This window comes from Astyanax mexicanus, chromosome 12, assembly GCF_023375975.1.
Source record: "Astyanax mexicanus isolate ESR-SI-001 chromosome 12, AstMex3_surface, whole genome shotgun sequence".
Taxonomy (NCBI): Eukaryota; Metazoa; Chordata; class Actinopteri; order Characiformes; family Acestrorhamphidae; genus Astyanax; species Astyanax mexicanus.
In genome coordinates, this window is record NC_064419.1 from 18,639,511 (window position 1) to 18,927,868 (window position 288,358).

Below are 288,358 nucleotides of genomic sequence, written 5' to 3' on the forward strand. Positions count from 1 at the left end.
CCGGCGACGCCCCCCACGGTCCAGGATGGCTTGAGAGGATGAGTTCGGACCACTCCACCACCTCCACCGCGGACTCCAGGGTCTGCGGGTCGGCCAGCCTCACGTGTTAATAACAACTCTTAACCTGATATTGGTGGCTGATAATGTGTGTAATAATGAGTTTATTTGAGTCATTGGGCTTATGTATTTGTGTGGACCGCATCTTTGTCTGCGCTGCCTATTGGAGACATGGCTTTCTGCAGTGCGGCTATGGGATCCAGCGCCCCCCAGTGGTGTGTTATGACATTGCATTTGGTTTGTAAGTGCTGCATCATTGCTATTATGTGTCGGAGTAATACATAGAGAGCTTCGGTTACAGTGCATTATCGGCTGATAACGGCACTCATAAAACGCCTCTCAGCCAATCACATTGCAGGATCGGAATTAACTGTGGAATAATAAACAAGTCATTAGCAATTGCGCATATAATAAAATTAAATCAGATACATACTTCTATCCTGTGGTTTCAGTTTGTGGATTTTCTGTGCACTATATGTAACAAAAAATTACAAACAGGTTAAATCTGAAATTACTGGAATAAACTCAGGATTCATGTTTATCTGCTTTTGCACATGTGTGTCAGCAATGATTGCAACTTAACATGGGTAAATGCATTCATTAAAAGGGGTGTCCATTAACATTAACGTATAGTAAGTATAGTTTAAATCAAGAAAAATGTGTACAATTAAAGATGACAAAATAAAACAGACTTGTTTAAATGTAAGCATAAAAAGGTAGCGTGTAACTTTTATTTTGCCTGTTATATCACAGTACAAAAGCAATAAAACTTCTCATTCACAAGTCTTATTTCAAGCCACACTAGCACCAAAGTTTACTCACTAAAAGCTACATGGGAATAAAACTCACTTATAAGTAACTGATAGGTAGAAATGATTTACTATTCACTCTTCTCTATGTTACTATTTCCTCTATATCATAAGCACAGTTAAATGCAATAAATCATATGTAACTTTTCAAGAGCACTCATGTCTATGGTTGAACAGTATAATGAACAGTATCCTGCAGCATCCAAATAAGACCTAATTCTGTATGTTGTGTTGTTGTTATTATTAGTGATGCACCGAATATTTGGCAACCACAAATAAAAAGGGAAAAAGTATTGTGAGATGTGGGGCCAAATTAGTGAAAAAAGTTTGTTTTAGGTATATCAAGTTTATTTTTTCCTATAATGGAGGAACGGAGGCATACGCAGTGCCAGTAGCATATATCGATAGGTAGCATAACTTGACATACGATAACTCGTTTATGCTAGGGTTGAGTTAACAAACCTTCCACAAACTGCCTATTTTTTAGCTGAAACATAACAGGCTGTAGAGGGCTAAGAAAGTAACATTAGCTTAAATAACTTAGCCTTAGCATCTGTTTGTTTAGCGAAAGACTGACTGGCTATGTTTGTGTAAATTTCACTCAAATGTGTCCTCAGTAGCACTGCTGAGGTACATTTACTGTATGACTAGAATAGCACTGCTAAAATGATTTCATGATTAAAACAGCACTTAAATATATTGTGCTTTGTTTAGTTTGTCTGCAGGGACATAAAAAACGTTTACAATTTTTTTAGCTGTTTCATTTATTCAACAAATAAATGAACGAAAATTAATGAAAACCTCCAAAAACCTTAATTTTGTTAAGTATTGGCCTTTTTTTTTTCATTTCGGTGCATCTCTAGTTACCATACATGAATACATGAGTTACATACATGCGGAAATGAAATCTGTTTCTTACATTAGCACAGTCTCTAAAGTCATTAGTAACAGCTTTTTTTTTAAACAGAGATGAAAAACAGCTGAATATGTGAACAGAAACCCAAGGATGTTCTATGTTAGTCCTGCGCAGGTTCAAGCTTTGCATTTTTCTTCTGTTTCTGACGACGTCTTCTCCTCCTTTCTTCCAAATCGCTGACTGAGTTCAGTCAACCAGATAGAGCAACATGATTTCTAAGAAAAGGAAGATAAAAAAATATGTATTTTTAAAGTATTGTGCACTTTGATTGACTTGACAAAACCAACTTGACTTGAAGTCCTCTTAAACCTGAAGAGAAAATGAAGCCCACAAGCAGGCATTTTTACTGTTACTCCAGCACCAATCCTGTATTCAGGTGGTGTCAAAATTGAAGATACTGTTTAAACCAATTGTAAACTGCATTCCAAGACCCAGTGAAGTAGCAAACCCATGATTATAGATGATAAATGGGTTTATAAGATAAGATTGTGGTTTCAAGTGCATGTCAGGAGGTGAAACTTGTTGGGCCACATTTGTGTGGTTTGTGTGTTTTTTCTTTCATGTTTAATACAATATTATTTCACATTTGATGTTTGTAGACATGCTCAGTGATTTAAGAAAGCGTTTACATTTCACAACTCAAGCAGTTCAGGCTGCACTGAAATGTTCTACGTGCCTGACTTTAGTTTCCAACTTCAGAGGGTGTTAAGTTCATGGTGCTTCCTGGTGAGGCAGATTCTACGTGTCTCTGACTTTGATCACTCCCACTTAAATGCAGCACTATATCATGACAATTACCTTTTACCTTCATTTTTAAACTCAGTTTTTACAAAATATTTTACAGTTGTGTTCAAAATTATTCAACCCCCACTGCAGTAATGTGTTTTAGCAAGTTTACCATTTATTGTTTTATCTTGTTCACAATCAGATCAAACAATCAGACTTGTATATTAGAAAATGCATCTTAAATTAGAACAATTTTTTTTTTTTCAAATATACCAACAAATATCCTTTTTGTGATTACTTTATTGGCAAAATTATTCAACCCCTTAGTCACATACAATATTAGTACTTAGTACAACTCCCTTTGGGAGTAATCAACAGGTATCGTAGCCCATTCCTCATGGGCAAAAGCCTCCAGTACTTTGACATTCTTGGGATTGTGTGTTGCTGCCTTCTTTATGTCCCACCAAAGATTTTCTATAGGCAATTGCGATGACCACTTCAGAATATTCCAGCCCGTCTTTTGCCACCAAACCATGGTAGAATTTGGAATTTTCTGTTGGAAGGTCCAATGTCTCCCAAGCGTCAGCTTTGTCACTGACTGCATGATATTTCCCCCCAAGATCTCCTGGTATCTTCCATACGGTGTAAATTCCTTGTACCTGAAGAAGCAAAACAGCCCCAGAGCATGACTGACCCGCCACCATGCTTCACAGTTGGTAAGGTGTTCTTTTCTGTATAAGCCTCGTTCTTCCTCCTCCAGACATATCGCTGAGCCAAAGCCCTAAAGAGTTCCAATTTTGTCTTGTCTTGTCTCATGGAACAGTATTCCAAAAAGCTTTGTGATTTGTCCGCATGTTTTTTCGCACACTGGAGTCAACTTATTCTATACTTCGGCGTCAGTAGGGGGGGTTGGTCCGTCTGAGAGTTCTGGCATGAAGGCCTTCATCTCCCAGTGTGAGCCTTATTGTCTGGGCTGAAAACACCTGATTGAAACTTCTGTTCTTGAGAGTGGTAATATTTAAGGGGTTAAATAATTTTGTAAATTATGAAATCACAAAAAGGACATATTAATGTAAATTAAGTTGCATTTGTCTATTATACAAGTTCTTATTTGATCTGATTGTAAAAATATTTTAACTTGCTCTTAATTTTAACTTGCTGTTTTCCAGAGTGCTTTACATTACATTTATGGAAGGGCCAATGTAGTGTTAGGAGTCATGCCCAAGGACTCTTATTGTTGTTGCACAACATATTTACCCAAAACGGGAATTGAACCCCAGTTTCCCATATGATGTGGTAGCTTACTGGCCAATAGTGGTGTTATCCACTGTGCCACACTAACTATTAAATGAGTTCTTATTGGGCAGTTCTTTGGTTGTATTTACTAGTTCATTTGAAATGAATTATACACTTAAATTGTAGATAATTTGATCAAAGCATAATTTTCTATTCGGTTGAATAAGAGTTTTGCCTACATTTACTTGTTATGGCAGTAATGACGCATTTGCTGGCAGCTCAAATGTGAATTAAAATTAGCTTGCCAACCAATTCATCTCAGTTTTGCAGTCCTGTACCCCAGCCATGTACCCACCTGCTGTGTGTTAGCGATGCTTCGTGATTTGGCCGCCAGCTCCATGAGGGCCATAGCGACTCCCAGGCCCAGGCCGAGCGCCAGCAGCAGGAAGACTCCCTTCAGGCTGCTGGCCTTGAGAGGCGAGGCCTGGGCGTTTTCCGCTACGCAGCTGCTGGCCCACCACTTGCTGCGGAGGTAATCCAGCTCTCCGGACTCGCTCAGCTGGAGGATGGCCACGCTCAAGTTTTTCATCAAAGGAGAGCCTGAGGGAACATGGTGAACAGTTAAGAGAAGACAACTGGAGGCCCTTGTTTTGCACTTTAAGGGTCAGTTTCTCAGACCCAGTTTTCCCAGGCCCTTGGCACTGAAATGTAATTCCCATCAATGCATAGAATGCTTATAATATTCATTCTAACTATACAGTCTGACTGATTATAATGAAAATAGTTTTACTTGTTAAAACATGTTGCTTTCATTACATCTGCAGCATTCATATTCGCACCAGCTTTTGATGGACTTCAATACCCATTATTCTAAGCTGTTGTCTAACCTCTAACCAGTGTTGTGCGTGAACGAGTTCAAAAGAAAGAATTTTTGGTGAACGTTGAACTGAACGCAACACATTTTTTAATAAAGAGTTTAAACGTGAATTAGTTCACATTATGTGTCATGAACGGCAGACATCCCTGTAAATGAACGTTGGCTAGAGAGTGCCTAGCGTGAGGGCGAGAGAGAGAGGGAGAGAGAGAGAGAGAGAGACCGACGACGAGAGCACAGAGCGCGAGGGCGAGAGAGAGAGAGAGAGACCGACGACGAGAGCGCGGAGCGCGAGGGAGAGAGAGAGACCAATGACAGGAGTGAGAGAAAGCACTGCAATAAAAAAAATGGCTAGTGGAAGTGATGGCATGGAGACAGACACCAATTCTCCTTATGAACATTTTCATCACCTGGTAAGAAACACACAACTGCAGTGTCATGAGCAAATGTATACAATGAGCAGTTTCAAAGAACGCATAGTGATTTCTAGCTTGTAGTGTGAAAAAAAGTATTTATTTGAATATCTCACAAAAAAAGTAACATGAACTGAACTTTGAACTAGTTCAGAATTAAAATTGTGAACTTTGAACGTGAACTGTTCACTTTGAGCATGTATGAACTGAACTTGAACTAGTTCAGAAAAGCTGTGAACTGGCACAACACTGCCTCTCACCTTTAACCATGCTTCAAAGCAACATAACTGTACGCAGCAATTTTATTTACTTTTAAATTATTCAATGCTTCACTCACTGGAATAAGAACAGTGATGTTTTTATTTTTTTCATATTTACTGAAACTCTGCCAGGAAATTATGTGTCTTTGGTAACGCTTTAGAAGACCACCCACCAAAACTGCAACATGGAAAAACCCTGTAATATTACTCTTGTCTGTCAACATGGTTCTTGCACTTTAGATGCTGGTTCTGCATTTCACAGCTTTTTCAACAAATGCATGTCTACAAAAATCATTATACTCTACAACTGTAGAGGGATCACTTTAAGGGTGCTCCAAATGTAGGGTATTAACCCAGATTTTCCTGCTTTTTCTTGAAGGATTCTGCTACATTTTGGTGCATTGCTGCAAGAATTTATTTGCACTTAGCAAAAAGAGTGTGAGTGAAGTCAGGAGGTTGGATGATCACCACCAACCTCATCCTTATCTCCCCAACTCACTCCTTTTGCCCATGCCTTTTTTTTTAACATTGTGTCATAAATTGCCATGTTCATTTGCTCCAGAGAGTCCTATTCTGTTGGAAAGTCTTCTCTCCAGGATCTAGATAAGCTGTGCGTGTGTGTGCAATTGCACATCTGTGTCAGCAATGGGTGTGATTTAAAGTTGCTAAATGCATGCATTAGCAAGGTTCTCCACAAACATTTGGACAAATAATATAGATTAAAGCCAATGTCCCATGGAAGCTATAGAAGACTGCCCAAATTTGTAGTACCTACTGTCGCCATCTCAGCTTGGCAAGCAACTACGTACCTAAAGGAGCAGCAATGCTGTAGCCTCTCATGCCGACGACATCAGGAGAGCGAATCAGATTACAGTAACGTGCAACAACCAGATCCAGAGACACAGACTCCCCGATGAAGGCGTAATTCCCTTCCTGAGCCCTACGAACGCCCTCATCCATCGACTGCGCATAGCTCTGCTGCCTCTCCATGTTCTCATAGACCCGGCGATAGATGGGATTGTTGGAATTCTTCAAAGACAACAGACAAGGACTGTCATATATCACAAGCAATACATTTAAATGATGTTTATAGCCCTGTAAGCCTGGATACGTAGAATTTATTAAAAAAATTAAACTTTTTAAGTAACGTGTACTGAAAACCTTAGTTATTTAAACTTAAAACGTTCAGTTATTATGCCTCAATTGCTTTGCACAAGAATACTGCTTTGAATTTTATGGTCAGGCGAAAAAAAAAAGATGTGTATTTAGCCTTCTTTTAAAGTAGATTTGAAATACTCCAGGAAAATTAAACAGAGCGAGAAAATGCTATTGCATGAACTGTATAGCCTACAGCCAAGACATACATTTTCTGAGCTGTATCGCCAACAGCCTACAGCTCAGAAAATGATGCTTGCTCTTACAGCCCACAATATAGAGACCAGTCAGTTAATCATAATATATAATCTACAAGTTTCTCTCACAAGTAGTCTGAATGTTTCCAGTGTGCCAAAATCAATCAAAAAGAAGCACTCAATGGCAACAGACTAAACTATTAAAAGTTAATTCAACCCAAAGATCTCAGATTGTATCGATATGTGGCCACAAATCGTTACCTAACTTAAAATAGTTAAGTAATGTTTGGAAATATGAAATTGTACATTAAACAGACTAAATTTATTTGAAATCCAGAAATCCCCCCCCAAAAAAAAAACACTTTCAGCATTTACCCAAATAAGTAAAAAGTTTAAAATAAAAAAATTATACCAAAAAACGTGAAATATGTTAAACATTAAATGTTCATTAAATATATGTAAATGACTGTTTTTCTTTAAATGAGCAAGACAAAGTTTTATTTATGCAGAGAGGCAAATTCTGGTCTTAGTCTGCATTTTTCAGTAGAGAATTTAAAGCAGCCAATCAGAACAAAGCTCATTTGCATATATCACTTTGGTGAAAAATCTAGCTAAGACCAGCTTTTGGTGTTAGTGGGTTTCATATGGGTTTAGATGAAATTGGTTGGAAGCATTTACATTTCAAATGATGACATTTTTGAGCAGCTCAATGTCTTCTGGTATAAAGAAAGTTATTAGCATGTGGCTGTCTCCTAACATAACTGTATTAAAACAAGTAAAAGGGGAGCTGGCAAAAACTAAAAACAAAAAAAAAAACACTAAAATATGCTGGCTTCAGACAGTTAAATATTGCAATAACATCGTGTCTCACTCAGGTCCAGTCTTACCTTGAAGAAGTTAAGAGAAGAAGAGCCCTTGATTGTGCCATACTGAATAATGTTTTGGTTGGCTAGGTCTTCAAAGCTCTTGATTGACAGCTGGTTACTGTCTGAATGAAGCCAGGCACTGAGGTTGGCGAAGTAACAGGCCAGGACCATCAGTGAAAACAACCACCAGATGGCAGTAATCAGCCGTCCTGACAAGGCCTTGGGGTGAGGGCCCGCTCCTACGTGAGGTGGAAGAGTTGATATAAATAACATCAGAACTTCTTATAGTCTTTCATTTTAGTTTAACTGCTACATACTACTGTTTAAAAGCTTGCAATCACATTCATCATTTTTGTTAGGTAATTTTTATAGTCATGTAAAACAAACTTATTAGACATACGCCATAACATATTTTATATGATTTACCTTATTTTTCGCACTATAAGGAGCGCCGTATTGAAAGGTGCACTATCAATAAAAGTCTATTTTCTGGTCTATTTTCATACATAAGGTGCACTGGATTATAAGGCACATTTTAAGAGACACTCTAAGGAACTTCTAATGCAGCAGGTCTCACCGCTGTGTGGTGGTGGGGGTAGCTAACTAAGTTAAGTAAAGCTGAGCTTAGCAAAGAAAACTGTAATAAAAAAAGACTTTCTTTTAAAGTCAAATGAATGCTGTATGCTAATCTACGACTGGAGAATTAGTATTAGCGGCTAACCGCAGCTAACAGTAGTAAACTGAGGAACCCTGAGTGTTTCGGTAAGGCAGGGCAATATTAGCTAGTGGTTCATCCGACGTAGCTTATTTTAACACAGTGAAAGCACAGACTACAGTCTAATATACTCCCCTCTGAATGATAAAAGAGTAGGTAATGCTAATACTGCTCCAGCAGTGCTAGCCAGGGTTAGTAGCAAGCTACAGTCTGATAATACTTACCTTTGAACAGGGAAATAGAGGTAAATAGAGCTAATGCTAATGTTACTCCAGCCCTGATACTGGAGACTTAAGCTGAAACTCCTGTATAATGCTGTATTTCAGCAGAGTGGCTTTACTGCTCCTTATGACCTTCGTACATAAGGGGCACTGGTTTAAAAAGCACACTAAAGATTTTTGGGAAAATTAAAGGATTTTAAGTGCACCTTATAGTGCGAATTTTTTTTTATATTTTAAGTCCACTGTGAAAATGTTTTCTGTTCAGTTGACTCCATTAACCAATGCACCATGTTCTGCCTTAAGCTCTTTTCACATTCAGAAATTTTTTAGTTGTTTTCCATGTTCAAGAGGTGTTTTTCTGCAGTTAAGGCTTATCTTAAGTTAGAAAATGCAATGTATTTTGTGTGGATTTCTGTGTCATATCATAGTGTAAACAGTTTTTGGGAATAACTCTGAGCATGACAGGATTCAGACTTATACTAACTAGCTAGTTCTGTATTTTTAAATGTGTGTTTTTTTTTTTTACCAAAAATGACACTTATTGTATATTGCAGCTGAATTTAGGCTTGTATTCAGCAAAACACCTTGATTCATGTTAAATATTTTTTGGTTTAATTTAATAATTGTTAACACAGAATATGTTAAGAATGTATTAAGTTGAAAAACTAATTTTGGTCATATGTCCATTTTGTGAACAACAGTTCCTACTGATGTTTTTTTAATTGGCCAGATTTAAGGTTATAGGTTCCTTGAAAGTTCTCTGTTGTTTCTAATTTTAAATATTTTAAATAAAATAACAAGATTTTGTGCAATTTGTGTTTAATTCTAACAAGGAAAAATACATATAAGTTTTCCTTCTTGATCCTGAAATGTTTTAAACATTCACAGCAAATTTGAGTACAGAAAACTTACACTACAACATATTTTAAATATTACTAATTTAGATTTTAGTTTATTTAACTCAAAAGGTTATTTTTAGGTAATTAGGCAATTAAGTTGAACTGTAGTATGCATTACTTAAACAAATTAGGGCAATAACTTGCCTCAAACTCTTTAAGTTCAATCAGCATATCCCAGTTTACAGTGTACTAGCCACTGTGCTGTCCACTGTGGTTAGTAATGCCTTCTGTTATGTTTTTCCAGTACACATACAACAGGATCCAGGAATGGCAAATGACTGCACGACTACATAAATGGAATACCCCATTCTGGCACCCACTTTTCATCATTTGTTGCTTAAGCTCAGTGTTTAATCTCGATTACAAGATATCACCTCACAACTTTTAAAGGTATGGATATTTCAAGCTGAACCTTGAGGTAAGACTTCGTGATAAATTTACACACTGATATATCCCATGATTTTACTTCAAAAACACAGATTTTAAAATTATGATTGTGATTCAAAACTTTTAAACATTAGTGCATTAGTTATGTTTTTAGCCTAAATATAAATGTGTGCATGCAGTTGTTAATTGGGTGTTATACCTTGCAGAGTTATGGCCCCGACAGTGTACCAGAAGCTGTGTGAGAGTGTGAATTGATTTTCGTCAGCTTGGGGTTTCTCCCATTCAGATGGGCTAATCCTGTATAAAACACACACACACACTTAATCAATTTCAGGCCTTGTTTGAGTCAGCCTAATATCCCCCATATCTAAAGCAGCATCTCTGTTTCTGATAATAACCTCCATTCAGTATCCAGGCAATAGATAAGAGGACAAAAGAGCGAGTGTTTCTTACCGTGCTGCCAGATAGATACAAAAGGAGGTTAGCAGATAAGCCACCAGGATACCCAGCCACATTTCAGTGGAGAAGAGATTCAAAAAGCTGAGATACTGAGAGTCGTCGGAGGCGATGTCTTTTCTCATGATGAAACTCAGGCCTGTCTGCATGAAAGGTTTGGTCATGTCCACAGCTGCCTCCCGTGAGGCCGTGAGGGTTAGCGGGGCAACAGCAAGGTCAGCTTCCTAATAGGAACAAACACGTACACAAATCACTTACAGATTAGAAATGCTGTATATATACACACAAAAAAGTGCAGTTACAGTGGCTTACATTCTGTCACCTTACAACCACTAACTTAAAAGTATTTTATTGAGATTTTAGGTAATAGACCAACACAAAGTAACACATAATTCTGAAGTGGAATGTAAATGATACAAGGTTTTTAAACATTTTAATCAAATCAAAATCTGAAAAGGGTAACATGCAAAAGAATCCAGCCCCCCTATATCAATACCTAGTAGAGCGACCTTTTAGGGTTTGTCTCTACCAGCTTTGCACATCTAGAGACTGGGATTTTTGCCCATTTTTCTTGGCAAAATAGCTCAAGCTCAGCCAGGTTGGATTGAGAGCGTCTGTGAACAGCAATTTTAATGTCTTGCCACAGAAGCTCAATGAGATTAAGGTCAGGATTTTGACTGGGCCATTCTAACCATTCCACTGTAGCTCTGGCTGTATGTTTAGGGTCATTGTCTTGCTGGAAGGTGAATCTCCTTCCCAGACCTTTTTAGGGTTTAGGATTAGGGTTTTATACTTTTTATACTGGTTATTTCAAGGGTCCATATAATGAGGTCAGCTTATGAAATTTCTGTGGTTTTGTCCACCAGGAACATTTTCCAATTCTCTGTCTCTTATAATTAAACAGACTGTTTATGTTATAATGCCATTAAAATGCAATATGTCATTGACATCTGTTTGGATGCCTTATAATTGGGTGTTGAATATTTATAATATTCACAGTTTGGGCTTGTTACTGTCCATCAATCGTTATTGAATTCTATAGCGTTTGATTACTGTTGCTGTCCATGTGTATTCCTTTATGGCAGCAGTTTCCAATAACACAATAAAGCACCATATAACAAAGCAAAGGTTGTATTACATTAAGCTGTAGAAACTCACCCGTCTGAAAACCTCTCCGATCATGCCGTTCCAGGTGCCCTGTTCGTTCTTGGCCCCATATCTCCCGTCCTTCACCACGTGAAGCTCGTACTTGAAACCCAATTTACTGGCAAGCGCAGACAACAGATCAATGCAGAAGCCTTCCAGTTCTGTGCCTTTGGACATTGCGTACGGTTCTTGCTGTAGAGAAAGTCAGTGTTCAGTATTTATTGTCACGGTTTGAAAAAATGTTTTGGCAAAATTAGAAAAAAATTTAGTAAATTTAATAGATCTTTCAAGTAAATTTTTATTGCAATTCTTGGATTTATTTAGAATTTCTTGAGTAAAAATTACTTTATAACTTTTAGCTATTAATCCATGCATCTTCCCTATTGGTTCCTGGCATAATTTATTTGCATAATGGTTTGTCCCCCACCACTAACTCACCATCAGTGTGTAGGTTTGTCAACAAAATCTACTTTCCCTTTGGGTACTTGGGTTAATACAGAAAAAGGCAATTACCAGTATATTTCATTGTTATCCAATGAAAAACAATCTCTGAAACAACTACTTTATAGAAAATTTATATAATCTTCTTTTAACTTCTTTCAACGGAAGTAAAATAAAAAGTTTAATTCAGGTACTTTTATTAAATTCTCCATGGAGATTTTTTCATTTTTTCCATTCACCAAGACTTTTTGACATGGTGTAAGGGAAAAATAATGCCAGAAACCAATAGGGAAGACGCATGGGTTAAAATTGTAATACATTATTATTAAGTAAAATCTACTAAGATACAGAGAGACCTGCTGAATTAGAAGCTAAACATGGCGACACCCTGGTTCACATCAAGAAGGCATTTTTACCAGTGTCGCTTAATACACCTTATAATCCAGAGTTGGGCCTTATGAATGAAAATAAAACAGAAAATAGACGTTTATTAATAGTGCGCCTTATAATTCGGTGAAAACTGCTGCTTTAACTGACGTGAATTCGCATTTTACTTCTACATTCAGAAGTGGTCTTGGCTCTTGGCTAAAGGGGGTGGGGTGTATGGGGGGGTTATGGGGTGGCCCCATGGCCCCAAGTGTTGTGAAAATGCCTTCAGGAGAGGAAAAAAGAAACAATGCACCCAGCTGCCTTTCCTTTACATTGGGTAAAAGTGATGGAGTGGCTGCTAGGGTGCCCCTTCTTGCAATAAATTATGATGAGGTGCCTCTAGATCAAAGAGTTTTATTAATGAGTCTCAATGATGAGAGTGATCTGTTGGTGCCCTTCTGCCCTTTTACTACAAAAGGGTACGGTTACAAAGTGTCTTCTATGCCACCCTAATACATAGTATAAAAAAGAGGATGGAATGGAATGCAGTGCTGTATAGGGTTCCCCCAGTGGAATAAATGTGGTGTGGTGCCCTATAGGTAACTATAGGTTTAGCTGGCAACTAATTTAATAGTCGCTAAGTTGGTTCTATTATTAAACACATAAGTACAGTTGCTGTTGGATGAAGGCGATTCATGGTTAGTTTGTAGTAAGTTAATTATATTTTTCCCTCACTGATTGTTTCTAGAGCTCCTGTAGTAGTTAGGCGAGATGTCTCATTTTTAATAAATTTATATATTACTCATATTTAGCATTAGTATTTTCCCCCAGAGTTTTCTCGTCCACCTTAAATGTGGCAGCTCAACCAGCAGTTTCAAAACAACAAGCCATAGTTTTAGTCAAGTTAAAACTAGCCACAAGTTGTATTTCCTTTCACTGAATGATACTAGGGCCTGATAGAGTAGTTAAACAAGATGTGTATCATTTTTATTAAATTTATATCTCACTCACATTTAGCGAACAAGTTAGCATTAGCATTTTCTTCAGTGTTTTTACTTCCACCTTAAATGTGGCAGCTCGACCAACAAGTTCTATTTTTTCTCTTATTCATATTCATATTCATCTTATTCAGTCTTACTAGGGCCTGATAGAGTAGTTAAACAAGATATGTCTCATTTTTAGGAAATGTATATCTCACTTGCATTTAGTGAGATTTCTATTCCACTTTAAATGTGATGGCAGTTACAACCTTTTTTAAGGTATTTTCTGACTTTGATGTTGCATAAAAGTGGTTGGGAATTACATTACATACAGTACATTGCGATTTTGTTATTTAATAAAGCAGCCTAAAATTTTGACAATAAAAAAAATGTAAGTTTTAAACATGGTTGCGTAAAACATTTTCTAAACATTACTATTAGCATTCTTACGACATTTAATTTTTCAAGTCTCAAAACTTTTTTAGTAAACGCTTTTAAATGTTCTGGTAACATTGCTCCTTTGTGAATTGTGTCAATGTTTTTTATTTTTTTCCTATTTTTTATTATTGGGACTGTTACCCTTAACGTTTCCCTAATGTTTATATTCATCTAGCTGAGAATGTTAAGTAAGAAACTTTCTGATAATGTTGTGATGCAAAACCGTCATTATGTCACACATTTTCAGAATGTTCCTGAAACACCACTGGTTAATCTTTCTGAAACCTTTTCAAAATGTTGCTAAACATTCTTATATCGTTCTCTGTTAGCTGGAATGTCTGTTTTGGCATCTGAACATAGGCAAATATAATGTGTTATCTGATTACCATGTCGTTTTAGACTGGATTTTACCAAAAAGTATGCATGAAAACTTTAGAAATATTAAATAATAAATATTATATTATAAATTGAGCCTGGTGTACACATTTACTAGTCTGTGCAACCGTAATGAAGACTTGAATGCAATTTGAGCAAGTTTAGAGAGCCTTCTGAGCGTATAATAACAAAAAAAACTTGTGTTGCTATTAACTTCCAGTGTTTGTTAGCAACATTAGCTGTGCATACCCACTGCTACACTAAAGTAGAAAATACTGGGACACCAAAATTGGCTTGGCTGATCAATTATAGTATATCTGAACTGCTTGGAAAACTGTGTATATTTGTTTTTTTTGCTAAACCATTCTTTCAACAACTATAAAGTCACATTCACACCCAATTCACAACTTTATCACGTACCTTAATGGTGGTCACCTTTAATGGCTGTGGTTCTAAATGACAAAAACAAACACAAAACCCAATTACATTATTATAAGATCAGCAGCATTTGTTATAACAGAGCATGAGAACATCCTCAGCGGTGAATAAACACCTGCATTGTTCATTTAAAGAAGGAAATTGGCAATTCTTTTTTTCTGTTTACATAAATGTAGTCTCTCTGTCATGACCTGGTTGGTCTATGAAGTTTCTTTAGTTTTGTGTTGGAGCTATGGACCAGTAATTCCAGTGCAATTTTCTTTTTATTTATTATTTTATTTTTGTTTGTCACAGGGATGTATAATTGGACATATGTAAACATTAGCTTTACCAGTGAAAGAACGGGACCTTACGTGTCTTTGTCATTTGCCCATCATGGGCAATATGGGCTGGGCTAAGAGTGTTTTTATATTCCCTGATGCAGAACTAAATTGAAGTGATGCATTGTGAAAGGCAGAGTTTTAGTGTAAATCCCACCCACAGAGCACAATGAAAGGTCTCCTGAGTACAAAGACAGCACAATAAGTTTTCAATCCCACCTACAGAGAACACTGATACAGTAGGTTTACTAAAAACAAGGAGAAACCATTTAGGGTGTTCGCAAAAAGTGTACAACATCCTGATTTCTGGGATATTTTACAGTGGTATGAAAAAGTTTGGGCACCCCTCATAATGTTCACGATTTTTTACTTTATAAATCATTAGTTGTTGGGATCAGCAATTTCAGTTAAATATGTAATATAGCAGATAAACACAGTGATATTTAAAAAGTTAAATGAAGTTTATAGGATTTACAAAAAAGTATGCAATAATTTTTAACTAAATTAGGCAGATGCATATATTTGGGCACCCCTGTTGTTTTATTGATTTGAATAACTTGACCACTAATAATTTTACTAAACAAGTTTAATCTAATTATGAGAAAGGGTTAAAGTGGCCAATTGCAGGTTTTTCTCCTCTTTGCATCTTCTCTGAAGAGTGGCAACATCGGAGCCTCAAAACACAACTCTCAAATGACCCGAAAACAAAGATTGCTCGACATCATGGTTTAAAGGAGGGATACAAGAAGCTATCTCAGAGATTTCAGCTGTCAGTTTCCACTGTGAGGAACATAGTGAGGAAATGAAAAACCATAGGCACAGTTCTAGTTAAGACCAGAAGTGGCAGGAGAAGAAAAATCTCAGATAAGTAGAGGAGAAGGATGGTCAAAACATTTATAGTCAATCCACAGACCTCCAGCGCTCCAAAGATCTACATCATCATTATGCTGCAAATGGAGTCACTGTGCATCTTTCAACTATTCAGCGCACTTTACACAAGGAGAGGCTGTATGGGAGAGTAATGCAAAAGAAGCCTTTTCTTGATGTATGCTAAAGTACATTTAGACAAGCCAGCTTCATTTTGAAATAAATTAAAGGAAAATAGAGTTATTTGGAGGGAGGTATGCATAGTGGTGGTAGTTCCATCATGCTGTGGTGCTGTGTTCAGTGCAGGTAATGAGAATCTTGTTAAAGTTGAGGGTTGCAAGGATTTTTCAGTCAATATCAGCAGATTCTTTAGAACAATGTTCATGAATCAGTGAGAAAGTGGAAGTCACTTCAACAAGACAACGGCCCTACACTGCTCAAAATCTACTAAAGCATTCATGCAGAGGAACAAGTACGTTCTGAAATGATCATCTCAGTCTCCAGAGACGAATATTTTTGAATGTGATCTGTGGTGTGATTTAAAGCGGGCTGTTCATGCTTGGAAACCATCAAACCTGACTGAACTGGAGATGTTTTATAAAGAAGAATGGTCCAAAATACCTTCAACCAGAAGCCAGAATCACATTGGAAGAGATATAGGAAGGATTTAGAAGCTGTTATTTCTGCATAAATCTTATAAACGTCATGTCACTTCCCAAATATTACTATGTTTGTCTGCTATATGATATTTAGCAGATTTAACTTAAATTTTGGATCTGAACAACCAATGATTTATAAAGGAAAATCATGAACATTATCAGAAGTGCCCATTTACCACTGTAAATGGTTTGTAGGCATTAAGGAGCTGATATCAATATATGTGAGAATCCTCCGAGTCCTGGGAAAGGTAGGATGTCTGATGATACACTGTTATCTGTGACAATGGACTACAATACTGTACCTTGCCTGGCCAAACATTAACCAGTTCTGTCCCGATCGTATCACAGGTCAACAACTGTGGATTTTCCTGCATACTGACTGTGGTTACATCATTGGTATGCGTTAAGCTAAATGCTAAATAATTAAGCTTAATCTTTACTTAACTCAACATGGATTAATTCAGTTTGAGGACCCCCTCGAGGGATAAACCAATTACCAAATCCTTAATTAGAAGCAAACGGAACAATACCTCTACAGGGCATGACGGGCAAGACGAGAAAGGGCCAGATAGAGCGAGAGAAAAACACAGTCTGTCTCAATCAGACAAAAAGCACAACTCTTGCAAGACATTCTTGGCAGTTAATGAAGCGTTTCATCCCGCTGTGCAGATCTTTGTACTGCTCTTCACACTGAAGAGAATATCCCTATGTTTACCAGGCAGAGACAATATCTTGGTTGTGCTGCTGCTCTCTGTAGCCAGGGCCCAAGCTTCATGGCCACTAATCGTCCTTTAAAAGAAAAAAAAGTTGCTTAAAAAGACTTGAAGGGAGCCAAACAGTGGGGTTGTTGTGGAGGTTGTGATGTCTGCCGAGTCCCAGTGAAAATGCTGGGAAAGTGTCCCGAAGCTCTCCTTGAAGTGGTTGTTTTTTACGCTTATTTTTAAGAGCTTTGAAAGAAAGGGTCTTGCCTCCTTAAACTGCAAAGGTCCACTCTTTTATGTACTGAACAGACATATTGCTGTCATGGTAATTTTGTAGTTAGAAAGTAGGTGACAAATAAGATTTAAATGTACACTACATGAATATATACACTTTATTAAGACAAATAATGATTCTGTTGTTGCATTTAATCAGTATTTTTTCATTGATGTTATTTAATACTTCTATATAAATTAATGAAATGGAGTCTATGTTGCTTTAAAGGGTCCATATCATGCTAAATTATATATTTTTATTGCTTTTTGCTAAGCACACTAAATTAATCTGATGTCCCTGGTAATAAAAAAATTGTTGCGGACAAAGACGATAAGCTGGAGAATCACCATAAATAGCCCTACAGTTACTAATGAGCCAGTGCATGAATTCCAATCTGGCTGCTTAGACTGATTCACATTGCTACAATTTGGGTATGTATCATGTGTCCAGATGCGAAGCTCACACGGGTTGCCAGATTGACACACACTGGCAAGCAACTACGAGTCTTAAGCCCATTTTATACTTCTTCGTTAAATCTACGCCGTATCCTACGCAGAGTGCGCTACGCAGCAGAGCACGTTTATACTTCTGTGTGTGCACATCAGTAGGTCTGCATCGCTCTACATTTTAAAAAACGAAGTGGAATGTGTGGAAGGGGACCCGAGGCCCAGCGGACCAATCACAGTTGTGGCTATCTGTGTTGCATGACAAGTAGTTTCATTTCCAGAAAGGTGTGCATCGAGCTGCGTTGTAGGGTATGCGACAATGCATAGGCTACGGACTAGGTTTGATGGAGAAGTCCCCTCAGTTTACACAGCCAATTACCCAACCCACTTATTAGGACCCCCTATCACTAGTAATGTCCCAACACACCAGAAGGGTGAAGACTAGCACATGCCTCCTCCGATACATGTGAAGTCAGCCACCACTTCTTTTCGAACTGAAAAGTATTGCCGAGTAGCATCACAGCGCACTCTGAGAAAATTTGTCTAGCTGGGAACGTTGATAAGTTGACGAGTTGAAATATTCTAATAACGTTGTGATGCAAACCATTATTATGTCACACATTTTCAGAATATTCCTGGAATATTATTTCTATAACAGTCTCATCTTCCTACCATTTCAAAATGTTGGCAAATATTCTTACAACTGGTGTGTTATTCAGCGACAGACACTGCTTAGTTTTGGTTTCATAAAACGGAAAAAAAATATTGAAAGCTCTTTTTTTTCTTCGACGCTGCGGCCACGCCCTTCGCCACATGTGGCTGTTTTATTAGAAACACAGCGCGATTGAGACGTGAGTCAGAATGAGTCGGTCAGTTGGGCACTGTTCTTCATTATTGGCATAAAACCGCTGTTTCCAGACTTCTGGCCTGTAGGGGAGCTCTGGCGTGAGAGTTTGCTTCGAGGGTCAAAGGTCTTGAAGCAGATTAAGTGTGAGAAAAGTCGTTCTTCCAGCGAGTTCTTCCTAAACGTGGCTGCTGCCCCGCAGGAGTCCGTCAGAAGTCAGACAGTGGCACTGACACCCATTATCCTTTTTTTGAAAAATCTGAAAATCTTACATGCCATCTGAAGCAGCAGCATGTCAGGGCCTGTCCTGCATTTCGGACCGCTTGCTCAGCGGTCGCTAATTGATTACTCACAGTCATTGTTGGGGATGTCAGTGTCTTTCTGTGCTTTATAAACAGACTGCTCCGATCCAAGCCGAGCGCTCAGATGGAGCGCCAGAAAGATGCTGTGGTCAGTGACTGAGGCAGCCAGGCTGGCACTGCCCCTTCCTACGCCCTGCTGAAAGATTAAATTGACTTGCTAGAGGAAAGCCCAAGGCGGCGGCCAGTGGGGCAGTCTTAACCCAGCCCATCAAAAGTGTGGGAACTTTTCGAAGAAGTTGACAAAGTAATGATTTATCTGATATTTTTTAAATTATAGATGCAAATGATGTGAAATCTTTGAAAGTTAAGCCCTATATGGACATGATTAGCTTTTCAGTGGGTCCGGGGGTAATTTTCTAATTTTAAGGGGGGGTCTTCTGTGAATTTATTCTCGTCCAGAACAACCACGTATGTGTCTTTCTCAGACGTCCTCAGAGAAAATTACAGGCAGAATTACAGTTTTTTACTGAACTCCGAGGTCCTCAGGTAATTTTAGTCCCGCCCAGACGCACATCTCTGAGTTTTATCACCTTACGTTTAATAAAATAGTGATTTGTCCACTGCCACGCACCGTAATTACATTTTAGGCGCGTTTTCCACGAATATTATGGTCTCACTGGTCCTTCTGTTTTTTCAATTGCATTCTGGATGCAATTGACACTAGATAAGAAATATCTATTAATCAGTACAATATATTTAACTAATGTCTCAATTCAATATTATTTACAATAATCACCATAAGCATTAAAATTGAGTAATGTTTAATAATGTCTCAACTAGTGTCGATTCATTCATTAGTTGACACATTGAAATCTGGTGTAACATGGACTTGGTGTGTAATTGAACTTTTGTCAATAGCCCACTTACATTTACCCCCAGAAATCCTGAAATACAGCCCTTTTAGCATATGTTCCCAACGTGCTTACAGTGCTAGCGAAAGGGGCATAGCGTTACCCATGCAATAATAATACCAATTTCTCAACATCTCATTTTAAATGTCAGGACCCTCAAAATTCTACCAATGAAGTGTGGAGCTTCTTTGAGCTTGTTAATGGTGCACGAATAGCCATTTCTTTAAATGGGCTACACTATGCCCCTATTACTAGCATCGTAAGTCTGTTGGGAGCATCAACTAAAAGCACTGTATTTTGGAACACTGGGGGCGAATGAAGATGAGCTGTTTGACAGAAAATCATATGCATTATTATGTTCCACTACACCCCATGTTTATGTCACACCAAATTTCTTCTTTAACCAATTAAAAATGTTTATTACTGTCATATGTACTGTTAATTGATGTACCTTTATAGTAAAGTTATACAAATTATGCAATATATGCAAATGATTCAGTTCAACAAAAATATAATCAATGCTATATCTATGTGATATCTATGTTGTTAATATCAAGTCACTTCAAAAACTAAACAAAGCAGACATGCTTATTATTTTATTTAAGCTTTCACATCATTCACATATTAAACGATTAGTAAATATAGAGATAGAATAAATGTTAACTGTACAAATAATAAGAGTGTTTAAGTAAATGTTCAATATAATTACATTTTTCAATGTGTAAAGAACCTCTCTATAATGTAGGGATTAAAAAGCACATTACATTTGTTTAGAACCATTTTACATGACATGAAGGTTCTTTACACCTCCAAAAGGGTTAGGATTTAAACACATCTCTATATATATTTTAGTGTATACAATAGAAAAGATGTTTTTCCCAACAGGTTTTTTAGATTTGAATTATCATTAAAACTTTGCTTGGATTACTGTGCTTAAAAAAACTTGCATTATATAATGTTAATGTACAAAAAAGTCAAAAAGTTGCCATCAAGCCCTGTTCACACTGCTGACAGGAAATGCGCATTGGCATTCAGCCAAATAAAATATAATTTATTTTACTTTATGTTTCAGTATTTTATTTTTACTTAATACTTTGGGCCACTATTATCATTATATATATATATATATATATATATATATATATATATATATATATATATATATATATATATATTGTTTTTTTATCATCAGATCTCTATGGTACAGAATGTGCAAGCCTGCTTGAAGTTACCTGCAGTGCAGACCCCAGCCAACAGTGCCGCAGTGAGCGCGAGGAGCCCCAGTGATGCCATCCTGCTGTATTCTACCAACTGCATGGGAGCGTGCTTCGAAACCAGTGAGAAAGAGGTTTGGAACAAATCAGGAATAAGCAAGCATGAAATATGACACACACACAAAAAAACTAATAAAAAAATAAAAAATATATATTTTATATTTTTAAAAGTTAAGATAGGCATATGAAAGTACAACACATGCACACAACTCACCCTGGTCTGTGATCAATTTTCTTTCTTTCCACTATGCAGACCCCTACAGGGGCACCCCCTACATATAAAGCATGTAAATTCCCCAGTGTCAGAAAGTAGCCAATCAGAAAGAGTGGGAAGTTCTAGAAAGTGGAGGGAAAAGGGGGCGAGGGTGTGTGACCGTGGCAAATCCTCAAGAATTTATGGGACGGGAAAGTGGATGTGGAGTAGTGAGAAACTGGACACGGAGAAAAACAACATGTGATTTTCAAGCCAATGGATTAGCAAAGCCTGCAGTTTAAGAGGCAATGCAGAAGCCAAAATAACAACAAGAAAGCCTAAACCCTGTACACTTTAATGCAGAATATGCAAATACAGTTGCAAGAAAAAGTATGTGAACCCTTTGTGATTATTTGGATTTCTGCATAAAATCATTTTGAAATCATCAGTCATTAAATGTGTTCTGATCTTCATCTAAGTCACAACAATAGACCAGCACAGTCTGCTTAAACTAATACCACACAAATTGAGTTGTTTGCATGTTTTTTCTTAAACACAACATGTTAACATTCACAGTGAGGGTGGAAAAAGTATGTGAACCCCTAGACTAATGACTTTTCTAAGAGCTAATTGGAGCCAGGATGTGGTAAGATTGGATGTTTTGGTTAAAGCTGCCCTGCCCTATAAAAACACACACTAGTTTTGAGTTTGCTATTCTTCGAAGGCATTGCTTAATGTGAATCATGCCTCACACAAAAGAGCTCTCAGAAGACCTACGTTCAAGAACTGTTGACTTGCATGATGCTGGAAAGGGTTATAAAATTATCCATAGCCTTGATGTTTATGTGTCCACGGTAAGACAGTTTTGCACTGTTGCTATTCTCCCTAGGCGTGGTCGTCCTGTAAAGATGACTGCAAGAGCACAGCACAACAAGGTCAATGAGGTGAGGAAGAATCCTAGAGTGTTAGCAGAAGACTTACAGAAATCTCTGCCACATGCTAACATTTTTGTTGACAAATCTACAAAAAGGAAATTATTAAACAAGAGTGGAGTTAACAGGAGGACAATACGAAGGAAGCCACTGCAGTAAAAAAAAACATTGCTGCACATTTGAAGTTTGTAAATGAGCTCCTGGATGTTCCACAGCACTACTGGCAAAATGTACTGTGGAAAGAAAAAAAACAAAATAGAGCTGTTTGAAAGGAACACACAACACTATGTGTGGAGGAAAAAGGCACTGTGAAATATGGTTGAGGGGGAATCATGGTTTGGGGCTTCTTTGCTGCTTCAGGGCCTGAACAGATTGCCGTCATCAACAGAAAAATGAATTCCCAAGTTTACCAAAAAAATGTAGCAGGAAAGCTTAAGAACAACTTGCAACTGTATGCATTAGTGAGGCATTGTAAATTCATACTAAAATCATTCAGAATATGAACGAACACATTAGGAATCATGTACTAAACTAAAAGTGTTAAACAAACCAAAATACTTTAAAATCTGAAGCTTTTAGGTGCTTTTTATCTAAGGTGCTGTTAACTTGCGGTTTCTAAGGCTGTTGAACTCTAGTGAACTTGTCTTGTGCAACAGAGATAACTCCCAGTCTTCATTTCCTGAAGCTGTCCTAATGAGAGCCGGTTTCATCATAACGTTTTTCATGTTTTTTTCACTGCACTTGATGAAAACTCAAGAAATCTTTTGGATTTACCAACTTTCATGTCTTTTAGTATTTTATTTTTTTCTTTCCTTGAGTACTTCAGTTGAGTAGTTATTGCCATAATATTAGAATCAACAGCTCAAACAGGGCATTACATTTATTGTATTCCAATTCTACCTCTTGACAACACAACTGATGCTTTCAAACACAAGAAAGAGGGCAGGAAAGTCAAGTAATTAACTCTCGACCAGTTCAGCACGGCTGTTAACTGAAAGCAATTCCAGGTTACAGGTTCCAGACTTTAATCTGTAGAAGGTTCTCAGCAAAAAGATCTGTATTTTTGAGTGTTGATGGCTCATATACAGTAGAATCACTGTCTTTACTAAACTTTCAAGGAATCATAATTTTGAAGGTTGTATTAAATGTGTTAACATTGATTCGTCTTTTAAAGAAGACATATTATGCAAAACGTACTTTACAAACACTCACCCGTCAAGCCCAACCAGAGCTCCATCCATTAGATCAGTTGAAGAAACACAATTTCCCTCATTTTGGTTAAGGATCTCAGACCGTACTAAGCAGTATAAGCCAGCAGACTTTGTCTGAGGGAGGGATCTGTACCTACTGTCTGTGGCAAGTTGGCAAATGAGGGAGATGTAAGTATTTAAGTAGTTAAGCATGGACTAGCTTGTTCATGTTTTGTCATGAGTGATTTTTTGCAAAAAACTTAATGAACATGTTTTGTATGGCACATAGACCTATTCAAACTTGTTTAAAAAGAGGTACAATATGCCCCCTTTAAAATCAAAGCAGTTTAACATTGATTTAACCTTAACATTATGTTGAAACTATATATTTTTTAAATATACACCTCCAATAAAATAGATAGTGTCTGCTGTACAAAGTTACTAATTCCATAAATCAAAATGTTTACTTTATTACCATTTTACTTACAGTCATGTGAAAAAGTTTGGGCACCCCTATTAATCTTAATCATTTTAGTTCTAAATATTTGGGTGTTTGCAACAGCCATTTCAGTTTGATATATCTAATAACTGATGGGTACAGTAATATTTCAGGATTGAAATGAGGTTTATTGTACTAACAGAAAATGTGCAATATGCAAAAGTATGGGCACCCTTATCATTTTATTGATTTGAATACTCCTAACTATTTTTACTGACTTTGAGCTTTGAACTTCATAGCCAGGTGTATCCAATCATGAGAAAGGGTATTTAAGGTGGCCAATTGCAAGTTGTTCTCCTATTTGAATCTCCTCTGAAGAGTGGCATCATGGGCTCATCAAAACAACTCTCAAATGAGCAAAAAACAAAGATTGTTCAACATAGCTGTTCAGGGGAAGGATACAAAAAGTTGTCTCAGAGATTTAACCTGTCAGTTTCCACTGTGAGGAACATAGTAAGGAAATGGAAGACCACAGGGACAGTTCTTGTTAAGCCCAGAATTGGCAGGCCAAGAAAAATATCAGAAAGGCAGAGAAGAAGAATGGTGAGTCAACAGTCAAGGACAATCCACAGACCACCTGCAAAGAGCTGCAGCATCATCTTGCTGCAGATGGAGTCACTGTGCATCGGTCAACAATACAGCGCACTTTGCACAAGGAGAAGCTGTATGGGAGAGTGATGCAAAAGAAGCCATTTCTTATTATGCAAAATATATATTCTCATTATGCAAAAGCACACCTCAGGCGACTCTGTTTGTGGCGTGCTTGCAGAAATGGTTTCTTTCGCATCACTCTGTTGGGAATTTTACCAAAACAATAAATATATGTGTGGTGTTTTACAGATCATAGCTGAAAATTCATACTACTGAAAAACACCAACCTTTTTAATAAGATACAGTCAAGTATGCTCTACCAAACAGATGTGGCAGAAGTTAAAGGGTTAAAAGTGGACTAGGAAAAAATAATGCCATAATTCCTCAACTGTCCCAGATAACAGAGAATGTTATAAGAACATTTAGCAACAATTTTAGCAAAGTTTCTACTTAAGGCTAGCCTGTAACATTACAAAAATAATTTTTCAGGAATATAATATTATAACATTTCTCACATGTTGTTCCCAGCTAGACAAATACTAAACATTATACCACAGTTATTTCCGACTCTGCGATGTGATTGGCTGAAAGGCTTTCTATGAGTGCTGTTATCAGCTAGTAATGTACTGTAACCGAATCTCTCCATGTATTACTCCACCACATACAGGTAACCTAACAACGATGAAGAGCTTACAAGCCAAACAGAGCAGCAATGGAAATATTTTAACTTGCGGCGTGTTTATAACCAAACAGATGATATTTTCTTGTCCTTAATAGCTTAAAAAATCTTTTAATAAACAGCGATATTGGAACTGTGTTATAATCGCAATAATACACTGGTTGATAACGGTGCTCAGAAAATGCCTCTCAGCCATAATACAGGTTATAGCACTCTCTCTTGGGTATTATTGCTTAATTAGAAAACTGACACTGAACATTGCAGCAACAATTTTTAACAAACGCAATATTTAACAAACGCTAAATAAACTCGTTCTAAGAGCATACTATAGAACATCCAGAAAACTTGATAAATTAAACGTTCCAAACTGTAACTTAAAGAAAATGTTTCACTAAGCAAACATTGTTAGCTGTAGTGTTGTTAGATGTATGGTAGTAAAGCCACAGCTAATGGTTTTCCTGCACAAGTTTGTGCATTTGCTGTTGGACTTAATAGCGGGACATTAAGTAAATTTACGAGGCTCTGCGGGGGACCCTTGTTTTAGACCTCTCCTAAGAGACAGGCAGCTATAATGGCCCTGAAGGCCGAAGAAAATCTCTGTGATAAACACGAATCTAAAAGGCGAGCCGCCGCGCCTCCTGAATGCTAACGAAGCCACTTTTGTATGAGTGACAAGAGCCTACAATCTCTGTCACTCACTGGGCCGTGGAAGTCTCAGGACGGTTGTGGGCCCTCAGAAGAGCTCCGGCCCCTTGCCGGCAACCGTTGCCGTGGCGACCGGTGACTGAGGCTTGCCTGGCCTTTTGTCCTACGTGTCAGTCATAACCGAAGACGAATCTTTCCAGACGCTTTAGGAACAGCAGGCATGAGGAGGCCGAGTGTGCAGAGCAGTGAGCTAATACTTCTGACAACCCAGTGCGTGACAGCGGCCGCATTAGGTCAAAACCGGCAGCCAGAACTTTGTTTTTATTGGTTGTTTGGAGATGTAATTGGCCATCAAGTGTGGGGCAAGGCTTTATTTAGCGACATTTTTTCTCAACGGGGTTTTCTGTGCAGTGTCGGAGAGGTTGAGCTGGGAGAGTTTGGAGCAAAGGGAGTCCACTCAAAAGCAGCTCAATAGAAGACATATAATAGCGCTGAAAGGGCCATGCTGGATGAATTGGAGCTTTTGGCCTTTTCGCTGAATTTCTACACAGTATTTGATTTAACCAGAGCAAATAAATGTTGAAATAAATAAAGTTGTTTTCGGAAGTTTGCATGCATTTAAAAACATAATAATCCTTTTAAACTCTGTAGAACCTGTTGTGTTCCCTGGCTTTTTTCCTAAAAGGTCAGTTTTGTACTTATTTCCAGAGATGTATAGTAACAAAGTACAACTGCTTCAGTTCTGTACTTATGTACTAAAATACTGTATCTGTATCTACTGGAATACTATTTTTCCTGCTTTCACTTTTAGTTTCACGTTCAAGACTTTTATTCTGATACATTTTTTTGTGCTCCATCATAACTTGTTACAATGTAATGTATTTTTCACAATATAAGTTGCACTTAAAATCCTTAAAATTTCCCTAAAATCATCAGTGCGCCTTATAATCCGGTGCATATCGTGTAAATTTTACCAGGTTGTAAAGAGCAGTAAAGCCACTCCACTGAAGTACAGCGTTATACAGGAGTTTCAGTGAAGTTTCTCCAGCGCTAAGGCTGGAGCATAAGCTGCTAGCTCTTTTGCCGTTCAGAAGTGAGTATTACCGGCCTGCTGCTTACCCCGGCTAGCACTGCTGCAGCAGCTTTAGCATTACCTGCTAACCACGCTGTGAGTTCAGTAACTTCTACCACAGATACCACCAACATAATCACATTTGTGGCTAAATTGAGTCAATACAGAGTCTAACTTTTGGTTTCTGACATTTTCTGATGTTTTTGGAAACTCGGATTTTTGGAGATTTTTATCAGACTTGCGGGCATCAGGGAGCCATTATTGATATGCAGTGGACTCCCTCCACTTCCAGGAGACTTGGGAAGTCTGCTTTAGCTAACCTTGCTAACCTATCTAGCTATCTCATCTACCTACTTAGTAACCTTAGCAACCTAGTGGTTGTAATAAATGACCTGGCTGAAGTAGTCTGTCTTTTTGTCTTTCTGAGCTCAAAGTGTTCTCCATCTGTAAAACCCACTGCCCATTTTTACTCTCATTTTATTTTGTCTTTGGTCATTAAGCTTTTTGGTTTGGGCTGAATGTGCATGTTTGCTATCTTCCATGGCTGCAGCACTACTGCTGTGTTTTAAAACCTTGGGGTGGAATTAGTGTTGAGGAATGTGCATCAGATGGAGCCAGAAGCCACACCCACACAGTTTTCCTTGACATACTGCACAGTTCTAGTAATAAAATACTGGCTAAAGCTTTGCTGACAAGAGATGACAGTGCTTGACCTGTGCATGCTTCCTTAATATCTTGTGACACATCCTGGTCATTTTATCATTTTCTACTGAAAATATAATTCTTATCCGTCCTTTAAAAAGGCATCTGTGCTGTTCATTGACATACGTAAAAATGAAAGGTGAAAAGGTGCTTGAAAATACACTGGTAACACTTTATAGTAATGGTACATTACATGACATTAATTAAGGCATTCGTTAAGGATGTGAGGACTTATTTTCTAAGTATAGATTTGGTAGAAAGTGAAAAGAGACATGTTTGAAGTGGTTGAAAACATGTCTATAAGACCTCACATAAACATCTTTTTAACCAGTTGACAAGACTTCTTTCTTTTCACCATTCACTTTCAACCAATATGGAAACGTTTCATGGATAATTTCAACCAACAGCAGTGGTGGATAGAGTGTAATGATAGTCACAGAGTATAAGGAGTGAAAGGATGCAATAAAACAACCCCTGGCATTGAAAATAACTTATTATATATATATGTCACACACTGATGACATACTGTTGTGAATTTATTTAAAGTAAGAATTTGTTGGGGAAGTGAGTGGAGACGAAAAATAGAACCAATGCAAGTTAATAATGTGTAGGAAACAGGCCAAAGGCCATTCTAAGAAACTACTACAAGGAAGAGGATGTGCCAAAATCCAAGAACCGTTAGTTCTTGTTTTTTTTTTCTTCGTTTGTTTGGTTTTTGTTAGTGGGAGTAGGAACTAGATAATTGAAAATGGCCTGAAGATCTACAGTCTATAAAGTTCTTGGCAGGAAAGAGTTTATGAGTTGAAGACTAAAAAAAAGGAGGGTGTAAGAAATGAAGACACGTCCACAGTTATTCTCTATATACATAAGATTTTACTTAAAAATTCTCTCAGACTCTTGCAAAGTTACCAGGTTGGACAGTGCAAACATTACAGTACAAAGTGAGAGATGTGCTCTGTAGAAATTTATTTCCCTCTTGTCGTGCATCTTCAAAGAGCCTCTGTATCAGCGGACTCGGTTTTCAACATATTTCCTTATTAACTTATTCCTTAAGACAGTTACATACCAGAGACAAGTCAACAACCTGTGGGGCTGAGACTGTAAACTAAAACTTAAATGAGATTTAAATCACTGACATGCAAGAAAATCTGAAAAAAAAAATGGATCAACTATTGTACATGTGCCTGCTGATAATACTTTATACAGTTCATACACTGACATATTAAAAGCCTAAGCCTGACTAAATGAATACAAAAAAACAAGATAAAACAGGACGGATGGCTGTTGCTATTGTGCATTTCAGCTAATAATGGAAGGAATGTGACAAAACGAACAGGAAACATTTGAAAAGGTCATCTCAAAAACAAATAAATTAGTGTAGCAAATACATTCCATGCTTTTGTTATAAAAAAAAATCGTACACCATTATCAACACCAATCAGACGCATTGGTATTTGATTACGCAGTAGTAAACATGTCTAAGCATTTCAAATCAAGGAATTGAGAATCATACAAATGGTCATTTTTGTCTTAGTTCTCTATTGCTACAGCAAAAATGACAAAATTTTAGATGAGTTATCATCATTATCATTATTGAGGACATTTGACTTCCAATCACATTCCAGTTTTCAACAAGAACAAATACATTTATGATAATAAACTTGAAAGCTTGTTACTGTGATGTGACTTTGCACCAAATGCTTTTTTCAGGTTGTTTTCAGACCTTAAACTTATACAACCTGTAGTATTCCATACTCAAGGCCAATTTATGCTTTTGCATCAAATCTGCGGTGTAGCCTATACACATCCTATGCATAGTGATAGCTCCCCAGCAACTGTGATTGGTCCACAGAGAACTGTATTTCCGCATCCCCACACTTCTAAAATGCTAACAGCAGGGTTACAGACAGAGCAGCTGGCCTTGGCATGTGTTTAATCTGGTTTTACACAAGGCTTAAACCAGCCATGAAACTTAATGTTTTTCTCAGCTGGATTACTCTCTGATAGTTGCTGACAAAGAATGTCAAAGAACTCCACGTTTATTTACTGTAAGTGCTCTCCAATGTAATCCACGCTGCTTATTTTATTAATTGTAGTTTTATTTTTAAAGAGTATGGAGCGTGGCACCATTCGTTGAGATTTCAGGTTGCTGAGTCTACAGACACATTGACATACAGTCAAGTACAAACATCCACAATGACCACAATAGGCCACAGGCACAGGTTACTCCGTAGACTCCACATTGACTAGATACAGAAGTATTAATCGGCCTTAAGTATGTTGGACCTTTGTGATGTAGGCTATCACTCACTCTTCATCCTGTTCAGTGTATTACCAGTTGGCAAAAGCCCAGCCTGAAATGAATGTGCGAGTATTTAGGAAACATACTGTATGTCATATTGCCAAGCTGAAATTGTTGCAGAAGTGTTGCTGAAGTAGGAGTGTACAAGACAGAGATGTCCAACACAGCCAACTTCAAATGAGATCCTTACAGCATGTTTCCAGAAAATTCAAAGAATTTTCTCTCTCTCAAAAAAAACAAGACAAAAATGCATGAATTGAAATGCCCACTTTTCATAATGGGATACTTTATAGCGCAAGAATGGCAGACAGAGAGTGTCTGATGCAATTGTTCTCAACATTAGTCCTGTAGAACCTCTGGCTTTTAGTGTTTTTGCTGCTCTGCCAATCCCACGTCAGTCAGGGAGGGCTTGGGAATGAGCTGATTTGACGATTCAGGCAAGGAGCAGAGAAAACACCAAAATATTCCAATAAACAGGGGTCTCTAGAACTAAAATCAAAAACCAGAATTACCACAAGAGTCTCTTGGATTGTCCGCAAAATTCAATTGTCAGGCATAGCTCTCAATCTGTCAGAGCCGGAGCATGAAAAAGACCTCATTGTCCGGGCTGAGGGGACTCTGGTGGGGTGGTCCGGGTGGAAGCTGACTTAGGAGGTCCAGATTAGTGCAAGGGCTTCGGGCCACACTGCAGGCTCCCTCTGGAATGCCCCGCTCTTCAATTGGGCTTCCAGAAGATCTTAAGAGGCCTTGTAGCCGCTGCCTCTCCTGAGCCTGCCTCGCACGGTTGGCGATGTACCTCACACGACTCTGGCTGCGTGAGGAGCTCCGCCTCAATGGTGGCGTCTCTTCTTCCTCCAGCTCATAAGATCCAGCCTCTGAGTCGCGCCTCTGAGATTCAAAATCACTACTTGTCAGGGGCTCGACATCGGTCAACTGCTTCAAGCGCTCAGTCAGGTCATCGTGGGTCTCCTTCTTTTGCGCCCTCTGCTGACGGGTGGGCCTGGTAATGAAACTCCGGCTGATGCTTCGGTACTTGCTGTCGAAGTTGCAGACGATGTCGTCTGAGGTGAGGTCGCCCAGGCTCTTGGACTTGGATTCAGTGTCTGGGTCTTTCGCCAGTAAAGAAGCTGCTGATCTCTTGGCGGAAGTGGATGACTGCTTCAAGCCCTCAATGTACAGCCTGCTCCAAGTGTGACGCCGCTGCATCAGCCGGTTAGCATCGCACTCGCTGGACAGAGGCCTAGGTTGAATTTCGTCCGCTGGTTCACACATCTCCCCATCGCGCAAATTGGGGTTGGATTTGCTCTTACTAACGCAGATAGTTGTTGCTGAACGAGGTCGGACTGTCCAACCAGCTGTCGAGGCCTGGCTTTCCGGGCAATCCCTGGCTGCAGCTCGAAGGCATGTCAGGCTCTTCCTAGCCAGGTTGGGCAAGGAGAGGTCGATCACAGTGTCGTTGGATGAGATGCTGGAGGAGGATGACACGCTGTCCCTGTGGCTGCCAGGATCCAGCTTGACCCATAGGCGGTCATTGACGGTTGCATCGATAATCACCTCAGGCACCACCGATGGTTCATTGGCCGTTCTCACCTGCCCGGTGCTTTTGGTCCTTCGGATGGGGGTCCTAGGACCAGGCTGGGAGCCTCGCCCTACATCCCTGTCAAACAAGGCCTTTAGTGCCTGCACCCTCTGAGCTGTGGCCGTCTCAGCCGTAGCCTCTGTCTCTAAAGCTAGACCCGTCTTTTCAACTACACTCGTGCCATCCTCTACCTTATTTCTTCCAGGACTTACTGGCTCAACTCCAGCCTGCTCCGAATCAAGGGGCTTATTGCTCCCAATATCAAGGTAATTCATGGAAAGGGAAGAGCTAAAGGGGTCTTCCCCACTGCTAACATTGGGTGTGAGACACTGGGAAGGGACAGGTAGCTCTAAAAGGTCCTTATTTGTTTGTACAGGGCTATGGTTGTCCTTCTCTGAAGCCGTTGTTATTGCTGTAGATGGCTGATGCGAACTTAAGGAGTGATCAGAACAACGTGGTGAGGTATTGGCTGGACTGCACATTGACGTCAAAGGAGTTTTCTCCTGAAATTCTTCAGCTATGGATTCCAGGAGGCGCACAGAAGGAGTGGGTCTCTGCACTGTGGAATGGTCTGCAAAAAGAAGAAGAAGACAAAAGGACAAGGCTGAAGACTTTCACACAAGACTTGATTATCAAAATTTCTACCAGTTAAATTCGAAACGTGAAGCTTTTATAAAATTAACAAGAAAAACAGCAATGGATGAAATTAGTGATGAGCTGATATTTTGCATATAAAGCAGAAAACCTTAATATAAAATGTGTATCATACCCAGTCCATTCAGAATATTATGACCACCCACTCTTGGATCTGACACAGCAGTGCTGCTGGAGTTTTTAAACAAACACTGTGTTCAATCACTGTTTACTTTATTAGACAATCCTACCTAGATAATATCTTGTTGGTGCCCAGTTCTCAATGCAGCAGGGATACTGAGGTGTTTAAAAACTCCAGCAGCACTGCTGTACACACACTAACACACCAGCAGCATGTCAGTGTCACTGATGGTTTCAGTGCTGAGAATGACCAACCACCCAAGTAATATCTGCTCTGACCATTAAAGAACAGGACTACTGTAATTTTACAGTAATTATAGAACAATAAAGTGCTCCTATATCTAAAATTGACAGTGTGAGTAGAACAATGGAGGGGGTCATAATATTCTGACTGGACTGTGTAGTTCGAATGAACAGACAAAATGGCAAACAGCCAGTCCAAGCACCAAACACAAACGTAAAAATATATTTAACAACATGCAACCTTTATATAGAACTGCATTGATGTCTCATTACCACACAAGATAACATTGAATAAAAAGACATAACAACATGAAAACAATAAAAATATGAAACACTGCTGGCATATAATTATGCATCACATCACGTCATGCTGAAAAAAAACGTTTAAAGTCACCAAAGTGCACAAGACATGACATAAAGAACATTACACAGTGGAAACATGAATAAGGAAGGCGGGTTTACCTGGCCTTTGTCAGCCCCTCAGTTTTGCACTAAGGAAAGAGAGCATGCAAGAAGGAAGGAACAAACAAGTACTTTAAATAGAGTACAAGGAACCAAAAGAGGAAGGGTAGATAGATGAAATTTTCTTTTTTAGAACAGCAAAAACATACAGACAGATAACATATTTTAAGGTGAAGTGTTATAAAGGACATGCAACAGATTTTTTAAGTTTTAAGTGGTTAAAAACAGGGAAAAGCAGAACTACAAGACACAAAACTCTCTATGGAGAATACAGTCACGAGGAACAATACTATAAAGCATGAGGAATGCACTAGATATTTATATAATTTACAGCAAATAGTGACAAATTTATTTGAAGTGATTTTGCAGTGTTTTTCATTTAACATCTAATGGTGTTAGGTCTACACTCCACCTACCTACAGCTAATATGAGGTTTAACATTTATTTTTACACTTACAAGTATAACATACATGAAATAAAGCGCTCAGCATCACTTACAGTATCTTACTTGGTAGCAGTGCACAGGTAAGGATATCGGCATTAGCTGAGCTAATGTAGCCATGGCTTGTTTGCCAAAAGTCACTGTCACTCATGTGACTTGAGTATTACTACTGAGGTACATCTAATATTAAAAGTACACTGCACTAAAATCACACTGTTAGTGTTAAGGTAAATGTATAATTAAAAATGTGTTCAACTTTGTCGGTTTGTCTGCTGGGATTTAAACAATCATAAGTCTTCAATTATTCATTTATTTAAAGCAAGACAAATATCGTTACTGGACAATGAAAAATAAGCATTTCCGAAATAGCAACTTTACAGGAGAGAGATAAACAATTATTTCTTTCAGGTGATTTTGGACCATTTGGACATTTTGACAGTGTTAGAGAAAGTTTGTTTGTTCCAAATATGTAATAAACTAAAAATCAACAAAAATGTTCGGTTTCAGACAAAAACTAAAATTTTCGTTTCAGTGTATTTTTTTCCAAATCCCAAACTCAAAACTTTATAATGTTTACTGGTTCAGTAATTGAGCGCTAAAAATATAGATCGTTGATTTTATATATATATATTTTTTTGGATATGTTTGAATAGGGTATAAACCTCACCAATACTGTCACAGTTGGTTTGTTATGTAAAACTAAGAATAATAACTCTTAAAGTTCATGCAGCAAAAAAAGAAGGAAGGAAGTACAGCCAGAGTAAAAACATGTTTTTTAAAACTGACCCTGAAGGCTGGAGAACAGCTGGACTGTATTAGCAAAAAGGAAGCGTATGACAGGAACCCCCCGTCCTGCACCCCCGGCCCCCCTGGACATCTTACATCTTACGTCTTATGACTACTTATGTACACATAATGTTTTCTCACACAATTTAATAAAGAAGACAAGAGTAAGCTTGATTACAGATAACAGCAGTTATCGTATATCAATTTATTTAAAGTACTATTTATGTAGTACATAAATGTACATTGAATGTAATTGCAACAGAATGATTAAAGCATGAGATATTCACAGACCAAAAGGCTTTGATTATATGAGGGCTATTTAATAAGTGCCGTTTTTTTAATGGATGGAATATCTTTTGCACGAACTTCAGGGTTTTTTATAATGCTGCCTTTTATATGTTGTTTATATGTCTAAGGCAAAAAATATATTTTTTTTTTAATTATTTATTTCTGTATATATATGGTAACAATATTAGAATATTGTTAATATTGTAATATTAATATAGATCATAAAAACTGGGAATGCAGTTGTCTTGGTCTCGCCTCGGTCTTAAAAATGATCATTTCTAATCTTATATTAGTGTTGGTGAGGAAATTGTTGTTGAGACCAGCCAAGTCCAGTGCTTTTGTCTGAGGTAATATATATTAGAAACTGAACTTGTTCTACATATTCATGAAATATTTATTCATTTATTAAATACATGTATTAATAGATATATGTATAATGAATGATAACGACAGTTGTTCTGGTTTCAGTTATGTCTCAGACTTATTCCCCGTCTCTGTTTTGAGTTGGACTCAACTACTAAAAAATGTCTTGGTCTTGACTTAGACTTGACATGTCCTGGTCTTGGCCTTGGCCTTGACTCAAACTCTGCTCTAGTGGTCAAGGAGACAAAAACAACAGTCTACAATCTACTGTGATCTGCTAAAACATGCTACTAATGGTACTAATCCATTAAATGGTGTGGGGGTCCACTAGGGCACTGGAGTCATCTACATCTTGGGAGATCCTCCATGAAACTACTATGATCTCACCCATGAAGAACAAGGGGGATTTACTCCGGATCTCCTCCATTTTCTGCGCGAAGAGCGCATTCATCTCCCTCTGCAGTGTCCCCACTGCCCGCTTCCGGTTGTCCATCACCTGTGGTGAAATCATGGGAGGCAGGTCCAGACTGCCCAGACTACTGGAGCTGCTCCAGATGCTGTCGGAAAGACCTTTACCATTATTTGTAGGACTGATGGCCCTGCAGTTGCTGCCGTAATTGGGCGGGGCAAAACTCTGCCTGCACAGGTTAGTTTTGCTGTCTGGTACCGGAGGAGCTGGGGTGGCAGGCGGCTGCAGACGCCTGCGGGGGATGCTACACGATCGAGCGTTTCTGGTCGAAGGGTCCTGGACTGGAGGGCGGGCCGGGGAACCAAGTGTCTGTCTAGCTTTCGATCGAATCCTAGGCATTGGTGTAGGCTTGCAGGGTTGAACCTCAGGATCGGGTATGGGCTGTTTCGCTTGCTCGGGTTGAGCCAGGACTTGAGGTCTAAGGATAGGCTCTGGTTGGATGCGACGTGAGGCCATTGGAGACCGTGATGCTCTTTCTGGTCTTGGAGGGGCTTGGCTTTGTTGAGAAGGGCTGCCTGTAGCCTTCCTCTCTAAGTCTGGACTCTCCTTTGTACCGATTACACACTTGATGCAGTTGGACGTCATCCCTACCCGACCAGAGCTGTTGACTGCAACACGGGCGAAGACACCCTGTTTCTCGTCCAGGGGGTCCTGCAACCTCAACCTGTTGGCTCTCCTGAGAGGCTCACTCATGACCCCCCTGTTGTGGAATGGCTTAGCCCGAGGTTCAGGACGGAAGAACGCAGCCTTACCTTTGCTGTCGTCTGGGTTGAGCTGCCCGTTGGTGCCATGCTCCCACGGTTGTGCCGCCGAAGCTGCCGCGTTCCCGTTAGGGTGGGCGGCCGGGCCCTCCTCCGACTCACGCTCCTCACTGGCTCCCTCCGAGCTGCAGTCTTTGGTGTCGATGGAGATCTCGGGGAAGCCGCGCTTGACTTTGGGTTGGCCCTTGGTGGGCGCACTGGCCGTACGGCGAAGCAGGTGGGCGCCAAAGGGTGGTTTACGGCCGCGCAGCGCAGCAGCATGGCTGTCCAGAGAAGACTGCTTTGGGTTTCTGTGAAACAGCCCTTTTATACCGCTGGCTGCCCGTACCTGAAACGGGAAAAAACAACATAAGACTCTGGAGGCTTTGAGGGCAACGACAACAATTACCTGGAAATGGCTTCCTGAAAAGATTTTAGGGACAACCTAAAGTAAGAACACAGAAAAACAAGCAGACAGTGATACTGTGCCAAAATCATCTGAAAGGTTAGTGACTAAAGTTAGCGAGTGCACGTGTTACGCAATCATGCTGCGGATGTTAATACTTGTTAAAACCGTACATTCTTCAATCATTACCTGCTTTGAAATCAAAGAATGGTCAGTTGATTATAATAAATGAAATTAATTTGATCTGATTCAGTTTAAACGAGTGGAAATTGAAAAAAGGAAATTACAAATGTACCTTGTTACTTAAAAATCTTGTTTATTAGTTATAAAGAAGAAATTAACCCAAAAAGAACAAAGGTACTTTCAGATGTTATACAGTACCAGGCAAAGCATTTGACACACCTTAAATTCATTGTTTTGTTTTTTTTCATTATTTAAAAAAAAAGTTCTGCATTGTAGATTAATACTGAAGTCATCCACACTATGAAGAAAAACATAAATAATGATTTGGTAAAAAAAAAAAGTGTTAAACAAACCAGAATATGTTTTTTTTTTATTTTAGATCCTTCAAAGTAGTATCTGAAATATAAAACTTTCCACATCTTGCCACCTGGAATGGCTTTCAGTTAACAGCTGTGCTGAAATTTCTTGCCTCTTAATGTGTTGAAGAGCATCAGTTGTAAAGTTGTGAAGAGGTAGAGTTGGTATACAGTTAATAGCAATATTTGAGTAATGTTCTAATCCATATTATGTAAGTAAAGAAGGTAAGTAAAGAAAAAATACTCAAGAATAAAAAAAAGTATCCACAAGTGCAGTCACAAAGACCATCAAAAAAAGTTTTGATGAAACTGGCTGTTATCAGGATGGCTCCAGGAAAGGAAGACCAAGAGTTACCTCTGTTGCACAGGATAAGTTCATTAGAGTTACCAGCCTCAGAAACCGAAAGTTAACAGCACACCAGATAAGAAACACTTAAATGCTTCATAGAGTATTTTGGTTTGTTTAACACTGTTAAGTTTACTACATGATTCCTTATGATGACTTTAGTTTTAATTTACAATGTAGGAAAAAAATGAAGAAAATGAATCATTGAATAAGAAGGTGTGTCCAAACATTTGACTGATACTATAATTAGCATTAGCTAAAAGTTAAAGGCATCCTTTTTATACTATATTTGTATATTATAGTGTTGTATTTCATAGAATATTCAAATTGAAAGGCTTCCATCACTGCATACACACACACAGAATAAACGGTGCTTTAGAAAAGCAGCAAAACAGAGTCATAAAACACTGCTAATGCTAATGTGTTAGCATCTGAAAGCACCCTAAAAAAATGCTAAAATTGATAAGAACTAGCATTAACTAGCATTATCTCTTTCTTAATGCAGATCTCGTCTCACTTTCAATCACTCAGTGACTCAAAGCATTCTACTAACTGTAATTGTCATTTCAGGACGTACCGAAAATGACACAGTTAGCGTTGATGTCAGGACAAGTTTTCACACCGTCCACTTGTGTGCTGCACATTCATCCCAGTTCAAACACAGAACTAGGCTACACTGAAATGAAGATGGACACCAAGGTGGAATTGTGATGATGTAGAGTGAGGAACAGAGTGACTCACTGGTGGGACTAAACACTGATGCACAAATGCTGGATATATAAATGACACTGGGTTATCGTAAGTGAAAAACGAATCATTTAATGTTAATTTCCCTACCTTTTACATATTCAACTGATTATTTGAGCCCTAATTACAGTGTATTTATTTATTGGTGTAGTTACCCTGGTCAAATGACAGGCTTTTTTTAACTTTGGCAACACCAGAAATTAAACACTTTGGCCCAATGCCATTTCTCATTTGTACCCCTACCCCTTGTTTTGGAATGCAATTTGAAATCTTTCCGCTTAGAATTAAGACAACTCTTTAAGCACCTGGTACAGATGTAGTTATAGCAGTGGAGCACTAAAGTTCAGTAACCTAGCTGCTGACTTACTAATAAACTTTAGGGAATCAAAAAGGTCTTCAGAAAGGGGGCAGGCGGTGCAGCAATTTATTGTTGTTATTATTGTAAATTATCAGCAAATTATTGTTATTATTATTATGATTCCACATGACTTCTGAAAGCTAAGTCATCAGAATCATGCCTGTTTTTAACAGTGTTGGGCACGTTACTTTGAAAAAGTAATAAGTTATAGTTACTAGTTACTTCTCCAAAAAAAAAAAAACTGAGTTAGTAACTGAGTTACTCCACTACAAATAAATAAAGTAAATATTGCGTTACTTTTGCATACCTGTCAAGTTTTGAATTTAAAAATAAGGGAACTTCCAATGTAAAAAAAAAAGTTAATTGAGCGGCTAAAGTAACATGCAGTAACGGGGTGTCGGGAATGGTAACGGCGTTATAGTTACAGTCAGAGTAATTAGTTAGATTACTCGTTACTGAAAAAAGTAACGTAAAAAAGTAATAGTTATTTCAACGCCGTTACTCCCATCACTGGTTTTTAATGACATGCCACCTGAGGGCTTGAAGATCACCAGCATCCAGTATTGACTGTTGGCCTTCTCCCTTGCAAACAAGGATTTCGCCATTTGGTGTGTTTGAATCTTTGATAATATTATGTTTTGATATTCAAAGTCTTCGCTATATTATGTTGAAAATATTTATGCAGCTTTTCACAGACTGAAGAATCTCTTCTATGTCTTTGCATTTTGATCTATAAATTGCGGTTGATTTATATCAAGTCATGTTCAAGTCACTTCTTTATTTTAATGCTGCTACCAAGTTCTACAAGAAATGGTAAAATGCCTCACTTCCAGCATCTGATATATGTTTTATGTTCACATATTTTCACTGTAAACTGGAATCACCAAAGCATATCATTTGACCAGGGCTGTCTAAAGTAAGCGCAGTACATCCAGCCTACTGTACGTTCTGAAGAGCACCCAATTGCACCCAATGTCATTTCATGAATCATGTCAAGTAGATCCATGTGAAGTATGAGCTTCAATATCAATATATTAACCATCTAATCAGAAACATCAACAGTAAATCAAGGGCTATACCATTTTTTTTAGCTTGTCCTAAATCATACCTAATGATAATAATAATAATAATAATAATAATAATAATAATAATAATACATTAATACAAATTAATTCAAGTGACTTCCTAATAATTAAGCACAGACAAAAGAGAAGAAGAGAAACCCATAGGATAAAAGACACAAGATAACAAGATAGTATAGGTGAGCTACCCCAGTTTAAGCAACAGTATATACTACTGTATTATAAAGAGTGATAATCTAGATTATACATAACAAAAGACCAAGCACAATAATGTACAATAAGGTACAATAAAATACCTGCTAGCTCCAAGCTCTTCATCGCCACAACACAACGTCAGACTGCGCCTGAATAAGAACTGAATAAGCATCGTCTGACGTGCTTTCTAATATTACCGGTGTGGGGACGGTGCACCCACATGCTTTAAGCTCTGTCAAACGGAATGCCCTGATATTGCTAACAAGGCAGCGGAGGCTGTACTGCAGGCTGCGAATCTCCTGAGTTAAGTGAAATAAGAGGAGGCACTGTCGGCCCTGGAACACAGCGTCTGATGCTCTCCCCCCCCCCCCCCCCCCACCCCACCCCCCTTCGATCTCCTGCAGCGAGGAACACCGGGACACTGGATCTGCTTAGGGGTCGCATGAGAATGCGGGCGAGGTATCGGCACTCACAATTATGTCACAACTCATTTCTTGTATGAGTTGGCAAGGTTGAACGCTAGAACATGAGGCCAGGCTTGGTTGCTCACTCCAGAGGAGGGGTAGTGGGCGGTGAGCGGTGGGCGAAGGGACGAAAGGGGGGCAGAGGGGGTTGAGGGAGACGGGGGGGGGGGGGGGGGTCATGTGACACATGCAGGGTGCTGATTGCGTCTCACTACACCTGAAGTTTGAGCGACAGCGTCAGGGCTCCTAACACTTTCCTGCCTCTAAAGACAGCTTTTGGACTAAGCTGGTTGCACTGGAAGCAGAAAGAGAAAAATAGAGAAAGAGAAGAGGGGTCAGATAGAGGGAGGAAGAGAGAAAGAGATAGAACGAGAGAAAGAGAGGTGGAAGGGAACTATACAAAGACAAACATAACTGTAAATATCAGATTTAAATGGAGACAGCTTATGAAACACGGTATGAAACAGGTACGCAAAAACCTTGTGGCTCCAAAATGGTCAAAACTTTACCGGTTTCAAGTTTCAATGGATGTCAATAGAAGAAGATTTCATTCACTCACTGTACCATTTTTCATTAGGACTCCCTATCACCCTATCACTAGTGCTGCGCCAACACTAGGAAGGTGAAGACTAGCACATGCCTCCTCCAGTACATGTAAAGTCAGACTCCGCCTCTTTTTGAACTGCTGCTGATGTAGTTAGAATTGCCGAGTAGCATCACAGCGCAGCGACTCGGTTCTGATACATCAGTTCACAGATGCCTCATGCTGTGCGACATCATCCTTTGAAGTGGAGTGGAGTACCCACCCAGAGAGAGCAAGGCCAACTGTGCTCTCTCAGGGCTCTGTTAGCCGATGGCAAGCTACATGAACAGGATTCGAACTGACAATCTTCTGATCATAGTGGCAGGGCTTTAACCCGCTGGACCACTCGGAGCCCCATAAAATCTATTTCTGTTGGTAGAAATAAGTGTGTACATGCCATTTGGTTATGGCACATTTTACATGTATGTGTACACTACCGGTCAAAAGTTTTAGAACACCCCTAGATTTGTTTACATATACTTTTGCCATTTAAGCTCTTTAGGTGAAGTGAATAATCTGAAATGGTTCAAAATCCAGTGAACTTAAAGGGTACAGAAGTTGTGAATTGTGAAAAAAAAAAACTGAAAAAGATTGTATATAGTGAAAAAACGGAAAAGGTGGGTTCAAGAAAACAAGTAAAAACAACTTAAATCTTATCTGTAATTCAAATGGAAATAAACTAAGCTTTGTAGATGAATGCAAAAAATAAGAATTTCGAGTATTAATAAAGCAGTATTGGAACAGTTTGTTTTACTGCACTCTCTCTTACTGCAGCATTTACACACTTACACACAGCACATTCTCATCATAACTAGAAAAAGACACAGAAACACAGAGAACGTTGTAACTATTAGAAGTATATGTGTTTTCTTTAGATAAATTACAAATAAAGCCAGAGAGCGGTGAGTACTGTAGAAAACTAAAGAAAAAGGTGAGAAAACTGCTACAGAAACAGTCTGGCTGGCCCACATGGCAACGCCTCAAGCTCAGCTAAACATTGGACTGAGTCTCAGTTTTAGAAGTAAAAAGAAAAATTGAAGGTCTGACAGGTGAAGTGCAGTAATAAAGTTGTTGCTATGTTAAAAATAAATCAGTGCTGCTACTGGACTACTAAACAACAGGGGTGTTCTAAAACTTTTAACCGGTAGTGTATGACTTTTTCTTGGCATGACCAATAGAAACAGAATTACAAACAAAAATGCTACATAATTTAGATTTTTACAAATTAAAGAATGTAAAGAGGTTATGTTCAAACTGCAGATAAATTGGATTTGTTTCTGAAATCAGATCTGTTGGCAGGTTTATCTGCTGTCTGTGTTTAGATGCATCCCATTCAAACTATTTTAAAAAGTAAAAAAACAACAAAAATGGAGATACAAGGTTTTTGCATACTGTATATGTCAAGCAGTGATTGTAATAATTTAGAACAATTATTATTATTATTATTATTATTATTATTATTATTATTATTATTATTATTATTATTATGACCAATGATGTAGGACACTAATAAACAGCTAATGGTGAACATATGTAATAGTTAAAAAGGGTCACAATGCAGCTATCAAATGAAATCAAAATTCATGCTATTTTTAATTGCATTGTTTTGCATCAGTTGAGTAAATTAGTTATTAGTAGGATATTTATACAGCTCTAGAAAAAAATAAGAGACCACTTCAGTTTCTATATATAGGTATATGTTTCAAATTCAAATAAAAATATTGTTAGACAACAGAAAATGAGAAATGGCTGAAATAACAAAAAAAATGTAGAGCTTTCAGAACTCAAATAATGCAAAGAAAACAAGTTCATATTATTAAAGTTCATTAAGAGTTCAGAAATCAATATTTGATGGAATAACCCTGGTTTTTAATCACAGTTTTCATGCATCTTGGCATGTTCTCCTCCACCAGTCTTACACACTGATTTTGGATAACATTATGCCATTCCTGGTGCAAAAATTCAAGCAGTTAAGCTTAGTTTGCTGGCTTGTGATCATCCATCTTCCTCTTGATTACATTTCAATTTAGTAAAATCAAGGAAACTCATAATTACTAAGTGGTCTCTTAATTTTTTTTCTTTCATTGATATCTTATTTATGTTACAAGCACTATATACACTTATTATTTTATAGTATATTTTATATTTATTTGTTCATTTAGTATCACTATATACTACAGAGACTCAGGTCTCACCCCTGTACTTCTTTAGAACAACAGCAATTTAACAGGATTAAGCACTGACCCCAATTATAGTGGTATTTTAAAGTAATGTCATGTTTTATTTCTGTTTATAGGCCACATACAGCATTAAATATATTTTTTATATAATAAATGGCTAAAGAATAGCAAGAGGAAAGAGTTCAAAGAATAAAGAAACTGTCCGGATAAAGAAAAAAGGTGAAATAAGGTAAAACGTTCTTGTACTTCCCCACACAATGTTGGCGTACCTACCTTACCAGTGATGTCATTAACAGCCACATGAACAAAGATAGACGCCTCCTCCATCCCTTCCAAATACACGTGACGGTAACCTGCAGGACGACACCAACTGTCAATCAACTGTCACTCAATTAGCAATCACCTATTTTTTTAACTAATGTAAAAATCTTACATTTAAAATGATTAAAAAGATTAGTCCAAGATATAAGATCAGTAAATAAAGCATAGGGTAATTATTCCAGTAATTTCAAATTCAAATTCTTTTAAATTCATCTAGTCTGAGTTATAACACTGTTACACATCATTACACAGTCATGTTTAGTGCAGAGACTGTTTAATAGAGTGATGAATAAGCACTATGAGTGGGTATGAGGTAGTGTAAGTGGTAATCAGTGATACCGGGCATCATGCTGTTGAAGGCGAGGGTCCTTTGGCCGATGAAATCTTGACCGATGGGATCGTGATCCCAAACCAGAAAACGCACGAGAGCAATCTCCGGCATGTGCACTGTGAAGACCAGCGTCTCCTCCCACATCGGGTTAAACCCTGAGAGAGAGAGAGAGAGAGAGAGAGAGAGGCAGAAACAAAAAAAAAAAACAGATTTAAATTTGAAAAAGAAAGGCGTAAACTGTAAAAAATGATTTTTTGACTTGCAAATATAATTAAGTTTATTTAAGTACTATCTACAAGAATAATCTAATACATTCTAGTTACTTAAGAATTTCACATAAAATGATATGCACTACTTGATTGTTAGTTGTCAAATACATTTGTAAATTTTAGTCTTAATGCCAAAGTAAAATTTACAACGTTTTTTTTTTTTTTTTTGTGAGAAGCAAAACTGAAAACTGAAAGTAAAATGTCTCTTACAGGATCCACGCATGCGCAGTGACGTCAGCTTTTCTTCCAAGTAAACTTTTTTCTCACAGAATGCAGCGGGCAGCAGAGTTTTTCACTGCATCTTCAGCGGTTGAAATTACTCTAAATCTATATATTTTTTTCGGCCCTATTTGGCATGATTTTCAAAGTGTTTTTTAGTCCTGTACAAAATTGCAAAGCATATTTTTTGTAATTTATTTCAATTTTAAAGAATATCAAAACTACTACTTTGGGACTTTTATGTTGAAACCAATTTAACGACAGGAAGTTGCATCATTTACCAGTTTGCAATGGTAGCAGCAAGGAAGTTTGTCTCTCTCTCTCTCTCTCTCTCTCTCTCTCTCTCTCTATATATATATATATATATATATATATATATATATATATATATATATACAGAAATTAATACTACAAAATATTTGGCAGGTAAGCATTAATAAATAATTTCAAAATTATTACTACTACTACTTATAAGTAAATAATAAAATGGGATAATGTGGCGCTAATTTGTAGTTAAATACACTGAGTATTTATGGGTAAATTTTACTTGAATATATGCTCTGTTAAATTTACTGGCTGTTTTTTTGTGGAAAAACTTTCCACAAAGAGAGAGAGAGAGAGAGAGAAAGTGGTAGAAATATGAAGAGGGAAAGAGAGAGTGTGGTACAGAGACAGAGATAAAACGTTTGATAGAAAAACAGAGAGACAGGCCGATAAAAAATAAACAACAACAGATAAGAGAATGAGAGAGATAGAATCAATTGGAATGGTAAAGAGACAGAGTGAGAGAGGGGATGGTAGAGAGACAGAATGGTAAAGAGTGGATGAACAATTGGAGTGATAGAGAGACAGAGAGAGAGAGTGAGAGGGAGAAGTAAAGAAACATAAAATGGTAGAGAGAGAGAGAGAAAGGGAGAGAATAGTAGTGGTAGAGAGACAGAGAGAGACAGTGGGAGATAAAAGAGACAGATAGACTGAGGGGTAAAGAGAGAGAGAGTGAGAGGGAGAAGTAAAGAAACATAAAATGGTAGAAAGAGAGAAAGGGAGAGAGAGAGAGAAAGAGAGAGAATAGGAGTGGTGGAGAGACAGAAAGAAGGATAGAAAGAGATAGTTGGAGTGGTACCAAAACATAAAATGGTAGAGAGAGAGAGAGAAAGAGAGAGAATAGGAGTGGTAGAGAGACACAAAGGGATATAAAAGAGACAGATAGACTGAGAGGTAAACAGAGAGAGAGAGAGAGAGAATAGGAGTGGTAGAGAGACAGAAAGACAGATAGAAAGAGATAGTGAGAGTGGTACCAAAACATAAAATGGTAGAGAGAGAGGGAGAGAGAGAGAATAGGAGTGGTAAAGAAACACTGAGGGAGATAAAAGAGACAGATAGACCGAGGGGTAAAAGAGAGAGAAAGAGAGAGAGTAGGGGTGGTAGAGAGACAGAAAGAAAGATAGAAAGTGATAGTGGGAGTGTTACCTAGACATAGAGAGTGGTAGGGAGACAGAAAGAGACAGAACATGGTAGAACGACAGAGACAAAGTGGCAGAGAGAGAGAGAGAGAGGGAGTGGTAGAGAAAGATTGACAGAGATAAAAAGAGATAGTGAGCAGTAAAGAGGCAGAAAGGGAGACAGAGAGGAGTAAAAAATGTAAAACAATTTTCAGCATGCATGAATTATTGAGTTGTTTAGGGCCTGAGTGATACAGTTCAGTGGTGCCAACATCATGCACTCACACACTTAAGTACCATGCTACTACAACAAACACAGATCACGTAACATCACACTGTAATAGCTGAGCATAAACAATGCAGAGTTAAGCTGCTATTCATGTGGTTTGTATACACACACACACACACTCACCATTGTCGTCCACGACTCTGGTCTGTTCCTTGCAGCAGTCAATCGGCAGGCCAATTATTTCAACTTCCACAAAAGGATCAATAATCTACAACAAAGCAAAGCAACTTCTTTTAACCTTCAGAACTTCCTTCAGATGTTATAATAGGTCAGAACAGTAAGTTTGGCCCAGAAACAAGTTATTATTATTATATTTTATATATCTTGTGTCCAGGCTGCAGCTTTCACCTCTCCTCGGTCTCCCAGCATGGAGTCTTTGGGTTTGGGTAACTGCTGGCCGCTGATAATCTTCAGCACCAGCTGTTTCCTCATCTGCCCAGGCAGTGGGTCCTCCAGCATGGGGTTGAAGGGACCTGCGGGTACGAGAATATTTACAAAAGTCACTTTCTTTTATTTAGCATAATTTGCATTACTGAAAAACACTAGATAAATAAAGTTAATTTAAACTGAATTAAATTGGATGGAATGTCAAACAGCATTTGTTGAATGCAGTTGAATAATAATGAGAGTTCATTACATGAAAGTAATACACTGCCTTGCCTGGCCACAAAAAAAAGGTCAAACAATCTAGTATTTAATAGGACCGCCTTTAGCTTTGATTGCAGCATGCATTCACTGTGACTTTGTTTCAGTAAGCTTCTGCAATGTCACAAGATTTATTTTAATCCAGTGTTTTATTCATTTTTCACCAAGATCTTGCAGCATTGATAATGGAGTCTGACCACTGCACAAAGTCTTCTCCACCCAGCACATCCCAAAGATTCTTAATGAGGTTAAGGTCTGGACACTGTGGTGAAATGTGTAAAAATGATGATCTCATGCTCCCTGAATCTCTCTTTCACAATTCCAGCATTTTCACAATTCATATTGGAATATGAACATGTCATCAGGGAAGAAAAAATCCATTCAGGTAGTCATCTGACCTCATTCTTTCAGCACATACTGTTGCTGAACCTAAACCTGACCAACTGCAGCTTTAACCCCAGATCATTTACTTAGTTTTATCCGAGTGGCGACCTTTTCTTTTGGCCAGGCAGTGTATACTATATATAAAGCCCTGGAAAAAATTAAGAAATCACTTCAGTTTCTGAATCAGTTTCTCTGATTTTGCTATTTATAGGTTTATGTTAAAATGAACATTGTTGTTTTATTCTATAAAGTACAGACAAAATTTCTCCCAAATTCCAAATAAAAATATTGTCATTAACAGCATTTATTTGCAGAAAATGAAAAATGGCTGAAATAACAAAAAAGATGCAGAGCTTTTAGACCTCAAAAAAGACCTGGTTTCATGCATCTTGGTATGTTCTCCTCCACCAGTCTTACACACTGCTTTTGGATAACTTTATGCCACTCCTGTTGCAAACATTCAAGCAGTTCAGCTTAGTTTGATGCCTTGTGATCATCCATCTTCCTCTTGATTATATTCCAGATGTTTTCAATTTGGTAAAATCAAAGAAACTCATGTCTGAGTGGTCTCTTATTTTTCCCTAACTGTATATATTGCCTCTCAGCATTGGAAAGTCACATACTTACTATTTGTGCATTAAAGAACAATGGAAATACTGAATAAATGCTTTCTTAGGCACATTTATGAAATAAATCCTCGACAGAAGCCAAATTCACACAGAGAGATATGATCAATTTCATTTGATAAGGTTATTGCCCGCAAAAATGCTGAGTGATGCGATCTGCAGAACACCAGGCAGGAAGATTGATCTCATGAAGACAAATATTAAACCTAATTACCCACATTCCCCCACATTCAAGATCCACCACTGAAAAAATACAGAATAAGCTGTATAGAGGGAACTGTTCTTAAAGGGTCATTTTCCAATGTCAACACTGTAGCCACTGTGACCACTGTGGCGTATATAGTGGATATTATGTTTTTTTTTTTTTTTTACCTTTTGACATAATTTGATAGAAGACTTCAATTGAAATGATTTACTGTTAATATACAGGGGTTGTACAATAAAACTGAAACACCTGGTTTTAGACCACAATAATTTACTGTCCCGACGGACAGTTCTGGTGGAAACAGGAGAGTTGAGGTGCACATTGAATTCTGCAGTGATTTGGGCAGCCGTGGTTTTATGTTTTTTTGGATACAATCTGGGTCAGCACCCGAACATCCCTTTCAGACAGCTTCCTCTTGCGTCCACAGTTAATCCTGTTGGATGTGGTTGGTCCTTCTTGGTGGTATGCTGACATTACCCTGGATACCGTGGCTCTTGATACATTACAAAGACTTGCTGTCTTGGTCACAGAGGAGCATCCAGGAGAAATATGGAACAATGGTTTTCTTCTTGCCACTTTTCCATAATGGCGAAATTTGTGGAAAGCACAACTTATAGTTTTCCAATCGACAGATTCTCCCACCTCAGCCGTGGATTTCTGCAGCTCCTTCAAAGTGACCATGGGTTTTGGTAGGTGTGGAGTTGTAGAATACTTTTTCCATTTTTGAAAGATGGATTGAACAGTGCATATTGGGATGCTCAAAGCTTGAGATATGTTTTCTTAACCTAACCCTAAAGCTTTAAGCTTCTCCACAACTTTTTCTCTGACCTGTCTGATGAGTTTGTTGGTCTTTATGCTCCTGTTTGTTCACTAGTGTTTTCTAACAAACCACTGAGGCCTCCACAGAGCAGGTGTTTATACTGAGATTAAATGTCACACAGCTGCACTCTATTAATTAATTACGTGACTATTGAAGGCAATTGACCGCACTGGATTTTATTTAGGGGTTTCAAAGTAATATTTTTTGCGCTTCACACTTTTTAAGATTTTTATTTGATAAAAAATAAAAACATATCATTTTCACTGCACTTCACAATTATGTGCTACTTTGTGTTGGTCAATCATTGAACACTGTCAGACCTGATTTATGTGAGAGTGTTGACAAAAAAATAAATCAATAAAAAATAATAATGCAATGCACACAAAATTTTATATTATTAATATTATAACATACAATCTACACTAACATTAAATGCAAATAATTAAAATAAGTAACTAATTAAATACATTTTATGTCTATTGGATTAGAGGCCCGGGCTTAACATTTTTATTTTACATTTAATATTAACCTTTTTGTTCACAAGCCACCCCTAAACACTAAAATAAATATAAAAAAAGTGTTATAAATTACATATAATTAATTCACCTATTTAATTCACCTATTTAAAAAACAAAGTAAGAATATAAATTATATACATTGTAATGAATGCAAGGTCTGAAAGATTAAAATCTCAATAAAATACATTTAATACAATACATTTGTTTTAACAAATTAAATCCGTAGCACATAAAAATCTAGAGGTGTCTAAACAGCTGTATACACCTGTAACTTTAAGATATCATCAATACCACTAAATCCAACAGTCCATTCCTGTATATAACATCACTTCCAGCTTGGACGATACCCCATTAACCCTCCGCAGATAAAACGCGCCCTCACCTTCACACATGCACTTGGGTTTGAGGACGTAGCCACAGTTGCCGTTGGTGTAGAACTTGGCTCTGTTCAGCTGGAGGACGCGGCCCTCAGACTGGTAGTTCAAAGCCACTGCAAACACAGACCATAAAGAACAGAGAAGAACATAATTATACTATACTCATTTTATACTATATCAGTTAGACATTTTATTACAAACCTACGCAATTACATTTAATGTGTATTAATTGTCTAAATGGTCTGTATTTAGAGGTGTCTAAGCTCTAAAACAAGCATTAGGTCAGACTATTACTTTCATTTCAAAATTCAGCAGAAGATATTTCATATGATTCTTCTCTAGAACAACATTAAAGATCTTCTCCAAGGCATATTGTGCGGTATGTTATACATTTTTTATGTGTAACTGAATTTCCAGAGAAAGAAAGGCATATAAAATGTGATAAAGAGGAGGAAAGGGTAATAAATCTCAACTCTTTAAACCGTTTGCTTTTCATAAAACATGCAGTACCAGTCAAAAGTGTGGACACACCTTAAATTCAGTTGCTTTTCATTATTAAAAAACAAATTTGCATTGTAGATTAATATTAAAGTAATCTAAAATATGAATAAAACCATATGAAATTATTATGGAAACAAAAAGTGTTAAACAAAGCAGAATATGTTATGTTTTAGAAGATTCAAAGTAGACAACTCTTTCTTAAAAAGAAATTGTACAGTTAATATTAATAATAAAACAAAATAAATAGTCTGAAACATGTGGACATTACCAAATGCTGTCATTGTTTGCTTTTTATTTTTTAATTGCTATCAACCCTGATGCTGTCAGTCTGTCTGTCCTGGACTCTGGTATTACCTCTAAAGACTCCATTTCCCAGTACGCACCTGCGCCCAACCTCCTAGACATGCCGAATTACGTGATGCTTCGGCGTTCTGGCTCACCCAGCTTTTGAAATGACTCTCACCTGTGTCTCCCAGTATAAATACCCCCTGTTTTCCCCTCCTCCGTTGCCCGGTATTGATCCAAGATCGCTACTTTGTTTTGTTAGCTTTCTAGTTGCCGACCTATTTTTGTATTTGTTAACTGTCCTTTAGCCTTGCTCTTCTTTGTATTTTTTTTATATCCCGTGTATGACCTATTTGCCTGCGCACTCTGGTATGTTGCTTGTCTCTGCTGCTTTTTTCTTACTGACCTTGCCTGTCCCTGACCATTCCTATAGTTTAAGCCCTTCATTTAATAAACTGTGTGTGAGGTATCTATGTGTGTCTTTCCTGTGTTTGGCCACCGTGACAGTAGCACTCACTCCATCCCCCAGTTTCTTCATTATACATGTATGGTTTATGCCACAGTTTTCACCAGTGTGTGTTTATGTGTGTGTGTGTGGCTTTTTGGCAGTGGACTAAGGCATACCCAGATGGCAGCCGGAGTTCCAAAATGGCTGCGGATTGAAGTTGCTGGAGTCCACTCGGTAGGACGAGGGGTAGACGCGGGACAGCTGCCGCTGGTTGAAGCGTATAAATTGTGCCGGCTTCTGCTGCATCAGTTGGTGTGCCTTGGTCTCACTCAGTGATGATACCAGCCAGCTGCTCCCACCTGCCACAGCAACAGTACAAAAAAAACATATACATAAAAAGTGAAAAGAGATAAAATAGCATAAGAAGCTGTAAAGGTAATACTTTATAATACTGGTCCATAGTTAGCCATGTAGTATGAATAGTACTTACTTAGATTTCTGCATAAGTTGGTCATGTAACTTTTTTAATCATAACAATAGACAATCAGTCTGCTTAAATTATAACCACACAAATAATTATATATTTGCATGGTTTTATTGAACACAACATGTTAACATTCACAGTAAGGAGGGAACTTTTTCTTGCAACTGTACACTAACCTCTAATTCCATCCTCTTAACTATCTAGGAGTATTGAGTAATTACTCAGTGAGTTGTACTAAACAAATGATTATAGTATTTCACTATTAACCCAACATTAATTACTGAGACTAATTATGTCTCCTTCATAGTAACTACTCATTAATTACTAGTGTAATTATTAGTGTGTTGTGGTGGATGGAGGTACCACACTGATGCCCATTCAAAAGTTAGTTTAATCAGTGATGACTTATCTATTAACTATGGTACAATATTATGAAGTGTTACTGCTGTAAAACAAGGTATGTTAGATGCGTCCACAGGGTGTAGATGATTGTAAGCAGAAGATTTAGAAGAGTAAGAGTGGGTTAAGAACGTAAGAGTTTAAACAATATTTCAATATACTCTATGTTTCACACTATAAGACTAAAAAAAATTACAGTGCGCCTTATAAACTGGTGCTCCTTATGTATAAATTTTACCAGTCAGGTTGTAAGGAGCAGTAAAGCTACTCCGCAGAAGTACAGCTTTATACAGGAGTTTCAGTGAAGTTTCTCCAGAACATAGGCTGGAGCAGTATTAGCATTAGCCGCTAACTGCAGGGCTAGCTCTTTCGCCATTCAGAGGTGAGTATATTGGACTGTAGCTACTTGGGACAAACTGCTAGCTGATAGTTGGTAGCGCCCTGGCTAAACGGAACACTCAGGGTTTCTCAATGTAGCGTTTTTGGGTGGCATTTACTCGCGCTAAGCGCTGCTAACTGCGGCTAGCGCTGCTCCTTACCTTAGCTAGTGCTGCTGCTAACTGTACTGTCACAAATATTGGAAATTAAAGCTTACGGCAAATAAAAAGAAGAGTTAAAAAAAATAAAATAAAATAAATAGTTTTCAGGAGAGAAATCGGTGTAGATTAACCTCTAGCGCTTGTTTGACTTTGGAATAAAATTTATTTTGATTTGTTTTACAGTTTTGTTTACTTAGACACCAAATCACCCAAAGCCTTATGTATAAAAATAGACCAGAAAATAGCCTTTCATTGAAGGTGCGCATTAAAGTCTGTAAAATACTGTAAATACAAAGTAATCTACCTTCTGAACTTTTTGAACATTAGTGATGCTACAAGCTTCAGAATTATGGGAGGAAGTGTGGGCCAAACTTGATCAAATCATTGAAAAATAAATAAATAAATAAATTAATTAATTTTTCAGATTATCCATATCTGTTAATACATCAACACAGATAGCATTCAACCACAACTTTTTTGGACTTTTAATAGATGTCTGGTAACTTTATAAACTGGTTTTAAAGTCAGCCTGTAAGAAGTTCCACCCTCCTGCACTCTCACCTTGTGTCTCCAGGTCCTGCATGGCCACGGATTTTGTGTACTTCACCAGGTCAGACAAAGCCCTGGATAATTTCATGGTTTTCTTCCTTCTGTGGAAGAAACAGTCACACCGGGTGAACATCTTACCCCACACACACACCGAGGCACGCAGGTGTGTTCCTGCTCACTAAGCCATTATAATCCTACCTGCTGTGGTGTAAGGGGGCTTTAGAGGCGCTGCTGGAGCTTTCCTGATCCGTGTCTGTGTCCTCAAAACTCGACGTCTTCTTCAGTTTGCTTGTCTTTTTCTGCAGCAAACGAAAACACAGCGAAGGATCAACAACTCGATGCTCCTCAAAACAAGCCTAGAGCCAACATGGAAGAGTGTGTGTGTGTGTGTGTGTGTGTGTATGTGTCTAATCTGACCTTGCGTTTGGAGAAGCTGCCCATGAATGACCTGCCCATGCGCTTGTTGCTGCTGGGGTTGGCCTCGTCACCAGTGTCCATCGCGTCATCTCCTTTACCCTGAACACAATAAGAAAAGAAGGCACAAACAACAATCTGTCATCCAGGGCACTGGCTTGTTGTTATGTAAACAGGCATGAAAAGTGTGAAGTGAAAAGGCTGATAAATTCAGGACCGAAACCCCTGTAGTGGTGTCTGTGTAAGAAAACGAAAAAACTAAATCTTAGCAAGTGAATTGATATAATGTCAAGGAAATAAATCTTATTTTTTTCTATGATCAGAATTTTTGACTTAATAAGCATTGTTTTGTGTAAGATTACTTTACTAATTTTGGGAATAATAATCTAATTCAGTCTTATTTAGAATTTTCACCTCGTTTAATTTAATTTAAACTTAAAATAAGCACAAAGTCAAGTTATTCTGAATTTTCTGTATAAATGTAACCCACAAAATAAGGAATTTTGGCTTGATTGAAGTCTTACTTCACTCATTTTGATACTTTGTTATTGGTTATTTTAAGGAATCTTCCTAAGAAAAATTTGCTCACCCCATGCCATTGGCAGATTTTTTGCTTCATTTAGGCATTTGCATCTCAATATACATATATTTTGTCTAGTTTTGCCAACAGATTTTTTGCAGTGTGTGTGTGTGAGTGAGAAAAAGAAAAAGATTAAGAGAGGTGTATGACAGTGAGAGTTAGTTATGAGATTTAATCTACTCTATTTTCGCACAATAAGGTGCACTTAAAATCCTTTAATTTTCCCAAAAATCATCATTGCCTTGTAATCCGTTGCATCTTATGTATGTATTTTACCAGTCAGGTTGTAAGGAGCAGTAAAGCCTCTCTGCTGAAAGACAGCATTATACTTAAAGGAGTTTCTGTTTAGTTCTCTGAAACTGGGGCTGGAGTAGCATTAGCATTAGCCGCTAACCGTTATTTCGCCGTTCAGAGGTGAGTATTATCAGCCTGTAGCCTGCTGCCATCCCCGGCTAGCACTGCCATCCCCGGAGCAGCATTAGCATTAGCCGCTAACCGCGCTAGCTCTTTAATTGTTCAGAAGGGAGTATATCAGATTGTAGTCTGCGTGTTTACCATGTTAAAACAAGCTATGTGTGACAAACCTCTAGCTAATATTACCCTGGCTTACCAGAACACTCAGGGAAAGACATATATATATATATATATATATATATATATATATATATATATATATATATATACATAGATTCTGCATAGCCTGCCTCCTGGTTATGCAGCATCTACGTTATGCAGCATCTATGTATGTATATGTCTATGTCATTATCAGTACAGTGATTGCGTCGCACGGAGCTGAAGCTCGCATTATAGATGTAAACAGAGGTTTTTATTAAGCTTCTTGTGCACTTTTTAAGTTATCAATGCCTCATGTTAAATGTCAGGGCTCTCCAGATTATAGCAAGGAGGTGTGAAGCTACTTTAAGCTAGATAACGGTGGAAAAAGCGATTTAGTAGATCAAATTAAGCCCTGTGTCACCCAGTCTGAAATGTTTTACTACACTAAAAGTTCATTTTACACCGGAGTTCTCCTTTAACTAAAAAATCACATATGTTTGGGTTTAAATTTGGACACAAGAATCTGATTAACTTGGTTGGTGAATTTGTGTGCTTATTGTTAGTATAAATTACTTTAAGTAAGGTGAAAAATTCTAGTAAGACTGATTTAGTATTTTTCCCCTAAAATAAGCAAAAATAATATTACACCTACAATGCTTGGTAAGATACAAATTCGTATGAGAACAAAAGAAAAGATTTATTGCCTCAAAATTTGTAAATTTTACTTGCAGTGCAGTAGTGACTTTGTGTTTACGTTGTTTAATAAAAAAAATCAAATAATATAGACTCTAATAATCTAAGAAACTAAAAATCAACAGTAGAACTCCTGGATTGTGGCTGAACCACACAAGCAAAAAAAAAAAAACACTTGGTAAAGACATGTAACAAAATCTGCAAGTCTAGACTCTGGAGCAATAAAAACAGTATTATGAACTGCTTCAGCTGGTCAGGTTTAGTCTCAGTAGTGTTACGTGGCAACATAACAGTCTGAGAAAGTCTGAGAACCTGCATGTACATAATGACTAGGTTATCCTATTAGTGGCTTTAGATCAGTATGAATATAATGTACCTTTTGTGTCGCAACATAGTTCATACAAACTTCATACAAACACTGTGTAACAATAATTTTTACGATTCACTCTGAATGAACACATTATTACAAATATAGAGAAATTTTTACCTTTATATTATTACATTATTCTTTGATGTAGGGAGTTGGGGTGGCTTTTTGTCATGTCCACAGTATTGCCTGGACAAGCTTAATAATTCTTTAAAGGTGTTAAAAAACTTTTAGTTTCTCTGATTTTGCTCTTTATAGGTTTATGTTTAAGTAAAATGAAAAATGTTTTTTTTATTCTATAAAATACGGACAACATTTCTTCCAAATTCCAAATAAATATATTGTCATTTAGAGAATTTATTTGCAGAAAATGAGAAACGGCTGAAATAACAAAAAAGATGCAGAACTTTCAGACCTCAAATAATGCACAGAAAACAAGTTCATATTTATAAAGTTTTAAGAGTTCAGAAACAATATTTGGTGGAATAGCCCTGGTTTTTAATCAGTTTAATCAGTTAATCAGTTTTTCATGCATCTTGGCATGTTCTCCTCCACCAGTCTTACACACTGCTTTTGGATTTGGTGCAATAATTGAAGCACTTCACCTTGTTTTGATGGCTTGTGATCATCCATCTTCCTCTTGATTTTATTCCAGAGGTTTACAATTTGCTAAAATCAAGGATCATCAAAGAGCTGTATTTTTAAATAATTTAGACATTACAATCTATTATTGTGTCCAAGAATTTTTTTTCACCCAGATTAAAACCCAGATTAAAACCCCTTTAAGAAAGTTATTATTATTAATTTCACTTAATATTTATTATTAATATGTTCTCCTTATTTATGCCACATCTGGTGCTGATGGTGTTTCTATTCCTCATGCACCTGTGTCTACCAGTAATTTCCTAGCTCTGGACTCAAAACACACTCACATGACTGATCACATGACACCTGAGAGACCACAATCACCAGAGTATTGATTTTACCTGTTCAGCTCACTATATATACCCCTGCACTTCAATAACTCATTGCCAAGAATTTTAATTCGTTCCATTTGGTTCCAGGTAGCCAATATCTATCATACCCATCCCACTACCCTCCCTTGAATGCTGCTTATGAGGGGTGGATGTTTAGAGTAGATTTTGCTTAACCTCAGTCTCTCTAAGCAATATATTTCATACAAATATAATTATCTATATAATAATAATCTGAAAACGCAGTGTTTTAAAGTGAATTAAACAGTGCCTAGAATTAACAGAGCAAGAACGAATATGTTCAAGACTAGCCATTTTTATGACTTATTCTTCTTTCCATCCTTTTTACATTTGATTCAATGGCAGAAGATTTAAAGCTCTAAAATATACTACATATATTAGATATTTATTCATTTATTACTACTTCATGTTTCACACACTAATCAAAACTATCCACTTTTTCTGAAGTATAATCAGGCAAATATGATATGGCATAATCTCTGAACTGAAGATATCTGAAAAAAAAAATATTTCCAGATATAATACACTTCTCCTGCAACTGCTGAAATGAGGCAAAAGTCCCAAACACAACATTCACCCCTGAATTTTTATATGCCAGCATTTGAAAAGTTCTATAAGAAAGTTGTAATATATTCAGCCACTAGGGTGCAGCAGCAGCCTGCAAACTCTTCAGTCTGGATCCTCATAATGTGCTGGCATCTCCAGCGCTGGTGGAGGAGGTCATGCTCGATAGCTCTTGAATCGCAGCTTTCGGAACTGCAATTTCGGTCAACAATCCAAATAAAGCTGAGTCATTAACCTGAAGGGCAGGAAGTCTCAAATCATTTTGTCAAACCCGTTACAACACAAGCCATCACTTACAATTAGCCAAGGAGCACGACCGGCCTGATTACAGGATTCATTAGACGTCTGATTACAGAAGAAGAGCAGCAGGAAGTGGAGAAGTAGAGGAAGAAAGAGTGAAGAGGGATCAAGTGTAAACACTGGATTCAGAGAGAGTTTATGGATACACAGGAACTGGATGATGGAGATTCGGTGCCAAATATTAGACCCTGTTCACACTTGCCAGCACAGGTACAGGTGTGAACGGGATACAATCAGTCCTGAAGATGCATCATAATCTAATCACCTAAACCACATTCATTACTATTATTATTGTGACGTAAACACCACACCAAACACCATTATGGCCCTATTGTACACCCTGTGCAAGATTGCGTCACAATGCTCTTTGCTACCTTACACCCCGTCAACAGTCTATTTTCACACCTTGCGCCCACATCCTTAAAATAGCGCCAGAGTTTAGAAATTAATCTCCACTGATGGTTGTGGTGGTCTGGAAGTGAAGTATGTTCAGGTAAAAATCTGCCATATTGCTATTTTGGCGGCAGAAAAAACAGGTGCGCCACTGACCGATATAAACCTAGACAACAGTCAATCATCAGATCTCAGTAAAGACACACACAGACACTTGGCAGAGCACGAACCTGACTTTTAACTCAACAATAAACAGAATAAAGCATAAAATAACATTGCTGTTCTCTTAAATGAGCTGCTGGTGTACGTTAACAGCGTGAATGTGCAGGTCAGTATCCTTTACTGAGACACACAAAGCGCCGCACTGTTAAGATACAAACGAGCCGAAGTCAGAGCTCACTTGCCTCTTAAAAGTGACACACTGATTGATTTATTTCATGTTACACTGAAAACACACCTGTGATTAATCAAAGATAATTAGTTTATGCCTTTTGCACGTTTCTAGCTGCACAAGGCATATTTTTTGCGCCTTTATGATACCAAAGACACACCAACACGCCCTAAATCCAGCTGCATGATCCACATTTGAACGGTGCCCTATAGATCTCTAAAATAGGGTTATTGCTGTAACCAGCCCCTCCTCCAGTGTAAATGATGTGAGATACCCATTTACAAGTGCTTCCAGAAGATGGTGATGAAATAACTAAAGTTTGGGTGGAGGACCATGCCTCCTAGAGCCTCTTATGAAGCACCCTATAAATAACAATTAGCAAGCTTACATACCCTACATCAAGTCTTCACATCCCTCTAGTCTTCACATCATCTCCCCCTTTTAATAAGTGTGATTGCAGTGTGCAAGCACAGTACTGTTTTTTTAAGTCTGATTATTATTTCACAAGTTTTTATCAGGTTAACTGGGGTCGCAATTTTTTAAATATCGACTTTGTTCCAACCGTAAAATATACGTCAAGATCAGGAATGGTGGACTTGATTACAGCTTAAATAAGGAGCAAATTGTAAGCACAGGTCACATTTCTTTATAGGGTGCTTTCACACCTGCCTCGTTTGGTCCGGACTTTCGGACTTTTCAGTTTGGTCCGAACCAAAGTAGCAGGTGTGAAAGGGGCCGCGAACCACGGTCCGGACCAAAGAGCCAGATTTTGCTCCGACCAAGAGAGGTGGTCTCGGTCCAGATCTTCTGAACCATGGTCCGGTTCGCCTGCAGTGTGAAAGCACTTTTCTGGATGGTTCGAACTTTCGGACCAATTACAGGAAGCTGAGCAGGCGTTCCTCAGCAACTGCAGTTTTTTCCTCCTTATCTGTCAGCGGCGATACAGTTGCTTCAGAACAAGCACGTTCATTTGGCGAATTTGACCTAACCTAGAGAATTTTAACTAACCTGTGCCTGAAGTTGCTGCTGCTGGTATAAAAATCACAATAGCAACACTACTATGGAGACGAAAATAATTTGTTCATTTATTTTATCCTTATCCTGGAAAGGCTTTCCCCCGAATGAACCACCCGCTGAATTCTCAACACTCCAACGTCAGACGCATGTCCTTCTAAAACCAATCAGCGTCAAGTTAAGGAAAACACATCGATACGTAAGTGACGCCGTAAGGATGCAGGAGTATCACACAAAGGTGTTTGGTGCGCTCCCTAAACTGCAGTGTGGAAACAAAAATAAGCGGACCAAATATATACAATGTAGCAAACACATGAACCTTGGTTCGGACCACGGTCCGGACTTTCAGGCGTGAAAGCATCCTTAAATAAGAAGACCAAATTCTGAATGCTTTTTTTAAATATTTTTTTTATAATAATTCCTTCTTATTTTCTCCCCAATTTACATGGCCAATTACCCAACCTACTCATTAAGACTCCCCCTATTACTAGTGATGCTCCAACACCAGGAGAGCGAAAGCCATCACATGCCTCGTCTGATACATATGAAATCAGCCACTGCATCTTTTTGCTCTGCTGCAGATGCAGAATTGATAAGTATCATCTCAGAGCGCTCGGAGGAAAGTGCAGCGACTCGGTTCTGATACATCAGCTCACAGATGCATTGTTACCTGAACACGCCTCACTTCCAGACCACTGGAACTGTTGCGGGGGTGCGGAGGGTGTACAATAGGGCCCTTAATGTTTTTTCTTCCTGCACTACCCTGCAGCCATACTGAAGAAGAGGATATAAGCAAAGAGGAGACTTCCTTCCATACAAAACACCAACAAACACACTTCTTCCGAGCTAACCTCAAGCATACGGAGCTGCAGGTGTGTGCAGGTATTTACACTGCGTCTCTTTATTATCCACACTGGAGGACCAAAAATAACTACAAAGCACTGCTCTGAAGGAGGAAAACCACACTTTAAGCATGTGCTCACACACATACACATACACACACATGCACGTGTGTGTGCAAATGCTTCTATTACGATAAGCAAGCCTCCGCCAATGCCGCACACTTTTCTGTCACTGTCTTAAAAAAGATGTGCTGCTTCCTCACAGCACATTTTCTCGCCGTGATGCCGATGCATCTTTGTAGCGCTGAGACGGAGCACTGTGTGTTAATGACCCTTGAGGAAATTGCCAACAACTAGTGTTTTGTGGATCATTAATCACACTACAACACGCTCAGACTACAACAGCAATTATCTCCTCCGGCTGCCCAAGGTGGCTACTGATACGCCAGATAGGGAACCGAATCATATCCGCTGCGAGTCATTTAATTCCCGAGGGAGAAAGCCAATGAGTCATTCGGCGCTCTATCAGGGCCGTCGTTTTCTCTAATAGTCCTCCTCTATGGGTCTACGGAGGAGATGCGGCTTTGTTAGAAAGCTGCATTTAAAGGGTCAGGAAGGTTTAGCACCTTAGTAGTTCACACTAGCATTTTAGCATTAGTGCTAACCAGGGGTGGCAATCAGAGGGCATCTCATGATATGATATGTTCGTAATCACAATACGTTGCCTATAATAACGATGATATCACAATACTGTGATTATGCAATATTCAAAATATATATATCTTAAGACAATTCTCTACAATATTTTACTGACAAGGATAAAATGCTTCTAAATAAGCAAATTATGTATTTATTGCTGTCAGTTTCACAAAATTTGACAGTAACATGAAACAACATACAACAAAGTGCACAGCTAGCTCAAATCCTTTCAATCAAACTTTGTAAAATAAGCTTACAGAAAAAAATACAGTGATACAAACAAGATCAAATATCGATAATGTATAGCAAACAGAAAATATGCAATATATTGCCTTATTGATATTTTGGCACACCACTAGTACAAACCAGAACAATAGCAGGAAGACTGTGGTATGAATTACATGTAGGGGTGTGTTTAAAAATTCGATTTTCAGATTCAAATCGAACTTTATTTGAATGATCCGATATCAATGTTTATAAACCAGACATTGATCCTTAGAATTAGCCCATTTTCCCTATATATGTGTACACATACATGTAAGCTAAACACGTTAGCTGGATTTCTGAGTACCAAACGCGGCTGGGGCGCTAAGCTAACCCCTCTAACATCCTAAGCTAACCCCGCTGGCATGCTAGCAACATCAGAACGACAGAAAAACTGTAGATTAACCTGTAACTGAGAGATATAATGTGTAAATTGTGGAATTATTAGCACGTTCTCCATGAAGTGCTGTTACTGATTCAGATTATTTTGTCCCCAGGGGAAGAGGTTCTTATAATAGGGGAGAAGAGCTCCGCTCACACCTGCTGGAGGCAGCGTTTGCTCCTTTTATGAAGAGTTTTTCATTTGAATTTAATAAAGTTTTCTCTCTTAATATTATTATTTAGCTTGTTGTCTTTTTATTATCACTTTGCTTATTGTAGAATCACATTTGAACTCGTGGGTCTCTGTACTTTTTACACTTTTATTCGCAAATAAATGAGAAATTGATGAAGCATGTTATGTTTTTGTTTTATATAACTAAAATGTCAGTATATACGTCTTCCTATATACATCTTCCAAAGCCTCAGTAATGTTCTGGAAGCACGTTAGGTTTTACCCACATTTGAGTAAACATTTGAGTATAGTGGTCATTCCAAACCTGTATAGAGATGTGAAGCACGGTGTGGCAATTAACTACATTAGTTAACGTACATAAGCTACATTAAATGATATAAAAAAATTATGTAACTATGTAATTTTTACTGTAACTAAAATTTCCCTTATTTAATCGAATCGGAATCTTGTGAACTGGGAAATCAGTGGTGATACCCACCCCTAATTACATGGTTGAAATATAAGCTCATATTTGATGTGTGCCAATCTCGGGTCTCATAATTCCAAAGAATTTAATTGGTTAAATTTTGTGCCCTGTGCTTTGTGCTATGATCAAACTATAATAATAATAAAAAAAAAACACAGAAATGATCATTAAACATATCATTTATTATTTTCAGTGCTTCACAGCACTTGAACCGGAAATCGGATAAAACGTCTTCAGCTAAGAATCGCATCTATGGAACTGTTCCAGTGCTTTAAATAGAACTAGCTTTAAATACAACCAGGTTATACATATTTACAACATCCCAGACCTAGAAATGCCAAAGAGACTGATGGGAGCGAGGGGAACTGACACACCAACAGCTTTTTTTAGCTAGTGTTATTTCACACATCATGGGTGGCACTACAGTCTAACTGCTTCTGATGAAGTGTGAGAAGATCATGAGCTCAAATCCTAGAAAAGCTGTTTAGAGTGGGAATATTTTATAATATGGGGTTTCCTAAGCCACAGATGGGAAAATAATAAATGCAATAAATGCAAATACAAGAAATATATATTTGTTTACCAAACTGAGATGCAGAACTAGCTCAAAAAAGCTCAGCTCTGTAATCTGCTGCTCTAGTTTGTCAGACTTTATATTCTTTTAGATAGAGAGAGGCTGATAAAAAGATAATGTGGAAATGATCTGAAGGCCTTCGCTGTCTCACCTTGGCGTCTGCTTTGTCGTCGTGTTTGCCAGACGGAGGCAGAGCGGCGATGGTGAAGCTGTCTGGGTCCTCGCGGTCTCTGATCTTCGACTCCTTCATCAGACTGTCCAGCTTCTTCTTCGCTACGTTCTCCACCTGCTTCCTGTTCATAGAGGTCTGAGGAGACAGGAGAGGAGGGAAAGGTGAGTAAAGGTGGGAGAGAGAGAAAAAGAAACAAAGAAAAAGAGACATTTTACCAAAAAAGATAAACCTAAAGGAAAGAACACGCACTATAACTGAAAACACAGCACTGAGCTGCCATGTTCGCTCTTGTATATGTGTGTGTATGTGCTGACAGGCCTGAAAATCACCTTTAAGGTAACCACACACTTCTGAGTGTGCAGGTGCATGATGGTACTGGTACACAGAGTGCTTGCAGATGGAGGTGAGGATCAGTGTTCATTTAAAGCTCCCAGTCCAAATGTGTGCAAACTGTACACCAAAATATGTTAGTGCTAGACTAAAACCACTTCCAGATGTTAAAATAAAGAAGAAATCCCTAGTTTTAGCCAATCAAAATCATTTAGAGTGGTTTGATATATAATATGAAACAAGGAATTACACATCTCAAGACTTAAATACCCGAGAAATGAATCAGACACTCAGATGTTTAAATGTTAAACAGATTCAATCACAACCAGCTCAGATGTACAATAGGAAGCAGATGTCACAATTACTAACAAAGCTTAAGGGACCAGAAAAGAACAGGCAGGCCTAAGATGTGCACCATAAAATAAAATCCAGTAAATAAGCAATGATTGATAACAGACAGGCTAAACATTGGAAATAATGCTTGGTATGCAATGAAAATGTTGGCAATACTTCGCAAAAAGAGAGAGTGCAAACAAAGAGATGTTAATACAGAGGCTTAATGGCTAACGGGTACAAGATTATGGACTATATACTGGTGACTTAGGTTGGTGGCCTTACTAATAGTGGTCTAGCCAATGGTATTTAAGATAGTGGCCAAATTAATAGTAAGGCAAGCTACAGGATTAAACACTGGCAACACCAGCCAGTAGCTTAAGTGCAAACTAATGGCCTAACTAATGAAAATGCAAGTGATCTAAATACTAGTAACTCACGCTAGTGGTCTAACTAATGGTAGCACAAGCTAGTGACCTAACTACTGGTAGAGCAAGCTAGTTGCCTATCTACTGGCAATGCAAGTTAGTTCCCTTACTAATGGTAACAGGAGCTAGTGGCTTAACAAAGGGTAACACAAGCTAGTGGCCTAACTACTGGTAACAAAGACTAGTGGCCTTAAAAATTATAACACACGCTGGCCTAACAAATGGTAACACAAGCTAGTAGCCTAACTACTGGCAACACAAGCTAGTGGCCTAACAGATGGTAACACAAACTAGTGGTCTTACTATTGGTAATGCAAGCGAGTGGCCTAACAAATGGTAACACAAGCTAGTGGCCTAACTAATGGTAACACAAGCTAGTGGCTTAACTACTGGAACACAAACTAGTGGATGAACTACTGGTAACACAAACTAGTGGCTTAAAATACAAATGGTACACGAGCTAGGGGCCTAATTACTGGTAACACAAGCTAGTGGCCTAACAGGTGGTAACACAAATTAGTGGTCTTACTATTGGTAACACAAACTAGAGGTCTAACTACTGGTGTCACAAACTAACTAATGGTAACACAAGCTAGTGGCCTAACTATTGGTAACAAAAGGTAGTGGCCTAACTATTGGTAACGCAAGCTTTTGGCCCCAATACTGATAACACAAACTAGAGGCCTAACTACTGGTTACACAAACTAGTGGTCTAACTATAAGTAACATAAGCTAGTGGTCTAAATAATGGTAACACAAGCTAATGGCAAAACTACTGGTAACACCATCTAGCATCCAAACGTAACCAAGCTTAACCCAACGAACCTAAAAAAAAAAAGTAGTAAAGGATTATTTGATCTGAGATTTGCCACAGATTTGAACGAACTGAGGTATGTGAGCCATGCAAAAACAAATTTTCCACAGTATTTAACCACATTTAAAATTTGCGATGGATGACTTTAGCTGAGGTAATATTTATGGCTTGTTTTACTGGAATCTTTACTGTGTCTGAAATAAAAATGTGCTTTTTCCAACTGGCCCTTTAATATTTAATCCAGCCAGTTAAGGAGTCAAACTCTACAGCAAGCAATTAATAACACTTCAGCTATTGCTTTGACAACTCTGGTGACACTGCGCTGCGAGAATCGCATTAGAGCTGCTCTCCGAAGCTGGCGGAAGTGCGGCGGAACTGGCCTTGATGCTAGCTACTACTGACAAGAGACCTACTTGTGTGAGCCAGGTTGTTGAGCCAGAGCAGAAAACATTGTCTCAGAACAAGGTGTTGCACTCATTCACAGCCTCGAATGTAGAACTATGTGCAGCAGAGCCACTTTTTCTTTGTGGGCTTACCAAGAAATCCATCTGTTCTGCTTGACTGATTGCCCTTTTTTTTGTTCTCCAATAAATTGTCAAGCTGAGCCACATGTGCCTCCCTCCACAGAGGCTGACAGTTTGTATACTTTCGGCAACGTGGACCAGTGGAGCTAACACATAGAAAATCTCGAACCTCTCAATTAGCTCAAACCTTATTATCACTGTTATTATCACTACGATAATATTAGCATGTCCTAATTTAACAGTTATTTTGCATTAGGAGCTGTAGAATTTTTTTTTAAATGGTTATTTAAGTAGTCAACAAACACATATAGCATGTGACATAAACTAAGGTAAAAATCTTAATGTAATATAATAATTTTCTGTACTTTAAAATAGAGCTTAGATTCTCTGCCCGAACCTGACCTGACCCAAGGCCCGACCCGAAATCAGGGAGTCGGATTCAGCAGGGAGTCGGATTCGGCACAAGCGCGGCGGCACCTCGCGGTCCGCGGTGTTAGTTGTAAGCGCTCGCGCTAGCCGCAAAATACGACAGAAAACACTGAGGGAGCTGCAGACTTATGTATGGGACTAGAATATGAGCACGAGGAGATAAAAGAGAACTTTTACCTGTGAGTTGCTCACACCAGAACATGCAAATCTCTCTCTCTCTCTCTCTCTCTCTGTCTGTCTCTCTCTCTCTTGCACGTGAACTCCTCCGCGTTTGACTTGCAGCACTGTGTGTAGCTGTTCTTAAAAATCATTTTGATTAAATAATAGTTCTTTGCTTCTATGTTACAGTGTTAATTAACATAATTCTGATCATATTTCGCTCATTCAAACAGCCCAAAAACAGACAGTTTATGGGACGGGGCGGGTTGGGTTCGGGCTCATAATGACAGTTTATGGTTCGGGTTGGGTCGGGCTCGGGCAGAACGTGCACGGGCTCGGGCTGGGTCGGGTCGGATTTTTTGGGCCCGATCTAACCTCTACTTTAAAACAGACCCCAAACGTAAAAAAGGGTTAAACATTAAAGCCTCTGAAACCATTAAGAAGTTAACAGCTCCCCAGATAAGAGCACCTAAATGCTTCACAGAGCATTTTGGTTTGTTTAACACTTTTAAGTTTCTACATTCTTTATGCATTTCTTTATAGTCTGGGTGACTTCAGTATTCATTTACAGTGAAGGTTGGGGGAAAAACAATGGTAAAAACTTTGAATGAGAAGGTGTGTCCAAATTTTTGACTGGTATCCAGTCCACCCTCCATCCAGCAACAGCCCCAAAACAACACACCCTCACACATGCTCATTCCACAAAACACAGACAACAGGAAACAGTGCCATTGTTACATGCTGTGTTATCATGCTTCCTTCAAATACCTCAGAGAAGAGTCTCCTGACCAGCTCTTAATGCATTTTCAGGCTGTGGAGACTAGAGTTCCCTTCTGAAATATTTATTATATTACACAGTGTCTTCCAGCTCAGCAGAGAGATGGAGCGAGAGAAGGAAAAAGAGAGAGAGAGAGAGAGAGAGAGAGAGAGGGGGGGGGGAAACCGAGGGAAAGGGATGCACGCGAGATGCTTTGCTTTGAGCTTCGTTTTCAAAGAGAATTGAAAATGCAGACAAAAGTGAAAGTCGTCAAATGTTTTTCTTTTGTTTTTTTTTTGTTTTTTTTTTAAAGAAAGGTTCATCTGCATATAAGCGGATGCTGCTGTTTCCTGTACTGTTTATATGTGAGCAATGGAATGAACGCCATTCCATGAGTTCCATTCCATTGCTCACACTCACAGCTTGCCTAGTCAATGTAAAGATGTATTTCCAATAGAATATAACTCTCTGGCGCTCTTTCCCCTTATCACTCCAAAGGGTGATGTCGATCAGCACAAGGCTTCTGTGAGCTGATGTATCGGAACCGAGTCGCTGGGATTTCCTTCAAGCGTGTTGTGATGCTACTTGGTAAAACTGCATCAGCAAGAGTTCAAAAAGAGGCAGTGGCTGACTTCACATGTATCGGAGGAGGCATGTGCTAATCTTTATTACTTCAATCCTGGTGTGTTGAGGCATCCCTAGTAATAGGGGGAGTCCTAATGAGTGGGTTGGGTAATTGGCCATGTAAATTATATACATATAAATATATATATAAAGAATAGGACTCGCTTTTTCGCCGGAGGGCGGGGCTGCGTTCAAGTGAGTGTAAGTGAGTAGTAAACCTGTTAATAAAGAGCTTCTGAAAAAGACTAGTCTTTTCGCAGTCTTGATGACTGCCATCGTGTATTTTGATTGTGGCCCATACAGCTCAAGAGTTAAAAGACAATTAAATGAGATTCCTTCATTTAAAATAACCTATATTTATCTGTAATTTAAAGAATGAACCCACTTTGATTGACAGTAAAATCACTTTCATTTAATTCAAAAGACATGTAATTTGACATTTTCATGCTGTACATTGATCAAATAACATAATTTCACCGTTATTTATATGATGTCAACCTTCAGATAGACTTCAAATGTAATTTACAATATTTTGACTATAACATAACAGAGAACAAATACAAAGAATGTTGTTATTTTACAGGAAGTCATTGTTAGATTGCCTACAGTAGGTTTCTGTAATTTTATGTTAACTGTTTGGCAACTTTTGCTGCAAGACATTCTAACATTTTTTTACGATGAGTTTTTTTTACAGTGCAGAGCTTGTCTAGTCTCTGTATTGAAGTATTGCCAATGAAATAGGACTCTCTAGAGCAGGGGTGTCCAAACTACGGCCCGCGGGCCATTTGCGGCCCGTTTTCTTTTTTGGAGCGGCCCGCAAGGTATTTTAAAAATAGAATGAAAGTTGGCCCGCTGTTAAGCAGGTTTTTATAATGTGAGATTCAAAGTTTGAACGCTAGGTGTCAGAAACGAGCCAAAGAGTCTAAAAGCGGAGAGAGTGCGCATTTCTAGCGCAGAAAAACAGGCCAAAGAGTCTAAAAACAGAGAGGGTGCGCATTTCTAGCGCAGAAAAAGAGACCAAAGAGTCTAATAGCAGAGAGGGTACGCATTTCTAGCGCAGAAAAACGGGCCAAAGAGTCTAAAAGCGGAGAGGGTTCTGTGTAACTGTAATAAATCTCCTTTATTTAATGAGAGGACCGGCCTGAGAGGGGTACAGTAAGTGTAATATAGCTCAATATATTTATTTAGACAGTGGCCATTACACTAAGCAACATACTTTGCAGCAAAGTGTAAATAAGGTATTGCTAAACAAACTGCTAACTAGGTAGTATCTTGTCTATAATCGCACAGTCCCACAACTAACTAGCAAGATAGGTAGCTATAATTTAGCAAACTAAGTTACTATCTCAGATTCTACAGTAGTAATTATCTTCCACACAGTCTGGCTGTATTTATAAATAATTGATCTAGTGTTCGTGTTTGAAGCTCTTTCTGAAATGAACAGAGGATCTTTATTTATTTATTTAGTTAGTTTAACAAGGTATATCTGGATATCTATCTTAATTCAATATGTTTACAAACCACAGAGCAAAACGTGGTTAAAGTGATGATTTCTACACCGTTTAAGTGATATTACATGGCCACAGTGGTGAGGTAAATGCCCTGTTTTCAGCTGTTTTACACTCACCTTCTCGAGAGCAGCAGCGGAGGGGGCTGTGAGCCGCGTTGAGCGGCTCTGCTGTACTGAGGCGCTACCTGTCACGTGATCTTCGGAGCGTGATGTGATTGGCTGGTTGTTAGCTTGATTGAAGACTGAATCGATTGCTCATCCTGTGTGTCCCGGATGTTGACAGCGAATTTTGAGCGTTGAATTTTAGCAGTCGAATTTGACAGGTCGAATTTGAGCAACCTGAATTTATTTTAATTGAATTTTTAAAACTTGAATTTTTGCTTTAGAATTTTTTTACATTAAAATAAAATAAGTGAAAATGATATACTGAAAAATTAAAGTGTTTAATTCAGAGGCAAAAAAAATCACATGCAATAATTCAATGTAAAATAATTCAGTGCTAAATATTCAAGTGCTTTTAAAATTCAAAATCTGGTGACACTGTTTTACTTCCATACCAAAGAGTCTAAAAGCGGAGAGGGTTCGCATTTCTAGCGCAGAAAAACAGACCAAAGAGTCTAAAAGCGAAGAGGGTGCGCATTTCTAGCGCAGAAAAACGGACCAAAGAGTCTAAAAGCGGAGAGGGTGCGCATTTCTAGCGCAGAAAAACGGACCAAAGAGTCTAAAAGCGGAGAGGGTGCGCATTTCTAGACATCATGAAATTAAAATCAATTTGACAAATCTTAGTTTTCACAACACTGTGAAAGATAAAGATAGTAAGTCAAGTAAAATGGTGTGTAAATGAAAAAATCAGGGAAAATGTATTATTTAAAGTGGTATATTTCATTATTTGTTTTATTACAGAGTCTGTGGCCCGTGACTTCAAATATATTTCTCCTTCTGGCCCCCAACAAAAAAAGTTTGGACACCCCTGCTCTAGAGCCTGTTGGCACCATCATGCTCACACTCACAGCTTGTCTAGTCTCTATATTGAAGTATTGGCAATAGAATAGGACTCTTTAGAGCCTATTGGCACTATCATGCTCACACTCACAGCTTGTCTAGTCTTTGTATTAAAGGTTTGTCAATAGAATAGGACTCTCTAGAGCATATTGGCACCATCGTGCTCACACTCATAGTTTGTCTAGTCTCTGTATTGAAGTACTGCCAATAGAATCGCACTCTCTAGAGCCTTTTGGCACCATCATGCTCACACTCACAGCCTATCTAGTCTTTATATTGAGGTACTGCCAATAGAATATGACTCTTTAGAGTCCATTATCTAGCAGAACGCCTTCCTTGGACGGTGGAGACAGTTGCTCTGATAAAAGCTAAATTTTGGGCACTCAGACAAGACACACAGGGCCTCATCAAAAATGAATGACTCTTTCAACATTTCACTGCATTGCACAAAAAGCCTGGGGCATATAAACCTAACAGAGCGATACGATAGAACTTTAAAAGCCATTAAAACGTTAAAATAACACGGAACAAAGAATGTCTCGACACAAACCACACTGCTGACTACCACTACATTACCTACCAACCGCAAAAGATCCATAGCTTTAGTCACATTTCCTTAAATACCCATATTCTCCTGATCTACGTGTTAGTCATATAGTTACAATAACACTGGAATTAGCATAACAAAGAGCTGTAAAACACCTACTGCTTAAGTGTGACAGAAGTGAGAGGGCGGAAGATAGGACTAGAGAGAATAAATTGGGGAAGAAGAGTGCTGAGGAGTGCGCTTAAAAGGAAAAGAGAAAGAGAGGAAAGAATTTAGGTGCAGGATAGAGAAAGTGGAAAGAGAAAGGAGTAGAATAAAGAGGGATAGAAGGAAAGGAAGCTCAAGAGAGAACAAAAGAAGAAAGCGAGAAAGAGAAAGAGAGACCCAACAGCATCTATTATAAATAAGCCCAGTATAAAAACAGTGCCTGTCATTTGTAATGTACTGGACCCATGACAATACATTATGCGTACAATAGTGCTTGGACCCCTGATGATTGCCACTCGCAATAAAATTTGAACACTCATAGCTATCAGTCATGTGGCAAGAAAGAGAGAAAAAGAGGAAGCGAGAGAAAAGGGGGAGGAGCAGTGCAGAGGACAGCGACTTAAGGAAACAAAGAGTTGAATGAATCTATGTGTAGGATTGGTGCGAGAAAGTGGTGGAAATAAAAGAGGAAATGTACAAAACAAGATTCAAGAAGGTAAATGAGACTACTACCACTTTGTGCTTGGACCCTTAACAATTAAAACTTGCAATATTTGAGTGTAATTTAAGGATATTTTAGAAATACAGTGGCTTGCAATAGTATCCATACCTCTTGAACACAACCACAAACATAAATATATATTTCATTGGAATTTAAAGTGGGAGACCAACACAAAGTGGTAGACAATTGTAAAGTGGAAAAAAAATATATGCATAATTATACAAATAAGGCTGTAGAGAAGTTTAAAACAGGCTTAGGCTATAAAAAACACTTTCCAAGCTTTGAACATCTGACAGAGCACTGTTCAATCCATTATCCAGAAACAACTGTAAACCTACCAAGACAAGGCTGTCGACCTAAACTTACAGGCCACACAAGGAGAGCACTGATCAGAGATGCAGCCAAGAGGCCCATGGTGACTCTGAACGAAATGCAGAGATCCACACCTCAGGTGGGGGAATCTGTCCTCAGGACAACTATTAGTCGTGCACTGAACAAATGTGGCAAGAAGAAAGCCATTGTTAAAAGAAAACCATAAAAATTCCCCCTTTGCAGTTTGCCCAAAGCCATGTTGGGGACACAGATAACATGTGGAACAAGGTGCTTTGGTCAGATGAGACCGAAATTGAACTTTTTGGCCAAAATGCAAAACGCAATGTGTGGCAGAGAATTAACACTGCACATCACTCTGAACACACCAGCCCTACTGTCAAACATGGTGGTGGCAGCACCATGCTCTGGGGCTGCTTCTCTTCAGCAGGGTCAGGGAAGTTGGCCAGAGATAATGAGAAGATGGATGGACCATTCTGGAAGAAAACCTGTTGGAGTCTGCAAAGGACTTGAGACTGGGGCAGAGGTTCAACTTCCAGCAGGACAACGACCCTAAACATAAAGCCAGGGCTTCAATGGAACAATTTAAAGCAAAACATATTGATATGTTAGAATGGCCCAGTTAAATTCCAGACCTAAACCCAATCGAGAACTTGTGGCAAGACCTTAAAAACTGCTCTTCACAAACGCTCTACATCTAATCTGACTGAGCTTGAGTTGTTTTTTGCAAAGAAGAATGGGCAAAAATTTCAATCACTAGATGTGCCAAGCTGGAGGCGACGTAATTGCAGCAAAATGTGGTTCCACAAATTATTGACACAGGGGGGCTGAATACTTTTGTATTTTGCACTTTTCAATTTTTTTTTTTTGTAAAAAATGTTTTAAATCATGCATAATTTTCGTTCCAATTCACACAAAGTATTCCACTTTGTGTTAATATTTCACATCAAATTCCATTAAAATTTACTTATGCTTGTGGTTGTAATGTGACAAAATATGGAAATGATTAAGGCAAGCCACTGTAACAGTAAAGAGAAATGTTAAACTCAAAATAAAGAGAAAGAAATAAAGAAAGATAGAAGAAATCACAGACAAAAGCAAGGAAGCTAGAAAGAGGGATCCCACATTTTTTTAACAAGACCAGTCTAATTTGAGTCATAGCTTTCAGTTATGTATAAAAGCTGTGAAATGACAATAAGAACAGTGAAGAATGAAAAAGCAAGAAAGAGTAAAAGGTGATCAAAAAATAGAAAAAAAAGAAAGAAAGGCAGTGAGAGAGACCCCACCTTCTTTTTAATACAAGGCCTGAGTAAAAAACATTGCCCCAACATATGTGTTGATGTGCTGTGTTCGAGCCATAATAGCATGCAGTGCTTGGACCCCTGGTGATTGCCACTAGCAATATAATTTAAAGACGGTCCCTTAGCTCTCATAGCTGTCAGGTGTATAAAATAATAAAAAAAAAAAAAAGGACAGCGCACGAGCACGGAAAAAAGAAAAAAAAAACAGTAAAGAAAAAAAGTGAAGTGAAGCATAAAAAGAGAGAAAACAGACAGAAAGAATAAGGAATAGAAAGAAAATAAAAGAAAGAGAGTAGGAAATGCAAGCGAGACAAGCTGGAGGGAAAAGTAAGGGACAAAAAAAAAGAACAGAGAAAGAGAGTGTGAGTGTATGTGTGTGTGTGTGCTATATGTGTGTGTGTGTGTGTACCCTGGAGAGCTCCTGAGCCCAGAGGCAGGCCCAGGATCTGGGCTCCAGTCTTGCAAAAGGAAGAGCTGTAGAGCACTTACGTCTCCATTCATCAGCTTGCAGTCATCCTCCATCTCATCTGCACTGTCCTCGTCTGACACATCACCCTCCTCTGCGTTCTCGTCTATGTTCGGGGGCAGCTTTTTACCCTGCACACACACAACACAACACAACACACACACACAACGTAAGACACTAATGTACAAGAAATGTGTAAAAAAGATTTTTGTGGTGGCTCAGCAGTTAGATCACCAGGTTATTCATAACAGGGTCGTGGGTTCGATATTTAGGCACAATAAGCTGCCATTGTTGGTTATCCTTAAATATCCTCGAGCACTGTACAATTTGGATGCCAATAACTCCAGGCATGTGTTCCTACAATGTCAGAGTGTGTGTGCTCACTAGCACAAGTCAATTTGGTTGTCTTGTCTTATCATGTCTTGTCTTGTCTGGTTAAACCTTGATATAAAATTTGGCTTTGTAATACGGTTTGCAAAACAATGCTTACATGTAAACGTTGGTGTTCTTTAGATAAGACTGCAGCCATGATATCAAGAAAAATCTGTTCATCTCAGGATAATGATGATGATTATAATGCCTCATAACTGCATCCAAAGTAATGGCTATCAAGCCAAAAGTCTGCCTGTTGTCTAGTCAATCTGGCGCCATGAATTGCCTACTTTGGGAAGAGGCCATTTGACTAACATGCAAAATGACCAATCACAGTCTGCCATTTTGGCACAGTGTGTAGGGGAAGACAACTGTAAAAAAAAAATGGACAAGACCATTGCAATTGCTGAAAGCATTATTTAAAAGTATGTGAGCCAATAAGAATGCCCCTAAAGAGATTGTTACGCTGCGTTTATGTTATATATTATGGTAAATACCTGTAATTCCTAGTAATATTTATCACAGTTTACCATCATCAACACTGCATATAACACTCAGAGGACAGTATGTAGATCAATTTTCTCCTTTTGAGTAGCATAAAACACTAAAGCCACACTTGAGTTGCATACAACCAGAATTTTGACACCTCTAATGAAATTAGAATTGATAAGGTTCTCTAAACACTGTGATTTATACCGTATTTTTCGCACTATAAGGCTCACCAGTTTATAAGACACATTTTAGGCAACAATAGTAAGGAACAGGTGTGTCGCCATGTTTTCCTTCTAATTCAGCAGGTCTCACCGCTGGGTGGTGGTGGGGGATAAATAAGTTAAGTAAAGCTAATCTAAGTAAAAAAAATAAAAAGAATTTCCGTTAAAGTCAAACGAGAGCTGGATGTTAATCTAAACAGATTAGTCTTGTGACAACTGTTTATATGGGTAAGTAAAAGTGCGTCCATTTCCAGTTAGATTTCCAGATTTTCCCTAAGGCTGGGTGCAGCAGCATTAGCATTAGCGGCTAACCACTATTGCTAGCTGCGTTTCCAACAGCGCCATCCAACTGCGCTACACTGAGGAGTCCTGAGTGTTCCGGTAAGCCAGGGCGATATTAACTAGTTAGCAGGTTGTTCCAACATAGCTTGTTTTAACACGGTAAACGCGCAGGCTACAGTCCAAAATACTCGTCTCTGAACTGCAAAAGAGTGAGCACTTAGTGCAGTTAGTTAATGCTGTTAACGCTAATGCTGCTCTAGTAGTGTTAGCCAGGGTTAGCAGCAGGCTACAGGCCAATAATACTCACCTCTAAATGCCGAAAAAGCTAGCACTTAGGGTGGTTTGTGGCTAATGCTAATGCTGCTCCAGCAGTTATACCTGGGGTTATCAGCAGGCTACAGGTTGATAATACTCACCTCTGAACCGCGAAAGAGTCAGCGCTTAGCGCGATTAGTGGCTAATGCTAATGCTACTTGCCTCTGAGTGGTAAAAGAGCTAGTGCTTAGCACAGTAAAAGGCTAATGTTTATACCAGCATCGGTGCTGAAGAACTAAACTGAAACTCCTGTATAACACTGTATTTTTGGGAATATTAAAGTATTTTAAGTGCACCTTTTTTCCTTTAAAAATTAAAATAATCATTTAAACACTGTTTTTTTTATTTATTCAGGATATCTTTGTTTGAAATTTGTTTGCTAATCAGCAAAATATTGTAAAAGTATTACAGAGAAGCAAAAGCATAAGAAATCTGTAGGGGAGAAACTTTTTTAACACCACTGTATAAAGCAGATTCTGATCCAATAAAATGTGTGGGGTCTCCATATGTTCAGGAAATCCACCAAAAATGAACAAAACAAATAGCTTTATATTTAATATTATGGAGAAACAGTACAAACTTTTAACTTTTTTTTTTAGGAGGAAATTGATCTCATGAGAAAACCTAGATTAAAAACAACAAAATATAAAAACAGCTCCCAAATCCAGCATTTAGTTTCTTTTATCCCAGATGAAGGCTAACTGTCTGCTTTGTCACATTCCCTCATTAAAACTGCTATAAACAAAGCGCTGCAGACTTTGCCACCAGCCGGCAGAATTCCTGTCGATTGAGAAAAACAGAAGCAAAGGAGGAGAGATTGTGTATAAGGTCTGGAACACCGGTGAATGATGCCCGGGGGGCTCGTCGGCTCTCCGACTTACTTATCAGTAATCGTTTGATTGACAGGCCCATAATAGCGCTCCTGCGCGCTGCCCAGTGAGACGGAGCGGTGGTCCGCGGGGAAGCTAACAAAAGGACAGGTAGGTGATGGATACCGTTATGAAAAAGCGACAATCAATTCCTTGCGGCGTTAGGAAAGCGTGCTGCCGCTGGAAGGAATAAATTCTGCACTGCTTTACAAATGTAGGGGCATGCTAGGTTGCAGCGATAAGTGTCTGAGATAAGCGGAGGTTGAACGCCCAAATTTGCTGCTGCTTTCAGTCAGGAAGAGACTTATTAGCTTTTATTCCTCCTTTTGCCAGTAGTGGAGCTTTAGTTTTCACAGTGTTTAATTGTCAGAATGTGGAAATCAAGCTGAGATAAAGTAATACGCTGTGTCTCGATGTAATACCATCTGAAATTAATCAAAAACATGAGAAAAGTTTGTTTGTTGTTGAAGAAGTCAGACATTAACAGCGTTCTACTTGAGTTAAAGCATGGAATAATTAAGTGACAATACATGAGAGAGAGTGCTATAACGTGGTCGTAGACACGAGGACGCAGGCCGAGTACCGTAGATGCTTTTGGTCTACTTAGTTCATGTCTGAACTAATAAATGAACTAATAAACTAACAAATTTCACCTGCCCAAAGGCTCCTTATCCGGGCTGGAGCGCTACAACTGGCACCCGAACAGGAACAGGAACAGGAAGTACACACCAAAAGCCCATAAAAGGCGCTACTACGAAAATAAAATAAGCAAAATAAAGCAACACTGTTTTTCATATTTCCAGAATACTCTGCTGCAACAAAATGAAAATTAAATTTAATAATTGCATAACATATGATATGGAACACCCCTAACTGAAATATTAAAAAACATAAGAACTTTATCAGATTTGTAACAGAATGATCCAGAATGTCATGATACTAATAATAATAATGCACTCCAAATATCTCCATATATCCAGGATTAAAGTAAATCAAAAAAATGATACTGGACAGATATAATCTGTCTCTAGTAGATATATAATGGGAAATGAGAACAGTGTGATTTTTTTCTTTTGCTAAAAACAGCAAAAAAGTAGTACCTTATAGTGATAATTAGGGGTGAGTGATATGGCACGATATTTCAGGGTATAATATCGTTTTGGCGATATTATTGCATATGATACGATATGGCACACCCCTAGATGGAACTACAAAGTGCTCCTACAGTTTTTAAACTGTGCAGCGAACAGAACTAGCAAAGACCGACTGTAGAGTATTGCGAAGTTAAATGTGTGTTTGTGTTTAATGGAAACAATATTGATATTACACTGTATTCATGTCTCTACCACTGTCTCTCTCTCTCCCACACTCACTGGCCAACTAAGTTTTTTTCCCGGCCGTGTCCCAGTTCACTAGCCGGGGCAGCGGTAGTGTATTGGACGGCGACCCTGACGACACAATTTTTTCCTTTCTTTTTGGTTTTACCTGCTTTGAGATAAACTGTTCTGCAATTGGGTTCAACAACCCTCTGGGCTGGAGAGCTACTCATCTGTACTACTACTACAAATGCTCTATGTCACCTTTCAGTAAAATAGGATTCAGAGCTATATTGTTTTAGTTTTTCACAATTATTTTTACCCACTACCTCAGACATCACTAGTCCACTGCATAATACGTAACTCCCTGTTTAACTCCTTGTCATATTTTATTTGAGGTTGATGTACTGTACCGTATGGTCAGGGGATTCACTGGTGAATTTTTTAAAGCACTTAACTCAATACTGCAGGCGCACGGATGAGGAAAAAAAGGCTACAGTGAGCTTAAGTGAGAGCATCTGGCACAGTCAGACCTTGCTGCAGCTCTGGGAGTGTGGGTTTAGGCTGCAGCTGGAGAGCTGCTCGCTGACCCACCGCCAGCAGCCCAGCAATTTGTCAATACTGCCCACTGGCCCAGTTTATGCTTTAGGGCCAGCTCTCCCGTGTCCAACGGCAGTCGGCTTCCAATTATAGCGGCAGAGCTGCTACACGGTGCCGCGCCTTGCCTTCCCCAGCCTGCTTTCCTGAATGACTGGAGTCATGTGATCATAAGATCATAAGAAAAGACCTTTCTGTCTAAAAAGGAGAAAAACCAGCAGACAGAAATTTGAAATCTGAAATAGTAATCTATAAATGACACATAGCGAAAACCTCAACATGATTTGGCAGGAAAATACTGTAGCTTAAATTAATGTAACAGTAAATTATTAACAAAAAAAATAAGCCTTTTATATAGTATATATACGCTAAGGTGTCAGTGCTGAGTATAGGAGGTAGTGGTGGTGGTGTTGGTTGGGGTTTTGGAGGGAGCTCTCTCAGGGAAGCTCCCAGCATGCTCAGCATCTGCACTTTCTTATTTGTTTTTGGTTTATTTGCACAGCTTTATGTAGAGGTGTTTATGTGTTTGTTTAAATACATTAAATGCCAAAAAACCCACCTGGCCCTATGTAAAAAAAGGACCCCAAATTAATTAACTGTGATTAATAACATTCTTCGGAAAGCTGAGTTCATTCACTAATTTCATTAGTCAGTACCATGCCTGATCACCTCCAGATCTGTAGAATTAAGGAATCACCTGTCTGACAACATGAATGGAAATTCATCCAAAAGGGCATGGACAACTCATCTAGGAGGTCCCAAAAGAAGAACCCAGAACCAGCTTTAATGATTCAACAATAAGGAGGGGACATCTTGAAGATCCCCAGGACTTTGAAGAAACATTGAGTGGACTGATAAAAAAAAGTGAAACTTTTGTTTGGAAGTTGTCTGCCTCGTTACATCTGCAATTAACACAGAATTTCAGAAAAAGAACATTATACTGAAAGTCAGATCAAATATTGTGGGTAGTGAATTGGCCAAAATTCCACAACAGAGGTGTGAAAGACTCATTGCTCATTGTTATCGCAAATACTTGATTGCAGTTGTTTCCGCCAGGGGTGTCGCAACCAAGTTATTCGTTTTAGGGGAAAAAGACCTTTTCACATATATCTAGATTAGTTTGCATGGATTTTTTCTTGTAATAAATTTAATTATAGTTTAAAAACTGTGTTTTATATTTACTCAGGTTGTATTTGTCTGATATAAAATGTGTTTGTTAAAGCTGATGTCTGTAAGTTTTGGTATTTAGGGCTCTCTCTTGTGAGAATGGGTAATTGCACAGAGTATGCGGAAGAATAATTTTAAACTGGGCGGGTGTGATGCAGCCTCCTTTCAGAGCGGATGAATCCAATTCCAGGTTATGTTCAGTCAGAGAAAAAGAGAGCGCCCTCAGTCAGAAACTTCTTCTTCACTCCTTCGTTTCTTTGGTTTTACTATGAGTAAAAGAGCTACTGAGGACTGAGTTTCCTCTTCTGAAGTCTTCATTGCTCCACTAGCCGTTCGGGTTCAGTAAAACTGAGCCGGATCCTCTTTTAGAGGCTGAACATATGACGTAAGTATGTAAAGACGCATGATGTGGCCAGAAGAGCTTCTGTGAAAAGCGACGCAACATTTTTTTTTTTAGAATGAATAAGTTTGGCTTAGCAGGGATGGTCGTTTTAGCACGCTGGCACCATTAAACACAATATTTTATCCCCTCTCCACTCAGAGATGCTTCTGCTTTCAGTTTATAAATGAAAAACTAAGTATAAAAACCATTAAAAAACAAAGAAATTGTGTAATACACTGTGTAACTCTCTAAATAATGATTGCAGTGATGGCTCCAAAGTGCATGTATGACCTACTGTAAATCAAAATCCATCACCAAAGCCCTGAATATCCACCTTAAAGCCCCTATCACACAGAGGCAAATAAATAAAATATAAAAAATACACACCCCATACCCCATGTATGTGTCTCTGAGTTTTAATGATGTGTGCAAAAAAACCCTTAACACTTGTGAAGATTGACGAGCAGAGCTTTAAACCCATATTATCCTGTCTTGCCCCATGATTGATTGAAATCAATTGCCCGATATGAGCTATAGGTTTCCAAATATGCCCTCACTCCATATCGTAACCATAAATGATGATCAGTGATCTAGTATCCGTGAATCGTCCCAGTAATAGATGCTGTTTAAAGAATACAAATGCTCTACCAAGGCCGTGGAACATTGGACGTTATTAATCACTGCTGTATTTTTCCCATGTCAGTGATATTACCCATCTGTCAACACACAAAAAAAAACCGCACAAATCAAGGTTTAAGCCAGTCAATAGATCATCTAGCTGAATGATCTGCAATACAATAATGAGAGTATGGCATTAAAGGGCTTGAGGGTGGATTTCCAGGGGCTTGGTGATGGATTTGCAGAACATCACATGCACTGTGGAGCTCTTGCTGCAACCAGAATGTTGTGCACCAAAGGAATGAGCATGTAGACTGTTAAAAAAAGACTATAAAAGTGAATAGTACATTTTAATTCAAGGGTGTGCTTTAAATTGCAAACTAATTATCAATACTAACAAGTTATCGAGGATGCAGTGGCTATAGATAAAGGTGTCAAAAGTATCCGGACAGGATTAGTTTCTCAGGGGGTCCTGTGTTAAGTTTCTCTCTGTGATTTTATTCCCATCTGGATTAGACAATGAACAATTGCAAGAAAAATATGTCAACCCTTTGGGATTACTTGGATTTCTGCATAAATTGGCCATTAAATGTGTTCTGATCTTCATCTAAATCACAACATTAGACAAACACAGTCTGCGTAAACTAATACCACACAACACATTATATGTTTGCATGGTTTTCCTGAAAAACACAGCATGTTAATATTCACAGTGAGGGGGGAAAAGTATGGGAACCCCTAGACTAATGACTTTTCTAAGAGCTAACTGAAGCCAAGATATGATGAGATTGGATGTGTTGTTTAAAGCTGTTCTTAGAAAGCATTGCTTGATGTGAATCATGCCTCCCACATACTTTTCCTCCCTCACTGTGAATGTTAACATGTTGTGTTCAATAAAACCTGCTCAGACACACAAAGCGCCGCACTGTTAAGTGTAACAGGTAGGGGCTCTCACTCTCCCTGAGTTTTGGTTGAGGATTTTGGGCTTTGGTGGCCACCGTAGTTCTGGAAGCAGTCTCCCCCCTCCCCTCTGTGTTTGGGCTGCTGCAGGTAATTTAGCTCCAGATGTATTTAGCCACAGTCAACATGCCTTGGGCAAAGCTCGTGCTTCCCTGGATTACTGGGCCATATAATTGCAGGACTTGCTGCTGGTTCGCTGTTTAAGGGGTTTCTGCCAGAAAACGGGTGTCCCTCTCTCTCCCCCTCGCTCCCTGGATTCTCCACGCTGTTAGCTGCTAGCGGTTAGCACCAGTACCCTTTCAAACATCGCATAAGATACGAATGTACCAAAGTCAGAGCTCACCTGCCACTTAAAGGTAATGCCACACTGATAATGGTGCACTATAGATAGCTGAAATAGGGCCCCAAGAATGTCCTCTGTTGCACAGGATAAGTTCTTTAGAGCAGGGGTGTCCAAACTACGGTCCGCGGGTCATTTGCGGCCTGTTCCCTGTTTTGGAGCGGCCCGCGAGGTATTTTAGAAATAGAATGAAAGTTGGCCCGCGGTTAAGCAGGTTTTTATAATGTGAGATTCAAAGTTTGAACGCTAGGTGTCAGAAACGGGCCAAAGAGTCTAAAAGCAGAGAGGGTGCGCATTTCTAGCACAGAAAAACGGGGCAAAAGAGTCTAAAAGCGGAGAGAGTGCGCATTTCTAGCGCAGAAAAACGGGCCAAAGAGTCTAAAAGCAGAGAGAGTGCGCATTTCTAGCGCAGAAAAACGGGCCAAAGAGTCTAAAAGCGGAGAGAGTGCGCATTTCTAGCACAGAAAAACGGGCCAAAGAGTCTAAAAGTGGAGAGAGTGCGCATTTCTAGCACAGAAAAACGGGGCAAAAGAGTCTAAAAGCGGAGAGAGTGCGCATTTCTAGCGCAGAAAAACGGACCAAAGAGTCTAAAAGCAGATAGAGTGCGCATTTCTAGCGCAGAAAAACGGGCCAAAGAGTCTAAAAGCGGAGAGAGTGCGCATTTCTAGCGCAGAAAAACGGGCCAAAGAGTCTAAAAGCGGAGAGAGTGCGCATTTCTAGCGCAGAAAAACGGGCCAAAGAGTCTAAAAGCGGAGAGAGTGCGCATTTCTAGCGCAGAAAAACGGGCCAAAGAGTCTAAAAGCGGAGAGAGTGCGCATTTCTAGCGCAGAAAAACGGGGCAAAAGAGTCTAAAAGCGGAGAGTGTGCGCATTTCTAGAGCAGAAAAACGGACCAAAGAGTCTAAAAGTTAATTAAGGAGTTTAATATTAAGAGACATCATGAAATTAAACATCAATTTGAAAAATCTTAGTTTACACAACACTGTCAAAGATAGATAAAGATAGTAAGTAAAGTAAAATGATGTGTAAATGAAATAATCAGGAAAAAATGTATTATTTAAAGTGGAATATTTCATTATTTGTTTTATTACAGAGTGTGGCCCGTGACTTTAAATATATTTCTCCTTCTGGCCCCCAACAAAAAAAGTTTGGACACCCCTGCTTTAGAGTTACTATTCTCAGGAACCTCAAGTTAACAAACAGCCCCCCAGATAAGAGCACCTAAATGCTTCTTCACAGAGTATTTTGGTTTGTTTAACACTTTTAAGTTACTACATAATTCATTATGTGTCCCTTCACAGTCTAGATGACTTTAGTATTAATTTACAATATAGGAAACAAAGTAAAAACATTAAATGAGGAGATGTGTCCAAAGGGTCCAAACTTTTGACTGATATCCTCCACTGTTATAAAAGTCAGCGATGCAATGATGCATTTAAGATGCAACCAGCATTTTCCTGTCAACCACACCGTGTCATTTTCCCAAGCTTTGTTCTTTGCATTCCTACTTCACCCTCAGTGGCTGCATTTGACTTGCAAATAACAAGCAGTTTGTTTAATGGCTGGAGCATAAGTCAAGAAAAAAAAGAGCCGACCTTGACGAGGATTTTGCCTTTGAGGGCTTCAGGCGAGGGCAGGAGTCCAGACTCTTCAGCGCTGACGGAGGACAGCTCCAGCTTCTCCCCCAAAACCTCCACCAGATACTGAGCCATCTTCTTCTGCTGGGGAACGCTGCAGTGGTTCTCTATGGAGAGGATCACTGGATACCTAAAAAAGGTAGAGATATACAGTATCTTTAGATTTCAAGTGTTTATTAGTAAACCATATTCATTTTTAAGCTAACTGCCATCTATTGTCTTTAACATGGCAGAATATGATATCATTCCTTAGTGTAAATCTGCTAATTAGTTTGTTTTTATGCACATATACAGCTCTGTAAAAAAATAATAGACCACTTCAGTCTTCTTTTCAGTCATTTCTGAATCAGTTTCTCTGATTTAGCTATTTATAGGTATATGTTTGAGTAAAATGAACATTGCTGTTTTATTCTACAAACTACAAACAACATTTCTCCAAAATTCCAAATAAAAATACTGTCATTAAAAGCATTTATTTGCAGAAAATGAGAAATGGCTGAAATAACAAAAAAAGATGCAGAGCTTTTAGACCTTAAATGATGTGAATAGAGCAAGTTCATATTCATATTCAAGTTTTAAGAGATCAGAAATCAATATTTGGTGGAACAACCCACAGTTTTATGCATCTTGGCATGTTCTCCTCCACCAGTCTTACACACTGCTTTTGGATAACTTTATGCCTGCACTCCTGGTGCAAGAATTCAAGCAGTTCAGCTTGGTTTGATGGCTTGTGATCATCCATCAAACTCTTGATTATATTCCAGGGTTTTTTTATCTGGTAAAATCAAAGAAACTCATCATTTTTAAGTGGTCTCTTATTGTTTTACAGAGCTGTATGAGGTAAGTTAAAGTACAAAATATATTTTTGCCAATTTTTGCCAATACACAGTCTTAATCAATATGTGCAGATTAACTTAAGCTACATGAACACGATTTTCTGACATTTCAAATCTGATTTTTAGTTTAGGCTGTTCACACAATCTTTTTATCGTGGCCTGTATCTGAAACATTTGTCTGAAAGCTATGCTTCACATTAAGTTTTACTTTAATCCCAGTCAGAATCTCAAGCACTACATATGAGTTTAAACTACAGCTGAGCTTATCACTGAGAATTCATTCCAGCTTACTGAAAAAAGTACATGTAGTTTGGTCACTATTTTTTTTTTACTTCTTTTGACGATGCAGCTGCTACCAGTAGCCACATTTGGCCAATTTATTAGAAACAACACATGACTGCGGCACAAGCTTTCTAAGCTAGCTTTCTAGTATTGGAACGAACACATCAATCACACCAAATATGTATGTTATGGTCTGTTATCATGTTTTTTTTCCCGCCACTTAAGTCCTCACTCACTGCCCCTGTCCATTTTCCTGCCTACTCATGATCACTTTCTGTTTTCCTCAATATCTTTTTTTCTTCTGTTTGATGTAAAAGTTGCTGCATTGCTGCAAATCAGATATGTATCAGATTTCAACACCACATATTGAAGTGACTCAGATAAGAATTGAAAATGTTAGTTTAATGTGTTTTTCCAGTTTTTTTTTTTGTTTTTTTTTACGCTTTAGTGTTCCTTATTTTGTTCAATAAATATATACAGTACAGGCTAAAAGTTTGGACACACCTTCTCGTTCAATGCTTTTTCTTTATTTTCATGAGTACTTTATTTACATTGCAGATTTTCACTGAAGGCATCAAAACTATGAATGAACACATGTGGAGTTTTATGTACTTAACAAAAAATGACCTGGCCTCCACAGTCACCGCACCTGAACCCAATCCAGATGGTTTGAGGTGAGCTGGAGCACAGAGTGAAGGCAAAGAGCCAACAAGTGCTAATAAACACCTCTGGGAACTCCTTCCTTCAAGACTGTTGGAAAACCATTTCAGGTGACCACCTCTTGAAGCTCATTGAGGGAATGATGCCAAGAGTGTGTAAAGCAGTAATCAGAGGCTTATTGAGGGTGGCTATTTTGAAGAAACTTCAATATCATTTTTTTATTTTAGTTATTTCTCCTCTTTTTGTTAAGGACAAAACTCCACACGTGTTCATTCATAGTTTTGATGCCTTCAGTGAGAATCTACAATGTAAATAGTCATGAAAATAAAGAAAACACATTGAAAAATGACAATGGTACAAAGGCTCAGAACTGGAGCTTCCTATATAAGCTAGCGCTTATATATATATTTCTTTATATGTCTTTTTCTATCACAACATAGAAAAAAAAAGAACAATGCAACCGTTTATTGTTCGATATTTTCAGAGGCAGAGAAAATGCTACACTGTGCCATTTTACACATAGCGCTTCTGTAGATGAAAAGAATGCACAAATCATCATCTTAACCTTCCCGCTGAAGAAGAACTCCCTCAGGGAGCTTACAAACTAGCATATGTTTAACATTCCTGTCATGACAAATTGGTAGCTTGAAGGAAAAGTGGAACGGCGGGCCAAAACGGCCGCGTGTCAGAACTGACACGTTCTGGAGCGCCGAGGAGAGACGGGGTCTAAAAATAGGGCTTTGTTTGCAACAACTTCCAGAAGCCGTGGCTGTGTGTGCATCTCGTTGGCACCTTTAGCAGCGATGGTGCTAATGAAATATGAAGAACAAAATGAAGTGTGCACACGAACACATGTGCAGATGTGTGCACTCATGCATGTGCAGCACTGAAGTGGGCTGCTGTGCACAATACACATTCTTCTGCATGAGCAGTGTGTTCCTGCCTCTCCAGCCCTGAAATAAAACATGTCTAACATATCTAAAAAATATACATATCTAAACCCAGTGTAGATTTTATCCATGAATAGAATTTCCAAAATTACATATCGGATATGAGACAGATGCTAAGATGGCTTTTGTCCTGTTAGACTAGTCTTATTGAGAAATATCTTATTAGCCAACACTGGGTTAACTTATTTATGTATTGCTCTGTTAATAAATCTGTTAATGTTTTTGCTAGTTTTTGATTAGACAGTAAGAGCCCTATTTTAGCAGCTTGATGAAGGATAAAGTGTCAGTGCAGGAAGTATACCTAAGAACAGTAAAAGTATGTTCAATTAGGTAAGGAATACTTAAAGTGCATTTTCTATTTAATATACTCAATGAAAATACACATTAAATACACTTAAAATGCACTTTAGTGTAGTTTTTTCTTTTCCAGTGTCATTAGGTGTACACAATATGTGCATCAATATGCAAAGTAGTACATTTACAATATGCAATAAGTGTGTTAAAAACAGTGTTGAGCACGTTACTTTGAAAAAGTAATTAGTTATAGTTACTCGTTACTTCTCCAAAAAAGTAACTGTTACTAACGGAGTTACTCCACTATAAAAGTAACTAGTTACCAGTAAAAGTAACTATCGCCTTACTTTTATTATTTGCCCGTCAAAAAAAAGGAAATCAATTATGTATTTACTATTATTATTAGAAAAATAACAAACGAAAATAAACCCAAAATGTTGACAAAAATATATTTTATATACGAATACGAATAAAAAAAAAAAATGAAATTCTCCACACAACCAAAGAAAATTACTAAGACTTGTAATCTGGGGGTGAAATTAAACAAACCAAGCCACACTTAAAGGAAATATGTATATACAAACAAAACAAAATAATGGACAAAAACAACAATCTAATGACCGTTAAAATGGTATTAATATAACAGTTTTACCAAAAGAGAAAGCAGCAGCACCACAAAAACCGGAGCAGCTAAAAAGAGCTTAACGTCCTTAATTCGGAACTTGGGCTGTCCACGGCAATCACTGAATTGATTTGAGCGCCCAAATCGTCACAATTGTGCCTCACTTCACCACGCCAACCCACCTAAACCTACAGGCACAGCGGCCAGAAGCTCAAGTTCACCGGAAAGAGGAGGGGTTAACCAGGGCAAAGCAAAGTTACAACAAAAAAAAAGTTCATAGAGCGGCTAAAGTAACGTGCAGTAACAGGGTGTCGGAAATGGTAACTGCATTATAGTTACAGTCAGAGTAATTAGTTAGATTACTCGTTACTGAAAAAAAGTAACGCTGTTAGTAACGTTAGTTTTAACGCCGTTACTCCCAACACTGATTAAAAATTATGTTTGATAAAACACATAATTAAATCTACTTAAGTTTGAAGAAGATATACTGTGTTGTATTTAAATATAGCTTAATTACAATTGAAATATACTTAAATTGCCATAAGTAGTTTCAAAATAATACATTTTGTGTGTATTTATTTATTTATTCATTTTAATGCTAAAAGTATGTACTTTTTAATGTCAAGTATGCTTTTAAAAATATACTTAAGGGGGCTTCCGGTATGAAGCCAGAGGGGTGAGATGTGCGCAGAAGGAGCTCCACAAACTTTTGATCATTTTTGCATAAAAGGGGATAATTTATCCCTTCAAAACAGGCAAATTGACTTTCCCAGTGCCTAAACTCGATATTTGTTAAAGGATCATGCCGAAACCGAAGCGCCACGCTCTCGACTCAAGTGAAACGGAGGATGCTAGCACTGCTGAGGCTAGCACTAAGCTAACTCTGCTGACACTGCTAAAAGAAATGCTAAAAATATACTTGAATGCACGCTTCTTTTACAACGATGTTTTGGGAATAAAATTAAATAAACCAGTCTGCATGTCGCTTGCCACTCCTATTAAGAGCCAGTGGAGTTCTGACTTTGGCGAATTGGTATTTTAACAGCGCAGAGCTTCTGTGCTTCTCAGCAAAGGAAACTGACCTGGGCATTCATACTGTGAAGGTGCATGATCAGGTCATTTACAGGAACAGCAATGTTATTTTATTTAGTATACTGTTTATTGTTGATGTAAAAGTTTGGTTTGCGTGCTGCACTGAGTGAACGTGGTGCAACAGCATAGCTAAGATAGGTATGGACGTCTGACTGTTGACTGTTGTCAGGGTTGTAATCAGTCAGTGGCTCACCTGTGTTTTCCGCCGGCAAGATAGCAATACAACCAGAACACACTTGTACTTGAACACACTTAATTTCCAGACCACCACACCCATTGGTGTAAATATATTCCCTACCTCTGTAGATGCAGGGCTTGAAAATAAAGTTTATGATAGCATGCTGTCACTGCAAAAAACTACATTTTAGCAAGTGAATTTATCTAGTTTCAAAGCAATAAATCTTATGTCTTGCTTCGATAAGAATTTTTAGTCTTACTTAAGCATTGAAAATGTAAGACTGTTTTACTTATTTTAGAAATAATTATCTAAATAATCTAAATTATTTTGACCTTATTTTAAGTAATTTGTACTCAAAACAAAAGTTTTTTCTGATACTTGTGTAAAAATTTAAGCTAGAAAATAAATTCTTAAAGCCTTACTTCACTCATTTTGTGGCTTTTTCATTGCTTATTTTAAGAATCATTTCTAAGAAAACTTTGCTTACCCCATTCGCAGATTTTTTTTGCTTAATTTAAGCATTTATCTCTCGATTTAAATACATTTTATCTAGTTTTTGCCAATGCATTTTTTGCAGTGAACTTGCTAGATAACACATACGGATGTCCTTATGTCAGTTACCATCTAGCTGTGGTGACTACTTTTGTTCCCTTGTCAGTGGAATCTGAGTTTCATAAAGTCAGTTTAATTGAATTGTTGTTTTTTGTATTTATGACAATGGCATACAAGTAAATTATACCCTGCAATTGTTGGGGGAGGAAATAAATCTTACATAGTTTTGCATTAATATTGACAAAAGGGGGACAAAATGAAAATAATCCGAAAAATCACCGAAACCCCGGACAGCTCCACTGTTGGCTCATTATTTGCCTGCTTCTTTTTCAAGATTTTAAATCTCGCCCTAAACAGTGCAACAGTTTTATTCAGCTCCTTGTACAACAGCTGCATTATGTTTTTTATACATCCTTACTCCTGCAAACTGTTACTGGAACTGGATTAGGCTTAACATGCTCAAAACCAATCAAATATTCCTGGATTGTCTCTGTTCACAGTCCACTGGATTTGATCAGGATGTTAGTTTTCAGTGAATCAGAACATTTAAATAAGAATTTGACAAATAAGGTTAGCTAAAATTGAATAAACATACATGCATACATTTTCCTGTACCTAAGTAACGAATGCATTTGAGAAACTCTGTTACTTACTGGTTCTTTACAAATGCATATTTGTTGATGGTTTCAATGACGTCTTTGAAGAGGATTTTGGAGGTTAGGGTGTAGCCGTGGTGCACAATTGGCTCCCCGTCTTGACCATCCCAGCAGTCCACTGCAGGATTCAAGACAAGATAAATATAAGCCCAGAAAAATAAATCTAAAAATATATACAGTAAGAGATAGGAAACAGCAGCAAGGCCATATTAACAGTATTATTAGCACAAGAAAAATACAAATACAAAATGTTGGTGTCTTTATTATATAAATATTGTAATAATAAACCTTTCAATGTTTTTACAGAATATGAAAACTAAGTAATTCATACCGAACACTGACTAATTTATTTGAAGTCAATTTGCAGTGTTTCCTTTCACTGCAGGCCCACGCTCCACTCCTTACCTTCCAAGTTAGCTGGCTACATGTGACTTGACATTGACATGCTTAGAACAGCACTACTGAGGTAAATTCATGACGAAAATTGCACTGTTGAGGTAGCTGGTTAGCTAAATGTGTGACTACTATAGCACAGCTATAAAGTAAATTTATGAAAAAAAAAAAATAACACTGTTGAGTTAGCGGGCTAAATGTGTCACTATAAGAGAACTATAAGTTTATGATTTGAATAGTGCTGCTGAGGTAAATGTTTGACTGCTGGAATATTAAAATATTATCTGTCCGATAATTCCGTATAATAAATAATTGTAGTTTTGTAATTGCTTTCAGTTTGAGAAGCAAGACAAAAAGTACATTTTGCAGTGTTTCCTTTAAGGGCAGGCCCACACTCCTTAACTTTCAAGTTAGCTGGCTACATGTGACTTGAGTAGCTCTGCTTAAGTAAATTTATGATTAGAATGGCACTGCTAAGGTAAATTCATTACAAAAATAACACTGCTGAGGTAGCTAGTTAGCTAAATGTGTGACTACTATAGCACAGCTGAAGTAAATTTGAGTTGAGTTAGCTGGCTAAATGTGTCACTATAACAGCACTGTAAGTTAATGATTTTAATAGCGCTGCTGAGGTAATTGTTTGACTGCTGGAATATTAAAATGTTAGCTGTCCAATAATTACATTTAATAAATAATTAAATACGGTAGGTAAATTTATGATTATGATTAGAAAAATTGCACTGCTGAGGTTGCTAGTTAGCCAAATGTGTGACTACTATAGCACAGCTGAAGTAAATTTGAGTTGAGTTAGCTGGCTAAATGTGTCACTATAACAGCACTGTAAGTTAATGATTTAAATAGTGCTACTGAGGTAAATGTTTGACTGTTTTGCTGGAATATTAAAATGTTAGCTGTTTTGTTATTGTTTTCAGTTTGAGAAGCAAGATTCCTTAATTTTTCCTTAATTCCTTAATTCCTCCACATTCCTTAATTTCCAAGTTATTTCCAAATGTGACTTAAGTATCTCTGCTTAAGTAAATTTATGATTAAAATGGCACTGCTGAGGTAAATTCATGACAAAAATTGCACTGCTGAGGTAGCTAGTTAGCTAAATGTGTGACTACTATAGCACAGCTGAAGTAAATTTATGACAAAAATAACACTGTTGAGTTTAATGATGTAAACAGAACTGCTGATGTAAATGTTTGATTAAAATGTTAGCTGTCCAATATTTACTTAAAATAAATAATTGTAGTTTTGTAATTGTAAAAAGCCAAAAGTACATTTATGCTTTTTACAATGTAAATTAGTCCATGGTAATAAAAAAAGGCAAATTTAAAGGAAACTAAATAAATACTAGATTTTTAAAAATAATTGAAAGAAATGAAAAAAAAAATCTAGTATTGTAAACTTGAAACTAGTATTTAGACTAGTTAAAAAAAACGTACATTTGCTGTACGTGATACATCACCTACTCCTACCTAGATTTATTCAAAAACTGCACAACATACATTTTTATTTTATTTTAATATAAAATAGGACCTTACCTTCCACACATCTGCAGCCTGCCTGCAGCACCCAGGCGTACATGTCCACCCTGGACTGGGACATCAGCTGGTCGCCCATCAGATAGGTGTTGTGAGAGGAGGCGATGAAATAGTTGCAGAGAGGCTGGGTCATTTCCTGGTTGACCTCGTAGTGCTCGGGGTTAAAGATGTCTCCAGATGGACTTCGCATGTAACTGGTGAAACCTGCGCGGGCGGAATTTGACCGGTGAATAGATTGAAAATTAGAGTGGCTATTTTTACAGGTTAAAGGGTCAGTACATGATAGTTATTCTGTTTCATTTCAGCCCATGTAGGAAGGTCTGCAGATTCACAGCACTTATCTCTGTTCTAGGGTATGTCTGCAATGCCGGTTCAGCGCTCTCCATCCTCTAAATCTAAAGCTGCTGGACGGTGCTGATGCGGTGCTATAATGTGTCATCATGAGGCTAAAGGTTAAGTTTTCTCTGGATGTGTTTGAGGTGTTTCATTACTCTAAAGGGCTCTGAATTTCTGAATTTATTGTTGTTATAGTTTGTTAGGTTTCCTAAGGTTGCATTGCTTTTAGGTGGATTTAAGTATCAAAAAGACTTGTATTTTTATATTATATATTTATTTGCATGGAACATTATTTTTCTTAGCGTGTTTTTAACTCATTGTAAGTACCTTAGGCTTTCTCAAAGGTTCCTTAAAGCTCCTTCATGGCTTCCTCCACATTTCCATATTGATTGTTATTGATTTGCTGCTTTTATTGATTTTAAAATCTGGTTTATGCTAATCAGAATAGATACCATTCCAAAGTTTGACTTCCTATTACTTCAAAATCCTACAGTAAGATCACTTGTAACTTTTAGGATTAATAGTATGTAATGTATTCTTCCGGAATTTTATGGTGTCATTTGAATACAGTTTGATTTGCTGGTTTTATGGGACTCCAAAATCTGGTTTACACAAAACCGAATGGACACTTTTCCGAAGTTTGACTTCTAATTACTACAAAATCCTACGGTAAGATCACTTATAACTTTTAGGATTATTAGTATAAAAACCTCTGGAATATAATCAAGAGAAAGATGTATGATCACAAGCCATCAAACCAAACTGAACTGCTTGAATTTTTGCACCAGGAGTGGCATAAAGTTATCCAAAAGCAGTGTGTAAGACTGGTGGAGGAGAACATGATGCCAATATGCAGGAAAACTGTGATTAAAAACCAGGGCTATTCCACCAAATATTAATTTTTGAACTCTTAAAACGTTATGAATATGAACTTGTTTTCTCTGCATTATCTGTAGTTTATAGAATAAAACAGCAATGTTCATTTTACTGAAACATATACCTATAAATAGCAAAATCAGAAAAACTGATGTTCTGTCAAAAATAGCCAATAAGCACACTTTCAGTGTTTCTGAGAATAGGAAAATTAAGTAATTTAAACCAAAAACTAACTCATATATTTGAAGTCACAATAAATGGATTTTGTATAATTTCTTGTTACTGACTGGACCTGAAGAGCTTATTAAATGGCAAAAATAAAAGGAAAAATTTGGTTGTCTGTGTAATTTTTGACTTTCGGTGTATATCATATTTGTCACACAAAAATATAGTATCTTCAAAATGTCAAAATTTACAAAGAAACAACTTTCAAAAGGACTCAATGTAAATTATTGTAAGTCTGTTGGTCAATTTATCATGAACTTTTGACACAATGTTAATTTATATATCGTCGCTGTCCAATGAAAAACATTCATCTCAAAAAACAGCATCTTTACAGGAGGAAGGAAAAAAACCTTCTAAACTTTCAATAGTCAATGTAAAAAGATTAGTTTATTTCAGGTCATTTTGAAGTGTTTCTATTGGTCCGTTCATCAAGAAGTTTTGGCACAGTGTAAGGGACTGTTTGTCTGTTCGGATTATAAATAGTAGTAAACTAAAAATGTAGTAAAAAATGGAGATACTAAAAAAATCTAGATTGTATCTTACCATCGATCCCCAGAACCCCCTGTTTCTGGTTTTCTGGACAGGGCTCAAACTTGGCGACGATTTCCAGACAGTGCTCTTTGGTGACCCTCGTCATCTGAAACAGACGCAAAACCGAGGAGAGAAGTTACACAACAAGCACAGCAAATCAAATCTGCAGGTTTTTCACATAATTTTAAAGAAGTAGAACGACATCAGAACACTAGAAGTGTTTACCAAAGAGAGTGAACCTAATCCCATTGAGAAACATCCTCGCTCTCCGGCTGCGCAATCCGATTCTGCCGGCCGACAGCTGGGCCTTAAATGGGCTGATTAGTCGATCAGATTTCCATCCATGCCAATCAGCATCAGGCCCCCGCTAACGCAGAGGGTGGGGGGGGGGGGGGGTTGGGGGGGCTGGTTTGGTGGCAGTTTGTGTCACCTACAGCTACAGCCCCAGTTCTGCACTACCCTGTGCGCACGAGCTCAGTGTGTTTACTGGTGCTTAACCACAAGCTGAGCTCTGGGATAATTGGCTTGCTCTGCTTAGCTCAGAATTCTTGTTTTGCTTTGTGAGACAGAGTTAAATTACCCATCATGAATCTAACAGTGAGCTTTAATGGCATTCCCCGGCTTTCAGTTGTTGGTAAGAGATAAGAGTCTGCTAGAAAGTCCTGCTGGAGGTTGTGGAGAAAATCATAACTGTTATTCAGCACTTAAGTTTACTTTCTGACAGCAGAAACATTAAATGACAGTTTCTCAGTTTTCTCAGTGGGGATTCTTAAATAAAAAACACTTTTAATGCTAGAGGATAGAGGAATATCTGCTGAAGAAAGAAAACATCTACCATGATTTAATAAAAAGTGTTTAATGAGAGTTTCAAATGTTTTCTGTGATGCCAATATTTCACATTACAGCACAAACCTCCAGTGTATTATTATTATTATTATTATTATTATAATGCAGTTAAACCACAATTCCATTATCACTGTTTATTAAAATTGAAAAACTTGAGTTAAAGAGCATGAGAAAATACGATCTGTTTGGTTATAAAAACTCCACGTGTTAAAATAGTTCCATTGCTGCTCTGTTTGTAGCTGCACTGTTTGGCTTGTAAGCGCTGCATCGTTGCTAGTTTACCTGTATGTGGCGGAGTAATATATGGAGAGCTTCGGTTACAGTGCATTACTGGCTGATAAAGGCATGGATAATGGATAATAGATAACGCCTCTCAGCCAATCACATTGCAGGGTCGGAACACACTGCCTGTGTCTGTCCTGTGTTTTTCTCTTTTTGGTTTTCTGTGCTCCCGCCCTGTTATCCTATCTTGTGTTCCTAGCCATGTGCTTTTTTGAGCACATGGCATTGTTTTGTTATTGTCCTGTCTTCGCCCTGGCCCCGCCCTATCCATTAGTGTTGTCACCTTTTGTCATGTTTGTAACCCCGCCCCCTCATTTCCAGTCCTCACCCTCCTTGTGTATAAATAGCCCTTTGTATAAGTGTTTCTTGTCGAGTCTTTTCTATCCTTGCTGTCTGTGTGTATTTGTACTAGTTTTGTGTTTCCTGAGTATTTGTGTTTCTTCAATCCAGGTCTGTTTTGTGAACTAAGTAAGTGTGCCTAGTTTGTTCATGCTTTGTTCTAGTTTGTTAGTTTCTTGTTTTATTAGTTAAGTTAAGTTTTGTTTTGTTTTATTAATCTTCCAAGTTTTGTTTTTGAGATACCCGTGTTTGTGTTCTGTTTTCATATGTCTTATTTATATAATACATTAAAATCTGCATTTACGTCCATCCCTTCTCATTCGTAACATGTGGTATAACTGTATTTTTATATCATTCTTTTTCATTTAGAGTAGTTACAAGATGGGAGGTCCATTTGTTATATCTCAAGATTATACAGTATCTGATGAGTTAGAAAATGTATCATTTTTATGCAAAACCGAATGGGCTTTTTTTCATTAGTTGAAAATTCATTACTGCAAATCGTATAGTAATAGAACTTTATATGTATATCATTTATTATATGCAAAGGGCTCTTTATGAAATTATGATAAGCATTCAATTTGCTGCTTTTATAAAATTCGAAAAAAAAAAAAAAAAAAAAACCCAAAAAAACGAATGGATACCTTTCCTAATCCTTTTTCTAATCCTAATCCTACAGTAAAATCACTTATTTTTTTTAGGATTAATAGTATGGACTGTGTTCTTCAGGAATTTAATGGTGTCATTAGATAACAGTTTGCAGATTTTATTGGACTCCAAAATCTGGTCTATATACAACCAAATACACAATTTTCCTACATTTGCCATCTCATTAATTCAAGTTCTTACAGTATTTTCACATGAAACATACAGAATGAATACTATTGGTATACTGAATAAATGTTTTTTTAAGACAAGATATTTGATAATCCTTTGATTTTTTTATTTATTTTTTATTTTTTGCCATCCCATTACATCAAATTACCCATTTCAAGACATTAGTGTTATCATTTGTGTCTTTAATAAGACTTAAAATTGTGGTTTATAAAATTAGACAGAGGATTTAACCTAAAAATAAAAGATGTATTTTATTTTTAATAAGAGAAATGTCTGTTTTTTCAAAATGTTTCACTGTTCTACAGACAGGCAGTTGTGTGGTGTTCGGGTCTGTGGGAACCATTTACATTTTTCATCAAATGATACCAAAAAAATATTTTTTCTAACTCATCTAACTCATTGGCATTGGCTAATTTTTTTGTGAAAAACATATATCAAAACACATTTTCGATAAACACACACTGTACACCCCCCCCCCCCCTACACATTTATATTACATACAGTATGTTTGGCCAAGGGATAATAAACATTGCTTCATTTGTAAATTTGAAACTAAACAAATGTTCTACTCATATCTTGAGTTTAATTCATTTTCTTTTACATTTTATTAAAAAACTAATAAAAAAAGAGTAGCACTTTTTGAAAGAAATGTAACATAAGAAAGGTAAAGGGCAAATATTAACCATGTAAGCTGTTTATATTGCTTGCAATTTAGGTGAAGCAAGCATGTGCAAAGCATTTTAATGTAAAATTGCTTAATTTTGCTGAATTAAATACAATTAACAAAGTAAACGAGTAACAAATATATGAACACCACACAAGGGTTAAAATATGTTTTTTGCTTCTCCCCCACCTGCTGTGAATGCAGCTGCCGTAAAACATGGTTTAGACACAAAATCCCACTTTTGCACTTTCATCTTTTTCTCAAGAAAACATGTTACTTTTGCATCGCTTATATATAATAACATGCTTTACATTTTTTTTAAATATTCTTTTATTATTATCTTTTATTTTTCACAGCATCTGCACTGTTTATTTTACTGTTTATAACTTTCAATTCAAAAATATTTATTTATACAAAAAGTTATACAACATTAAGGTTAAGGTTAATCTTAATTTACTGCATGTCAAAAAAGTGAAAGGTAATAAAAAAATACAAAAACAATCTCTTAATTTTTTTTTAATGCAACAAAATTAAGAGTGTTCTGATCTGAACTCACCTCATGAACTAAACTCAAACTCTCAACACTGCCCTAGGCTTAACACATAATTATAATTAACCCAGACAGATTAAAAATAGATTACGGCAATGGAAGTTTTCCATGAAGCATTAATAATAATAATAATAATAATAATAATAATAATAATAATAATAATAATACAATTCTAAAGTTGTAATCTGCGGCTTGTTTAGTAAAAAAAAGGCTTTTAGAACGATGTCTGATTTCTAAATAAAAAAAATGCCTTTGGTCCTAATAACAGAGAAGAGTCAGGCTACATATTAATCACCAAGCTTATCAAATTACATGCCTGAGTTGAGAAAGAGGGCATGTAGCCGGGGGGACGTATTAGAAAGCTGGGGAAATGCATGCACCTACGACACGCAGATATACAGCACAAACTGGGTAGAAAGAATCAACAGAATAATAATATACTGTATACACTTTTCCATATATACAGCTCTGGAAATAATTAGGAGATCACTTCCGTTTATGAATCAGTTTCTCTGATTTTGCTATTTATAGGTAGATGTTTGAGTAAAAGGAACATAGTTGTTTTATTCTATAAACTACAGACAACATTTCTCCAATTAAAAATATTTAGAGCATTTATTTATTTATGGCTGAAATAACAAAAAAAGATGCAGGGCTTTCAGATCTCAAATAAAGCAAAAAGAAAACAAGTTCATATTCATAAAGATTTAAGAGTTCAGAAATCAATATTTGGTGGAATAACCCTGGTTTTTAATCTCAGTTTTTTATGTACCTTGGCGTCATGTTCTCCTCCACCAGTCTTACACACTGCTTTTGGATAACTTTATGCCTCTCCTGGTGGAACAATTCAATCAGTTCAGCTTGTGTGATCTTCCTCTTGATTATATTGCAGAGTTTTTCAATTTGGTATAATCAAAGAAACTCATCATTTTTAGGTGGTCTCTCATTTTAAGTGGTCTCCAGAGCTGTATTATAGACACTATTTTTAAAGAACACTTATCAGCCTCATATATAATTAAATAGAAATTGAATTTAGAATTCTTATTGTTTAAACAGCCTATATCTTACATTTTTCACTTTATTTTAGTTTTTTTACATACAGTTCCAGTCAAACGTTTGGAAAACACCTTTTGTTCATTGTTTTTTTTTTTTATGTTCAGCATTGTAGATTATTACTAAAATCATCCAAACTATAAAGATAAACACATTGAATTATTTAGTAAACAAACAAAAGTGTTAAACAAACCAGAATACATTTTACATTTTCGATTCATTATAAAAGCACATCTTGATTAGATGACAGCTTTGCACATCTTGGCTAGATTTTCTCAGTCAGCTTTTACTTGAATTTTGAACCAAGAGTTACCTCTGTTTATATGAGTTACCACCCTCAGACACTGCAAGGTAACAGCACCCCAGGTAAGAACACCTAAATTCTTCACAGAATATTTTGTTTTGTTTAACACTTTTAAGTTACTACATTATTACTTGTGTGTTCCATCTGTGCATATTTGCAGGGAATCCCTTTATGATATATTTAAACAGATTTATAGGTTTCTATCATTTTAGAAACCATTTTTAAACCATCACAAAGCCTCACCTTTTGCTCGTTCTCGAGGAAGCGTGCCAGGTCGTCTGTGTCCAGGTGGTCTTTATGGTTACTGTAGGTCAGCATCAGCAGGTACAGGTCCCGTCGAGTTGACATCATCTTATAAAAGGAGCAGAACTCGTCAAATCCCAGAGTTCCCTGGTTATCATCCGTATCCGCTTCCTGTAAAAAAACAAAGCACTGTTAGTAGGGAGGTTACTGTACATCATTCTCATACAGAGTTTCCCAATGGTGGAACAAGCTTCCTTCCACTACCAGATCAGGAGAATCTCTCACTATCTTTAATAAACTCCTGAAGACAGAGCTCTTCAAAGAGCACTTACTCTCCTAACACCTCTAACTAACTACCTTCTACTACCAGATCAGGAGAATCTCTCGCTATCTTTAATAAACTCCTGAAGACAGAGCTCTTCAAAGAACACTTACTCTCTTAACACCTCTAACCCCTAACTAACTACTTCTAACCTAATTTCCTTCTTCCCCTCCTTCACTTCTCTATCCCATTATTTCTCTTTGACCTCCTTTAGGCCTTATCTAAATATGTTTGTTTTTTTATCTTTAACTTCTATTATTTTTGTACTTCACTATTGTAAGTCGCTTTGGACAAAAGCATCTGCCAAATGTAATGTAATGTAATGTAATGTAATGTACACAGCTGAGGCTGAGATTACTTACTGATAATTATTCATGCCCATTAAACTAATAACTGGAAGTGGCTAGAAGATTTACTGAATTTTGTGACATATATATATATATATATACTTCAGGTATACCAAAAAAGAGAGCATGTTACAGTATTAGTTACAGTAAAATTGTAGAAACATCCATATAGGTCGCTTGTTTCAGTCCAAAAACATGACCTATCTGGTCAGTTTTCTTTCCAACCACTGGTAGATATGTTTAGCGAAATACACACATATACATTACACACTTAACTGGTTTGTCCTGTACTTGAAAAAGAATTGATAAAACAATTTTGTAAGATAATGCTGGAAAAAAACAACAACACTTGGACATTTCGAGGCTTCTAAAAAATAACTGAATAGACTGAAATTTGGTAATGAGGCATCGGGCACTGCTGATCAGTATATACCGAGCATCTTTAGTGTAGCTTAAGGTGTAAGTTAAGGTTTGGCAAAAAGGAAGTGTTTAGGTTGGAAACCAATCAAATTCAGAAATGTCCATAGAAATAAGGTAATGTGGCTTCCGGCACTGCCGTCCATTGGTATCAGGGATCAGTCGATCATGCTGATCAAGCTATCCTTTGACTTTGCACTATTATGTGGTGAAGAATATGGTGAGTGTATGATTAGGTTTAGGTTAATATTATTTTTGAATGTGTCACACAAGGCAGGATAGTATAATCTAAATGAAGGTTTATTAATCCAATACAGCACAACATAGACAAATGTAAAAGACAAGGGCAATACCAAAAATTGAGGTTGTAAATACAGAAAGAAAGATAGACAGGGGAGGGACGTAAACAAAAGCTCGCCAGAGAAGCATTTTATTTTAATTTTTTTGGTCTATGGCATAATCTGCGCTAGCCTATACTGTTGTGAGCGTTTATGTTTGTGCATCACTGTGCAGTTTACCTCCAAAAGCTGCAATCTATAGGCAGCAACACAATACTCGGCAGGCCATAGGGTATAGGAGTATAGGGTATGAGACTACATTTTGCCTTGAAAGTTACATCAATTTTTATGTTGTCGCTACGATTGCATTTCGTCTGGCTGCACTCTGAGATAACAACAAAAGAATGAACTTTAGATGTTGAAAATGTGAACTAAACATTCTGCACAGGATTGAAGATGACAAAACACTCTGAAAAAGACTGCTGGTGCCTGGCTACATGAGAGGATCTATTCACAAGGGATCCTAAAGTGTGTGTTCAGTGTCTTGGCTGGGCCAGAGCTGTTCATTAGCGTCTCTTCTTCCCAGAACAAATACACAGTGGAGTGTCTTTAAATCTCTTCTCTATAGCCCAGAGATATGGGCAAGGACTGAGCTTCTCACTCAGCATTTCTGTTCAGCTGAAGTTGAAGGTAAAATTAGCAAATCAATTTGAGTTTCGATCAATTCTAAACGGCAGTTTCTCAGTTGAGAAATATTGAAAGAGTGTTAACATTCAGAGAATCACTAAAGGCTAGAGGCTGGTCTCAGGTGAATAGCCTTAAATGCCGGAATAAAGAACACTGAATATAGTTTTAGTGTGGTATTGTGATTAATCTTGAAGGGAAAACATCCCTCAATCGCACATTACACAGGCCTGTATCAGTTTCTGTAAAATATACAGAAAAATATAATAAAAACATAGTTCCTTAAAGGAATTGACTGTATATTTTAAGAATCTCTCTAGTTGAGAGTGTGTATTTCCGCATAGCATAAAAAAGTGAAAAAGTAGCTATTTTATCTTTCTTTAGTTCCAATTGTGTGTTTCTTTGATTTATCAATGTATGAAAGAGCAGATTAAAGCCCAATACGGATGGGATTAGTTTTTCAGGGATTCCTGGGCTAATTGTCTCTTTTACAGAGGGTTTCTCTGTGATTTTATTTCCATCCGGAAAGACCATGTACATGTTTTTCTCAGACGTCCTCTGATAAAATTACAGGCTGAATTATTTACTGTTTTTTGCTGAACTCCTTGCTCCTCCGGTAATTTTAGTCCCGTCCGGACTCACATCTCTGAGTTTCATCACCTCACGTTTAATAAAATAGCTATTTGTCCACTGCCACGCACCATAATTACACTTCAGGTGCGCGTTTCCACGGAGATCAACATAACACAACAGCGAGTGGAAATGGAGGAGCTACTGAACGTGATGTCACGTGACCGAGAAAGCCACAAAAAACCCCAAAAAATCCTTCTGTTTTTTCAATTCCAGGCTGGATGCAAGAGTTTTATTACTGAGTAAAAGTGTGAAATATTTTTCACAGACGTCCCCCTGAGAAACTAATCCCGTCCGGATAGGGCTAAAGACCTAGTTTGCTATTCTGATATCTCCATGTTTGCAGGAGCTCTTGTATCAGCGTCATTAGCATTTTTCAGCAGGGTAATGCTCGCCCACACTCATCAAGGGTTTTCCAGAATGTCTCTGTCTGATTTAACACTTCCTTGGTTGCCAGATTTATTGTTAATAGACGATTTCTGGGACCACCTGGGATTCCAACGTGATTTTATAGCAATAGACCTGTCACATTGTCTTTTAGCTTGTTTTCAGCTCTATTGAGTTCCAATTCTGTGTTTCTTTAGTTTATAGGTGTATGAATGAGAAGAAAAAGACAGAGTTTGCAATTCTGGTAATGCTCGGCCACAAACATCAAGGGTTTTCCAGGAATGTCTCTGTCTGATTCAACACTTCCTTGGTTGCCAGATTTATTGTAAATAGACGATTTCTGGGACCTACTGGGTTTCCAACATCAGCACCTGGTGATTTTATAGTAATAGATCTGTCAAATTCTCTTTTAGGTTGTCAGCACCTATGAGTTCCAATTCGGTGTTTCTTTGGTTTATCGATGTTTAAAAGAACAGATAAAAACTTAGTTTGCTATTCTGATATCTCCATGTTTGCAGGAGCTCTTGTATCAGCGCTATTAGCATCTTTCAGCAGCTCATCCGCACACGTCAAGGGTTTTCCAGGAATGTCTCTGTCTGATTCAACACTTCCTTGGCCCCGTTGGTTGCTAGATTTATTGTAAATATACGATTTCTTGGACCAACTGGGATTCCAGCATCAGCACCTGGTGATTTTATAGCAATAGACCTGTCACATTGTCTTTTAGCTTGTCAGCTCTATTGAGTTCCAATTCTGTGTTTCTTTGGTTTATAGATGTATGAATGAGAAGAAAAAGACAGAGTTTGCAATTCTGGTAATGCTCGCACACAAACATCAAGGGTTTTCCAGGAATGTCTCTGTCTGATTCACTGAACACTTCCTTGGTTGCCAGATTTATTGTCAATAGAAAATGTCTGGGACCAACTGGGATTCCAGCATCAGCACCTGGTGATTTTATAGCAATAGACCTGTCACATTGTCTTTTAGCTTGTCAGCTCTAGTGCGTTCCAATTCTGTGTTTCTTTGGTTTATAGATTAAAGACAGAGTTTGCAATTCTGGTAATGCTCGCCCACAAACATCAAGGGTTTTCCAGGAATGTCTCTGTCTGAATGCAACACTTCCTTGGCCTCATTGGTTGCCAGATTGATTGCAAATTGAGCATTTATGAGACCAACTGGAATGCCAGCATCAGCATCTGTTAATTTTAGCAATAACTCACATTCGTTTTTATATTGTCAGCTCTATTGAGTTCCAATTCTGTGTTTCTTTGGTTTATCGATGTGTGAATGAGCAGAAGAAGACAGATTGTGCCATTCTGATATCTCTATGTTTGCAGTAGGTCCTTGTACCACCATCATTAGCATCGCCAAGATTGTCTAGCTATTTAGCAAAAGCTCTTTTGGCCCGAAAAACTCCTAGGAAGACCTACCACACCCCTAAGCACACTTTAGAAATATAGTTTGCAGCTTTAATAGAAATCAGGACGAGAAGAAGCCGTTTGCCTCTGCCACCCTGATGCGCCCTAACAGACAGCATGCTCTAAAAGGATTGTTACGGCATGTGAATTTGCATCAAGGCTGGCTGAAAGGATTTCACAGCTCTGAACGGCTTGCGCACCTCCATCACGTTTGATACTTTAAACCCCTGATCAGCGACCTGGAGCATAGGCGGCAACGTCAGGAGGATAAACCTTCTATGAGTCAATGAACTGGAAAAAAGCTTTAGAACACACTGTTCAGTTCTCTCTCTACATAAACCATCTGCCTGAGAGGTCAACAGAGAATGGAGAGATTGTAAAACATATTACCATCTGTGCATTTGCAGCCATAGTTTAATAAACGCAACGAGTGGGCTCAGAGTGGTCCTGCACAGGAATAACTCTGCGCTGCCACTATGATCAGGAGATCGCAGGTTTGAATCCTGTTTATGTAGCTTGCCATCAGCTACCGAAGCCCGAGAGAACACAATTGGCCTTTCTCTCTCTGGGTGGGTAGTTGGTGCTCTCACTCTCCCCACATCACTCCAAAGTGTGATGTTGCACAGCAAGATGCATCTGTGAGCTGATGTATCGGAACCAAGTCACTGCGCTTTCCTACAAGAACACTGTAATGCTCCTCGGCAATGCTGCATCAGCAGCAATTCATAAAGAGGCGGTGGCTGACTTCACATGTATAGGAGGAAGCATGTGCTAGTCTTCACCCTCCTGATGTGTTGGAACATCACTAGTGATGGTGGGAATCCTAATGAGTGGATTGGGTATTTAGCTGTGTTGGATAAATGCTGGGTTTTGTGACACACAAGGGTGTAAAAGAGTTCCCTGAGATCATCTTTGGGTAGTGTACCTCTTGGTGAGAGATCACTGACTCAACTGCTCAAACTACAGTGCACTCAAAGACAATTTGACCAGTAGGGGGCGCATCATTGAGACAAGCAAAGCAAGATGGTCGCTTCAAAGAATTGCCCTCCATCTAGGCTGTCCGCCAGCCAGCCATCATTATCTTGGTTACCATAAACAAGAAACTTGGACTCCTGCACAGCAAATTCTGTTTTTTTTGGAATAACTCCCTGAGAGTTAATATCAACTCATTTTAGGTGTATATATGTGACCATCGAATATACTCTATGACACAGTTAAAGTAGCTCTTTTCTTGGAGTTGGCCTTTTAACTCTGTTCAGATTTAAATCTGAACTGTTGTGGGAGTTAAAATACTTATTCTATCTAGAGTAAAATACAGCTCTCAGCTAGAGTTAATTTTAACTCTAATAAAAAAAATGTAGTATTAAACAAATATGATCTGGGGAGCCATCGCATACAGCATACAGAAACTCTAAAAAAAAAACTAAAAAAACTACCTTCAGACAGCCTGTAACTGTTTTAGTTTTTTTTTTTTAGTTTTTCTTTTACCTTGTTATTTATTTAAATTATTTTGTCTTAATTTTATGTATGCAATTTTATGTTTTATCTTTAAGCCGTTTTATTTTATTTATTTTATTCATTTCATCCTTTTATTTGTTTTTCTACTGCTTTTACCTTTTTTGTTTACTTATTATTATTATTTATTTCAGTTCCATATTATATTATTATAATTGTGCTTATTTTAGTCTTTTATTTCTTTAACTGTTGTATATGTATTTATCTCTTGTTTTATTGCTCTACATTTTAGCCTGTTTGCATATCCTTTTATTTTTAATTTTTTTTTTTTCCTAAATAAATCTTACATTGTTTGCTTATTTTTATCATTTAAATTTAATTTTCAATCCCTTTAATTTTATGTAAGCTCGGCTACATTGAAAATGAGGGTTACCCTCAATGTATTTACTGTACCGAGTAGAAATAAAGGTTAACTGAATAATTGATTGATTATATTTGGGATTTTTAGGGGGAAATTTAGATTTTTCTGGAAGTGATCCCAAACAGCGAACAGGAAAACGCTCTTCTATGATCTCTACACTTTCTGACACCCTGATTCAGCTTCATTTCATCATCTTCTTGACAGAAAGATCGAATGTACTGAGTCGACAAACAAAAGGCCAGGCAGAGGAAAAGAGCAAGACCCCCAGAACGACATCGCTGGGCTACGGAATCGAGCTGCGGAGGATCAGAAGCTTGACAGGAAGTGCAAGAACAGGTCATCAACACTTCAGGCAGCAGAGCAGGAGGGTATTATTCACACTCATTCTCATTTTTTACAAGGAGGGCATCATTCACACTTCAGAAGAGACAAGCCCCACACCTAGACTCATCCTTGCTTGGGAATAACATTAAGATCCAATCAGATCAGTGTAAAAACAGGCTAAAACAGGCACTGTTAAAAAAAAAAACTGAGGGAAAACAATTAGGTGACAGCAACCAATCAATGCCAAGAGAGGATACAGACTAATATCCATTAATACATTTCACAACGAGGAGCTTAGCAAGTACAGACTATGCCTAAATCTGGATTAAACACTCAATCAAAAGTGAGTATTAATTGATTAATTTGAGTTTTTTTGTGCAATACTTTCATAATTGCCACAGAATATGCGCAGAATTAAATGTAAATATGGGATAGCTTGGACACACCTACATGTATAAGTGTATAAGTTGTGAGGTGATATCTTATGAGTGAGGATGAATAATGGGCAACGTGGGTGAGCCATGATAGTGGGAGCCAGATGAGAAAAATATTCTGTAACACTTCCTATGAACCTTGTATTCATAATGCATTATATGACATGCATAATACCTTATAATGACTGTAATAAGCCTATATAATTGCTCATAAGTACTTACAGCGACATTTATAACAAATTATAAACTACAAGTATAAGGGTTTGTAAAGAAATGGCGTATAATGCCTTATAATATCTGTTCATAAGAACATTGTACATTGTATTGTTGTAATGCACTATAACACAGATTTGGTATATTTTGGTATAAAGCATTATAATATGCGGCTTTGATTGATATAAAAGTTAAGCTTTTATAAAAGTGTATAACACATTATAAAGCCTTATATACAGTCAGTACTGACTTTAAGTGAAGTGAGTTTTCATATGCTTTTTAAACGTGAAGTAAATTTTATTATGCCTCACTGTAATGTCTTATAGAGCATTATAAGTAACATTTACTTGTATAAAAACACGTTTGAAGCACAGTTCACTTATGGTATGGATTGAACTCTACAGTGCCGGATGGATGGTTGTTTCCAGTTGAGAGTATGCTGTGTGCGATTGGCTGCCGCTTTTCACTGATGCATGTCTCACTGAGTGCAAATGGTTGTGTGTAAAATGTAAAAAGTGTAAAGTATCCTTCGGGTGTCTACACTGAAAAAAGAAAATGTGAGCGTTAGTAAATGTAACATATTTAAATCTGTGTTATTAACAACAAAAAAATATGTTTCTACCTTTACATGAATATATCTAGTTTTTTATTACTCCACATTTGTTCAAAATACAAGACATTGTGTATTTTTTCCTAAATATATGCAGCTTTGCTATAGGCTCCTGGTACCATATATTTGCATATTGGGTGTGGCATGTCCCTTACTAAAGGTGCTTACACACTGAACGCGGTATGCCGCGCGGCATTCCGCTGTGCTGCCGCTCTGCTCTACGCTGGTCAGTTGCGGGTGCGTTGCGCTGCTGCTGACGCCAAGCGTCTCCTGCTGATAATAGGCGGAGTTTTCTAAAACCCATCACCTCTGCGAGCGGTGTTTTGTAGTTTTGAGTCTCTACAGCCTCTGTGGATCTGTATCTGTTTCTCAGCCTCAGAACAAAGCTCTGATTCTTCTCTTCCTCCTGTTATCTCTATATGAGTGTAGGGAAGTGATGTACAGCTGAGGGGATTCACTAATCGCTATTATTAGTCTCTCGCGCACGTTTATTGTTGTTTGGACTACAGTTTCTCTCTAGTCGCGTGAGTTCACGTCATGCGTTTTCTGCCGAGGTACCGCTTGCCGCGAGGTCAAAGTTGAACCATGTTGAACTTTGCCCGCGGTAAGCGGTAGCGCGGTGGAGGCGTGGTTATGGGCGGGGAAACGCGCCGCTTTCCGCTCTGCTCCGCGGCAGCGACGCACCGCTCTACCGCTCTAGACACTATTGAATCCTATGGGGGTCAGCGTACCGCGCCGCACCTACCGCGTGCAGTGTGTAAGCACCTTTACCATCTCTGTGTTGTCTGTTGCCCAGAGCTACCTTATCCTGGGCGTGCAGTAGTTATAATATGCATGTTGATTGGCAGGCCTCAGTGTTGTAGAGCTGTAAGAGCACATTCACTTTATTCTGTGTTTCTAGTGATCACAGTATGCTGGCTTTGAGCTACAGAGTTCACTCTTTGCTGAGTTTACTCCTGTATTGCTCCATTATTATACTGTCAGTACTGGCAGTTAAATAATAATATACTAAATATGTTGAGAATACCCATGGTTAACTTAAAATGATAAGTTATGTGAATATTACTGAAGTTTTATTATCTTGAAAGTGTGTGTTAAAATAAAGATGAATTGTTAGGTTATTTGACTAAACAGATCATGTTTTTAAAAATGACAAATTAAACACTTAAGTTAAGTTAACTCAGCTTTTTAAGGCAGCAGTGTACAAGAGAAAATTAAGTTGACAATACTTACATTTGCCATGTAGTGTCAATGGACTCTTTTAAGACGCTTGCCGGTGGAGCGTCTCAGTTTACAAATCTAGCTCTTTCAAAGTCAAACGAGTGCTGGATATTAATCTACACAGATTCCTCTCCTGAAAACTGTTTATTTGGGTGAGTAACGTGCTTCAGTTTATTTACAGTAAGCTTAGATTTCCAGATGTCCACTAAGGCTTGCTGCACCAGCGTTAGCATAGCTATCCGCTAGCACGCTAGCTAGTCACCTAAACTAGTAAAGTTAACCCAAACTTAAACGACAGCGTTACACTGAGTAATCCTGCGTGTTCTGGTAAGACAGTGAGATATTAGCTAGCGATTCGTCCCCCGTAGCTTGTTTTAACACGGTAAACAAGCAGATTACAGGCTGATAAAACTCACCTCTGAGAGAGTTAGCGCTTAGCATCTAGCTAATGCTAGCCAGGCAAAGCAGCACAGACTTACAGGCCGATAACTCACCTCTGAACGGTGAACGCTTAGCGATTAGCATCTAACTCTAATAATACTGCTCCAGCAGTATTAAAAGTGCTAAATTTAGAAAATACTGATCTCTGAACAGTGAAAAAGCTAGCTAGCTAAGCGGTTAGCATCTAGCTATTGCTGCTCCAGCCTCGGAGCGGCACGGCTCTGCACGGAGTGTGTGTTTACTGCTCCTTACACCTGACGGGTAAAATTTAGATAATACTGATCTCTGAACAGTGAATAAGCTAGCTAGCTAAGCGGTTAGCATCTAGCTAATGCTATTGCTGCTCCAGCCTCGGAGCGGCACGGCTCTGCACGGAGTGTGTGTTTACTGCTCCTTACACCTGACGGGTAAAATTTAGATAATACTGATCTCTGAACAGTGAATAAGCTAGCTAATGCTATTTGCTGCTCCAGCCTCGGAGCTGCACGGCTCTGGACTCTGTATAGCACTGAAACTCTGTATAACGCTGCACGGAGTGTGTGTTTACTGCTCCTTACACCTGACGAGTAAAATTTAGATAATACTGATCTCTGAACAGTGAATAAGCTAGCTAGCTTAGCGGTTAGCATCTAGCTAATGCTATTGCTGCTCAGCCTCGGAGCTGCACGGCTCTGGACTCTGTATAGCACTGAAACTCTCTATAACGCTGCACGGAGTGTGTGTTTACTGCTCCTTACAACCTGACGAGTAAAATCCATACAAAAGGCGCACCGTATTATAAGACGCACTGTCAATTTTTGTGAAAATACGGTAAATTTAAATTCAGATTAATTTAAGTAACTTCAACTCCAGACTAAAAAAAAGGATTGATTCAGCAATAAATAAATAAAGTAAAGTTTACTAAAAGAAAGGATTGACTGAAGTTCAGTTCACTTATTTACTCTTTGTCACATTTAAGTCTTGAAACTGAGTTGAAGTTACTTCAGTTAATTAAGAACTGAAATTAAATTTACTTTAAAATAAAGCAAATGCAGAAAGTTAAGAAACCTTTTTAAAGTAAATTTTACCCAATTTTACTCATTTTTTTTCAGTGTGTGTCTACCACATCAACAGGCACAATTTAACACAGCTGAATGAATTCATTATATGGGCCGTCCACAAACATTTGGCCATATTGAGAATGTACTGAATACAGAAGGCTTTCTAGGCCTGGATCTCATTCTTCCTATTACAAGTCACATCAGCAATTCAGCAATTCAATAAAGCAAAGTGTATGTAAGGAAAAATAGCAGAATGATTGTAATTCTATAGCTCCATCACTCAATTCAGAGAAGCAACGCTAGTAGTTATTTATTCTCTATAATAATCAGCGGAACAGAGCCAAGGCCGAAGCCTCTCCCAGCAGACAGATTCATACAGACGCTTCCACAAGGCCAGATTGCTCCCCTGTACTTTATTCTGTCTTACAATAAAGGCCATCTGTGTCCGTTTACAGCAGATGGGGCGGGCCCTGATGGAGTGTGAAGCTTAGCGACCTGCAAACAACTGAGGTGAGATCTCAGCCACGTACAGTACTTACACACACACACACACACACACACACACACACTACAGACACGCTAATCCAGCCTGGCTGGGGAATGCTTTTTTGGAGAGAGAGGCGAAACACCACATACCCACACATACCAGTTCTCACGGGTCAGACAATCCATTTTTTTACCCTACAAACAGGGATATTTACCAGATTCTGATTATAATCAATTGATAATGGACCTGATTTACGCTTTATATGATTTATTTTTATTTTTTATTTTTTTCGTGAGTAGGTCACAGTTATATCAAAATGGGCATTAGTGATGATACAGTCCTCCAGGGCACATTAACAAACTACAGGGTTCACACACACACACACACACACACACACACAATCAATCAATCAATCCAGTAAATCTACCACACACGACTGCTGTTCGTGCAAACGGAGGGTCAGATGTAGTAAACCAATGTAGGACACATTCCGTCCAATAATCATGGCATGTTATCTGGCTCTACTGTGCAAAAACCCTGTACCTTCAAAGTGGCATACTTACAGTCATATGAAAAAGTTTGGGCACCCCTATTAATCTTAATTATTTTTAGTTCTAAATATTTGGGTGTTTGCAACAGCCATTTCAGTTTGATATATCTAATAACTGATGGACACAGTAATATTTCAGGATTGCAAAAGCACACCTCAGGCGACTGTGTTTGTGGCGAGCTTGCAGAAATGGCTTCTTTGGCATCACTCTCCCATACAGCTTCTCCTTGTGCAAAGTGCGCTGTATTGTTGACCGATGCACAGTGACACCATCTGCAGCAAGATGATGCTGCAACTCTTTGGAGGATTGTCCTTGACTGTTCTCACCATTCTTCTTCTCTGCCTTTCTGATATTTTTCTTGGCCTGCCACTTCTGGGCTTAACAAGAACTGTCCCTGTGGTCTTCCATTTCCTTACTATGTTCCTCACAGTGGAAACTGACAGGTTAAATCTCTGAGACAACTTTTTGTATCCTTCCCCTGAACAACTATGTTGAATAATCTTTGTTTTTAGATCATTTGAGAGTTGTTTTGATGAGCCCATGATGCCACTCTTCAGAGGAGATTCAAATAGGAGAACAACTTGCAATTGGCCACCTTAAATACCTTTTCTCATGATTGGATACACCTATGACGTTCAAAGCTCAATGAGGTTACCAAACCAATTTTGTGCTTCAGTAAGTCAGTAAAAAGTAGTTAGGAGTATTCAAATCAATAAAATGATAAGGGTTCCCATACATTTGCACCGGTCAAATTTTGGTTTAATGCATATTGCACATTTTCTGTTAGTACAATAAACCTCATTTCAATCCTGAAATATTACTGTGTCCATCAGTTATTAGATATATCAAACTGAAATGGCTGTTGCAAACACCCAGATATTTAGAACTAAAAATGATTAAGATTAATAGGGTGCCCAAACTTTTTCATATGACTGTATAGGAAAAACAAAAAAAAATAAAAAATAATACCAGGTCTATTGAGCCATTCATCATGAAATCCTCACAGGGTTAAAGAACAACAGCCAGATGCAAATAATGATAACTAATGTCAAACGTTAAACATGTAAAAAATTGTATACACCACATTTTTGGACAACAATCTAAAAGCATAAATTAAAAAAAGAAATAAAACAGAATACAGTAGAAACCAAAGGCAAGATGCCCATAAGGCCTACAGCCCTATTTTAGCGATGTACAGGCGAGACGTCATTTGTGCAACACAGCTGGATTTAGGGCCTGTCCAGTGGCGCAAAAATGGGGTATGCAGCCTATGCGATGCATAGGGGTGCTGCACTAGAGGGGGCGCCAAATCAAAGTACCAAATAAATTTTAAACGTATTTTAAAATGTACCCCCCCCCCCCCCCCCCGATGATTTTATAATGTATCCACCCCCCCAACATCCACCGCCCCCTGCTGATGATTTTAAAACGTACGTTCCACCTCACCCCAAACACCCTGCCCCCCCGGTGATCATTTTAAAACGGTCGTTGTTGCCCCCCCGGGGCCGCAGATACTACGTTTGCATACACTACAGACAGTATGTATTTGCACCCCTGGGCGTGTCTTTGGTAACGTGAGGGCACAAAAAATACGCCTCGACTCGAAAAAACCCCAAAATAAACCAATCAGTGTGTCACTTGCCATTTTCTTTAAGATTCAGGTGAGCTCTGACTTTGGCACATTCGTATCTTAAGAGCGAAGCACTTTTTGTGTCTCAGCAGAGAATACTGGCCTGTGCGTTCATACTGTGAAGATACACCAGCAGCTCATTTAAGGGAACAACAATGTTATTTTATTCTTTATTCTGTTAATTGTTAAGTTAAATGCCAGGTTTTCGCTCTGCAGCACACGCTGGGTGCACCTAAAGGAAATGACTGTGATGATTGACTGTTGTCTAGGTTCATTTCCGTCAGTGGTGCACCTGTGCTTTTCATCCGCCAAAATAGAAACACGCCATAAATTTACCTGAACACACCTCACTTTCAGACCACCACGCGCATCAGTGTAGATATCATAAAGTATCATAAATCATCATAAAAGTTTAGATAGTTTTTCATTTTTAATTGGCAGGTGCCTACATTGGGTCTAGTTGAACGCACCAGCTTATCTTTTACCTCGAGACTCTCCAGAAATATATTTTAGACTTTCCATAATATTTTCCTTCTCCATTGATTGGAGTTGAGTATCTTGTTGGAAAGAACTTCTCTCTCTCTCTCTCTCTCTCTCTCTCTCTCTCTGTCACCAGGTTTGACTTCTCTCCTTTGTATTGAGCTTTTTTATGGCTCCACTGCATCAATACAGCTTTTAAACCCTATTCCCTCAAAGCCCAGCTCAACTAATAGGCCCCCATATGAGCAGTTTGTTATTATCTACAGCCTTAGTTACCTGAATGTGACTCATACTCTATCCTGGGACTTTTCTCCCTGGGACTGTTCGTCTGACTCAGAGACACACATGAACACACACACACACACACACACACACACACACTGCAGGTGGCATACCTTGAACATCTGCTTGACTTTCTGTCGGGGCAGGTTGACGTTGAGCTTGTGTAAGAGCTGTAAAACCTCGCTGATGCTCAGACTGCCGTCTCCGTTCTTATCTGCCTCGGTGAACGTGTGCTTCAACCATGTGGACGCACAGTTAAGGGTCTGACCATCACAGAGTGGACCATGCAAGATATGAAAATACATATACAGTCATGGCTGAAAGTGTTGGCACCACTACATTTTTTCCAGAAAATGAAGTATTTCTCCAAGAAAATTATTGCAATTACACATGTTTCGTGTATCAGAACAACACAAAAAAACATAATTTTGTCCGGACCATTTTTGGAGTTTTGTGTAAAATTATGTCAAATTTACCTTTTTTTCCTACCTTTTTTTCCCAAATTTACCTTTTTTTGTGTTGTTCCAATACACACAAAGGAAATAAACATGTGTATAATAAAACATGTGTAATTGCAATAATTGTCTGGGAGAAATACTTCATTTTCTGGAAAAAAAATCAGGGGTGCCATGAATGTACTTACAGTATTTCATAATAATGAGATCTTACACAGCTTAACCTCAGCTTAATTTTATTGCTGTCCATTAACAAAATCTCTTTTTAGATTTTTAGTTTATTACATAATTTGAACAGACAAATTATGTCCCTTACACTCTGCCAAAATTTCTCTATGAATGGAATACTTCAAAAAAAAAAAAAGATTGACTTCCATTAAAAGTTTAGAAGGTTGTTTCTATCTCCTGTAAAGTTGCTGTTTTGGAGATACTTGTTTTTCATTGGACAGAGACAATTTGCTCTTGCTTTTGGGATTTTTCTCAACGGTTGTGGTCTTGAAGTGATCTTAACAGGACACCCACTTTATTAATGCTATAGGAAGATTCCTAAAGTCCACTTAAGGTTGTTTGTGGGTAAATTTACTTTATAGGCAGGTTTGGCATCTGCAAAATTCCCAAACTTCCAATTGTATATAATAAACTGAAACACTCTTTTCCAGTGGAAGCATCATTACTACGGAGGATCACTTACTTTTTCTAGCCTGCACTGTGGTTTTAATCACAGTTTACATGCATCTCGGCATGTTCTCCTCCGCCAGTCTTACACACTGCTGTAAGCAGTTCAGTTTGGTTTGATGGCTTGTGATCATCCATCTTCTTCTTGATTATATTCCAGAGGTTTTCAGTTTGGTAAAATCAAAGGAACTCATCATTTTTAGAGGTCTCTTATTTTTTTAATGTGCTCAATAAAATATGTAACCAGAGCAAATGTTTGTTATAAAAGATATTAGCATAGTTAAATTTGGTTTGTCTAGTATTGTAACTTAGACAATGATTGAATCACATTTTATTAGTAATAAATGCAAAAATAAAGGTAATTTCAGAAAGTAAACTCATTGTTTCTTGCAACTGCATTATTCAACTAAAGAACGAATCTCAGAGAAGAACAAATGACAAGTATACTAAGGAACTTATTCTACTGTATCACTGAAGCATAGCTGTACTTGCAAATCCGAATTTTTTTATTTATGCTTTTAGACGCATCAAGCCAGATAAATTATTCCAGTAATGTTTCAGTAACTACATTTAAATATGGCTTTGTAGGTTGAAGTTGTCATCAAACGCATGCATATCCAAACGTAGCTGTCTGTCAGCTACAAAGAGCACAAAAAAATGGAAAAAAAGAGAAAATATAAAAAGGAAAAAATAATTTAAAATCTAAAATCTAGAAAAAAAAAGTAAAAGATCACCTTAGGCAACCGTAGTAAACAAAAAAAAACATTACGCTGCAAGCTGTTTACCTACAGCAGCCTACATAATCAAAACGGCTGAATCTTATTTAACGCTGATTATTCTGAATGTGTAATAAAGAGTGATTCACAACCTGATCTGTCAGATTACTGCATTTCCCCAAGGCTTTGCTCCTGTATTGATTCTGATTCTCACTGACAGCTGCTTACACTTCAGATCATTCCAGAGCATGTCTTCACTGATGGATTACAATGTTAAACGGATGACAGGCAGCATGTTGTTGATGTCTTTGTTGTTTTGGAATAGTTTAATTTGTGAACACATTATGTTTATTGTGATTCATCATGTTCAAATAATGTAGTTTAACTGTATTACGTCTCATTCAATATGAGTGTGGGTCCGACTGAAAATGTACTAACAAGAAATCATACATTCATCTCTTGTTACTGTCAAGCCAAAACCCTATATCTCCAACATGGGAATTTTAATCTTAGTTTTAACTTTAACCTTAATCCTAACCCTAACCACACTTTACCTGTTTTACTCACTTACAGTCGAGTAGTGCTGGGCGATATGGCCAAAAATGCATATCACAGTATTTTTCAAGATTCTGATGATTTCACGGTATAACACTGTATTTTTATTATATATATTTTTAGTATTATTTATTGCATGACTGGGCTTTAATATGGGTTTGTGAGTTACTGTACTGTTAGGAGTACATATACTATAAAACACTAAGCCTTTAAATTAAGGCTTTGATTAGTATTGCGTTTACTTTGTCCCACAAAATTAAACAATATATGAAGAAATCAGACTTTATTATGAGAAAAATAGCTAAAGAATGTCAAAAATCCCCCCTTAAAAATAGATTTGCTAACAAATTTAACAAACCTAAAATACTCAGTGTTTAAGTATTCAAAGAGATATTTCTCAAAAGTTCTATTGAACAAGTTGGATACAAGTTTAATATACATTTACTATATGTTATTCCTGAAGCCATTAGAGGCATTACAGTATTTAAATCAGCTACAAAATCCTTCTTTCTCCTGTTAACAAACACATTCAAATCATCCTTTAAACTACAGTATTAATATATTTAACAGGGCTGTAGTTACTGCTGTATTTTACTGGGATAAAAACACTCATACAGTAGAAACAGCAGCAGGAGCTGTTATGACTTCTCTGCAGGACTGAGCTAGAACAGCGTATGACTCTCTTCTTTGATGGTGCTGTTCTGCACGGCGTTCCACAGCGCCCTCTAGTGGTGTGGCGGTATGAGAGAAACGCATACTGGTCCAAGTTCAACCCGCGGTATACTGAATGAACCGGTACACCGGTTCTGTCTGTCTATAAAAGCATTTATTGTATTCATATTATTGTTGTTTATATGTGTGTTTGTAAAGCCTCTTATTTTGACAAAAATAAAAACCTGAATGCTGGTTTCCTACACTCAGATTCAGAATTAGAACTTATAAAATTGTCCAAAACTAGGCTTAATCCACGTTAAGTACACTTAACTGTATTAAGTCACTAATTAAGGTAAAGGTTCTTTAAAAAGCACATAAATTGAATTGCACACATCTGCAAGTTATGATAACTGTTTTCTTGTTGCTACATTGTATTTATTATTGCCAGATTTTGTTGAGAGTACTTTTAATAAGCCTAATAAATGCACTGGAGATGATCTAAAGCCATTTAAAATTTGATTTTCTACTGGTATCAGTAAGACTAGCGAGAATTGCTAACTATTAAACTTGTCATATTAATTCTAAAACATTCCAGAACCACATACACTGCTGTAAAATAAAATGAATGCAAAAAAAAACCCCAACATATTCCATAGAAAAGGATATTGATCACGGGTTCGCTGACGTTTGGCCAGACTGTCCTCGTCACTGATTCCCGCCATAAGGTACTTAAGGCCAGTAATCCAGGTGCGTGCCTCCTCGCCCGTGCCAGACACCAGGTCAAGAGACTCCATGTGTTCACCATAGTAGATGCTGAAGCAACAGTTGGGGTCAAAGCTGCCATCTGCGTAGCGCTGGAAAATTTCAGACTGCTTACCCTCACACACCTCCCGGATGGAGTCGATGGAGACTGGGGTGGGGAAAAGAGAGAGAGAGAGAGAGAAGAGGAAGTGAGTGAGGCACACAGTTCTGATGTGACTGGTTAGAGTGATTTGAACAGATGGCATGAAAAGAAAAAAAAAAGTGAAAAAGCCTAAATTTTGCTATGCATATGTTTGAGTAAAATGAACATTGTTGTTTTATTCTGTAAACTACGGACAACATTTCTCCCAAATTCCAAATAAACATATTGTTATTTAGAGCATTTATTTGCAGAAAACGAGAAATGGCTAAAATAAAATAATAGAAAATAGAGAAAAAGAAAATAATTTTTAAGAGTTCAGAAATCAATATTTGGTGGAATAACCCTGTTTTTTAAGCACAGTTTTTATGCATCTTGGCATGTTCTCCTCCACCAGTCTTACACACTGCTTTTGGATAACTTTATGCCACTCCTGGTTTGATGGCTTGTGATCATCAATCTTCCTCTTGATTATATTCCAGAGGTTTTCAATTTGGTTAAATGAAAGAAACTCATAATTTCTTTCTTAGTGGTCTCTCATTTTTTTTCCCAGAGCTGTATATGAGTTACATATATCAGTATATACTGCAATTTGCATTGTGATACTGTAAGCAAGGTCATGTATTGTGATTTTAAGAAAAAACACCATAGTAACTATAACATTTAAGCAAAAAATAATTTTTTGTTCAGCTTTTTGTCCAATTAAAACAGTAGGACCTGTAGACAGTGCAGCATTGCTATCTTATAAAGTATAGTAATAGTATTGAATCCTAGTCCAAATTTTCAAGGAGAGTAGTGAAATAGTGTTTCAGGAGACCCGAAACTACTCAAAGATTGATATTGAGACATACATTTTGACAGAATTCATATATTTATATGATTTTGATCATTTGCTTGCGTACATTTGCTTTTGTGTAAACACTATACAAGCTGTTCACATATCAGAAATATTGTTGGGAATTGATAAGAGAGTTTTTAACCTGAAAACTAGTTATTTGTAATGATTACAGTGGCAAATAACAATTTATACATTATTTATAATATTTGACATTAGTCCAAAGTCAATTGTCACCCTTGGTCTACCAGTGATCTCCCAACTCCGGACTCCATTGCCCAGAATGCACCACACACTGACATCACTCATTCACTCCCTCACGTGACATATCACATGACACTCCAGACCACAATCACCTGAATATTGACTTCACCTGTTTCACTCGCTTACAGTCGAGTATTAGTTCTGGTTCTGTCCATCTATACAAATTTCTATACATTTCTCTTACCCGTATTATTGTTTATATTTGTGTTTGTAAAGCCCCTTATTTTTATCCAAGCTTGTCTTATCCTTGACAAAAATAAAAACCTGAATTTCACCTGGGCTAAGGTCTTTTATTCTGAAATTTAGATTGTCAAATCTGTGAGATCTGTGAGTCTATCACTTGATGAACAAGCTTAAGTTTATTCACACTGTCTGTCTTTCAGTTTTTTCTTTCGCTCCATAACGACAGAAACGACAAAACAGTATATATTTTGTTTAGAAAAAATATTAAATTTGCAGTGTTCTAATATTTGTGGAGTAAACAAGTAAAAAAGTAAACAAGTAAACAAATAGCCCTGCCCTCCTTGTACTTCTCTGAGTTAACACTGAGGCGTGCTCAAGTGCAGTCAGACGGTAGGTTGAGCTATTCTATGCTTGATTACTCACTAATAGTTGATGGCAGGTTGATGGCAAGATGGTTAAATAATAGGATAAGTCCCAATGTTTTTTGTTCTGATACATTGTATGTTTTAGGTAGGTTACTCTGATTCTTAGTTAAGAAACCTTAAATACTGTATGTACTCAAGAAGCAGAAGCAGTTGGGTCCAAGGTGTTTTTAAAACTGGATTTTTGACAATTGATATTAAATGATTGTACTTTTCTGCACCTCCAATGTCCCTCTAGAAAAAAAACAGGTGAAAATAAGACTAATGGGCTGTTTGGGACCCTATAGCAATGGACCACCATTAAGAGAAAGTGTGACACTTGTTTAGTAGGAATCCACATATTTGTGATGACTGCAGAAAGAAATAAACAAAATAAGTACAGTTAAAAAGCCTTAGCCTTACTTATTAATGCCAATTAGTGTTCCGTAGTGCTCAGTAAACACAGCATAGCCCCAGTTTTGGGGCATTTTCATACCTGTAGTTTGTTTACCATGTGGGAATCAATGGATAAGTTTGTTTACTTAAAATATTTTTCCACTTGGTTTGGTTTGTTTTTGGTTTGGTTTGTTCGGCTCAAACTAATAGCTTAAACATTAATGTATTCATGCTAGAGACCACAACTAGACATTTTAAATGAATGAAAAAACAATGCAATGAGACTTTTATTAACTGTAGTGGCTAGTATATCAGATTAAACTGCACTTGAACAGCTGTTTAGCTCAAACATGTGGTGTACATCTGACAGTTTGGTTGGATTGAGATCAGATCATTTTGTCACCACAAAAAACTGCTCCAGAGTTTATTTGGAACTTGATTGAGACCACCTCCTCTTGTGGGTCTTGGTTTTCAGCTGAGTCAAGTGCAATTACTGTGTTTTTACACCTGCCCAAATGAACCGCACCAAGAGTGCAAATGAACGAGAGTCCATTTTAGCATCCAGTCTGATTAGGGATTGTGCTGTTTTCTCCATTACTGTTGAAACACAACCACAAAGCTGCCCTGTTCTACTTTACAAGCACAGACTACAACTGCCACAGATGGTGCTCCTGAATGTTTCCAGTCCACAAGCCTTGTTAGCAATGCCCTCGGCACTTTATGAGCTTTTCTGTCATTGGCAATATTGTATGATGACACGTTTGGGCGGGCTTGTGAGACATGGCCGGAGATGAAAGGTTTTCATCAGCTCCACAGCAGGTTCAGCACCAGATCAAAACATACAGCCTGAATACCATTTTCACAGCGTGACCTTGGGCTGCACCGGGCTGCTGTTGAATAATGTAAATGGGAGAGTTGACCAGCGGTGATAAGAGGGCTGTTTCCGGTTTCTGTAACCAGCTTGGGTGTTCAGAAACGTGCTGGAACTGGATCTGTTCCGTTTCTAAAACCTGGGCTACGTGACTTTTGTGAGCCGAGCGAACGAATGAAAGGAGATGTGGCAGGTTCAGAGATAGACTGTTAAAGTGGATGCATTATTCAGGAAACTTAAAGTCATCATTAACTCCTCAGCTACAGCAGAACAGCATTGAACCTCATTGATTTGACTACTGAGCAATTTGTCAGCTATAGAATTGGTTACTACTGAAGCTATGGAGTCATTGGGCCCTATTTTAGCAATCTATAGCGATTTATAGCTTGATTTAGGGCGAGTCATTGTGTCCTTTGGTATCATGAGTGTGAAAAGACATGTACTAATTCTCTTAATTATTAATCATGGGTGTGTTTTTTAAACGTAACATAAAATAAACCAATCATAATTGCCAGTCATAATTCCTTTTAAGAGCCAGATGCCCTATGACTTTGGCGCATTCATAATTTAACAGTGCAGTGCTTTGTGTGGCTCAGCAGAAGATACTGACTTGCACGTTCACATTGTTAAGGCATGCCAGCAGCTCGTTTTAGGGAACAGTGCAAACAGGGCTCCTGCATGGCTAAGATATGATTGGGTGACTGACTCTTGACTGTTGTCAAGGTTTAAATCAGACAATGGAGCACCTGTATTTGCCACCACCAAGATAGAACCATGGCAGGATTTTACCTGAACAGACACCACTTCCAGACTTCCATGCCCATTGGTGTAAATATATTCCTAAACTTTGGCGCTAGGTGTAAAAATGGGCTGTTGACACAGTGTAAGATAGCAATGAGCATCTGCAGACCTAAGCCCAGCTCAATTAAGCACCTGTGGGACATCCTCAAGCTGATTCCAGAAGCAATGGTAACATCTATGAGCAAAAGGGGGTAGAGTGCAGTGCTAGATAACAATGGTGTTCACACTTTGGGCACAATTTGGACTTGTTCACTATAAAGTGTACTCACTTGTGTTCCCAGCTGTATATGTGTATTAGGGGTGTGTTTAAAATTAGCCCATTCTCTCGAGAAAAACCTCTCGAGCACCGCCCTCTGGCTGGGGTTAGCTGGAGCACGAGTGACGTCGCTCAGGACTGTGGGGAGTTTCTGTACAAATGTAAGTAATTTTCTTCTGTATTTCCACACACTGCTGCATGTGTTTTTCAAACTAGTACATTTAACACTGTTTTAAGTTGATTTTCAGTGTTGTTTTCGCCTGAACTTTATTTAAAGTAAGACCTGACTGGCTGAATCCACCGTTAGCTTAGCGAGTTAGCCAAAGCACCGGGTAAGCTAAACCCCATTTAGCCGCGTTTACTAGCCTTACATGCGGCCGGTGCGCTAAATTGACTTCCGCCGGTGTGCTGGTTTAACTGTTAGATGGAATAACTGTAGATTAACCTGTAACTGAGTGATTTTATGTGTAAATAGTAAAAGGATCATGTTCTCTATGAAGCGCTAATACTAAATGATTTTTATTCCCAAATAATGAATTTATTAAGCATGTTAAGTCTGAAGCCTCATAAAATGTTCTGGGACCACGTTATATTTTACCCACATGTAAACATTTAAATAAAGTGGCCGTTCCAAACCTGTATAGAGATGTGAAACATGGTGTCGCAATTAACTAAGCTACATTAAATTATATTAAAAAAAAGAAGGTAACTGTTGTGTTAAGTCTATATAATATAAACACTAATAGTTTAATAATGGAATTTTAAGTGTTTCTTGTATAATTGCATACATTTCATATTCAAACTACAATTTGTATTGTAACTGAAATTTCTGTAAAATCATCGATTGTGAACTTTAACCTTGTATGATACCCACCCCTAATGTGTATGCATTAATGGCTGTCTGTTGAGTTATTTCCAGAGGGCATTAAATCTATACTGCTATACAAGATGTACAATGACTACTCTAAGTTACTGTATATCCATGTTTAATTTCTACAATTTTGACAGGTATTGTTTTTTCTACAATTATTAGCAAATACTTTTTTAAGAAGAAAAAGGCCAGATGCTTTTCACTCACTTTTGACTGCATGACAGTTGCTCCTTCTATTATAAGTTACCTTAGCGCACACTGCCACTTACTTTTAGCCCTCTCGTTTTTCCTGGAGGGCCTCCAGCGGATGCAGGACTTGTGCTCGTCCAGGTAGAAGTAGCGCACCAGGCCCTTGGAGCCGCCCCGCAGCTTCACCATCTGAGTCCCTGTCTGCATTGAGCTCATGCATTTCTCCACTGCAAAAATAAAAGAGAGAGAGAGAGAGAGAGAGAGAAAGTTTAAGAAAAGACAGCAAAGTTCAGTTTAGCTTACAAGTATAATTTGCTAAAAACAATTATAATAATTAATGGCTAAAATCATGAAGAAAGCATGAAGTCCACTGAGCACTACGGAAATGAAATCACACTAAGTGGTACCTGATCGCTTCTACAAAGTGCATTCATTATGCCCCAACCATGATTGAAGTGTTCGTTTCCAATTAATCAGAAAACTTTTCAAGTGTCCGGGTGAGCAGACGCATTCTGGATAAGTGGATGCCACGTAACGTATTAATTACTCCAGGATTTTCAGAGTGACCCAAAAACATAATGTAGTTCATCCTGCATTGTTCGGGCTGATTGTGTGAGATCTGCTCGTATCCAGCTTTAGGATAAACACACCCAAAAAGTGCAAAAGAACAATTCTGTTCTTAGCTAAATGAAAAATGTATAGTCTATCAATTATGCTAACAGGCATTTTGTAAACATAACATACAAGAATCTACCATAATCCCATTAACCAACATTGTTCTGATTTTTGTGAATTGTATTTACTCTGATAGCTAGTTAGCATGCTAAATGCTACAAACAGCTAGAAACAACAAAGCAGAAAGCTAATGTACTGCAATGTGCAGAAAGCTAATGTTCTCCCATTGAAAACCTCATGCTTAAGACAGACTGAACCATTATCCAAAGCTACAGTTCGCTCATTCAGTGGCAGACTCCTACCGCAGTCCTGCTCCACAGACAGACTCAGGAGGTCTTTTGTCCCTCAGGCCATAAGACTGTTTAACCACCCTGGTCACACCAATGTACACACGACATCTATCTATCTATCTGTACAGTGCACAGGTATAGTTATGTATTTAAATTGAAAATATATTAGCTGACATTAATGCTCACAGTCACTTGAATGAATGTGACACACAAGAAGCTCATCATAATCTCATTAACAAATATTGATCATAGGAACTACAGATTGGCAATAGTGTTAAAGACTGGCAACAGTTTGAGAGTTGAGTTTTGTATGACTTCCTGTTAACTTCCTGTTTACTCTGTTGACGTGTTAAAGTGTCAACACGTCAGCTACCACCTACCACAAACTTTATTCCCGCAAAAAATCACTAACCGTAGCGCAACGGCTATATTTTCTCGATTTTTACATTGTGCACTTACAAGGATGCTTAATTTTAAGTAAACAAGGGTTCCACCATGTTATCCTGACGTACTCAGAGTACGGATGCCCACACAGGACAAAATCCTTCTTATTATATACCGCTGGATCTCATAGCACAGTGCAGAAACGCTGTGTCTTGCCAGCGTAGGCAAAAAAATGCTTCCACAAATAAAGAGCCACCAATATTATGTTATGTGCTTAATATTTATTATTAAAATAAATGCTTTAAAATAGGGTACCCTTCTAATTTGAGCAGGTACTTCCATTGGGGGGCGCCTAAGTTACCAAAACTGTAATTCTAAAAAAAATATATTTTCTTTTAAAGTCAAGCAAGTCCTGCATATGAATTTATACACCTATCTCCACTGAAATTTATATGTACAGTGCACAAGTATACTTCTGTACCTGTAGCGAAATGGAAAATTCTTTAGCTAGCTAGCATTAATGCTAACAGAGATAAAAAAACATTCACACTGTAAACTATAGCATTTCCATTTCTATAGCATTAGTAAAGCCGTGATGATCTCTCACTGACCCTCAGCTTATAGTCTGTTCAACACATTAGCTACATTAATGTATCTGCTTGATCAATATAGTATCTGACCATGCTCTCGCTTACTGCCACACCATCCCCTCCAGATCTGTGCCATGTACACGCAGCAGTCAGCCATTAATAATGGAGCGCTGCCCTTCTGAAGTGCACCCTACTGAAAATTAAACATCCATCTCCACCACTTACCCAACTTCACATCTACAGCCTGCAAAGAGCTACTCGTGATTAATAAAATAGCATTTAAATATTATTTTAATAAATACCTTCACGTAAAGTGAACACCACTTAGAATCACTTCGGCTAATGAAAGCCAGCAAGGACCAGCCAGCATGATATCATTTGCACAATGCTAACAGGACCCTGCTACCTTGCCTGGATTGACAGTATTGCTGTTACATTAAAGACATTAAAGTGCAGCATCCAGCTTCAAAGCAGGTAATGCACTAACCAACTGTCCAGTTTTAGCATGTGCTTTCAATTAAACAGAATCTACAGCGCAAATGTTACAATTTAGCAACACAATAGAGGCCATATTTTAGCAATCTATGGACAAGATGCCATTTTTGCATCGCGCAGCTGAATTTAGGATGTGTCGAGGATGCAAAAAAAAATGCCTTGAACAGCTTGAAATGCGCAAAAGTCACAATCTAATGACTCTGACAGTTGTTGTCTAGGTCCATTTCAATCAGTGGCGCACCTGTGTTTTCCACTGCCAAAATAGTACCACAGCAGAAATTTACCTGAACAAACCTCACTTCCAGACCACCAAACCCATCAGTCTACATATATTCCTGAACTTGGATGTTATTTAAACAGCGCGGGCTAATACTGCTAATACTACTGCTACCTTTTCTTCTACTATTGCTGCTACTACTACTACTACTACTAATTCTATTACTATTAACACTGCATTACTACTACTATTTTTCTTACCTTTACTACTATTACTAATACTACTACTACTACACCTAGCACTACTACTACTGCTATTACTTGTTATTACTAATATTGATGTAAATACCTCTAATATTGCTTTTAATACTATTTTGCTATCATACTATAATCCTACTGCTACATTTTTGTAATATTACCAGTACTAATATTGCTATTAGTACTGTTACTTTTTCTACTCTTATTACTACTACTACTACTAGTACTATTTACTGCTACTTTCACCACAGTACCACTTTAAAATAAGACTACCTTTATAAACGGTTTATAAATGGTTTACGATTAGTTTATTAATGGTTACTAATTAGGTTGTAAATGCCTTAAAAATCATTAATAATCAGTTATAACACATACGTAGAAAGGGCAACAATGACCTGTTGTTTGTCAAATAGTGAACCCACAGCCATCTACACTGTTGCCCTTTCTACATATGTGTTATAACTGATTATTAATGATTTTTAAATCATTTACAACCTAATTAGTAACCATTAATAAACTAATTGTAAACCATTTATAAACCCTTTATAAAGGTAGACTTATTTTAAAGTGGTACCCTTACCACTACTATTACTAGTATTTATATCACTTCTTATACTACTACTATTACTGTTACTTTTACTACTACTTTTATCAGTACTGCAATTGCTACCATAACTTTAACTACTATTAATACTACTATTATAGTAATAAGTAACACTAGTACTAGTTTTAAGTACTGTCATTAATATGAATTCTACTACTATTAGTAACACTGTTGTTACCACTGTTACAAATGACAAACAACACTACTAGCACTACTACTAGTATTACTTTTACTACTGCTACTACTATTACATTTGCCACTACTAGTAGTAGTAGTTGTAGCATTACTACTCTTACTACTTTTACTTCCACGATTAGTGATATAACTTCTATTATTGGTATTGATACTACTGCTATTACAATTATTAATATTAAAATCACTATTTCTACTACTATTACTACTACTACTACTACTACTACTACTAATAATAATAATAATAATAATAAAATAATTGTTACTATTACTGCATAGCAAATTTTCTACTATTAAATATGTGCTGTCCAATATAAAAGTGAGACTAATAAATAAAATATAGCAACTTTCCATTGTCAAGAGAGTTTATTACTCTTAAAAGAGTTTATTTCAGGTCATTTTGAATAGAATAGAATTTGTCCAATAGAATTTCATCAAGAATTTTTGACACGGTGTAAAGGGAAGTTCAAATTATGAAATTATTCGTAGATATTTAGTTTTAATTGGATAGCAAAGATATGCAAACTTTTCATTTAACACTGACAGTGTTGATTTAACCCTGACAAATTTACTGTATACTACTACTACTACTACTACTACTAGTTATTTCACTAATGACTAATGACACCAGTACTACTAAAACTATTACTATTACTATTACTATTACTTTTAGTACTGTTAACTTTTTATTATAGCTTCTATTTATAATAATTTTACTGCTATACTACTATTGCTGTTACCACTACTACCACTGCTATTACTTCTAATAATAATTAATAATAATAAAAAAACACACACACACAAGTGTAATGTAAGCAATGTTTGTAATGGAAGAATCGCTGCATTCCAAAAGTTACAGACAGTAAATAGACAGTGCTGTGTAGGTTGGATGGTGAGTGACACTGTGTCTCCTCCAATATTAAAAGCTCCCGGGTGACAATTCGTGCACAGAATATAGAGATGACCTCTTGCTATCTTAGCCCAGGTATGCGGGGTACTACAGCACACCTCCCGACCTCTATTTTCAGAAACACAACATGCATGTGATGAGTGAATGTATGAGTGCACTGAAGGATTCACAGAGCACACTCATACCCTGTGCGCTGAATGATGTAGGCTGGCCGGCCAACAACATATTCATTCTGTTCACCAACACATTTTAAGAGCAGATTGCAGAGTTTCCTAGATACCACTGTAATGTGCTGCAATCGACGGAGGAATGGCAGCGTCCTTTTTTAGCAAAGTGCCAGAGAAGCTCAACACTGCAAAAAAAAAAAATAGATTGATAAATAGATCCTGTAGGCCTGTGAAGACTGAAAGAAGCATATCCCTATTTAAAAGCCCATTTCACACAAGAAAAAGAACTACAGTTGCAGCTCTAGAGCAATGAATGAGTGCTCTCATTATGCGGTAAAATATGTTTGAAGTTTATTAAAAAGTGCTCCTCTGTCGCCGCGCGTTTCCGGCTCTTTCGCATCTAATAGCAGCGCAGTTCGTCTGGGGCCTGTGAAAGCGGCGAGCTCGTCAGATCTTCATTACGCCAGACGATCCGTTCGGCCCAGGAGCTACAAGAAAGCTGCAATATACCGAGAGCAGTCGAAGGAAAGTAACCGCATTATCAAATTTGGGTTCGTGTGATTCATCGCCTTTTTCTAGGAGAAGATATGGGTCAAGAGATTCTGCCCGAAGGCACAGATTCATATGCCAGCACATTCGGGCCGTTATTTCGCTTGAATAGTGAGATGTGCAGCTCACGAGAACAACTAAATATATATATATATATATATATATATATATATATATATATATGTAGTTGCACCCAGAAGAAATCAACCAATGGGAAAGAAACTTGGTGAGCAGCGAAGCCAGAATGGCAGGGGTTCCTGCTTTTGTTTTGGCGGAGACAACCAATGAATCTTTGAGAGTAGGCACGTGGTCAGAAGGCCTTCTGTCTTGACATCTTTAAGAAACTCCTGAAGACTGAACTCTTCAAAGAGCACTTACTCTCCTAACACCTCTAACAAACTAACTACAGGGGTTGGACAATGAAACTGAAACACCTGGTTTTAGACCACAATAATTTATTGTCTAGACGGACAGTTCTGGTGGAAACAGGAGAGTTGAGGTGCACATTGAATTCTGCTGTGATTTGTGCAGCCATGGTTTTATGTTTTTTGGATACAATCCAGATTAGCACCCGAACATCCCTTTAAGACAGCTTCCTCTTACAGCGTCCACATGGTCCTTCTTGGTGGTATGCTGATGTTACCCTGGATACCGTGGCTCTTGATACATCAGGACTTGCTGGACTTGCTGTCTTGGTCACAGATGCGCCAGCAAGACGTGCACCAACAATTTGTCCTCTTTTGAACTCTGGTATGTCACCCATAATGTTGTGTGCATTGTAATATTTTGAGCAAAACTGTGCTCTTACCCTGCTAATTAAACCTTCACACTCTGCTCTTTTATTGGTGCAATGTGCAATTAATGAAGATTGGCCACCCGAGTGGTCCAATTTAGCCATAAAACCTCCCACACTAAAATGACAGGTGTTTCAGGTTCATTGTCCAACCCCTGTACTTCTAACCTCATTTCCTTCTTTCCCTCCTTTACTCCACTATCCCATTATTTCCATTTGACCTCCTTTAGGCCCTATCTAAAGATGTTTTTTATACCTTAAACTTCCATTACTCTATGTACATCACTATTGTTAGTCAATTTGGACAAAAGCGTCTTCCAAATGTAATGTAATGTTATGTAATGACATGAGCTGCAATTTCGTACAATACCAGATAACCTTTGGTCTTCATTACCAAGCCCAATGTTATGTTAATAAAGTCCTGCAACCAGTTGCCCTACCTTTTCCTTATTTCTGAATGCACAGTCTAGTACACTACTCCAGCACTAATACTGCTGGGTGGAAGACTGACCTACTGTTTATCCCAGGAACTACAGATCTTCACCATAATCAGACAATCTCCTTTGAGAATCACTGGTCACTCTGTCTGCAGAAACACAAAACCTTGGCGTAGTTATGGACGACCAGTTTTATTCTTGATCCATGTTGCAAATGCAGACTTATTCTCCCACTCAAGTCTTCTCTTGTCATTTTAAGACTTGACTACTGCAGCGCCCTTCTGCTTGGTGTTCCTTTGCAAGCCATCAGGCCACTGCAACTTAGAACACTGCAGCAAGACTCAATTTTCAATCTTCTGGATCTACCTTCCCTCCATTGGTTTCCTGTAGCTGCCTTCATGAGATTCAAAACCCTAACGCTGGCCTACAAAGCCAAAAATGGACCAGTTCCTTCATACTTAATTGCAATGGTCAAAGCCAGATCAGCACCAAGAGCTCTTTGAGTTTTCAATACGGCTTGGCTCAACCTATCATGCCTCAAGTCCCACAGAAGACATCCCAACATCCTGACTCTTCTCTGTCTTGGAACCAACGTAGTGAAACACACTTCCATCAGGTGTCAGAACAGTAGAGTAACGACTCAACTTCAATTTTCCCAAGTTTAGTCATGTGACTCCTTTTTTACCTTTGTTTTTCTGGCTGTCTGTAGCCGCCTTCATGAGATTCAAAACCCTAACGCTGGCCTACAAAGCCAAAAACGAACCAGCTCCTTCATACTTGACGGCAATGGTCAAAGCCAGATCAGCACCAAGAGCTCTTCAAGCTTCAAGCTTCCAGTTCTGTTCGGTTTGACTCAACATCCCTCAAGTCCCACAGAAGACATCCAGACATCCCAACTCTTCTGTCTTGGAACCAAGGTGTTGGAATAAACTTCCACTGGGTGTCAGAACAGTAGAGGAGTCACTCGCTGTCTTCAAATACAGACTGAAGACCCATCGTTTTAAAGAGTTCCTAACCTAACAATTTTCTCCTAGGTGTCTAAGGGGGTCTGCTAGTTTAAATACCCTAAATTGAAATGTAAAACATACTGGTGTCATCTCAAGAGCTTGCTCTGAAAGTGCAGATGGCTAATTGCCTCACCAGACCTTTCCCTGATTTACAATGTGTGGGATATTACCGAACATGCTATCAACGCTTGTACCACATTCGTACCACAAAATCTGCATGAGAATATTTAAGCTGCATGGTATAGATTAATGCAGAAAAGCATTAGGAACCTCTACAACTTTGAGAAAGTCCAGACTTCTGTATATGTTGCTTAATAAATGTTACCAAGGGTTATCTACATCAATCCAAAGTTTTAATAATTTATTGTTTCTTGCAACTTTTTTAATCTTCCTTTCGATTAATATTGCTATGTTGCAATCTAATCTTTTGCCACTATGATTTGTATTTTTAGTGCATATATACACATACTGAATGAACATTAATGACTTAAATTACCTGAAAGACATAAAAGAACATTGCAGAAAAAGCATTAGGAATCTCTACAACTTCGAGAAAGTTGAGATACACCCATGTATTACCCATGTGTTACATGCTACATCTGTATGTGTTGTTAAATAAATGGTTTATATACACATATTGAATGAACATTAATGACTTCCATGACCTGAAAAATAAAAAAGATGGTCAGGTATTTTAAAACGGAAGGAGCTATCTCTGCAAAGATATATAACGCAGTGCTAGATCCAGTAACCTACACAGTAACACTGTGAAGAAGCACATACAGGTAAGCGTTTTCCCAGAGAGACGTCTCATACACATGCACACACACATGCACACACTTCAATTGGTTGCCATGGAAACCAGGTTGAGATTTGCGCGGTAATCAGGTTTGAACAAAACGCTCATTCAAAGGTGAATCGCCTTGGCGAGAAATTGAGGCTAATCTTGTTCTTCCATCACATTTATTGAAATGTTCTCTCAGATTGGCTAGGTTGTTGTTAATCATGGAAATAAAAACCCAATTAAGTGCCCTCCATCCTCCCGACAGCAACTCTGAAAAGCAAAACGGACAAAAACTGATTTCTCACAGCCAGCAGACAATGATCTGGGTCAGTAAGCTGGCTGAACAAAAGGCTTAACTAAAGAGGACGAGAAGAGGAGCGATGTGAATGGAGGAATGGAGGAAATCAGGACCTGGTCAAGGGAAGCTGTGACTCTTGATACTGCTTAAGCCTGTGGAAGCAAATTGAGCATTTGACCTGGTCGCCTTCTGGCTGTCAGCTCGATGTGTGTCACAGCACGGTCAGGTGGGTCTCTCTGGGCATCACCGACTTAAAGCTTAGAGGGATTGTCTGGCGTCCATATGCCAACTTCCTAAACAGGTGTTTCTACAACACACCACATGCTGACTGACCTGGACTCAGTTACATGACTTTACAGTCCAAAAACATGATCGTCTGCAGACTAATTGCTATATACAGTGCCCTCCATAATTATTGGCACCCCTGGTTAAGATGTGTTCTTTAGCTTCTCATAAATTGAGTTTTGTTCAAAATAATATAGGACCACGATGGGAAAAAAAAGTAAAGTCCAACCTTTAACTCAAGTAAATTTTAAGGGGGAAATAAAATCCCTGACTAAGAAATAATTATTCTTCATAAAATCACCTGTTCCACAATTATTGGCACCCCTAACAATTCTTAGGAAATAAATTTAATAAAAGTATTTCTGTCACTTCTACAGTAGTTTACGAAGTTGATCAGAGTATGTAGGAACATTTAATTAGTAATTCACAACTTCCTGTTTCCCTGGGGTATAAATATGACGTGACACAGAGGCCATTTATCTTCAACATGGGAAAGACAAAGGAACATACCATTCAAGTGAGGCAGATGTGTGTTGACCTTCACAAGTCAGGCAATGGCTACAAGAAAATCGCTACTCGCCTACACCTGTCCATATCTACTGTCAGAGGAATTATTAAGAAGTTTAAAACAACTGGAACAGTGGTAAACAAGCCTGGACGAGGACGCAAGTTTATTTTGCCACCACGCACAGTGAGGAGGATGATAAGAGAAATTAAAAGTTCTCCCAAGCTCACTGTTACAGAATTGCAACAAATGGTAGCTTCTTGGGGTCACAAAGTCTCCAAAACAACCATCAGGCGCTATCTACATGCCAACAAGCTGTTTGGGAGGCATGCACGGAAGAAACCATTTCTCACTCACAATCATAAACGCAAACGTTTGGAGTTTGCTAAGCGGTACTGGGACTTCAACTGGGACCGTGTGCTTTGGTCAGATGAAACAAAGATAGAGCTTTTTGGCAACAAATGCTCTAAGTGGGTCTGGCGTAACACAAGAGCTGAGTATGCAGAAAAGCACCTCATGCCCAATGTGAAATACGGCGGGGGATCAGTGATGCTGTGGGCCTGTTTCTCTTCTAAAGGCCCTGGGAACCTTGTTAGGGTGCATGGCATCATGAATGCTCTAAAATACCAGGACATTTTAAAACAAAATCTGGTGGCTTCTGCCCGAAAGCTGAAGATGGGTCGTCACTGGGTCTTTCAGCAAGATAATGACCCTAAACATGTGGCCAAATCTACACAGAAATGGTTCACCGCACACAGAATCAAGCTCCTCCCATGGCCATCTCAGTCCCCAGACCTCAACCCCATTGAAAACCTGTGGGGTGAGCTGAAGAGGAGAGTGCAGAGGAGAGGACCCAGGTCGTTGGATGATTTAGAGAGAATGTGCAAAGAGGAATGGTCAAAGATCCCTCTTTCTGTATTCTCCCATCTTGTGAAACATTACAGGAGAAGATTAGCTGCTGTTTTGTTGGCAAAAGGGGGTTGTACAAAGTATTAACATCAGGGGTGCTAATAATTGTGGCACACATGATTTGATGTTTATTATTTCTTAATGTGAATACTGAATAAATTCACTTGAGTTAAAGGTTGTATTTTACTCTTTTTTTCCATCGTGGTCCTATATTATTTTGAACAAAACTCAATTTATGAGAAGCTAAAGAACACACCTTAACCAGGGGTGCCAATAATTATGGAGGGCACTGTATATATGAATCAGTATCTCAGATTTTGCTATTTATAGGTATATGTTTAATTAAAATCAACATTGTTGTTTTATTCTGTAAACTACAGACAACATTTCTCCCAAATTCCAAAATAAAATATTGGCATTTAGAGCATTTTTTTTATTTTTTGCAGAAAATGAGAAATAGAGTTCAGAAATTAATATTTGGTGGAATAGCCCTGGTTTTTAATCACAGTTTTTATGCATATTGGCATGTTCTCCTCCACCACTCTTGCACACTGCTTTTGAAAAACTTTATGCCGCTCCTGGTGCCAAATCTTTGATTATATTCCAGAGGTTTTCAATTTGGTAGAATCAAAGAAACTCATAATTTTTGAGTGATCTCTTATTTTGTTTTACAGAGCTGTTTATAAGATAATATGGCATAATATAATATACATAGCGAAGTACTATGTGTTCATGTTAAAGTGACTTATCTTATAGCTTTTTTTTTTGGGGGGGGGGGTATTTATCTTATCTATTTTGTTTATTCTATTTTTTTTTGTATTCTTTATTTTATCTATATATCTATTTTAATAACAGCTCTTGGGTGTAAACTGGATCGTGAGATCACAATTTCGTTCCACCTTATGTACGACATGTGATGCGAATGACAATAAAATCTCCTTTAACCCTTAAATCCCAACATGGTAAAATAACTACTTTATATTTGACCATAACTGTAAATAAAAAATGAGGTTAATTTTTTTATTGAACAGACACACAAGACGTACAATCTACACATTTATCAGTAAAGATAATGGTAATTTGCTCTTATGACCTACAACAGTAAATAGTTCAAAAGTTTTTTTATCTATCAAGAAAGAGGAATGTATGTTCTGTGTCCCATGACTTTTGCTAAGATTCATGTATTGTATTTTTTGCACTATAAGGCTCACTTAAAATCCTTTAATGTTTCCAAAAATTGTCAGTGCGCCTTTTAATCTGGTGTGCCTTATAAGTATTAATGGCCTGTACCTTGCTGCTAACCCTGCGTAGAACTGCTGGACAAGTGTAGCAGTATTAGCATTAGCCGCTAACCGCATTGAACACTAGCTTTTTGGCCGTTTAGAGGTGAGTATTATCGACTGGATAGCACTGCTGGAGATGAATTAGCATTAGTCGATAACCTCCCTGAGCACTAGCTTTTTGACTGCTTTGCGGCGAGTATTATCGGCCAGGGTTAGCCTGCTGCTATCATGCATTATTATTAGTCACTTACCACAGTGCTAGCTCTTTTACTGTTTAGAGGGGGGTATATCAGACTGTAGCCTGCATGTTTACCATGTTAAAACAAGCTAAATGGGGCAAAGCTAAGGGTTCCTCATTGTAGCTCTTTCAGGTGACATTATCTGCTAACCACTAGCAGTTAGCCGCTAATGCTAATGCGCCAGCTTTAGTGAAAATCTGTAAATCTAAACTTACTGTAAATACTGCAAATACAAAAGCACCTTATATATGAAAATAGACATTTATTGATAGTGCGAAAAATACGATAAGTTAAAAAAAAACTGCTTTGACCTGTTTGATATTCAATATCTGATGCCTTCTGCATTGAATGTGATTTCTGCCAGACTCCCATGTTCTCCCTGTTCCCCTAAATAAATATAACCAGACACTGCCAGTCACAATCATTTACCAATTACCACCATGCTGTTCACTGTTGGTGGGTTGGTAATGCCTTCTATGATGTGTTTTCTATACACACTTGACGTTATTGGTTTGAAGAATATTAAAAATGCACACACAAAGAGGGAAACGTCAGGAAATGTTCCACATATTCTATCATAACATTTTTTTTTAAATAATTCATGTGGCCTTGTCATGAACATGTTGGCCTGGATTTAAGCTTATTTGTAAGATAACTCCTCAAAATGCTATCCAATGACTTTTTTCCATGTCATTTTTTAATTTTTTACCATATTACATTACCAAAAATATTAGGGCGCCCACACACCACACACCTACAGGAGCTTATATAATATTCCATTCTAAATCCATAGGGATTAATATGTATGAATATGAATTTAGTACGCTCTTTAAGCCCCTGACACCTAGACTGAAATCAACTGAATTCAATGATTTAGAGATGTGTGCCATTATATTCTTCATTTATTGTTCTGTATGTGAAATAACATACATTTAACTGGATTACTATGCGTTAGTTATGTCAAATTATGAGGAAACTATGTTTTTCTCTAAAGTTTAAAGGAGCTCTTTAATATTTTGTTTTGTTTTGTTTGTTTTTTTCACCAGAAATAATTGAAGAGTGAAAGATGAGGCACTAATGTACTTCACACTTGATTTTGGCACATTGCCAAAAAGCAAACAGCCAAAAATAGCTGTGTAACAACCACACACCCACATCCCATGCTGTCTAGAGGGAAGGTGTCTTCTGCAAACTGCAGATGTTCCACTGTAAAACAGATCCACGCTGAAACTGCTTTGTTACATTTTAAGGTCACAGTTCCAAGCTGTACATAACAGTGTTGGTTTAGGGAAATTGCAGAAAAAAAAAACAGGATTAGAACAAGATCACGCTTAAAATAGACTAAATCCAGTCCATTACAATATGCTAGATTTGACCCTAATTGCAATTCACTTTATTGGATTGGAACAACACAGCTGTTAACCTGCTCAGGGTTTTCATATTTGTTTGATTGACAACCAAAATACTGCCTAAACTGGTACATTTATTATATTTTCAATCAGTGACAAGTCTGTCGATACAGCTGGCCATGGCATTGTATCTGTGTCTTAAAGGCAAGCTCTTAATAGTTTTGCAGTATGTGAACGAGCATTGTCCTACTGGAAAACTGGTCCAGAAAAGGTGGGGTCACTGGTTACAGGGTCTACAGGGCCTTATTAGCGTAACTATGGGTTGTCTAAGCACCTGTAATGAAGGCCAACGATGATCTGGCTTCCTCATATGAAATTATACCCTACACCACCATGAGACCAGGCCTTCTGGAAGCTAGCCAACAAGTTGGTTGATTGAGTGCAACTATTTTTTGACGATGGGTGTACTTCAATTTTTGTATATACACTTTTTGTTTTTCATATTTTCAGTTTGCTCTCTTCATTTATTTATTATCAAAGAGATTAGGCTTACAGGGGTAGTTAGGGACAGGCAGGGTCAGTATCAGAAAGGCAGCAATAGTAAACAACATACCTGAGTGAAGAAGGCGGTGAAACCTAGTGTCATACATGGAAAATCCAGAAAATAAAAAGACTAGGCTAAAACAATAGTCTAAATACATAAAAATAGGTCGGCAACGGATAAACAAACGATACAGAGGGCAAAAAAGTCTCTGGACAGTAGTCTAAAAACACGAATGGGGTCGGTAACAAAAGGAAACACGTCATGAAAGAAATGCGTCATAAAAGAGCTAACAAACTAAATTCAATACTCAGTGACGAGCTAATGAAACAGAGGGGTATTTGAGCTAAAATAGACCAGGTGTGAGCAATCAGAAGCTGGGAGAGCGTGAAAGCCGTAGCGTCTGGAAGGTCCAAAGGGAGTGCATGCTGGGAGTTGGAGTCTTTATTCTGATACTGTGTAAATCTGAATCCAGAGCAGACATAGTAACAGTAACGTCAGGACTGACACATTTAATGTTTAATTTCTTTATTTGTATTATTTTCTACATTGTTATTCTCTCTCATTATCCAAGAGGTTGAACCTGGAACGTTCTCCATCTGTCCTTCTAGAAAAAAAGTTTCTAGACGGTGCTGAGATCTTGTCCTACACTTCATGGGTTGGGTTTTCATGTCAGGTGTTCATGAAGGCCAAATACTGTTTTTATCTACTACCTAATTGCCTATTTTTTATGTTTACTACCTCATTACTTACTTAGGTCTTTAATATGAACTTTTCACTGGTACTGTATATGTATATGTTTTTTAACTAAACATAATTTGAATGGCTATACAAACTAAGGGCTCTATTTTAGCGATCTATAGCGCACCAGTCAGTTGCTCTTTGAAACGTGCAAAAAGGGTGTACTATAATATTCTCTTAATTAATCATAGGGTGTGTTTTGGGTGTAACATGAAATAAACCAATAAATCAGTGTGCCAGTATTCATTCCCTTTAAGGTGAAGGTACTCCAGCAGCTCATTTAAGGGAACAGTAATGTTATTTTATTCTTTATTCTGTTTATTGTTTATGTAAAAGTTGGATTTACAACACTGACTAATTAACATTTCCATGATTTCACTTTCAAATAAAGGAAACAGCACACCAAAACCTCAACCTATCCTTTATGTTTGACATTATTTGATCAACTTCACAGGTCCTCACTCATCCTAAATTTATTAAACTGAACTGTTTTATCTGTAGCCTTGCTCTGAACTGTAAAAGAGATAAGTCGCAGGCGATCCAGTCATGATTGCATGGCTGACTGTTGACTGTTGTCGTGGTTTAACTCGGTCATTCGCACATCTGTGTTTCCCACCACCAATATAAAATAGAAACATGCCAGAAATTCAGCTAAACTCTTAAATCACTTCCAGACCACCACAGCCATTGGCTTGTACTGTACTTGTACAGTACTGTGCAAAGGTTTTAGGCACCAAAACAAATGACACTAATCCATTTATCTCAGTAATATTTGTCTCAGAGTGTTTTAACCTGAAAACGCAAAAAAAAAAACATACATACAGTAAAACGTAACAAGGAATTCTCATTTTTTTAACTAAGTATGTTATATCCTGTGAGCCAAGCTGAAGAGCAAAGTGTAACAGTTCCAGATTTCTCCTGGATGCTCCTCAGCCAGCATGTGTATATTATGTTCAGTTCCGTCAGCACCTCACCTGATTTACCACATTTAACAATTTACCAAACCAGGGGTTGATTAATATGATGAGAACTAGAAATAACTCTATTAAACTCAGATGAGGAGAGACTTGGAGATTTTTAAAAATTGCTGTTTGCATTTATTATAATGCTGGTGTTTTACTGAGCTAATAAACACTTACTTCACAGATGCTAAAAATTCCCACAGGTGCCAAAAACATTTGCACAATATTTAAACTCCAATGCTATTCAATGCAATATTATGTGACCAAGGTGTAAGATAGCAATGAACATCGCGTCACGTCTTGCACAGGGTGTACAAAAGGCCCTTTATGTCAAAACCACCATAATAAAAGTATGCATGATTCTAAATGACAATAAATCTGATTTTTTCCATTGTGAAAAATGATGAAGCACCGTGTCCTCATAAAGATTCCGACTGATGCTCAGTTACAGCCAATCAAAGCACAGGACATTAAATCGACGTAGCAATAACAGCAAAGGACGCATCTGTCTCCTGAAGAATTCGGAAACAATCTGTTCGAATTAGTTCAGCCTCATCCATCTCTCTCTCAAAGCAGTGAAGCAGCCCTCACACAAACTGATGCGAATCACAATATCCAGTGTGAACAACAACCAAATGACAAAGTTGACACACTCCGGCTGAGACTCTGTATTATACAGGCGGATGATTCCCACAAGTGTCCTGCAGATCAAAGTAACTATTGGCAACTAGGCCGAGAAATACATTTCCTAACGTCCAGAACAGAATTCAATTATTCAATCATTACACACTGGTCATTTCCAACATGCGGAGCGGAGTCATCGGCAAAGTCTTATTTAAATGGAAATCCGCTGTGTGGAGTCCCTCGAGGCGGAGCATTAGGCGTGTAAATCTCAATCACAATTCCTTTGGAAGCAATTCAGCGCTTCTTAAATTATACGACCGCTCAGTCTTATTAAATTCCGTCACTTGGCCACAAGTCACGCTGAATTATTTTATGGAAATGAATACACCAAATTCACCAATTGTTGTAGCAGAACTATTTATGCAGCACTTTATTCTGGCAAAGAATAAATGAGTGAATTTTAAAGAACTGATTACAATAGAATAGTTTTTGTACACAATTCATAAAAGTCATTAAAAAAGAGGCTTTTTTTATTGTCATTGTCATCTGTGTACCATCTGTGGTAATAAGTGTGTAATAATTTTACAAAAACTATTATACACCAAATTCATGAATTTTACCAGAGGAACTATTTATACAGAATTTTGGTAAAGAATATTGAATAATATAATATTAGATTAGATCATTTTTCGTTATGACTTTTCTCAAGAACAAGTTTAAGCAAATTAAATGTGACCCATTAAAGGTGTTCTTTGTTCTTTATGGAGCCAAACAAGGTGATTCCACATTGTATGTCTGCATAAGTTAAACTAACTTTAATAATTTGAGATAATTGTTTATTAAAACCTGAGGTCATTAAACTTAGAACTTTAAAATGTATTTATTCCTAAATTGTGCGTTCATTTAACTGAAGTTTGTACTTGGATTTGATGGTCTTGTAAATTAAATAGATCTTTTGTTAGTTTGTTTAGTTTGTAAAAACTTGAGGTTATTAAGGTTATTAAACCTAAAATTAAGTATTTATACCTAAATTGTAATACATTTAATTGAAGTTTGCACTGGTTTGATGGTCTTGTAAATAAAATAGATCTATCTTCTATTTAGTCTTCTTTTTCTAAACCCTCATGTAAAATTATATGAAGAACACATCCAACACAGCAGTTAACAGCTCAGAAATTATGCTTTTTAGATGTTTTACAGCCAACAACATCGAGGCCAGGTAGTTAATAATAATGATACCACTTTAAAACCAGGCTCCTTTATAAAGGGTGTATAAATAGTTTATAAAGGAGTTTATTAATGGTTATTTATTAGGTTATAAATCATTAATAAGTAGTTACAACTCATAAATAGAATTTGTCAGCAGGGATTCCACATTTGTTTATACTGTTCAACCTCAGATCTTACTAGATGCTTATCTTACTTAATTGTCTTTTCCATCAGTCATCAGTAACATTTCTGTTAATAACTTTATTCATTTAACTATAATAAAATAATAAACAACTGAACTGACTTTCTATATTATTTTATTAGATATGTTAAAAAGTTTTTTTCACTGTTGCTTTTTCTATGTATGTGTTTATTTAGTGCTTATTCATTTTTTTTAAAGCATTTAAAACTATAAACATTAATAAAAAAACCTTTATATACTATTTATAACCCCTTTGTAAAGGAGCCTTATTTTAAAGTAGTACCATAATAATAAGATATGATCTACAAATTAGTCAAATTTGACGGTGAGTGTCAGAAATAGGGAGAAACATTGGCAAATAAGTAAATACATGATGAAAAAAGCCTTAAAAACTTGATTAAACTCTATTTTTATATGTAAACAATTCAACTCCCAAAGATCATATATGAAAAAAAAAATTAAAAGACCACTTTAGTTTCTGAATCAGTTTCTCTGATTTTGCTATTTATAGGTATATGTTTAAATAAAATGAACATTGTTGTTTTATTCTATAAACTACTGACAACATTTCTCCCAAATTCCAAATAAAAATATTGTCATTTAGAGCATTTAATTGCAGACAATTTCAGACCTTTCAGACCTCACATAATGCAAAAAAAAAAAAAACGTGTTCATATTCATAAAGTTTTGAAGTTAAGAAATCAATATTTGGTGGAATAACCCTGGTTTTTAATCACAGTTTTCATGCATCTTGGCATGTTCTCCTCCACCAGTCTTACACACTGCTTTTGGATAACTTTATGCCACTCCTGGTGCAAAAAATCAAGCAGTTCAGTTTGGTTTGATGGCTTGTGATCATCCATCTTTCTTTTGATTATATTCCATAGGTTTTCAATTGGTAAAATCAAAGAAACTCATTATTTGTGATCATAAGACGCAAATGTTCACCTACTCAACTTGGAAAACAGACTTTACTTCATTCAAGTTTAAACAAATTGTGTGTTTGCTTTTATGATATTGCTATAATTCTCAAAGCTTACCAGTTGAACCATTAATAAATAATCATTTTTAGTCTAAATAATTATTTACAAGATATTATTACATCAGATTTCAATTAATTAGAGCATCCTACTGCTATAAAGTGCCTCCAGCTCTTACCAAACATGCCCAGCTTCCACTTGGAGCCAGCGACGATGCTCCCACCAATCCAGAAGAAGTCTTCGATCAGGCGAGACAGGCTCAGTTTGTGGCGAGCTTTGGTGAAAGAAGCACCAGATATTGGCGTGAAGGCTCGCTCGTGCCCAACCTCGGGCCGACCAGAGTGCACCATTGATGGCGGCATGAGGACCGACGACACGGGTCCCACACTGAACACTGCAGCGCTCATGCTTCCGGAGCTTCTGGGAGCTCAAAAAAAAAGAAAAAAGACGATCTCTGGCTTTTTTTACTGTCTGTCCTTTTAATGGATGACTTGAAAAGAAGTTCAGAAGATGTCAAAAGCAGCAGAAGCAGTGGACGTTCCTCCAACGTTGCGTGAAATTCTGACACATTGTCTACTGGTATGTACCGTAGCTCTTGCGTTGAGTTCTTGTGGTCCTTGGAGATCAAACTAAGAAACTTCTCCAGGGTCAAAATGTAGAAGAAGAAGAAGAAGAAGAAGAAGAACAGCAACAGAAGAACAGTAGAGGAACAGGTTTCAGTTGTAACCTCTCTTCATCAGGCCGCCGTGTGCAGTCGACTGTCTCTGAATAGGTGATTTAAGCGTCAGGAGGTGGTGCGCTAGTGAGCATAGGCGCTAACGACTAACTGTGCGACATGTGTCAGGCAGATAGCCTAAATCCCCTCGGAAATGTAATCCAGGTCCAAGGGATTTAGGTGGACTACTGCTTGTAGTGGGCCTGGAGAGCGGGGGTGGGGGTGGGGGTTGGGGGGGGTTGTTAGCAGGGGGAGATTGAGAGAAAGAGAGTGAGAGACAGAGAATAAAGTACGGTAAGCAAGAGAGAGAGAGATTGAGTACACTCGTAAAAATCCAGATGATTTAAGTGATTTTTAAAGCGATGGCTCAGAACAATAGTGCTCAAACTACAGTACCTACATAAGGAAATGTAATCCTTATGTAGGTTTTACAGTCGTTAGCGTCTACACTCACTAGCGCACCACCTCCTGAAGCTTAAATCACCTATTCAGAGACAGACTGATGAAGAGAGGGTACAACTGAAACCTGTTCCTCTACTGTTCTTCTTCTTTTTCCTCTTCTTCTTCTTCTTTTGATCTCCAAGAACCACAAGAACTCAACGCAAGAGCTACGGTACGTTCCCCTTTAGATCTACTGACTGGTGGACAATGTGTCAGAATTTCACGCAACGTTGGAGGAACGTCCACTGCTTCTGCTGCTTCTGACATCTTGTTAACTTCTTTTGAAGTCATCCATTAAGGACAGATAGTAAAAAAAAGCCAGAGATCTTTTTTTTTTTTTTGAGCTTCTAGAAGCTCCAGACCCTTTGGACCTGTGTCATCGATCCTCATGCCGCCATCCATGCCTTCACGTCAATATCTGGTGCTTCCGTTTAAAAAGTTCACTATAGTTAAATGCTACTTTACGACCACTTCCTTGTTTCTACACCACTCTTTCTCGGCATGCCACCACAATGGATTTGAAATGAAACAACTGAGAAGCAACTGAAGTGTAGACTTTCATCCATGTTAAGATGTTCTTTAGGCTAAGATGCCTTTGGGAAACTGGGCCCAGAACTGTATGGGACGGAAGTGAAAAAGTACCGTATGCTTACATGACTATAAGACACACTTTAAATCATTTAATCCATTAATTGTGCCTTATAATCCAGTGCGCCTTATGTATGAATGCCACAGGTCAGGGCTTAGGCTGAGCACAGTTTCATTAGCATTAGCTGCTAACTGCAGCGCTAGCTCTTTCGCAGTTCAGAGATGAGTATATCAGACTGCTGGCTAATGCTGCTAACCATTGGCTGGCTAGTGCTGCTAACCGGGCAAGACCTGCTAAATTAGAAGGGAAACCCTAGTTTACTTCAAGTATGCATTCTTACTAGTGTCACATAATGCGCCTTATAGTCCGAAAAATATGGTAAATACAGAAAGAATGTCCTATGTCTTGGACTAGTGTAGAATTCTATGCTTTTTAACACTGAGCAACAGCAGAGATTGCATCTGTTTATAGATATACGTTAATAATTATCATATGTGTGGAGTACTGCTGATAGCTGGGTCAGATTGAGTTCAGATCACAATCGTTCTCACCACAAACACAAACACCGACAACAGGTTTGAAACCCATTTGAAACCCAATCAAGACCATCTCTTCTCAAAGTAATAAGTGCGATTGTTTTGATCCACATTTGAAAGTGATTACTGTGTTCACACCTGCCCAAATAAATCACATAGCATGAAGAAAGAAAATGAACTAGAGTCTGATTTAACCAAACTAAAAAGTGCAGGAGGTGTGAGAATGCTCTGAAAGTGTGGAGAGAAAAGATGATACTGAGATACTAAGAGAAGAAGACTGCAGGTAATGGAACATAAGCCGCGAATCTGTGGCTTTGAAAAGGAAATACAGAATGGTCTGACACACAAAGGAAGCATCTTATTAGGACTTCTTTCTTCCAAGCTAAGTAATTGTATGTGTGTTTGTGTTTGTGTGTATGTGAAGATGGGGGGGGGGGGGGGGGGTGTATCAAAGCTCAAAGCCATGATATAACTCTATAAATCCAGACTGACTGTCTACCGGCATGGATACAACACAGATGAAAGAGTACAGGGGATGCTTTTCTCCACTTCTATCACTTCTGTCTCCCATCATGCTGAAAGTAAGACTGGTGAGTGCAGCTTGTTCCTACACACTTGAAGCTAAAATAAAGGTGCTACAAAGGGTTCTTTCAGAAAAGGCTACAGAAGAGAACAGCTGAAGACAAAGAGATGTGTGAGGGAAGAACTATCGGCATTGGTGAAGAACCTTTACATTTCGAGAAATTTCTTTACAATTTTAAAAGGTTCTTTATGTTCACATTATGTATTGTTTTATAGAAACTGTCCTTTATTTTTTCTACCTCTGTCATTTTACAATAACTGTTACAATAATATATATATATATATATATATATATTTTTTTACTACATAGTAAATGAATACTGAAGTCATAAAGTCAGACTATGAAGGGACACAAGGAATCATGTAGTAACTTAAAAGTGCTAAACAAACCAAAATACTGTGCTCTTATATGGAGTGCTATTAACTTGTGGTTTCTGAGGCTGGCAACTCTGATGAACTTATCCTGTGCATCAGAGGTAACTCTTGCTCTTCCTTTCCTAGGGCTGTCCTGATGAGAGCCAGTTCCATCATAATGTTTTTGATGGTCTTTTTGATAGCACTCTAGAATACTTACAAAGATTGACTAACCTTCATTTCTTAAAGATTTTTTTTTTTACTTAGTTAAAGGTCTCCTTCCGCTAAAAAACATTTTTTCTTGTTCTTTGTGAAATACTATAGGTCTGCACATGAAACTCTTCCTCAACCCCCATTGTCTGCAATAGCTAAGAAAAGAAAATATTCATTGCCTCGCCCACCTTGGCTCGGACAGAGCTGAAGCCGGGCTGCAGCAGAGCAGACACTGTCTCGTTAGTGTAAGAGCTTACAGTTCTGTTTACACCAGCTAATTAACGTAAGCTATCTTGTATAAGTAACTATAGGTTTAAATCGGATCTCCGGTGGATTCCGCGTTTAACTGAGAGAAGCTGAGAGTCTGATATTAAGCAACGTTTAGTGGTTAACTTTACCGAGCATTCAGTGCTGTATCTTTATAACTAAGGCTGTATCTCTAAAAACATTTTATCCTTTGAGTTTTAGAGCTGTAAAATTGACTGTGGGGTCAAATTCAGGTTGTGTTCTCCGCTGCAGTGCTGTTAGCCAATCAGAGGCCATGTGTTTGCATGTATGCATATTTGGGAACAAGAGTCAAAATCCTGTCTTTATTCAGAGACCACTAATTCAGTGATCTAAAGCAGGGTTATACAGAAACACTGGAACATTTTTTTTTCACAAAAAAACATGGCATCACATGGCATTCATTCATACTAGAGACCACAACTAGACATTTTAAAATAAATGAAAAAACAACAATGAGACATTTAAGTAGTTCTTGCCATTATATGGATTAGAGCATTACTCAAATTACTCAATAATTTACACAAAGACTTTTTTAAATCTAACTGGACTTAGATGAAAATTAAAAACTCAAAAAATATATATATTTTCTTAACGATTTGCATGGAAAATGTAACTTTTTTAGATATGTTTTTCTTGCGAACCTGCTTCCAGCTTTTACATAGTAAAATATGAAGATTACTTCAATCTTTCAGTTTCAGCGTCACTCGAAAAGTCATTTGTGCTGTGGTAAGCACTGATCACGTATTTCCAGGGACTTCTCACATGCACAGCCTCATAAATCTGAGTATATATTTATTAAGAGTATACATAGACTAAAAAACACAATTACTGAGCTAAAATCCAGCTTTCCTTATCAGATTTCTTAATCAGACTTCTAAACATTATTTTTAACCATGAAATCTGTTACACATGTGTATAAAGGTGAGTTAGATTTTTTGGTGTGAAATCTGATGATTATTAGTCATTAAAAAATAATCACAACCCTAATTACATGTCACATGCATATAGACTACATGTGAAAGTTTTCTATTACACAAACTCAAAAAGTTAAAATTGATGTTAACATAAATCTGTACCAATGCGTACTTCACCAGTAGTTACACTGTTATTACATAGATAATTAATGTGTAACAACACAGTGGGACCGTAAGTTTTTTATGGGTGATAAAATAAAGACATCCCCACATTTTATACTGCTTAAAATTCCTAAAATTCCAAGCACAACACAGCATGTGCTAATGATTAAACCGTCATTAGAGAGTTTTGTTTAATCGTTTAATCGTCACTGAAAAATCTCTTCTAGTTGGAGATAAGAGGTGAGCAATATAAAAATACTTTCTTATATCGTGATACATTTAAAATAATACTCAGAACACGTAGATAATTACAATTATTAAATGAAAGTGTTTAGTTTTTAGCTTCCTTCACCCACATTAACAGAGGAGTCTAGAGTTAAATAGTTATTTCCGGTTATAACGGTTATAACTGTTTCGATACACAGTTCTGGCCATGCAGGAGATGCGTTTTGGACCTGTTGTTCTCTCTTTCTATGTGATCCCATTGACTGTAGGCAGCCACTGCTCTTGACTCCCAGTCGCTAACTGGATCAGATATTTAGCATGCAAAAAATTTGCTGGGCAACTCGAAAAACTGGGCTAAAATTGTGTAGTATAAACTAGGCATTATTTCGACTTACTTTTAATAACCAGTAATATCTGGTAACTATTTTGTAATTACTGATTCATACAGAGAAGTTACAGTGTAAGTTGGTGCAAATAACACTTTAAAACATTGTCACACTCTTTTTCCTGGTTGTCCTCAGAGAAGATACACCATAATTTAAGGGAAATTACAATCTAAAAAGTGGGCTTTATTATAACTTAATAACTTAAGCACTTAATATTTTATTAAGTGCTACCAAATTAGTTTCTCTTGTTTTTCTTATGCTTATTTAGTTTATAGTTTGTCTTGTTTTGTTTTCCGTCATTAGATATTACGTTCTATTACATCTGAATCAGTGGCGGATGCTGGTCTTTCAAGGAGGGGAAGCTCAATTTCGGCCTACATCTTAACAAATTCTACTCTCCCTGAGATGTTTTTTTTTGTAAACATAAGCCATTATTTTCAAGTGTTCACTACACAACAAAAAGGTACCCATTCTTTACATTGAACAATTACATAAAAAAGACCCTATGACATGAATAAACATAAAATGATCAGTAAAAAAAAAACATTACGCAAAATCTTTACAGTTGGTAAAGGAAAAAATGCGCATAAATTTATTTCAAACAGTTTTAATTTCTTTAAATAATCCCTTCAATAGTTTAAATTATTTTAATTATTTTTAATGATAACACAATACTTACTACTGGCCCCTCTTCATTTATGTCCTGAGATAGTTTCATCAAGAGGCATGGCCATCAGTACAGAAGTCAGTCTCCAAACACAAGCAGCTACAGAAAAGCACCAGAAATAGATTTGTCGCTAGTCGTTTTTAATAAAGAAAATGCTGCTATAAGGATTAGGAAAGTCTCAGGTTCAACTCAGAACACAATGAAAATGCTTCCATCACAGATTTTTACACTAAAAGATCGCTGATTCGCTCATCCAATACATGATCATCCAATCATCATGCAGAAGCTGAGCGTCCGGGCCGGCCGAGGCCAGCCCACTGCTCCATAGACCCCCAGAGACGCTGAGCGTCCAATGGGCGGGACAAAGCCCAGCATTTATCCAATGACTCGTCTCGTTTCGCCGCGCGCTTTGCTCCGCTATTGAAGTCTGTGCACTGTTTAAAGCAGCGCAGTGAAGCTGCGGGAATGAGTGAGAGGAAAGCCACGGCGTTACCAGTGATAAGAAGCTGATTCTGAACTAAGTTCAGCGCGGTGTAGCGCATATTTAATCAGTGACATGTATACACAACAGTATATATTTAATCACTTATTTTTTTTACATTTTAGAGGAAGCTGAGCTTCCCTTGCAGTCTTAGAGCAATCGCCACTGATCTGAATCCATCTCTGAGCTCTAAGACAGTGACTGCACTTAGTCTGCTTCAGAAACCACCTCAAAAATGACCTTTAACTATGATAAAAAAATAAAAATAAAACGTTTGGTTTAGTTTAATACTTTGCAATTTGTCCATCAGTAAATCTGACATTTAAAAATAAATATTGTGTTCCTGAAAGGGGTAATGCTGTTAAATGTGAAACAAAAACTATTGGACACAGACTGTATGTCCAATTTCTTTTTATTTATGAGGGGTGATGAACATAGAGCTGCATATACAGTATATGACTTGAAATATATGGTCCTTTAAGAGTCTTATCTCCGTAGCCTCGAGCAGGTCAGCTCTGGAATGTGGGCTAATTAATTCTGCCGTATCGCCGCTGAACGTCTGTCCAGTACTGATGTCAAACCAGCGCAGGAATTTTGAGTAATTTCCTGAAGATAAATGACACAGAACACGCCCTGTGATACAAGGGTCAGCAATCCCATCATCAGCTTTCATTCATTACAGCAGCAGCTTTAATACTGTATAAATAATCAATTTAATAGAACATCCAGAATCCAGGAGCTTCTACTGGACTGGTCCTCTGTGGATATACGTCTGCTGACCCTCATTTAAAAGGGGACAATATTTTCCAATAGAACAGAAATTAACCGCTTTTAAAGCTTCAATAGGGAATTACCCCGACAGCACCATAGCTAATTAGCAGTGAATTAATCACACAGTTTCCAGTGAGAACATCAATGAGTGCAGTATAAAAAAGAAAAAAACATCTGACACTAATGATTTATATGAAGTACAGACAATTCTCCATTCAAAGCTGTGCACAATAAATCATTTCCTAATCGTTCATTCAATATCAGCCTGAACAGCACTGATATCACAACAAAAAACTGTTTACTGTTTACTGAAAGCATCCTATCCAATCACATGTTTCTTCCCTATGGTTTTTCTGGGTATTCTGATGAATCGAGGCCTTCAAAAGACCCAAAAATGTAATTTATTTAGGGCAGAATCATACAGGCAAATTACTTACAAATTTTAACCAATTTCCTTGCTTTCGAAATGTGTGAAAACAATGTACGTCATCAAATACAGTACAAATATAATTCTACAAAAAATATTCAGGGTTGCGTTTCCCAATAACGGCAATATATGAACAACTTTACCCTCCTAAGACCTGAAATTTTTCATGTCATGCATTTTTTATTTCTTTTTTTTTTTAAATCTTCGTTGACGACCTATTTTTCATGATGAAAACCAGATGAAAATGAAATAAAAATGAATACCGAAAAACGAAAACTATGACAAAATGTATTACATTTTTCGTCAATTAATGAAAACTAAACGAAAATGTCAAAGACTGACGAATGGGGAAATTATTTGTAATAAATTATATTATTGAGCAAGAGTGATCGGAACACAGACGCTCCACACAGCGTTCTTATGACCGGTGTTGTGCTGAATTCAGCATCCCCGCCAGGAAAAGCACCCCCTCACAGGTAAGGCTGCAGGTGACATGATTATTTTTTATTTTTTAAAACATTTTAAAAAATCTGAATTTTACACACATTTGTGTGAAATGATGCGAAGGTCACTTTTGACATGTATTTTTATCATCTTTAAAAGCCCTTTTGACAGCTGTAACTTCCTGCTCTGGTAATCAGTCTAAACACTCCTCAAACCATCTATTAAAACAAGTTAATAATCACTTACTCATTTGGTCCTCCACACCTCAAGCTTTCCAGCACTTGTGTGCACAGTGGGCAGTGGACTGTACGCGGGTTACATCACGCCAACTCATATCAAGTGCCCGGACTTCTCAGATGCCTCGGCGATGCAAAGCTAATATGACGGAGGTGGCGGAGGCACCGGCCAGAATATAAATATCTCACTATGAGGGATCTTAAATTACTGCTGAACCACTAAATCTCAAATGGTGCCAGAAGAGGTTGTCAACAGAACAGAATGTCTTTTACACTAAGCTCCATACTTATCACATCAGAAGCTTGATAAACTTGATGGAGTAGTTTGGGTTGAGTCTTACAGGACTACATTTCAGTTCCATCTGTATTTAAGGATGAGGGACTCTTTATAGCCTCTATCTGACTATCTGAAGGCACTCACTTTCTTTTAAACAGAGGTTCTTCTTCATTGTCTCAATTTTACAATTACATTCATTTGGACAATGGACAAAATGAGTAATGAATACCCTTGTGAAAAGGAAGTTTACTTAAAGGCACACTAGATAGGATTTCCTTGATTTTTGATCTTTTTAAAGAAGTAAAATTACAGCTTCAAACTCACTGCAGCGCTCCATTGAGGTGTAATAGGAGGAATAGCGTCTCTCTCGTGTCTGGGCCGGAGCTCCTCTGAGCCCAAACCAGACTCTGTAAGTTTTCCTAGGCGGCCGCGACCAACGCTCACGAGAACTGTGCCTCTTTCCAGAACTGCGACCTGCTTTCCGACCTGTATGTTGTTCTAACAGTTCTACAAGGACTACAAAAACCCGCTATTTGGAGTTGGTTAATTCTTTACAGAAGCTAACTAGTAGTGATGGGCACAGCAGCTCTTTTAGATTAAATGAACCATTAAAATCCGTTCACTAAAAAGATTTGTTCAAAAGATTCGTTCATTTGAACGAATCTTTTGTGCTGTTCGTCTGTACTGTACCGGAGGAGCTCTGGAGAGTTCAGATAGAACCAGAAAGTGAGTATTTCTGTTTTGTAAGGAGCTTAAAAAGTTAATAAGAGAGATAAGAGGTTATTACAACAACCAGAGTGTAAATATGTGATATATAAGTTGAGTTAAAGTGTTTGTTTTAACTGCTAGCAGGTGTAGGCTAGCAGGCGGAAGCTAGCAGTGATTAGCATTTGCGATTAGCATTAGCGATTGGGTTAAATGTGTAAATATATCATGTTAAGTGTAAGTATGTTCAAATTCGGTATAGAAAGTTAAAAGTGCATTTTCAGTTTAATATACTAAATGGAAATACACATTATATATACTTTGGAGAAAAACAAGTATCTTCATTTTTGTTGATTTTTATTTTACTACAAAATTTGAACAGACAAACTGACCCTCACACTATGCCAAAATGTCTCGATAAACGGACTGATAGAAATACTTAAAAATGACCTAAAATAAACTCTTTTTACATTTACTTACATTTAAAGTTCAGAAGGTTTTTTCTCTCTCCTGTAAAGATGCGGTTTTGGGGACACTTGTCTTTCATTGGACAGCAATGATATATATATATATAAATAGTGACATTAAATACTGCTTAAAGTGCACTTTAGAGTATTTTTTTTCCACTAACATTAAAGTGTACACAATATGTGCTTATATATGCAAAGCAGTACATTTACAATATACATCAAGTGTATTAAAAAGGTGTTTAAAAACACACACTTTAATCTACTTATGTTTGCAGAAATTGTATGAAAAAAGCACTCAAAAGCACAATTTAATGCTTTTAGGTTGTGTTTAAATTTAGCTTAATTACAACTGAAATATATATAAGTAATATATACGTTGCCATAAGTTGTTCCAAAATAGTACATTAGGTATGTATTTAAGTACATATTTTAAATTAAAGTCTTTTAAGTGTACTTTTAAAAATATACTTAAATACACTTTTCCTACACAAGGGTAACTTTTTTTAAAGGGGACAACTCACTTCTTGCTTTTGTGTTTCCACTTGAGTCTCGACTGCCCCTATATTTCACAGTTGTTTTGTCATCACAAGGTTGTATTTTAAAATATAAAATATATATGAAATGTAAAATATATTTATTCGTTACTCATTTTTCCGGTATATTAGCTCATTCTCTAAGTGCTGCTCCTAGCTTAAAGATGGAATTTTGCCAGGAATTTTGTCAGTATGTCTTTGGGGGTTAAGAACCTGTGTGAATCTCCATTTTTTGTACTGTAGTTCTGGAAGTACAGAAAACTTACAGTTCTCTCCAAGCTCTTTTTGATTGTTGGACCATCCAACTATTTCCTCAACTATTGGCTTTTGGTCTTCAACTCAGAAACAGGCCCTAGCTTTGCTGAACCCACAATGCAGTGCGCTATTCCAACAGGACAATGCTCATACACATACTGTTGCCCTCTCAAGAACTTGCCGTGAACACATAGATTATATGCTATGGCTGCATTGGATGCGCCATGAACACAAACTGCATTACACACTACTTCAGTGTGTGTGTAGCTCAGTAAATAGGTAGGTATCTGTATAAGTAATCTGACACGTCTCTCGTGCACTGCTGCAGCTAATGTTTCACTGAGAGGAGCCTGTGATTTAAAATGATGTCAGAGTTTGGCTGGCGGTGGTACCTTTCACCCTCGGGGTGAATCCTCTTGTTGGGAGAATACTAAGATCATTAACTGCAGTGTCTTTTTGATTTTAAGCTAATTGGCATGTGGTGTGTGAGCCCTGTTTCATATTAGCAAACACCAGTGTGGCTCATTAGCGAGCACAGATTTGGAGCGTTATTAGCGTCTTTCAGCTCTGCCTCCCTCACTTGACCCGTGGTGAAACTTGCTGGCTGATTGATCTTTAATGAAACATGATGTCAGATTAAAAAAAACTCATTATAAATAAAGTGAAACACTGTTTTCACAGGTGCAATACCAAGAAACTCAAAAGATACTACACAAAGTATTATGAAAGAAAAATATCAGCTACATAGAATTATAGTAGTGTGAAAAAGTGTTCGCCCCGTCATGATTTCTTTCTTTTTTTTGCATGTTTTTTCACTCTTAAATGTTTTAGATCATTATAAAAAGTTATAAAGCCATACATTCTACAGTTTTAGGAAGTTGTGAGAACCATTATACACAAATGACAAAAAGGTAAAACACTGGGGAACCTTCCAAGGAGTGGCCTGCCGAAAAGAAAAAAAAAATTACCCCAAGAGTGCAGCGACAACTCATCCAAGAGGTCACAAAAGACCCACAAATACATTTAAAGAACTGCAGGCCTCACTTGCCTCAGGTAAGGTCAGCAATCATGACTCCACCATCAGAAAGAGACTAGGCAACAATGGTCTGCCTGGCAGAGTGCCAAGACAATAAACACTGCTGAGTGAAAAGAACATTAAAGCTTGTCTCAATTTTGCTAGAAAATATCTTAATGATCTCCAAGACTTTTGGGAAAAATACTTTGTGGAACGATGAGACAAAAGTTAAACTTTTTGGAAGGTGTGTATCCCGTTACATCTGATGTAAAAGTAACACTGCATTCCAGAAAAAGAACATCATACCTACAGTAAAACATGGTGGTGGTAGTGTGATGGTCTGGGGCTGTTTTGTTGCTTCAGGACCAAAAAGTACGAACTTGGGTTCTGTAGCAGGACAATGAACCAAAACACACCAGCAAGTCCTCTGAACTTATTTGCAGATCGGAACAAAAATTCCTCCACAACGCTGTGAAAGACTTTTTGCAATTTGCTTAAAGCATGGATTTTTTGCCCTCTTAATAATAAAACCCTTAATTTAAAAACTGCAATTTTGAGGATTTGAAATGTAAATGTACAAAATAATGCACAAAATAAGAAATCACGAAGAGGGCAAACACTTTTCCACACCACTGTACAGTATGTACACGTAGAAATGGGAAACTGTCAAAAAGTGACAGAAAGGCAGCGGGTCAGCCTCAGTGATGAGTCCTACTTTTGTCTTGGTGGGAAAGACTGTGTGAAATGAATCTGTGTTTGGAAGCCTGTGTTTTGTTCAGTGGCAAAATAAACAGTTTGTTGCCATCAGGCCCGTTGCAACAAGGCAAGCAAACCAATCAATTGCCTAGAGGGGGGCCCAGACAACATCTGGTTCTGAACTGAATGCAACAACAAACTGGGTGAGCAGCTCTTTAAATTCTGTGATTGTCAGTGCAGGAAAGTTATTCCTCAGGAAGCCAAAAAAGAAGAAGAGAAAGTAAGAGAAAAAAACAAAAACAAGGCAGCAATAAGTGAAAAGTTACTTTTGGATAAATTAGACCTTTGTGTACAAATGGTGTAATTTAGTTCGTTTATTTCAGTAATTCAGTTAAAAATGTGAAACTTATATATTATACAGATTTATTACACACAGAGTGATCTATATTATGCGTTTATTTATTTTTTTATTGTTGATGATTATGGCTTACAGACAATGAAAACCCAAAAATCAGTATTTCAGAAAATTAGCACATTATATAAACAAATGGATATTTTTGGCAGTGTGCCAAGTCCTGCTGGAATATGAAATCTGCATCTCCATAAAAGTTGTCGGTAGCAGAGGGAAGCATGAAGTGCTGTAAGATTTTGTGGGAAAACAAAACTGCGCTGACTTTAGACTTGATAATAAAACACAGTGGATCAACACCAGCAGATGACATGTCTCTCCAAACCATCACTGATTGTAGAAACTTCACACTAGACCTCACTCTTCCTCCAGACTCTAGTCTCTTGATGTTGGCCTCTCCAAATTAAATGTAAAATTTAGTGATGGTCAGTGATGGTTTGGAGAGGCAAGTCATCTGCTTGTGTTGGTCCACTGTGATATAATATAATAAGTCTAAATTCCCTCTGCTGACAACTTTTATGGAGATGCGGATTTCATTTTTCAGCAGGACTTGGCACACTGCCCACACTGCCAAAAGTACCAATAGGTCTTATATAATATTCTAGTTTTCTGAGACACTGATTTTTGGGTTTTCATTGACTGTAAGCAACCATCACCAACAATAAAATACATCTATATAATATATCTGCTTCACATTTTGAACTAAACTAATAAAATAAAGTAACTTTTCATTTTATGTTAGCTAGGGTTAGCCTGGCAGTCAATGCTAGTAATGAACTATTATAATAGGCTGATTGGCCAAATGCCTTGAAACCCTGGTTGTCATGCGTCCAGAAGGTCTGGTGTTTTGGTGAGATCATCTTTGGTCTTATTTAAGGCACTTTAACTGCCCAAAGTTACATTAATAAGGTATTTTAACAGGACAATTCTTGTCTACATAATGCTGCCGTCTGAAATGTGTGGCATACTATTGGGTGTGCTATAATATGAGCTGCATAGGATGGATTATCGCAGGACACAATTACATGATTAGAAAACTATGTAACTATATAAACTCCAATGCTGAGACATCTGGCATGTTTCATTACACGTGAGAAAACTGTGGACTGCCTCTCAGACAGTTGACATTTCAAGCCCTAAGTCTGAAAGTTGTTCTAGTCTTCTGAGATCTTCCTTAGTGCTCTTTAGGAACTGTGTCTTAATCCTCCACCTCCTCCATCTGGTCCAAGGTCGACATAGAAGTGGTGGGTGAAGCTGTGAGTCAGGCCACAGTTAGAATTCTAATGTAGTCATGTACACACTCTGCATAGCAAATAAAGCTAATAAGGTTAGGAACCAGTGTATTAGATCAGGGCCGCTGAGCTGTACTGGCCTGGGAAATAACAGACCCGGCCATGATAATATAATGTTGAATATGTCAAATAACTTGGGACCTGTGCCGTGCTCAAGAGTGAAACTGAACTGGTGAAAGGATGGTCACACGAGCCTACGACTGGGGAGGAATGATAGGCTATTAGTCAGTATATCATTTAGTACTTGTAAGAGAAGTTCGATATTGGAGTTATATCCAATGATAAGCAGTTAAAACCATCAGTGATTATCACACAATCACACAAATAATTATACTGCTACATTTTACAGTGAATTTTATCAGAATTAAGACAAATTTTCTCGTGATTTTGAGTTTTTTGGTTATAAAAATGACTTTTCTAGAGATTCAGGTGGTCAGGCACTCAATGCAATACCAATACCAAGGCTCCTGGGCAAGACTCCAGCCCTCACAGTGTACAGACCTTTTCTAATAATTTTCACAGTGTTTTACCTGTAAAAAAAATCTAATTGACAGGGAGTTCTGCAGGTGGAAGAGCTTTCTCTAATAAAGCTCCACACATCTGTAATAACCTTTCCAAAAAATGTTCAAGGCTCAAACTCCCAAAAAACAGTCTGAATCTTTAAGTCTCGACTATAAGTTTACTCGATTAGCAATAGCATTTTGAAAATTCATGTTTCCCCTTAAAAGCATACAAAAGCTGCAGATCCAGGGGTTCATGGACATAAGGAATTGTGGGTAAACTGAGATGCTGGTGCATGCAGTTGTTCTTCCACTGCACACAGTCACTCAGGTTTGTGGACGGATGGTGGAGTGGGTGGATGCTGGTGTTTCAGGATGCCTCCGTGTCTATGTTACCTTCTGGCTCTCTGTTTTACATGAATCCAGTCAAATCGAACTCGATCTTGACCGCCCACCCGTCCAGCCTGATACTGAAGAATGTTCTACCATCAGGTTCTCCTGTCACTTGTCTGGCTAGACTGATGGAAGTCTCTGGAAGTCAGTCTTCCCCATCACCTACCACACCCACCACTGACCAGTTTATGTCAACAACCTTAGGCTATTTGCTAACTCTCCACCATTGATTCCATTAAAGTTTTATGAACTTTTTACCTAAATATAGATTAGACCTAAGTGGATGCATAATGACTTTTTAACGCTCATTTATAAGTTGTCCGATCAGAGGAGGATGGGTCCCCTCCTTATATATTAGCCTTGATAGTAAGTTTGTTAAGTTTGCCTTTGTTGCTCACTGGGGGTTCAGTTAGAACAAGCGCTATTTAAATTAACTTAATCTGATTCAATTTAAAATCAAATCAAATCCTCTAGAAAATTGGCTAAAACGACTAAAAAATGCTGTTTATAGAAATGTGTCTATAATTAATAAGAACTCTTATTAATAACTCTAAAACAAAACATGGCAATATGTTCTGTTATTTTACTTTTAACTTTTTCAAATTAATTTCTGTTGTTTTAAGGGTATGTCACTGTCAAATTCAGTTTATAACTGTGAAAACAAAATGTCACACTTTCCACATCTGCTTCCACACTGTTATTATTATTATTTTCTGGTTGAAGGGTTGCCAAAAAATCTGTCAAAAAAAAACAGCGACGCAGGGCTCTATTATACACCCTGCGCACCCTGCTATCTTACACCCTGTCAACAGTCTATTTCCACGTCTCGCGGCCGCACAGTCAAAGTTTCCTCTGCTGAGATGCACAAAGCGCCGCGCTGTTAAGATACACACATGCCAAAGTCAGAGCTCACCTGCCTCTTAAAGGGAATGGAAAGTGACACACTGATGGGTTTATTTCACGTTACTCCCAAAACACACCCATAATTAATTACGAGAATTAGTACGTCATTTGTGTGTTTTGAGCTGCGAAGGCATATTTTCTGTGCCCTCACGATACCAAAGACACACCGAGGCCTTAAATCCAACTGCAAAATACCCAATTGACCGTGCACTTTAGACACTTTTAACACTAAGATAGTGCCTGTATGCTAAAACTTGATTCAAAAGAGGCTCAGCCAAATTTGTAATAAAGATCCTGAAAGAATACAATATCGTTATTTTATTTGTCATGAAAAAACAGGTTTAATACCTGTTATCAAAGCTGCAATCAGCACTCTGCTAAGATTTACTGCTAAGGTTTGAGCCTAAGCTTTCATGATTATCCATTTGTTTTTCAGTGATCCATGTAATTATTGGGTTTTAAGAATGTATTGTTTTTTTATCTTTCATTTTCTTCCTGAAACTTTAAGCTGCCGTTATGCAGTGTATGAAAAATACTCTATAAATAAAGGTGTCACATAATTATTGTTATTAAACTCAAACACACTTCCACACTCCCACATAAACCAACGCACTTACACACACACACACACACACACACACACACACACACACACACACACACACACACACTCTTAACACAGGGAGAGCTCACGGGGAAGGTTCCCGTTGGTTCATAGACGTCAGGAGCGGCACCGAGAGGGCAGCCTCCGGTACAGAGGGAACGAGAGTGTGAGGGAACAGATGGCATCACAGAGGAAAGGATTGGGAGTCCTGCTGCTAAACTTTCCCCGGGTGGACCGAAGCGAAGGGAGGGGGCTCTGGTTCTGTGATTTAGCTAATCCTGTGCCGCTCGTCTGCAGGCTGGAGTTTTGACGTACATTTTGACCAACCTGGGGGAATATATTAGTGAGGTGTCTGAAATCTAGAGCTTTCAGTGATTCAGGATACATAGGCAGAGCTCTCAAATTCTGCAGTCAGTTCAGAGTGAGATTTTGTTCAGAGTGAAATTTTGTTCAGAGTGAAATTTTGTTCAGAGTGAGATTTTGGAAGAAAGGTCTTGGGTGTGGAGGGGGAGGTGGGGTGTGTTGTCTGGCTGTTAGTTATTGTCATAATATTAGCTGGAGACAATATTCTCCAACATTAGCTCACTATTTATTTTTACGGTCAGAAAATATAAAATCAAATGATGAGATGACTTACTGCGCTGCATCATCGGCTTCTTTTGAAAGTTATTGGCGTGATCCTGTCAATTTTACCCGGATACAGAAATGCTACTTTTTGATTGGCTGTTGGGTAGCAACTAGTGTTGTAGTTAAGACCGCTAGAGACGAGTTCAAGTCAAGACCATTGATTAATTATGTTAATAAGTGTCACGTGGTCCCTGTCTGTTCTCGTGTTTCTGTGTTTATTTACCTTTTCTGTGCCTGTCTCTGCTTGTGACTGTGAGTGTGTCTCCCACGTGATCCGTGTTCCTCAGTGTTTCTTGCCCTCACCTGTGTTCGTTTGTAACTCCGCCCCTTAGCCACAGGTGTTTTCTGTTTCCCGTGTGTGTGTTACACTATTTATAGTCCGTGCTCCCTTTCCCTCGTGTCGGTTCTTGTGCTTTGTTAGCCTGTTATGGTTGCGTCTTTGTTCCCCATAATTCTTGTTTTCAGTTTAGTTTCAGTTTATTTGTTTATTTTTTCTTTTGTTATCTGTGTAATAAATTCACTCGCATTTGCATCCGCTCTCCTCGTCCTTCCTGCCCGCACCCTGACAATAAGTCCATAATTCCTTCTTTATCTTCTAACTTTCTGTTCACAGAGCTACAAACAACCAGTTGGCGGACCTAGTTTGCACGGCGTGTAGAAGTGCAGACTTGGTATTGGACCAACGGACGCAATATAGACATGATCTGCACGTCTATAAGACGTCTAATGTTTAGTGGGTACTTACTTACAGTATGTATGTGTAGCTCAAAAAATATGACCAAGAGTTCCTCATATCAGACAAAATGTTTTTTTTCCGTCAGTGGAAACCACCAGGTACCACCTAAGACAAAACACTGTGTGTGAATGACTGTAGTGGTCAAGCCCACTGGTCTTTCCAGGCTGCGACCCAAGCTGTTGGTGTAATAAGATGACTAATCTTCTCTCTATGTTACGTCTGGGCCTGTGTGCCCAGTTCACACGAAAATCCCCGGTATTTAGGGAAGCCCTACGGAGCTGAAAACGGATCTTATTTAATCCTGCAGGTGTAAATGTGACTTGGTAGGGGTTAAATTAACACTGATGGATTTGGTCTGTAAAATTGCATGGCTGTGTGTGTGTTTGAGTGTGTGTTTGAGTGTGTGTTTGAGTGTGTGTGAGGAACAGGAAAACGAGTGCGCCGTGTGGACTGTCAAAATGTACCAGGATGTCACACAGTACAGTACAGTACAGGCCTCATTGTGACTACAGCTCTCAGCACTCGCACCCACCATTCCTCTCAGTGTACTACATCCATTCACACGTCATCTTCCACAGCAATTAACAGACAAAATATCTCCCACATAACTCATCCTTTTGTTGCTCACAATTGGCTTATTTATGCAGTGCCCACAAACACAGTCCTTTGTTCGAAACTGTAGTAAAATAAGCTAAAGGTTTTAAATATCAGAACTTGATCTACAACTCTGATAATTCGTGTTGCCTTGTCATGAGCATGCTGACCAGTGCTTAACCTCACTCACAAGATAACACCTCACAGTATATACAGCTGTGCACGCTCCTGAGCTGCCCTTAATGTACATACTGCTATCCCATGATTTTTGGCTTGGTGTAAAGTAGGGCTGAACAGGAATATTTGGGTATTCGGGTATTCAGATATTCGCTTGTTGAGTAGGTATTCGGTTTTTAATTTTGGTATTCAGATATTCGTTTTTTCCTTTCCTTTCCTTAGCTCCACCTCACTCTAACATCACACATCTGTTCAGGTTAATGGAGTTATAAGAGAGGCAAAATGCCGAGAAGCTCAGCTGTTTGAAAGCATTTTAAATTGAGTGTAGACAAGACAAAGGCAGTGTGCCAAATATGTGATATTTAACTAGCATATCATGGCAGCACATCAAGCTTGAGGAACCATCTAAATGCGGTAAGTATTATTTCAGAATTATTCCTGCTATCAAACGTATCTTAAATAGTGGCTGCCATGTATTGCCATGAAGAAACTGCATAATGAAAACACAAAAAAATCTGGGGTGAAAACAAAAAAAAATCCAGGGTGAAAACACAAAACTAATTTGGGGTGAAAACACAAAAGAATTGGGGTGAAAACACAAAAAAATTGGGGTGAAAACACAAAAAAATTGGGGTGAAAACACAAAAAAATTGGGGTGAAAACACAAAAAAATCCAGGGAGAAAACACAAAAAAATTGGGGTGAAAACACAAAAGTTTTTTGGGTGAAAACAAAAAATTGGGGTAAAAACACAAAAGAAATTGGGTAAAAACACAAAAACACAAAAACCTCAGATTTTTTGTGTTTTTACCCAAGTAATATAATACTTTTTACCCAAGTATTATATTACTTGGGTAAAAACACAAAAAATCTGAGGTAAAAACACAAACAAATCTGGGGTGAAAACTCAAAACTAATTGGGGTGAAAACACACAAAAAAAAAATGGGTAAAAACACAAAAAATCCGGGGTGAAAACACAAAAAAAACTGGGATGAAAACACAAAAAAATTGGGATAAAAACACACAAAAAAATGGGGTGAAAACACAAAAAATTGGGGTAAAAACACAAAAAAATTGGGTGAAAATACAACAAATCTGAGGTAAAAACACAAACAAATCTGGGGTGAAAACTCAAAACTAATTGGGGTGAAAACACAAAAAAAATTTGGGTAAAAACACAAAACAATCCGGGGTGAAAAGAAAATCTGGGATGAAAACACAAAACATTTGGGGTGAAAACACAAAATAAATTGGGATGAAAACAAAAAATTTGGGGTAAAAACACAAAAAATCTGGGGTGAAAACACACAAAAAATCCGGGGTGAAAACAAAAAAAAAATTGGGGTGAAAACAAAAAAAAAATTTGGGGTAAAAACACAAAAAATTTGAGGTAAAAACACAAAATATCTGGGGTAAAAACACAAAAAAATCTGGTGTAAAAACACAAAAAAATCTGGGGTGAAAACAAAAAAAAATCGGGGTGAAAAGGTCTCACTGGTCAGAGCACGCAGACCATTTTCTTAAGGGGTTAAGGGGGCTGTGAGTTGCATTTTTTTTCACACTTTTATCAGTTTTTAATCCGTCTTTTTTTTTTACCGAATATTCAAATATACGCTACTAATCAGTGCCAAATATCCCGAGCTCAAAAAACGCTATTCGGGCCAGCCCTATTGTAGAGTAATATCTTCAATACACTTTGATTCATTTGATTTCCTATTTTTTTTGCCAACTTTTAACCTAATTTATCTCTTAACAGTTTCTACTAAAGACCACATGGAAGGGCTTGAAGAGCATGGAAGGGTCAGTCACTGACCGGTTCTGTTAATTTTTTCCTGAAGTGCTGGCAGCATTCTGTCTGGATATCTTGAGGGAAAAGTCACTGACATTGAATATGACATTTTGACAGCGGTATCCTCCTTTCACGCTGTTCTTTAATATTCAGGACCCCAGAGGACCACCACAGAGCAGGTATTAAAACACTGCTAGACTGAGAATAGTCCACCAACTAGAAAGCTCCAGCCAATAATAGTGTCCTGTGGGTTTTAGTGTCCTAGTGGGATTTTAATTTCTCTTCTGGTATGCATTTTTTTTATGTACCATCATACAAGAGCACTATAACCTTTTTATTAAATATATTAGTATTGATATTGATATTGATGCACTTGGAATGTTTATTTGTTAACTGGAGAACCAAGGGAATATTGCAAAATGATTATAAACCATTAGTCTAACTTGTTCAATAAAACATATGAGAAATATAAGTCTTTGAATACTTTTTTAGTATTATAGGTCTGTTAATAGTATAGTATAAAACTATTTCTAATATTTAGCTTTGATATATGTGTGTTCAGGTACATTTCTGGCGTATTGCTATCTTGGCAACACAAAACACATGTGCGCTAATGAGTGATAAGTACCCTGACGGCAGTCAACAGTCAGACGTTCATTCCTATCTTGGCTAAGCAGCTTCACCACCTCCACCAGTCTTACACACTGCTTTTGGATAACTTTATGCCTGCACACCTGGACATTTTTGATCATATTGCCCAGCACTAGTGTGCAGCAACAGATGAGATTATATCTCTGTCTCTATATCTGAGCGGCTAGAGCAGTTGGTAGGTAATAGAGTGGGCAGTGAGTGAACATAGTGTTTAAAAACTCCAGCAGTACTGCTGTGTTTAATCCACTCAATACACAGCACACAATAACACATTACTAACACACCACCACCACTATTTCTTTGGGGTTTCTTTGGGGTATTGGCCATTAAAATGAGGATAATAATAAAATATGCAGAGAAGTAGAAGGACTACAGTATGTGACTATAGAACTACAGGGGTTGGACAATGAAACTGAAACACCTGGTTTTAAGACCATGATATTTCATAGTCCCGACGGACAGTTCTGGTGGAAACAGGAGAGTTGAGGTGCACATTGAATTCCGCCATGATTTGGGCAGCCGTGGTTTTATGTTTTTTGAATACAATCCGAGGTAGCACCCGAACATCCCTTTCAGACAGCTTCCTCTCACAGCGTCCACAGTTAATCCTGTTGGATGTGGTTGGTCCTTCTTGGTGGTTTGCTGACACTACCCTGGATACTGTGGCTCTTGATACGTCACAAAGACTTGCTGTCTTGGTCACAGATGTGCCAGCAAGATGTGCACCAACAATTTGTCCTCTTTTGAACTCTGTTATGTGCTCTTACCCTGCTAATTGAACCTTCACACTCTGCTCTTACTGGTGCAACAATGTGCAATTAATGAAGATTGGACACCAGGCTGCTCCAATTTAGCCATTAAACCTCCCACACTAAAATGACAGGTGTTTCAGTTTCATTGTCCAACCCCTGTAGATGGTAAATGGAGCTGATTTATTGCAAAATACACTTTCACACCATGATCACATCCCTACTTTAAATCTACCTGTTATATTCACAGTTCTAAATTCAGATTTAGCATGCTATGCTATGTCCTTGTCTGTGTGTAATAGATGCTCGAGTGTGGTCCATTTGTCATGCTTTATAGAAATCTGTAAAAACCTCTTTTACACATACTAAAGCTCGCAGAACGCATCCAAAAGCACTCGTCTTCTGCTGACATAACAGCAGCAGGGCTGCGAAATTGGGTTTAGAGGTGCAAAAATAATGAGGTTTCATTTTCATGACAGCCAAACCCCCTATCTCCCCTTCCCCCAACACACACACACACACTCACACACACACACAACTCTTCAAATGCGAGAGAACAGGAACAGCCTTAAAGCCAGGTGCTATCTGTAGGAGTCAAAAGCACGCCATCTCTAAAGGAACGAACCACGCTCTCATTTCCAGTGGGGGGGAGGGTTTTAATGACATCGCCGAAATAAGACATTCCAAGGCTGAGTCTCAAATAGATTCCAGCATAGTGCACTACACAGGTGATGGAATAATGAGTTGTGGAGTGCTGTTTGGAGTGGCAGTGTTTAGAAAGCAAATGCTCGTACCCCTGGAGACTTGTGTCGGCCAACTGCTGACAAATAAGAGCAGGGATGGATTACCAAGTGGGCCCAAGCCATATGGGGGTCCTCAACTAAGTAAGACTAATAGTAGAAGTCCATCTTATAGTAGAAACACCATCTACAGTAGAACTGTGGTGTAAAAAGGTTAAACGGAGGCCCCATTTATAATTGTCATTAACATGCCTTCTGGGCAATTTAATCACAAATCATTGCCAAATCATAGCTGTTCACACTTGTTTTCACTAGATTGTTGTCACACCTTAGCCTTGTGTCTGTCTCATGTCTTTCCTTTTTTTTTTGGTCCTTCCTGCTCCTGTCCTCTGTTCTCTTCTTTTGTTTACCTCCCCATGTGCTCCACGTGCTTCACATGGCTCTGTTTTGTGTTTGGTCTTGTCTCCGCCTTAGCCCCGCCCTGTCATCTGTAACCCCTCCTGTCTCATTTGTAACCCCACCCTTCTCGTTACTTCCGCAGGTGTCCCTTGTCTGTGCCTGTTCATAAATACCCCATGTGCTCCTTTGTTCTCTTCTGTGCTTTTTGTTTGTGTTAGACCCTCTGTCTGTATGTAAACTCTAGCCTCTGTAGACCCTGTCTTTTGTTTAATATCTGTTTGTTTGTTCGTCAATCCTGCAGTTTTTTGTAAAAAAAAAAAAAACAAGTTTAGCTCCTGGTTTGTTTCTTTAGTTTATGTTTCTTTGTTTGCTTATTTTGCGTGTTTGTTTTAGTCTAACGGTTTTTCCTTTGTTTATAGTGTTTGTTTCAGTTGCCTTAATGTTTATATTACTTCCCTTTTGTTTATTCTTTGTTTATTATTTAAAATATGGAAATTTGACCTGCATTTGCATCCTGCCTTCACCTTGTTGCAATTGTTCAGTTTTTCTACGCACTAGATATGGATTTTAGTACCACGTGTTAAAAATGACCAAACTCTGGAATTAAAAAGTTTTAAAATTCAGTGAGTTTGTTACTGTTTAATATGCAATACACACATAATGTAAATGGGCCATTCCACCGATTCCATTATTTTTATAATTATGTTTTTATTTTTATTAATTTTTTCATATTTTTTCAACTCTGTATCTAATAGCATATGTATTTACCTATTCAAAACATGTAGCATGAGAACAATGAAAACCTTCTAGTGATTTCCCCAACATTTAAATAAAAAAATAAACAAATAATATCTAAGAATGAATTTAGGTAACAGGAATTAGTGTTGAGATTGAGCTCCTCAGTCAGAGTTACAATAAGATCAGACATACAGAAAAACTAATGAGGGAACTTAATTTTGGTCTTCCCATGATCTTCAGAAGAACCAGCTGATGTCACTTCCTGTTGTAGATGTTACTTGTTGTAGTATGTTCCAGATGTTTCAGATGGGGTGGTGTGTTACAGTAACAGGAATGAGTGAAACCCAGGGACTCAACTTAAATATGTATTTTAACTTAAATATTATGGATTTATTTATTTTATTAAGCATAGCTGGCATGTGGCGCTACACAACAATTAAAAAAAAGAAAAAACGATGAAAGATTTTAATAATTATATTTTATGGTAAAGTTTATAGTTAGAGAGTGGGAACAGGTAACAAATGCTATTTTTCCTACTGTCCTAAGTAGTTTTTTTTATGTATTTAATTACATATCTTACTTGTGCAATTAGGCCAGTGAACAAGACACTATGCTTAGTAAAATAAAATGTATTTTAAATTTCCTGGGGACAAAAATGGAGTCCATTCGGTCGAATGGCCCAAATAGTTTCTTGTAAGGTTTACACTAATTAGAATAACAATTCACTGTAAATGAATTGAAACACATAAAGTATGTTTAGGCATTAAAAAACATTCTAGTACTGTAATTTTTCTTCACAATAACCACAAGCGATTTAAATATTTGTCTGTAATCACAGTCTAGAATGTGGAGTTATTCTGGTCATGTTTAGAAGATGACATGGGTGCTCTTGTATTTTTTTTAACCAATCAATAAATGTGTTTGGAGGAAGTAAGTGACAGAGAGTCACTTATTGAGCCAATCACGTTTTCACAGCTAAGTGGGGCCTCTGGGACCACACCTTTGACCCTAAGTGTCCTTAAAACCTAATCAGATTACTGACTTTTATGACCTGGAAAGCATTTATACTAATAAGATATCCGCAGGAGGACAACTGCAGGAGGTCAATAAGCATGTGGATTGTTTCCTTCAATTTATTTATTAGATATACAGTATTTAGCTCATACCTTTTGACCAACATAGGGTTTGCTGATTTAACTAATAAAGCTGCATATAATAACCCCAAACAAATCAACCAATGAGAGCAGTTTGAGCACCATGTTGTTTTCAAGGTTCTGTATAAGTGTGTAGTTTTCTAAGAGCATATGCTTTGGCCACTGATGAACATTGATAGTCATGTTCACAAGCACACCAGCTTAGGTTGGCCTTGAAACTGTACATTTTTATATTTTCAAGTGTAGATTGTATTTGTATTTCCATGCTAATACAAAGCTCAATAAATGTCTTTAAATGTCAATAAAGGTTTAATTAATTTTCCATAACATTCATAATGGCTGTATGGTGACATGTAGGTTTGTGAAAATCCTCAGGTGTTAAAAGACAAAACAACAAAAAAAATCCAAAAGATAAGTAAAAGGACTCTTCAGAGATGCCATGCTTTAGGCAAGTCATTGTGTAGTATAGCCTACAGTCTGTTATGAACATGTACGTGCTATTTGTTTAAACTTTTACTTTGAAAAATATAAGTTTTCCTACATATTTAACATAAAACAGTTTTGAACCTGGTTGAATTTCCCTGTTATTTAAATGAAAAAAGAGAGAATAAGAGAGAAAATGAGAGAGAGAGAGAGAGAGAGAGAGAGACACAGAGATAGAGAGTCACAGAGAGAGAATCAGTACGAGAGAGAAAGAGAGCAGGAGAGAATGAGAGAGAGAGAATAATAGAGAGAACAGAGAGAGACACAGACAGAGAATGAAGACCAGAGAGGAAGAGAGCAAGAGAGAATGAGAGAGAGAGAATAATAGAGAGAATAGAGAGAACAGAGAGAGAGACAGACAGAGAATGAAGACCAGAGAGAAAGAGAGCAAGAGAGAATGAGAGAGAGAGAATAATAAGGAGAGAAGAAAGAGAGAGACGGAGAGAGACACAGAGAGAGAACGAAGACAAGAGAGAAAGAGAGCAGGAGAGAATGAGAGAGAGAGAATAATAGAGAGAACAGAGAGAGACACAGACAGAGAATGAAGACCAGAGAGAAAGAGAGCAAGAGAGAATGAGAGAGAATAATAGAGAGAAGAAAGAGAGAGACAGAGAGAGAGAGAACGAAGACAAGAGAGAAAGAGAGCAAGAGAGAATGAGAGAGATAATAATAGAGAGAAGAAAGAGAGAGACAGAGAGAGAACAAAGACGAGAGAGAACGAGAGCAAGAGAGAATGAGAGGGAGAGAGAGAGAGATAACAAGAATGAGAGAGAGAATGAAATTTAGAGAAAGAGAGAGAAACAATGAAAGAGAGAGAATGTGAGAGTAAATGATAGAGATAACAAAAAAGAGAGAAACAGTGAGAGAGAGAGACAGAATGAGAGAACAAGAATGGCAAACAAGAATAAGAGAGAAAATGAGAGAAAGAGAAGGAGGAGAGAACGAGAATGAGAGAGAATAAGAACGAGAGCAAACGAGAACGAGAGAGCGAGAACAAGAATGTGAGAGAGAGAACAAGAGAGAGAGAGATAATTAGAGAGAAAATGAGAGAGAGAGAAGAGAATGAGAGAGAAAATGAGAGTGAACAAGAGAAAGAGAAAATAAAAGAGTAAATGAGAGAGACAGAGAGAGAGAGAGAGAGAGAGAGAACAATGAAATGAGAGAAAGAGGGAAAGAAAGCAAGAGACAGAGGGAGAAAATTAGATTCAAATGAGACTTCAAAGCATCTTTAATGAGGTAAATGAGCTAAACAAAATAGTTGGTACTCAGTTGCACAAAGCTAGAGCTGCTGACAAGGGAGCTGTGTCTGACTCTAAAATAGTCACTGAAATATCTCACTTTTTTTTCTTTAAGGTAAAATTAGGTGTTTAATAACCACCCAGACTAGAGTGGAATTACAACACTAGCATAGCTAACGAGGAATAGAATCTTATATTCTACCAGCTAGCTACATCACACATTAACCACAACCATTTTTTAATGTATAGCATAATCTATGCATGTAATGTGTGTAGCTAGATGTATTAGTATGGATAACAGTGCTAGCAGGTCCTCATGCATGAATCAGACCCCGTGACGGAGGAGTTCAGCTCGAGCGGATCAGAAAACAGAGGAAATCATCAGAAGATATTCAGTAGGGCTGACTTTTGCGTGTCGGTTTAAATAATTCACCACTTAAGCTGGCCCTCATGTTGCTTCTGGTGGCCTCATAATTGGGTGCATGCAGTCTGTGGCTTGTCCTGGGTGCTGCTTTGAATGCCCTTTTGCTGTCATGCTTGTCAGTTAGGAATTTCTTTCGCCGTCTTGCTAATGAAATTACTGAGGGAGTCAAAGAGACATGGAGAGAAAGACAGAGAGAGAGAGAGAAAGACAGAGAGAGAGAGAGAGAGCAAGAAGCCCTTGAAAACTCCCTTAGTTTCACCTCAACCTCTGGTCAGACTTCAATCTACGGACTTCAAGCTCTCCAAGGCCATTTTAATAGCATTCCTAGCCTTAGTGTTAGCATAGATACATTTGTCCCATGCTGTTCATAATACAGATAGGCTATTATGCATTGACAATCTACTGTACAAATTATCTTAAAGTACTGTATTTGTAATATAGTCAAAAAAAAAATGCAGCTCCAGGTTTTGAGGTTTTTTCTGGTCTAATCTGGTCTTTGATAATCAAGAGGATTGAAAAGCTGTACTGGTCATCTACAGGGGTTGAACAATGAAACTGAAACACCAGTCATTTTAGTGTGGGAGGTTTCATGGCTAAATTGGAGCAGCCTGGTGGCCAATCTTCATTAATTACACATTGCACCAGTAAGAGCAGAGTGTGAACATTCAATTAGCAGGGTAAGAGCACAGTTTTGCTCAAAATATTGCAATACACACAACATTATGGGCGACATACCAGAGGACAAATTGTTGGTGCACATCTTGCTGGCGCATCTGTGACCAAGACAGCATGTCTTTGTGATGTATCAAGAGCCACGGTATCCAGGGCAATGTCAGCATACCACCAAGAAGGACCAACCACATCCAACAGGATTAACTGTGGACGCTGTAAGAGGAAGCTGTCTGAAAGGGATGTTCGGGTGATAACCCGGATTGTATCCAAAAAACATAAACATAAAACCACGCCTGCTCAAATCACATCAAAATTCAGTGTGCACCTCAACTCTCCTGTTTCCACCAGAAGTGTCCGTCAGGGCAGTAAAATATTGTGGTCTAAAACCAGGTGTTTCAGTTTCATTGTCCAACTCCTGTAGCTTGGTTACCAGCTAATGACAAGCACAGTGTTCAGTATGTTACATTCGATTTTGGTAAAGCCATTCAACCAGTTGAGTCTTAATGATCATGCTGGTTATGCTGGTCAATGAGCATGGTTAACTGTGGTCATAGTAGTTGTCTAGCTTTTTCAGGTTGATCATCTTTGAAGACCAGATATTGCGATAAATTCTAACCAAAAAAATCCTCTCTGCTGTTCAATATCTAGACTGGTCAATCAGCGTAACCATCAAAAAAAAAGCTAAACATCTTGAGAGCTTGAACTATCTTTCTTATAGCCTACAAATATAATTGAAGACAGTTAACGACATAGGGCCCTATTTTAGATATCTATAGGTGAGCCATCAATGTCAGTGTGACTTTGCTATTGTAATGACAGGAAAAGTATGCAACAAACCAATAAGCGTATCACGTGCCATTTCCTTTAAGAGCCAGGTGTGCTCTGACTTTGGTGCATTGCTATTTCAGGGGTGCAGTTACCTAGATGTATCCAATGCTTCTCAGCAGAGGAAACTGACCTGCTCTGTGTTTTTGTTTTTTGTATTCTGTTTATTGTTGGTGTGAAAGCTTGCATAGCTGCCAACAGGCACAGGCACAAGATAGCAATGAACGTATGGCTGTTGACGTCTGTCTAGGTTGTATTCAATCAGTGGCTCACCTGTGTTTTTCGTTGCCAAGATACACCAGCAATTCACCTGAACACACCCCATTTCGAGACCATCATGCATTGTAGATGCAGCTCTGAAAATAATTAACAGACCCATCAGTTTCTGAATTAGTGTCTCTGATTTTGCTATTTATATTTCTTCCAAATTCTAAATAAAAATATTGTCATTTAGAGCATTTATTTGCAGAAAATGAGAAATGGTTGAAATAACAAAAAAAATGCAGAGCTTTTAGACCTCAAATAATGCACAGAAAACAAGTTCATATTCATAAAGATTTAAAAGTTCAGAAATCAATATTTGGTGGAATAACCCTGGATTTTGGATGTTCTCCTCCACCAGTCTTACACACTGCTTTTGGGTAACTCTATGCCACTCCTGGTGCAAAAATTCAAGCAGTTCAGTTTGGTTTGATGGCTTGTGATCTTCCATCTTCCTCTTGATTATATTCCAGAGGTTTTCAATTGGGTAGAATCAAAGAAACTCATCATTTTTAAAGGGTCTAATTTTTTTACAGAGCTATATATTCAGAAGCACTGTTGCTATTTAAACAACGCTGACACAAGGCATGACATTAGACTGTTTGCTGGGTGTAAGATAGCAATGAGCATTTTTAAGCACCTTGCGGAGGATATTACATAGGGCCCATTTAGACAGTTGACAAAGAATCTCAATGCTAACAATGCTAACATAAGCTTTCATTTGCCATACCATTCATATTCACCTCATGGCTCAAGTCCCAAACTTGCACTTACATTTGCACCACTTTAGACACAGAGAATGACTTAGCTAATTTATTACATTCTCACATAAGAGGGAAATATTTCTGCTGTAATGCTGCCAAGAAACCGTGCTAAGTAATTTAGCTGTGTGTTTTAGGGGAATTCGAAGGCTTTCACAAGTCATTTCCTCACCTCAGGTTCCAGTCAAGCTGAACTGCTCGACACTTCAGCTGCTATTAAAAGTATATTTGCATCAGATTGGCTACAAAAAAAAAACTTCACTTCTTTTGATTCCAGACACTTTATCACCCCCCTCCCCCTTCCCCATCCCCTCAATGTCTAAAACGCTATCTATCGCCTATCGCTTGACCACAAAGCGATGAGTTCCAGGAGTGAGAGCGTTCTCCCAGCACAACAAAACTGTCAAACAACACATTGGTATTCAGCGCCAACTGCCCCAGAGCACCCGTTCTCCGAGGCATTCCTGGAAATGAATTTTAGATGAGGTGGGTGTCAGTCTATCACTTCTCTCAGACCTTATAATGATATGATATAAAAAATAAAATAAAAAATCGGGATGCACACACGGGAAGACAAGGTCAGGCCCGGCCCTGTGTGTATCATGTATCTGATACGGTGGAGCACGATGCGCTGACTGTAACAGCGGCACCCGTGAATTTACTGTGCCAGAAACCTTTTGATCCGAAAGCTAATGTGACATTTCCCACGGTCGCAACTGCATTACCTTTAGAGGCTGCTTCACAGATATGAATAAGTCACACACAAACGCAGAAATGCCGAAAGAAATGTCAATACGCCACAAACTGAGTACTGTGGAGATTGTCAATTTCATTATTTCACTTCCAAGTGTGTCAGGCTGATGTAACTGAGCTTCAATTTACTAGGAAATGGTTGTGTTTGAGCAAAAATGTATCTTACAAAACATTTCCAATGCCTAACTAAGCCTAATTAAGTAGGTTAAAACTCGATAAAATTTCTGACACCATTTTTCTGTAGAACTTTCCCCAAACTACTTCCCCACTACTTCCCTTTGACCTCCTTTAGGCCCTATCTTAAGATGTTTTTACCTTTAACTTCTATTACTTTTGTACCTCACTATTGTAAGTCGCTTTGGACAAAAGCGTCTGCCTAATGTAATGTAAAAACTGTAGTTGCACCCAGAAGGAATCAGCTGACGGGATACAAAAATGAAGGGGGGGAGGGGGGTTTCAAGTGCCACTATGATAAGGAGATCGCTAGTTTAAATCCCATTCATGTAACTTGCCATCAGCTGCCGGAGCCCTGAGAGAGCACAATTTGTTTTTCTCTCTCTGGGTGGGTAGATGGCGCTCCCTCCTCACATCAAAGAGGACACAAGGCACAAGGCGTCTGTGAGCTGATGTATCGGAAACGAGTCGCTTCGCTTTCCTCCGAAGCGCACTGGCTACACATTAATGCTACATCAGCAGAATGCTACAGAATGCTATGTCGGCTGGTTTCACTTGTATCGGAGGAGGCATTTGCTAGTCTTTACCCTACTGTTGATAGGAGGAGCCTGATTGAGTGGGTTGGGTAATTAGCCTAAATTGCAAATCATTTGTACATATCTTTGCTGTCCTATAATAGACAAGTATCTCAATTTTTGTCAATTTTTAATCTACTTCATATTTTGTACACGCAAACTGTCCCTTACACTCCAAATTCTCCAAAATGAGCTGAAATAAACTCTTTTTACAAAAGAGTTAAAAGGTTTACTGAAAGTTAAAAGGTTTTATCTCTCTCCTGTAAAGTTGCTGTTTTAGGGGTACTTGTTTTCTTTGGACAGCCACAATAATATCCATCAAAAATGTGTTTTTGTGATATTCCACATGTAGCACTGTTTGTCGACATGGCAAATATTTTAAAAAATTGTCCACCCACCATAAAGAAAACTGTGTAAAATGTACAAAAAGAACTTTAAATAAAGTTAAATTATCATTCCTCTACATTTGTAATATATGTTGATTCAGAGTAAATCTTGATACGTGTATTAATATACAGTGTTTGACTGTGGACAAAAGGCAGGTTATATTGATATTGACCTTAATATTATTTGCAGATATACTGTAACTGAAGTGAACTGACTTCAGTGAAGCGTAAGCACTATTGCTTTTGACAAATTGCGAACCGCAGGAGTTCACCTGCTTCACACAGCTTTGTTACCAGCACAAACGCACCTGTTTTCACAGCACAGCCAGGAAGACAAAGAGGCTAATCAAACGAGAAGGTACTTCTATTCAACAGATAAATCGAGATTAGTCATCGTTTTCTTTCTCAAAAACACAGAAAAGAGGAAGCGGACGAAGGCGGACCGGTTTATAAAAGCAGAGCAGAGCTAGCTCTCCATACAGAGCCTCCACGCAGAGCCAATCTCCTAAGAAGACCACTCAAAAATAACAGGCCGTTTTCGTACCGGACAATAGCTTCCCATTTGGGCTGCGGTGGAGTGGGGGAGGGGGTGGTCAGATTCAGAGCAGTTCTGCGCTGGGAGCTCTTGGGTTTGCGCTGGGAAATGTGCCACAGCACATGCTGCAGGCCGGATGCTGGCGAGAGACCATTTAGAAATAGAGAGAGATGCTGGTAGACAATCTATTCAGAATTTGGAAATGTGTAATATGTGTACAGGATCATATGTGTGTGATATATAAAACCCCCACAAAGTCCAGTTAAGCAACCATGTTTAGAACAGGATCATGGCATGAAATTAGAAATGGGACCGATCCGATACAATATCAGTATCGGGGCCGATATCGAAGTAATTTAACGAATCGGACATCGGGCGAGTGCGGGCGAGCCGCAGCTAAACACGCTGTGACATTAACAGGAAACGCATCACTGATCCAGATTCCAGTTCCACAGTTGACCTTGAACCCCCGGCAGCCAGTGTTGCCAACTTAGCGACTTTGTCGCTATATTTAGCGACTTTTCAGACCCTCTAGCGAATTTTTGGTAAAAAAGCGACTAGCGACAAATCTAGCGAGTTTTGTGCCCCGCCCTACATCACTCACAGTGCAGTCTGACTGTCAGAGCACACACACACCGCTCCACGAACACACTGTAAATGAATCGCGCGTGCCCACAGCCGCTGCTGACTGACCCCGCCCCGTATTTACAGAGCAGAAGTATAAATATTAATGTGTCTTCAGTGTGACACGAACAGAAATAACTGATAACACAGTTAATAACACAGTCTCAGTCACTCACTCACCTCATTCACCACATAGCCTGTCACTCACCTCCTCCACAGTGTCTGCCTCTTTATAAAAAGCTAAATATCTATTGAACCATTGAAAACGTAAAAAAATAATAATAAGATAAAACAAAGCTAAATACAAAGCCCAAAATAAAATAAAACAAAGCGAAATATCTATTGAACCATAGAACAATTTGTCTATGATAGGGTTAAAATTAAAGAAAACTTAAGAAAACGTAAAAATAAAATAAATAAATAAATAAAACAAAGCGAAATATCTATTGAACCATTGAACAATTTGTCTATGATAGGGTAAAAATTAAAGAAAACTTAAGAAAACGTTAAAATAAAATAAATAAATAAATAAATAAATAAATAAAACAAAGCTAAATATCTTTTGAACCATTGAACAATTTGTCTATGATAGGTTTAAAAATAAAGAAAATTTAAGAAAACGTTAAAATAACGTAAAACGTAAAAAATTAAAAATAAAATAAAACAAACAAACTAAAATAAAAACATAGAATAACTGCTAACTGCTGCTCTTATAATAACATTTAAGAACATGGCAAAAAACTAATTTATGTAATTCACATAAAAATGAAGTTATTGTAAAAAAGTGACCTCCTATTTAAAAAGCAACAGAAGTTGTTCATTTGTAGCATTTCTAACACATTTATGGTGTTTTTTACTCACTTTTTTCCTCTCCCACAACCTTAATCCTTTACAGCTTCAAAAACATGTATTATGCAAATTAGGCGATGACGTCATTTAGCGACTTCTAGCGACTTTTAGGACAGCCAATAGCTACTTTCCTTACTGAGGAGTTGGCAACACTGCCAGCAGCTTCAGTCTGCGGCTGACTGAGAACTTTAGCTGACAACTGCATTATGGTGTTGTAAAATATTAACTACAGACTGGAGTAAACTACAGTCATAATCCATATATCCTATAAAACAACAAGGTTTATTACAGGAAATACAGATAGCATCGCCAATTAGCCGTCAGCCTACAGCTGCATTCCTGCATTGTAAATGTAAAAAGTAACTAACTACAGTGAACAACAGCCATAATCCATATCGAATATCAAACAACAAATCCTACCCTCTCTAACCAGCACTAAGAAATTAATCTGTTATTAAAAAACACTGATTAATTCAGATTGCAAATACAGTTAGCGTAGCCGGCTAGCTGTTAGCCATTGCAGCTAATCCACTAAGCTACATGTCAAAATGAAAGTCTTCTGCGCAACCAGTATTTAATATTTAACATATTTAATATTTAACTTTTTTTTCATATTTAAATAAAATTTTAATATTTATTTTGAAGAAAAACTATTGAGTGTTTGTATATAAAGTGTATTAAATAAATGACTTTTTTGTGTATACTCCTCAAAGGGCTGTGTGGTCTGTTTCAGCCTCATTGTGTAACCTTAATCATAGTACTAATAATAAAATAAAAGTATTGGTATTTGTATCGATATCGATATTTGTAAGATACCATATCTCATCTTCCACATATAAACACAAATGTACAGTATTTGCCGTGCTTTCAGGTGTCCTACTTTTTACTACTAATTTCACAAATTCACGAACTCAACTTCCCATAATGCAACTCCATCAGGCATGGTACGTATGCAGTGTGAGCGCAATATGTGCCCGAGCACGTAAGAAGATGATGTCAGTGATGCAGTGTTCCTATAAACAAACATGGCGGTGTTGTGCCGAATTCAGCCCCCCTGCCAGGAAAAGCAAGTGTATTATCGCTGCTTTTTTCAAGAAGACGGTGCATATTCGTTCCCGAGAGAGGGTGCTTTTCATGGCAGGGGTGCTGACTTTGGCACAACATCAACTAGCCCAGCAGGGGAGTGGGCAGAACCAAACCATATATATATATATATATATATATATATATATATATATATATATATATAAATATATTTTATATATATAAATATATAAAATAATTTGCACTTTTAACAAACTTCACCATCTTGTTTCTACAAGTTAGCTACAAATAAAAAATAATGAAACAAATGCAAGGTTAGGAGTAGCAAGATGAATACCCTATGGGTGGTCGAGGAGGGTTAATGAAGTCTTGCTCATAGTGCAGCACTGACAACAGTGCTGGAGATGTGCATCCAGGGAAAGTGCTGGTTGGTGATGGTTTCTAGGCATTCACAATGAACTGCCAGCATCCTTCAAAGCGCAATTCTGAGCACTATAAGCTCCTCAGAGTGTGATACATCTGCACATAGCCAAGAAATATTTGCAACGCGATTCATCTCTGCCAAGGATGCTGTATTACAATATGGACCTATCCATCAGTCAGTGCTTTTGTAGACACAGACCACATTAATGAGCATATTATACCTGGGTATAATATGGTAATGAATGGCCTCAGTTCAAATCCCAGGCATTTAAATATAATTGGCTCCTTCAGTCATTTTACTGATCCCTGCTGGCAGTCTGTCAAGCCTGAAATAGAGTTGGTGTAGGATATGGGATAAGAGTGGGTGAGGTGCTTAAAAAAAAAAAAAAAGGCTCGCCAAGTAAAACACTTAAAATACTGAATGCCACAATTTTCATCTAGATTGGTTAATATTAGCTTATTTTATCAAGCTATGTGTATATTTAAAGCTCTGGAAAAAATAAGAGACCACTTAAAAATGATGAGTTTCTTTGATTTTACCAAATTGAAAACCTCTGGAATATAATCAAAACAAAGATGGATGATCACAAGCCATCAAACCAAGCTGAACTGCTTGATTTTTTGCACCAGGAGTGGCATAAAGTTATCCAAAAGCAGTGTGTAAGACTGGTGGAGGAGAACATGCCAAGATGCATGAAAACTGTGATTAAAAAACAGGGTTATTCCAACAAATATTGATTTCTGAACTCTTAAAACTTTATAAATGTGAACTTGTTTTCTTTGCATAATTTGATGTCTGAGCTCTGCACCTTTTTTGTTATTTCAGCCATTTCTCATTTTCTGCAAATAAATGCTGTTAATAACAATATTTTTATTTTTTGGAATTTGGGAGAAATGTTGTCTGTAGTTTATAGAATAAAACAACAATGTTAATTTTACTCAAACACATACCGCCATGTGGCCATCCTGAAACCCGAGTCTGCGCAGTAGAGACCAGAGGAGGGAGAAAGACTGTGGAGAGACAGCCTACTCATTTAAATAACCCCGCCCCTGAGGGCTGCCTACGCAGAGCTCACACAGTCATTGGTCCCACCCATACAGTCATTGGTCCCACCCCGGCTCTGTGTAACCCAGCCCTTTAACAATAACCACGCCTTTTTTTAATAGAGCTGAATAACATTTTAAAAAAATAATAAAAAAAATGAGCAGAGGTTACACTAGCTGCTGCATTTAAATAATGGAGGTAGAATTACAGTATATTGAAAAAACGTGATTGAAAGTTGTCTGTTTTGCCATTGAAACCTATGGGGATGGGTGGAGTTACACAGCTTTCTGCAGCCGAACAGCAGGGGGCGCCCGACCTGTGGTGGCTTTACTTTTGAGAGACGATGCTCTGTCCAGCTATACACAGTCTATGGTGCAAATGCTTACGCTCATGCATGCTGTATCTACTGTAACTGTAGATTAACAATTTTTATACACAAAAAAATATTTTTTTTCTGGTTTGAAACGCCAAGAAAAGTCCAAAAGTCCAGACCAAACAAGGTAGGTGTTAAAGCAAACTCCTTTAATAAATACTTATAACAAAAATAACAAAACAAAAAATAACAAAATCTCACCACACACACACACACACACTCAGAGTCCGAGTGGGTTGGTGTTAAGCTTCCCTTTGAAAACAAAGCCAGTACAGCACTTTCTCCTCCGCACGCAAAGCAGGATCGCTTGGAAGAAAAGACGAAAAGCACGAACGAAGAAGCACAAACTGCACCATGCAGAGGGAATAAAACAGTCCTCAGGGGGAGGGATGTCCAGTATATCTCTCACCGCCTCTTTCCCACCTACAAACAACATGCTGCTGCCGCTGCGCTCTTCCCAGTGAGGCTTTTTCTTTCCCTTACGCTTGTCCCTATGTTTCTTTTTAAAATCCTGGGTTTAAAAACTCTGAGTTTATTATAGCATTACCAGTCCAATATCCAGTATGAACTACTCAGTAACTGTTAGAGGCGAGCGATATGACAATACAGTCTGTTACTGTTATATTGCGATACAACACGTCACACAAACACTTGATTTACTAATACAGTATCCAGTATGAACTACTCAGTAACTTTCAGAGGCGAGCGATATAATCATACAGTATGCTGCTGTTATATTGTTATACAACACGTCGCACAGACACTTGATTCACTAATACAGTATCCAGTATGAACTATTCAGTAACTTTTAGAGGCAAGCGATATGACCATGCAGTCTATTACTGTTATATTGTTATACAACACGTCACACAGACACTTGATTTACTAATACAGTATCCAGTATGTACTACTCAGTAACTTTTAGAGGAGAGCGATATAACCATACAGTATGCTGCTGTAATATTTTTATACAAAACACGTCACACAGACACTTGGATATACTTTGTTTATTACTGATTTACTAATCCAACATCCGGTATGAACTACATAGTTTGTTTAAGTTATTTGAGGAGCATCCGGTAGGAATTACTCACTAACCACCAACAGGAATCACTCAGTAACCACTAGTATTGGGTGATACATTGATATGTTGTTATATTGTGATGCATCACAATAGACTTGGTTTATTATTGATTTACTAATCCAGTATCCAGTATGAGTTACTTTAAGGGGTGAGCAATATGACAGTATTTTTTTCTGTTAAATTGTGATACAATACGTCACAATACACTTGGCTACACTTTGTTTATTACAAATGTATTAATTCAGTATCCTTTGTGAAGTCATTAGTACTGTATTCAGTAAGAATTACTCAGTAACCACTAAGGTTGGGCGATATAATCATATGTTACTGTTATATTGTGATACAATAGATCATAACACACTTGGCTACACTTGGTTTATTTTTGTGTTACTAATCCAGTATTCAGTATGAATTACATATGTTACTGTGATATTGTGATATAACACATCACACAGACATTTGGCAACACTTTGTTTATTATTTATTTACTAATCCAGTATCCAGTATGAGTTATATAGTTTATCATTAAGTTATTTGAGCAGTATCCAGTAGGAATTACTCAGTAACCATCCATAGGAATTATTCAGTAACCACTAGGGTTGGGTGATATAATGATATGTTTTTCTTATGTTATAATACAACACGGAACACAGACACTTGGATACACTTTGTTTATTATTGATTTGCTAATCCAGTATCCAGTATGAATTAATTTATGGTGGTGTAAGTAAAATGACAGTACTGTTTTTTACTGTTCAATTGTGAAACAATGCATCACAATACACTTAGCAACACTTGGCTACACTGTTTATTATTGATTTACTAATCCAGTATTCATTGTGAATTATTTTCTTCATCATTAAGTTATTAAAGCTGTATCCAGTAAGAATTACTCAGTAACCACTAAGGTGGGGCGATATAATCATCTGTTACTGTTATACACTTGGTTACACTTGGTTTATCATTATGTTACTAATCCAGTATCCAGTATGAATTAGTCGGTAACCTTTTTTAGGGGGGCGCGATATAATCATATGTTACTGTTATATTCTGATATAACACATCACATTGACATGATTCACTAATCCAGTATCCACTGTGAGTTATTTAGTTTATTTTCAAGTTATTAGTGCAGACTCCAAACTTCTTTGGTAGTGGGGTGATATATATTTATATGTTACTATTATATTGTGATACAATACATCACAATACATTTGGTTATACTCAGTTTATTATTGATTTACTAATTTAGTGTCCACTGTGAATTATTTTCAGGGGTAAACAAAATGGTTGTATGTTACTGTTTAATCATGATGTTATACATCAAAAAACACTTGGTTTATTATTAAGTTACTAATACACAATCCAGTATGAATTACTGAGTAACTTTTAGGGGTGGGCAATATTAACATATGTTATTGTTATATTATGATACAACACGTCACACAGACACCTGGCTACACTTTGTTTATTATTAAGCTACCAATCCAGTATCCAGCATGAATTACTGTAAGAGGTGAGCGATATGACCGGGATGATACACTTGGCTACACTTGAGTTACACTTGAGTTAATATTGAGCAATATAATTATCATTTTAATAGAAGTTTGTTCACATTATTTGCGTAATTAGATCAATTATAATTAGGCTGTAAAAAAACAAAAGCCAGCAAATTGTAACTCGCAGTTTTTCAGTATTAGTTTTTGAATATTAACATTAGTTTAGGAAAAGAAAAGTGTCATCCTATTATTTATTTCTAGTGGCAGCACTATTTAGTTGTGCATTTTGTTTATTTTTCTATAGAATTTTTTTAAAGAATTAACAATTACAGATATCACAATCAAGACTTTATGTCACATCACCCACCCTTAAGCCCTATTGCCGTGCAGAATGAGTCCTCTGAAAAAATTACAGGCTGAATTACTTATATATATTTATATATATTTGTTTTCTCTGAACTCCGTGGTCCTCCGCTAATTTTATTCCTGTCCAGAGTCACATCTCTGAGTTTTGTCACCGTATGTTTAATAAAATAGCAATTTGTCCACTGCTACACACGTAATTACACTTTGGACGGGCTTTTCCACGGAGATCCACGTAAAACACGACAGCGAGTGGAAATGGCGGAGCTACTGAACGCGATGTCACGTGACTGAGAAAGCCTTAAAAAAAAAAAACACTCACTGGTCCTCCTGTTTTTTCAATTGCAATCCGGATGCAAGATCTAGACAGTGTAGAACCATAGTACCTTGGATTCGTTCCCCACTGTTTAAAATAAAGATGCATATAGGGTTCTTTGAGCGTTTCCATAAAATAAAAGTGTTCCTCAGAGAATCTTCAATTCTTCATGGAATTGCTTAAAGAAATATTTTAGTAACTTTTTAAAGAATGAAATCTATCCCACCTGAGCCAGCTAATTACTGCCCTTAGAAGGTCCTGATTGGCTTAAAGGGGTTTGTTAGATTTGGGTTGGAGCTCCATTATATCAAGTATATCGTCTCTGCCTGATCCACATTTTCAAACTCAACTCTTTGTACATTAACACACACTAAAGTTCAGTTTTTCTGGTTTAGTAGTGGGAGAAGAGTAAAGACTGAAGCTGCTGCTGGTTCCTCAGAGTTTAAGGTGTTGTAAGAAATGGTCCAGAGTGAAAGTGGTCTTACCTTTCTCTGGACTGAGGGTCCTAATATTGCTAAAGTCCTCCATGTTGCTGTGCGCTGCTCCTCCATGTGTTAGTGAGGCTCCAGCTCGGCTGTGGAGGGAGCGGCTCTTCCGGAGCAGGAGAGCGGAGCACAGCGTCTCACAGCCATCTCAAACACCAGAGACCAGCAGCACAGCACCTGCTCCTCTCCTCTCCTCTACTGTTACTGTTCCTCTCTCTCTCTCCCTCTCTCTCACTCTTTCTCTCTCTCTCTAACACTCTTTCTTCACTACTCAGCCTGCTAAGCTGTTTCTGCTTTTCTGCTTTGCTTCTTGCTTTTGTGCTCTCTCTCTCTCTCTCTCTCTCTCTCTCTTTCTCTCTGACTCTCGCTTTCTATCTTATCTCCTTTACTCTCTCTCTCTCTCTCTCTCTCTCTCTCTCTCTCTCTCTCTCTCTCTCTCTCTCTCTCCCTGTGTTTCTCTCTCCTCCCTACTCAGCCTACTGTTTCAGCTTTTCTGCTTTGCTTTATTCTTTGGTGCTTTCTACCTCTTTTTATGCATCTTCTCTCTCTATCTCTTTCTTTTACTCTGCTTCTTTCTTTAAGTCTCTTTCTCCATCTCTCTTTATTTCTACTATTTACTATTTTTATATGTCTCAATCTCTTTCCTTCTGCACTGTGTTGTTCTTTGCTACATCTCTCTCTCTCTCTTTTTCTCTCTCTTTTCTTTGTCTTTCGCTGGCTATCTCTGTATGAATCTTTGCATTCTATTTCTGTCTCTTTCTCTTTTCCTTGTGTGCAATTTATCTTGCTGTATAGCTCTATATCTATTTTCTCTCTCTCTCTCTCTATCTCTGTTTATTGCTCCTTTTATTTTATTGTCACTTTATTCAGCTCTTTAGCTCTAGTTCTTGATACATCTTTCTGTCTCTTTCTCTCTCTCTCATTGACTGTGTTTCTTTATCTTTATATGTATCTGTGTATCTTTGTTCTCTCTCGTTCTCCTGCTTTCTCTCTCTTTCTCTATCTCTCTGTTTCTCTCTTCCACACTCAGCCTACTAAGCTGTTTCTGCTTTTCCTTCTGCTTCAGTTCGTTCTTTGGTGCCTTCTAACCCTTTTAATGCCTCTCTCTCTTTCTCTTTTCATTCTTTGCTACACCTCTTTCTCTACCTCTACCTCTCCCTCACACACACTCTCTTCCTTTCCTTTGTCTTTCTTTGACTATCTCTGTATGATTCTTTACATTCTCTCTCTCTCTCTCTCTTTATTGGTATGCTACTTTCTTTAGCTCTTTAACCTTAAGCTCTTACTACATCTCTCTTTCTCTCTTCTCTTCTCTTTCTTTGTTTGATTCTTTCTTTAACTATCTTTCTATATATTGCTCCTTACCTTCTCTATATCTTACACTCAGTCTATCATTCTTTGTTCTTTTGTTCTGCCACATTCTTTCGCTCGTTCTAGCTCTTGCTTTTACGACATCTTTCCTTTTTTCCCTTTCTTTCTCTCTCTTTCTCTCTTCCTTGCTTTTTCTATGTCATGTTCTCTCTCGCTTTCTGGCTATCTCGATCTGTCTCAGCCTCCCTTTCTTGCTTTTGCCTTTCCGTTTCTCTCTCTCTCTCTTTGTATTTTGCTCTTTGTCTCTCCCTCTCTCTCTCTCTCTCTCTTTCCTCAGGTTTTTGCCACCTTTCTCTCCATCTTTACCTTGCTCTTTCTCACTCTGTCTCTCTCTCTCTTTTTCTATTGTTATGCTACTTTCTTTAGCTCTTTTACCTCAAGCTCTTACTACATCTCTCTTTCTCTCTTCTCTTTTTTTTCTTTGTTTACCTCTTCCTTTAACTATCTTTCTTTGTATTGCTCCTTAAGTTCTCTCTCTCTCTTTCACTCAGTCTATCATTCTTTGTTCTTTTGTTCTGCCAAATTCTTTTGCTCCTTCTAGCTCTTGCTCTCGCTACATCAGCATCTTTGTGTCTGCCTTTCTCTCTTTTTCTCTTCCTTTCTTCTTCCTTTGCTTTTTCTATATCCTGTTCTCTTTCGCTTTCTGGCTATCTCGATCTGTCTCAGCTTCCTTATCTTGCTTTTGCCTCTCTGTTTCTCTCTCTCTCTCTCTCTCTCTCTCTCTCTCTCTCTCTATGTTGCTCTTTGTCTCTTTGCCCTCTCTCTCTCTCTCTCTCTCTCTGTCTCTCTCTCTCTATCGTCTGCTCTCAGGGGACAGCTTTTGCTCCCATGTGTGCAATTGGCTTACTTGCCTTTTTTTTTCCACTGAAGGAAAGGAGGAGCGATGCTGGGAGGACTGGGAGAGAGAGGAGGTGAAGGAGAGAGAGAGAGATAGAGAGAGAGGGAGGGAAATAGGGAGAGAGAGAGGCGTGCGCAGAGTGGGATTTGTGCGAGCGGAACAGGGTCTGTCTCTCATGTTTTATTCAGAGTGATTCTGCTTATAGGGGAGTAAATGGGTGTGCCCAAGCCACTGGAAGAAACCTTCAGAGTGGCAGCGATGGGGCTCATATATATGTGTGTGTGTGTGTGTGTGTGTGTATACTGTCGCGGAGAGTGAGCAGCATGGAGAAGAGGAGATTAGAGGAAGAAGAGAGGATTGTAGTGAGAAGCTATAAGAAGAGAAAGTGATAGTGTGTAGGAGAGTAAGTGTGTGTGTGGGGGGGTGGAGTGTGTGTGTGTGGAGGGAGGGTGGGGGTGTTGGGAGCATGGCATGGGAATATCCTCAATGGCTTTCCGGCGATTCAGCTCATCCACATGTTAAAGCACTCTGGCAAGTGCTAATGTACTACTCTATTGTCTGCTAAAGACCAGCAGCAGGTGGTGCATTACTGTATCAGACCACTAAAATATATATATATATATATATATATATATATATATATATATAGTTAAAAAAATCCTTTTAGGTGAAATTCCATACCATTCCATTTCAACGCCATCAAAAAAGAAAAAAAAAGGAAAAAAAAGTCCTCACCCTTAGATATTGGATAAATATATATTTTTTTATATTTACCCAATTATATTTACCCAATTATATTTTTTATAAATTTTTTATATAAACGTTTTTTTTTTGGGTCAAAATGTTTTTGGTCCCAAAATTTTTCGAAGTTTTTTTTTTTGTCAAAATTTTTTTGAAAATTTTTCGAAGTTTTTTTTGGGTCAAAATTTTTTGGATCAAAATTTTTTTGGGTCCCAAAATCTTTTGAAAAGAAATTACAAAGAATATTCATTACATAGAGGCAACAATTCTAACAATTCTATTAAATAACATACCTTAAAGCTTTAAAGGACCATTAAGGATTATATTTTCTATAGTAACTAATAACATTGCCAGCGTATATCATCAGATATTGAGGAAACATGCTTTAATGAGTTTAAGCACTGGCAGCTGGTGTCAGCAGAGCTTCAGCCAGTATTTTCTTATTTGAACTGTGTGGTATTTCGGTATTTCACAGATATCTGTGTGAGTTGTGGCATCTGTGTGGCTTTCGTTCCCATTTCCACACTCAGGATTGCCAGGTATAGAACACAACAGCACACAATCAGTGTGTTGCTTGCCATTCCCTTTAAGAGCCAGGTGCACTCTGACTTTGGCTACCTGGACGTGTCCGACACTTTTCACCAGAGGAAATTTACTAGAGTTACTTTTTTTACACTCATTCATTCTGTTTATTGCTAATGTAAGATACCTCATTTCAAGACCACCACACCCATCGGCATAGATGTATTCACAAGCACTGTTGCTATTTAAACGATGCAGGCATAAGTAGGGGTGTGATTAGACACTAATATTACGAGACGAGACACGATACTGGTTTCACGAGACGAGACGAGATTTAAAGATTTTTTTAAGAAAACGTCAAAAATGGAAATGGCTTGAAAACTAGAGTTTTATTAGAAAAAAATCATATAACGCAAACTTAACAGACTGTTTTTTCTCACACACTGATTTAATAAAAGAATAAAACATATAAATAACACTTTTCTAGGTCTTATATAGTGCAAACAATAAGCGCAAACCACAACCAGTCATATTAAGCCTATGGTTTGTGTTTTTTCTCCTAAATCTCTTGTAATTTAACTATGCAGAACCATAACCCGTCATATTAAGCCTATGCTTGAAGTGCAAACAGAGACAGAACACTTTTTTTAAATACAGTACAGAGCTAAAGGAATTTGTATAACTGCCTATGAAACAGTCACGTGTAGGATTTACTTACAGTATTTATATATGGTTTGTGTCTTGTTGGTCACTCTGTTACCGTTTATTGTTTCCACTTGAAAGCCAAAATGCAGCGAGACATACAACTTAAAAGTAGCAGAAGCATTTTCTATGCAAATACCTGAATTTTCCTCTTCTGCTGAGAGCTGCTCTCACTGCTCAGCCACCACACTCGCTGCTATCGCTACTGTGTTGCCAGATCCCTCTTAAAAAGTCCACATTAAACATTTTTTTTTCCCCGCGAGAGGCATGAAAGTAGATTGTTGTCGAGGTGTAAGATAGCAATGATAGAATTGCAAGAATGTTGTCACTGGCATTAGCCAAATTGCACTATAATAAACAATGTAAGAAGATGTGATAAAAAAAAAATATATACTGTATTCTAGGCTGCTACTGTATGACATATATTAAGAACCCAGGGTGGGCTAATTAAAAGTGTAGCTAATTCTGCTGCTCAGCACTGGAGTGAAGCAGTGTTGGAGTGTTGGAGTGACAAAGAGGAAAAAAAAAGAAAAAAAAAATGGCGGTCATGACCATTTTCTGCCAATTTGTAGACGGACAGGGACATTAATCACTGTCCAGGGAGACATATTCATCTCAGAACTGTCGCAAGCATTTTGTATCATTATAAAATCGCCCACTGCAGATATGAAGTAGCATTATTCTGCTTTCTGCTCCAGTGTGCAGCTGAATGAAGCTCATTCTACTCATTCTGTGTTGAAGACAGGTGGGAGGGAAGGAGGGAGGGAGGGGGAGGTCGTCTGATTTGACCTTTGTTGCCTGATTTGCAGCCATTAGCAGAATGTTTGATCTCCTACAAAGAAAAAAAATGAACTCGTCTAATCCAAGCCAAGATTATCCCTAAAAGGCTCAACCACGACACTCTTTAAAAATAAAGGAGCTAAAAAGGTTTGTTGTGTAATTTCTTAGAAGAACCACTTTTGGGTCCATCAAAAACCTCTCAAACCTTTCTTCACAGAACTGTTTCTTTTTTTAAACATGATGTTTTATCGCTCTGAGGTTGGTAAGGCTCCATAACGTTAGAGGAACAAACCAGAAATGGCAAAAGCTAGGTGGTAATGGACATGGACATGAAGTGATACTGGTGAAATAGAGGGTCATACACGATGGAAAAACAGTATGCAATGACCAGAGTTGGCAATACTTTGCAAACAGACAGGGTTAAAATAAACAGAAAGAGGCTCCGAGTGGTCCAGCAGATTAAGGTGATGTCACTATGATCAGGAGATCACTGGTTTGAATCCTGTTCATGTAGCTTGCCATCAGCTACCAGAGCCCTGAGAGAGCACAGTTGGCCCTGCTCCCTTTTTTGGTACGTAGATTGCATTCTCTCTCTCCCCACATCACTACAAAGGCACTAGTGTCTGTGAGCTGATGTATAAGAACAGAGTCGCTGCGCTTTCCTCCAAAAGTGCACTGTGATGCTACTCGGCAATGCTTCATCAGCAACAGTTTAAAAAGAGGCTGGAAGTGACTGACTTCACATGTATCAGAGGAGGCATGTGCTAGCTGGTCTTCACCCTCCTGGTGTAGGAGCATCACTAGTGATAGGGGGAGTCATAATGAGTTGATTGGTTGGGTAATTGGCCGTGTATATTGGGGAGAAAATGGGAAAAAATGTTTAAAATAAAATTAATTAAAAAAAAATAAACAGAAAATAATGAGTCACAGGTGAGTTAAATCAGTATTTGGGTCAAGATGATCTTCAGATCTGTTTCTAATTGGTTAAGGGCGAGCCTTCCAGAACAGGGGGATTGTGGGAACTGTGTCAATCATTAAACTCAAAGGAAGCAGGAGGGAGACCAGGAAGCGTGACAGTCTCAGTTAATATGTTTATAACAATGCAATAAAGCGCAGTTGAGAAAATCATCTTATTCTTTTTATACTGTGTCTAACTGGTGGCTTTTTCTTTCTGTCATCTGTTCCTGCTACTCTTATAACATCTGTGTTTAATTATCCAAAAAAATTCTAAAACCAAAAAAATTCTAACAAGCAGTTACTAATTACCATTACTAATTATTCTATCAATATTTAGTGCAATGGTGTTCCTTATCTCTAACAGGTAATGCTTCAATTAGGATTATTATTTTTAAAAGACACATTAGTTTTATATAACATTGAAACATAACATTGTAATTTTGCTTTAGTTGTAGTTTTTGCAGGGGGTGGTTGCAAATATACAAGATGAACCATTTTCATATTATATGTTGATTACACTAATTGAGGCAAGCAGAAGAAGTTTCATACTGAAAAATACATTTAAATCTTTTTTAAACTATTTTTCCTAGATCTTCAAACTTTAAAACGGGTCAATTTGACCTAGAACAAGACAGGAGGATTAATAAACTCTATTAATCTATTATTTGGAAGCAAACATCCAAAAAACAAATTAACAGTTTGATTTTGTGCTTGTCTACACAAAACCAATGAATTAAAACCTAAAATGAGTTCTTAAAAATCTCCACAGCCTACATTTCTGCTTTTCTGCAGCATGATCATTTTTTTAATTATCATTACCATTTAGCATCATATGAAGACACTGCTTGTACCATCGAGTGGTCACATGACCCTCAACATTACACTCAACTGATTGAAAATAATGGCGGGAATCCCAGTCAAAAGTTTCTACAGCCAGTCCAGACAGAAACTGATTCCTCAGCATGGGAGGAGTGTAATAGGGAATGATTGTGAGGGCTGGGAACTGTCCAAGGTGCTGACAGTACTGGCAATGTGCCAGGTCAAATTTATTACTGAATTTTATGTTTCATAGTATATTTACTTACTTTAGAAAGCTAAAATTTTGTTTTTGGACTCGGATTAGGTTCTTCTTCTTCTTCTAATTTTTATAGTTCAGGTCCTATTAATCACAAATTGCTAAGGGAAATAAAAATGCACACCAAGCTAAAGCTTTTTCACTGTAGGCCAAAATCTACAGAAAATCTACAAAAAAAGCGAAGTTTTGAAAAATACATGTGTACTGTAGATGGGGTCAAACTGTATGCAACAATGGTTCAAAAGCATTTTAGAATCAAAAAGGAAGAAGCTTACAAACATGGCTGGCTTGACACAGTGTGAGTTTCATGCTTGAAATGTTTCAATATTGATTGGATTAGAATGAATGGATCAATTTTATTCCACTGATTGACTCGATATCAATACCCATCAATACCCATCAAAGTGCTGCTTTGAATAAGGAGAAAATTAGCACTCCTGCCAACTAAGACTGCAGCTAACAATCTTATTTAATTTAGACTTAAAGTATATAAGTATATTTAATTTTTTGTTATTATTATTTGGCCAGGTACTACATGTTTGAACTTTTGGACTGTCCGGTTGTTAAAATGTTTATTTTACTCCAACATAAACCTATAAATAGCAAAATCAGATATATATATATATATATATATATATATATATATATATATATATATATATATATATATATATATATATACAACTAAATTCAATGAACAAAAAGTGCAGGATTGTGCCCACTTCATAAATTTTATAAATGTAAAACAAGTCATTGGTACAACTCAATTCTAAAGTATAGTCGGCAGAACTAACAATACACATTAAGTTGAGACATATAAAAATTTAAAAAGTTAAAAGTCTGAGCTGGCCTCAAAATCTAGTGTAGTATGTTGCCTTTCAATTTTAAGTTTACTTAATTTTTTTTAGTCAAATTTTTAAGTGTTTAACATAAAAGCATTCCATCAATTTTAGTGTGTATTCCATCAAAGCATCTACTACTACTTAAAAAAAAAAAAACTTTGGCAGCATTGTAGTTAAATAGGGAAGCCACGTGTCTGCACGCTGCACTCTCTGTTGAATAGCTGCTAATTCCACTGCTCAGAGCTGAGGCTGCTGGACGGCTGCCTGATTCCTCAGGCCGGGAGGAGTGTGGTAGGGAATAAGGGTGAAGGCTCGGGAACTGTCCGTGGTGCTGACAGCCCCGGCGAGCCGCCTGAGGAAATTGCCCACAGATCACTGAAAGTAGGTCAGAGCGGGCCGGTGTGAAGCAGCGCTAACGGCTGCGCCGCGCTCGCTGAGGGCTGACTGCAGTGATCTAAAATCTTTTTTCATTTTTCTGTACAGTATTTTACAGTGCGGACCACAGAAAACCATGGCTAATGCTTGACTAATCCTATTTCCAGTGAACGACAGTTGTGTACAGAGGTGTAAAGTAATGAAAAGGTAATACTTTGTTACCTTTTACTAAAGTAAAATGTTTATATTTATGTACTGGATTATTTAATTTACAGACGACTCTTTACTTCTACTCCTTATATTTTAAACATTTCGTTACTCCTTCTCATCATTAAATAAAACCCTATACATATATATTTCTCCATCGAGATGTATAAACATATACCATTCCAACACCCTATTGGTTTATACGTGATACATTGTACCTGCACATCTCACATTTCCATTGCACACTCCAGTAAGAATATAGCAGACGTATGTAGCCTAGAATGAAGATGATCCATGGAAGAGAATAAGCTTCTTTAATATATTTGCATTGTATTAAAATGCATTAATTTCAAAGTGCATATATGCAGCTGAAACAGGGAGCCTTGTGCATATCATTTTTAATATTAACATTTTAATATAACATTAGAAGGGGGTAGTGCACTATAGGACCCCGTGGTGCTACGTACACTGTAAGCCGATTGCCTTAAAAAGGTTAAGCGATGAGTAATGAAAACTCACAAAGTTCACATAACTTAAAAGATCAAGTTATTACAACTAAATGGGAAGTTTATTTAACTTTATTTTTTATTTTTGTTATACTGTAAGACGGATAAGTTGAGTTTACTTCACTTTTTTTTTTTAAGGCAGCCGGTTTGCTCTTTTTTTTTTAAGTAACAGGAAATGAAAACTTGAGTTAGCGTGAATTAAAACTTAAAACTTAAAACTTGGAGTTGGAAAGGGAAGTTGATTTACCTTTTTTACTTGTGTTATACTAATTTATTGCCCAACAATTCTACTCAGTATCTTGTGTTCCAAATAAATACATATGTTGATTTCTTCTTACTTTTCTTTCGAATTCTATTTTACTTAAATATTTATTTTTTGAATATTTGCATGTATTTGCATATGATCTACTAGTTTAGCAAAGGTAGCCCTGGAAAGACTACACACTAAAGGTAAATGTCAGAAACTGGAGGACACACCCAAAATGCAAATAGTTTGTCCCAGAGACAGTAAAAAAAAGGGGGACGCAGTGTCGCCGTTCTCATTCTTTCAATGAAAATGAAGCCAAAATCTTCCGCCATGTTGGCGATCCTGATACCCGAGTCTGTGTAGTAGAGACCAGAGGTGGGAGAAAGACTGTGGAGAGACATACTACCCATTTAAATAAACCCGCCCCTGAGGGCTGCCTCGAGGTCACAGGCTGCAGAGCGGAGCTGACGGTCTGTTATTGGTCCCGCCCATAACCAGCCCTTTTGCAATAACCACACCTTTTTGAATAGAGCAGAATAACGTTTTAAAAACCGAATTCTGTGGGGATATAAAATTTGCCGATATAAGCAGAGGTAACACTAGCTGTTGCATTTAAATAATGGAGGTAGAATTACAGTGTATTGAAAAAACGTGATTGAAAGTTGTCTGTTTTGCTATTGAAACCTATGGGGATGGGTGGAGTTACACGGCTTTCTGAAACCGAACAGCAGGGGGCGCCCGACCTGTGGTGGCTTCACTTTTGAGGGACGATGCTCTGTCCAGCTATACACAGGCTATGGTTTGTCCCAACAGACTAAATAAGTAATTAAATATAACTTTAACTTAAATACTACTTAAATAGTTTTGCAACCAGTACTTTTCCACCTTTACTTGAGTAAAACGATTTTAAACTCTAGTATCTATTCTTCTACCTGAGTAATGAATGTGAATACCTTTGACATCTTTGGTTGTGTACTGTATATATTGTTTTCATAAGCTAACTGCATAAACAAATGAGGATATATACAGTATAGCAATATACTGCTGCAATATACAAACTGTGGAGGAAGTAAAACTGCCAGTAAATCAGTGAATGCAAATTTGTGTGTTCATATATACCGTATATACAGACCCACGCACACCCACAGCAAGTAAGAGAGAGAGAGAGAGAGAGAGAGAGAGAGAGAGAATACATTACTAAATGTATAATTGCACAAACAAGTGATTTTTGTCTGGAACAATGTCATTGAAGAAGCGCCATTAGTGACCCACAGGCTATGAACAGAATATTTAAATCTTTTCCAGATTTGTCTGGAAGTAAATAGTGAGTAGTTACCATAAACAGCAACTTCTCAATTCTACTCACTTTTGATCTTGAGCCAGGCAGACACTGTGTGATTGCAGCCTGATTTTAAGCCTGATCTGGTTCGGATGCCAATGGCTTTCATCACTGGGCCGAGTTTTAGCTCCATCGTGCGTCGTTTGTTGTGCAGTGTGAGAGCGAAAACGAAAGTGATTTTTTAACATCAGGACCTGTTTACCCAAAATTCACTGCAAATATATTCATAAAAAGCCTTTTTTTCTGGAGTAGTCACCTTTCTCATGTAGGTATCTTGCTTGTGGATATATGGAGAAACTTTTAACTTTCAAGGAGATGCTGAAGTGCTCAAATATGAAAAAAATATGCACAGCAGGTCACAAAAACATTTCATACCATCCATCTACATATAATTTAAAAGAGGAAAACCAGTATTGTAGATTGCATAGACTTTTGCATACTGAGACCGGATTTTTAACCTAATTAACCAGCAGAAAAAAACAATCCAAGTCACTGAAAACACATAGCGAATGGTCAGTGCTTCAGAAACTCTTCTGTTTATGTGTAATTTCACTGCAGGACAGCGCACAAGTTAGCAAAGCTATGGGCCTTCCCAACATGTTCCGAACCGAAGCTTCAGGACTAGGTGTCACTAAAACTTCTACATATTCTGACTAGAGCATTTAAGTAACATCAATTCATCTTCAATGCATCAAATATTGCAAAAACACAATATGTTTAAAATATGTATATTTTAGATTCTTCGAAGTAGCTCCCCTTGCTGTTAACATCTTGGCTGGGTTTTATCAGCCAGTTTTATGAGGAAGAGTCACCTGGAATGATCATCTTTCAGTTAACAGCTGTGCTGAACTTGTCTAATCTTCTAAACTTCTAGTCCATATTATTGTCATGTCCTTGCCCTGTTCCTGTCTGTTGTCATGTCTCTGTGTGTATTTCCCCACTTGACTCCCGTGCTCCTCTGTGTTTCTTCTCCAGTAATTTTCCATCATGTGTGTCCCATTTGTAGCTCCGCCCCTTCCCCACGTGTTCGTGTTTAGTGTGTGTTTCCTGTTTGTATATATAGTCCTCCTTTGTCACTTTGTCCTCGTCAGTCTTCGCACTAACCCCTGTTGTTTTGTCTCTCCGCGTTTCTTTGTATTCATAGCCCTTGTCCCTGGTTCAGTAATTATCTTCTCGTTTATTTCTTGTTTTTTTTTTCTAGTTCCTTGTTTATTTCCTTGTTCTGTTTTGTTTTCGTTATATAGTCCTAGTTATTCGTTTGTTTTCCTCTGTTAGCCTCCCTGTTTGTTTGTTATTTTTTTTATCTCTTGTTTGTTTAGGCTTATGTTCTCTTGTTTCACTCGTTTGTTTTGGTTTGTTTCTTTGTTTGTTTGTTATTTATTAAATATTTTCTATTACCTGCATTTGCGTCCGCCTCCTCGTCTTTATGCCAGCCGCACCCCCTTTTAGCAATTATAGCAAGAACAACTTAAATAAGTAATAAAAAAACCTTTAAGAAATGATGGTCAGTCAATCACTTATAATAACTTTGAAATATGCGATAAATCAACAGACCATCAAAAACATTATGATGAAACTGGCTCTCATCAGGATCGCCAGAGGAAAGGGAGACCAATTGTTACCTGCTGTTATCGTGTTGCACAGGATACGTTCATCAGAGTTACCAGCCTCAGAAACTGCAAGAATTTGAAGTATTTTGCTTGGTTTACATTTTAATTTACTACATGATTCCTTATATGTTCTTTTATAGTCTAAATGACTTCAGTATTCATTTACAATGCAGGAAAGTAGAATGTAAGTTCTGACATTCTTCTGCCGATTGGTAGAAATGATTTAGTCACAGGTTTATTCGGGTTGAGTTCAGTTCAACACCTTCTCTAATAAGAAAGAGTGGCTCAGAACATGCTGTACCAAGCAGTTGCGACAGAGCAGAACATTAAAGGGTTAAAGAGCAATGCTGAGATACACAATCCTTGCACTTCATTCTTTTTTATTTAAAAACGTCAGTGTAGTTGTAGCTGTTTTTAGCTTTTTTTTTCACAGTTCCAGATACAGCAGTGTACCGGAACTGAACCGAGGGTAACGTGGGTTTGAGGTAGAGGGAGACGCTACAACTGCGTTCTGCGTTCTTCTCTTAATTTATGATGACGCCCTCAGGGCCATTCGATACGAGACAGGCTGCGGTTGGCGATGGAGCTGTCAGGAGCTTCTTCTCTGCAGGGAATCTGCGCCTCTGTGACAGTTCTACACAGATAAAGGCGGACCAGACGTCAGAGAGAGGAAGGGAAAGGCGCTGATAATCCAGGAGGACGGTTGGGTTTCTGTCACAAAAGGTCTTGATCTGATCCGGAGCCCGTACACTTGTGATTAAAGGTGCAGTCAGTGTCCTCAGAGCTCAGCACAAAGAGAGAGAGCGGGCAGGCCGTGTTATCTCACATCAGTGGAGGAACACGGTGATTCAGATCTGGTTCCAGTTTCCTAGAGGAAGTGCTGATGTTAGTGAGAAAATGGAACCATCTTAAAGGTTCCATGTAGATATTTTGGGTTTCTTGAGGTGACTATTGTGATATTTGAGGACAAAAACGACAAAAACAAACAGTCTATGCCTGTATGGAGCTTATTTTTTGTCCACCAGTGGAAAAGTACTTCAATCTTAGGAGCTACAAGATACAGTTTATGGAGAAAAATATCAGGACACCTGTTAATTTGTTGGTTCTTCTAAAATTATGCTTATTAAAAGAGTTTATTTGGCTTTTAAACAGGAGTACACTAAAAAAAAATGATGAGTAAAATATATTTTTTTAAAGTTTTGCCACTTTCTGCGTTTGCTTTTTTTAAGAAAATTTAATTTCAGATAAATGTAAGTAACTTCAACTCAGTTTCATAGAGTAAATAAGTAAACTGAACTCCAGTCAATCCTTTCCTTTCTCCAGTGTAAGTGTCTAAAGTTTAGGGACGGATAACTGCTAGATGTTTCTGAGAGCATTGCTTTGAGGATTTGATTGTATTCAGAAAGTGTTTGTGATGTTTGGTCACCTCATCACTCCCAATTCAATAACTCATCTTAAAAGTATTGGATCACAGTACACTCTAAAAAGGATCACTACTTTACTCTACTTTGTTTGTTTTTTATCAGGTAAACTAGCATGTGTTTGGCAAATTAATCGGGTTGTTAATGATGCACCACCCCTCACCCCTCACCCATCAATTAGTTGAAGAAATGTCTCAGACATTTCGGTCATTTTGGTTGAGACCTCAAACAGTACACAGCGAGATTAGCCAGCAGACTTCGTCTGACAGAGGGATCTATACATACTGTGCGTGGCTTTGTTGTGACTGACCTAGTTAAGTGTGACAATGGAGCTTGCATTTATCTGGCATGCTATTGTAGTAATAAAAACGCATTTACTAATGGAAATTTTAAAAAATAACATACTAAATTTGAAATAAAAAAACATTTATATGCTTTTGTATTTCCACTTCTCGACTACCCTTATGAGTACGTTTTCTGAGAATCAGTTGAAATTTGAATTTGGTGTCAGATGGCAGCCATATTAGGACGTCAAGAGTAAAGAAAACCTGCTTGGAACCACCCTTCACCCTTGGCATGACCCCTCACCGTTAGCCAGCAGACTTCGTCTGACAGAGGGATCTATCACTACTGTATATAACAAGTCAGCAGATTAGGGAGAAGCACTTTCAAATAATGTTTTTTGTTTTGTGTTTCTATATGCAGTTAAGCTTTTACTAGCTTGTTCACATTTTGCCATTTAGCACAAGCTAACACTAATGTGTGGTTAACATCTAAGCATAAACATGGGGGGAGTGGTCAACAACAGGTTATTTGCATAAAAGTGACAGACTGAAAATACTGTAACTGGAATATATATATGTGACTTTTTAAACATATCAGAGACAGATACTGCATGAAATATCAAAATAAAAAAATGCATATGCCTTTTAGGTGTTGAAGAAAATAAGGCTCACATGCTTTCTATCTTTTTACGTTTTAAAATTTGCATTTAAAATTTTAAAAATAAAAAGAAAAATAGTTTCCACAGAATAGCTTTTGTTCATAAGTTGTAAGCTTAAATCCTGAGGCAGACACATCTAGCTCTAATGAAGTTATAAGCAAGTATAAGCAAGAAAAACACAATGATTGGAAAATACATTGTGATTATGAGCCAAATCACAACAGATTTAATGACTGACCCCTCTGACACTATTACCAGAGCTCCACCCACTAGATCAGTTACAGAAATGCCACTTTGGTCTATTTTGTTGAGAACCTCAACACAGTACACAGCAAGATAAGCCAGCAGACTTTGTCTGACAGAGGGATCTATACCTACTGTGCGTGGCTTCGTTGTGACTGACCTAGTTAAGTGAGACAGTGGAGCTTGCATTTTTTGGCATGCTACTGTAGTAAAAATGCATTCCCTAATGGACATTTAAAAAAATGTATTAACAGTAATTAAAAAAAAACCAAAAAAACTTTTAAATGCTTATGTATTTTCACTTCTCGGCTATCCCTATGAGCATGTTTTCTGTGAATCAGTTGAAATTTGAATTTGGTGTCAGATGGAACCCATATTAGAGTATAGGATATACTCTATACCCATATTGAGTAAAAAAAAACCTGCATGGAACCACCATGGCATCACCCATCAACATTAGCCAGCAGACTTCTTCTGACAGAGAGATCTATAACTACTGTTCGTGGCAAGTCAGCAGGTGAGGGAGATGTACAGTAAGCACTTGTAAATAATGTGACCCCTCTGACACTATGATAGAGTGTCATCTTTAAAGAATTCTAATAGCTGTCTCTCAGTTTGAGAAAGACGTGCACTGCAAGAGCAGAAGAGAGAATTCTCACAGACTGTATCACAAAGCATCATATTACCTCCTTCCAAATCTATTTTTTTTCTGTCGCTAGAAAATCAACACACATTTGCATTATCTGAAGCATCAAAAAGACGTTAATCAGCATTTCCACTGTCACAAACGCCGATGCATTCTGACCAGACTCCCCTGTGAAATGTGAGTAACAGCTCTAAGAAGCCTCGGCTGAATTGTAAATATTGATTTATTCCGCCCGCAGTTCATTTGGATGCAATCTACCTTAGCAGGTGCGCTGAGAGAGGCAGATACTCAGCACACACTCAGCACACTGACAGTAAGTTGTGTTGTGCTGTAAAAACCTGATGAGTTAAGTGAACTCAAACGGTTCGAGGAAACCAATTGCCTTAAACCATTTAAGATTTAATAGCTTAAATCATTTGATCTGAAATAACACTGAACACGCTGAACCCCCGAGTACAAACAATAAAACTTGTTAACTGTAAGTAAACTGTATGTTCAACTCTATTCAAGCTCAGCTTTTAATCAATTACTGTACATTAAATGATTAATTGTTCCCTTTACTTCCAGCAATGACAAATTTAAAGGACTACATTCGAGGTCCAGACCTTAAAACATGTCTAGAGTTGGAAATATGGGCAGAAGTCCAGCACAGTTTACTGATTTAAACAAATTGAATCTGTCAAGTAACAGATACTGATGGCGTAATTCTGATGCATTAGTGCATCAGTGGCCACTGCAACATTCATTCAACATTAAGGGCCCTGTTGTAGCTATCTAAAGCACACAGCTAAATTGTGCATCATGCAGCTTGATTAATGGCACGTTGTGTGTTTTTTGTATGGTTGGGGGCAAAAAATACGCCTTGTGCAGCTCAACCAGTTGACCAGATGCTGAAGCACCTGCCCAATTGGCTCTTACTGCTCTTAAGTGTAATTTTTGTAATTTTTTTTATTTAAATTTTTTTTTGTAAGTGTGTGTGTGAAAGTCATAACCGTTTTTTCCTCGGAAATTTCCCTTATTATATTAAAAAAAAAAAAAAAAAACAGTATTAATTAGGAGACTGACTGACCGCTGTGAGTTTTGGCAGCATTTTTGCATTTGGATATAAAAAAAGACATGAATCAGAACACACAGATCAAACATACTGTGTGCTTAATAAAATGCAGCTTGTATCTAGTCAGTTAGCTTCATTTTATAAAGTCAGCAATGTGTATGAATAAGCAGTTGTCCCCAATGGTGGAACAAACTACCTTCCACTACCAGATCAGGAGAATCTCTCACTATCTTTAATAAACTCCTGAAGACAGAGCTCTTCAAAGAGCACTTACTCTCCTAACACCTCTAACTAACTACCTTCCACTACCAGATCAGGAGAATCTCTCACTATCTTTAAGAAACTCCTGAAGACAGAGCTCTTCAAAGAGCACTTACTCTTCTAACACCTTTAACGCACTTCTAACTACTTCTAACCTCATTTCCTTCTTCCCCTCCTTCACTTCTCTATCCTATTATTTCCCTTCAACCTCCTTTAATCCCTATCTAAAGATGTTTTACCTTTAAAAAGTCTATTACTTTTGTACTTGACTATTAATTCGCTTTGGAAAAAGCGTCTGCCAAATGTAATGTAATGTAATGAACATAAATAAATAATTTAAAAAATGTAAGTTATTGAGTGTTTTTCTTGCGTTGGCTTAGCTGCAGGGCTTTTGTAATAGAATTAGCCATCTATAGAGTTTTAAGGGAACAAAATGGATTTCTGTGGTACTGTAGTGAAGAATCCTTCTTGTCACCTTTTTTTTAGAGCCGTTTGTATTTAAAAATATATATTTTAACTAGATCATTTTAACTAGTGTAAAATAGTGTGAACAGTGAACAGTGCATCATTCAGTGGCTGATGTGACAGAAGAACTCAAGCACACTCAGTCAAGTGAAAGATAAGAGTGGAGGTCACTCTCAGATGAGGCACAGGGCCCTCTAGTGTAGACCCCCTCTCAGCAGCATATTCACTGTGTGCACTCGGCTATAGTGGAATCAGTTCTACTGGCCTGGTTCTCAGCCGGACTGCTGGTCAGGAGCTCATCACTCAGGTGGGCAGAGTTATGGACAAAGGCTTGGAGAAAAGGCGTTTTATGAGTGTCAATATTAGCTGATAATGCACTGTAACCGAAGCTCTCCATGTATTACTCCGCCACATACAGGTAACCTAGCAACCATGCAGCGCTTACAAACCAAATATTACCATATTATTAAACACCACTGTAAGGTGCTAGATCCTATTGGCACAGTGCAGAAATGCCATGTCTCCAATAGGTGGTGCAGGCAAAGACACAGTCCCACAAATAAATAAGCCCAAAAATACGCATTATTACAAACATTATCATCCACCAATATCAGGTTAAGAGCTGTTAATGTGATTTCGAGCATCTTTATATATAATTTTGTGTTTATTTGTGTTGTCTTCAACTAATATTTTAATTTTCTAGATGATCTGAATCATTTAAGAGTGATAAACATGCAAAAAACACATTTTCACCACCACTTCTTTTTTTTTTCTGATGGGATTTTCTGGTTGATGAATGGGCTACAAACAGCTGTGAAAGAAGAAGAAGAAGAGAAAATGGGGAGAAATTGAGAAAATGTGAGCAAGAAAATGAGGCCTAATTCAGAGTGGTATTACTGCTCAGCGGCAGGCCCATTACTCAGAGAGAAACACAGGCCTGAGGCCAGAGCAAGCCTAAATGTGGGCGGGGGTCGGCCGTCCACCTCCATTACAGTCTTAATTACACACACAGGAGCCTCTAGAGTCAGAGAGAGAGAGAGAGAGAGAGAGAGAGAGAGGAAGATGAATGAGTAGAGCATGTGACCCGCTGATGCAGTAAACACTCTCATCATCATCATCATTCTGGTATCATGGTAATCGTACTCCCTGTATGTTTTTTTCTCTCTCGTTCTCACTTACATGCAGTCACACACAAGCAGACTTAGCTCGACTTTAGATTTAAGACTCATAAAATCATGGAATGAAGAATACAAACTGATTTTGATGCAGGAAATAAATATAATCTTTTGTTTCCATTCAATTTTACCTGAATTTTTTTAAGATTTTTACTTTATGTTGGGGAAAAGAGACAAAACTAAGGTTTGTAGGTGCGTTATGGGTAATGTAGTTTAATATTTATTTTATTTTTCTTATTGAAAATTGTAGTCAGTGTCTCTAGGGAAAATACACTTGTTTCTTTCCCTTTTTTGGTCGGCTTAATATTTTTTTTTGTCTCAAGTGAGCCATCTACAGTAAACAGTTAGCAAGTGCTTCAAAAAATGAAAAGGAAAGATGACAAAAAAAAAACAGGGCTATTATTCTAAAACAACAGGAACAATTATCTTCACTCTAATGCCATGCTCCTGTAGTTTGCAAGTGTGTCTATTTATTTTGTGTGAGAGATAGAATGTTGCAAAGATTATGCTTTAAAGTGTCTTTAAAATATGTTTTAATACATATGAAAGAGGACATATTATACATTTTTTAATACCTTTTAAGTTAGAATACTGTATGTCTATGGGCTATACAATTCACTATACATATTCACTATGTTATCACTTTCACATAAAAAGATCTTACCAGCTTTTTCCTGCCAATTTCAGTCCTTTTTTAGGATGAGCCATTTAAGGGCTCATTACTGTTAGCTTGTGTTAGTTTTGTTAAATGGCAAAACACAAACAAGCTAGTTATGACGTGCTTAACTGCAATAGAAACACAATTTGTCTTAAATTATTATTTTAATTTAAGTACTCACATTTCCCTTATCTACTGTACCTTCTGTCTCGCCATAGACATTAGGTACAGATCCCTCCCTCAGAAAAAGTCTTCTTTCTAATCCTGCTTTGTACTTACCGAGGTTCCCAACCAAAATGACCAAAATGAGGTTTCTTTTCTTTAACTGATCTAGTGGGTTGAGAGGTGATGGGTGGTGTCAGGGTGGTTCTATGTAGGTTTTCATATTATGATGTCACATTAAGAGAGCCTGTCTTGCCACAGACAGTAGGTACAGATGCCTCCCTCAGAAAAAGTCTTCTTTCTAATCCTGCTTCTCAACCAAAATTACCAAAAAGAGGTTTCTTTAAAGGATCCAATGGGTGGAGCTCTGGTGTTGCCAGGGTGGTTCTATGCAGTTTTCCTTATTGTGATGTCACATTAAGAGAGCCTGTCTTGACACAGACAGTAGGTGCAGATCCCTCCCTCAGAAAAAGTCTTCTATTGAACCCTGCTCTATATTGTCTGAGGTTCCAGACCAAATTACCAAAATGAGGTTTCTATTCTATAACTGATCTAGTGGGTTGAGAGGTGATAGGTGGTGTCAGGGTGGTTCTATGCAGTTTTCCTTATTGTAATGTCTCATTAAGAGAGCCTGTCTTGCCACAGACAGTAGGTACAGATCCCTCCCTCAGAAAAAGTCTTCCATCTAATCCTGCTCTGTACTTTCTAAAGTTCTCAACCAAAAAGACCAAAGTGAGGTTTCTTTTATTTATCTGATCTAATGGGTTGAGAGGTGATAGGTGGTGTCAGGGTGGTTCTATGCAGTTTTCCTTATTGTGATGTCACATTAAGAGAGCCTGTCTTGCCACAGACAGTAGGTACAGATCCCTCCCTCAGAAAAAAGTCTTCTATCTAATCCTGCTGTGTACTTTCTGAGATTCTCAACGAAAGTGACAAAAGTGAGGTTTCTTTTCTTTAACTGATCTAGTGGATTGAGAGGTGATAGGTGGTGTCAGGGTGGTTCTATGCAGTTTTCCTTATTGTGATGTCACAATAAGGGAGTCTGTCTTGCCATAGACAGTAGGTACAGATTCATCCCTCAGAAAAAGTCTTCTATCTAATCTTGCTCTGTAACATTTTTGTAACGTTTTGTTTGTGTGTGATCCCACATTTATTGTATCTTAACCCCAACAGATCTGTTAATGTACATAGTAAATAGTGTTGCACTGCAGGAGCATATGATTTGTGTACAGCGGCTGAAGTGTGAAATTTAAATATAATTCATAAGAAGGAATTATTTGGCCTTTTCTCTCCAGAGGGAAGTCTTACATAAGTGCAGTCAGCAGATGCATCTATTTACAGTACATAACACTGTTTATCACACGAGGGAGTGCTCAGAAGATGCCAGAAGGGGTGTAAAGAGGTAGTGATGAATCCATCTAAAGGTGATGATTCAACTGTAGTGATTCTGGAATGTTTACACTGCACCTGTAGTTAAATAAGTGAAAATAAATAATGCATATCAACAACTAATTCTTTATTTAAAAAGCAAAACAAAAATATACATAGGTTATTTCATTTATTCAGAGGTGGGAAATGTGTTTGTTATTCGCTATGAGTTTCCCAATAGTTTCTCCCTCTCTAGAAACAACAGATATAAGGAAATTCTTTACAAAGAAGCAGAAACTAAGTCAAAATTTCCAAAATCTCCAGTCTCTGTACTATGATACCCAGAATGCACCACACACTGACTTCTCCTCCTCTCACCATCACATGTCACTGCACACGGCACCTACAAGAAGTCAATCACCGGAATATTGAATTCACCTATCCACACCCATATAAATACACCTTCACTACATACACACACACACCCTGCTAAGTATTGTTGCCTTTCCACTCTACAATGCTTTTATCCCTTGCCAGGTTTATTTTCTCATTTATGACCATGTTTAATTTTTTCAACCCTGATTCCTGGCCTCCCTATGATATATCCTTGCCTCTGTATGACCCTCGCATTGTTTCTCGTTTATGGTATGTCTGCTCCCTCTTGCTGCTGTTCACTGCTTGTTTTGACTACTCTTTGTACTGATATATCTTTTAATAAAGTATCTTTTTGGTATCTGCACGTGTCCTGTAATGTACAATCATGACATCCACAGGATTTTTTTCCCAATGGAAATGTTAGGGCAGTTAGCTGGCTAGTCAGTGTAAAGAGATATACAGTATATCCACCAAATACGCTTAGATATTTGTTGATTTCCTGTGTGTAGAAAACATTAGGTGTTTTGACAACCTGTTAAAAACACACCAGAATACCAGAAGAATTGGCTTTTGGAAAGAATTCTTATGGGGCAGTCCTAAGAATAAATAACCAGAACCAAGTTAAACAAATGAGAGAAAACTATTATATATAATATATTATAAAGAGATTATGAGTTGATGCTTATCAAGCTGGAAAAGGTGACAAAACCATCTCTAAAGAGTTTGAACATCACCGATCCACAGTCAGACAGACAGATTTTGTACAAATAGAGGAAACTCAAGACTGTTGTTACAGAAGTATCTTCAGCTAGAGTCAATAGAGCAAATCCTGATATAATAAAGATATGGCTTAATGCAATTAAAGATGTGAAGACCCTACTTTTACCATGATTATTTTCTAAAACTAGACTACGTCTGTTTGGGGTTGATGTGGGCTGGGTGGGGTGGGTGTGGGCTGGGTGGGGTGGGTGTGGGCTGGGTGGGGTGGGTGTGGGGTGGGTGTGGGGTGGGTGTGGGGTGTGTGGGGTGGGTGTGGGGTGGGTGTGGGCTGGGTGGGGTGGGTGTGTGCTGGGTGGGGTGGGTGGAATTTTAAAGCGATAGTAAAACATTGTCTGTTTGTAATGTACTATATTACTACATCTGTTATCTACAAAACTTAAAACAATAATGTGATTACAAAAAAGACCATTGTTACCCTTCCTAGGAGTGGTCAACTAACAAAGATTACTTGTTAACTTCTAAGCAACTGAAGGCCTCTGTCACATTGGCTAATGTTAATGTATATGAGTTTTCCATTAAAAGAACACTGAACAACAATGGTGTGCATGGCATGATTGCAAGGAGCAAGCCACTGCTCTCCAAAAAGAACCTTGCTGCTCTTCTGCAGTTTGCTAAAGATTATGAAGACAAGACAGTGGGTTAATGGGAGAATGTTTTGAGGAATGTTTCACTTACTGGACAGCTCTGGAAAAAAATAAGAGACCACTTAATGATGATGTTTTTCCTTGATTTTACCAAATTGAAAACCTCTGGAATATAATCAAAAAGAGGATGGATGATCACAAGCCATCAAATCAAGCTGAACTGCTTGAATTTTTGCACCAGGAGTGCAGGCGTAAAGTTATCCAAAAGCAGTGTGTAAGACTGGTGGAGGAAAACATGCCAAGATGCATGGAAACTGTGATTAAAAACCAGGGTTATTCCACCAAATATTGATTATTGGACTCTTAAAACATTACGAATATGAACTTGTTTTCTTTGCGTTTTTTGAGGTCTGAACGTTTTTTTTTTTTTTTTAGTTATTTCAGTCATTTCTCTATTTCTGCAAATAAATGCTCTAAATGACAATAGTTTTATTTGGAATTTGGGAGAAACAACAATGTTCATTTTACTCAAACTATACCTATAAATAGCAAAAGTATCTTTCAGAAACTGAACACGTATAATGGCATAATAGATTTTTCTAAATTGTGTGGGTAAAACTTTATGCTCATTACCAACAAAGTAAAAATCACAGACATATACATGTATGCGTACAAGGTGGACCTACAAGTGTTTCCAATCAGTGGTCAGAGAGTAGAGATAAGAGACTTTGAACTGAAAGATGTTCCTGCCGGACATCAGAAGGATTTTTCAATTCTCACTGCAATTAGCTTTTAAATTATACAGAGAGGTGGTTACAGCAGACCCACACCAATTATAGTGCTAACGCCTTTTCAGCTTCTCTCCTGGTACCTTACAGGTCAAACCCACAGTTTAGCTACCACAGCTTTGAGGCTTTAATTCACTAATTAGGAGACGTGAGACAAGATTCCATGCATTTTTAAACATTTACTACATGCATACTAATTAAGGACCTTTTTGGTGTGTTTCATTGAAAAAAGTTAATACTATTCTCCAGCCCAGCTTTTTAATTCTCTTTTTTATTTATAAAGACAATACAGAATATCCATAGCATCCCATGAAACACAAATGGCCAACAAATGTTGCAGCTGGGCCTGTAGATGTTCCTGCAAACACATAGGTTGCTGAACATGGAATCTCATCTAATCCTGGCAAACAGACAGGCCAAGGAAGTGTTCCAATCTGGTGGAGACATTTCCCAGAAACCCTAACTATGTGTGGGTGAGCATTATCTCTGTGTTTCTGTCTTTTCCCGTGTCTGTTTGTGCTTTCTTTGCATGTGGCTTTCTGTGTTCGCTCATTGTCTTATATGTCATTTGTAATTCTGCCCCCTTGTTACCTTCCCCCATGTGTTTCTTGTTTCCTGTTCCTCTTCCGTGTATGTATAGCCCCTTTGTTTCAGTGTGTGTTTGTTGTTTTTTTGTACGTCTTTACGTCAGTCAGGTTGTTTCTTTGTTTTCAGTCATTTTTGTTTTTGTGTACCTTTGTTGTTTTGTTTTGTTTGTTATTAAAGTATCCTCACATTTGTAACCGCTCTCCGCGTCTCCTTGCTGCTAACTTGACAGTGGCAACATGATATCCCTTGTATCACTACTTTGGGTAACCAACTTTCCAATATTGATGGCTCCCCAGATCAAAGGCAGAATTAAAGCACTCAATATACGGCCTCCTTACTCAAACTCGACAATGGTTGGATCCCAAACAGATCCTGGAATCATTGCTTGAGACGTTCCAGTCTATAGCAGTCCAGATTTCTCATTCACGACTCCATTGAAAACAAAGACAATTAGACAATATGTCCATCTCTCTTCTCTCAAGTCAATGATGTGCCTCCTTTTTTATCTCTGTCAATTGGGCAAAATGTCTAGTAGGGTTGTGTGTCGTGGTGTGTTGTAGAGGCATGTCTAACAGCCAATGATCTTTCACCAAGAGGTACACTACACAAAGTAGCACCCCGAGAGCACTTTTATGCCCACTTGTAGCAAGACCCAGTGTCCAATCAGACCACAGCTGTAATCATTAAATTTTTACACATTGCTTGAGACATACTGTAACTGAAGGCCGAGTTTTGCATTAATCCCAGGTCCTTTTTTTTGTCAATGACTATATTTAGTATGATGTACTATTACTATTGCACTACTTTTTACATAGAAATTAAATAATAAAGAGTGATTATGACTAGGGGTGTAACGGTACCTGTATTATTTACAAACTGTCATGGTACAGGGGTCACGGTTCAGTTCGCATAAACACATGGAGAAAACACGGTACGCAGGCAGCCTAGGATACTTGTGGAACCAATGAACGTAATGCAGAACTAATGTTCACTGCACTGAAATCGCATCCTACCATAAGAAAATTAATGGTCACCTGTCGCTTTCAGTGTGAATGCAGGGTTAGGCGCTCGTACTCACTCTCTCTCTCTCTCTTCCTCTCTCTCTCTCTCTTTCACATGTGCATGCCCTCTCTATCGCATGCGGACATGCCCTCTCTCTCTCTCTCTCTCTCTCTAGTAATATGCTTAGGGAAAATATGTGTAGTGTAGGCAGATAATGTAATGCTGTTGTTTTTTTTTCTTTTAATAAAGGGCCACAATCAGGCTCACTGTTTGTTCCAACAAGATCCAAAAAGATGGAGCTTCTCATGATGACAGTAGGAGAAACGTGAATTTTCTGTACCTTTATGCCTATAGTAATGACTTTTCTGTAGTACTGCATGGACTGTGTTCTATTTGTGTCAGACCTACCCAATTGCATCACTTGAGTTCAGCTTGGTTTTACACTAGACAGTCAATATCAAGCTATCCAGTTGCAATTGAGCTTGATGCTTAACTAATCTGCTGGAGTCTTTTCACAGCAGATAAACCCAAAGAGTCAAATATGGAACATTTCTGGGGTCTGGGTAAAGAGCCTACTCTCATTTTCTGTTATATAACAGAATTGGGGGCTCGTCCGGGATTTTAAACCCGGGACCTCTCGCAACATCTCTGACACCTCAACACCTAACCAGTGTTAAACCTCAGTCACAAGATAATACCTCACAACTTATAGAGGTGTGAGCATTCCTTAGCTTTCTTGTCAGTGTTTTTGTCGGTGCTGCAAAGTTTGAACTTGAGCAGGAAAACAAAAGAATAGCAAAAATGTAGACAGCAATTTCATATACATGCATTATATCCAAGTCAGTTGACGAGTTTTGTGATTTTGGAATCTAATCAGACCTGAAATCTGTAATCATTTACAGTTTTGCAGTGAGCCGGGGATCCAGTGATTTTCTTTTTGTCAATTTACTTACTATCTATTTCGCTACAGTTTCACTCTTGCATAGAGCTGCGTTTTGTTTGTAGCAGACTTACCAAATTGCATCGCTTGAGCTCAGCTTGTTTTTTTTTACACCAGTTGGCCAATAAAAAGCTATCCGGTTGCAGTTGAGCTTGATGCTTAATTAATCTGCTGGCGTCTGCTCACAGCAGGTAAACCCAAAGAGTCAAATTCAATGTATTTTTTTATTATTTTTTTTTGCCTTGCAACCGTAAGACAAGGCTTAGCAGAGATAGGCCAACTGAATGATGCTCCCTGCAGAGGTCAATCACCATTGTTTATCACCGAGCCCATTCTGGTGGTATTAAAGAACATTAGAAGTGGATTACTTCAGCAGGCAGAGGAAATTACTGGAAGGCGCAGTGCATAAAGGAGTAGTTGTTTGAGAATTTGTATTTCTCTACAGTTCAGTGCGTTTCTCTGCTGGTGGTCCACAATTCTTCACCTTTTGTAAAGGATCTATAAAAAGCAGAATAAGGAAACGTCTAATACGTGCGCATTTCCTGGATATAATAAGCTCATTTGTCTTTCACAGCATATTGATTTTCTTGGTGTGTATTTCTTTTGGCCGTAGATGTTAATGGTAGTGGTGTGCGCACTCGTACAACAGCTACTTTGGCCTCATTACCATTAGGAGCTCACCTCCAGGCCCCAAGGCAATGGCTGCTTCCCTGACAGAGGTGAAAACTAATTGGAACTTAGAGGGATGTGCAAGGCCATTATCACACACACACACACACACACGCATGCAGTTGCACATTCTCCGCCACTGCCACAAAACATTTGAGGAGAAAAGATGAGAAGCACCTCTTATCACATGGAAAAATGGCGTGATGGTGAACAACTACTGGATATAAAATCAGCAAGCGTTTAGTTTAGTGGTGCCGTTATCATTCTGCAGCCCCTTTATCTCACTCAAATTCACATTAGACACCTCTGAAGCTGCTGCTACTTCCAGGATGCGCTGATACGGGTGTTGGGGGGAGGGCGGGGATTTCCAATTCAGTTGCAAGAAAAAGTATGTGAACCCTTTGGGATTACTTTTCTGCATAAATTGGTCATTAAATGTGTTCTGATCTTTATCGATGTCACAACAATAGACAAACACAGTCTGCTTAAACTAAAACCACAAAAAAACTATATGTTTGCATGGTTTTATTGAGCACAACATGTTAACATTCACAGTGAGGGGGGAAAAGTATAATTGGAGCTAATTGGAGCCAGGAATCATCCAACCTGGAGTCCAATCAATGTGATGAGATTGGATGTGTTGGTAAAAGCTGCCCTGCCATGTAAATAAAAAAACACACACCAGTTTTGAGTTTGCTGTTTTTAAAAAGCATTGCTTGATGTGAATCATGCCTCACACAAAAGATCTCTCAGAAGACCTACATTCAAGAATTGTTGACTTGCATGAAGCTGAAAAGGGTTACAAAAGTATCTCTAAAAGCCTTGATGTTCATGTGTCCACGGTAAAACAGGTCCGGCACTGTTGCTGCTCTCTCTAGGGGTAGTTGTCCTGTAAAGATGGCTGCAAGAGCACAGCGCAGAAAGATCAATGAGGTGAGGAAGAATCCTAGAGTGTCAGCTGAAGACTTACAGAAATCTCTGGCACATGTTAACATTTTTGTTAACAAATCTACAATAAGGAAAAAAATAAACATGAATGAAGTTCATGGGAGCACCCAAAAGAGAAAGCCACTGCTGTCCAAAAAAAAAACATTGCTGCTCGTTTGAAGTTTCCAAAAGAGCACCTGGATGTTCAGGTACAGTACTGGCAAAATATACTTTGGATAAATGAAACAAAAACTGCGTTATTTGTAAAAAGGAACACACAACACTACGTGTGCAGAAAAAAGGCACAGCACACTATCATCAAAACCTCATCCCAACTGTAATATATGATGCAGGAAGCATCATGGTTTGGGGCTGCTTTGCTTTGCTGCCTCAGGGCCTGGACAGGTTGCCGTCATCAATCGATAAATCAAAAATAAATTCCCAAGTTTACCAAGACTTTGGAATGTTTTTGTTTTTGGTAAAAAGTTTTAATTTAAGCAGGAAAACAAAGAAACAGGACTTCAATATTTGCACCAGGAGTGGCAAGTCGTCCAAAAGCAGTGTGTAAGACTAGTGAGGGAGGGTTATTCCATGAAATATTGATTTCTGATCTCTTAAAACTTTATGAATATGAACTTGTTTTTCTTTGCATTATTAAAATGTTGTCCGTAGTTTATAGAACACATAAACCTATAAATAGCAAAATCCGAGAAACTGATTCAAAAACTGAAGTGATCTCTTTCAGAACTTTACATACATGCATTATATCCAAGTCAGTTGACAGGATTTGTGGCTAAAGTATCAAAATATCTTAAGTAACTTTTTTTTTTAGCTCCTGGCTGCTAAAAGATTTCCAAAGAAACAGCATAGCATTGAATCATAAACAGATTTCTTTATTACATATCCCTCTTTAATTCATCCCCAACCGCTTCATAGCAATTTTGTAAAGCTTTGTAAGTGGGTAAACATATACCTGAGGTGTGAATACATAAACAGTTCAGGAGGAGATTATGGGTTTATTTGAGTTTTCATTTTCTGCTCCTGTAGCAGGATGTACTCTCTCTGTGTATAACACAGAGAGAATGTGGGTACAATTTATCATGTACTTTGTTATTAGACACAGATTGGTAAACAAATGCGTGTACAGCATGTAAGACCAAACATGCAGACATCTTCAGAGCAGGTCAGCTCTGAGGTCAGCTCTTTAAGGTCAGTGGTAAAAGACCACAGATTTGCAGAATGCAGTTATGCTACGATTATACTGCAAAAGATGGGGCATAATTGAAGTTTGACACTTTTAAATATGTTTAAATGTCTCATTTTATAGTTTTTTTTCACTAATTTTGTGGTGGTCTCTAGTATAAATGACCAGGCTGTTTTAATTCGGTGGAGGAGTGGGCGGGAATGGACCACAGGATTTTAAGTTTTACTCTTGAATATTCATGACATGCAAATGTTTTGCCTCTGATTGGGTCACAGCAATGTGATGCTCCCTCCACAGCAAGCCAAGGTGGGCGAGGCCATGAATACTAATTTACGGGTTGGCGTCAGTCCGGGGGCTTTTTCTGATACACTTGTTTTTCTGTCTATTCTCTTTTATTGGTTAATGCAGTCAATGGAGGTAAAAGCTCTGAGTGACCTATTTTATTTAAAAAAGATCAAATACTAAATGGTCTCTAGTGAAATTATACCTTTAAATACTTTTTTAGGGGCCTTTTACGGATACAAAATTAGGTATCGAACATTTAGGTGGCGAATAACTTCAGGGTTCATACAAGTTTTATCCATAGACTGTATATAAGTAGGACAACAGGGGTTGTAAAGTGGAGCCACTATGTTGGCTACGCCCTCTGGTGGCTGGCTCCAGTACAACTTTTAACCCCCCCTGTTTCCATTCAACTGAATGAGAGATAGCAGAATCTTTAAAATAAAATATCTAAAATTACACAACCAGGATTTTTTTGGAAGGTGGGTTCTATACATTCTGCAAGCCCCCCAAAGCAAAGAGTAATTGAGAGGAAGGGCGGGGTTTGGGCAGTCAAATGACTCCACCTCTGCCGCGCCTGTTCTGGCTCCAATTTGCCTCTACTGTGCAAGCGCACAGAAGTATGGCAGCTTCCATTTCGGCCATATTTTGACTTCAAAACGCCGCAATGAGAGTGAATGGGAACGTCCTGTCCATACTTATATACAGTCTATGGTTTTAACCAATAAATTTACATGACTTTTTTTATGCCTTCAAGGCAAATTTTCATGACCATATGATTTTTAAAACATCAGTGCAGACATGGATAGTAAAACCAAAAATCAACTAAAACTATAATTAAAATTGATTATAGTAGGCATAAAATTAATTTGATAAAATGTTGACTGACAATCTTATATATAATATAGGAAATTGCTATTTTTTTTTTTTTTCAAATTCCATAACTGTTCCAGGATTTTCATGACCATATGTCACGACCCCTGGTCTTATTGTTTTTTCTTTGTATGCCCTCTGTGCTGTTTGTGTTTAGTTTTTGGTTGTAGGACCATGATTGGCCACCAGGGGCGCACTCTATAAAAGGGCAAAAGGAAACCTCACCTGAGAGAGACGTTCAGGGCTCCTCCCCTTTCCTGGCCTGGAACAACCAACTTCCTGCTCAGACCAACCCGGCACCTGTATTTTGTGTGTTGATTTAGTTTTTGCTTCAATATACATTACATTAGTTTGCAACCTTTTTCTTCTGTTTTGGTGACAGGGAGTCAGGGTAGTTTATGTATTTTGTTTTCTTTATTTTGCAGGTTCAGTTAGTTTTCTGTTTGTTAGTTGGTTTTATTTGTTATTTTGGCCTATGCTCACTCCTGAAGTCATAGTGCCTTATTTTTATCAATAAATTCATCCTGTTTTAACTCATTTTCAGTGTCTGGTGTTTGGTCTGGCAGAGGGTCTGGGGAGAGAGCCCACTCTCATTTTCTGTTATGGCCTGACCCTAGACCGGGTCGTAACACCATATGAACCCTGTAACTTGCACACTTAGTGTAAGCACAAGCGTCACTATAGCAAAATATGTTCTAGTGAAAGGTTAGGCTTTTAAGCTATATCTGTAATATTGCAAAAACTGTCATTGTTAATTATCTTGCATAGTAATATAAATATTCTTAAATTTTCTGCCAGTGCAACTCATCTGTTTAAATGTTCAATTCTAGCCAAATACCACCAGTCACGATCATTACCAAACAATGTGCTGTCCACTGTAAGTGATAATGCCTTCTATGACATATATTTTTGGAACACACGTTACACTGTGGATCGAAGAATGTTAAATAAAGAATGTCCCATCCATCTGGCACCCATTATCAAGACCCACTCAGACTACACAAACCCTTACTATTCATCTTGCCTTGCCATGAGCACATTGTCCAGTGTTCAACCTTACTCACAAGATAACACCTTATGACTCACAGCTTATGACTTTTAGCCAGTGAATTTCAGTGAATATCATAGCTTGAAAGGGACAAAGCCAAAGTCTTGCCATATCTTCAGCAAGATGTTGATTTTCAGGTTGAACAAAAGGATTAAAAGAGAGAAATTTTAGACAGGATTTAAACCCAGTTCTTTAAAACCCTGACGGCCTCGCGGCGTTTGATCTGGGGATTCTCCCGAGCTGATTCTCTCAGAGCCGCACTAAACTGGTGCCGTGCGACAGGCAGTGTTTCAATCTTCCGGTTTGAGTGCATGTGATCTCAGGCCTGAAATTGAACATGAGATGGTGAGTCGCGTCTCGTTTTTCAGGGGAACGCTCCGCTGCTTACCGTAGAACAACTCCAACTGCGAGAAAGAAAGTCCTACCTCCAACAGAACAGAAGCTTTCAGACGCTGCTTAGCACTGAGAGAACAAGGAGAGAGAGAGAGAGAGACAGACAGACAGACAGACAGGCAGGCAAGGAGAAGCTTAATTAAGGCACAGCTACCCTTGCGAGGCAAAGATAGAGAGAGGAAAGAGCTAGAGAAACTGAACGATGAAGAGATAGAGACAGAGTGGAGAAGATAGCACAAATACATTTCCAGCTTGGTTCTGCTTCATCATTTGGAACCATAATACCAAGCTAATTGTTGGGTATGTAGAAACACTGCCAACAGAAACCAATAAAACCATAATCAGAAAAGATGAGCAGCATTCTGATTGGTCTATCTTTCTGCTCTATAGATCTATCCATGCTCTCTGTTGAGAGTCCTAATCAAGAATTAATACGACTAAAAACAGCCAACATCAGGGATGACAGGATATTTCCTTAGTTTAACTCAATGAATGGAGGTGATTCTCAAAGGAATGCGTCACCATTCTCCAAACTAATCCACATTTTATTGGTATTTTTGTATTGTATTGTACTGCAGAATTGACAGGATTATGGAAGCTGAAAACATGTTTTGTGGTCTGAAATGTTTCTGGATATATATTATACATATATATCTATATATATCTATATATATATATTTTTTAACACAATAGATTGCAGTTTATAATTTTTCTTAGTTAGATCTGTACACATCTGTAAACATGATTGTCACGTCCTGGTCTTGTCTCATGTCTCTCTGTGTTATTCCCACGTGACCTGTGCCCCTGTGTTCTGTCTCAGTACTTTTCCACCTGTGTCAATTGTAGCTCCGCCCCCTAGCCCCAGGTGTTTTCACTTCCCTTGTGTGCTATAAAGCCTTCCTTTGTCTCTTGTCCTTCGTCGGTCTTTGCACCTTCACCTGTCGTTCGTCTCTCTCTGTGTTTCAAAGCGATTCTCAGTGTCTTTCATAGCCTTAGTTCCTTGTTTCTTGTTTATTTCTTGTTTTCTTGTTTATAGTTTATTTCCTTGTTTATTTATAGTTTCTTGTTTTATTTCATGTTCCCTAGATCCTTGTATATATTCCCTTTTGGTTTATTATTTTCATTATCTGTAGTTTATCTATGTTCTCTAGTCTCCCTCGTTTATTTTGGTTTATTATCTTTGTTACGTGTTTACTTGTTTCTTTGTTTCTTTGTTATTTATTTAATATATCATTTATTTTCGCCCTTACCTGCACTTGCGTCCGTCTCCTCGTCTCCCTGCCTGGGTTACCCACCGTGACAATGATGGTTTCTAATTTACTTTAAAATACTGATTGTTTAATGCATTGGACGGTTAATGCAATACTTGTGAGTAGATAATGCAACACAAAGTAAACGCTAAAATGTATGCTGTCCACCAGCATATGGATAAATCTTAAACAATTACAATAAACAAATCTGTACAATAAACAAATTGTAAATATTTAATTGTTTCTTCATCAGCCTGAAAGAAAATAAAACTATTTGTTTACAGCTCTAGACAAAAATTAGGGGGGCACTTTACTTTCTGAATCAGTTTCTCTGATTTTGCTATTTATAGGTATATGTTTGAGTAAAATGAACATTGTTGATTTATTCTATAAACTACGGACAACATTTCTCCCAAATTCCGAATAAAAAAACTAGTGTAATTTAGAGCATTTAATTGCAGAAAATGAGAATTGACTGAAATAACAAAAAATAAAAAAGATGCAGAGCTTTCAGACCTCAAATAGTGCAAAGAAAACAAGTTCATATTCATAAAGTTTTAAGAGTTCAGAAAATCAATATTTTCTGGAATAACCCTGGTTTTTAATCACAGTTTTCATTTATCATGTTCTCCTCACCAGTCTTTCATACTGCTTTTGGGTAACTTTATGCCTGCACTCCTGGTGCAGAAATTCAAGCAGTTCAGTTTGGTTTGATGGCTTGTGATCATCCATCTTCTTCTTCTTATATTCCAGAGGTTTTTAATTAGGTAAAATCTAAGAAACTCATAATTTTAGGGTGGTCTCATTTTTTTCACAGAGCTGTATATATAGTAGTTCTACTTACAGCTATGTATTTTCAGATGATTTTTAATAATTTGACGAATAGATAAAGAGTAAATTTGTGTTGATGTTGTTATGTTGTCCAGTTTTCTATATTTTATAACCATTTATATAAGACATTCGCAGATACGTACACAATGGTTTATATGTCTTACCACCACTGCTGTTCCCTGGTGGGTCTCTGGCTTTAGCCACCACAATCTAGACCTTCCAGCTGATGACAAATAAAGAATATTTTCATTTTAAGATTTCCAGTTTTCCAGTGCAGCCTCTTCCTTGTCGATGTCACTGTTCATTAAGCTGTAAAATATGTTCCTCTGGAGATGGCACAGATTATTTTCAGTGATGGAAATTTTCTTGGAACACACTGATAGAGATATTCCAGTGAGGGAAATTGAGGGCTGATGCTGAAATACAGTATTTTTTATACATATCAGCTGATACTGATATGTACATTTTATTTATAACTTAAAAATCCCCATTTTAGAGTAGCATAAATCATACATCATTCAGATAATGGTTAAAAATGGATTCTGTCATGATTCTGTTCTGTTGGGGTGTTTGGTAGAAAGTCGACTTGTTGATTAGCCAGCATTTACAGTAATTGTGTAGGTTTGTATCATTAGTTTTTATAAGATAATTGTATTTTATTACAGTTTTAAATAGCAGAGTTTATTCAGATAACAAATGCATCATAAATGTGTTCCACTGTTTTTTATTTTTTTTGAGTGGGAGTGATATTGGTCTGTATTTGAGTTAAAACTGTATGAGTCAGGTATTGAAAATCGACTTTGAATGGAGAGATGTCCATAGGTCAAATAACATACAGCAGACTGAGAACATTAGCCTGAAGCTATACCTGATATAGACTCCTATCAGGCAATATCACCTGAAAGGTCTAAACGGCTCAACAAGGAGAGCCACCTTAAATCCCATGAGTGCAGCTGAAGTCACCTTACAGGAGGGACGAAGGGACTTGCTTTTTACAGCCATTTATATATGGAAATTAAACTATATATGCCATACTTAAATATCTAATTAATTCATTCAACCTATTTAATGATGTTTGAGGTAAAATCACCCACTTGAAATTGTTTTTCTTTCATTTTTCTTTAACCTCTTAAGCTGCAAGCCTATTTTTACCATTTTCCGCCTGAAATTACATACTTAAATGTGAAGGCTTATCAATCTAATATTAAATAATTTAGAGTCAATTCTATGAATTAATATTACTTAGAAGCCTTTACACAATTCATTTAAGACACTTTAATTATTTAGTTGAACATGTAATAGCCAAAATATGGTAAAAACCAGGAAAACGTTTAGGTGCTTTTCAGATTTTCTATTTTTATTTTTTATTTTCAGACACATAAAATGAACTATTTATATGGATGTAGGGTTTTGGCAGCTCTACCTTTTGCTAGAATGGGTTTACATTCATCATATAAAATTATAAACTGCTACATTTCACTGGTTAGATGTTATAGTGATCTGAACCTGTAATGGTCTTTTCTTTCTCCAAAGGACTGGAAACTTTGTAAGAATAAAAACCTACCAATTTTATACTTTATTTTGCAGTAGAGAAGTTGTTTCTGCAAGTTCTTATCCTGATAGAAAGAGAATTGTGCGCTGTTTCTTTAAAATTGCTCCTCCGCCCCTTAGGAAAAGATCTTGCTCTTTCTGAGTCTGGAGTAACAAGCCCCACCCTTCCTTTCAGCTCGCAGAACTCGGCACCTAATTGGCTGAGGGGGCTCATTTACATATCGCCGTGTCCAGTAGGCTTTGCTCTGTCAGCAGATATCGCGGAAGTCATGGAGCGTTCAATAATACACGTTTAATAAAGTGTTAAAATTATTTCAAGCACTGGTTGGACATAAACGAGGATTACTGGCGACTGGATTGATGGATTTTCTTATGTTTGGAGGCATTTTGAGGGAAAGAGAGTGTGGGGTAAGTGCTGGAGGGGGTTGGGTGTGTGTGAGGAGTGTCCTACGGTAAACCTGCAGCGAAACACAAGCAGATGTACACTGTACACACACAGTGTAACTCACACTTTCAGCTCTAATTCAGGAATCATACATCCTACAGTAAAACGGTTCGCAGTTCCGTAATCCGGAGGGGCAGACGGTTCGAATGGTGTATAACATTGGATCAAATATGGACGTAAGAAAAAGGCAAATATGAAAATCATGATTCAAGGCATATTTCGCCCTAAATGTTTATTTTCTGAAAGGAGATACAGCAAATTCGGCTAGATAGCAGAAATGCAGAGATTCTAAGCTTTAAAATGGCATATTGGGTGTCTATATTGAACCTATAATTATGCATAAACACAGACAGATATGAAATATTACATTTTTCTGGCCCGGTTAAACAACTACCAAATTCCAAGTAGACTGTAGTATTTCTTTAACAACAGTTTTCACACAATCAGTTTTCATCCTGACGGCGAAACACCATTGTATCTCCAGTCAGCAAGACTCTCCGATCTCCTGCGTTCTCAGCAGCCGTCTCTCATAGCGACGCAACGGCTCTGAGAGATTGGAGGAGGTCCCTCTGGCCCTCCTATAGTGGAGCATCTCTGGGTATTGGCAGTAATTGCTCGCTCTCAGTGACAACGGGGCTAATTTATGACACAGCCACACACACAGCGAGCCTGTCAGCATATGAGGAAGCACACTTGGATGTTGTTAGCGTTAGCCTGAGGTGAGAGCAAGCTGCTGACTAATTCAATCAGCTGGTATCCAAGGGAGATAAAAGCAGCCCTTCGACCGAACGTTTCTGGGTTCATTAGCTACATAATGGACTCCTTTAATGAGCGATCAATACGATTCCAGCTTATGAACAGATTCCTGGATTTGTTTAGTGATTTAAAACTGCGGGGCGTCCGTCTTTCATCCCCTCGCTCTTAAAAATTCTGAATTAAAAGGGAATTCAGCAAGGCATTTATAACACCATTTGAAAATGGTAACTTTCTACGAATGTAGAACATGATACACATTATAATGCATTCATAAAGCATTATACTCATCAAACACAGCTATAAATATGTATTAACATGTATTGCACATTATAGCTATGTTTATTGTGCATTATGTTACTATGTTTATTATAATCATAATGCATCATCAGCTGTGTTTATAAGATATTTACAAGGTATATGGCAATAATAATACTAATAATCACAATAATCACAAAAAGCATGCTACAGTTACTTTTAACCACTCATAAAATATACTTATGTTACACATTATAATAGCTTTTATTCATTTACAGTGCATTATTACTTGTGTCATCATACTTTAAACCAGGTAAAGTTGGTAATAAACACATCAATGTATGTATATTATAAAGGAAATGTAGTTTAAAACTGATATCTAGACAACGTGAGAGAAAAAAAGGCCGATTTATACTGTAATATAGTAATATAATCATTTGGATGACCTTACATATTGTGTTTTTAAATAATCTGAGGGAAAAAATAATATTTTTACCAGTAACTCTGTCTCAATCCTGCTACAGTACTCATTTATTTGAGTTTCATAGCAGACAATCTTAGAACGTTAATAAAGTAATTAGAGCTGCTATGTTCCTTGAAAAAAAAAAAAAACAAGAACAGCTTTTGCAAGATGTTCTTTCATGATTTTCTCATTTAAATGCTATATATTCACTTATTTTTACAGTCCCACAGTCTATACTGGGAAATTATAAGGTATCAAAACTGCAAGATAAGGATATAAAATACCAAGATATTTAATTACACTAATGAACTAAACTCAGTTATTTTTTTTTTTTTTTAGTTTAGCCTGTATATCTAGATGCTTTTTCCTTCACATTTTAATTTGGTTACTATTGGATTTGACAGAGGAGGGAAGTTATAAATATTGTAACTTTTATATTATTTGTTTTTCTCACTTTATCTCAGACTCTCTCTTTCACTCTCTTTGTCTCAGTTTCTCTTTCTGTCTCAGACTCTCTCTCTCCATCACTCTTTTTGATTCAGTTTCAGTTTTTCTCTCTCTCAGACTCTCTCTCCCTCTTTTTGTTTCAGTGTGTCTCTCTTTTTGACTGAGACTCTCTTTTACTCTCTTTGTCTCAGTTTCTTTTCCATTATCTCAGACTTTCTCATCGTCACTCTCTTTGTCTCAGTTTCTTTCTCTTTGTCTCAGACTCTCTTTCACTCTCTTTGTATTAGTTTCTCTCTTTATCTCAGATTCTCTCTCTTTCACTCTCTTTGTCTCTGTTTCTCTCTTTGTCTCAGACTCTCTTTGTTTCAGTTTGTCTCTCTTTTTGACTGAGACTCTCTTTTACTCTCTTTGTCTCAGGTTCTTTCTCTTTGTCTCAGACTCTCTTTCATTCTCCTTGTCTTAGTTCCTCTCTTTTTCACTCTCTCAGTTGATCTCTTTGTCTCAAACTCTGTCAAAAGTTTCTCATTCTATATCTAAGACTCTCTCTGTCTCTCTGTCTCAGACTCTGGGTCTCTTTCTTTGTCTCAGACTGTCTCTCTCTTGCACTCTCTTTGTCTCAGTTTCTCTCTTTTTATAAATATTGTAACTTTTATATTGTTTGTTTACTAAATGTCTGTTTGTTCCTATATTTTACCAAAGATTACTAAAGCTTTCTTTTAAAAAGAATCAGAGGCTCTTATTAAAGAGTTGAAGCCTTTTGAAACACCCAAAACTACACTACAAACACTGATCATTAAAGGGGACGTATTTTACCTCTTTTTACACAATTTAGAATATGCCATAGATTCCTCCCTCAGACGAAGTCTGCTGGCTAATTCTGGTGTGTACTGTCTGCGGTTTTCAACCAGCAGACTGAAATGGTGGATCTTCATCTTATTTAGTAGATGGGGCTCTGTTGGGGGTTGAGAGGTGGAGTGGTGGTGCTATGAACGATGGTTCTATAAACGTTTCCTTATTGTGATGTCACAATAAGGGAGCCATCCAAAGCACACCAAACTCTTTCAGCTGCCTCACAGAAAACAGATGGATGTTTTATTTTTTCTGTTATAGCTTAGAGTGTTTATAGGGGCAGTCAAGAACCAAGTGAAAATACATATAAGCAAACAAAAATTAATTTTGCATAATATGTCCCCTTTTAATATGCATTAGCTCCAAAACATGCATATTTTGATAAACTATAATTATTTGTATTGCCTAAGAAACCTTGTTTATAAGTTGTGAGGTTAATAATTTACCATTTTATGACCGTTTAAAATGTTCTACATGCTGTTATAAATCAGTTATAACTGAAGAATTTCCTAATACTGCTCTATATCAGTACAGTGTGGACCATGAAACACATTCATTGTAAGCTGTGCAGCAGATGATGTACAGCAGAAGATATTGCAGAAGATTTAACTCATGGAACCGACAGTCTCATAACAAGGCTGTCATATTTCCCCATCTGTCAAGGCCTTTTTTCAGTCAGTAAGAATTGTTTCTGCACAGAAGCTTGATGTGCAGCATCACCAGTTCAGGAATAAAAGCCACTGTGAACAGAGAGCCAGAACATCTCACAGCAGGAGACGTGAAGAGACAACCACTACACAGTGATGACATTTAACACCAGGTTACACCCCAATCACAGCTCTCTCTTTCTGCCCCGCCCCCACGTCTGTCTCTCTAATATTCTCACTTACTCTCTCTGTGGTTCTTTCTCACTTTTTTGTCTTAAGTTCTCTCTTTGTTACCTACTGTTATGTCAGTCTCTCTCTCTTTCTCTCTGTTTCCTTCTCTATTTCTCTTTTTCTCACTCTCTTTGTTTCTCACACTCTCCTTGTCTCTTCCTTTTCCTGTCTCAGTGCCTCTCTCTTTTTGTCAGTCTCTCTCTTTCTTGCTCTTTCCCTCTGTCTCTCTCTCTTTCTGTCTCTCTTGCTCTTCTCTCTATCTTTGCCTCAGTTTTTCTCTTTTTTGACTGAGACTCACTCTCTTTTACTCTCTTTGTCTCAGTTACTCTTTCTTTGCCTCAGACTCTCTCTCTTTTCCTCTCTATTTCATTTCTCAGTGTCTCTTGTTCACTCTCTTTTTCTCAGTCTCTCTCTCCTGTTCTCTTCCGCTGTCTTTCACTCTTGCTATCTTCCTCAGTTTCTCTCGCTTTATCTCAGACTCTCGCTCTTTCACTCTCTTTGGCTCAGTTTCTCCCTCTTTGTCTCAGACTCTCTTTCTCTCTTTCTTTGTGTCTGGTTCTCTCTGTCTCAGACTGTCTCTCTCTTGCACTCTCTTTGTCTCAGACTCTCTTGCACTCTCTTTGTCTCAGACTCTCTCTTTCTGACTGATACTCTTTTTATTCACTCTACTTGTCTAATTTTCTCTCTCTTTATCTCAGATTCTCTCTCACTCACTTTCTTTTTCTCAGTTTCTCCCTCTTTGTCTCAGACTCTCTCTCTCTCTTTTCCTCTCTATTTCTCTTTCTCTTTCACATGCTCTTTATGTCTTCCTCTTCCTGTCTCAGTATCTCTCGTTCACCCTCTTTTTCTCAGTCTCTCTCTGCTGTTCTCTTCCTCTGTCTCTCTCTTGCCATCTTTGTCTCAGTTTCTCTCACTTTATCTCAGACTCTCTCTTACTCACTCTCTTTGTCTCAGTTTCTCCATCTTTGTCTCAGACTCTCTCTCTCTTTGTTTCAGTTTGTCTCTCTGTCTCTCTGAGACTCTCTTTTATTCTCTTTTTCTCAGTTTCTTTCTCTTTGTCTCAGACTTTCTCTCCTTCACTCTCTTTGTCTCAGATTCTCTCTCACTCACTCTCTTTCTCTCAGTTTCTTCCTCTTTGTCTCAGACTCTCTCTCTCATATTTCCTCTCTATTTCTCTTTCTCTTTCACACTCTCTTTATGTCTTCCCCTTCCTGTCTCAGTGTCTCTCGTTCACTCTCTTTTTCTCAGTCTCTCTCTCCTGTTCTGTTCCTCTTTCTCTTTCTTGCTATCTTTGTCTTAGTTTCTCTCGCTTTATCGCAGACTCTCTCTCTTTCACTTTCTTTGTCTCTGTTTCTCTCTTTGTCTCAGACTCTCTCTCTCCTTCATTTTGTTTTTAATCAGTTTCAGTTTTTCTCTCTCACTCTCAGTCTCTTCCTCACTCTGTCTCAGGCTCCATCTCTCTCTCTTTTTGTTTCAGTCTCTTGCTCACTCTGTCTCAAGCTTCATCTCTCTCTCTCTCTCTCTCTCTCTCTCTCTCTCCTTACTTCAGTCTCTTGCTCACTCTGTCTCAGGCTCCATCTCGCTCTTTCTTTGACTCTGTTTGTTTCAGTCTCTTGCTCACTTTGTCTCAAGCCTCATCTCTCTCTCTCTCTCTCTCTCTCTCTTTATTTCAGTCTCTTGCTCACTCTGTCTCAGGCTCCATCTCGCTCTTTCTTTGACTCTTTTTGTTCCAGTCTCTTGCTCACTTTGTCTGAAGCCTCATCTCTCTCTCTCTCTATCTCCTTCTTTCTTTCACTCTCGTTGTCTTTCTCAGTTCCAAGCTGTTTTACTTACTTTGCTTAAGACTCATTCTTACTCTTAAGACTCACTCTTTTCTCATTCAGTCTTTCTCATACTACCCCAGACTTGCTGTTACTCTCATTCTTTCACTCTGTTTTCTCACTCCTCTATTCCTCATCCCTTGCTTCCCAAACCATACATGTACTGGCTTGTCTGCCTCCACAATGGCTGCTGTGCATTTTCGTGAGATATATCTGCTGGCAGAAGCTTTTTGGGAGGCCAACTGAGACTGGCTGCCTCCAACTCATAACACGGTTGTTTATGCCAGGACTGACAATAAAAATCCATTATGTACATAATCGAGTAGATAAACACGAATGCCCACATAAGATCTCCAGAAATTCTTCACCAACAATAATAATTATATATATATATATATATATATTCCACAAGTCTACTCGGCTTCCAGCTGAGAAGAAAGACCTGAATTATTTGTCCACACACACCTCACTGTCCTAAAGGCTGCAGTACTCTGTGTTATTGGTGTTTCATCATACACTTCTGCTGCAGTGTGCTGAGCCTCTGGATCAGTAGCTTCTTTCCAGACCAGACAATTAGCCAGTCTTTCATCACAGCTGACCCAGGGGGTCCAAAATTCTCAACAAGTAATAGATGTGGTGGTGAGTAACGGCTAAAAAAACCCACATAGCATAGAAAACTTGTGATACCTTCATTTATGTGAGGGAGTAGAATTACTGGAAGTTTTTTAAGCTTTAAACTTGCAGGTTCTGAGATTGGTAACTCTAATGAACTCATCCTGTGCAACAGAGGAAAAGTTTGGTCTTCCTTTCCTGGGGCGGCCCTGATGACAGCCAGTTTCATCATAGCCTTTTTGATTGTCCTTTTGACTACACTCCAGTAAACTTTTAAAGTCTTGATTTTTTTTAGGATTGCCTGATATATATTTTTTTCTTTACTTAGTTGAGTATTTCTTGCATCAATATGGATTACAACAGTACTTAAATAGAGATATTTACTGTATAGCAACTCTACCTCTTCACCACTTTACAACTGATGCTTTTAAACACATTAATTCAAGTAAATAACTCTTGAGAAGTTCAGCACAGCTGTTAACTGAAAGCCTGAATTCCAGGTGACTGTACCTCATAAATCTGACTGAGAGAATCCAGCCAAGATGTGCAAAACTGTCATCTAAGCAAAAGGTGCTACTTTGAATAATCTAAAACATAAAACTCTTTATTCTTTTATTCTGGTTATTAGTCTACAAAACGCTTTAAAATAATAAAAAAACACTTTAAAATATTAAGGTGTGACTGGTATTATATGTTTCTAATGCACAGTTTTCCCATTGTCTGATTACCATGTAATCAGTACCATGTTAATTCATGTAAACTTTGATTGGATCACTGACAAACTCAAAAGCACCTACTGTAAATCCACTCACTGACAAACGTCTGTATTTACTCAGAATCAATCGTTTCAAATAAGAGTTTTTACCACTCTTCAGCATAAATCAAGGAGAATAGCAGCAGATGCTGCATCATCCTCATCATCAGACACTGACACTCAGACATCGAAAAGAGACAGTGGTATCTACTGCTTTACTGCTTTATTGCTTTCAGACAGCTTTTTTCCTGTTTTTCTCATCTTTGACTTTGAATAAAAAGCTTTTCTCAGAGTGAGAAGTCAATAAACGTTCTATCTAACTCTTTCTGTCCCTAGGCTGTTAACAGATGAATAATTATCGGAAATAAACAGCAGCCAAAATATTACCTGACAGAAGAAGGATGAGCACGTTGATGTGATGATGCAAGGAAAAAGACACTTTAAAAACATCTGCCAAAGCTCACTCAATGTTGGCAGTCTCCCCATAAAATTGAGACTGAAGTACTTGAAGGCTGAAAGTTTGAACAAAATCCAGAATCCAATCAATCAAATGAGCTTCAATTTAAACAAAACCAAATTCTGACCTCTGCTGGGAAACCTAGGCTTTCCAACACATCCTAGAAAGAGTCATAGATGTTGTATTGCAATGCAAACAATGTGACATACCAGACATACAATTTTTGGTGCACGTCTTGCTGGCGCATCTGTGACCAAGACAGCAAGCCTTTGTGATGTATCAAGAGCCACGGTATCCAGGGTAACAACAGCATACAACGAAGAAGGACCAACCACATCCAACAGGATTAACTGTGGACGCAAGAGGAAGCTGTCTGAAAGGGATGTTCGGATGCTAACCCGGATTGTATCCAAAAAACATAAAACCACGGCTGCTCAAATCACGGCAGAATTCAATGTTCACCTCAACTCTCCTGTTTCCACCAAAACTGTCCATCAGGGCAATAAACGATTGTGGTCTAAAACCAGGTGTTTCTGTTTTATTGTCCAACCCCTGTATGTATACTTGTACAACAGTTAGTTCTGACCCCACAATCTGATTGGTTGAGAAGTGTTCTAACCGTGCTGATATGGGTAACAAGAGCACAGCCTTCTCATCTGTGTACAAATCTGTATACACACAAGATATTTTGAATCATTACCTCCACGTGGAATAAACACTGAGCTAGGGTTATAGAAACGCGGAGAAACAGAGAGACAAAACAGGTTAGGTTAGTGCAAAGACCGACGGAGACAAAGTGGCAGAGGAGTGCTATTTATAGTAACATGAAACACACTAGAATTGGAAACACCTGGGGAAGGGGCGGAGCTACAAATGAGAAACAGGTGGAAAAGTACTGAGACGGGAGACACAGGGGAGCACAGGTCATGTGGGGAAGACACACAGAGACACGAGACGAGGCCAAGATGTGACAGAAGCCTCCCCCTAAACGTGCAGCTCCCGAGGCGGGTAAAAACGAACCCCGGGGGCCGGCGGTGGGGAGAGGCCGGGGAAAACAAGAGACGAAACCGGGGACTGAAATGGAGACAGGACAGAGACTGGACGGGAGACTGAACGGGGAACTGAACAGGAGACGGAGACTGGACGGGGAACTGGACAGGAGACGGAGACTGGACGGGGAACTGGACAGGAGACGGAGACAGGACAGGACACTGGACAGGCGCTGGCAAATGTCTGAGGGGAAGTCCAAGGAGCCAGCCTGGGCACAGTACTGGGGACAAAGTCAGGGGACCTCTGTGACTGCCTGGGTATGTGGGACCTGGAGCCAAACACTGTCCTGGGAGCAGAAACCGGTGGGATGGCGACTCTGGCAGCGGGAGCTGACACGGAGGTTTGAACAGCTGGAGCAGACACAGAGGCTTGAACAGCTGGAGCAGACTTGAAGGCTTGAAATGCTTCAGCAGACACGGAGGCTGGAGCAGCTTCAGCAGACATGGAGGCTTGAGCAGCTTCTGCAGACACGGAGGCTTGAGCAGCTTCTGCAGACACGGAGGCTGGAGCAGCTTCAGCAGACACGGAGGCTTGAGCAGCTTCTGCAGACACGGAGGCTTGAGCAGCTTCTGCAGACACGGAGGCTTGAGCAGCTTCTGCAGACACGGAGGCTTGAGCAGCTTCTGCAGACACGGAGGCTTGAGCAGCTTCTGCAGACACGGAGGCTTGTGCAGCTTCTGCAGACACGGAGGCTTGAGCAGCTTCTGCAGACATGGCAGGAGTCCGGGGGCGTGGCTCAGCAGCTGAGAGAATTTCAGAGCTGGGCACGTAGAGAGCAGCAGCGGGGCTTGAGACCGCGGGAAGATCAAAAACCCGGACTGGATCTGCAGCTTTGCTGGCAAAGTCTGTAGAGGCAGACAGCGCGGGGCCGCCGGTAAAGTACGGCGCGGAGAGAGTTCCAGAGCGCGGCTGAGTGGCCGGGGAGATAGTCCCAAAGCACGGCTGGGTTGCCACGGCAGAATCCAGCTCTGCAGCCGCCAGGAAAGCCAGCTCCTCAGCCTGCAGCTGTGGGGCTCAAGGCTGCGGTTGCCGCAAAAACCCGGACTGGATCTTTACTTTCTCCGGCTGAGTCAAGCTTGGAGAAAGTCTCTGGCCGCGGCTGGCTCGCTGGGTAGGAGGTCCTGTAGCACGGCTCGGGTGCTACCGCGGAAATCACGGGGCACAGTTCGGCAGCTACCGCGAGGAACACGGGGCGAGGTTCGGCTGCTACCGCGGGGATCGCGGGGCGCGGTTTCACAGCCGTCACAGAAGTCACGGAGCGTGGCTTAGCCGCTGAAGATGCTAGCTTGAGAGCCGCCGGGGATGCTAGCGCCTTAGCCACTGGAGAAGCTAGCTCTGGAAGCGCCAGTGAGGACAGAGTCTTGGCCGCCGGCGGAGCTAGCTTTGGAGGCGCCGGGACGGAGCGCGCCTTGGGAGGCTGATGGACACGAGTCGGGACGGCCTCTGGAGCTGTGTGGCCGAGAGCCGGTTAGAGCACCGCCCCTGGGGGGAACGGTAAAGGAGCTCGGACTGGTGCGGGGTAGAGCTCCTCTTCGTCCTCGGAGCTGCTGGGAGCGCACCCAAGAAAGTCCCACGGGTCCCGCTCCTTGAGCCTCGGGTACACGGAGGCACCGAGGCTCATAGCACCAACCCTCATCGCCCCCCCAAGAAAATCCTCCCCGGAAAAGGGGTCTTCTTGCAGCTGGCGGGACCCCTTAGAACGCTTACCCCGAGGCCTGCAGCGTCCATGAGGCCTCGAGTTTTCCTGCGCCGGGATCCCGCCTGGAGTACGGCGAATCGCCATCCTGGTGCCAGTCCAGGCAGAACCTGCTGTGTCCATGTTAAGGTCGGTCTTTCTGTCAGGAATACCCAGGCAGGGAGACGAGGAGGCGGACACAAGTGCAGGTAGGGTGAAATCAATAAATAATAATTTAATAAATAAATAACAAGTAACAAAGAAACAAGAAACAAGTAAACACTAAAACACGGAACAGGGAGATATATACAATGAACTAGGGAATAAACTAAATGTCTGAAAATAACCAGAAAACAAACGAAAGGAACCAGAGAACTAAAACAAACAAACTAGAGAATATAATAAAAATAAACAAACCAAACAGGGCAGGGAAATAAATACAAGGGAATAAACTAATAAACACAAAGCAGGGTTAAATACAAGGAGTTAACGGAAATAAACAAGGGACTAGAAACATAAACTGGAGATAAACAGAGAAAAACACGAAATAAGGAGCACAGGAAACAAACTAGGAATAAACACGGAGCTAGGGTTATAGAAACACGGAGAAACACAGAGAGACAAAACAACAGAGGTTAGTGCAAAGACCGACAGAGACAAAGTGGCAGAGGAGTGCTATTTATAGTAACATGAAACACACTAGAATTGGAAACACCTGGGGAAGGGGCGGAGCTACAAATGAGAAACAGGTGGAAAAGTACTGAGACGGGAGACACAGGGGAGCACAGGTCATGTGGGGAAGACACACAGAGACACGAGACGAGGCCAAGATGTGACACCACGAGCATTAGTAACGGCTGCATTAGCTTAGCACAAGCTAATGCTCGCTCACCCGTATCCAGCTGTGCTGGCTCGTCTTTTGTGGAAAAAAGAGAAAGAAAATCCATCAGTCACCTCACCTTATCCGCAGTCTCACATCTGGAACAGTAACCAGCCAGGCTAAGCTAAGGTAAGCTAATTCTGAGCTTAAGGAAGCTACACTAACCTAACCACAGTTCTTCAGGCACAGCTAGCCTACAAACTAGCTAACTAATAACAGCCAGCACACAGGCAGAAAAGCTCAAAACATGCAGGAGAGGAGAGTTTCAGCGTTATTTCAAGGTTCTAACATTTACTAACCCCCTTAATCCCCAATTTCGATTTCAAGCTAACGTATAAACCATACGCCTTTTGTAGCTACAGTTCTGTTACAGTTCACTTGTTGTGGAACTACTTTTTAGCGGAAGGTATTAAAGCATATTCATTTATTTTTTTATTTTCTGTATTCATTTTGTAAAAAATAAAAGCTTATTTAAAATCAAGAGAACGCTCAAGGTTGTGATGTTATCAGCTTAGATATGGTGTGGCAACAAGTTTGGCTTCCATCCAAGCCCTACAGTATTTGACCCACGCTTCAGAACGAGATCAGATGTGGCCAATCAGTGACCACCTCCAGTGCTAGATCCTATGCAGGCTCTCACTGTATTCAAATGTCACCTTGGTGTTAATAACCTCTCAGTGTCATCCCCCTGATGATATCCTCTCTGAGCCCCAATATAATTACTGATACAGTATATCCTCAGCCTGGGCAGCAGGAGGGACATTAGCACAGATCCCTGCATGGATTTAAACAGATAATATGCATTTTCATTCCAAGTATAATTACAGATTCACATACACTGCCTGGCCAAAAAAAAAAAGGTCACACACTCTAATATTTGCTTGAACCGCCTTTAGCTTTGATTGCAGAACACATTTGCTGTGACTTTAGCTGTGACCGAAATTGCTCCCTATTTACTAGTTAGGGCACTATTGAGTATGTCAGCCATTTTTCTTTGAGTGTCCGAATCGTAAGGGGGAATTCGAATGTGATTTTGAGGGCACTAAAAACTCCCAAAATGCATCATGATTTATAGTACACATCGCTGCTTACTAAGCAAGTTAAATGTGTCCCAAAATGCATTGCGGGTCTCGCTACTAAGCAACAGACAGCCGAAGAAACGGAGAGTCAGCAGGGTTGCCAGATTGTTACAGTGGAATTCAGATAAAACCAATTTACTGGGTAAAACGTGTTTCAAATCCGCCAAAATACTGAGAAAACCACCCAAACAGCTGATGTTCGTCATATTAACAATATAACAGGGTTTATTCCAACATGATCTTAACTTAAATATCTTAAATATCTTAAATATCACTAATTACAAAAAACTATATTTAAATGAGTTTATCTGCATGTTTGTATTCTGTGTTTTGTGCACTGTGTCATTGGACACACGAACCAAAAAAAGAAGTATAGTACATAAAAATAAGCTTTCAAGCAATAAAATAAATAAATACTCATATATAATAACGAGCATTCCATAACACAGCTTCAAATAAGCAGGACTAAAAGCTCTGTCTCTGCCAGGTTAGATTTCTAACTACAGCACTGATGGGTTCAATTCCCAAACTCTTAGCACAGCATTTCCTCCAGAGAATTTCAGACACAACTCGACTTTTGGCATGAAACCACTCAATCTGGCAACACCCCAGTCGGTGTATGCTGTTAATTTCAGGTTTTCTTCATGTAGTTCAATAATGTGAGGATTATCTTTTAAACAGCGTTAATATAACAGGCAGATAAATGACTTCATGATCAGCTCAGAGCTTCACTATCTTTAATTCAGAGCTCAGTTCAGCGTGTTTATGGAGTTTTAAACACGGCTCAACCCCCTCCCCCTGTGTGTGTTTATGCGACCGGTGCTGGCGCATGATAATGAGTTAGTGTCCGAATTCACTCCTGTTTTACCACTACTTAGTGAACTACATAATGTCTCCCTAAATAGCGCAACGCTAATGAGGGAGTAGGGAGCCATTTCGGTCACAGCCTTTGTTTCAATAAGCTTCTGTAATATACAAGATTTATTTCAATCCAGTGTTGCATTTACAGTAACACAGTTACTGGTGCAGCTCTGCGTGCACTACACTCATTAACCGATAGATGTCGCTGTCTGACAAATTCAACGTTGCCTCAGACAGAGAGCAGCTGAGAGAGCAGCAATAGAAACCTAGCGTTCTAATGTATACAAGCTCGTGCGGAGACCCAATGGCTGTTATCGAAGTCGGCAAAAATGATTGTGGTTAAAAAAATTATTGTACGATAAGTCGATAACTTAATTATCGCAACAGGCCTACTAATAACATAAATAAAATTGCCTCTGATACGGATTACGTGCTTCTAATATGAACTCGGGCTTGACGTTTGCCATTGTTGGGGGCCACAACAACTCAAAAAAGTTGAAGTTGTTGTTGGAAAATACATGCTTTGAACATCAGCAGCTTCGTAGACACCGGCCGTTTGCATTCCATAAAAAAGGAGAAGGGAAGGAGCCCAGCATGGCTTGAAGCTTTAAAAGTGAAATATCCTCCAAAGAGGATATATGTTTGTTCATTTCACTTTTCTTTTAAAGTCAAACGAGTGCTGGATGTTAATCTACACAGATTTCTCTCCTGTGTACTGTTTATTTGGGTGAGTAAAGCTCTTCTGTTTATTTACAGTAAGCTTAGATTTCCAGATTTCCGCTAAGGCTGGGATGCAGCGGAATTAGCATTAGCATTAGTAGCTAACTGCTAGTGCTATCCCTGGTTAGCGTCTAATTCTGCCAGACAGTGCTACACTGAGGAACCCTGAGTGTTCCGGTAATCCAGCCACTCCAAAGGGTGCTGTCAATCAGCACGAGGCGTCTGTGAGCTGATGTATCGAAATTCACAAGTCGCTGCGCTGTCCTCCGAGTGCACTGTGATGCCAATAAAAACCAGCCACCGCTTTGAAAAAAGAGGTGGTGGTTGTTTTCACATGTATCGGAGGAGGCATGTGCTAGTCTTCACCCTCCTGGTGTTGTGGCATGACTAGTGATGGGGACATACAGCTGAGTAGAAGCTGAATGAGTGGGAAAACTGGCCTAGCTAAATTGGCTAAAAATTGTAAATAATTAGTAATACATTTTAACAGAACTCAAAAAAGAAGCTCAACACAAGGTGAGCATCAACAAAGCATCTACAGGGACTGTTCAAGGACAAGTTTCAGGATCTGTCTTTTTAATCAAAAAGTGTGATTTAATTAATTTCAACCATATGTTGCAGGGACCACAATGCTCATGTGTACATTCCGTATTTGCAGATTACCAGACTTCTGAATGACTAACACAAGCTGTACACAGCAACAGCTGGCCTACAGTCTCTCAGCATGAAGCTTTCTACAAAAGGTGGACCTACAAAAGTATCTGTTCCTAATCTACGAAGTGTCTGGTGAGAGTAACAGTTTGTAGAATGTGAGAAAAGTCATTTTATCCTGAGTTCTGTTGTCACGTAGTTATCCTGACTGCAGGACCGAGTTCAAGCCAGTCTTTTGAGAGCATAAAACGCTTGTCTTTTCCTCTGAGACGCGACAAAGGAAAGCTGCGCAGAACAACATGCCAAACACAAAGCTTGTCCTCTAACGGGAAATGAAAAATGTCAAGACTTTGGAAGCGAAATGACTGGAAGCACAGACATGGATTGTCATTTAAACTGTTAAAAATATATATTTACAGAGAAGCAAAATGTTTCAGTTAGGTGAGTAAAAGCACTTGTCGAAATGTTTTGTGTCTACAAAAAATGACAAGTTTATAGGAAAGCTAAAAACATTCTTTAAGACTTTATTTGAAGGGTTTTTACTTTGATTAGAAGCTTCATAACACATTCATAAAATGCTAAATGCTTTAAAGGACACATATTATATATCTTTTATGTTATAATAGGTCTATAAAAGTGTTATACGAAACATGTTCATGAAGTCCTTTACGCAAAATCACTCTCACATAAAGAAGAGATCTCTCTCCCAGCTCTATTCTTGAAAGTTTCAGTCCTTTTCAGAATGAGCCATTTAAGGGCTCTGTCACTTTAATGCAAATAAGCTGATGCTAGCCATGCCTCATGTTTATGCGGAGTGTTTTTTTTCCCAAATGTTAGTCTCAGCTTGTGTTAAATGGCAAAACATAAACAAGTGAGTTCATACTTAACTGCAATAGAAGCACAGAACTTGCTAATTATTTGAAAGTACGTACATCTCCCTCATCTGCCGACAGCCGATACAGCTCCCTCCCTCAAACGAAGTCTGCTGGGTACAGTCTGTGTACAGTCTGAGGTTCTCAATACAGTATATTGCAATATATTACAGTACCAGTCAAACGTTTGGAAAAACCTTAAATTCAATAGTTTTTTTTCTTTTTTTTTTAGTTTCTGCATTGTAGCTTAATACTAAAGTCATCCAAACTATCAAGAAAAATATATGGAATCATTTAGTAAACAAAAAGTGTTAAACAAATCTTCGAAGTAGGCACTTTTTGCTTAGATGACAGATGGCTTTGCACATCTTGACATTTATTTTTTTTAAAGTCAGTTTTATGAGGTGGAGTCACCTGAAATGGCTTTCAGTTAACAACTGTGCTAAACTTATCAAGAGTTAATTACTTGAATTTCTTGTCTCTTAATGTGTTTGAGAGCATCAGTTGTAAAGTTGTGAAGAAGTAGAGTTACAGGTATACAGTGAATATCCCTATTTGAGTTATGTTCTAATCCATATTATGTCAAAAATTACTCAACGAAGGTCGGTAAATCTTAAGAACAATTTTAAGAACTTATTTTAAGAAATTTTAAGTGCAGTCTCAAAAACCATCAAAACATTATGATGAAACTGACTTTCATCAGGTTTTTTTTCCAAGAAAGGAAGATCAAGAGTTTCCTCTGTTGCACAGCATAAGTAAATCAGCCTCAGAAACCACAAGATTTGGTTTGTTTTACACTTTTAAGTTCTTACATGATTCTTTATGTGTTCCTTCCTTCATAGTCTGGATGAATTCAGTGTTTTATACAACACAGGAAAAATAGAAGCTGTATTGAGATACTGTAGATATCGTATCGCCAGGTTCTTGCCAGTACACATCCCTCCTGTGTATCAGGTGTACTCTGTTTCTCCTTTTTGTCCTCTAGAGAAAAGAGACAGTGACTAAGGATGGTCTAGTCAATGACAGATGAAGACTGATGCTCTCTGCCTAGCCCTAGATTTACACCTTCAAGAGCAAAGAGTACATTTAGCTCCCACGACACCAAAAAGCCACGCTGTGAATCAGTCTGGCTCATGAACCAAAGCTCTTTGATCTGAAAAGCACTTCACTAACTCAATCACAATCTCTTCCAGAGGAAATTCAACAGCACTGCGCTTTTAGACCTAAGTGGCAACTTTTTCCCTCATGCTAAATCAGGCACACAGTGTCAGCGTCAGTGATAAAAGCATACTGGAACTTGATATAAACTTGATATATTTCTGACTGGCAGCTCATTGAAACAGAGAATCAGAGAAAGTCTGAGGAAAGTGGGATTCATGAACTTTTAAATCAGTTCCACATCTTTGGACTGGCTTTATTGAAGCAGAAGACTAATTCAACAGGCCTATTCACATGAACTCACATGCACTATCAACTGATAGAAATTACAGCTGCAACAGGTCAACTTCAGTTTGCTGTCGTGCATCACATGTCCAGAAGGCGAGGTTTCAATTCAGGACACCTTAAAAAAACATTTTTTTTTCTTTTCTGAATGCACACTTTAAAGAGCTATTCCAATAGGACAATGCTCGTCCACTATGGAGTCAAAAAAGGGTCATAAATATTTTGAGTCTGTAAAACAATAGTCACAAATGTACAGAAACTTGTAGCTGCATTTAAAGAACTGTCCACAAATGAAATGGAATGTGCAAACTTGAAACAAAAAGTAAGTAATTAATATAATATCTGAATTTCATAATATTATTAAATTAATATTAATACAAATGTGGAAAAATATTTTATATATATATGTATAATATATATATATATATATATATATATATATATATATATATATTTGTCACACCTCACGCTGTGAATCTGCCTGCTCCTAAAGCCTCTCAGCAAAAAGCCTCAGCCTTAAAACTACAGTGACAGAGTCAAGTGTCCCTCAAGCGCTCGGCGTCACCAAGCTACTGACTGATTGCTAATCATTTCCACCTGGTCTTTCTTGTATAAATTCCCCCTAGTTCAGCTATATAGTTGCTGCAAACTATCTAGTTCTCTAGCTCTGTACAAAGCATTATTTCTTATTTCTGATTCTCTCTTTCTTGACCCTTTTTCTGCCTACCGTTTACTCTATTGCCTGGCCCAAACTCTTGTTTTCTTTGCTTTTCTTGTTACTGACCTCTTTATCCTCTCTTGACTCTTTTGCCTACTCCCTGTTGTTTGATTCTCTGTGTACCAAACCTTGCCTGTTTACCGACATCTCTCTAGGTATGCTATTAATAATTGCTGCCTTTTAATTGCTGGTTTTAATATTGCCTGTCCCTGACCACCTCTGTTTGCCTAACCCTCTTAATAAACCTGTGTTTTCTAATTAGCGGTTTTCTCCCCGGTTCCTGGTATTCGTTACAATTTTTTAATTTGTTAAAAATATTAGCATTTGTAAATCCAATGTTGTCAAGGTGTAAATCAGTACTGTTCAAATGGCTTAAACTGGGTCAGATCAAAAATCACATTTTTTTTTTATTTGTGAGGTAATAAATGTGACAGAGGGCGTTTTCAGGTAAAAAAAAAATAGGTAAAAAAAATCCTCACATTTACTTTCTCTGCTGCTTGTGTGAATTTTGACCCTGTTTTGACGACTTATTTATGGACCAATTGGAAAGCTTCAGAACAGAACACTGATTTTTTGCTGTCACTCAACTTCGGCGCACTGTTGGAACACACCTCCCAGTCTCGATTTCTGCTCCACCTTAACCCTTTCAGACCTTGCGACCATTCCAATAAACATCACGTTTTTTAAAGATGTATTGTTGCACACATCACTAATTGAGACACATTGTTCATTTGAATAGAGCATCAACCAATAAAACCAATAAAAAAGTTTATGACAATTAAACAGTAGCCTAGCCCCTCCCACTGCACTGAAAAAAAATCTACTTAACTAACTTAACTCAAACATTGTGGCTTGGCAGCACTAGAGTCAATGATTTTAGAGTCAATTTTTTACTAATTTAATTTATTACTATGTTATTTACAACACGTTTTATTATGATTAGGGATGGTTTTCGAAATAAAAATCGATATCAATATCAAATATCAAATAAAATGTTAAGCACAGGCCTCCATTGCAATGGACATTAAAAAAGTAATTAAATGTTTAGTTAATTGGGTTTCATTTTTACATAGAGTTTATATTAGGATATTAGAGTCTTTCTCTGTGTGTTCATCACATGCAGAGAATATATTGTTACTTCTAGCTTGAAACTATCAGATTTTGACACTGTAGAAGGTTTTAAATTGAAGACTGATCAATTCTTTAAACCGTAAAGAAGCATTTGTCAAGGTTCAAAAAACAAAGACCTCTAGCAGTGAAGAGGACGTGAAAACAACAACACTATTTGATTCCTGGTCATGCACACACCTAACAACTCTAACAACTCTCTAAAATCTCATTTACAGAGAGGGTTATTGTCTTTAATCATGCTCCCCACTTACTCTACACACTCTTCTCATTATGCCGGAGGCGTTTCCCAGAGTGGACATCAAACCCCTGTGTCTGAGCAGCGAGGTGACTTTAGAATTCTACCTTGAGATTTGATTCTATTTATTTTAACATTCTATAACTTCTAAACCAATAAGCACTTATAATAATAATTAGCTGTTATAAGAGCAGAACAGGCAGCGGTATATGTTTGAGGGACTGCTCTCCTTTGACCTTCATCTCTACGCTCTTCCTGTGACTTTTCCCTTCCCCTAGCAGTTCTTCAGTTCCTCTCCCTCGTTCTTCTTTCACCTCGTCCTCTCCTCCTCTGGAGAAACTCTGATAGGGCCAAACATAGCACCAGTGCTATTCTTGGTCTTATTTAGGAGACAGGAGGGGAGGACAGACAGATTGAGGGGGCAGGTGAAGTGGGTAGAGAGGAAGATAAAGAGGATTATGATAATAGGAGAAGAGCTGTCCAAATCCACAAGGTTAAAGCGATAGTTTGGTAAAAAAAAAAAAAAAAAAAAAATATATATATATATATATATATATATATATATATATATATATATATATATATATATATATATATATATATATATATATATATATATATATATATATATATATATATAAAATCATGTAACTCAGCTTTACTCTTTAACCAAATTGTAGAATATGAGACCTTGAATTCAAAATGATATGTAGAATATGGGTATTTAAAATGGGCTATTGAAGTTCTACAAAAAAAGGAAAATATATAGACCTATGAAGCTCAAATTAAATGTAGAATATTGGTATTTACATTTCAACTCCAATGTAGTATATACTGTATGTATTTAAGGTTTACATAGAACATAGAACATTTGATATTGAATTACACTGTAGAATGTGAGGCTTTAAATTTTGAAGTTTAAAGTTTGATGTTCAACTAAAATGACAATGAAAATATGGGCCTTTAAAACGGGTCATTGAAGTTAAACTAAAACTGAGAATATTGGCCTTTGAAGTTCAACTAAAATGTAAAATATGGGTCTTTGAAGTTCAACTACAATTGATAATATGTGCTTTTCAATTTAAACAAAATATATAAAATGGGGCTTTAATTTCAACTAGTGTAGACTATAATTGTTTAAAGGTTTAATGAAATGTAAAATATGGTTCTTGAAGTTTACATATATTATACAACATGGGCCTTTGAAGTTCAACTAAAATGTAAAAATATGGGCATTTAAAATTCAACTAAAATGTATAATATGATTCTTTGAAGTTCAACTAAAATTTAGAATATGGGTCTTTGAAATACAACTAAAATGTAGAATATGGGTATTAGAAGTTCAACTAAAATTAAAAGTATGGGTCTTTGAAGTTCAACTAAAATGTAGAATATGGACATTTAAAGTTTAACATACAACATGGGTCTTTGAAGTAAAATTAAAATGTAGAATATTGGCATTTGAAGTTGAATTAAAATGTAGAATATGGGCATTTAAAATTCAACTAATATGTAGAATATGAGCATTTGAAGTTCAACAAAAATGTAGAGCCTGGGCCTTTGAAGTTCAATTACAATTGATAATATGAGCATTTAAATTTTAATTAAAATGTAGAATATGTGCCTTTAAAATTCAACTACAATTGATAAGGTGAGCCTTTGAAGTTCAACTAAAATGCAGAACACAGGCCTTTGAAATTCAACTATAATTGATCATATGAGCCTTTAAATCTTAATTAAAATGTGGAATATGGGCATTTGACATTCAAAGGATATTTTGGGTGTGTCTGGTAGCTTGATCACTCAATGGCTAGCTTGGTAGATTAGCTTTAGATTAGGTGATATGAAGGACATATTGCTTGACAGTGTGAACGCAATGTAAAAGTCATCAAAAAAGTTAATCACTGATATGTTTATTATCTAAATTTAGTTTTTTTTTTTTAGCTACAAAGTAAATTAGAATAAGTCATTTAACTCTGAAGGTCATTTAACTCTGCTGCTAGTTTGATACCTTTAAGCTCAGTAAAGGGAAAGGTATAGCACTCAAGAGCACATATTATTATTATTATTATTATTATTATTATTATTATTATTATATCTTCATGGACAAAACCTCCACACAGTGTCTCCACCCAGGCCTAGGGTCAGTGTGTGTGTGTGTGTGTGTGTGTGTGTAGTAGCAGACTTGGCACGGCTCATTAAGCAAAGCTCTTCAAAACAAGCTTTTCTTCGCTCAGCTCAATAGCAGCACACGAGCCGTCAGCTTACAGCTCCTCTACCTTTACACTCCACTTACTAATGGACTGTAAAATATCCCCACAGACATCACTCTACATTTGCTATCCAATAACCCGGATCAAATCACTCAGACACCCTGCGCCAGAAACACCACAGCGCTTTCAGCCGGCCAACAGAGCTGCGTTTACTGCTGATACACTCAGAGGTTTGTGGGTAGTTTTGTGTGCTGAAAGCCAGAGAGGTAAACAGATTAAAACATGTAATTTAAGCCCAGTTTGCACAAAACATAGTTCAAACCATTAATGCTTATTTGGGACATTCCAGGATTTTGGTACATTTCCTGTCCCACCACTTTAATTTCAAAAGTACGTATCCAAAATATCTAAATGACTATTTTTTGTGAACAATGTACTTGTTATAAGACAAACTGTAAAATATGATGGAAAAATAAGCTCCTTAGATTTTATTCAAAAGTCCGAATACCTTTGGACCACCTCAAAAAATGGCCGTTTTCTCTTGTCCCACTTATTGGATGACCAACTAATTTGGCAAATTTAACAATTAAAATACTCTCTAAATAAATGACTTCCTCTTGTATATTGTTGATATGCATCTCCTTATCATGTTATGTTATGAAAACAACTTCTTTGGTCTACATTGTATTGCATGTTACAGTTTTTATGCTATTAAGTTGTGTCCCACAACATGCGTGCAACCCTGCTGTTACCATAAGGAATTTTACCTGGCAGAGAAAGAGTTCAAAATATTTGTCTACTGGCACAAAAGGAAGTGACATCACACAGTGTCTGCCCACATGACAAGACCAAGAGTAAGTGCTCTAACAATTTACGAGTTTTTTTTCCAAATATGTTTGTCCAAGTTGTGTGTGTCGCTCAGTGAACGCAACCCTGTTACTCATGTTGTAAGACTAATAATGAGTAGAGTCAAAATTTACTTTATATACTTATATAACCATGTTTGTCCTTGATCTTGTATACATAGCTAAATTTTACACTCAGCATCTGTTCCTGGGGTAAACCACAACTTAGCCTAGATTTGCAACCCTGTTACTCGCAGCCCTGTTACTGTAAGTTACCAAATATATTGCATAATCTAATTTAAAAAACTGCTTCGATACCTTGACGCTTGACGAATCAAACTTTTTGATAGTCTATTACCTGTGATGATCAAAATGATCAAATTTTCAGAAGTGACCACCCCTGAAATGTAACAAAAAATGGAATGTCCCATTTACACCTTGTTTTAGCATATGTTTCATATCCTTACTGCTTTTGGTTTACTTTAGGCAGACTCCTGTGGCTATTTATGCAAATTTAACCTACTGTAAATATGCTTCTGGTTTGTTATAAGCAGTGTATTAATTAATTCCTGTAAAACAAATATCCTCCTCCATTTTTCCTTTTTCTGAAGTTTTGACATACTGTGCACCTGGCAGTTGTTGTTCTCTCTGGTAGTTTGTCAAAACTGCAATTTCATGACTAATAAAATTGTTCCAAACCTAACTGGGATATTTTTTTATATTTCTTGCCAAAGAATGTTAGCCAAATGTATTATACAAGCACTGGCATTTATTGCCCCTGTTGGAAATTTGAATTGGTGATTTAAAACAGGACTGAAGGATACGCTTTTCACATGGATATTACAATTTACAAGATTTTACACAAATATAACTGCGGTTATGTAGTGTAATGCAGTTTTTTTTCAGGTTTTACCAGTTGTGCATGTGTATGGACTTTACAATTAACACTAACACATGTTTAGAACCTACTCACACTCACACTCATACTGTAATACATAACCTGTTATGTGTCAGCTATAGCTCACCATTATCTCTCTGAACAGTTGTTTTTTTGTTCTGTTATTTGTTATTCATAATCAAAATAGGGGGGTGGGAAAAGAACCCCTTAGAAAACAAACTAAAAAAATATATAGAGCAAAAAAAAAGAGAATAAAATAAACTTTTGTATTGTATGGGAAAATAAATGGAGAGAAAAGAGAGAAAGGAGGTAGAGAAAGAGAGGGAATTTGTTTCTGCTGTCTGGGTCGATCAGAGGACGATTACTCAATCTTGGTCCCTATAAAGAGGACAAATTGTTGGTGCACGTCTTGCTGATGCATCTGTGACCAAGACAGCAAGTCTTTGTGATGTATCAAGAGCCACGGTATCCAGGGTAATGTCAGCACACCACCAAGAAGGACCAACCACATCCAACAGGATTAACTGTGGACGCTGTAAGAGGAAGCTGTCTGAAAGGGATGTTCGGGTGCTAACCTGGATTGTATCCAAAAAACATAAAACCACGGCTGCTCAAATCACGGCAGAATTCAATGTGCACCTCAACTCTCCTGTTTCCAGCAGAACTGTCCGTCAGGACAAGAAATTATTGTGGTCTAAAACCAGGTGTTTCAGTTTCATAGTCCAACCCCTGTATGTATATAAACTTGGATACTAGGTCTTCTTAAATGGGTCCCAACACTACAGCACACCTTAAATTGGCTCTCACCAGGATCACCCCAAAAAAACGGAAGAGCAAGAGTAACCTCTTTTGCATAGGATAAGTACATCAGAGTTACCAGCCTCAGAAAGCACTGAGCAGTTAATTTGTTTAACACTTCCTTTGCTGTTTAGATGACTTCAATATTACACTTTTTTTGGGGAAAAAAAAAAAACATTAAATGAGAAGGTGTGTCCAAATCTCATTGACTGGTACTGTATGTCCACATGCCACCCCTATACAAAGTTTCTAATGCATACAGTGTTGCAAATTAACTTAATATACATCCACACTTAGAGTCTGTAGAGACTCTGTAGATACGTATTTATCTGAGAAAATGAAGCTAAGCTAGTTCAGGTTTGGCTACTTTGAGCACTCAGAGAGTTCACCTGCTGTGTAGTCCTACATATAATCCATTATCATCCTGCTGTGTGCAGCTCATCCATTAAGGCGCTACGCTAATGAAGCAGGCTAAGGCGCTAAGCTGAAAGAGAGCTCACTAATTTGGTGAGTGACAGCAGACTGAAGACAGATGAGAGATGCAATATGTGTTTACGGATGTGTAACAGACCCAGATTGCAAAGAAACAGAAAGTCACTCTGTCATTCTGAAGAAAAGAGCTGTATTTTTTCAGCTGGCTTCCCTCGCTGGAGAAGCGCAGCATGCTGCTCGGGACGGCTGGCGCTTCGGTTTGACAGTTATAGTACAAATACATCAGTGCCTTTCCTTCTCTTTTTTTTTCTTAACTTCCCACAAGGTGATAAAATATGCAGTGTGTTGCTGTACACTGTGTGTTTTCACAGGATTTTACAACAGATAAAACATTACCGTAACTCAGTTGCACTCAGTGTACCCTGGTGAAAAAAAGATATACTTAATTGTACTTAAAACATATTGAAAAATGTAATTTTTGAGATTTGTATACTCACTTAAAATATATAAAAATACATTAATATTATGCTTTCATTAATTGTTTGAAAGTAAACTTTGATCATACCTTTAAAAAAGTACAACATAGTGTATTTTAAATAAATATACTACTACAAAGTACATCTTCAGTTCAATGTAATTCAGTATACTTCTAAAATACTTATTTCCAAATATACTTTTGTACTTTTTTAGCAAAGTAAGTTAAAACAAATGTTATAGTAGTTCACTTAAAGTACAATGTACCATGTAACTTTTTAGAAAAGTAAATTAAATTACTACATTGGTCAAATGTTTTAAAAAAGATATTTAGGTAGTACATTAATATAACAGTTAAAATGTATTTCTATGATCTGTAATTATAATTAGTTAAATATAAGTAAATTCAAGGATGCAGTGTTAAATAACACATGTAAATGTCAAATAAATATTTTAAGTACATTTTTAACACGCTAAAAATTGTAGTACAGTATATTACAATATATTTTTATACCCAACAAAGCATACTAGAAATGTGTTACTTACAAAAGACAGGAACCATAAGCCTATTAGTACTCTAATGTAAATATATTTCACATCAATTCTTAGCACATTTCAAATCTACCCGGTGTAAAGTAGTGATGCAGTTGTAATAAAATGTATTATAATTTTACTAAAAGCATATTTAAAATATGGGGTTACATACATGAAGTAGTATGTTTAAAATAGTTCAATTTTAGTACAGTTAAGTACACTTAGCACAATTTAAGTAAGACTTTTGTACTATTTTTATACAATTCAAATATATTAAGTACAAAAAAGTGGTTCCATTTTAGCACTCTTTAAATATACTGATTTATAATGTGGCTACAATGTGGTTAGTAAACTTTCATCTACTTTTTTTTACTCGGGTAATTCACAGGAGCCCAGCAAATATCTAGCAGACTTGATATCTAGACTAGTCGTTGACTAGATTGAGATTTTAAGAGCAACGACTGTCTATAGCCAATGGGATCATGTAGAGGGTGAACCAAGTGTCCAACCAACGTATCTTCTGCATGGCTACACCAGTTCCCATGTGCATTTAGTTCTCGCATGACTTTAGCTCAGTTTCAATTAGTTTAATTAACAGGAGCCCAGCAAATATCTAGCAGGCCTACTATCTAGACTAGTAGGTGTCTTCAAGTCAAGAGTAGAGACTGCCTATAGCCAATGGGGATCATGTAGAGGGTGAACCAAGTGTCCAACCAATGTGTCTTCTGCATGGCTACACTAGCATTTAGCTACTGTTACATTCAGTTTAATTCAACCTTGTGTCAGGTGTGGGTGCAGGGAGGACGCGGAGGCGGACGCAAATGCAAACAAAAAGGGATTTATTAAGGAAAACTAATACAAAATACACAGGGATTTACTGAAAACAGGACTGAGGAAACTGGGGAAAACATGGAGCACTGACAGACGATAAACGTACAAGGATCGACACCGGGGAAATGGAACACGGACCTTAAATAGAGGTGCACACACACAGGAAACAGGAAACACCTGGGACGAAGGGGCGGAGCTACAAATGAACACAGGTGAGTGGAAAAACACTGGGAATGAAACACAGACCTGAGAATAACACAGACATGAGAAGCAGACAGACAAAAGACCTGACACCTTGTCCTTATTTTCACAGATAAGGCTGTATGTCTTTAGTCTGATTTTACCAGATCTTTATCCATGTGACATGATAAAATGGGGCCTGTATGGTCATCCCAACTGGGAACCAGTTGTTTTGCCAATGCATTGAGAAAGTTTTTTTTAGTTTGTATAGCTAATATTTCTTAAGAATTAAGAAATAAGAGTATTAAAGCAATGGTACATGAACGACTTATTTCTAACTTTCTTCTAGTTGTTTTAAGTAATTTAATCTTATTGTATTTGCAGATCCTCAATGGAATAAGATAGTAGATTTAATTTTAGGTTAAATAGGGGATAAATTAGTTAAAAATAAGTTAAATAGCTCTATACAAATTTGACAAAATGCAAAATATTAGAAAATTCTAAATTTCTGAGATTTAAAAATGATCATTTAAGATAATTTATTTCATGGTTTGAGTCTGTTCTCACAACTTTCATTTTGTTTGTCAATGTAATGGAATGAACACTAGAGAACACTGGCAAAAATGAAATGGGCAGCTTTACATTTAAAGGCGCAATTGTGAAAAAAAGGTAAAATTAAAGGGATAGTTCGGTATTTTTGACATGAGTCTGTATGGCATCATCATAACCAGTGTCGTGCATCCACACTGACTTACCCCCCACAGCGTCCTGTGAGCCGAGTTCTTGTCCAGTTTAGGTCAAAGCGAAAGTAGTCCGGCATGTTTGCTGGGGTCAGGAAAATAACTCCTTTTTCTTCCCAAAGCAGTACGTGTTCAAAAGAGTGATTTATTTACATCACAAAAAACTAACCCTGCAAAAGTCACGCCTCGTAAATCACTTGGGTCCTACTTTCTCTCATTTCGTATCAGTGCGCGTCATTCTGACAGCGAGCTGCGCACGCGTCAACTTGTTCTGTGTTTTGGCAGTGCTTAGCAGCTGTGTTCAGACTAGCAACGCAAACGAGCTAACTTTAGGGAGAAGTCTATTGGCTTTTATAAGCTTTGTAAACACATATATATATATATATATAGCTAGGTGTGTGTGTGTGTGTGTTAAAATGGTATCGCAGCTCCAGCAGTGGCTCCAGTTTCATCTTCCACCACTTCTCTGTCCACCCTCTCTCTTTCTGCCCGATCTAATTCCATTTGGCGAAGTTCAACATCTGTATACTCGGGTTCATAAAGATATCCCCGTGGCTCTGAGCGGTGATCAATGTTTTCCTCGTCACTCTCATAGTCACACATGTTCTCGAGGCGAGAAGTAAACAAAGCGACCCAAACACGTAGGCTAGCTGTCAGGTTGCAGCGCTGCGCGCATTGATATGGAACGAGAGAAAGTAGGACCCAAGTGATTTACGAGGCGTGACTTTTGCAGGGTTAGTTTTTTGTGATGTAAATAAATCACTCTTTTGAACACGTACTGCTTTGGGAAGAAAAAGGAGTTATTTTCCTGACCCCAGCAAACATGCCGGACTACTTTCGCTTTGACCTAAACTGGACAAGAACTCGGCTCACAGGACGCTGTGGGGGGTAAGTCAGTGTGGATGCACGACACTGGTTATGATGATGCCATACAGACTCATGTCAAAAATACCGAACTATCCCTTTAATGGGTTTGTTTCTGCTTGGTAGTCAAAAGCCCTATTTGGATGGGTGTAGTTTCTCAGGGGGACATCTGTGAAAAATATTTCACACTTCTACTCAATGATGAAATTCTTGCATCTGGACTACAATTGAAAAAAACAGTGATTTTTGTTTTTTTAGGCTTTCTCTGTCACATGATATAGCGTTCAGTAGCTCCTCCATTTCCACACGCTGTTGTGTTTATGCGGATCTCTGTGGAATCGCGCCCCCAAAGTGTATCTACGGTGCGTAGCAGTGGACAAATAGCTACAGTATTTTATTAAACTTGAGGTGACAAAACACAGAGATGTAATTTTGGACGGGAATAAAATTACTGGAGGACCACGGAGTAGGTAATTCAGCCTGTAATTTTTCTTAGAGGACGTCTGGCAAAAAAAACACACGTGGTCGTTCTAGACGGGAATAAAATCTTATAAAATTACCCCAGAACCCCCTGAGAAAGGAATCCCCTCCAGATAGGGCTAAAGAAGCCCTGCAAATATCTAGCAGGTTTAATATACAGACCAGTTGGTGGCTTTCAATCAAGGAGAACCACGTGTCCAACCAACGTACTGTATCTTCTTCATGGCTACACTAACTAGTTCTCTTTTGCGATTAGTTTTCTGCATGTTCTTGAGATAAAATAAGTTTTTAGAGAGCAGCCAGATGAAACATTGTGTTAAATGACTCAAAGAAGTGGTTTATTTGTGGGTTCATTTCCATACTTATAGCTCAGGTAATGCATCTTCTGACTAGGAATATTAAAACTCTGCTTGTGTATTGCTAAACACGTTTCTAGAATGGAATATACTGTGCGTTATTCAAACAGTCTAAAAACTGGCAAAAGTCAGTGTAGAAGCAGGTAATATATGCAGCAATAGCTTGACTCTTCTTCTGCAGCATCAGCACCTCCTATATAAATATATACTCCAGCTGAAGAACCCAACACATCTGTGTGAGGACTGGAAGAGCATGCTGTATCATAAGTGCCAGGCCTGAACTTCAGCAGCCTATTAGAGGAGCAGGAGAAGAGCAACTTTTGACGGAACGCCAGACACACCACCAGCACCCGAGTGAGGAAGTGGAGATAGATGTGTGTCTGGTCAGGGCATTGGTGGAACAGCGCTGCACGCTGGGTCTGGAGATATTTCTGCCCCTGCAGGAGCAGATTAGTCTGATTTGGCTGCTCTGAGTTGTGTTATTGTGAATGAGCACAATTAGCACAAACCGCACCATCTGCTAGCAGCCGCCCATTTATCTACAGCCTTATCACACAGAGGAAGCATGTGTGTATGCGCCTGCCCATCTCTCTTTCTCTCTCTCTCTTTCTTTCTTTCTTTCTTTCTTTCTTTCTTTCTTTTCTCTCTCACACTTGCTCTCCATTCTCTCTCTTTTTCTCTGCCTTTTCTCTCACTTCTTCCGCCTTCCTTTTCTCCTTCTTTGGACTCCCTACTCCTTATTATCTCTTTGCATTCTTTCTCTTGCTCTTCTCCTTTTCTCTCCTCTTTTTCTTTTTTTTTATTCTGTCTCTCACTTGCTTTCTGATTGTTTCTCATTGTCTCTCTCATTATTTCTAGATCCCTTTCACTCTTTATTTTCTCCTTGAATTCTTTTTCTTGCTTCTTCTCTCTCTCTCTTTCTTTCTTTTTTCTCTCACACTTGCTCCTCATTCTCTCTCCTTTCCTCTGCCTTTTCTCTCGCTTCTTCTGCCTCCCTTCCCTTCACTCCTTATTTTTTTATTTGCATTTAATTTCTTGTTGTTCTCCCTTTCTCTCTCTCTTTCTCTCTCCTCCATTTCTTCTGACACTTCTCCTTTTCTCTGCCTTTTGTTTCTCATTATTTCTCTCATTATTTCTCGATACCTTCCGCTCATTTTTTTCATCTTGAATTCTTTCTCTTGCCTCTCTCTCTTTCTTTCTTTTCTCTCTCACACATGCGCTTCATTCTCTCTCTTTTTCTCTGCCTTTTCTCTCGCTTCTTCTGCCTCCATTTCCCTTCACTCCTTATTTTTTTCTTGCATTTTTTTCTTGTTTTTCTCCCTTTCTCTCTCTCTCTTTCTCTTTCTTTATTTTATTCTGTCTCTCACTTATTTTTTTCATGTGCTTTCTGATCTCTCTCTTTCTCTCTCCTCCATTTCTTCTGACACTTCTCCTTTTCTCTGCCTTTTGTTTCTCATTATTTCTCTCATTATTTCTCATTCCCTTCCACTCTTTTTTCACCTTGAATTCTTTCTCTTGCTTCTCTCCCTCTCTTTCTTTTTAATCTCTCTTTAATCACTTGCTCTCTTGATCTCTGCCATCTATTCTCATTGTTCTCTGTTTCTCTGCCTTTTGTTTCTCCTCATTTCTCTCTTCTTCCACTTTGTTTCTCTCTGCATTCTTTCTTTGCTCTCTTTCTGCCTTTCATTATTATTATTTTTCTCTGCCTTTTCCTTATTATTTCTCTCTTTTTCTGCCTCTATTCTAGGTCATTGTTTTCTTTCTTTCTTTTTTTTCTTTCTTTGTTTCTTTTTTCTGCCTTTTGTTACTTATTTCACGTGTTGTCTCTTCTTCCTTCTCCCTCACTCCCCCCTCTCTCACACTTGGCTTTTTTTTCTCTCAATTTTTTTTATAATTTTCTCTCTCCTCTGTTTTTTGCCATCATTCTCTGTCTCTTGTTTATCTCCCTCTATATTCTCTTACTCTCTCTTTTTTTTCTCTATCATTTTGCCTCCTCTTTTTCTCTTTTTTCTTCTTCTCTCAGCTTTATCTCCCTTCTCCCTCACACTCATTTCTCTCACTCTACTTTTTTGTCTCTTTTCTCTCTCTCTCTCTCTCTCTCTCTCTCTCTCTCTCTCTCTCTCTTTCACACACAAACACACATTTATACTCACTTTTCTCTTTCTTTCTTTTGTGACTTTTCTCTCTTTCACCTTTCTCTCACTTCTCCCTTTATTTTATCTATTAGTTTGCTTTATTTAGCCTTATTACCACTTTTTGTCATTCTCTCTCATCTGCTATCTGTTTTTTCTTCTGCTTTCTTTCTATTTCTCTCACTTTATTGTTTCGGTCAATCTTGACTTTCACTTGTTTTTACTTTTGCCCATTCTCTTATTCTCTTGTTCTTTCTATATTTTCTCTTCTCCATTATTTCACTTTCTCTTTATAGATTTTTTTTATGTCATGTCTCTTTCTCTCTCTTTCTCTCTTCTACTCTGTCTCTCTCTCATTCTCTCTCTCTCTCTTCTACTGTCTCTAGCTCTCTCTCTCTTCAACTCTGTCTCTCTCTCTCTTTCTCTTTCTCTCTCTCTTCAACTCTGTCTCTCTCTCTCTTTCTCTCTCTCTCTTCCACTCTGTCTCTCTCTCTTTTTAATTTTTTTCAGCTTATTTACTGCCTCATTCTCATTTAAGAACTTCTACTGTCACAGTGTGTGTGTGTCATGTAACCAAGAGAACCACCCCCCACAAACACACACACACACACACACTCAAACTCACACATACAAACACCTTCAGCGTATGCTAAAAATGGTGCAATAGCGTGAATGTAAAACTAGTTGTGCATTCAATGCTAAAGACATATACATGCACATTATGCTCTCTCCCCTTGAGTAGAGCACTATGCTAATGCTAATCCCGCTCTTTTTGATACAGTATCAGAAAGGCTAGTAGGAGGCAGTCGTGGGAATTTGGTAGAATGTTTGGGCCGATGCACCACCAGCAATAATAATAAAACAGCAAATCCCCGCCTCTCCTTCTCTCTATATGCACCTCCACAACCTTCATATTTATACAGCACCCTCCCACCGTTACTCGCTCCTGCTCTGGGACCTGACCCCTGCTGATCCAGCCTTATGAATGATATATTTAGCAGACAAGATATGGCGGGATATAGTAAAGATCATGAAAGAGAAGAGAAAAAGAAGGACAAGAAGAGAAAGAAAGGGCCGAGACAGATAGCTGTACCCAGAATACATGCTAACATGGGGCTCACATGGGTGGAACATGGGCAAGGTGGATTCCAGGTGCCAGGTGGGCATGAACAGGTTTTACATGTGTTTTTACTTGGCCCCAGTTGGATTTCCCAAATGGGTCCCATCATTATCCACACATAGATGTGCTAATCCATGCAAACACATCAGTACCAACAGTAAAACAAGACTCTCTGGAGCAGAAACACATAATCATATTGGTACCATGCTTAATGCCATGTGTTGGCTAGAGGGGCATAAAGCCTCCCCCCTACTGAATGGTGGAGTGGGTTAATTGTGTTCTCTACAATGATGAATGGGGCTCCATCCAGGACTTTTTAGATAGTTGGAGAGTTGAGAATAATGAGGTGGGTGATGATGTTCATCCAATAAGGCCTTTTCTGAATTCTTCAGCAGAATAATTTTTTTTTTAATACTCTTGAATGTGGGTTTTCACTCTTTGACATACTGTAACTTGATTCAGATTTTTTCCCCAAGGTTTTCTTGTGACAGCAACGGTTGGTAAGATCATTAAATAGCCTTCATTGCCTATACGACCAAATTATCTCTTTTATTTTAATACTGGCTGATTTTGCCCAGAGTCTTCAAGCTATGAGTTGTGCTTGAGTTTTCCAGAACCTACTGACCAAGAGACCTTTCATCATGGCTGAATTTTTCTGAAACCACTGGTCAAAATACTAGCTTTTCCAAAGGCTACAAACAGATTTTTCCACCATGAATGTGTGTTTATTTAAACCTACAAGCCAAGAGTCTTAAGTCAAGGGTTATGGTTGAATTTGGCCAGATTTTTTTTCAAGCCCAATGGCCAAGACATTTTCAATCTAGTCTATGTTTTCTTGAGCCAACTAGCTAAGAGTACTGGCTTAATGTACTCAAGCTGTCAAGCAAAGAGATGTTCCATAACAACTGGGTTTTTCTGAGTCTATCAGTGACGGGAACGAATGAAAAGTTTTCCTGAACTGACTTGCAAAGAGATTTTCCATAATGGCTAAGTTGTGCCCAAGTTGTCCAGAGTCTACCAGCCAAAAATACTGTCTGAGTTTTCCATGAGTCTACAAAAAGATTTTATATAATGGCTGAGTTTTCCTGACCCTACAAACCAAGAGTCTCAAAGCCAGAGGTCATGGAGTTGAGTGGAGCCAGAGTTTTCCCAAGCCTACAGACCAAGAGGTATTCCAAGAGGTTTTCCATCATGGCTAAGTTTTCCTGACTTAACTAGAGACAAGAACCAGCTGAGTTTTTCCAGAGCTTACTAGCAAAAAGGCTTAAAACCATGATTGAGTTTTAATAAACCTACTGGCTGAGGAACTTCCCATTGCAGCTGATCTTCCTGAACCTATACCAGCCAAGACTCTTTGTTTGAGGTGACTGCAGAAGAAAATGCTGATGTGAAATCAAAGCAAATCCTTGGCATTTCCAATTTTACATCATAGCTGCGCTTTCCTAAGCCTACTGGCCAAGAGATTTTAAATCATAGCTGAGTTTTCCTGAGCCTACTGAGCCTACTTAGTTTACCCAAGCCTACCAGCCACAAGAGTTTCCATCATATACACTGTGAATACTTTTTTCACTCTGAGATTTTATACTTTAACTGTTTAAAATGTGTATTTTACAGCCAATATCCAGAAATCCAAAATCTGAGAGCAGTCTTTGACATCAAACTATGGCATTCTCACACCATTCCATTCCTAGTCACTTAAAATCCATCCTAAACTCCACTGATGAAGAGAAGCACATGTTGCTCTTCTGTGCCAAACACCATGGCACCACAGTGTACAGTACAATAGTATCACAGCATACTGTAAAGCTGTAGCTTGTAAGCCTGAATCTGCATCGTGTACACGTGTGCTGAATCACTACAAGAAATTGATTCGACAGCTAGCCTAAATCAAGGGCTTTGAAGAGGCAAAATCAGTCGGCAGCGGCTGGAGACACGAGTGGGATGTGTGTGGGGAATGCAGCAGACAGAGTGTGGAGATAATCAGGGAGAATCAGGCATGCCTCCATTTGTTTACACAGTAAAGCGTCCTGGTCCCACAGCAGCAGCAGCATAAACCAAGAGCTCAAGGGATTCACACACACACACACACAGAAACAAACACACACACGCCAGCATGTTTTAGTCAGTGTTCTGCACAGGCACTGAAGATGAAGAGTACCAAGCCTAGTAGCAAACAGACTTTCCACTGAGTTTTCTCAGGCCTACTGCCAAAGAGACTTTTATAGTGGGTAAGATTTTACCAAGTCTACCAATCTAGATACTTTCCACTGTAGTTTTTACAGTCTATTACCCAAAAGTCTTCCTGCTGGTTAAGTTTAACTGGGCCTACTGGTGAGATATTTTCCATTTTGGCAGTGTGTCTTTTTGAGCTAAGTGTCTTTTTGAGTCTACTGGCCAATGCTATCAACTTAATTTTTTAATGCCTACCAGACAAGAGATATTTCATCATGAGTGAGTATTTCCAAACCTACTGGCCAAGAGAATTGGCTTAATTTACTAAAACCTACCAGCCAAGAGATATTTTCTCAGCCAGGAGAACCATCTAAGTTTTACTGAGCCTACTAGCCAAAAACCTTCCATCATGGCGGTGTTCCTCAAGACTACTGGCCAAAACTTCTGACTGAGTATTCCAAAGCCTACTAGCAAAATCATGGCTTCCATGGCTTTAGTTTTCCTTAATTTAATGGCCAAGAGTACTAAGCTAAGGCTAAGTATTCCTGAGCCTGCTGGCCAAGAGGCTTTCCATCATGGCTAAGTTTCCTTAATCTACCGGCCAAGAGTACTGGCTAAGTATTCCTGAGCCTATCAGCCATGAGACTTTCCATCAAGGCTAAGATTTACTAAGTCTACTGGCCAAGAGTATGTACTAAATATTACGGAGCCTACCGGCCAAGAGGCTTTCCATCATGGCTGAGTTTCCCTGAATCTACCAGCCAAGAGTACTGGCTAAGTATTCCTGAGCCTACCAGCCATGAGACTTTCCATTTTGGCTCAGTTTTCCCAAGCACAATGGACAAGAGAATCAGCTGAGTATTCCAGAGCCTTCCAGACAAGTTTCTTTCCATCATAGCTGAGTTTTACCGAGTCTACTGGCCAACAGTACTGTCTGTGAATTCTTGAGCTTACCAGTCAAGAAGCGTTCTATTGTGGCTCAGTTTTCCCAAGCCTACCAGACAAGATTATCAGGTGAGTATTCCAAAGGCTACCGGTCAAGAGATTTTCTGCTGTAGCTGAGTATTCCTGAGACTACCAGTGGCTTTTCATCATGGCTGAGTTTTCCTAAATATATCAGCCAAGAGTATGTATTAAGTATTCCTGAGTCTACCGACCAAAAGACTGTGGCTGAGTTTTCCTTAGCCTATTGGCCAATAGTACTATAGTACTTGGCAAGAGGCTTTCCATCATGGCTGAGGTTTGAATAAGTCTACTGGCCAACAGTACTGTCTGTGAATTATTTAACCTACCAGCCAATAGGCTTTCCATTGTGGCTCAGTTTTCCCAAGCCTACCAGACAATATTATCAGGGGAGTATTCCAGAGCTTACCGGTCAAAAGATTTTCTGCTGTATCTGAGTTTTCCTGAGCCTACCAGCCAAGAGGCTTTTCATCATGGCTTAGTTTTCCTAAATCTATCGGCCAAGAGTATGTACTAAGTATTCCTGAGCCTACCAACCAAGAGAGCCTATTGGCCAATATTACTGTTTGAGTATTCCAGAGCCTACAAACCAAGAGACTTCCCACTGTGGCTAAATGCTGTTTTCTTGAACCTGTTGGCTAAGAGTACTACTGGCTGAGTATTTCCAAAAACCTTTCAGGCTTGATTTTCCTGTGCCTACTAGCCAAGTGACTTTTAATAATGGCTGAGTTTTCCTGATACTAATGATTGAGTATTCCCAAGCTTACTGGCCAAGAATTCAGGAGTTTCAAACAAAATTTCCGTCAAGTTTTTTAAGCCTACAAGTCTATTTTCTAAGTAAAAACAAGTGAATAATTTCTAGAGAAAACACCTAAAACTCTGTACATGTTTCTGGAACTGCTGAAAAAACACAGGCAGCAAATGGCAGAGCTGCATCTCAAACCTCAAAACCTACAAGCTGTGGAGTAATGAGACAGATCTGGCTCTAACCCGAGGTGATGAATAGCATGATACATGGATAATTGAGCTGGTGATGGTGCTACTAAATTCCCATCATTACTGGAAGAGGAGCTTTTCTTCTCAAAAGGCATTAGCATAACCTCGGGGAGGCGAAGCCGTGGAGCCGGATTTTGCGATGGGCCGCGGAACCATTTAAAAAAACGCCCTCCTCGGTTCTCCCGTGCCCCTTCCCCTCTCTTCAGTCTTCACAAGCATACAGAGATTTAATGAATTTGGCTGCCGCTGCCTTTGGTTGCACACGAGCTACAAATGTCACGCTCAAATATAGCTCCGCCAGCTCAGGTCCTGTTTGAACTGCAGTCATTCACAACTGAACGCCCTAATGAATATTACCAGCTTGAATCGCCAATCCGTAGCTAGAGATTAATAGAATTCTCTGAAATCAAATCAATGCCTGCTTTCAGAAGCTCCGTGTCTTACATTCACAGCAATGGACAAGCGAGAAGAATACATTCTTTTAAACTCTCTAAACATCTTTCCCGCTCTGCCGTCAATCCAAATAGGTTGTGAAATTTGAGCTGCGTTAAGGTCAGCTTCTGCAGTGGAGCTCACAAAATAGGTCACCATCTTTCTCACCATTTTTCTCAGGCTGAATGCGATTATGAAAATATGGTTCAATATGCTGAAGGCTCTATTGAATGACATTTAGACATGGTCAATTCGCTGTATATATTAGCATTCTACACTGACTCGCCGAATATCATGGGACAAAAACTTATTATTAGTATTGTGTCCCATGACTTTTTTAAATGTAATTTTATTTAAAATTTACACAACTCACTCATTATGATTCCCCCTTTTACTAGTGATGCCCCAACACACCAGGAGTGTAAAGACTAGCACATGCCTCCTCTGATACATGTGAAGTCAGCCAACACCTCTTTTCGAGCTGCTGCTGATGTAGCATTATTGAGTAGCATCACATCGCTGGGTGGAAAGCGCAGCGACTCGGTTCCCATACATAAGCTCACAGATGCGTTGTGCTGAGCGACATCACCTTTTGATGTGATGTGGGGAGAGAGCGCCATCTAGCCACCCAGAGAGAGCAAGGCCAATTGTGCTCTCTCAGGACTCCAGTAGCCGACGGCAAGCTACATAAACAGGATTCGAACTGCCGATCTCCTGATCATAGTGGTGTGTTTCCTGTCCATTTTTGCCATGTTTCATGGATGCTAAAAAATAATGCTGTGACTAGTATGATTATGGTTGTGAGCCCTTAACATTAAACATGTATGCAATTGGATTTTTTTGCCAAGGTTGCTTGTCTGTTTGCATGGACATGTCTAGCCAGAAGCTGCCGGTCACGATCATTATGACTCCTTTTATGATGTATCGTATTCCTACAATGTATTGGTGAAACTATGAATTGAAGGATGTTAAATGCCCACTCAACTTCAGAAATTGAATGTTCCATGCATCTAGCACCCACCATCATAACTCCAAAAATTCACACTGACCAGTGTTCATACTCACTCACAATATTCAGATTACCAGGCTGAAACGTCTCAAGTTTTTTTCATGGCTGTGTAAATGTGCCAAATCCGTTTTTTTTTTTTTTTCAAATCAGATTTGTCACTTTCATGTGGTCATAAATCGGATAAGTATCTGATCCACAGACATGCGACATAATTGTGAAGGGACAGATTTGTTCACATTACACACAGATACAGATCACTTACATTTATAAATCTGAATCGGATTTGAGCAATGTGGTTTGTAATGTGAACGTAGCCTGAGACAAGATAAGCATTCTCTAGAATCTCCCAAGGTAATATTTCATCATTAGTTTACATACTACTATTTCAAGACTTTGGCATGTCATGCTGCCTGCATTAAAGAAAGATTAAAAAAGGGTTGAGATTAAGTTTTGATAAGGAAGATTCATAATTGAAGTCATTTTATTTCTTTCCTGTTACACCATTGCTAATTTCACTAAACCCTACACTGTCAGATAACATGCCAGACTGTGTGATGAAACATCTACAAAATGTTTTTCACCAATTTAAAGATTTAAAGATTCCTTTAACCAAGCAGAAGCACAGTTTTTTTATAAGAACGGAAAATTGATGATCTTCATCTACAGCAGTATCTGTCAAATGATAAATATATAGTACATATTAGATATAAGTAAACAGTAAGTAAACAGTCGATTCTTAAATTTGATGTGTTAAAATGAGTTAAAACAGGAAATAAATGGTCTGAATCTGAACCAAACTGACATAAGCCAAACTGTGTGTCTAGATGACTGGGTTACAGCATCCACAAAACATTAAGCAAGTCTTGAAATGTGTTGTTTTTGGTATGCAGTGACTATAACCTACCAAAAGTGGTTCATAAAAAGAAAACTGGTGAAAGATTGATGGACACCTGAGGCTTATTGATCTATAATCCATAATACATGGAGGCTCTACCTCACAACTTCCTTGAAACATAAATTAAAGGATCTGCTGCCAACATCATGGAACCACAAGTCATTGGACACATTCTAAGGTATTGAGTCTACACCTTCAATGGTCACATCTTTTGACTCAATATTAGGCTAATATGATTCATATATTCAGTGTAAAAAAGTTATTTAGTAACAGAAATTGTTGAGTTTAAGAGCTATGGTAGGTCAAATAACCATTTGGATTTTTAATGAATTAATTAGAATCTAATCTAATCTAATTCAAATGAATTATCCACATGGTTCAAGAGTTTCCATTGTTCTATATTGCACCAAAGGAACTCCTGAGGAACCATATTGGACTTTCAACGGAACAATATGACCTGAATATGACCGGAAAATTCCCAAATTCCCAGATTTACCGAATGTTTAAATTTGGACCTTTTCATAACTTTATCAAAAGGCAACAAAAGTGTAAAAAAAAATGTCAGGGGATCATCTTTTTAATGATGTTTCTTGTTGTCTTGGTGGAAACGATCAATGAATCAGTCATTGAATGCTTTGGTCTTCATTAAAGGAGCTTTGACACCCCAACCTTACATTAATGAGGTTCTGTAACCGGTGTCCCTACCTATTCTGAATGCAATCTCTAGGAATATATTCACACAGCAGGTAGAAGTGACCCAAATATGACCAAATATAACCAAATCCGAATTAATTTAATTTAATTTAGGCTGCTTACACAATTTTTTTTATATGACCCATATCTGACATCTATCTGAACAGTGCAGGCTTTGTAAGTGACATGCATGCATGCGTGACAGAGCAGTGCTTCACGTTAAGTTTCACTTTAATCTTAGTCAGAATCTCAAGATTCTCAAGCTACGAATGAGTGAAGACAGCAGCCGAGCTTATCACTGAGATTTCACTACAACTCGTTGAAAATAACACGTTGTTTGTCCGCGGTCAGGTTTTTATATTGCTTATTTTTTTCATGTGATGCTTTTGGACGCATTTGTCCAATTCATTAGGAAACTGTATGGCTGTGACATGAGCTTTTTAATGTTATTGGAAAAAAAAACACATCAATCCAAATATTTATTATAGTTTTTTACCCATCATAGTTTTTTACCCATCATAGTCCTCAAATCAACATTGGGAAAATGTGTGGAATGCTGTTGAATACACTACGCACACTATAAACACACCACCCCATACCAGAAAATCTGCAGAAATATTTGAGATACATGGAATTATGGATTATTGCGGAACACCAATATTCACTATTACAATTCCATGCCGACGTCTAGTGTGTCGCATTATACATGCATTAAACACTACTGTATATTTTTTATCTGTATGTCAATTAATTGTGTTTAGTATTCCTAGTTACCTTTATCTCCTGTCCAAATACCATTGCATTCAGAGGTTTGATGATTAGTGTATATTAAACACTACCTCCTCCTCATTCCTCTGAATTGACCTTGTCCGCTCTATTAACCCAGTCTTTTCTTCACCGTCCTCAAAAAGTTGTATACTACATGCGCTCCTCTCTGGTTGCCTGGGGGCATTGTTGATCTTAACTCAAAGCCTGCACCTTCAAAGAGCTTTCTGACCTTTCTGAGAGCAGCACAGGCCTTGACCTTTCTGTAGAGTAAAAACAGGTTAACACGGCTACAAAGGGGAGGGGGGTGGGGGGTTTGGCTTGGATGCGTGGCTACAGTTGGAAAGGGCAGGGACAGATTAAGATACAGTGAGCCGAGATATATATATATCGGTTTTGATGAGACAACTACTCTGAAATCTTCATTTATACATGATATTTATACACTATATGGCCAGATGCTTGGGGACACCACTTGATAACATTTAGTTACTGTCAGTAGCACCCATCGCTGATACAGTCATATGAAAAAGTTTGGGCACTCCTATTAATCTTAATCATTTTTAGTTCTAAATATTTACAGCCATTTCAGTTTGATATATCTAATAACTGATGGACACAGTAATATTTCAGGATTGAAATGAGGTTTATTGTACTAACAAAATGTTCAATATGCATTAAACCCTTATCATTTTATTGATAACTAATGTATGGGAGAGTGATGCAAAAATAGCCATTTCTGCAAGCACGCCACAAACAGAGTCGCCTGCTTTTGCATTCTTTCGCATCACTCTCCTATACAGCTTCTCCTTGTGCAAAGTGCGCTGTATTGTTGACCGATGCACAGTGACTCCATCTGCAGCAAGATGATGCTGCAGCTCTTTGCAGGTGGTCTGTGGATTGTCCTTGACTGTTCTCACCATTCTTCTTCTCTGCCTTTCTGATATTTTTCTTGGCCTGCCACTTCTGGGCTTAACAAGAACTGTCCCTGTGGTCTTCCATTTCCATACATACATGTTCCTCACAGTGGAAACTGACAGGTTAAATCTCTGAGACAACTTTTTGTATCCTTCCCCTGAACAACTATGTTGAATAATCTTTGTTTTTAGATCATTTGAGAGTTGTTTTGATGATACCTTTTCTCATGATTGGATACACCTGGCTATGAAGTTCAAAGCTCAATGAGGTTACCAAACCAATTTTGTGCTTCAGTAAGTCAGTACAAAGTAGTTAGGAGTATTCAAATCAATAAAATGATAAGGGTGCCCATACTTTTGCACCGGTCAAATTTTGGTTTAATGCATATTGCACATTTTCTGTTAGTACAATAAACCTCATTTTAATCCTGAAATATTACTGTATCCATCAGTTATTAGATATATCAAACTGAAATGGCTGTTGCAAACACCCAGATATTTAGAACTAAAGATGATTAAGATTAATAGGGGTGCCCAAACTTTTTTTCATAGGACTGTACCTATAATACCAGTGTGGACACACCTAAAATTCAGTTGTTTTTTCATTATTTTAAAATGTTCTGCACTGTAGATTAGTACTAAAGTCATCCAATCTATGCCGAAAAACATATGGAAATTTAAGTTAACAAAAGAACTGTTAAACCAACCAGGATATGTTTTATATGTTGGATTCTTCAAAGGACACATCTCTAGTTAGATGGCAGCTTTGCTGATCTTGCCTGGATTTGCTCAGTCAGTTTTATGAGGTAGAGTCACCTGGAAATGCTTTCAGTTAACAGCTGTGTTGAACTTGCCAAGAGTTAATTACTTGAATTTCTTGCCTCCTAATGTGTTTGAGAGCATCAGTTGTAAAGTTGTGAAGAGGTAGAGTTACGGGTACACAGTGAATAGCTCTATTTGAGTAATGTTCTAATTCATATTATGGCAAGAACTACTCAAATAAGTCAAGAAAAGTATAGTTTAAATGAAGATCAGTCAATCCAAAACATTTTAAGAACTTTGGAAGTATTCTCAAGTGCAGTCACATAGACCATCAGAAAACGTTATGATGGAACTGGCTCTCATCAGAACCGCCACAGGAAAAGAAGACCAAGAGTTACCTCTGTTGCACAGAGTAAGTTCATTAGAGTTACCAGCCTATGTGTTCCTTTATAGTCTGGACGACTTAAGTGTTATTTTGTAATGCAGGAAAAAATATAAAAACAGAGGGGTATGCCACCCCATAGCGTTGAGCTGTGGAGCAGTGGAACTGTGTTTTCTGGATTCGTGCTGCGGTAGTTAGTAGTTAGTTGTGGTAATCTGGGTAATATATCAGATTAAACTGCACCTTATCAGCAGTTCAGCTCAATTAAAAAGGAGTATATTTGATAGCTGGGTCGAATCGAGATGCCTTTTTAATCGAACCAAACAGTGCTGGTACGAAAACTTAGTCTACACTAGCGGTTACATAACAGGATGCTCAATATTTCTGTTTCCCTCAGAGGTTAAGAGCCTGGCATAGCCTAACAATACTATATAACATGTCAAAACAGCCTGGCACCTGGGCTGAGATGTTCAGCGGTCCAGAACTTATATCTGTCTAGTCTACACTAATGGTTACAGAACATAACACTCCATATATCTGATGTATCTTTGGTCATCACATTGCATTCCTAAACACAGCAGAGGCAGGAAGGGGAGTGTCTCTCCAGAATGACCAATAAAACAATACTAAACATAAACACATTTCATATAAACAAGATACAATCCAGATCCGGCAAACTGTACAGTTAAAGAATTCTACTGTCTAAAGTGAGCAATGGAGGTGTGAAAAGACAATTAGGGTACCCCAAGGAAAAGCCTTACAATTTGATTGCAACTTAAATTAGCCGAATGCATCCTTTACATTCATAAGAATGGGTCTTAAAGGTCTCATTCCACTAAAATCCACTTTTTCTTGTTCTTTGTATAAAACTGTAGGTCTCTCTGAGTTGTATATGCATGCTGCATATGAAACTGTGCCTCAGCCTCCATTGTCTGCAGTAGCTAGTAAAAAAAACAAATCCTCAGAAATACGAGTTGATCAGAGAGATGTTAGGGTGTCGACGTCAACCAGTGACTTCGTGGCCTCGCCCACCTCAGCTCAGAAACACCCACAGGCAGCGCTGAACCCGGGCTACAGCATTAGGAGCTATAGCTAAGGAGGAGCTTACAGCTTCTGTTTAGCACCTGCGTGTTACCGAGACCTTGACAAGGCAGCTCAACTGGACGGAACACCGGTCAAAGCAGGCAACGCTTGCGTCAGATTTCATGATATAAATCGCACTTTGGGGCGTTGCAGGGATTATTCGCACTGCCGCAGGGATAGCAGCGTCGTTTAGTGAAGTTTAAGGGTTAACTTTACCTAGCACTCAGTGCCATATCTTTTTATACAACAGTTAGTTATATAAATAACCTCACAATCTGATTGGTTGAGAAGTGTTCTAAACCTCTCACTAAACCTGTATCACTACGCCGACGCGTTGCAGAGTAACGGCGTATATACACAGGACAGCTTAGAATCATCAACAGCATCAGCGGCAGCATTAGCTTAGCACAGGCTAGCGCTCAAACACGGCATGCACGCCCACATCGCTGGCTGTCTTTTGTGGAAAACAGGGAAAGAAAATCGCTCGGCTAATGCCGTCTGACAGCCAGAACGCTAACCAGCCAGGCTATGCTAAGCTAAGTTAATGCTGAGCTAAATCAAGCTACGCTAACCTTACCACAGTCCAGCTGGCTAGCTAAAACCAATACCACCCAGCAAAACAAGCAGAAATGCTCAAAAATGTGCAGCGTTCACCTGAAGACGACTCCACGGAGCAGGAGAGGAGAGTATTAGCGTTATTTCACGCTTCTTACGTTACCATCTTCGCTTATTCCCAATTTTGCTTTCAAGCTAACTTTCGTGGTGTTAGTCTGTATAAACCACACATCGTTTTGTAGTTAAGTTACAGTTCTGTTACAATTGTGGTGGAACTACTTTATGGCGGAAGGCACGGTCCATATTAAAGCATATTCATTCTTAATTTCTTAAAGTTCTTTGATTTATTTTCTTTATTCATTTTGTAAAAAAAGTAACTGTTGTATAAAAGCAATAGAACACTCGAGGTCGTGTGTTATCACAAATTGTTTTCGGCTCGTGCCTACGACCGAATCACAGCCGTGATGTTATTCGTGATAACACACTCCCTATCGTGTTCTATTGCTTAAATAACTTTAAGCTGTATCTCTGAAAATGTTTTGTCCTTTGAGTTTTAGAGCTGTAAAACTGACTGTGGGGGAAAAGGCTGGTAGGCGTTCTCTGCTGCAGTGCTGTTTGCCTCTTTTGCCTCTTATTTTTTTTATTATATGAGCAAGAGCCAAATCCTGTTTTTCTTCAGAGACCATTAAAATTCATTGATCTAAAGCAGGGCTAAAAAGAAACACCTGAGCACTTTTTTCGTAAAAAAAAAAAAAAAAAAAAAAACAGCTCACATGGCATTAAAAATGATGGAATGAGACCTTTAACTCCAGGCAACATTTGTACATACTGTATAGTGTAGCTTCTATGCAGTAAATGTGATGAGTGTCTAAATAAAAACGCTTGCTAGATGACTTCCTCTGCTGTTGACTTGTTGTAATGCACACTGGCTGCCAATGTGGATAAATATTTTAAGTGGCCGTCTATCAGCAGCCGTGCAGCAGCTTGTTCGGAGCCGGTAATTCGTGATTAGCCAGAATGCAAGCTGTATAATGAGGGCCTAAGTAGTTGGAATGGACCCGGTCCAGCCAAACTGAAACCTGAGCAGGAAAATAGAGTGAATTTAATGTTCATGAGGATAGACATACTCTGTCTCTCTCTGTCTCTCTGCAGCTGTTGTGCAGGTAGAGCCATTACAGGTGGCCCCTTTCAAGTGCCGAGCGGCGGGAGAAGAAAAGCGTGAAGTTTGTTGATGGCTTGCTGGAAGCGAGTAAATGAGTCAGTGAGTTTTGTGAGTGTGAGATGAAAGCAGGGACTCGTACTCGGGGACAGAATGACTCTCAGCCTGGTGAATCTCTGCACAGCATCAAGAAGATCACTGAATTGCTGGCAGTGAATTACATTACCTTAATGCAGTGGTTAAGCTCTTATAGTCACATGTGTCATCCGAACTCAACTAATGTCTTCTCTTTACACCTTTTTACCTTTTTTTTTTCCAAGCTAATGACCACCCACCTGTCTGGCCTGCTGCTGATGAAGGCTGACCATCAGGGTCTCCTAATGACCTGCTCAAGACCAGCTGCATAACCTCCATTCTCTTAGTATCTGTTTTATTGAAGCTTTCACAATGCATAGAAATCATTTTTAAATTATGGCTTTCAAGTATTACTAATCCTACTACTACTACCGTATTTTTCACACTATAAGGCGCACTTAAAATCTTTTAATTTTCCCAAAAATCGTCGTTTAATCCAGTGCACTTTATGTATGAATTTTACCAGTCACGTTGTAAGCCACTCTACTGAAGTACAAAGTTATACAGGAGTTTTAGTTTAGTTTAGCTAAGCGCTAGTTCTTTTACCATTCAGAGGTAAGAATTAAAATCAGCCTGTAGGCTGCTGTGAATTCCAGCTAGCACTGCTGGAGCAGCATCAGCATTACCCGCAAACCGTGCTAAATGCTAGCTCTTTCACGGTTTAGACATAAGTATTATCTGCCTTATGCCTGTTGCTAGCCCTGGCTAGCACTGCTGGAGCAGCATCACATTACATTACATTACATTATATTTGGCATATGCTTTTGTCCAAAGTGACTTACAATAATGATGTACATAGAGTAATACAAATTCAAGGTAAAAACACCTAAAGGTCCTAAAGGAGGTCAAAGGGAAACAGTGGGATAGAGGAGGAAGGGAGGGGAAGAAGGAAATGAACCTGCTAACCATGCTAAGCGTTAGCTCTTTCGCTGTTTAGAGGTGATTATTATCAGACTGTAGCCTGCTACTAATCCTGGCTAGCTAGCTACTAACCCTCAACATTAGCCGCTAACTGCGCTAAGTGCTAGCTCTTTTGCTATTCAGAGGTGAGTATTTTGGACTGTAGCTTATGTGTTTTCCATTTTAAAACAAGCTACTTTGGACGAATTAGCTAATATCACCCTGGCTTACCAAAACACTCAGGATTCCTCAGTGTAGCGCTGTCAAACAGCATTAGCCGCTAACCGTGACTAGCGCTAAAAGTTAGGTGCTAATGCCTTAATGAAAATTTGGAAATCTGAAAATACTGTGAGTTAAACAATGAGACAATAAGTGCATAAAAGGTATAAATAAACTGATACTGTATAAATATAATTAAATTGATATTTGTTTCTTCATTTGTTACTTTTTAAACGTACCCCTATACTTCCATAAATCACAAATATATTTACACTCTCATCCTGTCAACATGCCCACCTTTCGACACACCCACTGTTCTCCTGATATGTCCAAAGAGAGCATATATTTAAACATTAGAATAAGGGATATATTTAATAATGTTTTTTTTATAAGGTGGTCTTCATTCAGTGCTGGAATGCTGCGTTAATAGCAATGTAATGATCCGTTTATTTATAGAGCACAAAATCTCCCAACCTTTTGCAGCTGGTAGCCGACACCATCCACAGAATCAAAATCCACAGTATACAGTTCATACCCAGTATAACACACTAATCAATGTAGCCTATTGAATTTCACACACACACTAAAAATATCTGAAAGAGTGTATCCATTTATTCATGAAGGATCAATTCCTTACATACATACATACATACATAGAACACACTACAGATAGGACTGCATGACCTCAATACGTATTCTGAAAAAATAAACGTGCTTCCAAGAGCTTTTTAGACAAAGGTATAGAAAGAACACTTTTGGTTTCATAAAGGTTATAAGGGTTCTGTGTAAATGTAAAGGTTCTTCAAGTTGACACATCTCTATAATAAACACAATTGTTTATTAAACCCAAAGAGGTTCTTCTATGGTGCTGCTCCAAGAACTCTTTGAATAAAGCTTTATTATACATGTAGGAATGTGATTTTGATCTCTAAATGTCGGCCCTGTAACTCAAAAGTCACAGAAACTAAAGTTTTGCATAAGAGTAGTCAGGCGAAGCAGGGTTATACACAGAAAATCGAACAAAGCAATGGTGTCAAAAATACGAAAAACGGTTGGCAACAGGTCATCAATAGAATGGGCAAGGCAAAAAAACAATAAACGGGATAGAAAAAAGGGTCAGAAACAAAGAGGCAAAAACAATAGAATACGTCGTAGAACAGCTAGGAAAACTAGATTCAATACTCAGCAATGAACTGAGCAAACAGAGGGCTATATATACTAGGGAGGACAGGTGGAGCAAATTACTAACTCGGTGAGCAGGAACGCAATAGTGTCATGTGGGTGCACGCTTCCTGTGCAGGCAGACTGACAGCATAAGGATTGGATTAATCATTAAGTGCTTGGATTAATTATTGGTGCAGTTGAGACCCAAGTAGAAATACTTTTTTTATTTCTATTTGTAGAATGTTGGATTGTAATCGTAAAGATTTTGTCTACATCACTTCACACATATATATGTATGCTCATATCTGGAGTCTCCTGGTAGATAGAACTATACAGACTTTGGGGATGTAGCTGTGCTACAGCCTATCACAGGCTACTATACTAACTGGATAGTTAAGCACTATAGTTGACAGCGATATGAGAAAAGATAAACAAAAAACGGGAAAGTAAAGTTATATACAGCAGAAAGGATGTTGAGAAAACTGCAGCCCTCAGCCAGTCGTCGCAAACATCTCCGCCTAGCTGTGTACAAGCCTGGCCTCTGGCTAATTAGTCTTTACCCACCATGGTGCTGTCAGCTGTTACCGCTGAATGCAGTGTCAGCAAATGTGTGTTTTCTCTCTAGTTACAGAGGCTGCAATGAAGTAGGCGAGTTGGTGTTTGTTTCCGGATCATTATTAGATTCTAGCCGGCCTCCGAAACCTGTAAGGAGGGCTGTTTTAAGGCATTTGGGGGCCCCAAGCAAAATGGACCCCACCACATACCATAACCCTCCCCTACACAGATCTATAAGGGTATATTTCAGCATTTGTTAATCATCACAAGTTCAGTCTTGGTCAAAAATATAATAATGTTATAATAACATTAGATTGAGTGTAGTTTAAACAGTAAAGCATTGGTATGAAACACACTATAACCACCATATTTACTAAAATGTTATATTGGTATTTAACCAAGATTGAGGTAAAATGTGCTGCACCTCGTCTCTTTAGCAGTGTGCAGAACTGAGTTCAGACAGACCGAGGCTACAAATATAACCATATGAAACTCAGTTCAGTTAAATAAACTTAAGATGAGTAAAGATACGTCACAGAAATTTAAACAGCCTCTCACACAGGCCAGCTCATTTTATTGTGGTTGCACCATTGGCTTACAAATATTGTATGAATTTGATTTATTGGCAAAGACGATGCAAGAAAATAAAATAGATTCCATCTCCAAGCTGCGAGGTTCCAATACAAATCAAGACCCCTCTTCAAACAAAGAAATGCACAAAGTGTAACATCATGAGGTGTAGGACAGTGTATGGCAAGAACTGTATCACTGTATAAATGCATTCAATATAACACAATATATTGCAATACTGTAGGCAAGACAATATATTTAGCAGTTGTCTAAATCAAATTTTATTAAAACTGACATAATATAAAACAAACACCATCATATTTATAGAATCAGAATACACTGCTATCTTGTGTGCTGGGTTTAAACACAACACTTGAACTATGAACTATACACCTAAAAAAAGGGTTATGAGTGGCTGTTGCTTAAATTAAATTAAGAAAATAGTCTACTATAACTCAGTCTCATACATTTGGTTCCACGTTTATGGTAATGGTGTAGTTACACATGAACAATCCATGTAATAACTGTGTAACTACTGGTGAAGTAGGCATAGTTACTGATGAGTTACAGTTGTAGAGTTTATATAACTACATGTGTGTTTCTATTTGGAGCAGAATATTTGTAATGATTTTTAGTATTAAAAAAACAGTCACATTCTTAATTCCATATATTTCACACAGAGTATAGCGCTATCTAGATGGCCTTAGTTTCTTAGTAGGTTCTGGGGTAATTTTTCTCTTTTATGGAGGGTCCTTTGTGATTTTATTCCCGTCTGGAATTTCTCAGATGTCCTCTAAAAAAATTACAGGCTGAATTTCCTACTGTTTTTCGCTGAACTCTGTGGTAATTTTAATCCCGTCCAGACTCACATCTCTGAGTTTCGTCTCCTTGCATTTAATAAAAAAGCTATTTGTCCACTGCCACACACCGTAATTACACTTTGGACGAGCGTTTTCACAGAAATCCACGTAAACACAACAGCGAGTGGAAATGGAGGAGCTACTGAACACGATGTCATGTGACCGAGAAAGCCAATAAAACCCACTGGTCCTCCTGTTTTTTCAATTGCAGTCCGGATGCAAGAGTTTTATCATTGAGAAGATGTGTGAACTATTTCTCACAGACGTCCCCCTGAGAAACTAATCCAACTAATCCATCCAGATTATTATTATTATTATTATTATTAAAAGTAAAAAGCACACACTATGTGAAAAACTCATTCTACTACACACAATAACCTGTACAACTGTTATAAATATGAACCAATGTGTACTTCACTGGTAGTTACACAGTTATTACAAGTTTGTTAATGTGTAATTACACAGTTATTAGAGACACTTATTTTAAAGTGGGCTCATACATCTTTATGTTGTTGTTTGCATCACCAGGCTCCGTAAAATGAGTGAATTTCCAGCATCACATAGGGGCCAAAATTGGTAAAATGATTAATTTGTGCTTGTTTTTTTTTAGTCTGATTAATCTCAGGCATTAACACGTTAGCACTGACCTCACTTCATTAAATGCAGCCCTAAAAGTAAACTTTCTTTTTTGGTTTAGCATAGAATTGCTGGATCATCTCTTCTTCAGAGTCTTCTTCTATCTTCTATCTCTGAATGTGAGTCACATATGATTTTGTAATGATCTGGCCAGATGTGTAAAAACAGTTTTATTAAACCAAGGGCCGATACAAAGAGTGGTCATTCAGAAAAGGGTCAGTGCCGATAAACAGGAGCTAACAGGGAATGACATACCATAAATGGTGTAACAGTCCAGGATCAAAAACGCAGGCAAGATACAGCAACGAAAAGCAGACAAGAGTCGAGGTACACGGAAAAATAGGTAAAAAAAAAAAACAGCCAATCAAAACAGAGCAAGGAAAACACGTTGAAAAGTAGGATAAACCAAACAATACTCGGCAAGGAGAGAGTGAACTGAGGGGGTATAAATACAGAGGGAAACAGGTTAGGCTAATTACAATGATTACTTCCTGGACGAGTCATTGTAGTCCAAGCGTGGTGTGTTCTGGGTATTGTAGTTCGGTGACTGAAGAGTGCAGGAGGAGCTGAATGCGAGGGAGACAGGAGCGCTATCAGTTCCAGATGTGACAGATTTTTAGATAAGGGTTCACTTCATAGATTCAAAAAGTGTTTGAACCCCATTTCTGCACCATATCATCACGAATATATTAATAGAAACAGGGTTGTGGATGCTAGGGGGGGTTAAACGAGCTGCCAAAAGATGGTAAGACAAGTGCAGCACAAATATAATGATGAATATCTACATTATCTCACTGAATCCTATAGAAAAAGCTGAAGGAACATAACATTACCGTGGATCATCTCCATCTGATGTAGAGGGGATGAAAGACGGCAGAAAAAATGACAAAGATTTGCAGGTAGGGGGGAGTTAAATGGAAAAAGGTAAAATGGGGTAAATATGGACTGACTGATACAACGTTATTTAATCATTTGCCCTAAGTTTGGAGGCTACTGGCACCAGGAATCTGGAGTGCTGTCATCATCTGGTTTGGCTCTGAGGGTTTGGAACAGAACAAAACAGGATCAGGCCGCTTCATTAGAATACTGCCATCAGTGCTGTCTAATTAATTCAGCTTTGTGATGGTTCTCCATGTGCTGGCAATGTCAAGCGAAGGACCATAAACCAGCCCACTGGATGCACATTCATTTCAACCAAACAATGATGTATGCAGACTAAGTGCTGAGGGGTGGGAGTCATTTCAGGTCTGAAAAATCTGAATTTAATCTGATACTTCAGGCTCAAACATTTTAAATATGATTTAAAGTCTCTATACACTACATTTATCTTGTAGTTTATTTTTTGTGGATCATGCTTAATTACCAAAATAAGTAAAAATATGTCTTTACATGACTAAAGAGATCTAAACACACTATAATATTGAAGTTATTAGACTTAAGACAACGAAGGAACACAAAATGAATCAATCAAAATCAAAATGAATGTTAAAAGTCTTAAACAAACCAAATTACTTTGTGAAGACTTTAAGTGGCTCTTATCTGGGGGTTATTAACTTGTGGTTTAACTTGTGGTCTTCCTTTCCTGTGGTGTTCCTGATGAGAGCCAGTTTCATCATAAGGTTTTTGTTGGTCTTTACAAACGCACTTGGGAATACTTTTTTTTGAAGTTCTTGAAATGTCTCAGATTGACTGACCTTCAGTTCTCAAAACACATTTTAGGGCCCTCTCTGGTGTGAACGGGTAATTGCACCGAGAATGTGTAAGTATCATTTTAAACTGGGTGGGTCTGATGAAGTCTCCTTTCAGGGCGGATGAAAGGATTATGATTCCAGGTTATGTTCAGTCAGAGAGAGAGAGAGAGAGCACTCAGTCAGAAACTTTACTCCTTTGTTTCTTTGGTTTTACTATGAGCTACTGAACTCTGATTTTCCTCTTCTGAAGTCCCAATTGCTCCACCAGCCGCTCGCGTTCAGTAAAACTCAGCTGGATTCTCTTTTAGAGGCTGCACGTGTGACGTAAGTATGAGAAGACGTGTGACGTGGCCAGAAGAACTACCATGAAAAGCGACCGACACCCCAGTTTTTAGAATTAATATATTATGCTTAGCAGGGATGGTCGTTTTAGCACACTGGTACAATTAAACACAATATTTGTCCCTTCTCCACTCAGAAATGCTTCTGCTTTTAGTTTAGAACCAAAATAATATGGACTGCCACTTTAAGTAGTTCCCACCATAATATGGATTAGAACATTAATCAACTAGGGCTATCCACTATTCATTATTGATGTATTAACTCTACATCTTCATGACAGCTGTGTAACGCCAGACAGGTAGGAGAGACGCACGCCGAGTACAAGGTAAAGGCGGGTTTATTTACAGAGTTGTAAACAGAGTAACACAGCCAGAGAACAGGTTGAACAAGACTCACACTGGAAGCAGGAATCGTAATACAGGAGACAGTCCAAGATCCAAAGCCAGAGAGACAGTCCGATAATATAACAAATCCAATAAGGGCAAAGACAAAAGGCAAAATCCGTAATACAGGCAAAAAGATCATAACAAAAGGGCAGACAGAAAAGGGTTTGGAATAACGCTCAGTACGCAACATGAGTCGGCAATACCTCGCGAAGAACAGACGTTAACCGAACCCTATATATACAAAACATGGAATTACTATGAACCGGAACTTCTTAGAATACAGGTGACTCTGAACGGGGGAGCGTAACGCGATTGGGTGAGAGTGAGCGGCTGACGGTGACGTCATGGCCAGTGGGATTTTGGGAAATAGAGTTCGGGTGTGTGAGAGGAGATCCTCGAGACCTGATAAGCTGTCACATTTTTTGTAGTTTTAATTCCTACCCTGACCTTTGGGAGCAGTACTGTTTTTTTTTTTACCCCAAATTACAAGCCATCCAAAAATGGAAGCCATGTAGTAACAATGTAGGGGTTAAGAGGAAGCTGTTGCTGCATTCGTCTGACTACTGAACCTTTGTTTGAGGAACCTAAAGTTAAAAGCTCAACATAAATTTCAACACAAATTTATATATTTTTTAGAAAGGTTCTTGTTTTTATATTTCTTTTTTCTTCTCTACTTTGCACTCTGTCAGTTTACACATAAGGACTTATATGGACAAATCTACTAATCATCAACAACAATTTCAGTGAAGCTTCATTTCCCAGGATTGGTGGATATTTCCATCCAGTTCTTTTTGAGAGATTATTGTACATTTATCAATCAATGAGTCAAAGATATTGGTTTTCATTTCTGTAATGTTCGTGTTTAGTGAAATTGGCGTTAAGTAAAACATTTATTTTCTCTTACAGTTGCAAGAAAAAGTATGTGAACCCTTTGGGATTGGTCATTAAGTGTGTTCTGATCTTCATCTAATTGACAACAATAGACAAACACAGTTTGCTTAAACTAACACCACACAAAAAATTATATGTTTGCATTTTTTTTTAACACAACATGTTAACATTCACAGTGAGGGAGGGGAAAAAGTATGTGAATCTTTGGATTTAATAACTGGTTGATACTCTTTTGCAGCAAAAACCTCCAAACCACACGTTTCGTGTTTCAGTTCTCCTCCACCAGTCTTACACACTGCTTTTGGATAACTTTAATGTCACTCCTGGTGCAAACATTCGAGCAGTTCAGCTTGGTTTGATGGCTTGTGATCATCCATCTTCCTCTTGATTATATTCCAGGTGTTTACAATTTGGTAAAGTCAGTTTAGCAATATTCTTACATTCTTACAACACATTTAATGACCAATTTATGCAGGAATCCAAGTAATTCCAAAGGGTTCACATCCTTTTTCTTGCGACTGTATATGATGGTACCCTTCTCATTTATAACATTTTTGAAAATGGGTTTTTAAAACATAACAGTTACTACACATTAATAGGGCAAGAAATTCATCTCTTAAGCCTTAAGCTGTCGTCTAAACAAGAGGTGCTACTTTGAAGAATCTAAAATATAAAACTTCCATAATTCCATATGTTTTTCTTCATAGTTTGGTGTGTTGATAGGTGTGTTGATAGTTTGTTAGTTCTGTTAGTAAGCATTTCCCTCTGTTTGGTTTGTTTTCACACATGAAAACTCTACTTTCTGGTCTAATTTGACAGCCCGACATTACGTTAGCAAGAGATTGACTTGTAGCAACATTGCCAGTCCCTACTTGTTTCTAATAAAAAGATTCCAACACTCAACTACACTCTACTGTAAAATGTAAAGAAACTGAGTAAATATCCAAGCAGCATGGGATGGATTATATGTGCATTCCATACTACTTCTGTATGTGTAGTTTAACAGATATTGCCAATATCAGTCTGCTTTTATCTTTCTCCTGAATAACATTTTAGTCCAAAACTATATATTTGATGGTGTGATTGAGAAAATTACAAAAACAATTCATTTAAAATGGACTTTATTTTTGCAGCTCAGCTTCCATACTCGCTCCGTACGGAATAGCAAGTGACTTTTGCATTTTTAAACATGAAAAATGCTCTCATATTTCAAACCTATATCCCTTCGGATGCTCTTACCCGGACACATTCACTGTGGTTGCAGAATATAAGGCTTTATATAGCCCTGCTATCGCATGGGCAATGACATCTATACCGCACAGGTGACAGCCCATATGAGTTACCCATATAACGCACGTTTCCTCCCGCAGCTGTGAGACGTGAGCCAGGCTTCGGCTCACGATAGCTATTTTTCTTCTCTTGGATGAGGTCAAAATGTGTCACGCTATCTTTTAGGTCTGAGAATGAAAGCAGTTTATCATTTGAACGCAGTTCTGACCTCAGGCGGCTGACGGACGTCCAGTTAATTAGGCAGAGCGGCCTGAAAGAGAGTTGCATGTTATCATGTTGTGAGTCAAGTAATTGGATAGTAACACTTTTTTCTCTTGTTGTGCTTCTGTAGTCCAGCATAGAAGTATTACATAGTAATAACATCATCTCGTGAGATCTTGGCCATTTTAGCCCACTCTAAGATAAAAAAAAACAGAAGCATTTAAATTGATTCTATTTCATTTTTAAGGAATTCTGTTGTGAGATTTAACAATTCACTTTGTATTAATGCCATATCTAGTTAAAGGTACCATAGAATGCATTTACATTTATAGTCAAATAAATAGGAAAATAATGATAGGAAGATAAAGGTTACCAGAAACACAAAATCTAAAAAAATTAAGATAGATATGGGCAATTGTTAGTCATATTTGTTGAGCTACATGTATACATTAATGCAAAACTGCACCCACAGTGTGACACCAGGCCTTTTAGATAGAAAAACCTTACTCAAATGTCATTAAACAAGCCTATTTACAATCCTGCAATTTTGCTTCATTTGCAAGGTGTGTTGCGATGTTCATTGCTATCTTAGACCCCACCAACAGTCTATTTTACGCCCTGCACCCACACTGTTAAGGAATATATACACACACTGATGGGCATGGTGTGTTCAGTTTCGTTTCTGATGTGTTTCAATCATGGTGTGCCACTGACTTATTAAAACCCAGACAAGAGTCAACAGTCAGCCGCCCAGTGCAAATCCAGCTTTTAAATCAACAATAAACAGAATAAAGAATAAAATAACATTGATGTTCCCTTAAATGTGCTGCTGGTGTAACTTCGCAGCGTGAACATGCTTCAGTCAGTTTCCTCTGCTGGGACGCGCAAAGCTCCGAACTGTTAAGATCCCAATGTGCCAAAGCACACATGGCTCTTATAAGAAATGACAACTGGCACTTGGGCGTAACTGGTTTATTTCAAATTGCGCCCAAAACACACCAATAATTAATTCCGAGAATTAGTACACAGCCTTTTGCGCGTTTCGAGCTGCGCGTGTCAAGTCCTCACAATACCAAAGACACACCAACACGCCCTAAATCATGCTGCTTGAGGCACAATTGACTGTTGTGCTATAGATAGCTAAAATAGGGCCCTAGGAATCTTAGCAGATAGCGCTACTAATTTTCTTCTAAATTTGTCTTTTCAGCATTAAGTGCTGTTTTCAGCAAGCTGAAAAGGTTGTAGCCAATTTAGCCTCGCCACTCCTACCTTCCCCATGTTTGTCTCTCTCAAGTCTAGCATTAGCTTTTAGCCAAGGACAAATCCCGCTGAATCACTTACTGCTGTTTGAACATGGCCTAATACTTTATCAAAATAGAAGAAAAATCATTGACTATTGTGTTTTTGGAGAAAAGGTAAATGAGCCCTACACCTTTAACTCTTTAACTCATACATGCAGTAAGCAAACCCACACACACCAGTGAGCATACACACACACACACAGCCCTGATAAGCTGTGGAATAAGCTCAAGAATAGACAGCTGATCAGCTGTATTTGTTTTTATTATTATTATTTTATTTTGTGAATACCCTACTGTTTCTTTAAGTAAATAAGGCAAAGCTTGTTCCTAATATTTAATTGTTAATTAGGTAATTATTTAGTGTGGGTTCATTTTGAAGGGATAACGAGGTTTTACCAAGCTGGCAATGGGTCTGACGTTACCTCCTCCAGTTTCACTTACCACACGTGGTTACTTGTTGTAGGAAAGCCGGAAAACCCGGAGTGGACTTTTAGTGGTTTGTGTATCCGAGTGACCAAGTGGAATGGATGTTTCAGGTGTGTGTGTGTGGGGGGGGGGGGGGGGGGGTGTCTAAATTAGTAACTCTAAAATGTGATGGGGACACATCCCCTTCAGGTTGAATGGCGGTGACGCCCAATGGTGGACACACACAGTGAGTGTTGAGGGACTTGCTCAAGTGACTGTCAAACCTGGGCATTGAACCCACAACCCTGTGATCAATAACCCAGTGCTCTTGTTTTTGCATATCGCAGCTGAGAGCTTAGGGGATAAAGCGCTGGGGCTGCCATGCTATGGCAAACCTGAATTAGAGAGGGTTTAGGGCCTTGTCTTGGCGCCCTACTGGGCAGACTTGGGTATTGAACCCACAACCTCGGTATTGAACCTACAACCATCAATGACCCAGTGCTCTAACCATTGAGCCACCACTGCCAGCCACTGGTTTTATTGAAAGAAAAAAAAAACAGATAAATGTTATCTGAACAACCAAACTATTGACTGAGCTCTACTTGAAAAGTATTATCTGTTTTAGTGCATTTTCTATTTATTTGGTCTTCATTTTGAGCAAAACTAATAGCAACAGACCTCATATGCAAATGCCTCTATTTAGAGTCAACACTAGAGTGCAGTTATCTCTCTTTTGCACATGAACTAATGCCAAGAAACACCTGAGCAAGCAACTGTCTGATTACATATGGGACACTTAAACTGGGTCACGCATGAAACGAGCCATATAGCGAGGGCTCGGTCTGTAATTCCTACATGGTTCACTCTATATGGATATGCAAATGTTCTCAAATTAGAGCGGACATTCTGAGCTTTAACCTCACAGCCGCTGCTCCATTTCTAATGCAATATACTGTAAAATGGGAGTACAGAACCATATCAAAAACACACACTGTCCATATGCATATATGGGCCATTCTACTGAATGGTTGCCATTTGCTTGATGTAACTCTTCCAAATTAAATGTATTTTTTATTAAATGTATCTTTTTTCAACTCTGAATCTAATAACACATATATTTACCTATTTAAAACATGTACTGGTCAATCTCAGGCAGCTTTACTAAATTTTTTACAAGGTTTCTAAGCCAAAGATGGTTACAAAATTTATGTGATATTTTAAAAATCATGTTTAAAAGCAAGTCCACTAATTCCTTCAGTTTTCTCTCAATAAATGGTTGACTACATGTTGAAATAATTGACATTTAGGACAAAAAAATCATTCCTGTTACTGGAACTCACTCCTGTTACTGGCACTCACTCCTGTTACTGGCACTCATTCCTGTTACTGGAACTCACTCCTGTTACTGGCACTCATTCCTGTTACTGGTACTCATTCCTGTTACTGGAACTCACTCCTGTTACTGGCACTCATTCCTGTTACTTTACCTGTTTTGAGCAACAGGAATGAAAGTAAAAGAAATGAGTTTTTAGCATAGAATTAGCAGAAACGTGAAAAATAGCTAAATGGCGGCTATGCTAATAGCATGAGGACACTAAGCACATTTTAGTAATTTTCCCCAAATTTGTATTTTAAAAATAAACATATAAAATCTAAGAATTAATTTACGTGACAGGAGTGAGTGTTAGAAAATGAGATTGGCCTCCTCAGTCATAGTTCCAATAAAATCAAATATACAAAAAAAACAAATGAGGGAAATTAATTAAATTTTGTCTTCACATGATCTTCAGAAGAAGCAGCTGATGTCACTTCCTGTTGTAGATGTGACTTGTAGAATGTTCTGTTCTAGCTGTACGGTAACAGGACTGGGTGAAACCCAGGGACACAACTAAAATGTGTATTTTAACTAAAATATTATGGATTTATTATGAAAAATCTATATTTCTGAAGCATAGATGTGATTTGGAGTCACACAGCCATGCACCAAAAATGCATCTCTGAAGGATTTTAATAATTATATTTCAAGTTTCAAGTTTATATTTAGAGAGTGTGGACAGGTGGCTACTGCTAGTTTTTTCAGTGTTCTAAGTAGTTTTTATAAATGTTTTTAATTAAATATCTTACTTTTGCAATTAGGTCAATGTACAAGACGCTATGCTTAATAATAAAATGTATTTTATACATTTTATAAGTTATTTTGTGTGCACATTTATACATATAATTTCCTGGGGACATAAATGGTGGAATGGGCCATATATATACTGTATATATCACCGTTTTTACAACAGTGGTACTAAAGTATAGGCCTACTACATTTTGCTTTGACTGAGAAATGATTCCACTATCCACCAATGAGGATAAAACCCCTTTTAAACGATGACCCTCGCGATTCTAGCGGCCTCATGAAACATTTAAAGCTACTTTGGTTTGCAGAGGAATAAACATCAGCCTTCAGTAGAAGAAGAAGAAGAACCCGCACCCGAGCTGCGGAGTTTCATGGCTATTTGAACGGAGGAAAAATCTCCAGAAAGAGGTCATTTAGCAGTTTGCAGAGAGGCTGCGAGAAGCGCTTGAACGAACACTTAATTCCTTTCCTAACCCTCGCTCGGAGAGATAGAATCAGCCGGAGTGATGACAGAACCCTCGACTCTAATGGAGCTTCACACTTCACAGCTTTAGCTGCTTTAATTGCTGTGATTTTTTTTTTTTTTTGCTGATGCTCTGCTACTTTCAAGACAACCTACGTCTTTTTTAATGATCATTAGGACGGCGGGTGTGGGCTTTCTGCATTAGAAATTACGCAGATGAAAAAAGTGATTACAAAAGGAAAGATCCACAAACGAGGCAGAATGCAGTATGTCAAGAAGCTGCAGGTTTACTGATGTTTAGAGCTTAATGTGGGAAACAGATAGGCCCCAAAATATTTGGACAGTGGCACAATCTTCATGATTTGGGCTTTGCATGCCATTATACTGGATTTAAAATGAAATAAATGAAGAATAAACTTTCAGTGTCATGTTTTTGTCATCTTCTGTGTCTCTCCTGTCTGTATCTATGTCTGTCCTGCCCTGCTGTTTATTTATTTACCTTTCCTAAGCTCATGTCTTCAGTGCTTCCGCCTGTGTTTAGTTCATTTGTAGCTTCCTCTTGTGTCCACAGTTAATCCTGTTGGATGTGGTTTGTCCTTCTTCGTGGTATGCTGACATTACCTTGAATACCGTGGCTCTTGATACATCACAAAGACTTGCTGTCCTGGTCACAGATGCGCCAGCAAGCCATGTAATTAACTTTATTTTCATTCTAATCTAACTATTACTGAAAAGGAAACTCTTGTTTGAATTGATTTGAAGTCTGCACATTCAAAAATATGTACAAAAAGTAACATTTTGATCAAAACATGATCAATTGCATTAAGATTTGCAATTCTGGAAGCATTTACATCTCAAATGATGACATTTTTTAGCAGCTCAATGTCTTCTGGTGTAAAGAAAAATAACAGCATGTGGCTGTCTCCTAACATAACTGTGTTAAAACAAGTGAAAGAGAACTGAATTGACAAAAATAGAGAAACTGTTTTTGAAACATCAAAACAGGCTGAGGTTAAAGGGCTAATGAAATGGCCAATAACAAACTGATTGGTTTATTTCATGTTACATCCAAAAAACAAAGCCATGATTAATTAATTAATTATTAGTACATGCCTTTTGAGCGTTTCAAGCCACGCAAGGCGTATTTTTTGCAACCTCACGATACAAAACACAATCCAACTTGACTGGTGTGCTACAGATCGCTAAAATAGGGCCCAATATGTGTTGTCTCTTGTGAAAGAGCCTCCATCTAAAATAGTAATGGAACAAAATTACTTGTACTAGAGTCTTTTTATTTGTTTTGACGTCCATTCAAAATTAACCCTTGTGTGGTGTTCGGGTCTGTGGGACCCGTTTTAATTTTTCATCAAATGATACTAAAAAATATTTTTTCTAACTCAAACTCATTGGCATTGGCTCTTTTTTGGGAAAAACATATATCAAAACACATTTTCGATAAACACACACTGTACACCCACCCCCCCCCCCCCCCCTACATATTTATATTACATACAGTATGTTTGGCCAAGGGCTAATAAACATTGCTTCATTTGTAAATTTGAAACTAAACAAATGTTCTACTCATATCTTGAGTTTAACTCATTTTCTTTTACATTTTATTAAAAAACTAATACAAAAAAGAGTAGCACTTTTTGAAAGAAATGTAACATAAGAAAGGTAAAGGGCAAATATTAACCATGTAAGCTGTTTATATTGCTTGCAATTTAGGTGAAGCAAGCACGTGTAAAGCACTTTAATGTAAAATTGCTTAATTTTGCTGAATTAAATACAAGTAACAAAGTAAACGAGTAACAAAAATATGAACACCACACAAGGGTTAAGAAAAAAAATCCTTTTAATGTAAATGTGCTAATTTGGAAATCCAGGTTTTGGCGTTTGCGTGACAGTAATGAAATGCGAGTAGAGTTTTCCTATGCACTTATCCGAAATGAAATAAGTGAGCAGCATGTTTAATTAAAATAATAACAATAATCCAACAGCAGAAGCGTCTGAACGGAGAGAAGTGCAAGTGAGCCAGATGGTGGAGGTGCTGATGCAGTTCAGTGATGCATTGTCAGACGAGTTTGTCAGACAGCAGCATTGCGTAATTGCTGGGAGAACATCTGGACGCCGCCGCTTGTACTGATGGCTGTGAAAGCCGTGGCGATAGTAGTGCGATTACATAAAACAACTCTTTATCAATCCGCTTCTAAAGGACTCGGCTCGGCGACGTGACACAGACGGGGTCTTTTGTAAAGGGCTCGTAAATTGAATTACATGGGAAACGCTGACTTATGATTCCCGGTAAACAGCTATTGGGAAAAGTGGTGCTTTGAGACACTTATGAGGGTGAAATTACATGAGGTGTGAGCTTGTGCACTTATAAGCACTATTCAAAACAGTGAGATGCTCTGATGCTCTGATGCCATTTCTAAAGTTTTTGGACTCCAGCGAACCAGTAAACCACAGTAACAGACATTATCCACAAATGGCAAACACATGGAACAGTGGTGAACCTTCCCAGGAGTGGCCGACCGCCCAAAATGACCCCAAGAGTGCAGCGATGACTCATCCAAGAGGTCCCAAAAGACCCCACAACAACATCCAAAGAACTGCAGACCTCACTTGCATCAGTTAATATCAGTTTTCATGACTCCATCAAAAATGGCCTGTATGTCAGAGTGCCAAGACAAAAAAAACACTGATGAGCAAAAAGAACATTAAAGCTCATCTTAATTTTGCCAAGAACATCTTTCTGTGGACTGACAAGACCAATATGGAACTTTTTAGAAGGTGTGTCCCATTACATCTGGCATAAAAGTAACACCGCATGGTCTGGGGCTGTTTTACTGCTTCAGAACCTGTAAGACTTGCTGTGTAAAATGAAGCAATGAATTCTCCTGTCTACTGAAAAGTCCTGAAGGAAAATGTCTGACCATATGTTCGTGACTTCAAGCTAAACAAACTTGGGTTCTGCAGCAGGACAATGATCCAAAACACACCAGCAAGTCCATCTCTGAATGGCTGAAGGAAAACATAGTGACGACTTTGGGAGTGGCCTAGTCAAAGTCCTGACCTGTATCTTATTGAGATGCTGTGGCATGATGTTAAAAAAGTGGTTCATGCTGGAAAACCCTCCAATGTGGCAGAATTATCTCATAGATGTTCTGGGGAGCCATTGCGTACGACACTCAGCTACCCCTAGTAGTGATATGAGGGACACTAACAGCGCCAGCATGTGTTGCCTCTCTTGACAGGGCTTCCTATTTTCAATTTTCAGCAGGATAATGCTCACACACACAAAATAAGTGTTTCCCAGGAATGTATCTGCCAGATTGGAACATTACAACTGGACCATTTTCTTGATCTGCCTGGTTGCCAGATTTTTCAGCATTTAAGCATTAATGGGTTCCAGATTGGATGGTGGCTTCAGCAACCTACGGTTGAGCAGGATCTATAGACTACAGACCGGATCTGCAACATCTGTGGGCAGATGTGTTGTGCAGGATGCCATACAGAACCTATATGCCTCTATGATCAACTCATCTTCTCATCTTCTCCTCTTCTATTCAGGCTACTGTGAAAAAAAGGGTAAAAAAGAAGCCTAACCAGATACTGGAGCCTACATTCAATTGTTCAATAGTTTTCCAATATACATTTTATTCCAGGGACACTATTTTAGGATACACATTTTTCTTGTACATGTACTTACTGAAGAAAGTGTCTTGTTTCCACCTGAAACTAATGGTGTGAAAGGTGTAGAACATCTCTCCCTGAGTCTGACCTCTCCTCTAATGAGATGCACAGAGAATCGTATCATCACCTCAGCCGTTCTGCTGTACGTCTCAGACTTAGATCTGACAGCTATTCTGGGCGCAGTGAAGGTGACGGGCTGTGAAGAAGCAGAAATAATGGGTGGAGCTCGCCGCGGTGGAGCCGCACGCCTTCTTTCATGTCATGACTTTTCACTCCAAAGGGCTCTCGCATCAAAACTCAAGAACCTGAAGCCCGGCATCCTCCTCACATAACAAAGAACCTCCCACCTCTTCACACTCGCACTTCACAACTCACAACTCACAACTCACACTGCTTAAAATACAGGTGCTGAAGGATTCTTCCACACTATAGAATCACTGTGGAAGAACTTCCAGCTCAGAGCTTCTTCAAAAAAGAAATGCTCCAGCTGTGTGTGTATTCTTTTTTATAGTACGATTGATCAAATAATCATTTAGTTTTTTTTTCCTTTTTTCATGTAAGTAGGAATAAACAAAAAACCTTGACTGGAAATTGACATTTATAATGGAAGTCAATAGGCAAGCGTTGAGCTCCTTACTAATCAATAGCCAACTTTTAACTATCCACTATCGATTTATATAAACCCAAGCTTGACCCTTAGAATTAGCCCATTTTCCCTGTACAGGGCTTGGACAATGAAACTGAAACACCTGGTTTTAGACCACAATAATTTATTGTCCTGATGGACAGTTCTGGTGGAGACAGGAGAGTCGAGGTGCACACTGAATTCTGTCGTGATTTGAGCAGCCGTGGTTTTATGTTTTTTGGATACAATCCAGGTTAACACCCGAACATCCCTTTCAGACAGCTTCCTCTTACAGCGTCCACAGTTAATCCTGTTGGATGCGGTTCATCCTTTTTGGTGGTATGCTGACATTACTCTGGATACTGTGGCTCTTGATGCATCACAAAGTCTTGCTGTCTTGGTCACAGATGCGCCAGCAAGACGTGAACCAACAATTTGTCCTCTTTGGTACAAATTCTGGTATGTCACCCATAATGTTGTGTGCATTGCAATATTTGGAGCAAAACTGTGCTCTTACCCTGCTAACTGAACCTTCACACTCTGCTCACCATTATGTTAATGAGGTCCTTAAACCAGTGGTCCTAGCTTTTCTGAATGCACACCCTTGAAAACTGCATGAACTGCATGAATATTCAAGATACAGTATATGGGATTACGGGATTATTGCAGGAGACCGTTAGGAACCTCTACAATTCAATACCAAGACTTTACACATGCATTACACAGACATGACACAATTCCTTGTGTTAATTTGATGAAAAGTGTATTATTCAGAAGACCAATAGCAACCAGGACAAATGAATATAAATATGAATATAAATCTACTTGTCCTACATCTTGGTAGAATAAATCTGTAATCAGATGTAACCAGGGTAAACTCATTATGTTCAAACAGCAGTTTTCTAACAACCGAATGCTAAAGATGTGGCTAAAGACTGTGTCTGTTATTTTGATCATCTGGAGCTGTCCAATAGCAGTGGTGCTGAAACTGGGAACCTGGAGGATGATGATGGGAGGATAGAGGAAAAAAACTGATCATTCTCACTAAAGCAGCTTTAATGTATTTTAATACTGTTGATGATATTGTCTAAAGTGCGCTAAGCAATTTTTGCTAAAACCATTATACCATTTCTTGGGGCACCTTTCTTGTAAAAAAAAACCTTTCTTGTATATCTTAAATGCATATTTAATGTCAAAATGTATATTTTTTGACTAAATATTATGGAAAAAAATCTATATGTTTTACCGAGCAGCAGGCAAATATACATGTACACATATTGTCAATGTCCAAAGAAAACAGCAACTTTATAGAAGAGAGATAAAACCTTCCAAACGTTTAATGGAAGTCAAGCCAATGTAAAAAGAGTTTATTTTATGTATTTTGGAGATTTTCTTTTGTTCCATTCTTCAAGAAATGTGATGATCTCTTACAGTGTAATGGACAGTCTGTGTGTTCCAATTGTGTAGTAAACTAAAAATCAACAAACATGGAGATACTTGTTGTTCACTGGAACCCGTTGATTTGTGCATGTAACATTTAGGGAATTTACATAAAAATGAACTGTAAGATTAAAGGAAATTTATGACCAACAGTGAAACAAATGTCTTTACAAGCAAATTAACCAATGATTTTAACCTAAAGTTTACATTTGCTATGTAATGGGCCAATTCTTAAAAAATATGCATGTCTGTATGTCTGTCTTTGCCATGTACAGAATTCTACCAATGTTTTAAAAATGCGACATAATTTATTGTTAAAATGGAAATACTTTCATCCATTTGCATCTTGTCTCCTCGTCTACCAGCACCGTTTTTGACTCACAACTCGTTTTTGAATCTTCCACTGCACAAGTTGCATTCTGATGCTCAGATTTGCATTTAGAGTTAAAGTTCTAAGATGTGTTCTTTCTTTTCTGCCCCGAAACTTAAATGATGCATAGTTTGGTGACTAACAGAAATATTCTGCCAATTTCTGCAGAATATTCAGACACTGCAACCTTAACTGTCTGTTTTTTAGAGTTATTTAATGCATCTAATTCTTATTTTCGAGAAAGAAATGGGTAGAGGAGTTGCCAGAAGTTTATCTAATTGATACAAACAACAATTGTTTATTCCGTTAATTCTTGAAGCTTGTATACCATCTTGTGGTGACTTTAGCTAAGTAGGTTAGTTTTGGTTAATATTGGCCTAAAAATTGGAACTTAAAAATCAGATTTTCATGTTTTTTTTTAGATTACAAAAAGCATTCTTGTGTTTTTGTGAGGTAATTTGTTAACAACATTCTTCTCAAGAACTCTGCTCAGTTTTTAGTGTTCTTATCTGTAGCTCCACCCACTAATTATCTATTTTTGGACTCACCCACAAACATTATTAAAGAACACTCACATTTGCATCCTGCTTGCTTGTCTACCATGATGCAGCAATAAATGTTAGAAAGCCATTATGAAGCCAATTTTATTTATTTTAAGGATCAAAATATGCAGAATCTGGTTATGAATGAACACATTTGTCCACTTTTTTATCTTCTAGTGATTGACCACACTCGAGGAACTTTCTATTTCTATTTAACGATTCCTAATGACTCGAAGTTTCCCGCACTGACTGATTTGTGATAAAGAACAAAAACAATATGGCAATACAAGAAATACAAAAAAAAAAAAAATAATCAATGAGAATGAGATGTAACCGCCGAGCTTCCGGCTCTTTGTAGAGGATGAATCCAACGTCAGGAACTTTATCGGATTGTACTCAGTAACCATATTGCCGCATTACACGGCTTATCTGTTTCTGATGTCTGCTGGCTTTCTACGCTCCCAAACAAAATTACGGCATCGATCTTCAAAAACTGCACGCTGACTGTAAACCAGAGAGCCAGAAAGGAGAACTCGGAGCCGGCCATTTAGCTGAAACACTGGGTGCGGCGGACGATAACCTCGTGAAGGAAGAAACGCAATTACAGCGGCGTTCTGTTTTCAAACACAGACGTCCTACACCACCTGGTTTTCCTCTCGGACTAAAGATCAGATCCTCTTCTGCCCTTCCAGCTTTTATTAATCACAATTCCAACACAGTACTGAATTCAGTGTGAGTGATCCAGCTCAACATTCCAGTACTACTACTATTGTTGATGAACTACATACTGTAGACAAGAATATAGGTTTATTCACTGTTTTCATTGTTTCTTCTAAAAATAAATAAATAAATGAATCTTACATTTCTTTAGAAGTGGAGTCCACAAACATTTGGACACATAGGGCCCTATCGTACACTCTGAGCAAGGTGCATTGTATTCAGGTAAATTTCTGGCCTATTGCTATCTTGGCAGCAGAAAGCACAGGTGCTCCACTGACTAAAAGGAACCTAGACAACAGTCAATCGTCAGAGTCCATTCCTACAGATGCATTAAACTCGTTAAACACACACACACAGACGTGCTGCAGAGTGCAAACCAAATTTTTATATCCACACTAAACAGAATAAAGAATAAAATAACGTTACTGTTGCCTTAAATGAGCTGCAGGCACACCTTTACAGAGTGAATGTGCAGGTCAGTATCATTTCATACTGAGAAAAACGCAAAGTGCTGCACTGTTGAGATACGAACGTGCCAAAGTCAGAGCACAACTGCCTCTAAACGGAAATGACAAGTGAGACACTGATTGGTTTATTTCAGGTTACGCCCAAAACACACCCATGATTAATTTAGAGAATTAGGGAATGGATCAGTGGTTAGAGCATTGACTGTTAAATGTTGTGGGTTTGATACATGGCTTTGGCTGGTCATCACTCTTATGCCCTTGAATAAATTAAATATTCACATTAAATTAAATATTTAAAAACACATAACTTAAATACTTATTCATTATATTAAACATGATTTGTTTTTCAACATAAAAGTACCTTTTTAACTGATGTATTTATTTACTTGCTTTGTTAATGGGTTGATTAATTGATTTTAAACGATTTATTTTGTATTTTAAAAAAGTGAATTAACTTACAAAGTTAACTTATTGATTAATTAAAACACTGGTTAACCAGTCGATTAATGACTTGAATAATTGATTTCTAATCCTTCCCAACTACTGTTGCAATTTTATAGTAAAAGTATAGTAAAAGTATGGAAAGTGTAATACTTATAACCTTCAAAAAACTTAATTTTTTTTTGTACTTTAACTTTTACTGTCTTTCAACCCACAATATGTTCACCACCATTTTATCAGACAAACTGCCACCAATATCCCGTTTATTTTCACAAGACAGGTGTATTGCTATCTTGTCAATGGAAAACATAGGTGCACCACTGACTAAATACAACCTAGACAGATTTCAACAGTCAGTTGAGAATGTTGTGGACTGACCCTTTAATATGATTTGATGAAATCCTTCCCTAATAATGCTGCAATTTTGGAGTATATTAAAAGTAGGGGACGTTTAACACTTATAACCTTTAAAAAAAAAAACTAATTTTTCGTACTTTTTTAGCAGTTTCACACAATTTTTTTCATTTCACAATATGTTCACCATCATTTTATCAGACAAACTGCCACCAATATCCCATTTATTTTCACAAGACAAGTGTATTGCTATCTTGGCAGTGGAAAACACAGGTGCACCACTGACCACTGACTAAATATAACGTAGACAGATTTCAACAGTTAGTTGTGGATGTTGTGGACTGACCCTTTAATATGATTTGATGAAATCCTTCCCTAATAATGCTGCAATTTTGGAGTATATTAAAAGTAGGGGAAGTTTAACACTTATAATCTTTTTAAAAAATCATTATTTTTGTACTTTTTTGCAGTTTCACACTTTTTTTTTCATTTGACAATATGTTCACCACCATTTTATCAGACAAACTGCCACCAATATCCCATTTATTTTCACAAGACAGGTGTATTGCTATCTTGCCAATGGAAAACACAGGTGCACCACTGATTAAATACACCCTAGACAGATTTCAACAGCCAGTTGTGGATGTTGTGGACTGACCCTTTAATATGAGTTGATGAAATCCTTCCCTAATAATGCTGCAATTTTGGAGTATATTAAAAGTAGGTGTAGTTTAACACTTATAACCTTTTAAAAAATATTTTTTATATACTTTTTTTATCAGTTTCACACATTATTGTTCATTCCACAATATGTTCACCATAATTTTATCAGTCAACCTGCCACCAATATCCCATTTATTTTCACAAGACAAGCGTATTACTATCTTGCCAATGGAAAACACAGGTGCACTACTGATTAAATACACCCTAGACAGATTTCAACAGTTAGTTGTGGATGTTGTGGACTGACCCTTTAATACGATTTGATGAAATTCTTCCCTTATAATGCTGCAATTTTGGAGTATATTAAAAGTATGGATAGTTTAACACTTATAACCTTTTTAAAAAAACTAATTTTTCGTACTTTTTTAGCAGTTTCACACAATTGTTTTTATTCCATAATATGTTCTCTACCATTTCATGAGACAAACTGCCACCAATATCCCATTTATTTTCACTAAACAAGTGTATTGCTATCTTACCAATGGAAAACACAGGTGCACTACTGACTAAATACAACCTAGACAGATTTCAGCAGTCAGACTTTAATATGATTTGATGAAATCCTTCCCTAATAACGCTGCAATTTTGGAGTATATTAAAAGTAGGGGAAGTTTAACACTCAAAACTCAATACTTTTTTAACAGTTTTACACAATTTTTTGATTCCACAATATGTTCGCTACCATTTTTCAGACAAACTGCCGCCAATATCCCGTTTATTTTCACAAGACAAGTGCAGAAATGGCAGTGAAAGAGACGCGATGCAACAGTCTCTCTCTCCGCTGACTAGCTTTTTATAGTTCTTTATTAGCAGCGCACTCCTCCAGACTCGCTCTGATCCAGCGTTCGCACTCAAATGCTCATTAGACATCTAGCTCTGGGCTAAGCGCTCTTCCCCGTGCCAGTAATATCGTCTAAGCTCCTCACTTCAAAAGTCTGTGACTAAAAGCCGGGCTTTGCGGAGCTCAGCGATCGCCTACATTGTTTAAGAGCTTAGCTTAGAGACACTACAGAGAGCACAAACCAAGCTATGTAAAACAAGCGTCACTCTCACCAGTGTTAATGATCTGAAATGAGTCGTATCAGTCAGAAGACTGCAGAAGATTGACCATATTCTGTCAGTATCGATTATGTTGATAATCCAGGAATGTACTTATTATTTTAACCAATCAAAGGTTTAAATTATGGACAGGCATTAAAAATGGACATACAGTAACTGAACTTTAACAAGTCAAAAAGGTGCTACTGGTTAAAGAGTATAAAGTAAGCCATTAAACAACACTCTTATATCATACACCATTTCTCACATTACCAACAAGTCAGTGCCAGTTTATACAGAAGGTGAATTTAAAGTCATTTAATAATGTTAAGTCATTAAAAAAATATGATTCGATTAATTGTTTTTTAAATTATTTTATTATCGTTATTACTGTTAGAAAATACACTACACTACACATCATCATACAAGCCACTACTAAAACTGCTAGCTAATCTTTGTCAATTTCTCCAAAAAAAAAAAAAGAAAATTCTTATGAAGTATTTTTTTTTTAAATCTAACAATTGATAAATCTCTATTTCATTTAGTTATTTGGATTTTTCACAAATTGATTTATTGTATAACTTGTTAAACAATTAGGTAATGACTTGGTTAACTGATTTTAAACTCTTCTTACTGTAAAAAAATGCTAACTAACAGTTTTGAATGTAACAAAAAGGTATTTTTTTAAGTATGTATTATTTGGCAAATAAACAAAATAAATAGACTTTTTTGTTATTTAACCTGCTAACTTAAGACTGTCAGTTAAAAAAAAAACTTTTTTAACTGTTTTCTTTTTTAATCTAACAACCAATTAATTGGATATTGACTTAATTAACTGATTTTAAACTCTTTATTTCTTATTACATGAAAAAGTTCGATGTTTTCATCATGTATTCAAGATTCAAGATTTTTATTGTCACGTCACAGAGTACAGGTGTACATGTGAGTGAAAAACGTGGGTGCAGATTCCCACCAATGTGCAAAGAATAATATTTACAAGAAGAGTGATAAAATAAAATAATATAAAATAAGACATACAGATAGCTTTACAGTATAAACACTATTCACAATACACTTAATAACAATAAACATGATAACTTATAAGCACTATAGACCAATATTGCACAAAAAAAAAACAAATATTGCACAGTTGTAGATATGCAGATATCTAGATTGTGCGTGTGGAAGTAAGGAAATATTCCAGGAGGTGACAGAATAACTATGAGTAAGTGCAGGTAAGGAATGAGTTGAGTGGGGAGTGCAAGGGGCAGAATGCTATAAATATGGGAAAGTCTGATAGATGCAGTGTAAATAAAGTGCAGGGTGCAGAGTTTGTATGGGTGTCAGTGGGGAGGGTTGGGCAGAACACTGTTCTACTGGCTGTTCCACAGCCTGGTCGCCTGGGGGAAGAAGCTGTCTCAGAACCGGCTGGTTCTGGTCTTCAAGCTTCTGAGCCTCCTTCCACTCTGCAGCAAAAAGTGCTAACTGAAGATTTATAGAATTGAACAAAAAGGTACATTTGATCTAGTCAGTTAATGACTTGATTAATTAATTCATTACCCTCAGTATTTCTTAATATAAAAAGTTAAGTGCTAACTTACAATTATCAGTATAATAAAAAGGTACATTTTTAACTGATTGATTTATTGAATACCTGATTAACCAATGGGTTAATGACTTGATTAACTGATTTTAAACTCTTCTTACTGTAACTAAATAAAATATACATAATTATCATGTAAATGATAACTTACAGTTTTGAATGTAACAAAAAGGTCATTTTTTATGTGATTGATTTTTATTATTATTATTATTTGGCAAAATAAACAAAATAAATAGACTTTTTTATTATGTAACATACTAACTAAAAACTTTCTGTTCAAAAAAGGCACAGTTTTAACTGTTTTTATATAAAATCTAACAATTATTTCATTGGATATTGACTTGATCAATTGATTTAAAAAGAAATATATATATATATATATATATATATATATATATATATATATATATATATATATATATATATATATATATATTAATGTACCGTTACAAAAAAGTCAATTAATTAACCTTCAGATGCATTAATTATGAAATACTGAAAGAGTCAAGTTTTTTTTTATTGTTTTTTATGTGTCTTTACTCTTCTTAGGGAATGACAAAAATAAATCTAAAGTCACAAAGACTAAGTCTAAAGACTAACTAGTTGAGTCAGTTAGAAAAAAAAGTCAGTTGTTAAAAAAGTCAGAATTAATTGTGCCTTACATTTAAAAAAATAATACAAAAATTGATTTCTAAAAGAATAGAATAAAAATTGTTCTAGTGCATCGAGAAGCTTTTTTTCTTACATTTTTGTGGATCATTACTATTTTTAATCAAATAATACATTTAATCATAGATTAATCATCACTTTCACTGCATTTCCGTCTCAGTGCTGATGGACAGCATGGCGAGTGGCACTAGCCTTTACGTGGAATAGAAAAACAGATGCACAGCAGACGTGAGACGTGTACGTGAGAACCTGGACTGATATGAGCGTTCGATTGTTTATATATTCTCTCAGAAGCTCTCTTACAGCACGTCATAACTGGCATAAACAAGCGCTCTGAAAACTGCGACTCCACCACAGACCCAGAGCTGCAGGAACCAATCCAAAAAGCAAAGAAAATACTTGCTAATTAAAGGCTTAAAACACCTGTTGTTTCTGTATTCTATTTCTGCTGGATCTGTAGCATTCATATGCTGCATTTAGCAGAGATTATCATTCATCTAGAAACTCTGCAAAAGGATGGAGCCACAGAGGTCAATGGGTTCTTTTAGAAGAGGATTTAGAACCGAATATTCTATGATGTTGCTATGAAGATATTGCTGGTCTTATTCTGAACAAAATAATTGAAAAAAACATTATTGGTTATTTTAATCTCTTAAGCTTCGAGCCTATTTTTTTTTTTTTTTTTTTTTACCATTTTCCACCTGAAATTACATACTCAAAGTTGAAGGCTTTTCACTCTAATATTAAATAATTCAGAGGCAATTTTATGAATTAATATTATTTAGAAGCCTTTACAAAATTCATTTAAGACACTTTAATTATTCAGTTGAACATGTAATGGCCAAAATATGGTAAAAAAAAAAAAAAAAAAAAAAAAAAAAACAGGAAAATTTTTAGGCGCTTTTAAGATTTCCTTTTTTTATTTTTTATTTTCAGACACATAAAATGAAATATTTATATGGATTAATTGTTTTGGCAGCTCTACATTTTGCTATAAAGTGTTTACATTCATCATATAAAATTATAAACTGCTGCCTCTTACTGGTTTCATACTGTAGAGCTCTGAACCTGGTATGGTCCTTTCTTTCTACAAAGGACTGGAAACTTTATAAGAATAAAAACTACCACTTTTATAACTCATTTTGCAGTAAAGGAGGTGTTTCTGTATGTTTTACTCCTATAGAAACAGAAATCCGCACTGTCTCTTTAACAGGGGTCTCTCTCTGGCAGTCAGAGTCTGTGGCAGACCAGCCCCCACCTTCCCTTTCAGCTCGCAGAACTCCGCACCTGATTGGCTGAATGGCTCATTTGCATATCTTTTGTCCCCAGTAGGCTCTACTCTGAGAGCATGTATGCGGAAATCGATGGAGAGTCCAATAATACACGTTTAATAAAGAGTTAAAGTTTATATAATTTTTTTCTGCCTCTAATGATTTCAAGCACTGGTTGGATATAAATGAGGATTACTGGCGACTGGATTGATGGATTTTCTTAGGTTTGGATCAAATATGGACGTACGAAAATCGCAAATATGAAAATTGTGATTCATAATTTTCATAAGCAAGGCATATTTCGCCCTAAATGTTTATTTTCAGAAAGGAGAGATAAATTGGAGCTAAATCGGATAGATAACTGAAAAGCAGAGATTCTAAGCTTTAAAATGGCATATTGGGTGTCTTGAACCTATAATTATTCATAAACACAGCCAGATATTAAATATTATATTTTTCTGCCCTGCCGGTGGGCCAGGGCGTATTAAAAGGTTAAGAAGAACTTTATATTGATATTGACATAACCTATGGGCCCTATTTTAGCAATCTATAGCGCATCAGTCAGTTATGCATCATGCAGCTGGATTTAGGGCATGTCGATGTGTGTTTGATATCGTGAGGACATAAAAAATACACCGTGCACAGCTCGAAACATGCAAAAGCCATGTACTAATTACAATACTAAATTAATCATGGCTGTGTTTTGGATGTAATATGAAATAAACCAATCAGTGTGAAAGTTGTCATTTCCTTTAAGAAGTAGATGAGCTCTGACTTTGGCACGTTCTTATCTTAACAGCGCAGCACTTTGCGCATCTCAGCAGAGGATACTGACCTGTGCGTTCATGCTGTAAAGTGACATCAGTGGCTCATTAAACGGAACAGCAATGTTATTTGATTCTTTATTCTGTTTACTGTCGAGGTAAAAGTTGGGTTTGTGCTCTGCAGCACGTCCGTGTGTGTGTGTGTTTAACAAGCAGGGGTGTACGTGCACTGAGCACACCTATAGGAATTGACTATGACAGTGGACTATTGCCATGGTTTTAATCAGTCAGTGGTGCACCTCTGTTTATCGCCTCCAAGATAGAAACACGCCATAAATTTACCTGAACAAACGTCGATTCCAGATCACCACCCCCATCAGTGTAGATTTATTCCTAAACGTCGATGTTAATTTAGCTTTAAAAAGCTTTTCTGTTTAAGCAGCAAGTCCTTAAGTCCTAAGTTCTTTTAAACTGAAAGCAGTACCATGTCTAAGTGAAAGAAGAGGGCAAAATATTCTAACAAATGGCATCAATGTGTTTTTGCAACCATCCCCGCAAACCCAAATATATGCATTCAAAATATATGCATTCAAAAAGCAAATGCGGTGCTGCTAATGGCGCTGATACAAGAGCTACTCTAAACAAATTCTCATTTACACACCAATAAACCAAATAAATGCAGAATTAGAACAGAAGAGAGCTGGTCTTAATAGAATAAGCAGATTCATCTGCTCTGAAAGTAGACATCTCAACCCACATTATAAAAGTTCTCACCGGAGAGATGTCTAAATCTACAAAACTTACACATTTTCACTACAAGACAATACAAGACAAGACAAGATAATCCATTATTAATGCAACAGCGTGGCAATGTGCAATAATTCAGCAGCAGATGTAATATCAAAATATCCCAAAAATCTCTTTTTCTAGCCGCAACAGCGTTTGCTTGAGACCTGAGCAAATGTGGTGCTGCTAATGCCACTGATACAAGAGCTACCGCAAACAATTAGATATCAGAATGACAAACGCTGATTCTTCATCTGCTCATCTACACACCAATAAACAAAAGATACGCAAAATTAGAACTGAAGAGAGTTGCCAAGATAAAAGACAGTGCAACAGAGTCTTTGATAGAATCAGCACATTCATCTTCTCTAAAATGAGACTACACCACAATGCAGGTTTTAAAAGTACTCGTTTCAACTACACATTCTCATCAGAAAGATCTCTAAATCTACAAAACGCACAGACTGTCGCTTTAAGACA

The 288,358-nt window shown here is 38.0% G+C and overlaps 2 protein-coding genes across 4 annotated transcripts; both read right to left on the bottom strand.

Moving 5' to 3' along the window:
• Window positions 1-760: 760 nt before the first annotated feature.
• On the bottom strand, window positions 761-21,228 carry si:ch211-251b21.1 (PBP2_iGluR_non_NMDA_like domain-containing protein). Of its 3 annotated transcripts, none has more exons than XM_007247929.3 (10): window positions 21,187-21,228; window positions 20,931-21,024; window positions 14,357-14,388; window positions 11,346-11,525; window positions 10,185-10,411; window positions 9,931-10,028; window positions 7,531-7,748; window positions 6,101-6,320; window positions 4,100-4,344; window positions 761-1,997 (listed from the first exon to the last, which is right to left on the bottom strand). In XM_007247929.3, exons 2-10 carry the CDS (start codon window positions 21,013-21,015, stop codon window positions 1,899-1,901), a joined length of 1,404 nt encoding a protein of 467 aa, XP_007247991.3. In that variant the 5' UTR covers window positions 21,016-21,024; window positions 21,187-21,228; the 3' UTR covers window positions 761-1,898. The 3 variants fall into 3 exon arrangements, with proteins under 3 accessions (XP_007247991.3, XP_049341511.1, XP_007247993.3); XM_049485554.1 differs by having other exon boundaries at window positions 20,931-21,073; window positions 21,186-21,204; XM_007247931.4 differs by lacking the exon at window positions 21,187-21,228 and having other exon boundaries at window positions 20,931-21,090.
• Window positions 21,229-28,325: 7,097 nt separating this feature from the next.
• On the bottom strand, window positions 28,326-139,682 carry plch2a (phospholipase C, eta 2a). The gene is made up of 22 exons (XM_049485540.1): window positions 139,061-139,682; window positions 120,485-120,631; window positions 115,101-115,346; window positions 111,495-111,622; window positions 97,310-97,480; window positions 92,204-92,297; window positions 90,224-90,427; window positions 88,281-88,401; window positions 82,120-82,291; window positions 72,618-72,725; window positions 62,311-62,466; window positions 52,892-52,990; window positions 52,673-52,773; window positions 52,487-52,575; window positions 50,680-50,862; window positions 49,275-49,382; window positions 46,043-46,167; window positions 45,818-45,902; window positions 43,484-43,630; window positions 43,097-43,176; window positions 35,936-36,272; window positions 28,326-31,927 (listed from the first exon to the last, which is right to left on the bottom strand). Exons 1-22 carry the CDS (start codon window positions 139,287-139,289, stop codon window positions 30,348-30,350), a joined length of 4,710 nt encoding a protein of 1,569 aa, XP_049341497.1. The 5' UTR covers window positions 139,290-139,682; the 3' UTR covers window positions 28,326-30,347.
• Between the last annotated feature and the right edge of the window lie 148,676 nt (window positions 139,683-288,358).

What these genes read in the sequence shown, in the direction of transcription:
- plch2a (XM_049485540.1), bottom strand. Translation starts at nt 139,289, where the DNA reads ATGAGCGCTGCAGTGTTCAGTGTGGGACCCGTGTCGTCGGTCCTCATG. An exon ending in GAACTCCGGCTGCCATCTGG is followed by an intron (nt 49,383 to 50,679) that starts GTATGCCTTAGT and finishes CTGTGTTTGCAG; the next exon opens with TGGCTTTGAACTACCAGTCT. An exon ending in TGCTGGGAGACCGAGGAGAG is followed by an intron (nt 45,903 to 46,042) that starts GTGAAAGCTGCA and finishes GCTTTGTTGTAG; the next exon opens with ATTATTGATCCTTTTGTGGA.
- si:ch211-251b21.1 (XM_007247929.3), bottom strand. Translation starts at nt 21,015, where the DNA reads ATGCAGTTGGTAGAATACAGCAGGATGGCATCACTGGGGCTCCTCGCG. An exon ending in TGTATCTATCTGGCAGCACG is followed by an intron (nt 10,029 to 10,184) that starts GTAAGAAACACT and finishes TGTTTTATACAG; the next exon opens with GATTAGCCCATCTGAATGGG. An exon ending in CAGCATTGCTGCTCCTTTAG is followed by an intron (nt 4,345 to 6,100) that starts GTACGTAGTTGC and finishes ATGTTCCCTCAG; the next exon opens with GCTCTCCTTTGATGAAAAAC.